We start from the raw sequence: 288358 nt of genomic DNA, 5'->3' as shown, positions 1-288358 counted from the left end.
GATCTAGAATGCTCCACAAGAGGAAGCATCCACTCTGTGTCTACTTTGTCAATACTTTATATCATCTTATACACCTCAATTAGATCTCCCCTCATTCTTCCAAACTCGAGAGAGTATCGGCCTAAACTGCTCAATCTCTCTTCATACGACAAACCCCTCATCTCTGGAATCAATCGAGTGAACCTCCTCTGAACTGCCTCCAAAGCCACTACATCCGTCCTCAAATAAGGGGACCCAAACTGTGCACAGTCCTCCAGGTGCAGTCTACAAGATGCCTTGTACAGTTGCAGCAACATTTCCCTACTTTTATACTCTATCGCTTTAGCTAGAAAGGTCAAAATTCCATTTACCTTCCTTATTACCGGCTGTACCCACACGCTAGTTTTCTGCGATTCATACACAAGCACACCCAGATCCCTCTGTACTGAAGCACTCTGAAGTTTCTCTCCATTTAGATAATAAGTTGCTGTTACATTATTCCGACCAAAATGGATAACCTCGCATTTAGCCACGTTAAACTCCATCTGCCAAATTTTGACCCCCATACCTAACCCATCTATATCCATTGGTAATCTTACTATCCCACCTATTCTAGTGCCATCTGCAAATTTGACTATAGAACCTTCTATTCCTCCATCCAAGTCATTAATATAGATTGGAAATAGTTGGGGACAGAGGACCGAACCCTGTGGCACCCCACTAGTTACATCATAGATTATCATAGAATCTACAGTGCAGAAGGAGGCCGTTCGGCCCATCGAGTCTGCACCGGCTCTTGGAAAGAGCGCCCTACCCAAGGTTAACACTTCCACCCTATCCCCATAACCCCATAACCCAGTAACCCCAACCAACACTAAGGGCAGCATCTTGCCAACTAGAAAAAGACCCATTCATCCCGACTCTCTGCCTTCTGTCAGTTAGCCAGTCTTTATTCAAACTAATAAATTACCCCTAATCCCATGTGGTTTTACCTTTTGTGCGTCACCTTATCAAATACCTTCCGGAAGTCCAGATACATTACATCTATAGGATGCCCATTATCCACCTGGCTTATTACATCTTCAAAGAACTCTAGCAAATTGGTTAGAGAAAAGAGGGAAGCAATTATCATGAGGTGCCCCACTCCAGCATGATTAATATTAAGCTGCCTCACGGCGCCGAGGTCCCAGGTTCGATCCCGGCTCTGGGTCACTGTCCGCGTGGAGTTTGCACACTCTCCCCGTGTCTGCCTGGGTTTCGCCCCCACAACCCAAAGATGTGCAGGGTAGGTGGATTGGTCACGCTAAATTGACCCTTAATTGTTAAAAATGAATTGGGTACTCTATAAAAAAATTTTTTAATGATTAATATTAAGAAGAAATTGCATTCATAAACATAATACATTGGAACTTGTGGCTGAAAGTGATTTTGAGAAGGTCTTTCTATTCTGATAGTGTCTCTGGAATGACCATTGTTGACACATGGGGCAGAATCTCTGCCCACAGTGTAGGTGGTATTAAATAAACAACTTATTATTCGTTCAGCCTGATTCTCCTTTACATTGTCTTTTATGTTCAGGGAATATTAATTGTATTAGTAAGATGAAGGATACAGAGGTAAAGGGCATTGGGCGAGTAAGCACCTTGAGTACATATAAAGAAAGAATGACAGAGTATGTGCTGCAGTGGGTAGCGTCTCTGCGTCTGAGCCAGAAGCTCTTGTTTTGAGTCCAACCCCAGGATTTGATGGGCAAGGAAAGTACGTTCATTACATGGCCAAACAGGTTGAGTATCAACCTGCAAATCTTTCCAAACACACACCAATAGCTGGCGGTAAGAGCGGGAGAGATTCCTGGTCAGACATGTGATGGAAAGAAATTGGAGCTCTACCAGCACTATTCATAGCTCCAGGCTACAACATGCATGTAAAAGTGTGTGTTGCCACAACAACGTGTGTTTTAAGTAAAAAGATTGGCATCTGCTGTCCTACTGTACCCCGTGGCGTCAAAATGAATTAACGCTTCACACTGTCCTGTCTCATTTAAAGCGTCTCGTACCCTGATAGAAATGTACCTCAGGAGTCAAAAAGAATGAAATTCAGCAAAGATCATTCAGGCTCCATCAACCGTGTCACTTACAGAGCCCTACAGCGTACTGAGGAATTGGTCTTCACAATGACTACCACCCCCTATCTGTGATCGGAATAGACAAGACCAAAGGCCCATGCAGCTCACCCCATTCTGTAATGGTGAAACTTAGACATCCCGTGAACCCCATTGAGTGATCTTGCAGACTTCATGTATGACAACGTAGTTGATAAGATGTGGAAGTATCAACTGTTAAGGTAAGGAAAAGTTTTGGTCATTTGCACATTAGCAGCAGATAGGGTAAGACATGTTGTTCAGTCATCACATGGTGGCCGGAGCAGCATTTTGCCCTCTCCCCTGGGACACGGCTGGGGCAGGATTCACGCCAGCCCCTGGCGATTCTCCGACCCGGCGTGGGGGTCGGAGAATCCCGCCCATGAGCACAAGCGGAGTGAGTGAGCAATGCCTCGGCTGCCCCTCCTGGTGCATCGCAAAGGGAGTGCCGCACTGCCGGCCTTGCCATCTCTTTCTAGGTTCCATTTGCCCTCTCGCTCGCTGCTGCTGTGCCAGTTATCCTACTGTGGAACCTTTGAGCTCTCTGCTAAACGGCACGTAGGGGGGACACACATAATAATGCCTAACTCCTACAGGGTTCATCGGGGGAGGGTTTCGGAGGGTGGGGGGGAAGGGAGCGAAGGGAGGGGTGGTGAATGGGTCAGGCATGTCTTACTTGGAGAGTCCCGTGTCTGTGAGCATCACATTTCCTTTGCAGGACGTTGGAACCAACAGTGTTAAGCGACTTGGATCAGATAAAGAGGCACAAATAGCCATTCTGTGAGGCTGGGCCGCAGGGAAACCAGGGCAGGTTTTCCATTCCCCACTAATGAATAGCAGAGGAGGCATTGAATGGGAGACAGAGGTGGTAGAGGAAGAAATTTAATCCAGCAATCGACGGCAGATTAAAGTCCTTCCTTCCTTTCTGACAACTGCGATTGTCCGAACTGAAATGGATTTGGACAGCCCTGACTGAGCTCGGAGTTGGCACAAATTCACAGCACACAACTGCCAGTAATTTGGCACTAATTTTATAAAGACCCCTGGGGGCCCCTGGAAAGGCTGGGAACATGATGGTGTTGTCTTCAGAGCAGAGAGGCGAGGGAGGGGGAGGGGGACACAGTGTTCCAAGACTGGGGTTACGGGCAGACGATTTACTGTAGCAAGGCACCCCTAATAATTCCCCGCAAATTTGTAGGTTTACCCCCCCCCCCACCATTGTGTTGCTATGCAACCCATCAGTAGAGTTGAAAACACTCCTGGGGCGAAGGTCAATGGTGAAAGTGCCTTTTAAGCAGAGTTGAGTTCTGAATTAAGTCTGTCAATAAAATTCATGATCAAATAATTTTTATCTTTCCCCCCAGCCCATGATGTTGACTGAGGAGTGAATATTAGCCCAGGACACTACACAAACCATCCCCTGGAAAGTAAGATCTTATCCGGTTTAGGCAGGAAAAATAGAGAACAGAATATATTTTGACTGGTAAGAGACTGAGAAATGTCTGCATTCGGAGGCACTTGGGGCTCCTTGTACATGAATCACTGAAAGCTAATTGAAAGCTGTGGTGGTGGGAAAGCGCTGAACATTGCTGCCCTCCAAGCAGTTTTACCAGGGTTCAATTTCCAGCCATCGCAGTTTTGTTGGTTTACGGGCGGCACGGGTCACAGCGCCAGGGACCCAGGATCAATTCTGGCCTCGGGTGACTGTCTGTCTGGAGTTTTGCAAGTTCTTCCCGTGGCTGCGTGGGTTTCCTCCCACAGTCCAAAGGTGTGAAAGTTAGGTGGATTGGCCGTGATAAATTGGTCCTCAGTGTCCAAAGGTTGGGTGGGGTTACGGGGATAGGGTGGGGGATTGGGCCTAGGCAGGGTGCTGTTTCAGAGGGCCAGTGCAGACTCGATGGGCAGAATGGCCCCCTTCTGCACAGTTCGGATTCTATGACACTTCAGCGAATGCTGCACTCTCAGAGGCGACATCTACCAGAGGATATTTGAAGCCATCGGCCCTCTTGATTGGACATAATTTTAACGAGGAGCAGGGGCACTCGCTCCAGTGCCCTGGTGAACATTTACCCCACAAACAACAGAACAAATACAGATTATTCGGTCTTTAGCACAATGTTGTATGCAGGAGCTTGCTGTACATAGATCAGCTGCCATGGCCACGCCATGTGGGAGAATCGCGTTCGCGGCATTTTTTCCCCGCGGCGCCAGTCCGACGCTGGCAGGCGATTCTCCGAAGAGCGGAGAATCGCCCCCATTTGCGCCGCCGCGTTTGGCGCGCCGCCGGTCGTGGGCCGCTGTTTCTCCGGCCTTGATGGGCCGAGCGGCCGCACGGAAACAGCAGAATCCCGCCGACGCCGTTCACACCTGCTCGCAGCCGGCGGGAACTCTGCGCGTAGGGTCGGGGGCGGCCTGTGGGGGGGCGGGGGGGGGGACCCCCTTCACCGGAGGTGGGGGGGGGGGGGGGCCTGCCGATGGGGTCAGGCCCGCGATCAGGGCCCACCCATCGGCGGGCCGGCCTCCCCAGCCCCGGCCCTATTTTATTACGCGGCCGGCCGCTGATCCCCCACGCCAGGTTGCATCGGGTCCGGCGCGCTGAGGAAGTCCACCGCGCATGCGCGGGTTGGCGCGGTGCCCATTTGGCGCCGGGAAGGGAGGCTGGAGTGGCGTGAACCGCTCCAGCACCGTGCTGACCCCCTGTAGGGGCCAGAATCGCTACTGCCCGCGCACGTTTCGCGCCCTCGTGCAACACGATGGCGTTCACGACGGCGCGAACACTCTGTCTCCATTTCGGAGAATCACACCCTATATCTCAACATTACAATGACTATATTTCAAAAGCACTTTATAAAGTCCTGAGGTCATGAAAGTGTGTCAGGGTCCTTTCTGTTTATTCCCCTTATTCCTCCTTTCTTTTATTTTGCCGTCCTTATTTTGATGCAGGGATGATTGATGGACAGGTCTCTATAAGGCAAGCAGCTGTATCTTTAATTCAAGCTGAAAAATCCAGTAGTTACAGGAGAGATCACTTTGCTAGTCTGTGTTGGTTTGAACTGGAAACCACAGACTTGTCGGCACCAGTGATAGAAATAGGTTGGGACTCAGTTTGATTGATGTATTTGGCACACAAGACCGTACTCTGCCTGGTAACAGGTGGGGATCAGATCCTGTCCCAGTGGGATGCTTTTCAGAGTTCTAAGGAGTTTCAGTTTTGATTATTGCAGCACAGAGGAGAACAGACTGTATCCCTCTCCAGAAAGCTTGCAGTGAGTGCTATCCCTCTCCAGAAAGCCTGCAGTGAGTGCTATATCTCTCCAGAAATTCTGCAGTGAGTGCTATATCTCTCCAGGAAGCTTGCAGTGAGTGCTATATCTCTCCAGAAAGCTTGCAGTGAGTGCTATATCTCTCCAGAAAGCCTGCAGTGAGTGCTATCCCTCTCCAGAAAGCCTGCAGTGAGTGCTATCTCTTTCCAGAAAGCCTGGAGTGAGTGCTATCTCTTTCCAGAAAGCCTGCTGTGAGTGCTATCTCTCTCCAGAAAGCTTGCAGTGAGTGCTATCTCTCTCCAGAAAGCCTGCAGTAAGTGCTATCTCTCTCCAGAAATTCTGCAGTGAGTGCTATATCTCTCCAGACATTCTGCAGTGAGTGCTATATCTCTCCAGAAAGCTTGCAGTGAGTGCTATATCTCTCCAGAAAGTTTGCTGTGAGTGCTATCTCTCTCCAGAAAGCTTGCAGTGAGTGCTATCTCTCTCCCGAAAGTCTGCAGTAAGTGCTATCTCTCTCCAGAAAGTTTGCAGTGAGTGCTATCTCTCTCCAGAAAGTCTGCAGTGAGTGCTATCTCTCTCCCAAAAGCCTGCAGTAAGTGCTATCTCTCTCCAGAAAGCTCGCAGTGAGTGCTATCTCTCTCCAGAAAGTTTGCAGCGAGTGCTATCTCTCTCCCGAAAGTCTGCAGTGAGTGCTATCTCTCTCCAGAAAGTTTGCAGTGAGCTATATCTCTCCAGAAAGCTTGCAGTGAGTGCTATCTCTCTCCAGAAAGTTTGCAGTGAGTGCTATCTCTCTCCAGAAAGTTTTGCAGCGAGTGCTATCTCTCTCCCGAAAGTCTGCAGTGAGTGCTATCTCTCTCCCGAAAGCCTGCAGTAAGTGCTATCTCTCTCCAGAAAGCTTGCAGTGAGTGCTATCTTTCTCCAGAAAGTTTGCAGTGAGTGCTATCTCTCTCCAGAAAGCCTGCAGTGAGTGCTATCTCTCTCCAGAAAGTTTGCAGTGAGTGCTATCTCTCTCCCGAAAGCCTGCAGTAAGTGCTATCTCTCTCCAGAAAGCTTGCAGTGAGTGCTATCTTTCTCCAGAAAGCCTGCAGTCAGTGCTATCTCTTTCCAGAAAGCCTGGAGTGAGTGCTATCTCTTTCCAGAAAGCCTGCTGTGAGTGCTATCTCTCTCCAGAAAGCTTGCAGTGAGTGCTATCTCTCTCCAGAAAGCCTGCAGTAAGTGCTATCTCTCTCCAGAAATTCTGCAGTGAGTGCTATATCTCTCCAGACATTCTGCAGTGAGTGCTATATCTCTCCAGAAAGCTTGCAGTGAGTGCTATATCTCTCCAGAAAGTTTGCTGTGAGTGCTATCTCTCTCCAGAAAGCTTGCAGTGAGTGCTATCTCTCTCCCGAAAGTCTGCAGTAAGTGCTATCTCTCTCCAGAAAGTTTGCAGTGAGTGCTATCTCTCTCCAGAAAGTCTGCAGTGAGTGCTATCTCTCTCCCAAAAGCCTGCAGTAAGTGCTATCTCTCTCCAGAAAGCTCGCAGTGAGTGCTATCTCTCTCCAGAAAGTTTGCAGCGAGTGCTATCTCTCTCCCGAAAGTCTGCAGTAAGTGCTATCTCTCTCCAGAAAGTTTGCAGTGAGTGCTATCTCTCTCCAGAAAGTCTGCAGTGAGTGCTATCTCTCTCCCAAAAGCCTGCAGTAAGTGCTATCTCTCTCCAGAAAGCTCGCAGTGAGTGCTATCTCTCTCCAGAAAGTTTGCAGCGAGTGCTATCTCTCTCCCGAAAGTCTGCAGTGAGTGCTATCTCTCTCCAGAAAGTTTGCAGTGAGTGCTATATCTCTCCAGAAAGCTTGCAGTGAGTGCTATCTCTCTCCAGAAAGTTTGCAGTGAGTGCTATCTCTCTCCAGAAAGTTTTGCAGCGAGTGCTATCTCTCTCCCGAAAGTCTGCAGTGAGTGCTATCTCTCTCCCGAAAGCCTGCAGTAAGTGCTATCTCTCTCCAGAAAGCTTGCAGTGAGTGCTATCTTTCTCCAGAAAGTTTGCAGTGAGTGCTATCTCTCTCCAGAAAGCCTGCAGTGAGTGCTATCTCTCTCCAGAAAGTTTGCAGTGAGTGCTATCTCTCTCCAGGAAGACTTCAGTGAGTGCTATCTCTCTCCAGAAAGCTTGCACTAAGTGCTGTCTCTCTCCAGTAAGCCTGCAGTGAGTGCTATCTCTCTTCAGAAAGTCTGCAGTGAGTACTATCTCTCTCCAGAAAGCCTGCAGGGAGTGCTATCTCTCTCCAGAGAGCCTGCAGTGAATGCTACCTCTCTCCTGAAAGCTTGCAGTGAGTGCTCTCTCCAGAAAGCTTACCATGCGTGCTATCTCTTTCCTGAAAGCTTACAGTGAGTGCCATCTCTCTCCAGAAAGCTTGCAGTGAGTGCTATCTCTCTCCAGAAAACTTGCAGTGAGTGCTATCTCTCTCCAGAAGATTGCAGTGAGTGCTATCTCTCTCCAGAAAGCTTGCGGTGAGTGCTATCTCTCTCCAGAAATCCTGTCAGAACTGTATTTCTGAACTACAGAGAGCCTGGATAATTGAATCTTCAGCGAAGACCAGTGGGGCTGGAATTGACCGCACACCAGCCCAAGGTGCAACAGGTGCAACAGAAATGCAATCTCTTTTCTCCCTGACAGAGAATCTAAAGCTAACCCAGTTCCAAGAACCTCAGTGAGGACATGTGTTTTATACATTACCAAAGAAACAAACTATGATATGCTCCCTCTAGCTCTCCTTTTCTCTCGTCTATCCTCGTGGAATGCATGTTTTGTTTATATGACTGGTCACTCGGAGTAACAATACTACATTGGGGCATGATGCCCACTTAGTCTCATGACATTTCAGGACCCAGCTCCATTTTTATTTTTCTATTCATTCATGGAGTTTGGGTCAGTATTTATTACCCATCCCTAATGGAATTGAATTGGGTGGCTGCTTGGTCATTTCAGAGGGTGTTTCAAAGCCAACCTAAATGGCAGATTTCAACATAGAACATACAGTGCAGAAGGAGGCCATTTGGCCCATCGTGTCTGCGCCGACCCACTTAAGCCCTCACTTCCACCCTATCCCCGTAACCCAATAACCCCTCCTAACCTTTTTGGACACTAAGGGCAATTTAGCATGGCCAATCCACCTAACCTGCACGTCTTTGGAATGTGGGAGGAAACCGGAGCTCCCGGAGGAAACCCACGCAGACACGGGGAGAAGGTGCAGACTCCGCACGGACAGTGACCCAGCGGGGAATCGAACCTGCAGGGGACATAGCTACCTGGGGCCAACCCCGGGAGTTGGCAGTAACAGAGGCTGATGAAAGGGGAAGCCCTGGGGAACCTGGCTGCTACCTCATAGCTTTGTGTTTACAACCTCAGGTACTCCCTTGACGAATCATTGGCTGAGTTTCTGAAGCCCCTGACATGTTGGATGAGGTTGACCGTGCTCTGTGCTAACCAATTTCTGGGAGAGCCGGCAATTGATGCCCCCTCACTAATGCTTGCTGGGACTGTCATTTGTTTAGATGGTCCTCAAGGATGCCTGAATATTGCCCGTCTCAGTAGCAGGTCAGCGACACAATTGGGTGCTCCTTGCTCTCTAAAAGGGGACAATTCCTAGGCTAACGCCACTGGCCTATTATGCCAGTCGTAGGTCACACTGATTTCTAGTTAGAGAACACAACTGGGCAAACCTATCTGTGTTCAGGTTCATTGAATCTCACATCAATGTGATTTCCTCCATCTTTTTCCCAAGGACAAATAAGAATCATCAATTGAGCATGGCATAGCCCCCCGCCCTCCCAACACAGATAAAGTACCGGGGCAGGGACAGGATGTTGCCATAAAATGACTATCAATTGGCCACTTAAGGGTCTCAATAGACTCTGGAGGGGCTGAGGGGTGGCCACTTGATGTCTGTCCTGCCCGATTTAATATCAGGTTCCTTTTTTTTGTTCCCACTTAATATTTCAGACAAGTCAGTGATGGGCAGGCCGTCCGCTGGACATTACGAGCCACCCGACCTTCAAATCTGCCTCAGGCGAACGTAAAATCCAGCCCAAACTCGTTTCTGTTCTCAATCCATTTCTTGAAAGAGAGAACATTAAAAAGTAATGAGACACAGGAGCTCATCGTTTATCCTTCGCAACACATCTGACAATTTTGGACAGAATGCTGCTTTTTTTCTTTAATATTGGCACAAGATAACCGCCCAATTTTTCCAAGAAACATTAAAATAACTTACAGGCCAGAAGTTAAGATTTTAAGCTCAATTTCTATGCCAAACTTGGAAAGGAGAAAAGAACATTGGAGAGTCTGTCTCTCCCTTTCTTTAGACCATCCTTACTCAGTAATACATGTTCCTTACTGATACATGAACAAGGATTAATTCCTCATTGACTTTGAATATTGTAATTTAATTCAATATCAGTCCAGCATGGGCGGTCAGGCCTTCAGCTGCCTGAGCCCTCAGCTGCCTAAACATCACTGTGTAGCTCTCAACCTCCGCCTTGAAGACACTCCTTAAATGCCAACATCATTGACCAGATTTTTGTCAATATTCTTGGAGCCCAATGAGATAAAATAAATTGTGGCCAGAATAGGCCACATGGCCCTTCGAGTCTGCTCTCCCATTCAAAAAAATGAAATTAAATGAAAATCACTTATTGTCACAAGTAGACTTCAAACGAAGTTACTGTGAAAAGCCCCTAGTCACCACATTCCAGCACCTGTTCAGGGAGGCTGGTACAGGAATTGAACCGTACTGCTGGCCTGCCTTGGTTGGCTTTCAAAGCCAGCGATTTAGCCCAGTGTGCTAAACCAGCCCCAATCAGGGGCTTCAGCAAATCATCGCTGAACTTCAGTCTCAACTACCCTTTCCCTTTAATCCCTAATTATCTTGGTATTCCAAGATCTATCAATCTCGGTCTTGAATAGACTCAACACCGGAGCTTCCACAGTCCCTGGGGGTTAAGAATCCCAAAGATTCGCAGAAGAAACTTCGCCCCATCTCAGCTCTCAGTTGCCGGCACCTTATTCAGAGGCTGACAGGGGAAACGGTTTGTCTGGTTAAAAGCACGGTCGAAGTGCGAGTTGTATATGGAAAGGGGAAGTCTGCTACAGCCCCAAGCCATGTACAAGCTGAGCAGGTGAAAATGGACAGTTATGGCTTTGCGACTGAGAAGGACCTCTCCGAGTGGACTTCTTTACGTTTGAAAACCGCAGCTATTGAACTTTATACTCAAACTAGTTGACGACGTGTACACATTTCCTCGATTACAGCATTTTAAAGAAAGTATTTAATTAGCTGGGATGGCTTGAGGCCGTGAAGGGTTCTATGTAAATGCAAGTCATTGTTTCCATCGACATTTATAAAAAAAAGGAAGCTCACAGATGCTTCAAAGAATGTTATTGGCGTCTCAGCGTGATCGTGGTTAGACGTTAGAACAAAGAAAAAGGAACCTGACTCTCGGGAGGTTCTACGCGAGGTAAAAGTAGCGTTGTCAAAATGCCGATGGAATGTCACGTTTGGATCAAGGAGCCAGACTTCACCAGAGTATCAATAACGCTCATTCATTAAGCTGGGTTCCCACTGATTCCAAAGTGCCTCAAGATGTTTTATTACATCAAAAGATGGATATAAGTGAAGGTTTGTTGTCATTATGAGGAGGAGCAATGAAATTCTGTGTGATCCACAATGAACGTATGGAGCCAAGCTTCATAGGCCCTATCCCAGTAACGCTGGGCGGGACTCTCCGGACTTCCAGCCGCATGTTTCTCGGTGGGACGCCGATCGCTGATGGCGCGATTCTCCATTCCCGCCGCTTGTCGATGGGGGGGGCTAGATTCTCCGCCCCGTCGCGCCACATTTCTGTTCCACCCCGCCGGCGGGATTCTCCGTTACGCCGGCCGGTCAATGGGGTTTCCCATTGCGGGGCAGCCCCACGCCGTCAGGAAATCCCCGGGCTGCCGGCAAAACGGAGCATCCCGCCGGCGGAGAACCCAGCAGGCCGGAATTCTCCGGCCATTTGCTGGAAGTGGGATTCTCTCACTCCACCGCCAGCATACCCCAGCCCATAGTTTTCTCAGCGACGTGGGGGGGCTTCAATGGGGAATCCCATTGACAAGCGACGGGAGCAGGGGCTCCCGCTACCAGCGAACAGTGTGCCAAAACACTCCATCCTCGCTAACAGTGGCAGCATGTCAAACTCACCGGAGAATCCGGACCACATTCTAGAACAGGAGCTCGAGATCAGGATGAGTGCTGACATAACATTGAGTGATGTTGGGAATTAGGGTCTCCACCACTGCGTGGAGGTTCCATCACATGACCTGCAGCCTCCAGCTGCCCCAGCCCTCCCCATTCCAGCCATTGTTCACCCCACACAACCATTCCCACCCGCTCCATCTCCCCATTCAGAAGGCAGGCAGACCCGTGGCTCATCGTGGGTCAGCCGGCAGAGGAAAAAGGTTTTGGGTTCAGATTCCCGCTCTGGGGTCTGAGTGCAACGATCGAGGCTGGCTCTTCAGTACAGCACTGAGGGAGTGCTGTACTGTCGGTGGTGCTCTCTTTCAGGTGTGGTATTAAACTGAAACTTCTCAGGTAAATGTAAAAGATCCCATGGTACAATATTGAAGAGGAGCAGAGGAGTTGTCCTGGGGCCAATATTCACCCTCAACCAAAATCACTAAAACCTATCTGGCCACTATCACAGCGCTGTTTGTGGGAGCTTGCTGTGCACAAATCGGCAGCTAGATTTCCTGCATTAAAACATTGACCTCACTTCAAAAAGGACTTAATTTGCTGAAAGGGCTTTGAGACAGCTGATAGTCATGGACGGTGCTATATAAACGCAAATCCTAGGCAGCACGGTGGCACAGTGGTTAGCACTGCTGTCTCACGACGCTGAGGTCCCAGGTTCGATCCCGGCCCCGGGTCACTGCCCGTGTGGAGTTTGCACATTCTCCCCGTGCCTGCGTGAGTCTCACCCCCACAACCCAAAGATGTGCAGGGTAGGTGGATTGGCCAACGCTAAATTGCCTCTTAATCGGAAAAATAATAATAATAATTGGCAACTTGAAAAATAAAATGAATGCAAATCTTTTTCTTTTCCCAACGGGACACTCTTTGGCTCCCAGTCACTTTCCCATCACCAATATTTTCAGAACTAATAAGGAAAAGCGCTCAAAGAAAATGAAAAAAGCATTTATTTTTCAACGCACTGATGATTTTTCCCCACGGTTTGACCACATCCATGCGCTGGAGATTAATGTTCAATCCCTGGAGATTCAGCAGATTTTCTTTCGTCATTGCAAGGATTGAAGGCTATAATGTCAAAGCCATTATTTATTGCTCATTCCCAGTTGTCTTCAAGATAACTGAGTGTCTCGCTCGACCACTTCAGAGGCAGTTCAGAGTCAACCACACGGCTGTGGGCCTGGAGTCACGTGTCGGCCAGACCGGGTAAGGACGGCAGATTTCCTTCCCTAAAGGACATTAGTCAACCTGATTGGGGTTTTTTTTAACAACAATCCAGAAATTACATGGTGGTCACAATCAAGACTTGTTTTTTACTCCAGATTTATTTAAGTTTAATTCATTTATTTACCTGAATTTACATTTCCCATTGGGATTTGAATTCGTATCTCCAGATCAGTAGTTCAGGATTACTATTCCAGGAGAATAACGATTGGTGGATGTCTTGTAGCAGATTAGGCAGTGTCAACAAAGAGAACAAACAAAGAACAATACAGCACAGGAACTGGCCCTTCGGCCCTCCAAACCTGTACTGGTCAGCACCCGCAGCACTTCCTTGTGCCGTATCCCTCCATACCCATCCTATCCTCTGAACCAGACACTCTGGGGTCGAATCCCACCCGGTGGTCAAGGATGGTGCATTCATATTGTGGCCAAACTGGTCGGGTATATGGAGCTGGAAGGCTGGTAAAAGCCAGAAATACCATTGGTCACATGATTGCATTCTCCTGAACACCCAACAGTGATCGCCAGCTTTGGCCAAGTCCCAGATGTGGAAACATTCAGTGAGCAAGAGCTCATTTTCTGTCCTCCCCAAAGTTAATAGATAATTACAGAATCATAGAATTTACAGTGCAGAAGGAGGCCATTCGGCCCATCGAGTCTGCATCGGCCCTTGGAAAGAGCACCCTACTTAAGCCCACACCTCCACCCTATCCCCATAACCCAGTAACCCCACCTACTTTTGGGCACTAAGGGGTAATTTATCATGGCCAATCCACCTAACTTGCGCATCTTTGGACTGTGGGAGGAAACCGGAGCACCCGGAGGAAACCCATGCACACACGGGGAGAACGTGAAGATTCCGCACAGACAGTGACCCGAGTCGGGAATCAAACCCGGGACCCTGGAGCTGCGAAGGAACAGCAAGGGAATAGGATTGACTGGATTGCCCTGCAGCTAACTGGCATGGGCCGAATGGCCTCTTTCTGTGCGGGAATGACTCGATGACTCTTGAAGCTAGCTCTCCTGTCGTATTTCTAGTCTCCTCCCACCCAACTACCTCAGTCTAGTCCACCCACCAATCAGACAGACCTTGGACCTTGCTAGTCTGTAACATTCAAAACAGCACATCTTACCGGGAGGAGCTCGAGCTGATAGAAACATTGAATTGCAGAATAGCTAGAGCACAGAAAAAGGACCATTTAACCCATGGAAGCCGTGCTAGCTCTTTGCAAGAAAGTTAGTGTCACTCCACGCCCTTTCCTCACAGCCGGGTGACTTTTTCCCCCATTAATAGCTCATCCTATTCCATTTTGAAAGCCACAGTTGAACCTGCCTCCACCACACTCTCAGACAGTGCATTCCAGATCCTAACCACTCGCTGTGTGAATTTGCCTCCACCACACTCACAGACAGTGCATTCCCGATCCGAACCATTCGCTGTGTGAATCTGCCTCCACCACACTCACAGACAGTGCATTCCCGATCCAAACTACTCGCTGTGTGAATCTGCCTCCACCACACTCTCAGACAGTGCATTCCAGATCCTAACCACTCGCTGTGTGAATCTGCCTCCACCACACTCACAGACAGTGCATTCCCGATCCGAACCATTCGCTGTGTGAATCTGCCTCCACCACACTCACAGACAGTGCATTCCCGATCCGAACCATTCGCTGTATGAATCTGCCTCCACCACACTCACAGACAGTGCATTCCCGATCCAAACTACTCGCTGTGTGAATCTGCCTCCACCACACTCTCAGACAGTGCATTCCAGATCCTAACCACTCACTGTGTGAATCTGCCTCCACCACACTCACAGACAGTGCATTCCCGATCCGAACCATTCGCTGTGTGAATCTGCCTCCACCACACTCACAGACAGTGCATTCCCGATCCGAACCATTCGCTGTATGAATCTGCCTCCACCACACTCACAGACAGTGCATTCCCGATCCAAACTACTCGCTGTGTGAATCTGCCTCCACCACACTCTCACACAGTGCATTCCAGGTCCTAACCACTCGCTGTGTGAATCTGCCTCCACCACACTCACAGACAGTGCATTCCCGATCCGAACCATTCGCTGTGTGAATCTGCCTCCACCACACTCACAGACAGTGCATTCCCGATCCGAACCATTCGCTGTGTGAATCTGCCTCCACCACACTCACAGACAGTGCATTCCCGATCCAAACTACTCGCTGTGTGAATCTGCCTCCACCACACTCTCAGACAGTGCATTCCAGATCCTAACCATTCGCTGTGTGAATCTGCCTCCACCACACTCACAGACAGTGCATTCCCGATCTGAACCATTCGCTGTGTGAATCTGCCTCCACCACACTCACAGACAGTGCATTCCCGATCCGAACCACTCGCTGTGTGAATCTGCCTCCACCACACTCACAGACAGTGCATTCCCGATCCGAACCACTCGCTGTGTGAATCTGCCTCCACCACACTCACAGACAGTGCATTCCCGATCCGAACCACTCGCTGTGTGAATCTGCCTCCACCACACTCACAGACAGTGCATTCCCGATCCTAACTACTTGCTGTGTGAATCTGTCTCCACCACACTCACAGACAGTGCATTCCAGATCCTAACTACTCGCTGTGTGAATCTGCCTCCACCACACTCACAGACAGTGCATTCCCGATCCGATCCATTCTCTGTGTGAATCTGCCTCCACCACACTCACAGACAGTGCATTCCCGATCCTAACCACTCGCTGTGTGAATCTGCCTCCACCACACTCACAGACAGTGCATTCTAGATCCTAACTACTCGCTGTGTGAATCTGCCTCCACCACACTCTCAGACAGTGCATTCCTGATCCGAACCATTCTCTGTGTGAATCTGCCTCCACCACACTCTCAGACAGTACATTCCAGATCCTAACCACTCGCTGTGCGAATCTGCCTCCACCACACTCTCAGACAGTGCATTCCAGATCCTAACCACTCGCTGTGCGAATCTGCCTCCACCACACTCACAGACAGTGCATTCCCGATCCGAACCACTCGCTGTGTGAATCTGCCTCCACCACACTCACAGACAGTGCATTCCCGATCCGAACAATTCTCTGTGTGAAGACGCTTTTCCTCATGTCGCCTCCGATTCTTTTGCCAACGCCTCAAATATGTGTCCCCTTGCTCTCGAATTTCCGCCAATGGGAACAGTTTCTCCCGATCTATCCTCTCCCCATGATTTTGTACACCTCACTCAGTTCAACATCTCAACAGGAAGCAGCGCCTCCAGCAGCGCAAAGCACTCCCTCAGCATCGAGAACGTCAGCCTGGCTTTACCTGCTCAAGTCTCAGGAGTTGGACTGAAAACCCATATCGTTCTGACTCAGAAACAGGAGTGTTACCCTTTGGACCACAGCTTTCACAGTGACCATAATATGGTAGAATTCTTTGTCAAGGTGGCTCGTGAGGTAGTTGATTCTGAGACCAGCGTCCTGAACCTCAATAAAGGCAAGTATGATGATATGAGGGCTGGTTTAGCACAGTGGGCTAAACAGCTGGCTTGCAATGCAGAACAAGGCCAGCAGCGCGGGTTCAATTCCCGTACCGGCCTCCCCGAACAGGCGCCGGAATGTGGCGACTAGGGGCTTTTCACGGTAACTTCATTGAAGCCTACTTGTGACAATAAGTGATTATTATTATTATCTGAGGCATGAGCTGGCTATGACAGACTGGGAAACATTACTGACAGGAAGGACAGCGGACAGGCAATGGCAGGCACTCAAGGAACAAATAGGGGAACTGCAAAAGTTGTTTATTCCTATTTGGCGCAAGAGTAGAACGGGAATTGTGGCCAAACCATGGATTACAAGGAAAATTGGAGATGGTATTAGATTCAAAGCAGAGGCAACCAAATTAGCCAGAAAAAGCAATAGAGCTGAGGATTGAGAACAGTTTAAAATTCAGCAAAGGCAGACCAAGGATTGATTAAGAAGTAGAAAATTTGAAAGTAAACTAGCGGGGAGCATAAAAACTGACTGTAAAAGTTTCTATAGGTATGTAAAGAGAAAAAGATTGATAAAACTAATGTAATAATCTTTATTGTCACAAGTAGGCTTAAATTAACACTGCAATGAATTATACTGTGAAAATCCCCGAGTCGTCACACTCCGGCGCTTGTGCGGGTACATAGAGAATTCAGAATGTCCAAATTACCTAACAGCACGTCTTTCGGGACTAATAGGAGGAACCCGGAGCACCCGGAGGAAACCCACGCAGACACAGGAGAATGTGCAGACCCCGCACAGACAGTGACCCAGCGGGGAATCAAACCTGGGACCCTGGAGCTGTGACGCACCAGTGTTACCCACTGTGCTACCGTGCTGCCCCTTCCAGTCAGAAATGAGTAAATTCATAACATGGAACAAAGAAATGGCCGAGGAAATACATTTGTACTTTACTTCTGCCCTCACAAAGGAAGGCACGAATAATGTACTGGAAGTTTTGGCGAGGAGCTAAAGGAAATTAATATTAGTAAAGAAATGGTTTAGAGTAAATTAATAGGATTGAAGGCAGACAAATCTCCAGGGCCTGCTAATCATCATCCCAGAGCACTTAAGGAAGTGGCCCTAGCAATACTAGATCCATTAGTGGTCATTTTCCAAAATTCTTTGGACTCTGGAATGGTTCCTACAAATTGGAGATTAGCAAATGTAAACCCGCTATTCAAAAAGGGAGGGAGAGAGAAACCAGTGAACTATAGGCCAGACAATTTCACAGCACAGCATTTGGAAAGCAGCGGTGTAATCAGACAAAGTCAGCATGGATTTATGAAAGGAAAATCACGCTTGGCAAATCTACTGGAATTCTTTGAAGATGTAACTTGGATAGTTGATCAGGGAGAACTGGTGGATGTGGTTTATTTAGACTTTCAGAAAGCTTTCGGCAAGGTCTCACATAGCAGATTACTATGTAAAGTTAAAGTGCATGGGATTGCGGGATAGTGTCTTGAGATGGATAGAAAGCTGGTTAGCAGACTGGAAGCAAAACGTTGGAATAATGGGTCCTTTTCTGATTGGCAGGCAGTGACGAGTGAGGTACCGCAGGGATCTGTGCTAGGACCCCGACTGTTCACATTATATATTAATGATTTGGACGAGGGAACTAAATGTATTATTTCCAAATTTGCAGATGGTACAAAGTTGGGTGGGAGGGTGAGCTGTGAGGAGGATACAGAGATGCTTCAGTGGGATTTGGACAGGCTGAGTGAGTGGGCACGTGAATGGCAGATGCAGTATAATCTGGATAAATGTGAGATTATCCACTTCAGTAGCAAGGCGGCACAGTGGTGCAGGGGTTAGCACTGCTGCCTATGGAGCTGAGGACCTGGGTTCGATCCCGGCCCCGGGTCACTGTCTGTGTGGAGTTTCCACATTCTCCCCGTGTCTGCGTGGGTTTCACCCGCACAACCCAAAGATGTGTAGGGTAGGTGGACCGGCCATGCTAAATTACCCCTTAATTAGAAAGAAAATAATAGGGTACACTAAATTTCTGAAAAAAACTTTGGTGGCAAAAATAGGAAGGCAGATTATTATTTGAATGGGTGTAAATTGAGAGAGGTGGATACTCAGCGAGACCTTGGTGTCCTTGTGCACCAGTCGCTGAAAGTAAGGGCGCAGGTACAGCGGCAGGAAAGAAGGCAAATGGTATGTTGGTCTTCATAGCGAGAGGATTTGAGTATCGGAATAGAGATGTTTTACTGCAATTGTAAAGGGCGTTGGTGAGGCCACACCTGGAGTATTGTGGGCAGTTTTGGTGTCCGTATCTGAGGAAGGATGTTCTTGCTATGGGGGGAGAGCAGCGAAGGTTTACCCGGCTGATTCCTGGGATGGCGGGATTGTCTGATGAGGAGGGACTAGATCGGTTCGGATTATATTCATTGGAGTTTAGAAGAGTGAGAGGGGATCTCATAGAAACGTAGAAAATTCTAACAGGATTAGACAGGGTAGATTCAGAAAGAATGTTCCCGATGGTGGCGAGTCCAGAACCAGGGGTCATAGTTTGAGGATAAAGTTCCACACCATTCCTTAGCGATTGAGCAGAGTCTGATGGTTATTAGGTTACTTTATACAGCTTTGAATGGATATAATCCCCTCATAGAGTGTATAACTACAGGGAAAGGGGCCTTTATCCAGATTTTCTTTTCTCACAGTTTCTGGAAGATACAACGCAAGCAAAAACAAAAAAGTTTATTTGTACGAGAGCAAGTAGTTCATTTATTTCAATGGACCACCTGTTGCTGCTGCTAAGACACCAGGAATAAGACAGTTGGCATAGCTGCAACGATCAGTACAAGAAATAAATAAAAGGACAGAGAAAACGCAGAGTGTGAAGAAACCCACACTGCTCTGAGCCCAACAGCCTGCCCCTCGGGTCAAGTATTCCCATCAGGACACAGTGAACAACCGATGGCTAGCTCCCAGCGAGTGCCAGGAGCTTCAAGTCTTGCCTTGGAAGTGGTGCCTGGAATCGTTAATCTCTGTGACACTCGCGCCACGGACAAGATGTAGGGGTTTGGAGGGAATAAATAAGGAAAAATAGTTTCCACTGGCAGGAGGGTCGATAAAGAGGTCACAGATTAAAGACAAATGGCAAAGAGACCGGAGGGGACATCAGGACAACCTTTCTTTAACGTAGCGAGTTGTTGCAATCTAGAACGTGCTGCCTTAAAGTGTGAGGGAAGCAGATTCGATAGGAATGTTCAAAGGGGAAGTGGAGGAAAAATAGAATGACACAAAAGGGAGGCCGATGGAGAACGAGCAGGGGAGTGGAACTAATGGAATCATTCTTTCAAAGACCTACCAGACGATCAGCCATGATCTAGTTAAATAGCAGAGCAGACTCACGGGGATGCATGGCCTATTCCTGTTCCCATTTCCTATCTTCCTATAACCCCCCCCCCCCCCCCCCCACCACCACCACCCCCTCTCCCCCTCCAGTCCTGCATCATCCTATGATAAAAACATGTCAGGACATGACCATTCGGGGCTTAGTTGGCAGCACAATAGCACAGTGGTTAGCACTGTTGCTTCACAGCTCCTGGGTCTCAGGTTCGATTCCCGGCTTGGGTCACTGTCTGTGTGGAATCCGCATGTTCTCCCCGTGTCTGCGCGGGTTTCCTCCGGGTGCTCCGGTCTCCTCCCACAGTCCAAAGACGTGCAGGTTAGGTGGATTGGCCATGATAAATTGCCCTTAGTGTTCAAAAAGTTTGGATGGGGTTATGGGGATAGGGTGGAGGTGTGGGCTTGGGTAGGGTGCTCTTTCCAAGGGCTGGTGTAGACTCGATGGGCCGAATGGCCTCCTTCTGCACTGAAAATTCTATGATGCTATGATTATCAATAATGTCACATGACAGCCACAAATGACATCATACTAAGAGCACCAATGATGTCATCAGTAAAAAACAAACGAGCCAATGAGGAAGGATCAGAGGTAATTTCCCCCGAATCAAGGAGAACTGCCTCTAATTCACAGAAAATCCTGACACACAGGATGAATCACATATTGGCACTGACTTTTATTATGGATTTAGGCAGGTTTCTGATGGTGGGATTTTGTTAGCTAACGGTTATAGAAGCAGGAAAAGGAAACAAAGTTAAGATACAGAGCAGCCAGGATCTAACCAATTGACGGAAGAGACTTGAGGGGTTGATGGGTTCCTCTCGTCCCTGTGCTCCTTGGGCATAAAGATATCTGGATGGTTAAAATTTGCAGTCATTGCTCTGAATGTACGAGCCAAAACCCACCCCATTTCAATACACCTTTCAATGGAATTAGCTCAAAGTCCTGTCAATGGAAAATGGAATGGGCCAGTCACGTAGTTAATACAGAGCAATTAGCTTGTTAGAAAGTGACAAGCTCGGAATAGCGACTCGCTGAGAATTGACCAATGGGGTAGTTTGAAAGCAGCACCCCCAAAGAATAGTGACTGGATTAACACCGACCAATCAGATTGCGAGAAAGTGGCATTGCCAGTCAGGATAATCAATGTTAATCAATAAATTGGCTCATGGTAAAACATTTTATTCAACATTATGATCCTCTAACTATCTTGCTGGCTGATTTACAAATCAAGCTGTTTTTACTGTTGACTGATGCAGTTCAACACCTTGGGCGGAATTCTCCGTTGGCCGACGCCGAGATCGCGAAAAGCGTTCGGGTGGAGAATCGATTCCGACGGCGGAATCGCAGCCGGTGCCGATTTGGCGCCAAATCGCAATTCTCCGTCACCTCGACAGCGGCGTCAATGTGTTCCAGAACACGCACACAGTAAACAGCGTTTGCATACCAATAGCGGGCCCGACCCGGTATTTTCCAGGGCCTCCGGGATTCCCCGTCTCTGATGGGCCGACATCCCGGAGGGCGGTTCACTTGTGCTTTTTATAAATCGTGAAACCAGCGCAGTGGATGCTGAGAGAGAGAGAGGCGGTACGGACAGTGTCCAACCTTGCCATAGTTTGCTGGCAGTTGTGCTGCTGGCTGGGGGCCGGGTGGGGGGGGGGGGGCGGGGGGGGGGGGGGGGGGAGTAGCGGGGCGTGGCCAGGAGGTGGGCTGTGGGGTCGGGGTGGACGGGCACGGACCACCATTGCCGCAGCCGGCAAGGCAGCCGTGCAGCTGCACACACTGCGGACAGCCCACTTTGAACTCAGTGCCACGGGTCGTATAGGTGTCCCCCCAGGGCAACCCCTGGGTACCCTCTGGCCCCTGCAGACAAATCAGCTGTATGGACACGCTCCAGCGCAACCAGTGCCATCTCATTGGCTGGGATGTGTGTGTGTGGGGAGTGTAATGTGTGTGTGTGGCTGGGATGAGTGTGTGTGGGGAGTGTAATATGTGTGAGCGGCTGGGATGAGTGTGTGTGGGGAGTGTAATGTGTGTGTGCGGCTGGGATGAGTGTGTGTGGGGAGTGTAATGTGTGTGTGTGGCTGGGATGAGTGTGTGTGGGGAGTGTAATATGTGTGAGCGGCTGGGATGAGTGTGTGTGGGGAGTGTAATGTGTGTGTGCGGCTGGGATGAGTGTGTGTGGGGAGTGTAATGTGTGTGTGCGGCTGGGATGAGTGTGTGTGGGGAGAGTAATGTGTGTGCGGCTGGGATGAGTGTGTGTGGGGAGTGTAATGTGTGTGTGCGGCTGGGATGAGTGTGTGTGGGGAGTGTAATGTGTGTGCGGCTGGGATGAGTGTGTGTGGGGAGTGTAATGTGTGTGTGTGGCTGGGATGAGTGTGTGTGGGGAGTGTAATGTGTGTGCGCGGCTGGGGTGAGTGTGTGTGGGGAGTGTAATGTGTGTGCGGCTGGGATGAGTGTGTGTGGGGAGTGTAATGTTTGTGTGCGGCTGGGGTGAGTGTGTGTGGGGAGTGTAATGTGTGTGTGCGGCTGCGATGAGTGTGTGTGGGGAGTGTAATGTGTGTGCGCGGCTGGGATGAGTGTGTGTGGGGAGTGTAATGTGTGCGTGCGGCTGGGATGAGTGTGTGTGGGAAGTGTAATGTGTGTGTGCGGCTGGGATGAGTGTGTGTGGGGAGTGTAATGTGTGTGTGCGGCTGGGATGAGTGTGTGTGGGGAGTGTAATGTGTGTGTGCGGCTGGGATGAGTGTGTGTGGGAAGTGTAATGTGTGTGTGCGGCTGGGATGAGTGTGTGTGGGGAGTGTAATGTGTGTGTGCGGCTGGGATGAGTGTGTGTGGGGAGTGTAATGTGTGTGTGCGGCTGGGATGAGTTTGTGTGGGAAGTGTAATGTGTGTGTGCGGCTTGGTGAGTGTGTGTGGGGAGTGTAATGTGTGTGTGCGGCTGTGATGAGTGTGTGTGGGGTGTGTAATGTGTGTGTGCGGCTGGGATGAGTGTGTGTGGGGAGTGTAATGTGTGTGTGCGGCTGGGTGAGTGTGTTTGGGGAGTGTAATGTGTGTGTGCGGCTGGGATGAGTGTGTGTGGGGAGTGTAATGTGTGTGTGCGGCTGGGATGAGTGTGTGTGGGGAGTGTAATGTGTGTGTGCGGCTGGGATGAGTGTGTGTGGGGAGTGTAATGTGTGTGTGCGGCTGGGATGAGTGTGTGTGGGGAGTGTAATGTGTGTGTGCGGCTACGGTGAGTGTGTGTGGCGAGTGTAATGTGTGTGTGCGGCTGTGATGAGTGTGTGTGGGGAGTGTAATGTGTGTGTGCGGCTGGGATGAGTGTGTGTGGGGAGTGTAATGTGTGTGCGGCTGGGATGAGTGTGTGTGGGGAGTGTAATGTGTGTGTGCGGCTGGGTTGAGTGTGTGTGGGGAGTGTAATGTGTGTGTGCGGCTGGGATGAGTGTGTGTGTGGAGTGTAATGTGTGTGTGTGGCTGGGATGAGTGTGTGTGGGGAGTGTAATGTGTGTGTGTGGCTGAGATGAGTGTGTGTGGGGAATGTAATGTGTGTGTGCGGCTGGGATGAGTGTGTGTGGGGAGTGTAATGTGTGTGTGTGGCTGGGATGAGTGTGTGTGTGGGGGGTGTAATGTGTGTGTGCGGATGGGATGAGTATGTGTGGGGAGCGTAATGTGAGTGCGGCTGTGATGAGTGTGTGTGGGGAGTGTAATGTGTGTGTGCGGCTGGGTGAGTGTGTGTGGGGAGTGTAATGTGTGTGTGCGGCTGGGATGAGTGTGTGTGGGGAGTGTAATGTGTGTGTGCGGCTGGGATGAGTGTGTGTGGGGAGTGTAATGTGTGTGTGCGGCTGTGATGAGTGTGTGTGGGGAGTGTAATGTGTGTGTGCGGCTGTGATGAGTGTGTGTGGGGAGTGTAATGTGTGTGTGCGGCTGGGATGAGTGTGTGTGGGGAGTGTAATGTGTGTGTACGGCTGGGATGAGTGTGTGTGGGGAGTGTAATGTGTGTGTGCGGCTGGGATGAGTATGTGTGGGGAGCGTAATGTGAGTGCGGCTGTGATGAGTGTGTGTGGGGAGTGTAATGTGTGTGTGCGGCTGGGTGAGTGTGTGTGGGGAGTGTAATGTGTGTGTGCGGCTGGGATGAGTGTGTGTGGGGAGTGTAATGTGTGTGTGCGGCTGGGATGAGTGTGTGTGGGGAGTGTAATGTGTGTGTGCGGCTGGGATGAGTGTGTGTGGGGAGTGTAATGTGTGTGTGCGGCTGGGATGAGTGTGTGTGGGGAGTGTAATGTGTGTGTGCGGCTGGGATGAGTGTGTGTGGGGAGTGTAATGTGTGTGTGCGGCTGGGATGAGTGTGTGTGGGGAGCGTAATGTGAGTGCGGCTGTGATGAGTGTGTGTGGGGAGTGTACTGTGTGTGTGCGGCTGGGTGAGTGTGTGTGGGGAGTGTAATGTGTGTGTGCGGCTGGGATGAGTGTGTGTGGGGAGTGTAATGTGTGTGTGCGGCTGGGATGAGTGTGTGTGGGGAGTGTAATGTGTGTGTGCGGCTGGGATGAGTGTGTGTGGGGAGTGTAATGTGTGTGTGCGGCTGGGATGAGTGTGTGTGGGGAGTGTAATGTGTGTGTGCGGCTGGGATGAGTGTGTGTGGGGAGTGTAATGTGTGTGTGCGGCTGGGATGAGTGTGTGTGGGGAGTGTAATGTGTGTGTGCGGCTGTGATGAGTGTGTGTGGGGAGTGTAATGTGTGTGTGCGGCTGTGATGAGTGTGTGTGGGGAGTGTAATGTGTGTGTGCGGCTGGGATGAGTGTGTGTGGGGCGTGTAATGTGTATGTGCGGCTGGGATGAGTGTGTGTGGGGAGTGTAATGTGTATGTGCGGCTGCAGCTTGTCAGCCTCCCGAGTGTCAATCACGGACCCCGCGAATCCCGCACCGTTTCTCATTGGAATCGATTGTGTTCCACGTGGCGTCGGTGCTAGCCCCTCCGCAGTCACTGAATCGGGCCAGGTGTAGCGCCAATGCATTTCAGTATTCCCAGGAGGAGCTGCACTTTCCTTAACTTTTAAAACTGGAGCATAGACCACCCGTTGAAAAAAGCAGAGACGCTGCCAGTGAACGGGGTGGTTCCGCTCAATCCAGTTCCAGCATTTGCCCAGCCACCTCGGAGAGAGTGCCTCTTGCCGAGCATTCACAGCTGATTTCTTTGCACTTCTGCCACGGGCCCCACTTCGTGTGGTGCGAGCCCCCCCCCCCCCCCCCCCCCATTGCTGATCGTCAACGCTGCCTGTCACCCGGGGAGCGAGAGACCCGCCTCCAACCTGTGGACAACGCAGCCCTGCCCCTTCTTCGGCAGGAGCAGGTTTTAATAACAGTCGGGCAAGCAGGAAAGCTTTCTCGTTCCAATTGGCTGCCAATCTAGGTTGTCAGTTTCCCACAGATTCCGATGTGGTGAGATTGTTCGTGCGCCTGCCTTGGATGGGGTCCTACATATTAAACATAGAATTTCCACTTTGCTAAGTGTGCGGGATGCTGTGTTAATCAGATAGATAACTATTTGCAATCTCTAATGGCTAAAATTTCTATGTATTTCTTTATGTAAAAGCAGATCATCATTCAGGCTCTTGCACATCATTCCCTGTGATTCAGCAGACACTCTCTCCACTGACAGCGTCATCCTTCTTTCGAGTGAGTCTTTCTCACAAGGCCCCGCCTTGCCGTCTGATCCCATGCAAGAAGAGCAGAGGAGTTATCGCCTGTGTCCTGGCCAACGGATATCCCTCAAACGACATCACAAAAAACAGATGAACTGATCATGATTGTCGAATTGCTGTTTGTGGGAGCTTGCTGTGCACAAAGTGGCTGCCATTCTTTTCCCTTTACGGTGCACATTGGCTGCAGTGCTCCGGGACATCCTGAGGTTATGAAATGTGCTCAATGGGCGGCAAGTGGCGCAGTGGATAGCACTGGGACTGCGGCGCTGAGGACCCGGGTTCAATCCCGGCCCCGGGTCACTGTCCGTGTGGAGTTTGCACATTCTCCACATGTCAGTGTGGGTTTCACCCCCACAAGCCAAAGATGTGCTGAGTAGGTGGATTGGCCACGCTAAAACTGGCCCTTAATTGAAAAAAAAATTGGGTACTCTAAAGTTTTTTAAAAATGAATTGTGCTCAATAGGTGCAGTTCTGGGCTCTTAGGAGTCACAGCAGAGGCCAACATCAAGGCCTGCATTCCCGGTGTTTTAGAGTCCGCTACTCCAGAAGGTTCGTAGAAAGGTTTTTGTGTGAGATCATTATTCTTGAAACTATCCAAAGTGTGTGTGTGCGCGTGTGTGCGTTTTTAAAAGTTGTCCACCCACGATATTGGATATTTCACTCCAGACAGCTTACACGCAGGAGAGCGTGTCTCAGTGCTCACGTTCCGAACAGAACCGCGTGTTAAATTTAGATAAGACCCACCATGCAGAGAACATGTTGGCAAGCAAGGAATAATATTGTAATAGCAATCGGAAGGCATAATCATAATTGATGTTGGAACACAGAGACTTGGAATGAAGGGACTGTCCGAAGTGGTCCCAATGCCCCGTTCAGTCTGTCAAACGTCACTGGGAAGAATGTTAGAAAGGCTGATGCTGGGACTAATATAATCTGGTTCATATACTTGAGTGACAAAGAAATTGAATGGTGGCTAGGACTAAAGAGATAAGGGAGTTGGCTATGTGATAATTGCTACTCAGGAGCTTTGTTTGTGCGACGTGTGAGCAAGTTGTTCCCACTCTCCGTTCCATTCGATGCAGTGGTCCACACTAAGTCACTCTTACAGCGATCGCACATTCAATCCAGACATGATCTCATCGCTGTGCGAAGCTGTTGAAAGTTTTCCAATGCAACCTCTGGCAGCTGACCCCAATCCAACGATTGTTTATTTGATGGTTGCTGCTTGTGACAGCGTCTCTGTCGTGTTGCCGAGGAGTTTTGCAATTAAAGTGACTCCAGCTCAGTGGCGGCAGGGCGGGCAGGCAGGGGTTGGGTTTGCAAAGCGACACTTCACAGAGCTGACATTCAGTACTAGCCAAAAGGAGAGAGAGAGGCTCAGTTCTGTAAAATCGCTCCCTTTGCTCCACAAGGTATAAAGCCACGATATATTTTTAGAACTAAGGTCACACAACGAATGTGATTTGGCAACTGCGAATGGAGTCTTGATGCAGAACTGGTTTGACAATCTTCCAGTTCGCCGATGGCGTCTCGCCGCCCCCCTCCCCCCTGCCCGCCACTAGCCAACGGCCAGACCTCCTCCTCCACCACAAACCCCCCCCCCCCCCCAAACGGGGTATAAGAACAAAGAAATGTACAGCACAGGAACAGGCCCTTCGGCCCTCCAGGTCCGTGCCGACCATGCTACCCGACCAAACTACAATCTTCTACACTTCCTGGGTCCGTATCCGTCTATTCCCATCCTATTCATGTATATGTCAAGATGCCCCTTAAACGTCACTATCATCCCTGCTTCCAACACCTCCTCCAGCAGCGAGTTCCAGGCGCCCACTACCCTCTGTGTAAAAAACTTGCCTCGTACATCTACTCTCAACCTTGCCCCTCGCACCTTAAACCTATGCCCCCTAGTAATTAACCCCTCTACCCTGGGGAAAAGCCTCTGACTATCCACTCTGTCTATGCCCCTCATTATTTTGTAGACCTCTATCAGGTCGCCCCTCAACCTCCTTCGTTCCAGTGAGAACAAACCGAGTTTATTCAACCGCTCCTCATAGCTAATGCCCTCCATACCAGGCAACATTCGGGTAAATCTCTTCTGCACCCTCTCTAAAGCCTCCACATCCTTCTGGTAGTGTGGCGACCAGAATTGAACACTATACTCCAAGTGTGGCCTAACTAAGGTTCTATACAGCTGCAACATGACTTGCCAATTCTTATACTCAATGCCCCGGCCAATGAAGGCAAGCATGCCGTATGCCTTCTTGACTACCTCCTCCACCTGTGTTGCCCCTTTCAGTGACCTGTGACCTGTACACCTAGATCTCTCTGACTGTCAATACTCTTGAGGGTTCTACCATTCACTGTATATTCCCTACCTGCATTAGACCTTCCAAAATGCATTACCTCACATTTGTCCGGATTAAACTCCATCTGCCATCTCTCCGCCCAAGTTTCCAAACAATCTAAATCCTGCTGTATCCTCTGACAGGCCTCATTGCTACCCACAATTCCACCAACCTTTGTGTCATCTGCAAACTTACTAATCAGACCAGTTACATTTTCCTCCAAATCATTTATATATACTACAAACAGCAAAGATCCCAGCACTGATCCCTGCGGAACACCACTGGTCACAGCCCTCCAATTAGAAAAGCATCCTTCCATTGCTACTCTCTGCCTTCTATGACCTAGCCAGTTCTGTATCCACCTTGCCAGCTCACCCCTGATCCCCTGTGACTTCACCTTTTGTACTAGTCTACCATGAGGGACCTTGTCAAAGGCCTTACTGAAGTCCATATAGACAACATCCACTGCCCTACCTGCATCAATCATCTTTGTGACCTCTTCGAAAAACTCTATCAAGTTTGTGAGACTCGACCTCCCCTTCACAAAACCATGCTGCCTCTTACTCATACGTCCATTTGCTTCCAAATGGGAGTAGATCCTGTCTCGAAGAATTCTCTCCTGTAATTTCCCTACCACTGACGTAAGGCTCACCGGCCTATAGTTCCCTGGATTATCCTTGCTACCCTTCTTAAACAAAGGAACAACATTGGCTATTCTCCAGTCCTCCTGGACATCACCTGAAGACAGTGAGGATCCAAAGATTTCTGTCAAGGCCTCAGCAATTTCCTCTCTAGCCTCCTTCAGTATTCTGGGGTAGATCCCATCAGGCCCTGGGGACTTATCTACCTTAATATTTTTCAAGACGCCCAACACCTCGTCTTTTTGGATCTCAATGTGACCCAGGCTATCTACACACCCTTCTCCAGACTCAACATCTACCAATTCCTTCTCTTTGGTGAATACTGATGCAAAGTATTCATTTAGTACCTCGCCCATTTCCTCTGGCTCCACACATAGATTCCCTTGCCTATCCTTCAGTGGGCCAACCCTTTCCCTGGCTACCCTCTTGCTTTTTATGTACGTGTAAAAAGCCTTGGGATTTTCCTTAACCCTATTTGCCAATGTCTTTTCGTGACCCGTTCTAGCCCTCCTGACTCCTTGCTTAAGTTCTTTCCTATTTTCCTTATATTCCACACAGGCTTCATCTGTTCCCAGCCTTTTAGCCCTGACAAATGCCTCCTTTTTCTTTTTGACGAGGCCTACAATATCTTTCGATATCCAAGGTTCCTGAAATTTGCCGCATTTATCCTTCTTCCTCACAGGAACATGCCGGTCCTGAATTCCTTTCAACTGACACTTGAAAGCCTCCCACATGTCAGATGCTGAATTACCCTCAAACATCCGCCCCCAATCTAGGTTCTTCAGTTCCCGCCTAATATTGTTAGAATTAGCCTTCCCCCAATTTGGCACATTCACCCTAGGACCACTCTTCTCCTTGTCCACCAGCACTTTAAAACTTACTGAATTGTGGTCACTGTTCCCGAAATGCTCCCCTACTGAAACTTCTACCACCTGGCCGGGCTCATTCCCCAATACCAGGTCCAGTACCGCCCCTTCCCTAGTTGGACTGTCTACATATTATTTTAAGAAACTCTCCTGGATGCTCCTTACAAACTCTGCCCCGTCTAAGCCCCTGGCACTAAGTGCGTCCCAGTCAATATTGGGGAAGTTGAAGTCTCCCATCACCACAACCCTGTTGTTCTTATTCTTTTCCAAAATCTGTCTACCTATCTGCTCCTCTATCTCCCGCTGGCTGTTGGGAGGCCTGTAGTAAACCCCCAACATTGTGACTGCACCCTTCTTATTCCTGATCTCTACCCATATAGCCTCACTGCCCTCTGAGGTGTCCTCCCGTAGTACAGCTGTGATATCCTCCCTAACCAGTAGTGCAACTCCGCCACCCCTTTTACATCCCCCTCTATCCTGCCTGAAATATCTAAATCCTGGAACGTTTAGCTGCCAATCCTGCCCTTTCCTCAACCAGGTCTCTGTAATGGCAACAACATCATAGTTCCAAGTACTAATCCAAGCTCTAAGTTCATCTGCCTTACCCGTAATACTTCTTGCATTAAAACATATGCACTTCAGGCCACCAGACCCGCTGTGTTCAGCAACTTCACCCAGTCTGCTCTGCCTCAGAGCCATACTGTCCCTATTCCCTAGTTCTCCCTCAATGCTCTCACCTTCTGACCTATTGCTCCCTTGCCCACCCCCCTGCCATACTAGTTTAAACCCTCCCGTGTGACACTAGCAAACCTCGCGGCCAGGATATTTATGCCTCTCCAGTTTAGATGCAACCCGTCCTTCTTATACAGGTCACACCTGCCCTGTAAGAGCTCCCAGATAACAGAAACCTTCCCTCCTATACCAGCTGTTTAGCCACGTGTTTAGTTGCTCTATCTTCCTATTTCTAGCCTCACTGGCACGTGGCACAGGGAGTAATCCTGAGATTACAACCCTAGAGGTCCTGTCTTTTAACTTTCTGCCTAGCTCCCATAACTCCTGCCGCAGGACCTCATGCCCCTTCCTGCCTATGTTGTTAGTACCAATATGTACAACGACCTCTGCCTGTTTGCCCTCCCCCTTCAGGATGCCCTCTACCCGTTTGGAGACATCCTGGACCCTGGCACCAGGGAGGGAACATACCATCCTGGAGTCTCTTTCACGTCCACAGAAGCGCCTATCTGTGCCCCTGACTATAGAGTCCCCTATTACTATTACTCTTCTGTGCTTTGACCCTCCGTTCTGAACATCAGAGCCAGCCGTGATGCCACTGCTCTGGCTGCTGCTGTTTGTGTTCTTTGTTTTTGTTGTGTTCTTTGTTTTTGTTGTGTTCTTTGTTTTTGTTGTGTTCTTTGTTTTTGTTGTGTTCTTTGTTTTTGTTGTGTTCTTTGTTTTTGTTGTGTTCTTTGTTTTTGTTGTGTTCTTTGTTTTTGTTCTTTCAAAATGGTGAAGGTTGTAGTGTTAACAAAGAACAGCAAGCTGTGATTAATAAACAAAGCTAATTTATTACACTACACGGAATTAGATTCGAACATATTACTAAGGAATTAGTTAAGTAAAGATTACATTCCACATCTACCATATTATGCTATCAGTTAAGCTATCTCACGCCTACTCTGTCTCTATTTTGATTTGATTTGATTTTGATTTGATTTATGGCCACTCCTCTTGCTCTCTCCTGCTCTCTCCCACTCTCTCCCAGAAGTCAAGGTGGCATGTGATATTTATATGGTTGCTCTATAGCACCATCTAGTGACTAGCGTAGTAACATTACATTAACCCTTTATGTACTCTACAATCTCCACATATTGTGATAGGGTAGGGTGTGGGACAAACATTAAATATTCGTGCTCTTTTGGGGTTCATAGGCGCCAACTGCTGGAAAAGTACAGAAGCAATTTTCTAAAATGCCTTTCACCACCTCAGGATGTCCCAAAGCGTTTTACGGCCAGTGAACAACTTTGTGAAGTGTAGCTGCCATTGGGCCCGATTCTCTGGTTCCCCAGCCAGTGATTCCCGGCGGCGTGCCGCTCGCTTCAGCGGGATTCTCCACTCCTGGCCGCATGTCAACGGAATTCCCATTGCTGCCACCCCACACCACCGGGAAACCCGGGCACAGGGGTGGGCTGCCAGTTCGGATCAGAGAATCCTAGTGGCGGGAGAACCCAGGCCGGGGTGTAGGAAACGTAGAGCAGCCAATTTACACACAGGAAACTCTCACAAACAGCATTGAGATAATGACCAGATAATGACCACGGGAAGCACGGTAGCACAGTGGTTAGCACTGTCGCTTCACAGCACCAGGGTCCCAGGATCAATTCCCCGCTGGATCACTGTCTGTGCAGAGTCTGCACGTTCTCCCCGTGTCTGCGTGGGTTACCTCCGGGTGCTCCGGTTTCCTCCCACAAGTCCCGAAAGACGTGCTTGTTGGGTGAATTGTTCATTCTGAATTCTCCCTCCGTGTACCCGAACAGGTGCCGGAACGTGGCGACTAGGGGCTTTTCACAGTAACTTCATTGCAGTGTTAATGTAAGCCTACTTGTGACAATAATAAAGATAATTATTATCATTATGTTGGGTGAAGGATAACTATTGATCAGAACTCTGGGGATAGCTCCCTCCCTCCTTCGGATTAACGCCGCAGGATTTTCACTCCAACCAGCTGACAGCAGATGAGAACCTTTTTTAATCACTCAGCGACAAAACAGCACCTTTGAGTGCACCAGTAGTGCTCCCTCAGGGCAGTGCTCCCTCAGTACAGTGCTCCCTCAGTACAGTGCTCCCTCGGTACAGTGCTCACTCGGTACAGTGCTCACTCGGTACAGTGCTCACTCGGTACAGTGCTCCCTCGGTACAGTGCTCCCTCGGTACAGTGCTCCCTCAGTACAGTGCTCCCTCAGTACAGTGCTCACTCAGTACAGTGCTCACTCAGTACAGTGCTCCACCAGTACAGTGCTCACTCGGTACAGTGCTCCCTCGGTACAGTGCTCACTCAGTACAGTGCTCCCTCAGGGCAGTGCTCCCTCAGGGCAGTGCTCCCTCAGTACAGTGATCCACCAGTACATTGCTCACTCAGTACAGTGCTCCACCAGTACAGTGCTCACTCGGTACAGTGCTCCCTCAGTACAGTGCTCCCTGAGGGCAGTGCTCCCTGAGGGCAGTGCTCCCTGAGGGCAGTGCTCCCTCAGTATAGTGCTCCTTCAGGGCAGTGCTCCCTCAGGGCAGTGCTCCCTCAGGGCCATGCTCCCTCAGTACAGTGCTCCCTCAGGACCGTGCTCCCTCAGTATAGTGCTCCCTCAATACAGTACTCCCTCAGGGCAGTGCTCCCCAGTACAGTGCTCCCTCAGTACAGTGCTCCCTCAGGGCAGTGCTCCCCCAGTACTGACCTCCCCCAGTACAGTGCTCCCTGAGTATAGTGTTTCCTCAATACAGTGCTACCTCAGTACAGTGTCCCCAGTACTGACCTCCACCAGTATAGTGTATTCTCAATACAGTGCTCCCTCAATACATTGCTCCCTCTGTACATTGCTCCCTCTGTACAGTGCTCCCTCAGGGCAGTGCTCCCTCAGGGCAGTGCTCCCTCAGGGCAGTGCTCCCTTAGCACAGTGCTCCCTCAATACAGTGCTCCCTCAATACAGTGCTCCCTCAATACAGTGCTCCCTCTGTACATTGCTCCCTCTGTACAGTGCTCCCTCAATACAGTGCTCCCTCAATACAGTGCTCCCTCAATACAAGTGCTTCCTCAGGGCAGTGCTCCTTCAGGGCAGTGCTCCCTCAGTACAGTGAACCCTCAGGGTAGTGCTCCCTCAGGTTTGTGCTCCCTCAATACAGTGCTCCCTCAGGGCAGTGCTCCCCCAGTACTGACCTCCCCCAGTACAGTGCTCCCTGAGTATAGTGTTTCCTCAATACAGTGCTACCTCAGTACAGTGTCCCCAGTACTGACCTCCACCAGTATAGTGTATTCTCAATACAGTGCTCCCTCAATACAGTGCTCCCTCTGTACATTGCTCCCTCTGTACAGTGCTCCCTCAATACAGTGCTCCCTCAATACAAGTGCTTCCTCAGGGCTGTGCTCCTTCAGGGCAGTGCTCCCTCAGTACAGTGCTCCCTCAATACAGTGCTCCCTCAATACAGTGCTCCCTCAATACAAGTGCTTCCTCAGGGCTGTGCTCCTTCAGGGCAGTGCTCCCTCAGTACAGTGCTCCCTCAGTACAGTGCTCCCTCAATACAGTGCTCCCTCAATACAGTGCTCCCTCAATACAAGTGCTTCCTCAGGGCTGTGCTCCTTCAGGGCAGTGCTCCCTCAGTACAGTGCTCCCTCTGTACAGTGCTCCCTCAATACAGTGCTCCCTCAATACAGTGCTCCCTCAGTACAGTGCTCCCTCAGGGCAGTGCTCCCTCAGTACAGCGCTCCCTCAGGGCAGTTCTCCCTCAGGGCCGTGCTCCCTCAGTACAGTGCTCCCTCAGGGCAGTGCTCCCTCAGGGCAGTGCTCCTTCAGTACAGCGCTCCCTCAGTACAGCGCTCCCTCAGGGCAGTGCTCCCTCAGGGCCGTGCTCCCTCAGTACAGTGCTCCCTCAGGGCCGTGCTCCCTCAGTACAGCGCTCCCTCAGTACAGCGCTCCCTCAGGGCAGTGCTCCCTCAGGACCATGCTCCCTCAGGGCAGTGCTCCCTCAGTACAGTGCTCCCTCAGTACAGTGCTCCCTCAGTACAGTGCTCCCTCAGGGCCGTGCTCCCTCAGTACAGTGCTCCCTCAGTACAGTGCTCCCTCAGTACAGCGCTCCCTCAGGGCAGTGCTCCCTCAGTACAGTGCTCCGTCAGTACAGTGCTCCCTCAGTACAGCGCTCCCTCAGTGCAGTGCTCCCTCAGTGCAGTACTCCCTCAGTACAGTTCTCCCTCAGTACAGTGCTCCCTCAGTACAGTGCTCCCTCAGTACAGTGCTCCCTCAGTACAGTGCTCCCTCAGTACTGTGCGCCTTCAGGGCTGTTCTCCCTCAGTACAGTTCTCCCTCAGGGCAGTGCTCACTCAGTACAGTGCTCCCTCAGTACAGTGCTCCCTCAGTACAGTTCTCCCTCAGGGCAGTGCTCACTCAGTACAGTGCTCCCTCAGTACAGTGCTCCCTCAGTACAGTGCTCCCTCAGTACAGTGCTCCCTCAGTACAGTGCTCCCTCAGTACAGTGCTCCCTCAGTACAGTGCTCCCTCAGTACAGTGCTCCCTCAGTACAGTGCTCCCTCAGTACAGTGCTCCCTCAGTACAGTGCTCCCTCAGTACAGTGCTCCCTCAGTACAGTGCTCCCTCAGGACCGTGCTCCCTCAGTACAGTTCTCCCTCAGGGCAGTGCTCACTCAGTACAGTGCTCCCTCAGTACAGTGCTCCCTCAGTACAGTGCTCCCTCAGTACAGTGCTCCCTCAGGACCGTGCTCCCTCAGGGCAGTGCTCCCTCAGGGCAGTGCTCCCTCAGTACAGTGCTCCCTCAGTACAGTGCTCCCTCAGGGCAATGCTCCCTCAGGGCAGTGCTCCCTCAGGGCAGTGCTCCCTCAGTACAGTGCTCCCTCAGGGCAGTGCTCCCTCAGGGCAGTTCTCCCTCAGTACAGTGCTCCCTCAGTAAAGTGCTCCCTCAGTACAGTTCTCGCTCAGGGCCATGCTCCTTCAGTACAGTGCTCCCTCAGTACAGTGCTCCCTCAGCACAGTGCTCACTCACGGCCGTGCTCCCTCAGTACTGCGCTCCCTCATTACAGTGCTCCCTCAATACAGTGCTCCCTCAATACAGTGCTCCCTCAGTACAGTGCTCCCTCAGTACAGTGCTCCCTCAGTACAGTTCTCGCTCAGGGCCGTGCTCCCTCAGTACTGCGCTCCCTCATTACAGTGCTCCCTCAATACAGTGCTCCCTCAATACAGTGCTCCCTCAGTACAGTGCTCCCTCAGTACAGTGCTCCCTCAGTACAGTGCTCCCTCAGTACAGTGCTCCCTCAGTACAGTGCTCCCTCAGTACAGTGCTCACTCGGTACAGTGCTCCCTCAGTACAGTGCTCCCTCAGTACAGTGCTCCCTCAGTACAGTGCTCCTTCAGGGCAGTTCTCCCTCAGTACAGTGCTCCCTCAGTACAGTTCTCCCTCAGTACAGTTCTCCCTCAGTACAGTTCTCCCTCAGTACAGTGCTCCCTCAGTACAGTGCTCCCTCAGTACAGTGCTCCTTCAGGGCAGTTCTCCCTCAGTACAGTGCTCCCTCAGTACAGTGCTCACTCGGTACAGTGCTCCCTCAGTACAGTGCTCCCTCAGTACAGTGCTCCACCAGTACAGTGCTCACTCGGTACAGTGCTCCCTCAGTACAGTGCTCCCTCAGTACAGTGCTCCCTCAGTACAGTGCTCCTTCAGGGCAGTTCTCCCTCAGTACAGTGCTCCCTCAGTACAGTGCTCCTTCAGGGCAATTCTCCCTCAGTACAGTTCTCGCTCAGGGCCATGCTCCCTCAGTACAGTGCTCCCTCAGTACAGTGCTCCTTCAGGGCAGTTCTCCCTCAGTACAGTGCTCCCTCAGTACAGTGCTCCTTCAGGGCAGTTCTCCCTCAGTACAGTTCTCGCTCAGGGCCATGCTCCCTCAGTACAGTGCTCCCTCAGTACAGTGCTCCCTCAGTACAGTGCTCCCTCAGTACAGTGCTCCCTCAGTACAGTTCTCCCTCAGTACAGTGCTCCCTCAGTACAGTGCTCCCTCAGTACAGTGCTCCCTCAGTACAGTGCTCCCTCAGTACAGTGCTCACTCGGTACAGTGCTCCCTCAGTACAGTGCTCCCTCAGTACAGTGCTCCCTCAGTACAGTGCTCCCTCAGTACAGTGCTCCCTCAGTACAGTGCTCCCTCAGTACAGTGCTCCCTCAGTACAGTGCTCCCTCAGTACAGTGCTCCCTCAGTACAGTGCTCCTTCAGGGCAGTTCTCCCTCAGTACAGTGCTCCCTCAGTACAGTTCTCCCTCAGTACAGTGCTCCCTCAGTACAATGCTCCCTCAGGGCCGTGCTCCCTCAGTACAGTGCTCCCTCAGTACAGTGCTCCCTCAGTACAGTTCTCCCTCAGTACAGTGCTCCCTCAGTACAATGCTCCCTCAGTACAGTGCTCCCTCAGTACAGTGCTCCTTCAGGGCAGTTCTCCCTCAGTACAGTGCTCCCTCAGTACAGTTCTCCCTCAGTACAGTTCTCCCTCAGTACAATGCTCCCTCAGGGCCGTGCTCCCTCAATATAGTGTGTTGCCTGGATATTACCTTCAAACCTCTTTGACGAGAGCGTGGTTTCAGGATGGACGGCATAAGATCAGAAAGGTACACAAAGCTCTTTTGAAGAACTAAACTAATTTAATAAACACTATTAAATTTGAGTTTGACACTCATTCATACTCGCAAAAATACATGTAAGAATTAAACTACCCTCGCTGACACTATCTCTGTCCACTAACTATGACGATTCTATCTGAACTAACTCTGCAATACACTATGATATCTTCTTCGGCTCCAATCTAATCTCCTCCAAGCCCAAGAGCCAGTGGAATTTATAGTGCTGTCCCGTTTTCTCCCTCTAATGGCTTGGCCTGACATAACATTAACTCTTCACATGCTGTACATTTGTAAAATGTCACAGTGAGAGGTGCGGATTCAAAGGGGAGGTCTACCCAAGGATTGCGGCAGATACAAGGTAATTGGAACACTAAGAAATATTTAAAAAGCTTAAAGTTCCGATCAGTAATTTGGTCGCTAATGGGAGTTGGAGAAGAATTTTCCCCATTCCACCCCGCCCACACACACAGACTCACACACACACAAACACACGCAGATACACACACTCACACACGCAGACACACTCACTTACACACACATAAACACACACACACCACTACGCCTCCCAAATTGGCTTGACTTTCTTTTCGCCTTTTAATTTTGCTTCTCTTGGGGCGAGTGTTCGATTATTGCTTGCAGATTATTGTGACTCATGTTTAAAGACTGCTTGAGAGCAAACTGATCATTTTCCGGTCATTACTCTGGTAAGTAAGGTTTTTGACAATAATAATAATCTTTATTGTCACAAGTAGGTTTACATTGACGCTGCAATGAAGTTACTGTGAAAAGCCCCTAGTCGCCACATTCCGACACCTGTTCGGGTACACAGAGGGAGAATTCGGAATGTCCAATTCACCTAACAGCACGTCTTTCGGGACTTGTGGGAGGAAACCGGAGCACCCGGAGGAAACCCACGCAGACACGGGGAGAGCGTGCAGACTCCGCACAGACAGTGACCCAAGCCGGGAATCGAACCTGGGACCCTGGCGCTGTGAAGCAACAGTGCTAACCACTGTGCCACGCTCCGCCAAGAGAGCCGTGACAAATTAGCCAGCTCCCCCAAAGAACTGGTACGGGTATCTGGGCCCAATGACCTCCTTCAGCGCTGAATGACTCCCCGTTAAGTCCCCGTTCTGTCTGAACAGCGTTGGACAATAAAAACCAGGGTGCAACCTTTGGTATTTGGTTTTAACCCCACCGAGCTTTCTTCGTCTACTTGGCGGTCGAGTTTGCGAGGATCTACGGCAGACGTCCCGCTTCACCCTCAACCATTCCACAAACCGTGAAAAAAAGCGAGCTTCAAATTTTAGCTTCACCATTCTGATTTCAGAAGCAGTCAGAATTAACCTTTTAAAAAAAATTTAGCGCACCCAATTAATTTTTTCCAATTCAGGGGCAATTTAGCGTGGCCAATCCACCTAGCCTGCACGTCTTTGGGTTGTGGGGGCGAAACCCACGCAGACACGGGGAGAATGTGCAAACTCCACACGGACAGTGACCCAGAGCCGGGATCGAACCTGGGACCTCGCCGCCGTGAGGCAGCAGTGCTAACCGCTGCGCCACTGTGCTGCCCCAGAATTAACCTTTGACCTGTTTCTGAGTAGCATCCATTTGCGTTGGTACAATTACCATTGCAGTAGTCAAGAGCCAGTAAGGAGCAGAGCTGGGTTGATATCGCTTTCTTGGCAATGTGACCCTGAAGGCTTTACTCAGCAACACAGAGCGGCCCATTGTGACTTCACTCAGGTTTATAAAAGAGAGTTTGGCGGGGAGCTTTATTGTCTTGTCCTCTTAGCTTTGAAAGATTTCAGCTGTGCGCTTTGGGTAATTATGGGTCTGTACGTTGTTCTGTTTGGGTTCCACTGCCTCCGGGAGAGTCTAAGTTTCACTATTCGGAGAACTAAAAGGTAGAAGATCCCACTGAAAATCTTCACTTAGCTTCGAGGGTTTTTTGCCGCTTTTCTCGTTCCTGGCTCCCCGATCCAAGTGTCGGTTTGAACGTGCTTCAGTTCCAACTTCCTACGCTGCCCGCCAAGCTGTAACGTTATCACAGGATGATACAGCACAGGAGGTCATGCAGCCCATCATCTCTATACTAGCTCTCTGAGAAACCTATCCAATTAGTCCCACTCATGGTGCAGGGTTTCCTGGCAGTTTTTGCCACTCGGATCTTCTTTTCCCACCAGTGGTTTGAAGAAAGGCGACCTGTGGATCAGGGCACCCCAATCTCTCCAACCGCCTCAGCGACCCCGCCACGCCCCCGGACCCCACAGCAACCAACTTACCTCTTCCAGGGTCCTCGAACCTCCCTCTCACCCCCACCTTTGATGGGTACGGCCCTCTCTCCCACGCTCAATCCCTGGCACATGCAACCTGGCACCTGGGCACATTGGTATTGCCAGCCTGGCCGTGCTAGGGTTCCTGGGTGGTAGTGCCACTTTGCCCACGTGCCTGCAGGAGTGCCAGGGTGCCACCCTGCCCATAGCCCGACTCCTCCCGGGGGTCTCCAATGGCCTGGGACACCCTCCAGGTGGTGGTACACCTGATCCACGTTTGTGTGGACGAGTACATGAATGGCGCCCTGGAGAGGTCACACACACACACAGTGTCACACACAGTGTCACACACACAGACACACACACAGTGTCACACACACAGTGTCACACCCCCACACACACACAGTGCCACACACACAGTGTCACACACAGTGTCACACACACACAGTGTCACAGACACACACACACAGAATCACACACACAGTGTCACACACACACTGCCTCACACACACACACACTGTCACACACACACACACTGTCACACACACACAGTGCCGCACACGCACACAGTGTCACACACAGTGTCACACACACACACAGTGTCACGCACACACTGTCTCACACACACTGTCACACACACAGTGTCACGCACACACACACAGTGTTACACACACAGTGTCACTTGCACACACACACAGTGTCACACATACAGTGTCACACACACACACACACAGTGTCACACACACGCAGAGTGTCACACACACAGTGTCACACATGCACACACACACACAGTATCACACACGCACAGTGTCACACACACGCAGAGTGTCACACACACAGTGTCACACACACACAGTGTCACAGACACACACACAGTGTAACACATACATAGTGTCACACGCGCACAGTGTCACACACAGTGTCACACACACACACACACACAGTCACGCACACAGTGTCACACACACAACACGCAGTGTCACACACATACACACTCACACAGTGTCACACACACACAGTGTCACACATACATAGTGTCACACGCGCACAGTGTCACACACACAGTGTCACACACACAGTGTCACACACACACACACAGTGTCACGCACAGTGTCACACACACAACACGCAGTGTCACGAACATACAGTGTCACATGCAGTGTCACATACACACAGTATCACACACAGTGTCACACACACACAGTGTCACACACAGTGTCACACACACACAGTGTCACACACAGTGTCACACACACAGTGTCACACACACACAGTGTCACACACACAGTGTCACACACACACACACAGTGTCATACACACACACACACAGTGTCACACACACACAGTGTCACACACATGCACACAAACACACGGTGTCACACACACACAATCAGTGTCACACACGCACAGTGTCTCACACACACAGTGTCACACACATACACAGTGTCACACACTCACAATCAGAGTCACACACTGTGGTAGTAGAGGTATTACGGTACCTGGTATGCTGGAGCACCATTGGTGGAAACCGCATGCTTTCTATTGATTAAGATGTATGGTAGCTCCACCCTGCTAGGTGGGGTATAAGAGCCCGTGCCACCCCAGCAGCCTTCATTCTGTACCTGAGCTGCTGGGGGAAACATCTAGCTTATTAAAGCCTTCGGTTGGACTACAACCTCGCTTTAGTGGTCATTGATCGTGCATCAATTTAATAAGCTAGTTTAAAAAAAAAGGATGGAGCTCCGAATCAAGCCGGAGTGTCTGCAACTCAGCCCCCACGCGGCGAACTCAGCGGCATTCTTCAAGCACTGGCTGGCGTGTTTTAAAGGGTATCTCGAGACGGCCGAAAACACACCCACGGGAGAACAGAAAATGCAAGTCCTGCACTCGAGGGTGAGCCCGGAAATGTACACCCTCATCGAGGACGCGGAAGACTTCGATGCGGCAATAGAGCTGCTAAAAGGACATTATATTCACCCAGTAAGCCAGGTCTACGCCCGACATCTGCTGCAACGAGGCGACAAACCCATGGGGAATCGCTGGAAGATTTCTACCATGCACTCGGCTGTTCCCGTATCAGCCTCCCCGAACAAGCGCCGGAATGTGGCGACTAGGTGCTTTTCACAGTAACTTCATTTGAAGCCTACTTGTGACAATAAGCGATTTTCATTTCACTCCTGGTGTTGGGGAGAAACTGCAGCTGCCCGCACGTTTCGGCGAGCGAACACACTGAACTCTTGGTCCGGGACGCTTTCGTGGCAGGTATGCTGTCCTCCCAAATCCGCCAGCGATTGCTGGAAAAAGACACTCTAGGTCTCAAGGAGGCACGGGTCCTTGCAGGCTCCCTGGATGGGGCCTCCAGAAATGCCCGTGTTTACGTTCCCGGCCGCGCGGCAGCCCCCTGGGCAGCGTGGAACCCCTCCGCAGCCAACCCTGAGACATCCCCCATCCCCCCACAAGCTTGTGTTGCAAGGCGGCCTGACAGCCCCAGGGGGCCCCGCTGCTACATTTGCGGGTAGGCCAAGCCCCCCCGGCAGCGCTGCCCGGACTGTGCATCCACCTGCAAGGGATGCGGTAAAAAGGCGACACCTGAAGCGGGATTCTCTGCCCCCCGCCTTGTCGGAGAATCCCCCGGGGGGGGGGTCCTGAATCCCGCCCCGCTGCTCCGACGCCAGCTGCCGTATTCTCCGGCGCCGGTTTTCGGGCGGGGATCACGGCACGCCGGTCGGGGGCCGTTGGCAGCGGCCCCCCCCTGCAATTCTCCGGGCCCCGATGGGCCGGGCGGCCGTTCGGTTTCTGGCCAGACCCACCGGGGAGAAATGGACATGGGCCCACACGGTGGGGCCTGGCTGGTAGGCCGGCTGGTGCGGACCTCGGGGGGCGGGGGGGGCGCGGGGGGATCCGGCACCGGGGGGGGGGGGGGGGGGGGGGGGTCCCCACTGTGGCCTGGCCCTCGATCAGGGCCCACCGATCTGCGGGCGGGCCTGTACCGCGGGGGCACTCCTTCCTTCCGCGCCGGCCTCTGTAGGGCTCCGGCATGGCCGGCGCGGAGAAGACCCCCCCCTGCGCATGCGCAAGAATACGCCGGCGGTTCCGCGCATGCGCTAACCCGCGCCGGCCCTTCGCCGCTGGTTGGCGCGGCGCCAACCCCTCCACCGCCATCCTGGCCCCCGGAAGTGCGGAGGAGTTCAGCATTCACTTTGGCCAGTCTACAGAACATGACATTGAGGTCTCGCCAATGCCCTGTACAACTGAAGCTTTATCCAAGGCACTGACTGCCCTCTGAGGTAGACCCCAAAGAACCTATGGTGCTATTTTGCAGAAGAACAGGGGGATTATCCCTCGTGCCCTGGCCAATATTTGTCTCTCGATCGGCACAAATAAAACAGATGACCCAGTCATCATCACATTGATGTTTGTGGGATGTTGCTGAGCTTGAGTTGGCTGCCACTTACCCTACATTACAACAGCGACTACACTTTGAAAATTACTTTGTTGGCTGCAAAGTGTGTTGGGACACCCTGAGGTAATGAAAGGCGCTATATAAACACAGGTCATTGATTTTCTCCATTTAAGGTTTCGGAGATTGGGCAGATGTGAATGGTGAGCTTGTCAAATCGGTGCTCGAGAATCTGAGTCAACTGTAAGAAAGTAATAAGCTTACTGGCCGTCTTGTTAAACGCAGGACAACAGCATTGGTTACTTGGTTTTTCAAGCTGACTATTCCAGTCAGCAAGTCTGCCTGGAAACGATTTTGTGCGTCAGCATTGCTCAACGAGACGCTGAATGATTCCGTTGCAGATTGCAAAGCGTTTGGTAATAGTTTACCTCTTGAGTTATAACAGCTGAGCTGTGTCAGTGACGGCGGCCAGCTCACATTAGAAAGCAGCTCCACACAGTTTTATGCTGTTTCTCTGCCAACACTCAAAGATGAAACAGGATTTAGGAACAAACCTCAATGCCTGTTTGCAATAAGGGGACCATTCATGAAAATTGGATGCTTTTTCCTTATCCTATGGCTATTGATTGTTTTTCCATTCCTAGTGTCAGAAACATGGGGCGCGATTTACTGGCCGCGTTCCGCCGGGATCTGGACGGGATGTGGCTGGTAGATCCCGGGAGAGACCTCCCCAAGATTCCCGACGGCCGTTACGCCTCACGAGATGTAACCAGATCTCACGAGGCGTCGCGATCTGGGTCTCACAATGGGCCGGACCCTGTCTCGCACGGTTAAGTGAGTGTAAAACGCACTTAACCGCGCTGCCGCCACATCAAACAGCCACCCCATATCTACATTCTCCTTTGGAAATTGGGTTACAACAAATGCAAGGAGAATCAGGTTTAGAAAGATTGTTCAGGCACCATTAAAGTGTGGAAAGTCCGGTATTTAGAATTGGCACGGCAGGAAGAAACACACAAGACTGCGGCTCCTACCTGGAAACTTAACGCAGCTCTACCTGCGTTCCGTGCTCACCTTGAGTACGATCCTGAATTACAGGGTCACAGATTGATCACCACTGGGTAACATTCTCAGTGTAGGCGGTTGTGGTCTCCATCCCACTCCACAGGCCTCAGCACATAATCCAGGCTGCGCCGGGGGAGTGCTGCACTGTCAGAGGTGCCGTTGTTCGAATGAGACAATGAACCGACTCCGGCGTGCCCCCTCAGGTGGATGAATAGGCTCCCTTGGATCTATTTCTAAAGAAGGTCAAAGGCCAATATGTATCCCTCAACCAACGTCACGAAAACGAGTTATTTGGTCATTATCACATTGCTCATTTTGGGATCTGGCGGTACATAAATAAGCTCCCGCGTTTCCTGCATTGCAACAGTGGCTACTCTTCAAAAGTGATTTGTTGGCTTTGGGATGTGCCAGGGTGTGGAAGGCGCTATACAAATGCGTGTTTCCCCTCAGCATTATTATTAGTGAAAACTAGCTCTGGGTGTAATTTCGAGTACCCAATTAATTTTGTCCAATGAAGGGGCACTTTAGCGTGGCCAATCCACCTACCCTGCACATCTTTGGGCTGTGGGGGTGAGACCCACGGGGAGAATGTGCAAACTCCACACGGACAGTGACCCGGGGCCGGGATCAAACCTGGGTCCTCGGCGCCGTGAGGCAGCAGTGCTAACCCGCTGCGCCACCGCGCTGCCCTGGATGTAATGTCAACGGAAAGCAGAGACCAATGTCACGTCACTGCTCGGAGGATTTACTCTCCAAAGAAAATTGCAAAAACTAATTTAAAAAAGGACTGTTAATTTGATCAAACTTCGCGTACGCCAGTGACGAGGTTATTGGATTTCATTAGCTGCAAAGTTAAATTGAAAAGTGTCAAACTCCAAGAGTCAGAGATGGTGTTACTGAACTTAATAGACCGGAGAAGTTGAAAAAATTGACAAAATGAAGATAAAAGTGAATTATACAAAACCAATTGACTTTAACCTCCTCTTGGTGGTGTTGCACTTGTCCAGAAAGCAATGAACTTATTTTTTCGAATTTATTATTGTCTTCTGTGTCGCTCAGTAAATAAAACACATTTTTAAACGATGCGGGATTCAGGTTTCCTTTGGCCAGCCAAGGACATTATCTGTGTCATTTGGGTGGGGGTGGAATATGTGAAATAGGACAGGAACTCACGAACACCACATTACTTTTTGGACTTGTAAACATTTCTATAAGTTCCTTGACATAAAAAATTACTCTCTCTTTCAAGGTCTTTAGGAATTTGCTCCTACTCCGGCAATCTGTGTCACTATTTATAATCTACTTCCTTACTATCTTTATTTTGCCCATAACATTGAACCATGATAGCACAGTGGTTAGCACTGCTGCCGCAAAGCACCAGGTACCAGGGATCAATTCCGACCTTGGGTCACTGTCTGTGCGGAGTCTGCACGTTCTCCCCGTGTGTGAGTGGGTTTCCTCCGGGTGCTCCGGTTTCCTCCCACAGTCCAAAGATGTGCAGGTAGGGTGGATTGGCCATGCTAACTTGCCCCTTAGTGTCAAGGGATGTGCAGGTTAGGGGGGTGGGTGGGTGGGGGCAAGTACTCTTTCAGAAGGTCGGTGCAGACTCAAAGGGCCGTATGGCTTTTTCTCCTGCACTGTAGGGATTCTATGATTCTATATATCTTTGCATTGTGCATTTATTTATCTAGCGGTCTGCCACTCTATCAATCATCTATCTTCTGCAGCAATCTCTTCCATTCTTTCACACCGTTTTCTCATATGTCGTCATTTGATAGCATCGTCAGACGTGCCGTATCATTCCTTCTGTGTCTCTGTCCAAATCACTTCTCTGGTGTGAAAATCAGAGAACCCTAGAACATGCCACAAAAGGACAAACATACTCTTGGATGCATTCAAATCCTACAACTCTTGTACCTGCAAAGGTGAGGCCACATCTGGAATACTGTGTTGAGTTTTTGGTCTCCTCCGCTAAGGAAGGATACATTTGCACTCGAGGGACTTGACAGGGTGGACAACACAGGAGGACTTTTCCTTTACCTGGGAAATCTAGGGTCACAGTCTGGGTCAGGTGTAGGCCATTGAGGGCTGAGATTAGGAGAAATTGCTTCATTCAAAAGTTTGCTAATTTTTGGATTCTCCACCCAGAGAGCTTTGGACGTTGAGCTGTCAAGTGCAGTCAAGACCAAGATCAGTAGATCTTTGAACATTAAGGGAATTGAAGAATGTGAGGATAATGCAGAAGGTAGAGTTGAGGAGGCAGATCAGGTATGAATTTATTGAATGGTGGAGCATGATGGAGGGGCTGAATGTTCTACTCCTCCGAGTTCCGGTTTTAACTTACTCTGGGTGACACCTCTTTCAACTTGTTGACTGCACCCTATTTCCCCCATTACCCACTATTAAACGTCATTTATCCTTGCCGCTCCCTGGTTCAAATCGCCTCTGCAGCCTCAATCACTGACCTTGTGCCAAAACGATTGTTACCTCCCACAAGTCATCAGGAGAAACATTAATCATGTTTGATCTATATTTTCAGCTCTGTTCTGCCAACAAATGATTTCAGGTCCTTCTGCTCATTGGCCCTGCATGCAGGTCAAGAATGTTATTGATCAGGCATTCACTTGACGTCCAGCCCAATGCATCGATGGAGCCACCTAGACTATCGCTGTGGTAGATGTCTCACAAAACATTGAAGGCTCCCTTCGCCTTCTTTTCAAATCCTGAGTCTCCGGACGCGAAGACAATCAAAACCAAAATGTGACAGCAAGCCACATATGGAGATGTTAGGACGGCTGGCCAGTCCTCAAAAAGTTTGTCGAGGGGTTTGGGGGGTTCAATTGAAAATATGCGAACCCGGAGTAACAGATTGTCGTTACGTAGGTGTATTTATCTTTACAGTCAAAAATGTAGGTTCTGAGTCACATCCTAAAGGTGGAGAAAGGCACAGGGAGGCAAGAGGTTTAAGGGAGGGAAGTCCAGAGCTGAAGGACCAGATAGCTGAAGGCATAGAACAGTGCAGAAGGAGGCCTTTCGGCCCATCGAGTCTGCACCGGCCCTTGGAAAGAGCACCCTACCCAAGGTCAACACCTCCACTCTCTCCCCACAATCCAGTAACTCCGGCTAATATTTTTGGACATAAAAGGCAATTTAGCGCGGCCAATCCAGCTAACCTGCACATGTTTGGACTGTGGGAGGAAACCGGAGCACCCGGAGGAAACACGGGGAGGACGTGCAGACGCCACACAGACAGTGACCCGAGCCGGGAATCGAACCTGTGGCCCCGGAGCTGTGAAGCAACTGTGCTAACCACTGTGCTACCGTGCTGCCCACCAATTGTCCAGCAGTGAATATGGAACTGCTCCGGAAGCTGAATTTCAAAGGGTGCAGAGATCTCAGAGAGTGTGATCCTGTAGGAGATTATGGAGATAGGAAGGGACAAGGCTGTGTAGAGATTTGAACATGAGGATGAGGACTTTAAATTTGAGGTATTTCACGGACAGGGAGCCAATGTAGGTTCAGCAGACCTGGTGATGGGTGAGCTGGACTTGGTATGAGTTAGGTAACGAGCAGGAACCACTGAGGTTTGCAGAGTGCAACCCTCCCATTGACAGACTCCACTGCCTCACCGTTCTGTAACCTGAAGAGGTTTACAAGAACTTCCAACAACTTTTCCGAACATTCTTAAATCTTCCCATTCAGGGGCGGCACGGTGGCGCAGTGGTTAGCACCGCTGCCTCACGGCACCGAGGTCCAAGGTTCGATCCCGGCTCTGGGTCACTGTCCGTGTGGAGTTTGCACATTCTCCCCGTGTCTGCGTGGGTTTCGCCCCCAAAGCTGTGCAGGGTAGGTGGATTGGCCACGCGAAATTGCCCCCTAATTGGAAAAAATTAATTGGGTACTGTAAATTCATTTTTTTTAAAATCCTCCCATTCAAATCAGCAAGAACAGCAACAAATCCAACTGCATAAATCATTCAGTGACAAAGAGCATTCTTAAAAATTGTTAACAGTTGGGTTTAATCTTTTGTTGAAAATCAGAATTGTCCGTCTTGGTTTTAACTGCGAGTTGAGTCCTGCATGGGAGAAGGTTGTATCGTTAGTAACATTCTTCCAGGATGTCTTCATATCAGACTGACAGACTTTGGTCTATTGAGAGTGAAGTCTTCATTGTTACAGTTTGATTTTCACCCTTGTTAGTGAAAGCTCAGCTTGCCTTCAATAAAGCGACCAGATGTATTGGAAGATATCGCTCAATAAGGAGGAACTTGGAATTCTCGACTGCCTTTAAGAACATTTGTTGGTCCCAGTGGAGGGAGCACAGCACTGAGAGAGCGCAGCACTGAGGGAGCACAGCACTGAGGGAGTGCAGCACTGAGGGAGCGCAGCACTGAGGGAGTGCTGCACTGAGGGAGTGCAGCACTGAGGGAACGCAGCACTGAGGGTGTACAGCATTGAGGGAGCGCAGCACAGAGGGTGTACAGCACTGAGGGAGCGCAGCACAGAGGGTGTACAGCACTGAGGGAGCGCAGCACAGAGGGTGTACAGCACTGAGGGAGCACAGCACAGAGGGTGTACAGCACAGAGGGGGCGCAGCACTGAGGGAGCACAGCACTGAGGGAGCGCAGCACTGAGGGAGTGCAGCACTGAGGGAGTGCAGCACTGAGGGAGCGCAGCAGCACTGAGGGAGCACAGCACTGAGGGAGTGCAGCACTGAGGGAGCGCAGCAGCACTGAGGGAGCGGAGCAGCACTGAGGGAGCGCAGCACTGAGGGAGCGCTGCACTGAGGGAGCGCTGCACTGAGGGAGTGCTGCACTGAGGGAGCGCAGCACTGAGGGAGCGCTGCACTGAGGGAGCGCAGCACTGAGGGAGTGCAGAACTGAGGGAGCGCAGCAGCACTGAGGGAGCGCAGCAGCACTGAGGGAGCGCAGCAATGAGGGAGCGCTGCACTGAGGGAGTGCTGCACTGAGGGAGCGCTGCACTGAGGGAGCGCTGCACTGAGGGAGCGCAGCACTGAGGGAGTGCAGCACTTAGGGAGTGCTGCACTGAGGGAGTGCTGCACTGAGGGAGCACAGCACTGGGGGAGCGCAGCACTGAGTGAGCGCAGAACTGAGGGAGCGCAGCAGCAATGAGGGAGCGCGGCACTGAGGAGGCGCAGCATTGAGGGAGCGCAGCACTGAGGGAGTGCAGGACTGAGGGAGTGCCGCACGGAGGGAGTGCCGCACTGAGAGAGGGCAGCACTGGGGGAGTGCAGCACTGAGGGTGAACAGCACTGAGGGAGGGCAGCACAGAGGGTGTACAGCACTGAGGGAGCGCAGCACTGAGGGAGCACAGCACTGAGGGAGTGCTGCACTGAGGGAGTGCAGCACTGAGGGAGCACAGCACTGAGGGAGTACAGCAGCACTGAGGGAGTGCAGCACTGAGGGAGTGCTGCACTGAGGCAGTGCTGCACTGAGGGAGCGCAGCACTGAGGGAGCGCAGCACTGAGGGAGCGCAGCACTGAGGGTGTACAGCACTGACGGAGCGCAGCACTGAGGGAGCACAGCACTGAGGCAGCGCAGAACTAAAGGAGCGCAGCACTGAGGGAGCGCCGCAGTGAGGGAGTGCCACACTGAGTGAGTGCCGCACTGAGTGAGTGCCGCACTGAGGAAGTGCCGCACTGAGGGAGCGCAGCACTGAGGCAGTGCAGCACTGAGGGAGCGCAGCACTGAGGGAGTGCAGAACTGAGGGTGTACAGCACTGAGGGAGCACAGCACTGAGGGTGTACAGCACTGAGGGAGCACAGCACTGAGGGTGTACAGCACTGAGGGTGTACAGCACTGAGGGAGCACAGCACTGAGGGAGCACAGCACTGAGGGAGCGCCGTACTGAGGGAGCGCAGCACTGAGGCAGTGCTGCACTGAGGGAGCGCCGTACTGAGGGAGCGCAGCACTGAGGCAGTGCAGCACTGAGGGAGCACAGCACTGGGGGAGCGCAGCACTGAGTGAGCGCAGAACTGAGGGAGCGCAGCAGCAATGAGGGAGCGCGGCACTGAGGAGGCGCAGCATTGAGGGAGCGCAGCACTGAGGGAGTGCAGGACTGAGGGAGTGCCGCACGGAGGGAGTGCCGCACTGAGAGAGGGCAGCACTGGGGGAGTGCAGCACTGAGGGTGAACAGCACTGAGGGAGGGCAGCACAGAGGGTGTACAGCACTGAGGGAGCGCAGCACTGAGGGAGCACAGCACTGAGGGAGTGCTGCACTGAGGGAGTGCAGCACTGAGGGAGCACAGCACTGAGGGAGTACAGCAGCACTGAGGGAGTGCAGCACTGAGGGAGTGCTGCACTGAGGCAGTGCTGCACTGAGGGAGCGCAGCACTGAGGGAGCGCAGCACTGAGGGAGCGCAGCACTGAGGGTGTACAGCACTGACGGAGCGCAGCACTGAGGGAGCACAGCACTGAGGCAGCGCAGAACTAAAGGAGCGCAGCACTGAGGGAGCGCCGCAGTGAGGGAGTGCCACACTGAGTGAGTGCCGCACTGAGTGAGTGCCGCACTGAGGAAGTGCCGCACTGAGGGAGCGCAGCACTGAGGCAGTGCAGCACTGAGGGAGCGCAGCACTGAGGGAGTGCAGAACTGAGGGTGTACAGCACTGAGGGAGCACAGCACTGAGGGTGTACAGCACTGAGGGAGCACAGCACTGAGGGTGTACAGCACTGAGGGTGTACAGCACTGAGGGAGCACAGCACTGAGGGAGCACAGCACTGAGGGAGCGCCGTACTGAGGGAGCGCAGCACTGAGGCAGTGCTGCACTGAGGGAGCGCCGTACTGAGGGAGCGCAGCACTGAGGCAGTGCAGCACTGAGGGAGCGCAGCACTGAGGGAGTGCAGAACTGAGGGTGTACAGCACTGAGGGAGCACAGCACTGAGGGTGTACAGCACTGAGGGAGCACAGCACTGAGGGTGTACAGCACTGAGGGTGTACAGCACTGAGGGAGCGCAGCACTGAGGGAGCACAGCACTGAGGAAGCGCAGCACTGACGGTGTACAGCACTGAGGGAGCACAGCACTGACGGTGTACAGCACTGAGGGAGCGCAGCACTGAGGGTGTACACCACTGAGGGAGCACAGCACTGAGGGTGTACACCACTGAGGGAGCGCAGCACTGAAGGAGCACAGCACAGAGGGAGTGCAGCAGCACTGAGGGAGCACAGCACTGAGGGAGCACAGCACTGAGGGTGTACACCACTGAGGGAGCACAGCACTGAGGGAGCACAGCACAGAGGGAGTGCAGCAGCACTGAGGGAGCACAGCACTGAGGGAGCGCAGCACTGAGGGAGCACAGCACTGAGGGTGTACAGCACTGAGGGAGCACAGCACTGAGGGTGTACAGCACTGAGGGAGCACAGCACTGAGGGTGTACACCACTGAGGGAGCACAGCACTGAGGGTGTACAGCACAGAGGGAGTGCAGCAGCACTGAGGGAGCACAGCACTGAGGGAGCGCAGCAGCACTGAGGGAGTGCAGCACTGAGGGAGTGCTGCACTGAGGGAGTGCAGCACTGAGGGAGTGCTGCACTGAGGGAGCGCAGCACTGAGGGAGCACAGCACTGAGGGAGCACAGCAGCACTGAGGGAGTGCAGCACTGAGGGAGTGCTGCACTGAGGGAGTGCTGCACTGAGGGAGCGCAGCACTGAGGGAGCGCAGCACTGAGGGAGCGCAGCACTGACGGTGTGGAGCACTGACGGAGTGCAGCACTGAGGGAGCACAGCACTGAGGCAGCGCAGAACTAAAGAGCGCCGCACTGAGGGAGTACCGCACTGAGTAAGTGCCGCACTGAGGGAGTGCAGCACTGAGGGAGCACAGCACTGAGGGAGCGCAGCACTGAGGATGCGCAGCACTGAGGGAGTGCAGCAGCACTGAGCGAGCACAGCACTGAGGGAGCACAGCACTGAGAGAGCGCAGCACTGAGGGAGCGCAGCACTGAGGGAGCACAGCACTGAGGGAGCACAGCACTGAGGGAGCACAGCACTGAGGGAGTGCAGCACTGAGGGTGTACAGCACTAAGGGAGCGCAGCACAGAGGGTGTACAGCACTGAGGGAGTGCAACATAGAGGGTGTACAGCACTGAGGGAGCGCAGCACAGAGGGTGTACAGCACTGAGGGAGCGCAGCACTGAGGGAGCACAGCAGCACTGAGGGAGTGCAGCACTGAGGGAGTGCTGCACTGAGGGAGTGCTGCACTGAGGGAGCGCAGCACTGAGGGAGCGCAGCACTAAGGGAGCACAGCACTGAGGGAGCACAGCACTGAGGGAGCGCAGCACTGAGGGAGTGCCGCACTGAGTAAGTGCCGCACTGAGGGAGCGCAGCACTGAGGGAGCACAGCACTGAGGGAGCACAGCACTGAGGGAGCACAGCACTGAGGGAGTGCAGCACTGAGGGTGTACAGCACTAAGGGAGCACAGCACTGAGGGAGCACAGCACTGAGGGAGCGCAGCACTGAGGGAGCGCAGCACAGAGGGTGTACAGCACTGAGGGAGCGCAGCACAGAGGGTGTACAGCACTGAGGGAGTGCAACACAGAGGGTGTACAGCACTGAGGGAGTGCAGCACTGAGGGAGCACAGCACTGAGGAAGCGCAGCACTGAGGGAGCGCAGCACTGAGGGAGCACAGCACTGAGGGAGCACAGCACTGAGGGAGCGCAGCACTGAGGGAGCGCAGCACAGAGGGTGTACAGCACTGAGGGAGCGCAGCACAGAGGGTGTACAGCACTGAGGGAGTGCAACATAGAGGGTGTACAGCACTGAGGGAGCGCAGCACAGAGGGTGTACAGCACTGAGGGAGCGCAGCACAGAGGGTGTACAGCACTGAGGGAGTGCAACACAGAGGGTGTACAGCACTGAGGGAGTGCAGCACTGAGGGAGCACAGCACTGAGGGTGCACAGCACTGAGGGAGCGCAGCACTGAGGGAGCGCAGCACAGAGGGTGTACAGCACTGAGGGAGCGCAGCACAGAGGGTGTACAGCACTGAGGGAGTGCAACACAGAGGGTGTACAGCACTGAGGGAGTGCAGCACTGAGGGAGCACAGCACTGAGGGAGCGCAGCACTGAGGGAGCGCAGCACTGAGGGAGCACAGCACTGAGGGATCGCAGCAGCACTGAGGGAGCGCAGCAATGAGGGAGCGCTGCACTGAGGGAGTGCTGCACTGAGGGAGCGCTGCACTGAGGGAGCGCTGCACTGAGGGAGCGCAGCACTGAGGGAGTGCAGCACTTAGGGAGTGCTGCACTGAGGGAGTGCTGCACTGAGGGAGCACAGCACTGGGGGAGCGCAGCACTGAGTGAGCGCAGAACTGAGGGAGCGCAGCAGCAATGAGGGAGCGCGGCACTGAGGAGGCGCAGCATTGAGGGAGCGCAGCACTGAGGGAATGCAGGACTGAGGGAGTGCCGCACGGAGGGAGTGCCGCACTGAGAGAGGGCAGCACTGGGGGAGTGCAGCACTGAGGGTGAACAGCACTGAGGGAGGGCAGCACAGAGGGTGTACAGCACTGAGGGAGCGCAGCACTGAGGGAGCACAGCACTGAGGGAGAACAGCAGCACTGAGGGAGTGCAGCACTGAGGGAGCACAGCACTGAGGGATCGCAGCACTGAGGGAGTGCAGCACTGAGGGAGCGCAGCACTGAGGGAGCACAGCGCTGGGTAGCGCAGAACTGAGGGTGCGCAGCAGCACTGAGGGAGCGCAGCACAGAGGGTGTACAGCACTGAGGAAGTGCAACACAGAGGGTGTACAGCACTGAGGGAGCGCAGCAGCACTGAGGGAGCGCAGCACTGAGGGAGCGCAGCACTGAGGGAGCGCTGCACTGAGGGAGCGCAGCACTGATGAGTGCTGCACTGAGGGAGCGCAGCACTGAGGGAGCGCTGCACTGAGGGAGCGCTGCACTGAGGCAGCGCAGTACTGAGGGAGTGCTGCACTGAGGGATCGCAGCACTGAGGGAGTGCAGCACTGAGGGAGCGCAGCACTGAGGGAGCACAGCGCTGGGTAGCGCAGAACTGAGGGTGCGCAGCAGCAATGAGGGAGCGCGGCATTGAGGGTGTACAGCACTGAGGGAGTGCAGCATAGAGGGTGTACAGCACTGAGGGAGTGCAGCACTGAGGGAGCGCAGCACTGAGGGAGTGCTGCACTGAGGGAGCACAGCAGCACTGAGGGAGCACAGCAGCACCAAGGGAGTGCTGCACTGAGGGAGCGCAGCACTGAGGAAGTGCAGCACTGAGGGAGTGCTGCACTGAGGGAGCGCAGCACTGAGGGAGTGCAGCAGCACTGAGGGAGCGCAGCAGCACTGAGGGAGTGCAGCAGCACTGAGGTAGCGCAGCAGCACTGAGGGAGCACAGCAGCAATGAGGGAGCGCTGCACTGAGGGAGTGCTGCACTGAGGGAGCGCTGCACTGAGGGAGCGCTGCACTGAGGGAGCGCAGCACTGAGGGAGTGCAGCACTTAGGGAGTGCTGCACTGAGGGAGTGCTGCACTGAGGGAGCACAGCACTGGGGGAGCGCAGCACTGAGTGAGCGCAGAACTGAGGGAGCGCAGCAGCAATGAGGGAGCGCGGCACTGAGGAGGCGCAGCATTGAGGGAGCGCAGCACTGAGGGAGTGCAGGACTGAGGGAGTGCCGCACGGAGGGAGTGCCGCACTGAGAGAGGGCAGCACTGGGGGAGTGCAGCACTGAGGGTGAACAGCACTGAGGGAGGGCAGCACAGAGGGTGTACAGCACTGAGGGAGCGCAGCACTGAGGGAGCACAGCACTGAGGGAGTGCTGCACTGAGGGAGTGCAGCACTGAGGGAGCACAGCACTGAGGGAGTACAGCAGCACTGAGGGAGTGCAGCACTGAGGGAGTGCTGCACTGAGGCAGTGCTGCACTGAGGGAGCGCAGCACTGAGGGAGCGCAGCACTGAGGGAGCGCAGCACTGAGGGTGTACAGCACTGACGGAGCGCAGCACTGAGGGAGCACAGCACTGAGGCAGCGCAGAACTAAAGGAGCGCAGCACTGAGGGAGCGCCGCAGTGAGGGAGTGCCACACTGAGTGAGTGCCGCACTGAGTGAGTGCCGCACTGAGGAAGTGCCGCACTGAGGGAGCGCAGCACTGAGGCAGTGCAGCACTGAGGGAGCGCAGCACTGAGGGAGTGCAGAACTGAGGGTGTACAGCACTGAGGGAGCACAGCACTGAGGGTGTACAGCACTGAGGGAGCACAGCACTGAGGGTGTACAGCACTGAGGGTGTACAGCACTGAGGGAGCACAGCACTGAGGGAGCACAGCACTGAGGGAGCGCCGTACTGAGGGAGCGCAGCACTGAGGCAGTGCTGCACTGAGGGAGCGCCGTACTGAGGGAGCGCAGCACTGAGGCAGTGCAGCACTGAGGGAGCACAGCACTGGGGGAGCGCAGCACTGAGTGAGCGCAGAACTGAGGGAGCGCAGCAGCAATGAGGGAGCGCGGCACTGAGGAGGCGCAGCATTGAGGGAGCGCAGCACTGAGGGAGTGCAGGACTGAGGGAGTGCCGCACGGAGGGAGTGCCGCACTGAGAGAGGGCAGCACTGGGGGAGTGCAGCACTGAGGGTGAACAGCACTGAGGGAGGGCAGCACAGAGGGTGTACAGCACTGAGGGAGCGCAGCACTGAGGGAGCACAGCACTGAGGGAGTGCTGCACTGAGGGAGTGCAGCACTGAGGGAGCACAGCACTGAGGGAGTACAGCAGCACTGAGGGAGTGCAGCACTGAGGGAGTGCTGCACTGAGGCAGTGCTGCACTGAGGGAGCGCAGCACTGAGGGAGCGCAGCACTGAGGGAGCGCAGCACTGAGGGTGTACAGCACTGACGGAGCGCAGCACTGAGGGAGCACAGCACTGAGGCAGCGCAGAACTAAAGGAGCGCAGCACTGAGGGAGCGCCGCAGTGAGGGAGTGCCACACTGAGTGAGTGCCGCACTGAGTGAGTGCCGCACTGAGGAAGTGCCGCACTGAGGGAGCGCAGCACTGAGGCAGTGCAGCACTGAGGGAGCGCAGCACTGAGGGAGTGCAGAACTGAGGGTGTACAGCACTGAGGGAGCACAGCACTGAGGGTGTACAGCACTGAGGGAGCACAGCACTGAGGGTGTACAGCACTGAGGGTGTACAGCACTGAGGGAGCACAGCACTGAGGGAGCACAGCACTGAGGGAGCGCCGTACTGAGGGAGCGCAGCACTGAGGCAGTGCTGCACTGAGGGAGCGCCGTACTGAGGGAGCGCAGCACTGAGGCAGTGCAGCACTGAGGGAGCGCAGCACTGAGGGAGTGCAGAACTGAGGGTGTACAGCACTGAGGGAGCACAGCACTGAGGGTGTACAGCACTGAGGGAGCACAGCACTGAGGGTGTACAGCACTGAGGGTGTACAGCACTGAGGGAGCGCAGCACTGAGGGAGCACAGCACTGAGGAAGCGCAGCACTGACGGTGTACAGCACTGAGGGAGCACAGCACTGACGGTGTACAGCACTGAGGGAGCGCAGCACTGAGGGTGTACACCACTGAGGGAGCACAGCACTGAGGGTGTACACCACTGAGGGAGCGCAGCACTGAAGGAGCACAGCACAGAGGGAGTGCAGCAGCACTGAGGGAGCACAGCACTGAGGGAGCACAGCACTGAGGGTGTACACCACTGAGGGAGCACAGCACTGAGGGAGCACAGCACAGAGGGAGTGCAGCAGCACTGAGGGAGCACAGCACTGAGGGAGCGCAGCACTGAGGGAGCACAGCACTGAGGGTGTACAGCACTGAGGGAGCACAGCACTGAGGGTGTACAGCACTGAGGGAGCACAGCACTGAGGGTGTACACCACTGAGGCAGCACAGCACTGAGGGTGTACAGCACAGAGGGAGTGCAGCAGCACTGAGGGAGCACAGCACTGAGGGAGCGCAGCAGCACTGAGGGAGTGCAGCACTGAGGGAGTGCTGCACTGAGGGAGTGCAGCACTGAGGGAGTGCTGCACTGAGGGAGCGCAGCACTGAGGGAGCACAGCACTGAGGGAGCACAGCAGCACTGAGGGAGTGCAGCACTGAGGGAGTGCTGCACTGAGGGAGTGCTGCACTGAGGGAGCGCAGCACTGAGGGAGCGCAGCACTGAGGGAGCGCAGCACTGACGGTGTGGAGCACTGACGGAGTGCAGCACTGAGGGAGCACAGCACTGAGGCAGCGCAGAACTAAAGAGCGCCGCACTGAGGGAGTACCGCACTGAGTAAGTGCCGCACTGAGGGAGTGCAGCACTGAGGGAGCACAGCACTGAGGGAGCGCAGCACTGAGGATGCGCAGCACTGAGGGAGTGCAGCAGCACTGAGCGAGCACAGCACTGAGGGAGCACAGCACTGAGAGAGCGCAGCACTGAGGGAGCGCAGCACTGAGGGAGCACAGCACTGAGGGAGCACAGCACTGAGGGAGCACAGCACTGAGGGAGTGCAGCACTGAGGGTGTACAGCACTAAGGGAGCGCAGCACAGAGGGTGTACAGCACTGAGGGAGTGCAACATAGAGGGTGTACAGCACTGAGGGAGCGCAGCACAGAGGGTGTACAGCACTGAGGGAGCGCAGCACTGAGGGAGCACAGCAGCACTGAGGGAGTGCAGCACTGAGGGAGTGCTGCACTGAGGGAGTGCTGCACTGAGGGAGCGCAGCACTGAGGGAGCGCAGCACTAAGGGAGCACAGCACTGAGGGAGCACAGCACTGAGGGAGCGCAGCACTGAGGGAGTGCCGCACTGAGTAAGTGCCGCACTGAGGGAGCGCAGCACTGAGGGAGCACAGCACTGAGGGAGCACAGCACTGAGGGAGCACAGCACTGAGGGAGTGCAGCACTGAGGGTGTACAGCACTAAGGGAGCACAGCACTGAGGGAGCACAGCACTGAGGGAGCGCAGCACTGAGGGAGCGCAGCACAGAGGGTGTACAGCACTGAGGGAGCGCAGCACAGAGGGTGTACAGCACTGAGGGAGTGCAACACAGAGGGTGTACAGCACTGAGGGAGTGCAGCACTGAGGGAGCACAGCACTGAGGAAGCGCAGCACTGAGGGAGCGCAGCACTGAGGGAGCACAGCACTGAGGGAGCACAGCACTGAGGGAGCGCAGCACTGAGGGAGCGCAGCACAGAGGGTGTACAGCACTGAGGGAGCGCAGCACAGAGGGTGTACAGCACTGAGGGAGTGCAACATAGAGGGTGTACAGCACTGAGGGAGCGCAGCACAGAGGGTGTACAGCACTGAGGGAGCGCAGCACAGAGGGTGTACAGCACTGAGGGAGTGCAACACAGAGGGTGTACAGCACTGAGGGAGTGCAGCACTGAGGGAGCACAGCACTGAGGGTGCACAGCACTGAGGGAGCGCAGCACTGAGGGAGCGCAGCACAGAGGGTGTACAGCACTGAGGGAGCGCAGCACAGAGGGTGTACAGCACTGAGGGAGTGCAACACAGAGGGTGTACAGCACTGAGGGAGTGCAGCACTGAGGGAGCACAGCACTGAGGGAGCGCAGCACTGAGGGAGCGCAGCACTGAGGGAGCACAGCACTGAGGGATCGCAGCAGCACTGAGGGAGCGCAGCAATGAGGGAGCGCTGCACTGAGGGAGTGCTGCACTGAGGGAGCGCTGCACTGAGGGAGCGCTGCACTGAGGGAGCGCAGCACTGAGGGAGTGCAGCACTTAGGGAGTGCTGCACTGAGGGAGTGCTGCACTGAGGGAGCACAGCACTGGGGGAGCGCAGCACTGAGTGAGCGCAGAACTGAGGGAGCGCAGCAGCAATGAGGGAGCGCGGCACTGAGGAGGCGCAGCATTGAGGGAGCGCAGCACTGAGGGAATGCAGGACTGAGGGAGTGCCGCACGGAGGGAGTGCCGCACTGAGAGAGGGCAGCACTGGGGGAGTGCAGCACTGAGGGTGAACAGCACTGAGGGAGGGCAGCACAGAGGGTGTACAGCACTGAGGGAGCGCAGCACTGAGGGAGCACAGCACTGAGGGAGAACAGCAGCACTGAGGGAGTGCAGCACTGAGGGAGCACAGCACTGAGGGATCGCAGCACTGAGGGAGTGCAGCACTGAGGGAGCGCAGCACTGAGGGAGCACAGCGCTGGGTAGCGCAGAACTGAGGGTGCGCAGCAGCACTGAGGGAGCGCAGCACAGAGGGTGTACAGCACTGAGGAAGTGCAACACAGAGGGTGTACAGCACTGAGGGAGCGCAGCAGCACTGAGGGAGCGCAGCACTGAGGGAGCGCAGCACTGAGGGAGCGCTGCACTGAGGGAGCGCAGCACTGATGAGTGCTGCACTGAGGGAGCGCAGCACTGAGGGAGCGCTGCACTGAGGGAGCGCTGCACTGAGGCAGCGCAGTACTGAGGGAGTGCTGCACTGAGGGATCGCAGCACTGAGGGAGTGCAGCACTGAGGGAGCGCAGCACTGAGGGAGCACAGCGCTGGGTAGCGCAGAACTGAGGGTGCGCAGCAGCAATGAGGGAGCGCGGCATTGAGGGTGTACAGCACTGAGGGAGTGCAGCATAGAGGGTGTACAGCACTGAGGGAGTGCAGCACTGAGGGAGCGCAGCACTGAGGGAGTGCTGCACTGAGGGAGCACAGCAGCACTGAGGGAGCACAGCAGCACCAAGGGAGTGCTGCACTGAGGGAGCGCAGCACTGAGGAAGTGCAGCACTGAGGGAGTGCTGCACTGAGGGAGCGCAGCACTGAGGGAGTGCAGCAGCACTGAGGGAGCGCAGCAGCACTGAGGGAGTGCAGCAGCACTGAGGTAGCGCAGCAGCACTGAGGGAGCACAGCAGCACTGAGGGAGTGCAGCACTGAGGGAGTGCAGCACTGAGGGAGCGCAGCACTGAGGGAGTGCCGCACTGAGGGAGTGCAGCAGCACTGCGTGAGTGCAGCAGCACTGAGGGAGGGCAGCACTGAGGGAGTGCCGTACTGAGGGAGCGCAGCACTGAGGGAGTGCAGCACTGAGGGAGGGCAGCAGCACTGAGGGAGTGCAGCAGCACTGAGGGAAGGCAGCAGCACTGAGGGAGCGCAGCAGCACTGAGGGAGCGCAGCAGCACTGAGGGAGTGCAGCAGCACTGAGGGAACGCAGCACTGAGGGAGCACAGCAGCACTGAGGGAGCGCAGCACTGAGGGAGTGCAGCAGCACTGAGGGAGCGCAGCACTGAGGGAGCACAGCACTGAGGGAGCGCAGCACTGAGGGAGCACAGCGCTGGGTAGCGCAGAACTGAGGGTGCGCAGCAGCACTGAGGGAGCGCAGCACAGAGGGTGTACAGCACTGAGGGAGTGCAACACAGAGGGTGTACAGCACTGAGGGAGCGCAGCAGCACTGAGGGAGCGCAGCACTGAGGGAGCGCAGCACTGAGGGAGCGCTGCACTGAGGGAGCGCAGCACTGAGGGAGCGCTGCACTGAGGGAGCGCTGCACTGAGGCAGCGCAGTACTGAGGGAGTGCTGCACTGAGGGATCGCAGCACTGAGGGAGTGCAGCACTGAGGGAGCGCAGCACTGAGGGAGCACAGCGCTGGGTAGCGCAGAACTGAGGGTGCGCAGCAGCAATGAGGGAGCGCGGCATTGAGGGTGTACAGCACTGAGGGAGTGCAGCACAGAGGGTGTACAGCACTGAGGGAGTGCAGCACTGAGGGAGCGCAGCACTGAGGGAGTGCTGCACTGAGGGAGCACAGCAGCACTGAGGGAGCACAGCAGCACCAAGGGAGTGCTGCACTGAGGGAGCGCAGCACTGAGGAAGTGCAGCACTGAGGGAGTGCTGCACTGAGGGAGCGCAGCACTGAGGGAGTGCAGCAGCACTGAGGGAGCGCAGCAGCACTGAGGGAGTGCAGCAGCACTGAGGTAGTGCAGCAGCACTGAGGGAGCACAGCAGCACTGAGGGAGTGCAGCACTGAGGGAGTGCAGCACTGAGGGAGCGCAGCACTGAGGGAGTGCCGCACTGAGGGAGTGCAGCAGCACTGCGTGAGTGCAGCAGCACTGAGGGAGGGCAGCACTGAGGGAGTGCCGTACTGAGGGAGCGCAGCACTGAGGGAGTGCAGCACTGAGGGAGGGCAGCAGCACTGAGGGAGTGCAGCAGCACTGAGGGAAGGCAGCAGCACTGAGGGAGCGCAGCAGCACTGAGGGAGCGCAGCAGCACTGAGGGAGTGCAGCAGCACTGAGGGAACGCAGCACTGAGGGAGCACAGCAGCACTGAGGGAGCGCAGCACTGAGGGAGTGCAGCAGCACTGAGGGAGCGCAGCAGCACTGAGGGAGTGCAGCAGCACTGAGGTAGCGCAGCCGCACTGAGGGAGCGCAGCAGCACTGAGGGAGTGCAGCACTGAAGGAGCACAGCAGCACTGAGGGAGCGCAGCACTGAGGGAGTGCAGCGGCACTGAGGGAGCGCAGCAGCACTGAGGGAGTGCAGCAGCACTGAGGGAGCGCAGCCGCACTGAGGGTGCGCAGCAGCACTGAGGGAGTGCAGCACTGAGGGAGCGCAGCACTGTGGGAGGGCAGCACTGAGGGAGTGCCTCACTGAGGGAGTGCAGCAGCACTGAGGGTGTGCAGCAGCACTGAGGGAGGGCAGCAGCACTGAGGGAGCGCAGCAGCACTGAGGGAGTGCAGCAGCACTGAGGGAGCGCAGCAGCACTGAGGGAACGCAGCAGCACTGAGGGAGCGCAGCACTGAGGGAGCGCAGCAGCACTGAGGGAGTGCCGCTCTGAGGGAGCGCAGCAGCACTGAGGGAGCGCAGCACTGAGGGAACGCAGCACTGAGGGAGCACAGCACTGAGGGAACGCAGCACTGAGGGAGCACAGCAGCACTGAGGGAGTGCCGCTCTGAGGGAGCGCAGCAGCACTGAGGGAGCGCAGCACTGAGGGAGCGCAGCAGCACTGAGGGAACGCAGCACTGAGGGAGCACAGCAGCACTGAGGGAGCGCAGCACTGAGGGAGTGCAGCACTGAGGGAGCGCAGCAGCACTGAGGGAACGCAGCAGCACTGAGGGAGCGCAGCAGCACTGAGGGAACGCAGCAGCACTGAGGGAGCGCAGCTCTGAGGGAGCGCAGCAGCACTGAGGGAACGCAGCAGCACTGAGAGAGGGCAGCAGCACTGAGGGAACGCAGCAGCACTGAGGGAGCGCAGCACTGAGGGAGTGCAGCACTGAGGGAGCGCAGCAGCACTGAGGGAGCGCAGCAGCACTGAGGGAGCGCAGCAGCACTGAGGGAGCGCAACAGCACTGAGGGAGCGCAGCACTCAGGGAGCACAGCAGCACTGAGGGAGCGCAGCAGCACTGAGGGAACGCAGCAGCACTGAGGGAGTGCAGCACTGATGGAGCGCAGCAGCACTGAGGGAGCGCAGCAGCACTGAGGGAGTGCCGCACTTAGGGAGTGCAGCAGCACTGAGGGAGCGCAGCACTGAGGGAGTGCCGCACTGAGGGAGCGCAGCAGCACTGAGGGAGCGCAGCACTGAGGGAGCGCAGCAGCACTGAGGGAGCGCAGCAGCACTGAGGGAGCGCAACAGCACTGAGGGAGCGCAGCACTGAGGGAGTGCCGCACTGAGGGAGCGCAGCAGCACTGAGGGAGCGCAGCACTGAGGGAGCGCAGCAGCACTGAGGGAGCGCAGCAGCACTGAGGGAGCGCAGCACTGAGAGAGCGCAGCAGCACTGAGGGAGTGCCGCACTAAGGGAGTGCAGCACTGAGGGAGTGCCGCACTAAGGGAGTGCAGCACTGAGAGAGCGCAGCAGCACTGAGGGAGTGCCGCACTGAGGGAGCGCAGCAGCACTGAGGGAGCGCAGCACTGAGGGAGCGCAGCAGCACTGAGGGAGCGCAGCAGCATTGAGGGAGTGCCGCACTGAGGGAGCGCAGCAGCACTGAGGGAGTGCCGCACTAAGGGAGTGCAGCACTGAGGGAGTGCCGCACTGAGGGAGCGCAGCAGCACTGAGGGAGTGCCGCACTGAGGGAGCGCAGCAGCACTGAGGGAGCGCAGCAGCACTGAGGGAACGCAGCACTGAGGGAGCGCAGCAGCACTGAGAGAGCGCAGCAGCACTGAGGGAGCGCAGCAGCACTGAGAGAGCGCAGCCGCACTGAGGGAACGCAGCACTGAGGGAGCGCAGCAGCACTGAGGGAGCACAGCAGCACTGAGAGAGCGCAGCAGCACTGAGGGAGCACAGCAGCACTGAGGGAGCACAGCAGCACTGAGGGAGTGCAGCACTGAGGGAGTGCCGCTCTGAGGGAGTGCAGCAGCACTGAGGGAGTGCAGCAGCACTGAGGGAGGGCAGCACTGAGGGAGTGGCGCACTGAGGGAGCGCAGCACTGAGGGAGTGCAGCACTGAGGGAGGGCAGCACTGAGGGAGTGCCGCACTGAGGGAGCGCAGCACTGAGGGAGTGCCGCACTGAGGGAGCGCAGCAGCATTGAGGGAGTGCCACACTGAGGGAGCGCAGCACTGAGGGAGTGCCGCACTGAGGGAACGCAGCAGCACTGAGGGAGTGCAGCACTGAGGGAGCGCAGCACTGAGGGAGTGCCGCACTGAGGGAGTGCAGCAGCACTGAGGGAGTGCAGCAGCACTGAGGGAAGGCAGCAGCACTGAGGGAGCGCAGCAGCACTGAGGGAGCGCAGCAGCACTGAGGGAGCGCAGCAGCACTGCGGGAACGCAGCACTGACGGAGCACAGCAGCACTGAGGGAGCGCAGCACTGAGGGAGTGCAGCAGCACTGAGGGAGCGCAGCCGCACTGGGGAAGCGCAGCAGCACTGAGGGAGTGCAGCACTGAGAGAGTGCTGCACTGAGGGAGTGCAGCAGCACTGAGGGAGCGCAGCCGCACTGAGGGAGCGCAGCCGCACTGAGGGAGCGCAGCACTGAGGGAGCGCAGCAGCACTGAGTGAACGCAGCAGCACTGAGGGAGCGCAGCACTGAGTGAACGCAGCAGCACTGAGGGAGCGCAGCACTGAGGGAGTGCAGCACTGAGGGAGCGCAGCACTGAGGTAGCACAGCAGCACTGAGGGAGCGCAGCACTGAGGGAGTGCAGCACTGAGGGAGTGCAGCAGCACTGAGGGAGTGCAGCACTGAGGGAGCACAGCAGCACTGAGGGAGTGCCGCACTGAGGGAGCGCAGCCGCACTGAGGGAGTGCAGCACTGAGGGAGTGCTGCACTGAGGGAGTGCTGCCCTGATGGAGCGCAGCAGCACTGAGGGAGCGCAGCAGCACTGAGGGAGCGCAGCACTGAGGGAGCGCAGCAGCACTGAGGGGGTGCCGCACTGAGGGAGCGCAGCAGCACTGAGGGAGCGCAGCAGCACTGAGGGAGTGCAGCACTGAGGGAGCGCAGCAGCACTGAGGGAGCGCAGCAGTACTGAGGGAGCGCTGCACTGAGGGAGCACAGCAGCACTGAGGGAACGCAGCACTGAGGGAACGCAGCACTGAGGGAGCGCAGCACTGAGGGAGTGCCGCACTGAGGGAGCGCAGCACTGAGGGAGTGCCGCACTGAGGGAGCGCAGCACTGAGGGAACGCAGCAGCACTGAGGGAGCGCAGCACTGAGGGAGTGCCGCACTGAGGGAGCGCAGCACTGAGGGAGTGCCGCACTGAGGGAGCGCAGCACTGAGGGAGTGCCGCACTGAGGGAGCGGAGCACTGAGGGAGTGCCGCACTGAGGGAGCGCAGCACTGAGGGAGTGCCGCACTGAGGGAGCGCAGCACTGAGGGAGTGCCGCACTGAGGGAGCGCAGCACTGAGGGAGCGCAGCCGCACTGAGGGAGTGCAGCACTGAGGGAACGCAGCACTGAGGGAGCACAGCACTGAGGGAACGCAGCACTGAGGGAGCACAGCAGCACTGAGGGAGTGCCGCTCTGAGGGAGCGCAGCAGCACTGAGGGAGCGCAGCACTGAGGGAGCGCAGCAGCACTGAGGGAACGCAGCACTGAGGGAGCACAGCAGCACTGAGGGAGCGCAGCACTGAGGGAGTGCAGCACTGAGGGAGCGCAGCAGCACTGAGGGAACGCAGCAGCACTGAGGGAGCGCAGCAGCACTGAGGGAACGCAGCAGCACTGAGGGAGCGCAGCTCTGAGGGAGCGCAGCAGCACTGAGGGAACGCAGCAGCACTGAGAGAGGGCAGCAGCACTGAGGGAACGCAGCAGCACTGAGGGAGCGCAGCACTGAGGGAGTGCAGCACTGAGGGAGCGCAGCAGCACTGAGGGAGCGCAGCAGCACTGAGGGAGCGCAGCAGCACTGAGGGAGCGCAACAGCACTGAGGGAGCGCAGCACTCAGGGAGCACAGCAGCACTGAGGGAGCGCAGCAGCACTGAGGGAACGCAGCAGCACTGAGGGAGTGCAGCACTGATGGAGCGCAGCAGCACTGAGGGAGCGCAGCAGCACTGAGGGAGTGCCGCACTTAGGGAGTGCAGCAGCACTGAGGGAGCGCAGCACTGAGGGAGTGCCGCACTGAGGGAGCGCAGCAGCACTGAGGGAGCGCAGCACTGAGGGAGCGCAGCAGCACTGAGGGAGCGCAGCAGCACTGAGGGAGCGCAACAGCACTGAGGGAGCGCAGCACTGAGGGAGTGCCGCACTGAGGGAGCGCAGCAGCACTGAGGGAGCGCAGCACTGAGGGAGCGCAGCAGCACTGAGGGAGCGCAGCAGCACTGAGGGAGCGCAGCACTGAGAGAGCGCAGCAGCACTGAGGGAGTGCCGCACTAAGGGAGTGCAGCACTGAGGGAGTGCCGCACTGAGAGAGCGCAGCAGCACTGAGGGAGTGCAGCAGCACTGAGAGAGCGCAGCCGCACTGTTTTAGGTGCAATCTTTTGAATAGTTGGATTGAGCCAAGCTATTGTCTGCCTTCTCCAGCAGATGTAAAAGATCGTACGTCACTGTTTGAAAGGACAGCTGGAAAATCCTCCCCGGAGTCCTGGCCAATGTTCATTCTCCAACCCCCCGCTGTTCAACACGGGCAGCTCGCCAATATTATTCAAAGAAATCTCAATCTTGAAAGTAGTTTCCCTGTGAATCGGAGATTCGGGCGTGATCTAATTGAGCTGTTTGGGAGTCCAGTACAAGGGGGCAGAAAGTAAAAAGTTAGAGTCAGTCCGCCCAGGGGTAACGTCAGGAAGCATTTCCTCAGACAAGGGGGAGTTGAATTCTGGAACCCTCTCCCCCCAAAAAGCTGTTGAGGCTTTTGGGGGGGGGGGCGTCAATTGAAAATATCAGAAGCCAGAGTGACAGAATGTGGTTAGGTGTATTTAGTATAACAGAACCAAGGCGGTAAGATATAGAGCAGTCAATGATCTAATTGCGCGGTGGAACAGCATTGAGGGGCTGAATGGGCCTCCTCTAGCTCTTCCATTCTTAACTAACCTGACCTGATAAAAATGTTAGTTTTCAACCTTCCGATCTGTGTGACTTAGTGCGACACCAGGGGGGGTACATTTGATTTCAGAGGGTATCAGGGTCGCGCTGTGATAATTTCTTCATGCACTGCGATGTTTTCCCCGCTTGTGTTAAGAATGTGAAAGATATCAGACACGATTTAAGAGAAATGAAACAGAGTCCCATGTCGAGTGCGTTAAGTCGAAGGTTCCCCCGCGCTGACAGCGCTGAGAACGACTCTGCTTCATTTCTGGGCCTCGGCGAGGAATGTCCCACCGAGGCAGCACTTTGACTCATTTCCTGCACCGACGGGCTCCGCTCGCCAGTGTACGAGGAGGTCGGGGTGCCATTCATAAATCGCGCCCCAAAGTCTAGACCTTCCATTGCAGCCTCCAGACCCCCCCAATGCCCCAACCCACCAGTTAGAGGGTCATCGAGCCCCCCCCCCCCAAGGGTAATGCAGCCCTGGGCCCGATCCCTGGCATGGACAATATGTCACCTGGGAACCTTCACACTGCCAGCGTGGCACCCTGGCAGTGCCCCTGTCAGCCTGGCAGCGCTATGGTGCCTACATGACGGCAGGGGATACCAGAGCAGTACCCTACCTAGAGCCGGATCACCCAAAGGCTCCCGATCGCCTTGGAGCCCCCCCACCCCCCAAGTACCGAAACCACAGCTGAACAGCACCAGCTCATTGTCTCCAAGACGAGGCCATTCAGCCCCGCGTGTTGGGTCATTCTGGCGTCAACATATTCAAGTGAGACCAACTACTCTGGGTGACTGGGTCATGGGGATAGGGTGGCGCCCTGGGCTTGAGCGGGGTGCTCTTTCCAAGGGCTGGTCCAGGCTCCATTGGCTGAATGACCTCATAGATAACATAACATAGATAACATAGAACATACAGTGCAGAAGGAGGCCATTCGGCCCATCGAGTCTGCACCGACCCACTTAATCCCTCACTTCCACCCTATCCCCATAACCCAATAACCCCTCCTAACCACTAAGGGCAATTTATCATGGCCAATCCACCTAACCTGCACGTCTTTGGACTGTGAGAGGAAACCGGAGCACCCGGAGGAAACCCACGCAGACACGGGGAGAACGTGCAGACTCCACACAGACAGTGACCCAGCAGGGAATCGAACCTGGGACCCTGGAACTGTGAAGCCGCGTTAGATCTCACGAGGCGCGACGAGGCCAGTAAATCTCGCGAAAGGCCTCTGCCTAAATTTACCGGCCTTGTCCTGTCCTGACTTGGGTGTGACGAGGCTGATAGATTACACCCATTACCCCTTTATTTCATGGATTGATGAGAGCACAGGTGTAGATGTTTATTGATGTGGCAGTTTGAAGTTGCTCCTTACTCTTGGACCAGCTGTGATATGACTGAAATTCGGTACAGATTCGAGGGGCTGAATGGCCTATTCCTGATCCTGGGCAGCATGTTCAAGCAACTGAACGACCTTCTCCTGTTACTATGTGATGCTCAATCAATAACTCCAGAAGGGAGATTGGATGACAATTGAAGGCTTTATTGGACAAGATGTTTCCCCCAGCAGCGCAGGTACAGAATGCAGCTGCTAGGGGGACACAGACTCTTATACTCCGCCTTACTGGGCGGAACCAGCAGGGCAAGCTTCACCAATGATCTTCCTGTCTCAGGTACCTCCCACACCAATGATCTTACAGCCTCAACCTCGGTACCGTAATACCCCTAATACAGACTACCGCACTATGCAACAATCTTGAGGGGACTGACTGGTTCCTGCCTTTTCCCATGTGACTGTCTCGAGAGGTCACAAGGCCTCCTCCTGTGTATGTCTTTAAGGAGGAGATTATGCATTTAACCTGCTGCCTCAAAGTAAAATTGTCCCCCGTGTATGGAGTCAGCTGTGAGGGAGACTACTCTGGGTCTGATAAACATAGATGGGCGAGCTTGCCTGGAAACATTGACAGAACTCTGTCAGTGCAGTAAGTCGCCAGAACAAATTCAGGGCTCCCGAATCACACCGCCTCGAAATCACAGTGTCGCTCAGCTCCTTGGAAATTAAATTACCAACTGCTGATGCGCGTCACCTACCCACAAGTGCTTTATCCAGCTCACACTATAGGCTTTTAAGAGAATGAGAGCAATCGTTTTTCCGAGCAATGGAGTCAAGCTGGAAAGTAATCTGCCGGAGCCACAGCACACGCGTGCTTTAAAACTGTGTACAATTACCACGTCAAACAAAAAGGCCCTTCATGTCTCATCTGGTTTGAGGATGTGACCCTGTCTCATAACAGGAGCTGCCCTTCGCACTGTGAGAGACGAGATCTGTGGCTTTCAGCTATGACTGATCTCATACACATTGTTCACTAACTTCCACCCTCAACACAGTCCCTTTCATAGAGGACCTCAGTTCAAGTGGAATATATATTTTAGCCCTACACGTGTTACAGTATAAATTCATTCCATCTTGAACACTCAGGAATTAGAAGCACAGATGCAACAAATATTTTATAAATCAATCGCCCCCGAAATGCCCTCGATAGTATTGTCGAAACCTTTTAACGATTTGTCGATTGCACATTAGAACATAGAATATACAGTGCAGAAGAAGGCCATTTGGCCCATCGAGTCTGCACCGACCCACTTAAGCCCTCACTTCCACCCTATCCCCGTAACCCAATAACCCCGCCTAAACGTTTTGGTCACTAAGGGCAATTTATCATGGCCAATCCACCTAACCTGCACATCTTTGGACTGTGGGAGGTGTCGTGTTATTCACCCTGGGGTAACACGGACTGCAACTGGATGCAGTTGTACTGGAAAGTACACTCCAAACTTAGACGTTAGTTCAATACGGTTTATTAAACTTCTGGAGCAGCGCACACATCTTGCTGTGGGTTTGACACTCTACTAATCTAAGTGTGCTAACTATAACTAACTAGACCAGACTAGCTCTGAGCCACGTGTAGAAAGTGCTAACTGATATATACACCCTGACTGTCACTACAGTTGTCACCAGTGGAAAGAGATGGAGAGCTGATGCCTCGTGTGTTTTATAGTGGAAAACCCCCTTCTAGTGTTCTGCCTGGTGATTGGTTTTGTTCTGTCCTGTGTGTTGATTGGCTGTACTGGGTGTCTGTCACTGCCCGTCTGTTACTCATTATGTGCATGAGCGCATATCATGACAGGAGGAAACCCACGCAGACACAGGAAGAACGTGCAGACTCCGCACAGACAGTGACCCAGCGGGGAATCAAACCTGGGACCCTGGCGCTGTGAAGCCACAGTGCTATCCACTTTTGCTACCGTGCTGCCCATTGTCCGAAATTCAGATTAAGCATTCTCTTCCCCTTCTCTATCAATTCTGAAACTCACTGGGGGGGGAAATTCAACAGTGTTCAGCTTATATTTCTGGGCAGTAACCTCCTCCAACCCTCCCAAGATCGCTGCACTCCTCCAATCCTGGCCTCTTTTTAATCCTCCTCTCTCATCACTTCACCATTGCCGGCTGTGACTTCAGCGACCTGAGACCCTGAATTCACTCCCGAAACGTCTCTCGCTCGCTACCTGCCTCTCCTCCTTAAAGGCACTCATTAAGACTTCACTCTTTGACCAGGTCTTTGGTCACCTGCCCCAACATCTCCTGGTGTGGTTCATGTCACTTTTCTGTTCTATAATGCCCCTGTGATATCTGTTGGAGCATGTTACTAGGATAACGACACTATATAAATGCAGGTTGTTGTTAGTGCTGGGGGATCTCTGCCGGAATTGTACCAGGTAGCAGATCGGAAGCTGCCAACCTTCGGTGACCGATAACGCTGAAGAAACTTGACACCAAACCTGGTGTAGTTAGGGAAGGCAGTGATGTAATAAGGGGAGGTGGTGTGGTGTAATGGTATTGTCGCTGAGCTAGTAAACCAGAGACTCAGGGTAATTCTCTGGGATGTGGGTTCGAATCCCACCAGGGCAGAAGGTGTAATTTTAACTCAATAAAAATCTGGAATCAGAGAATTCATAACCATGAAACATAAAAACCCATCTGGTTCACGAATGTCCTTTAGGGAAGGAAATCTGCCCTCCTTACCCGGTCTGGCCTACACGTGACCCGGATCCACAGCAAATGTGGTTGCCTCTTAAATGAAATGAATGAAAATTGCTTATTGTCACAAGTAGGCTTCAAATGAAGTTACTGTGAAAAGCCCCTAGTCGCCACATTCCGGCGCCTGTTCGGGGAGGCTGGTACGGGAATTGAACCCTTGCTGCTTGGCCTGCTTTGAAAGCCAGCTATTTAGCCCTGTGCTAAACCAGCCCTCTGAAATGGCATGGCCAGCCGCTCAAGGGCAATAAATACTTACCCTGCCAGACATACCCACACCTCATGAATGAATAACAAAAAACATCCAGGACGAAGCAGCCCGTTTGATTGGCTCCCCTTCCACCACCTTGAACAGTCACTCCCTCCAGCACCGCCCAGATGCACGCCTCCTTCGACAACATGTTCCACACCCGTGATCCGTGACCACTCCCACCAAGAAGGACAAGGCCGACCGGTGCATGAAAACACCACCACCTGCAAGTTCCCCTCCACGTTTGGCAAGGTAGATGTAGAGAAGATGCTTCCACTTCTGGGAGAGACCAAAACTAGGAGTTATGGATATAAGTGCTGGAATTCTCTGACCGCCGGGATTCTCTTTACCCGGCGGCAGTACAGCACCCCCCCCCCCCCCCCCCCCCCCGATGGAATGAGATGACGTTTCTCAGGCGGAGTGTGTGGTGATATACATCACTGTAAGTACACAAAGGGTTAATGTACGTACACTACACCTAGCTAGACACTAGAGGGAGCACCAGCGACAGGACACACAGACAGTCAATAGGTCAGTAAGATAGGACACGACCAATGGGCATTCAAGATACACACAGAGGTGACACTACCACAGGAGGGCATTACACCAACCCATATAAAAGGACACATCACACATGCTCAGTCTCTTTCCAGTGGAGACACTCAGTGAGTACAGACACAGGGTTGATTGAACATCACTCCCACCACGTGGATTGTAGCAGACTGGTTCGTCAGTCTGAGTAGCTACAGCAGGATTAACAGTAGCGTCGAATCCAAGTAGGAGAATTGTTAATAGTTTAATAAACGTGTTAAAGCTATCATCAAGTCTGAACCTTCCTTTGTCAGAGTGCACATCAAGGAAGCAGCTTATGCTACGTCAAGAGCAGAACAAAACAGAGTGTAAACACCAGCACGGAATAGTCGGGCCGAATGGCCCGCTCCGGTACTGTGAATGTCGACGTTAATTTATATCACTTGAATGACAACCCTGGCTGCAGGTCTGTGGCCAGACCCTTTGCTTTGAAAGCTGATTTCAATTAGCAAAGAGCAGACTGAGAGGTCTGACTGTCGGTCTGAGATACTGCAGGTTAAGGTGCATCCTAAAGGACGACAGGGTGATTATATGACAAAATAAAAAGCTCTGCGACGGTTCAGGTGATAATGCCGTTGAACAATGGTCTGTACCAGGGAATGCAATATGGTGTGATGCACCCAGGGAAAAGAATCTTTAATCACATGTGCAGACTGTCAGGCCTTCTTCGATCATGGACCGCACGATTATCACTGCCGTGTATTCCAACTGCTGCATAGAAACGTGGCACCGGTATTAAGCTGGAGTGTCCAATCCCCCGCACAGCAGTAATTAATCGCCGTAGTTAAACCCGTTAGGCAATTGGAGCAAGCCTTTGTGCAGTAACACTGCAGGCTGGAGCTTGGCTCGACATGGCAGCTGCGATCTGAAGACGCAGGAAGTCTAGATTCACAGAGCTGGAGAAGGTCGTGACCAGTGGGACTTTATTAATCAGAGCGGCATCAGTGTTCCTCGAGTGAAGGCAACAGGGAGGCGGAGGGACTGGGAGCAGAGTGCTCGGCAGTCGAACAGAAACTGCATCCCTAAAAATAATAGTTCAAAGATTGCAATAGATTTGTAGAGAGGTTTGGACAGTTCTCCTTCGAAAAGAGATGATTAAGAGGTGACTTAGTCGAGGTTTTCAGGAAAATGCGAGGTTTGGAGGGAAAGGTTATTCCCTTTGTTGAGCTCTAATCGATTTAGAATCATCGGGAAAAGGTGCAGAGGGGAGAGGAGGAGAATTTGTTTTTATTTGGGGAGCTGCAGGGATCTGGAAAGCTCGATCTGAAAGGGGATGGGAATTGATTCAATAAATAATTAGTAAAGGAAGTTGACGAGGTATCTGAGGATCACAGAATTGTTACGTTGCTGGAGGAAACAATCATGTCTGCACCGGCTCTCCAAAGGAGCATTCCGATCTAGTGGCATTCCTCTGCCTTTTCTCCGCACTCCTGCACATTATTTCTGTTCAAGTAATCGTTTAATACCCTTTCGAACGCCTCGATTGAACCTGCCTCCTCCACACTTCCAGCCTGTGCATTCCAGACCCCAACCTTAAGCTTGTTCTCACATCACAGTTGCTTCTTTTGCAAATCACTTTAAACCTGAGCCCTCTCGTTCTTGATCCTTTTACGAGCGGGAAGAGAGGGCGGGATTCTCTCGGCCCGGGGCCGGGATGGGCCGAGCGGCCGTCGTAAAAAAGCCAAGTCCCGCCAGCGCCGTTCCCACCTGCTCTCAGCCGGTGGGACCTCGGCGTGGAAGGGTCCGGAGGCGGCCTGTGGCCGGGGAGGGGGGGGGGTTGGTCCGACCCCAGGGGGGGCCTCCAATGGGCCCTGGCCCGCGATCGGGGCCCACCAATCGGCGGGCCGGACTCTCTGGCTGGGGGCCTCCTTTCTTCCGCGCCGGCCCCAGTCGCCCTGCGCCACGTTGCGTCATGGCCATCGCGGAGGTGGTGCCCAGTTCATGCCAGGATCAGCAGCTGGAGCGGCGAGGGTCGCTCCAGGGCCGTGCTGGCCCCCTATAGGGGCCAGAATTTCTGCTTCTGAGGCCGTGTTGCCGCGTTTCTCGACGGCGTCAACACATAGCCTCAGGATCAGAGAACCCCGCCCCGGGTCTCCCTATCTGGTCTGTTCGGCCCCCTATGTGATTTTGAGCATCTCTATCAAATCTCCTCTCAGTCTTCGTCTTTCCAAGGAGGATTCACAGGACTCCAGACAAAGCAGCGGGGGATGGCACTAAACAGGAGTGCTCTGTCAAAGAACCAGATTGAGATTATCCTCTGGTTTATCGCAGGATGTGTCTCTCTCTCTCTCTCTCTCTAAAAGGCAGAAGCAGACAGAGCGATATGACAAAATCTTCCCCTGCCTTTGAGGGGCAAAGTCGATACACTAGAAATGTCAGTGGAATCTCAACTTGGAACTGAGGGTGAATTCTCGGGATCTTTGAGGGAATTTTTCAAATTGGGAGTGAGCGTTTCCTCAGGGAAGAAGGATAAAGGGAAACAGTGACCAACAAGGAATAAAGTTCCAGATACAGAGAGTTATACCCTCACACACAAACTAAATCCAGTAACACTGGCGTTACAGCCCCACCCCCTGCAGCATCGAGAGGCCCATGTTGCCACTCAGGACTCTGATGAAGTGACGTAAATCTCAAAATTCTCATTCAGTGGTAAAACACAGACCTCATAAAAAAGGCAAAAGGTTTTCCTGGCCGTTTGCTGCAACAGCAGTCTGCAGTACTTAAAAGTAAGAGTGTACAGCACAGAAACAGGCCATTCAGCCTATCGGGTTCCTGCTGTATTTCTGCTGGACAGAAGCTTCCTTCCACCCATTCTGATTTCACCCCATCAACATAACCCTCTGTTCCTGCCTCCCGCACCTCCACACCTGACTTCCCCTTCTGCGCGTCTGTACTATCAGGAGAAGAACAATAACCAGGTAACGTACCTGATTTTCATTTATATGGCGCCTCTCACAACTATTGTTTCCATTAATTTACAGGAGGTGGGTGTCATGGGCAAAGCCAATGTTTCTTTTTTTTTAAAATATGTTTTATTGAAAGTTTTTTCCCCAACAGCAATTTTTCCCCTCTTACAAAGCAAACGCAACAATAACAATACAGAAATTTTTACAATACACAAGTAACAAAACCCCTTTATCTTTGACCTAAACTAAACTAACCCCCCCCCCCCCCCCCCCCCCCGCCCCCTTCCCCCTGGGTTGCTGCTGCTGGTCATCTGTCTTCCCTCTAACGTTCCCCTAGGTAGTCGAGAAATGGCTGCCACCGCCTGGTGAACCCTTGAGCCGATCCTCTCAGGGCAAACTTTATCTGCTCCAGTTTAATAAACCCCGCCATATCATTTACCCAGGCCTCGAGTCCGGGGGGTTTCGCCTCCTTCCACATGAGTAGGATCCTGCGCCGGGCTACTAGGGACGCAAAGGCCACGACATTGGCCTCTTTCGCCTCCTGCACTCCCGGCTCTTCCGCAACTCCAAATAGAGCTAACCCCCAGCCTGGTTTGACCCGGGCCTTCACCACCCGCGAAATCACTCCCGTCACACCTTCCAATACCCTTCCAGTGCCGGGCACGCCCAAAACATATGTGCGTGGTTTGCCGGGCTCCCGCCACACCTCCCGCATTTGTCCTCCACTCCAAAGAACCTGCTCAATCTTGCCCCCGTTATGTGTGCTCTATGTAGCACCTTAAATTGAATCAGGCTAAGCCTGGCGCATGAGGAAGAGGAATTTACACTGCTTAGGGCATCAGCCCACATACCCTCCTCTATCTCCTCCCCTAGTTCTTCTTCCCACTTTCCTTTTAGTTCGCCCACCGACTCCTCCCCCTCTTCCCTCATCTCTCGGTAAATCTCTGACACCTTGCCCTCTCCGACCCACACCCCTGAAAGCACTCTGTCCTGAATCCCCTGTGTCGGGAGCAACGGAAATTCCCTCACCTGTTGTCTAGTAAACACCCTCACCTGCATATATCTCAAGAAATTTCCCCGGGGCAACTTATACTTTTCCTCCAATGCTCCCAAGCTCGCAAAAGTCCCATCTATAAATAAATCTCCCACCTTCCTAATTCCCAACTGGTACCTGCTCTGAAATCCTCCATCCATTCTTCCTGGGGCGAACCTATGGTTGTTCCTGATTGGGGACCCCACCAGGGCTCCCCGCACCCCTCTCTGTCGCCTCCACTGTCCCCAGATATTCAATGTTGCCGCCACCACCGGGTTCGTGGTAAACTTTTTAGGTGAGATCGGTAGCAGCGCCGTCACCAGCGCCTCTAAACTCGTCCCTTTACAGGACTTTCTCTCCAGTCTTTTCCACGCCGCTCCCTCACCCTCCATCATCCATTTACGTATCATTGCCACATTGGCGGCCCAATAGTAATCGCCCAAGTTCGGTAGTGCCAATCCTCCTCTGTCTCTACTACGCTGAAGGAACCCCCTCCTTACTCTCGGAACTTTCCCTGCCCACACGAAGCTCGTGATGCTCCTGTCTATTTTATTAAAGCCAATGTTTCTAAGAACATAAGAACATGGAGCAGGAGTGGGACATTCAGCCCCTCGGGCACACTCTGCCAATCAATACTATCATGACCGATCTCCTCTCGGCCCCACCTCCACCGTCCTGCCCGTTCTCCATAACCCTTCGACCCGTTACTCATTAAAAATCTGTCTCTCTCCTCCTTAACGTTATTCAGCGTCCCAGCAGCCACCGCACTTCGGGGTAGCAAATTCCACAGATTCCTATATCCTAAAACTGTGACCTCTCCTTCTAGAATGCCCCACAGGAGGAAGCATCCGCTCCATGTCTACTTTATCCATACCTTTTATCATCTTGTATACCTCAATTCAATCTCCCCTCGTTCTTCTAAACTCCAGAGAGTGTCGGCCTAAACTGCTCAATCTCATTTCACGAGACCAACTCCTCGGGCGGGATTCTCTGATCCTGACGCTAAGTATTAACGCCGTTGGAGACGCCGTCGCGTTTCTCGACGGCGTCAACAGGGCCTCAGGATCAGCAATTCGGGCCCCTACAGGGGGCCAGCACGGCACTGGAGCGGTTCACGTTGCTCAAGCTGCTGATCCCGGCGTCAACTGGGGGCCGCGGGATCCGCGCATGCGCAGTGGCTCCCTTCAACGCGCCGGCCCCGACGCAACATGGCGCAGGGCTACAGGGGCCGGCGCGGAGGAAAGGAGGCCCCCCAGCCAGAGAGGCCGGCCCGCAGATCGGTGGGCCCCGATCGCGGGCCAGGCCACAATGGAGGGCCCCCCCCTCCACCCCCCACAGGCCGCCGCAAGACCCTTCCACGGCGAGTTGCCGCCGGCTGAGAGCAGGCGTGGACGGCGCCGGCGGGACTGGCCGCAGAGCGGAGAACCACGTGCCGGCGTCGGGGCGGCGTGCTGCGATTCGCGCCGGTGGCGGGGATTCTCCGGCCCGGCCCCAGGCTGAGAGAATCCCGCCCCCCTATCTCTGGAATCAATCGAGTGAACCTCCGCTGAACGGCCTCCAAAGCAACGATATCCCTCCTCAAATAAGGGGACCCAAACTGTGCTCAATACCCCAGGCGCGGTCTCACCGATGCCTTGTTTATGGCCCAATCCCACCACAACTGGGTAATTTGCCGGGCCATTTTAGTTGAGAGACAACCACCTCGTTGTGGGTCTGGAGTCACGTATACACCAGGCCAGGTAAAGGGAGGCATTTATGAGGCCAATGGATTTTCAAATCAATCCACTAGTTTCATGGGCACCTCTACTCTCGTCAGCCTCTCTATTGCAGATCTATTTAATTAACTGAATTTATATTCCCCCAGCTACCCTGTTGGGGTTTGAACTCATGTCTCTGGGTCAGTAGCCCAGGCCTGCTCGATCGCTAGTGCAGTAACGTCATGATTCCACATGTCCCAAAGTGCCTTGTAGCTTTGGAAGGAGAGCAAGACAAGAATCTTACGGGGGCTCCAAAGGTTAAACTATGAGGAGAGCGTACATAAATCAGGCTGATATTCCACAGAATATAGAAGATTAAAGAGTGATTTGATTGACGATTTTAGGGCTTTGAAATGAATTGGTAGGTTAGAGCGAGAGAAGCATTTTCTGCTGGCAGAGGAAGCCTGGAGCAACGGGACATATCCTTAGAGTCGGAGCCAGGCTGGGAATCTGAAACAGAAACAGCAAACGCTGGACAATCTCAGCAGGTCTGACAGCCTCTGTGGAGAGAGAAGGGAGCGAACGTTTCGGGTCCGGGTGCCTCTTTGCCAGGAGAGAGGTTAGGAAACTCTGCTTCATGCAAAGGGTGGTGGAGGTGTGCGGCCCCCGCACAAACAACGGCGGATGATAGCTCGCGCAATCATTTCAATTCTGAGATTGATAGATTCCTGCTAGACAAAGGATGTGAATCGGAGGCGGGTAAATGGAGTTAAGGTACAGATCGGCCACGATCACGTTGAATGACGGAATCGGCTGAAAGGGGCTGAATGACCTCCTCCCGTTGCTACGATCCACCACAACCAGACTGTGGAAACTAAAACCTCTCCCATGGTGTTACCGAATTCCCAGTTCGGTAATGGTCATTCAGCCAAGTATTCTGGGAGGTCCGGGGTGAGGCTGTAGGCTACACGTCTTGGGAAGGTCGACGTTAGACATATTTGAGAATTCAGTGCTGATTTTATGTCCTTTTTTCAAATACAAAAATGCTGCTGTGTTGACTCTTCGATGGCCATGTCTTTATCCAAGTTCCCCTTAACCGTAGCAGAACTATTAACATCAACCACTCACTGCCGGAGTGGGTCCATCATTCTCACCACTCTCTGGGGAAAGGCGTTCCTCTGGAATTGGATTGATTAGTGATGTTCCACTATGTTTCAGGTGCTGTATATTGTTGTTCAGCGTCAGGGGATGATGGACTCTAGAAACACGTTGGAAGCTTTATGACGTGGATTTTAGCCATGGCGGTCATGTTTCGGCAAAACAAATCCCAGAAATGGCCAAAGATTCGAAGTCCTGTCCCGGAAGCTGGCATTCCCCACCATCGCTGGGGTGGAACTGAAGTCGGGCCGGAGTTGTGCATGTGCAATTCACGGAGGCAGCTGGGGATTTAAATCCCCAGCTGCCTCCAATAAATGGGATTTTTGAAGAACAGGAATGTGGAACCCGGAGCGTGCAGTTTAGAACAGGTAAGACCAGGGCTGAACTTGGTGGGTGTGTTTGGATACCCCTTTGCAGAGGTACGGTACCCCTTTGGTAGGGTCTTGGTACACTGTTGGGAAAAGGAAGACACCCTTTGGGACTGTGAACATGATTATGCACTTTTTACTCACAAACTGCCTAGCTGTCAAAGAGATGTCCAACTGTTAAGGAACTGACCAGCTGTCAAACCTGTCAACGCTATTCAAGAAGTGTCAAAGCTGCCAAGGAACTGTCCAAGGATACCAGGTGAGTTAGCATGGAATGAGCAAGGACAAAGGTGATGGGGCATGAACTGTGATGAGCTGGTACTACGTTAGCATAGATGGTATGGGACAATGGGGGGGATATGGGTGGTATAGTTGGTATGGGGACCATGAGGGGTTGGTGGGCAGACATGGATTTGCATAGGGGATTTGGGGGCCAAGGAGGGTGGGGGACATGGGTTGGCATAGGGAGCATGGGGGCCACGGGGTGGATCGAGAGGAGGGGGCAAACGGCATGTGTAGGTGGTGTGAGGGGCGAGAACGCGAGAGATGTTTTTGGTTTTATTATTATTTTTTAACATACTGAAACAGTGTCAGAGTACAGAAGTAGGCCCGACACCCATCCCACTTCTACACCCAGCAGCCTCCACACTTGGTCCTGGGTCACCCGCCTTGACTCCCGAGTTTAGCGCATGCCCTCAGACTCAGCCAACCTGACCCAGAACAAAAAGCTGGGCCTGAGATTTGGAGTCAGCTTCCAAAGATGACCAGATTTTGGATGTTGATTTTTCTGTTTGTTATACCAGGTGTATATCGCAGGTGTGACAGTGATTCCTCCCTCCCGTTCTTAGTCAATGGGGCTGTCAACACATGGAATGTCCACAACCTAAGCAAACAGAGTTATTCCCAAGTTCAGATTACGTTACCAGTAGGGACACGCAAATGAGGCATAAATTACATTTCAGCTTTATTTTGTACTTGTTTTTACCTCACTTGTGCTATTTTCTCTTTTTGACAGGTGCACGGTTGACAGAGCACTCCTTCAAGGATGGCAAGGATGCATTTAACGAGCCACCGGCTATGCCCGTCTCTCTACCCCTCTCCACTTTAAAGCCTACTTATTGGCCGAGGTTTGGGTCATCGGGAACATGCCCGATTCTGAGGGGAGCTCGACAGGGGAAGATGCTGGTCAGGGGATGCTCCCCCTCATGGAGGAATCTAGAACCAGGGGGCCAAGGTTCCAAAACAAGGGCAAAAGATGGAGATCACGAAGAAGTTCTTCTCCCAGAGGGTTATTGGTGTTTGGAATTCTCTCCCTCAGGGAGCAGTGGAGGCTGGGACATTGAATATACTGAGCAAGACAGATTTTTGATCGACAAGGGAGTCAAGGGTTGTACGGGACAGGCAGGAAAGCAGAGTTACGGCCACATTGGATCAGCCATGATCTTATTGATAGGTGGAGGAGGCTCAAGGGGCCAAATGGCCTCCTCCTGCTCCTTTATCTTAAGTTCTGCCCTAATATCTCCTTACGTGTTAAAGTTTGATTCTGTGATGTTCCTTGGGGCATTTTTCCATGTGAAAGGTGCGACATAAATGCAAATGGTCTTTGCTAGGCTTAGAATTGATCTTAAGGTTCTCCCCGTGTCTGCGTGGGTCTCACCCCCGCCGAGTTGGTGGATTGGCTGCGCTAACAATTTCGCCTTAGTTAGCATTTGTTAAAAAAAGAATTGGGGCGGGATTCTGGGAGAATCGCCGAGGGGCGGCGTAAATCCCGCCCGGCCGCACCGCCATATTCTCCGGCCCCCCCAAAAGTCCCGTCGACGTGAATCGCGCCGCGCGCCTCGGAGAATGTCGAGGACCGGCGCGACACAATGGGCCCCAGTTCTCCGGGCCGGATGGCCGTAGTCCCGCCGACATGACCACGGGACACACCAGCGTAAATCAAACCACCTATTTAACGGCGTCAACCAGTCGTGCTAGTTGACGCCGGCCAGCGCAGAGGTAGGGGGCGGCGTGGGACGGCCGCAGGTGGTGGTGGGGGGGGGGGGGGGTCGCAGGTGTACGTTGGAGTGTGCGTGCCAGGGGGGAGGAGGGGCTGGGGAGGATAAGCTGGAGGGCTGGGGGGGAGGGGTGTGGGGGGCTGAGGTTGGCTGGGGGGGGCAGGGGGTTGGGTGAGGGGGAGGGGCTGGGGGGAGGGGGGTGATGGGGAGAGGCTGAGAGGAGGGGCTGGGAGGGAGGAGGAGCTGGGAGGGAGGAGGGGCTGCGGAGGATAAGCTGGGGGGCCTGGGGGGAGGGGTGTGGGGGGCTGAGGTTGGCTGGGGGCTGGCGGAGGAGGGGGTTGGGGGAGAGGCTGGGAGGGGAGGGGGATGGGCTGGGAGGGAGGAGGGGCTGGGAGGGAGGAGGGGCTGAGGAGGATGCATGATGGAGAGGGTGCGTGCCGGAGAGGGGGGGGGGGGGGGGCATTGGGGAGGGTGCGTGCCGGGGAGGAGAGGGGTGGGGCCGGGGAGGGCGAGTGATGGAGAGGGTGTGTGCCGGAGAGAGGGGGGGGGCATTGGGGAGGGTGCGTGCCGGGAAGGAGAGGGGGAGGGGTTGGGGAGGGCGAGTTATTTTCCCATGTCTCTGGGACAGACGGCTAATTTCAAAGCTGGGGTTTGCGGGTGGGGGGAGTCAAGACCCCAGTTGACTGCCCGTTCAGCTCGGGAAGCTTGTTAACGAGTTGGGGAGGGGCAGAGGGAGATCTTGAAATGGCAAATCGGCGAGCCTGAGCTGTCTTGTGCATTTTAATGAACAGCAATCGGGTGCATTGGGGGGAAGCCGTCAAGTCAGGTTTATGCTGAAGAAAAGTTTTTGTCAGAAAGGGTTATTGAGTCAGAGTGGGCCTAGTCACTTTCGTGTTGGCTGGCTGGCCTCGTGTCTACACCGTGAGGTTGCTGGACCTCTGGTCTCCGACCTACCCTGCTCTACAAGGCAATGGTGAGCTCAGTCAGGGCCTTTGAGGATTCCACTCTGGAGTCAGTTCCCGCCTTCTGACAATGCTTGGCACCACTGATTGGCTACCAGACCTGCCTCCTGGCCAATTAGGAGATGTGTGTGTAAAGGTAGCATCAGTGACACTCAGACTTGGATGAGGAGCCGGAAATGACTTCGGCATTGGGTTCCCAACAAGATTGAAAATCAAACGCTGGTCTCTTTGGTGTTTAGTTCACTCTCGCTCATTGTTCTAGCCGGTAGCAAATCCACTCCTGTTGGCCTCACAAAAAAATGTTTTTTAAAATAAATTTAGAGCACCCAATTCTTTTTTATTCCAATTAAGGGGCAATTTAGCGCGGCCAATCCACCTACCCTGCACATCTTTGGGTTGTGGGGGCGAAACCCACACAGACACGGGGAGAATGTGCAAACTCCACACGGACAGTGACCCGGGGCTGGGATCGAACCTGGGACCTCGGCGCCGTGAGGCAGCAGTGCTGACCACTGGGCCACCGTGCTGCCCGGGTGGGGGAGTGGACTTGGGTGGGGTGCTCTTTCAGAGGGTCGGTGCAGACGTGATGGACCGAATGGCCTCCTTCTGCACCGTAGGGATTCGATGGTTTTATGATTCGATCGTGTCACCCATCGGCCTTCTCTATCCCAGAGAAAGGAGACCTGGCCTCTTTAGCCTTTCCTGATAGCTTCAACCTTCAGTTCTAGTATCGACTCTGCAAACCTTCTTTGCACTTTTCCCACTGCCTGTTCTTCCTTTACTTACCGCAGGGGCTAAGCAGACCAGAATAGCTTCTTCAAACTTCAAATCAGCCCGAGAAAGAGAGGGAACCTATTGAGAGAGTGACCTCATTATTTTTCAAATAATGCTGCGCTGCAACGTCAGTTTTCCAAGAGTTGCTCGTTTTATTACGAAGGTTTGGAGTTTTAAATTATCGCAGCACATTAAATACACAAGTTCTGCCTGGAAAGATGTACAGTAGACCCTCAGTGCAGTTATTTGAGAATCAGCCAAATAAAACATTGCTTTGTAATGAGGTGCACAGTATGGTGGGGATCCCAGGGACTTTGTATATAAGCACAGTACAACATTTGTATTGACATTCAGCAGGGGTTTTAGCTACTGCTCCATGTTGTCAGTCTTCCAAGAAATCCATTGTTGTGTCCACAATAAACTGCTCCAATTAAACTCCTTTTCAACCACGCTCTCACAGCATAATATAAATTGGTCGGTATCTTCCTACTACTGTCAAAGTGTCCAACACAATATCCTGTCTCAGGTAAGGATATACATATATCCCAATACACCCACAAATGTTTTCTTTCCGACAGAGTGGGGTGGGGGTGGGGATACACAAAGTATAATAATAGCGTGCCTTTCAGGACTCCCAGTACGAACTTTACAGCGAGCTCGATCCTCTTCAAAGTGCAGTCACTGATGGAATGTCGGAAACACAACAGCAAGCTTCCACAAACAGCAATGTGACAACGACCACATCATCTATTAACAGGGACCCAATATTGGTCAGGACGCTGGGGAAAATCGCACTGCCTTTCCGTGGTGGTGGTGGCCACCTGAGAGAGGAGACTGGACCTCGGTTTAAGGTCGCGTCCAAAAGACGGCCTTCCAACCGTGCAGCACTCCCTCAGCGCTGCACTGGAGGTGTAGCTGGCACCTTTGCTCATCTCTGGAGTTGGATTTGAACCTACAGCTTGCTTACTGAGGAGGGGGTGCTATCACTGAGACACAGCTGACAGTAGGTGAAAGGGCACATCTTGGGTGCCTTGCACACTGTCGATACATTGATTATGCACCTGAACATGGGGCATAACCAATTTCCACACCAAAACAATCTTCAGTCCAATCATTAGGAAAGGTCTACTTCAATAATATTCAGTCCTTTGTACCTGGCTCAGCTTTCTCAAAGAGCTGTTCAATTAGTCCCAACCCATCATCACCCCTCTGCAAATCTTTTCCTTCCAGTCACTTTCAAGTAGAGAACTTGAATATTACTGAAAAGGGAGACATGCTGCTGAAGCTTTTCATCTTGCACTCATCAGGACAAATGCAAGAATGCCAAATTTCAAATGAGCACAGCAGGTTCTGTACTACAGGAGTGAAGGATGCCGATTGGTTGACAAGTCAACACTTGATTGGCTGAGCCATTGTTCCTCCCAAGTTACATGTAAAATTAGTCATGTAAAATGGTGATAGAAAGTAAATTGGAGTGATTGCTATTAACAATGAGTTAATCTGTCTGTGCAGGAATGCACACAGCATCCACAATACCACAGGGGAACTGGAGTCAATAATATATTGTGAGGAACCAGACATCAACAGAGATTACTGAGACATGGCGAGGGAAAAAGATCAGGGCTGGGAATTAAACATTGCAAGATTCCAATTATTTTGAAAGGAAATGGAGGAAAAATGGGCAGGTGGAGTAACTGTAATAACAACAGAAAATGTTGGATAAGCTCGGCAGGTCTGGCAGCATCTGTGGAGAGGGCAGCAGAGTTAATGTTCCAAGCTCACAATGCAGTTACCCAGTCTGTGTTCAGTCTCCCCAATGTTGCGGACCGTACACAGTATGGTCCATTATATTCACTGCTCCCAATGCGGTCTCCTCCACATTGGGGCGACTAAACCCAGACCGGGTGACCACTTTGCGGAACACCTTCGCTCAGTCCGCAAGCAAGACCCTAACCTCCCTGTCACTTGCCATTTCAACTCAGCATCTTTCCCCCCAAGCCCACATGCCCATCCTCAGCTTAGCTGCAATGGTCCAGTGAAGCCCAACACAAACTGGCGGGACAGCACCCCACCTTCCGATTGCAACCTTCTGGGCTCAACGTGGAGTTCAATAACTTCAGATTGTAAACTTTCCCTCCACCTTCGCCCCTTGTTCTTTCATCCAATCTTTTTTTTCTGTCCAACTCAACTTCCCCCTCTCTCCCACAGGGCCACCCGTCACTTGTTCTTCACTTGAGCCCTGACCTTTCTACGACCTTACCTTTGTGCCACTATCAGCACCTTCTTTAGTCCTTAACATCGCCATTGACACTTCCTTTATCTTGTGCTCTGAACACCTCTTTGCAATTTCTCCTAGCTAACACCACTCTCTCTTAAACAGTATAAAATCCAACACATTTCTCCCTCTGTAGAAATATCACACAGACTGGAAACATTAACAGATGCTGCCAGACCTGCTGAGTTAACCCAGCGTTTTATGTCTTTATTTCAGGCTTCCAGCATCTGCAGTATTTTACTTTTATTTTGGTGGACTAACTATATTTAGTTGACATTACACATTGTCAGTGGGACAGAAATAGAATCCATGTGCATACCGATTAAAGCGCCAATCACCCTATCAAGTGCAGTCTAGCGATCGCCTAAGAGTGGAAGGAAGGAAGCGGAAGAAATAGGCAAACAATGAAGGAACATTGACAATAGGAGCAGGAGTAGGCCATTCAGCCCCTCCAGCCTGCTCTGCCACCAACTAGATCGTGGCTGGACCTCTACCCAAATGTCATTTTCTCACACCATCCCCGCATCCCTTGTAAGAAGTAAATTTGGTCTACCGTACACAGTTTGTTCCATTATATTCACAGCTCCCAATGCGGTCTCCTCTACACTGGGGAGACTAAACCCAGGCCGGCTGACCACTTTACGGCAAAAAAATCACAAAAAGACATTAGTTTGGTATCAGGCACATGGGTGACATAGGGGCTGGTTTAACACAGGGCAAATAGCTGGCTTTTAAAGCAGACCAAGGCAGGTCAGCAGCACGGTTCAATTCCCGTCCCAGCCTCCCCGAACAGGCGCTGGAATGTGGCGACTGGGGGTTTCATTTGAAGCCTACCTGTGACAATAAGTGATTTTCATTTCATTTCATGTGTGTGACTGTGTGTGTGTGACAGAGAGAGTGAGAGAGTGAGAGTGAGAGTGAGAGTGAGAGAGAGAGTGAGAGAGAGAGTGAGAGTGAGAGAGAGTGAGAGAGAGGGTGTGTGACTGTGACTGTGACTGTGAGTGTGTGTGTGACTGTGACTGTGAGTGTGTGTGTGACTGTTAGAGTACCGTTCCATCTGTTCCCCGTTTGTGGAGGCCAGTACTGAACGGTGCTTGCCCGAGGTCTCCAAGGCGAAGGGGAGAGATCCCAACGCATCTCGGGAGATCTCGGGAACGCATGCTAGACTGAGACTGCCCATCTCGCTCTAATATGCAGCTTTGCCAGAAAGTGACCCCGCCCACAATGGGCGGGATTCACATCGCGACGTCTCGCGAGATCGTTTTAGATGTCTCGAGGTGTGGTGACCCAGGTAGATCCCGGAAGCGGGATCTCCCGGCAACCATTGGCATTGTTGCACTGCGCCGCACTGCTTTTCAGCCGCAACGCGGCCGGTAGATTGAGCCCTATCCCTCTTATATTTGCCGTTGATGTGCCGCACATTCAGGTGCTTACATGTGAAGTACAGCCAGGTTTAGATGAGGTGCTTCTTGAGCCCGTAGACTCTGTGACCCATCAAGATTCAGTAAAAGATGGAAGCACATTGGACAGGAGATCATGCAATACATTAGTGTTCTCCTAGTCTGAGGGGGTGTATGAATGGCTCCCCTAAGTGATGAGCAATGTTCTGTTTGCTAGGTTCGAAGAAATGTCCAAGTTCCTGGAACATCTTATGCAGTTTCAGTGAAGGAAATCACTCACCGCACAGTTAGTGGAGAGTGAATTATTCTCCACAGCAAGCCACTATATACATTGGATCAATTAACACTTGTGTGCATTGCTCCTGCCAATGAAAGGAGCTTATACTCAAAAAAAATACTTCTATCACATGCTTCTTGCTCCCTGCCAGTTTTAGATGACTCTCAATAATGACGTGAGATTTGGCAAAATATTTTAATTTAACAGATGGGGATATAGTTCATTACATACAGCAAGTTCATTACATACAGCAAGTCGCATTACTCAGCCTTCATTGTTAACACACTTTTCTTCAGTCTGACACAATGATTAACTTGCCATGCCAACAGTGTGTTACTGGATGTAAGTTAGCCTGATCCTCTTCCCTATCTCAGGAATCTACTGCGGTTTTTACAATCTTCTAAGATCAGCTTCTTGCACATCCCCGATTCCTATCACTCCACCTTTGGCGGTCGTGTGTCTTCAGCTGCCCAGGCCCTGAGCTCTGGGATTCCCTCCCTACACCTCTCCACCTCTCTCTCTCCTTCTTTAGGATGCTTCTTGAATCTTAACCTCTCTTAACAAGCTTTGGCTTAACCTCATCTTGCTATCTCCTTAAACTGGCTCAATGTTGAATTCTGTCTGATGACCACTCGTGCTGAGCACCTTGCAACGTTTGACCGGTGAACCTTTGTAACCTCCTAACGTCCTCCTCACAATTTACTTTCCTATCTATCTTTGCGTCTTCAGCAAATTTAGCAACCGTACCTTCAGTCCCTTCATCCAAGCTATTGAGATGAATTGTAAAACATTGAGGCCCCAGCACTGATCCCTACGGTACATCACGCATTACATCTTTCCAAGCTAAAATATCTCTTTTATACCTACTGTCTGTTTCCTGTTGGCCATCTAATCTTCTATCCATGCTAATATGTTGCACCTACACCTTGAGTTTTTATTTTCCGTGATTACCTTTTTCATGACACCTTATCATAGGCCCTCTGGAAATCTAAGTACAGCACATCCACCAGTTCCCCTTTATCCACAGCGCATGTGACTCCTTCAAAGAACTCCAATAAGTTGGTTAAACATGATTTCCCTTTCACAAAACCGTGTTGACTCTGCCTGATTACCCTGAACTTTTCCAAGTGCCCTGCTATAATATCTTTCCTAATAATGGCTTCTAACAATTTCCCCTGACAGATGTTAAGCTAACTGGCCTGTTTTCCAAGCTTCGCAAATCCAGAAAGGTTTTGGAAAACTAAAACCAACACATCAGCGATCTCTCTAGCCACTTCTTCTAAGACCCTAAGACGAAGACCATTAGGACACGGGGGTTTGTCACCCAAAGCCGCATATCCTTCTGGGGGGCACGGTAGCACAGTGGTTAGCACAGTTGCTTCACAGCGCCAGGGTTCCAGGTTCGATTCCCGGCTTGGGTCACTGTCTGTGCGGAGTCTGCACATTCTCCCCGTGTCTACGTGGGTTTCCTCCGGGTGCTCCGGTTTCCTCCCACAGTCCAAAGATGTGCAGGTTAGGTGGATTGGCCACGCTAAATTGCCCTTAGTGTCCAAAATTGCCCTTAGTGTTGGGTGGGATTACTGGGTTACGGGGATAGGGTGGAGTTGTGGGCTTGGGTAGGGTGCTCTTTCCAATGGTGGGTGCGGATTTGATGGGCCGAATGGCCTCCTTCTGCACTGTAAATTCTATGATTTTATGTTCAGGTTCCATCCTTCAGATGAGATATTAAAACAAGGTCCTGTTGATGCTAAAATATGCTTATTTCTGGTGCCCTGACATTGTCACTTCAAGAAAAAGGCCCTACTGGATTTAGCACTGGCCTGGGAATGCTCACAGGGACCTCTGCCTGCCCAACATCTTATTGTTGTACCTGTTTCTGATGCAAAAATGAGTGCAATCATCCGTCCTGCGGGATTCTCTGTCAGCAGGATCCCCCGCTTCACCGACAGCGCACTCACGCTCGCGAGTTTCCCAACTGCTCCTGGGGTGGCCACGTTGGGAAACCCTATTGGCCGGCTGCTGGAAGGCGTGTATGATGCAGAGGGTTGCAAATCCACTCAGGACTGTCTTGGAATTTTAGAATCATACATCCCAGGAAGGGGCCATTTGGTCCATTGTGTCTATACTGGCCCTCTGAAAGAGCTGTCCAGCCAGCCCCACTCTCCTGATTCTTTCCCCATTGCCTCTTCCCCCTTTTCAAGTAATTATCCATTTTCCCTTTTGAAAGTTACCATTGAACCTGCTTCCACCGCCCCCGTCAAGCCAACACATCACAGGAACTCAAGATTAAGCCTCAACATAATCCTTGGACACCACCAAGGAGAATAATCACTGAAACATTCAAATAAATCCATTGTTAATAATTGTTATAACATTGGAGCCAACATAAAAAAGGCTGTTCAAACCTCAGAGAAAAGAAAGGCGAACCACAGGAGAAGGGGAGGGGGCAAGGGAGGAAGGGGGAGGGGAGCTGGAGGGGGGGAGGGTGGGGAAGAGGGAAGAAGGAGGAGACAGGGAACAATAGAGGGGAACCAGAGAGGGGGGGGGAGGCAAGGGAATGATAGCCGGAAGGAGAGCACGGGAAACGACAACAAACTCGGCAAATACAGGGCGGGATTCTCCCAGCCCGGGGCTGGGCCGGAGAATCCCCGACACCGGCACGCGATTCTCTGCCGACACTCTAGGTCAAGGGCCGCCGTACGCGGCTGGGCCGCCAATTCTCCGGCCCGGATGGGCCGAGCGGACACTCTAAAAAGGCAGAGCGCTGCCGGCACCGTCCACACCTGGCCGCAGCCGGCGGGAAGTCTGCGCACAGGGTCGGGGGGGGGGGGGCGGCCTGTTTGGGGGGGGGGAGCTCCTCCGATGGGGCTGGCCCGCGATCGAGGCCCACCGATCGGCGGCCCGGCCTCTCGCTCCCGGGGCCTATTTTCTTCCGCGCCGGCCCCTGAACTCGCGCGCCATGTTGCGTCGGGGCCAGCGCATTGAGGGAGGCCACTGCGCATGCCTGGATCCCGCGGCGCACAGTTCCCGCCGGTGTGGGAGGCTGGAGCGGCGTGAACCACTCCAGCGCCGCGCTGGCCCCCTGTAGGGGCCAGAATCGGTACTCCCAGCGGCCCGTTCACGCTGTCGTGAAACCCGACGGCGTGGGCACTCTGCCGCCGAATGGGACAATCCTGTCCACAGTAACAGAGAGCAAGAAAAGACGGGTGGAAGACGGGACGAACGGCCGAAGTGGAGGTGAACGTGCGACGACAATGGCAGCGAGAACCATCCGGCAGAAGCAAGTGACAACGCCAACACCAGATCCATTCTCGTATCGCCCTCTCTGTATTGGACAGAACTACTGTCATTGTTTCTCTGGCACCCAAACGTATCTGTACCTCCCCAGTTCCCCTCCCACAAACAGGTGCCTATTTATTGGTTAAACGTAATATTGCTAACTGTACAGAATTGCTGTTTTTGAGCTAGTGTACAATATCCTACCAGTTTTTTTTTCTTCTTTATATATATATTTTAATCTGTGTACATAACTGTAAATATACTATGTTCAAAAACCCAATAAAAAACATTTATAAAAAAAAAGGCTGTTCGACTGACAGTCAAGAGATATCCAATGAATGATCGTGGTGTCTGTTTCCCAATTGGCTGTGTGAGGGAGGAGAGCGAGGGGAGCGCCCTTGGTGGCGAGGGATCAGGTGATCAACGCTCCAAGGATACACCTAACGGGGGGGCTGGCAAACCTGCTTTCTGCAGACATCGGTTTTCTACACGTCGCGTGTTTAAGCTGTGACCAGAGTCCAAAGGACGGGTCTGGGTGGTGGCCAGGGGGCATGGACTATAATTGTGATCTTCAGCCGGTGTATGAAGGTTAGCTGGCGTTGTTGTGTATGGTTTCAATAGCAGTGCCTGCATCATTGGAGAGTTGGATTGGATTCAAGCTCAAGGAAAGGCTTTTCCTCACGAACAGATTTTAAGAGTCCCACATGTGCTATATTTTGGCTCTGAATCCCTGTTATTGTTTCTGAATCCCTGTTAATGTCCAACACAGTTCTACAAATTGATATCTGGCTTTTTTTTCCTTCACCGTTGGAGGTTTTGGGGCCGTTTATCTCGAGTAGACATGCATTCGGTGTCACCAACATATAAATATTCACATGCCTGTCTAGTTGAGCTGGATACTGCGGTGATTATTACGACAGTCCCACCACAGTGAAATTATAGAATTTCTACAATGCAGACGGAGGCCATTCAGCCCATCGAGTCTGCACCTACCCTCTGAAAGAGAACACTATTTAGGCCCACTCCCCCGCCCTATCCCCATAACCCCACCTAACCTTTCGACACTAAGGGGCAATTTATCACGGCCAATCCACCTAACCCGCAGATCTTTGGACTTGCGGGCGGAAACCGGAGCACCCGGAGGAAACCCACGCAGGCACGGGGAGAACGTGCAGACTCCGCACGGACAGTTACTCGAGATTGGAATTGAACCCAGTGCTACCCACCGTGCCGCCCCGGCAAACAGCTCTCGCAAAACTCCAAACAAATATCATCAGAAACCCTCTTCACAGCAGCAGCAAACCTTCAGGGTAACATTGTAAAGCTGCCAACTAGTGACTGAGGGCCGAAGGGGTGGGGGGGGGGGGGGGTCATTGTGCAGAACTCCAAAGCACTTTCAGAATATTCTGGAAAACAGAGACAAGTACCATGGGTGGGACTGATCGTCACAGAGGGCGAGAGGACATGCCAACTTCTTTCAACTCTTGTCGGCTGATTTCATTACAGCCACAGGGATTTAACTAATCAGAGGGCATTCTGGGGATTTCATAGAATTTACAGTGCAGAAGGAGGCCATTCGGCCCATCGAGTCAACACCGGCCCTTGGAATTAGCACCCCACTTAAGTCCACACCCGTAACCCAACCTAACCTTTTTGGACACTCAGGGCAATTTATCATGGCCAATCCACCTAACCTGCACACCTTTGGACTGTGGGAGGAAACCGGAGCACCCGGAGGAAACTCACGCACACACGGGGAGAACGTGCAGACTCCGCACAGACAGTGACCCAAGCCGGGAATCGAACCAGGGACCCTGGAGCTGTGAAGCAACTGTGCTAACCACTGTGCTACCGTGCTGCCTTGCATCTCATTTGGGAGATGCAAGGCATCGAACCAGATCATAACTTTTCAGGCTGCAAATTTCCACGTCCAGAGAGGGTCGATTTAACCTGGGGTTTAGTGGTGTAATGGATGAGATAGGAACAGCCGCCCTTCACACTTTGAATTTGGATTGGCGTGGTGAATCATGGCCATCAGACAGAGTCCAGGCCAACTTGAGTTCTAAAGTGTTCGGGCGTGTTGATATTTCTCCCTACTTCGGTTGAGCAAGTCATTCTCAAACAATTTTAAAATAAATCAACTTAATACAGTTGAGCAGCAAAAAGGCATTTAAGTGAAGTCAATGTTATCACAACTGAATGTTCAAAGCATGGGATTATTTTGTGTGCGAATGTTTCCTCGAGTAACATGCAGCCGTCTAAACAGGGCATGTCTGATGTAAACTTTGCAGAGCAACCGGATGTCGAAGAAATAACCAATGCTTTTGTTCCTCTGGGGATTATGCGAGATGGTGACGTTCAGATGGATCAGCCAGGGTCATGTTGAATAGTGGAGTGGGGGCCATGTGCCAAGCCACCTGTTCCTGCTCCCATTTCCTACGCTCCGAAGTCCTTGTACGTAGTGTCAGCCTTGATTCAGTGATATCACTCTTGCTTCTGAGGCAGAAGGTTGTGGGTTTAAGTCCCATTCCAGAGACCCGCGCCCCACAGTCCAGGCTGATATTTCCAGTGCCGTGCTCAGGGAGGAGTGCTGCACTGTCGGAGGTGCAATCTCCCAGGCGAGATGCTCCTGCTGTCTGTCGCCTCAGGTGAATATAAAAGGTCCCATGGCCACTATTTTGAAGAAGAGCAGGGGAGTTCTCCCCGGTGTCCTGGCCAACACCTATCCCTCAACTAACATCACAAAACAGGTGAGCTAGTCATTCACCTCATTGCTTTCTGTGGCATCCCGCTGTGCACATATTGTGTCCCACCCGTCCTACATAACACCAGTGACTGCACGTCCAAGCTGCTTCATTGGCCGTAAAGCGCTTTGGGATGTTGTGAAATAACAAGTGGAAGTTCTTTCTGTCTTTAAAATTGGAAACTTCGAACAGACACAGGTTACAGAGTAGATATTAGTTCGATCTTGGTCACCGCTTTGCAGAACACCTTCACTTAGTTCACAAGCTCACCCTTTCTCTGCTATTAACACATTCTGCTATTCTGCTTTCAGACAATGCTGACCTTTATTCTGCTATTTGCACTTACTCTGGACCAAAGCTTTAAATTTTAATACTCTCATTGCCAGTCCCTTTGTCTCGTGGTCCGTGACATTTCTGTCATTCAATCTCTTTCGCCCATAACATATCCCTGACTTTTTATTCTGCTCCGACTGACCCTTTCTTTACAGCAGCTTAAAAACCCATCACATTTCTACCTCTCTTCAGTTCTGAAGAAGAGTCATGTTCATTCTCCCTCCACAGATGGTGCCAGACCTGCTGGGGTTTCCCCCAAGCTTCCCGTTTTTAGCTGGTTATGTTTTGTTGCGCGGTGCACACATTTTAATTTGGACAGTTGGAGTTAGTGCAGCAAGGAATCAGTTGAAATTAGTGTGGGATAAAGTTCATGAGCTCACCAACCCTCCGCTCAGTAAGAATTGCCAAACCATTAAGTTACAATATTACAGCTGCAGGATAACGTGGAGTTCAGATCTCTCCAGTGACTCACCCGCAGCCATTTTGCTCTCCTGTCCAATTAACTTAAATTGCTAGGCTTTGTTCAGCTGTGAACATTAAACTTCACATTTGGATTTGACGCAATTGGTTTAACTCCCGCCTCACCACTGCAATCCATTCACGATCCTTTCCAAGCAGCTGTTAGTCTTCAATGAAATGTCTGCTAATGTATATTCGATAGCTTTGAAATCCTCGACTGCCTTGGTGGAGGGAAGATCCAGTTAGCTGAAGGATGGCATGGTTTGCACAAAGGGGGCCCCGGCCAAGCTTCAGTTGCTCATGATCTGACGGGACAGACATGACATAATCTCGGCCATGCCCACAGTTGGAGGTGCCACCTGCCAGCTAAGTTGCTCAACAAAATTTCCGCCTGCCTCCTCTTGTGAAAATCCTGCTGTTATGAAAAGAAAATGCAGTGGCAATCTCCCCAGTGGCCTGTCCAACATTTCTCTCCAAAAATTGGTTATCTGGTCATTATTACATTGCTACCTGGGGTGGCATGGCGGCACAGTGGTTAGCACTGCAGCCTCACGTGCCGAGGTCTCAGGTTCGATCCCGGCCTCGGGTCACTGTCCGTGTGGGGTTTGCACATTCTCCCCGTGTTCACGTGGGTTTCGCCCCCACAACCCAAAGATGTGCAGGGTGGGTGGATTGGTCGCGCTAAATTGCCCCTTAATTGGAAAATAATTAATTGGGTACTCTAAATTTTTATTACATTGCTGCTTGTGGGAGCTTGCTGTGCACAAAATGGCCATCGCATTCAGACAACTCTGAGTGCACTTCAAAAGAATATTGGGGCATGTTGAGACATCTTGAGTCATGAAAGGTGCGGGAAATGCACATTATTTCTGGAGAAGATGGAAGTTTGCTGCAGTGATACTCACAGTCCCCGATGTTCTACTAAACCAGATAATGTAAAAATTGTCTCCATGTTTGTTGCAATAATACCATCACTTGCGAACATGATAACATTCCAGGTCAATCAAAACTCTTTAGAATTTTGCTTCCAAATACCTTTTTAATGGAGTATTCCTCCATGTTCCTTCACTTTCTCTGCTAATAATAATTGCTTATTGTCACAAGTAGGCTTCAATGAAGTTACTGTGAAACGCCACTAGTCGCCACATTCCGGCGCCTGTTTGGGGAGGCTGGTACGGGAGTTGAACCCGCGCTGCTGGCCTTGTTCTGCATTACAAACCAGCTGTTTAGCCCACTGTGCTAATCCAGCCCCGTACTACTACGCAGTAATCCCAGATTGTAGCTATTTTTCAATACTCAACACTGTCTTTTATTTCTTACTGGGTTTTTATTTTATTGCTATAGATCTTCTTTCACTTTTTTCAATGATGAATTCACTCACCTTTAGCTTTGCTCTGTCCCTCCCACTTCAGATTCTTCAGTCTTCAATATTCCCATTACACTGCCTCTCCCTCTCAATATTCCTCACCCTTCAATACTCCCATTAGTCAATCTCGTAATCTCCATGTTCTTCATTCTTCCAGTCTTCCATTCCTCTGCCTCTCACTCTCCTCGTTCTTTACTCTTCAATACTCCCATTACTCTGTCCCTCACCCTCCACATTGTCCACACTTCATACTCCCATTATGCTGCCCTCAATCAGCTCAATCTTCACTCTTCAAAACTCCCATTACTCTGCCCCTCACTCTCCACATTGTCTGCAATTCAATACTTCCAATACCCTGCACCTTACTCTCTACTGGCTGGTTTAGCACAGTGGGCTAAACAGCTGGTTTGTAATGCAGAACAAGGCAAGCAGCGCGGGTTCAATTCCTGTACTGGCCTCCCCGAACAGGCGCCGGAATGTGGCAACTAGGGGCTTTTCACAGTAACTTAATTGAAGCCTACTTGTGACAATAAGTGATTATTATTACATTCCTCACTGTTCAATATTCCCGATGCTTTGTCCCTCTCTCAACTTTGTTCACACTTCAATACTCTCATTATTCTGCCCCTCACTCTCCATTCTTCAATGCTCCCCATGCTGTGTCTCTCACTGTCTACCACCTTCACTCTTCAATACTACCATTCCTTTATAATTACTCTTATTTAAGCGTAGCACAGTTGTTTCTGACCCTTGTTTCTCACTCTCAAACTGAATGCGAAATTCTCACATGTTATGGTCACTGTTTCCTAGGGATCTTTTACTCTGAGGTTGATGATTAAACCTGCGTCATTACACATTACCAAATCCAAAATAACCTGATCCCCGGTTGGACCCACAAGGTATCGTTCTAGGAAACTGTCCCAAATACACTCTGTGAGTTCTTCCTCGTGGCTACCGCTGCCAATTTGATTTTCCCAATCCTCATGAAGGTTAAAGTCATGATTAAAGCATTGCCTTTTCTGCATGCCCGCATTATCTCCTGATTTATTCTCCTTCCTACAGTATAGCTCCTGTATGGGGGCCTATAAACTACTCCTAACTGTGTCTTCTTCCCCTTGTTATTTCTTACCTCCACCCATACAGATTCTGCAGCTTCCGATCCAAGATCATTTCTTGCTATTGTACTTATTCCATCTCGTACTAACAAAGCTACCCCACACGCTTTCCTTCCTCCCGGTCCTAACGAAAAGTCACATACCCGAGTATTTAGTTCCCAGTCTTGATCTCCTTGTCACCACGCGTCTGTAATGGCGATACATTCACACCCTTTAACCTCAATTTGTACCATTAATTTGTTTATTTTGTGCTGAATGTGACAAACATCTAAGTAAAGAGCCATTCATTTTGCCTTGTTCCCATTTTTTCCCTTTATGGCCCCATTTGTTGCTGATTTTTAATGTTTATACACTCTGTCCCTTCCTGTCACACTCTGGATAATGCTACCTAAATAGCTGCCTTGTAATGCTGTCATATTGTTTAGTTTGAAGCCCTCCTTACTTCCCGAGTTATGGGGTTTGCAAGAACACGGGCCTTGGTACAGTACAGATGTAGACCCTCCCAATGGCACAACCCCTACCCGGCGGGGCGGGGGAAACCGGCATAATGGAGTGGCGGGAACCACTCCGGCGTCGCGTCGCGCTGCCCCAAAGGTGCGTAATTCTCCGCACCTTTAGGGGCCAAGCCCACACCTTGAGGGGCTAGGCCCGCGCCGGAGTGATTTCCGCCCCGCCGGCTGGCGGGAAAGGCCTGTGGCGCCAGCCGGCGCCGAAAGGACTTTGCCGGGCAACGCATGCGCGGGAGCGTCAGCGGACGCTCACGGCATCCCTGTGCATGCGCAGTGGAGGGGGTCTCTTCCGTCTCCGCCATAGTGGAGACCATGGCGAAGGCGGAAGAAAAAGAGTGCCCCCACGGCACAGGCCCGCCCGCCGATCGGTGGGCCCCGATCGTGGGCCAGGCCGCCGTGGGGGCACCCCCTGGGGCCAGATCACCCCGCGCCCCCCTCCCCAGGACCCCGGAGCCTGCCCGCGCCGTCTGCCCCCGCCGGTAAGGTAAGTGGTTCAATCCACGCTGGCTGACGAGGGTTGACAGCAGCAGGACTTCGGCCCATCATGGGCCGGAGAATCGCCGGGGGGAGCCCGTCGACCGACGCGGCGTGATTCCCGCCCACGCCGATTCTTTGGTGGCGGTGAATTCAGGACACGGCGGGGGCGAGATTCATGCCAGCCCCCAGCGATTCTCCGACCCGGCGGGGGGTCCGAGAATCGCGCCCCCAGTCTTTGAGTTACATATTCATCTCACTAATTTTATGCACCCTATGCCAACTTGCACATGGCTCAAGTAATGATCCAGATATCATACCCTTGGAGGTGCTGTTTGGTTTATGCAGAACCTCTTTCCTCCTTCTACCTATGGCGTTGGCACCCACACGGACCACGACAAAGGATCCTCCCTCTCCCATTGCAACTTCCTCTCCAGCAGATGTCCTGAATCCTGGCACCTGACAGGCAACACAGCCTTCGGCACTCTCGGTCCTGGCTACAGAGAACAATTAACGCCACATGTTGCAGCAATGTTCAAGTTCTGTATTACCAAACAACTGTTTCTAAATTGCTTCGACGGCTGTGCAGAATTTTGTGATGCCTTGAGGTCAGGAAAGGCCCTTCGCCAATGGTAGCCCATTCCTACCTCCTCTCTGCCTGTCCATCTGCACGACTTTCTTTCCTACTTGTAAGTAGCAACTTTGTAAAGAGTGATTTTGCTCCTGCTCCCGCACATATTTCGGGATTAGGCTATTCCTTTGCGGGAATTTCACATTTCATTTCCACTGTCCCCACTTGCTCAGGGTTGTGGTACCTCCGGCTGGGTCACCTGGAATCTCTGACTCTGTCGCCCATCTATCTCCTTTATCTTCAATTGGACTTTATTCTCAGTGATGCTTTTTGAAGTTCATTTGTCCCACTTGTGCTGAACGGCGTCTTTCATCGGCAAACAAGGTTCCTTGCTGTCGTGCGAGACTTTCATCACTTATTTTCAGTTCCGTTTTCACTGAGATTTCCTGCTCTGGGGCTGGTAGAAAAAGCCCTTTGTGACTGCGGTGCCCTTCGTCTCTGTGTGAAACCTGACCTGAGAGAGCTCTGATGTAGCCATGGCTCCCTCATACAGCTGGCCTTTGTTCAATCTCCCCCACCCCTCGATCTCAGCCCCTTTCTCACATTTCCCTTTTCCGATTCCGACGGGGACTGGGTTACTGCTCTCTTTCAGCCCCCCACCGCCCATTTCATTCCCATTGAGAAACTGCAGGAGTCTGTCGAAAGCAACAAGGTCCAGCAGATAGATCCTTGCCTGACAGATGGAGCTGGAGGCACACATCTGTCCCGCCTGCTCCACAGCCTGTACACGGGCGAGGGTATTGTCTGGGGTGGGTGGCGTGGACTGAGGAACCTCTTCAATGGGATTCTGAGGGAGCTCAGTTCGTGGAAGACTCCCTCACGGTGGTAGGGTTTGGTAGAATTTGTACTGGGCTCTAATGGAGACGCCCATTATTTTACCTGCTGGAATGTGGAGGTGTTGGGCTGGAGACTGAGTGCTGAAGTCAGCGTAGAATGTGTCGACTTGCACGGCAGGAAATTCAGCTTCGACCCCTCACCGATCCCGGTACCAGTGAGGGTTCGCACCAGTGCCGATTGAAACGCCTGCTGCCGCGACCGAAAGCGGCCGAGAAAGGCCGGGTCCTGGGCCGCACATATGCACGGCTCCCGACCTGCACTGGTCGCGCCGTACAACACGACTGCGCGCGTAACCTAACCCGCAAACCGCAAACTCTGATCACACAGCCCAGCCCCTGGCCACCCCCCCCCCCCCCCCCCCCCGCGTCAGTCCCCCCCAATCATCGCAGACGACCCCTCCGGCCGGTGGCATGGATCCCGGCCGAGTGCGGCGGCGCTGGACAGAGTCCGCAGCCGGCACGCCGGCTCAGACCACACGTGTCCCAGGCCGTCGGGATCTCGGCCCATTGGGGCCGGAGCCTCACAGGTGGGCCGGCCGATGGTGCGCCAACGGCGCTGAAACGTCACACGCGGGGCACGTCACGATGACGCCATTTTGGAGGGGGGCGGAGCATGACAGACCGGGGTCAAACCGGCACCGGCCCCTATTTCGGCGTCAGAGCCCATTCTCCGCCTGATTGCCAAACACGATTTGGGCGTCGGGCTACGGAGAATCCCACCCGCTGTGTGTCCCAGGGTGAACCAGCAATCATTCTTCCATTGCTTGGTGAGTATTGATGAACCAACCGTCAACATCTGATACCAGAGTGAGTTGATTTATACTTTCATGGAATAATAGCAAAGAAGGTTGGCCCATCGAGTCTGTGACAGTTCTTTGAAAGAGCAATCCAGGCAGTCCCAACCCCCGGTCTTCTCCCACATCTTCAGGTTCTCCATTGAAGGTTGAGTCCATCAGGCCGTGCATTCCAAATCCTCATTCATTCCTCCACTTTCCTCTTGATCTGCATCCATGTAGGGAAGCTGACTGTCCGCGAGGCGGCACTGCCCTGGCTGATGCCAAATCCCCGCCATCTGCAATGCTCAATGGTCAAGCATATTGAGGTTCTCAGTCACCGCCATTGAGCCTCCTGAGTCGAGGTTCGATTGGCTTCCCACTTCCCAAGCTTCAGCCATTGGGGAAGCAGTTTAAAAGTAAAGGGCGGGATTCTCCGTCCCGCCGGCCGGCCAATGGGGTTTCCCGTTGTGGGCACCCCCACGCCGTCGGGAAATCCCGCGGGCGTGAGTGCGCTGCCGGCGAAACGGAGGAGCCCACCGACAGAGAATCCAGCCGACCGGGCCTCCCATGGAGCCGGAAATGAGGAGGAATTTCTCCTTTCAGAGGATCATCAGTCTTTGGAATTCTCTTCCCCAGGGAACAGTGGAGGCTGCGGGACATTGAATATATCCAGGGCTGAATTAGACAGATTGCTGACTGGCAAGAGAGTCAAGGGTCAAGCAAATAAAGTGGAATTAAGGTCACAACCATGATCGTATTGAATGACGAAGGGGGTTCAAGGGGTTAAATGATCTACTCCAGCTCCTATTACTTACGATCTTAAACAATCGCAGCTCGAGGCCAGGTGTGTCTCGTATGTAGGTTATACAAGTGTCAAACCTCTAGGATGCAGTAGATATGCACATTTCCTGACTAGTGTGACTTCATGGACATGTCTCCGAGCACCTTGAAAGTTTAAACCTTCGGGTTCAGATCCATGTTGCTGATACATCCCGTGTTATCAGTGGCTTCACCTCTCTATTTAATGCACTGAAACATCCCAAAGTTCCTCGTAGGGGTGTTAGTTGACACTGAGGCACACAAAGAGATATCAGGTGGGACGGCCAAAATCTTGGTCAACGAGGTAGGTTTTTAGGAGCAACTTAAAGTGGGGAGGCTGTCAGAGAGGTCTGGCGATATCATCCCAGAGGTTAGGGTCCAGGCAGATGAGCACACCGTTACCACTGGTGAAACAATTAAAATTGGGGGTTGCACGAGGAGCCAGAATAGGAGGATCCCAGAGGTCAAGGAGGCTTGCAGATTTGAGGGGATTACAGAGAGAAGGAGAGGGGTGAAGTCACAGAAGGATTTGAAAACTTGGGAATATCAGCTCAGACTTTGAGCTCAAGCCTCTGGAGTAGGATTTGAACCGCCAACCTGTTGACTTGGGACGATGGGAGGGCTACTTTGACCCCCCAAAAAAACAGTGGGTTTAGTTTGGGTGGGGAGGGGTGCTCTAATGTTAAAAACCTGAATCCCATTCAGACCCTGCCTCCAAACTGCCCACTTATGTAATTAGAGGAGGCAAGATGGCGGGGTTGGCAAGACCCGGGAAACCAGCGGCAAGGAGATGGGTTCGCATTTTCAATAATATAATGAGGCTGCGTGATTCATTCTTATTCATCGCTTGAAACTTAACCCAGGTTAACTAGGCTGACCCCTGAGTTAGTTCCCGGGAGCCAGGTATTGCCTCTTTATGATGGTGCAGCAAGTTCATAGGGAAGTGTTTTAAGTGCCTTGTGAAACATTTTGCTAAACTGGGAAGGTTCTAACCTTGGGAAGCAATCAGAAAATTCATGCGACAGGTGAGCTGGGACTAAGGTTCTTTAGTAACTTTAATCCCAGTCTGATCTGGTAGTAGCTTGAATGGAAAGGGCCCACTCACTCCATAAAGATCCACTTTTTTCCCCTACAGAAATACCTCCGAACATTAGGTGAAGTGCTGCTGGTTTGCCCTTGCTTCTGCCATGTTAACAATTTGGCGAATTAAACCCCTTCCCAGGCCAGCAAGCAGCTCTCTTAGACGTTTCTCTTAAGAGTGACTGTCAACACATAGTCCACCCACAACCTCTGTGCACTCCCCGTGTGTCGCACCCAGTTCACGAGGAACAGAAACCAATACAGTTAAATAAACTTCCATAGCACTAACGTAGCACAATGCCCTGTTGGTATCCTCAGCATTGAATAGTAAGTCATCTCATCTTAGTGCTGCCTCCCCCATACCACCCTGCCACTCGGAGAAACTCTGTTTTAATGAAGTTCGTCCCAGCTTTGGGTAAATCAGGGACTGGAACTAGATGGGTAGCTCTGTTCAAGATCTGGCATAAGACATAATGACTTGATTCACCTCCTCCAGGTGCTGCTTCATTTGTGCTTCTATCTGAGGGTCGAATGTTTGGTCCTCAGAAACGAAAAAACTCATTACTGGCTGGCTATTGTGGACACTTTTATGAATACATTTACGGGATGTGGGCATTACTGGCTGGGCCAGCATTTATTGCCCATCTCTAATTGCTCTTGAGAAGGTTTTTCATAGAATTTCATAGAATTTACAGTGCAGAAGGAGGCCATTCGGCCCATCGAGTCTGCACCGGCTCTTGGAAAGAGCACCCTACCCAAGGTCAACACCTCCACCATATCCCCATAACCCAGTAACCCCACCCGACACTAAGGGCAATTTTGGACACTAAGGGCAATTTATCATGGCCAATCCACCTAACCTGCACATCTTTGGACTGTGGGAGGAAACCGGAGCACCCGGAGGAAACCCACGCACACACGGGGAGAGCGTGCAGACTCCGCACAGATAGTGACCCAAGCCGGAATCGAACCTGGGACCCTGGAGCTGTGAAGCAATTGTGCTAACCACTGTGCTACCGTGCTGCCCATAAAAGGTGGTGGTGAGCTGCTGTCCAATGTGGTGCGGGTGCACCCCATTAAGGGAGGGGGTTACAGGTTTCTGACCCAGCGACAGTGAAAGAACGGCTGATATACTTCCAAGCAGGGAGCTTCTCCACAGTTCATTGCAATGTCGCTGAGAAGGATTGGAGATGTTGCAGGGGGCAGGCAACCTTTCCCCTCAATGAAATCCACCCCGCCAGCAACATAGTGCCTCGAAGATCGGAGGAGCCATTTTTAAGGGCCAAGCCATTTTTAAAGGAGTTTACTTAGAATGCCCCCGCACACCCGCTTCCCACCCCCGCATGCGTCTTCCCACCCCTGCACTCCCACACCCCCCCACCCCACCCCCCGCAACGTCCCGGCCCCGACCTCAGCACTCTCCCTTGGCACGAACCCCTGGCTCTGCCCCTCGCACTGCTCTGCCACTGTCCCAAACGCCAAGCAGCAGTGCCCAGGTACCTCCAGGGGTAGTGCCTGGGTAGTGCCAAGAGGTAGTACCAGGGAGCAGAGCCAGGGGATGGTGCCCGGGCATGGCTGGCTCTCCCCCCCCCTTTCCCCCCCACTAATTCATATGTTCGGAATGTACCCATTAGAAACAGAATCTCTTGTTCCCCCAAATGAGCCCCAACTCTTAGAAGCAAAAAAGTAATTCATAGATAAAAATGCACAGTAGATTTCCCAGAATGGGACGGATAGTTACTTAGAAACAATATTGAAGCTTTATGTAGGCTTACACTGGGAACGAGTGAGGACAGATATAGAGGAAGAAGACTTGCCAAGGGTTTGTAGTGTTGAGTGGGTTGAACAATACTGAGAACTGCTAACCAGAAGCTATTGAAAAACTAGCTGCTCTGAGAGGGGGGGGGGAGGGGGACGGGGGGGGGGGACATTAATAAGAACCAGAGAGTTAGTCCTTTGGCTTCTTTGTCACCTCCACATGACATTAAAAATGTCCATTTCTGCAAGATTTTACTACAACCATGCCAAACTTGGAACAATGCAAGTTGCTCTCTTGCACAACATCTGATTCGAATTTCCTAAGGCTCTCTCTATAATGTTGGCAACGCAACACGTGCTTTGACATCAAGAATACTCAACCTATTCATTTTGTGTTCCCTCGCTGCTTTTCACACCAAATAGTGTTTAGGCTTCAGGTGCTGAGGGAAGAGGCCAAATAATCAACTCACCGTCTTTCCAGTTCCCCTCCACGGCCTCTCCTGTTCCCATCTCTATAACGTCCTCCAGCCTCGCAAACTCCAATTCTCACCTCTTGCGCGTCCCTAAATTCCTTCCCTAAAAACCTTTCCACCCCTTTACCTCTCTCTCTGCTCCTTAAGACACTCTGTAAAAGCTACCCTTCAACCAACCCTTTTGGTCACCTAACCTAATATCTCCTGTGTGGCTCTGTGTTGAATTTGGTCCCATGCGTTGAGCGTCGGGATGGTATATGATGATGAAGACGCTATATAAAGGCAAGTTGTTGTTACATCTGATGTTGCCCATTGCACCTTGCAAAAGTTGGCATGACACATGGCTGACACTGAAAGAGTGAGTATGATGGAATCATCGTGAAAGCGTTGGTTCACAACCTCTCCTGCTTACCTCGCAGAAGACGCACCTAGAAAATGTGCAAGAGAAGGTTTACAAGGACAATGCCAGGACCGAGAAGGGACGATGATCAGGACAGAAAGAATGGGCTGGGCAAGTGATGGCTGTTGGGGGGGAATGGGGAAACATGATAAAGGTCTTGAAAATGATGAAGGGATTTGTCAAGGTGGACAGAAAGAACATGGGCGGGATTCTCTGATCCTGAGGCTAAGTGTTGACGCCATCGCGTTTCACGACGCGTAAACTTGGCCCCAGGAGCAGCGATGACACTGGAGCAGTGCCATCATGGCACTGGAGTGACCCTCGTCGCTCCAGCTGCCGATATCAGCGCCAGATGGGCGCCGCGGGTCTGCGCATGCGCAGTGCGACCGGCGCGATTGCCGCGCATGCGCGGTGGCTCCGACGCAACATGGCGCAGGGCTACAGGGGCCGGCGATGAGCAGAAGAGGCCCCCGGCCCGAGAGGCCGGCCTGTCGATCGGCAGGCCCCGATCGCGGGCCGGGCCACAGCGGAGCGGGTAAGACCACACGTGGACGGCGCCGGTGGGACTCGGATTTCTAATGCGGCTGCTCGGCCCATCCCGGGCCGAATCGGCGGGGGGGGGGGGGGGGGGGGGGGGGGGTGCCACATAGAGCGGCCCCCGACCGGCGCCATGCTGACCGCGGCAGCGCCAATAGCGCCGATTGCGGACCGCCAGTGGGCGGCATCGCGCGATTCGCGCCCGGACCGGCAATTCTCTGGCCCGCCGTTGGCTGAGAGAATCCTGCCCCATGTTTCCACAAGTGGGAGAGACAAAAAACTAGAGGCTGCAAATTTAAGACAGTCACTAATGAATCCAATAACGCGTTCAGGAAAGACCTTGTTACTCAGTATGATGAATGTAGGAATTTCAGATTTGGTGGGCGGGATTTTCCATCCCGCCGCACCCATTTTCTGGTGCCGCGCGCCCCCAGCCGGAAAGTGGCGATAAATGTTTTATCCAAAATGATTGATTATCACGTGATATAATTATCAAAATTACAAAACAACTGAGCAGAACAAAGAAAGTAAAGAGACTTAAACATTTAATCGAAAGAATAATAGACATGTAGTAACAATAAAGATGATAGATTGAAAGCTGGTGGGGGCAGGTTGAATATTTTTATTACTAACGAGCTTTAATTTCCGAATCAGCGTGAATAAAACCAGATACTGAGGTTCAAGGCTCAAGGAAGAAAAATAATTTATAACTTAAGAAACAGCTCCCTCTAGTGTAGCTTTCACCCGCTGTGTTTCACACCCAGGTTTGATGACTTTATTTAGATTTGACAATATTTTGCTGGCTTTTGAAGAGTTTGGATTCACATTTATGTTTTGCGGAGGCCCACCATCAGGGCCCACGGGCATCCACGACCAGCCTTCCCACCCAGGGAGCAGCGAGCCGGAAAGACTGAGCTAAGCCTAAAGAGCTTTGGTGGAAAGATTACTGACACATTCTCAGAAGGAGAAAACATTGGAACAGCAGGTGGGAATTCAGCCCCCCCCTCCCCCCTCCTTATTCCTGCACTCAACTAGATCATGATCCGGATCTTAACTCCATCCAGCAGCCTTGCTTCCAGAATTATGCCAGGGTTCCAGGTTCGATTCCAGGTTCGATTCCCGGCTTGGGTCGCTGTCTGCACGTTCTCCCCGTGTCTGCGTGGGTTTCCTCTGGGTGCTCCGGTTTCCTCCCACAGTCCAAAGGTGTGCAGGTTAGGTGGATTGGCCATGGTAAATTGCCCTTAGTGTCCCAAAAAGGTTAGATGGGGTTACTGGGTTACAGGGATAGGGTGGAGGTGTGGGCTTAAGTAGGGTGCCCTTTCCCAGGGCCAGTGCAGACTCGATGGGCTGAATGGCCTCCTTCTGCTCTGTACATTCTATGATTCTATCCATTGTCGAACAATGTTTACAAGTGACCCTCCAACATCAACAGCCTTTTCGGGGGCGAGTGTGGCAGGGTTCCACTGCTGTCGGTGTGAGGAGTCGCTTCCTGACATCACCCTTAAATGGCCTGGCTCGAATTTTAATGTTTTGCCTCTTGTTCTGGACCCATTACCCCCCACCCACCCACCCACCCTCCCCAGAGGGAATAGCACCTCTCGACCCACCCTGTCAAATCTTTTCATTATCTGTTGGGTTTTTTTCAAAATGAAAGGACAATTCGGCCTGGCCAATCCACCTAGCCTGCAAATCTTTGGGTTGTGGGGGTGAGACCCACGCAGACACGGGGAGAATGTGCAAACTCCACGCGGACAGTGGCTCAGGGCCGGGATTCGAACCCGGGTCCTAGCGCTGTGAAGCAGCAGTGCTCCCATTATCTGTTATTTTCATTTTATTCCTTTCTCAGAGTCATCGAATCATAGAATTCACAGTGCAGAAGGAGGCCATTCGGCCAATCGAGTTGGCACCGGCCCTTGGAAAGAGCACCCCACCCAAGCCCACGCCCTATCCCCGTAACCCAGTAACCCCATCTAATCTTTCTTTTGGACGCTAAGTGGCAATTGATCATGGCCAATCCACCTAACCTGCACATCTTTGGACTGTGGGAGGAAACCGGAGCACCCGGAGGAAACCCACGCACACAAAGCCAATGCGCAGAGTGGACAGGGCAAGTCCTCAATCCATCTCATTGATTGCTCCAAAAACAAATTCAAATTGAATCCAATTTCCAGTCCCCGCAAGAGAGACATAGTCAAGCCCAGGCATCGCACTGATCTCGGGCTTGGACCTATGCTTGATCTTAGCCAAAAGGCCGAGAAGCAATCAAATTCTTTCATTATCTTAACATCTTCAAGTAGATCACCCCTTAATCCTCTATATTCAAGATAGAATGGCCTGATCTGTGTAACCTACCCTCATCCTTCAACCCTTTTAATCCAGGTATCAAGCTAAGAGGGTAATTTTTGCCAAATGCCGAATACTTCAAGCATAAAAGAGATGGTCAAGATGAGGTTCCTAAAGTGGAAACACCAATTTACTACATGTTTAGTACAGGATGTCATCCTCATGCCACCCTGAGGCTCATTAAAGTGTTGACTGCCACTTAACTTTGGACCATAGAACCATAGAATTCCTACAGTGTAGAAGGATGCCATTCAGCCCATCAAGTCTGCACTGACCCTCCAAACGAGCACCCTACCTAGGCCCATCCCGCCCGGTCACGTTCTGTGGACTGGCCAAAGTGAATGAATAACTACAGAACATCTCGTTTAAATAATTTATTGTGGAACAACTGCGGAATGAGATAAATAGGATAAATAATACAATAAACTACTAACACTCATTAACTATTGTAGAGCTACTGCAAAATACGTCTATCCTCCAGCGCGACCTACTCCCAACTCCCTGACTACAGGGTCACGTGGTGGGTTTACACTGCCACCTAGTGGTCGGAGGTCGTGCATAACATTATGTACAAACCTGCTGAATGCATATCATCACACGCCCTATCCCTGTAAGCCCATCTAACCTACACATCTTTGGACACTAAGGGGCAATTTATCACGGCCAATCCACCTAACCTGTACATCTTTGGACTTGTGGGAGGAAACCGGAGCACCCGGAGGAAACCCCTGCAGACACGGGGAGAACGTGCAGACTCCGCACAGACAGTCACCCAAGCCGGAATTGAAGCCGGGACCTCGGCGCCGTGAGGCAGCAGTTGCTAACCACTGTGCCACCCTGCTAGTGATAGTTAAAGAGGAATTTTGGTGGCTGACACTTCAACTCATGCCCTTTCCTGACAGTAACCAACTGTTTGGGTGTAAGGGTAGCTTTGTTATCAATTCCATATGCTGGTCAAAGGATTTCTCAACATTTAGCGGGATACTCACCATTCCATGGACATTGCTGCTGAGGCTGTGAAAAGGACTTCTGAGGGACATCGGGAGTCCTTCCCTCGCGTTCTCTGAGCCATTCCACAATTTGCCAGTGTGTTCCAGCCGGGGCATTCCGCCCCTGGCTGCAGTGAGTGCGAGGAGCCCACAGGTACTGTTCCATGGAAATTGTGGCCAATGAGGTCTTGAGTGTTAAACCTGTAGGCGTCTGTTTAGCCAGGAGAATGACGGCAATCAACATATCAGACTAGAATTGTGTGTTAAACCTGGACATTCAGATAGGCCGGTCCTATCCGTACTGCATTTATTATGGTGCCTGTTTACACACTCGGTCTGATATCTCCAAAATGTGCTGGTTGGCTGGAGGGTTTAGTCTTACTTCGACAATGCTATACCTGCATCTCTCTGTGTCGTGTCCTGCAGACTCTGACTTTGCACTGAGTGCCTGAGCTTGACTGCTTTCCGGAAACCCTCTTGTCACTCATGTGAATTCGCCAACGGCAGTGAAATGGTATCACCTCATGCGATGGTGGAGTAATCCATGATAGCAGGTCGTTCCTACAGCACGCTCCCCAATCTGGGAAATACTCGAACTTTGGAGAGCTTTACTGAGTTGTGTGAATAAATCCCTGCCTCAGGGATTGTCTCTCTCTGCATGGTGACACCAGTCAAGAGAGCATTGTTAGGTTTTGATGGAATGCTCTCCACTTGCCTGGATGAGCGCAGCTCCAGCAACACTCAGGAAGCTCGATATCATCCAGGACGAAGCAGCCCCGCTTGAGTGACACTCCTTCCACCACCTTCAACATTCACTCCCTGCACCACCGGCACACAGTGACAGCGAGTGTATCAGAATAAAAGATGCACTGCAGCAACTCACCAAAGCTCCTTCAAGCTCTGCCACCGAGAAGGACAAGGGCAGCAGACACATGGGAACACCACCGCCTGCAAGTTCCCCTCCAAGCCACTCACCATCCCAACTTGGAAACATATTGGCTGTCCCTTCTCTGTCGTTGGGTCAAAATCCTGGAACTCCCTCTCTAGCAGCACTGTGGGAGTACCTACACCACGTGGGCTGCAGCGGCTCAAGAAGGCAGCTCACCCACCACCTCAAGGGAAAACTAACGATGGACCTGGCCAGCGATGCCGATCTTCCACGAAGGAGCAAAGCAATCGGGGTATGATACCCATTAACAGACGTGCTGACACGAAACAGACATGAGCCCCAAAGGGTCCTGCACGTGCCTCTCACTCCCTGGAAATAATGAATGATTGCAAAGGGATGTCGGGTTAGGGTAGGACGGGGAGTTGGGGTAGAAGGGCAGCCATGATCTTGAGGGACAGAGCAGGCCCGGGGGGCTCAGTGGCCCACTCCTGCTGCTAACGTTTGCATTGTACGTTCCTATGTTCCATGCAGAGAGTGGTACAGCCTGACCACACATTTCCAGGTCACGACCTGTGCTGCCTGCCCAAGACACTGTTCTGTGTAAAGTGTTGTCTCGCCCACACGCAGATGCGACTGGTGTCCAAAGAATTGCAAAACCAGGCTTTGAGAAACAAGAATTTTCCGAACCGCTTCCATTCAGGAAGACATTTATGCAGAGTCACAGCAAGAACTGTAATAAAACAGTTTTGTTTGGATCAGGCGAACACTGCCTGGGGTGTTCATTCCTCTTGCTCCACTGGTGAGTAACACGGGTGTGGTGAATGTATTGCTGTAACAATTCACCATGTGCATATCTGTATTACACTGTTGCCCATGTGGGCTCCACCTATGGACCATTGTAAGGTATTACCTATGATGGAGCATGTTGGGGCCTGTGTGGGCTCCGCCCCTGGCTCCACCCCTTGAGGGGAGGTATAAAGACCAGTCGCCCTGTAGGCGGCTCCCACTAACAGATCAGTCGCAGGCAGGCACTGTTCAAGTTGATTAAAGCCACAGTTTACTTCTACTCCTGGTTTTGTGTGAATTGATGGTCGCATCAACGGGTATTAATCAAAATTATTACAGAATGGGTGGAGAAAAGTTCTTTCATGAACTTATCACTTTCGAGCTCCGTGGATTTTAGTTTATCTTATTTTAAAGTATTTTTATTGCAAATTTTCAACATTGTTACAATTTACAACAGTAACAAAACCCACCTAACACATTAAACCCTTCCCCCCACCCACCCATACCTCCCCCTCCCCTCCCCCCTCCCTCAGCAGTCAACAGTAACCAACTCCCCACCCCCCCCTCCCCCGCAGAGCAAATTTCACTTTCCCCAGGACTAAAAGCTCCAGCAGGTCCCCCCGCCACACCGAGGCACAGGGGGGAGGAGCTGACCTCCACCCCAACAAGGCTCACCCGCGAGCAATCAGCGAGGCGAAGGCTAAAACATCTGGCCCCAATTCGGGCAGGACCAAAACATATGCACATGGTTCACAGGTCCCCACGCACTTCGCCCACAGACATCCTCCATCCCTTCGAACAGTCGGCTCACCCTAGACTTTGTGACGTGCGCCCTGTACTTCTTCAGCTGGATCAGCCCCAGCCTCATGCATGAAGACGAGGCATTCACCCTCCGCAGCACCTCACACCAAAGACTCTCCTCCAGCACCCCCTCAGTTCTTCCTCCCACTTGGCCTTAGCCCCCTCCACAGACACCTTATCCTCCTCCAGAATCCTCCTGTTAATCACCGATAAGCACCCTCTCCCCAAGCCCCCACTGACACCACCCCCTCAAACAACGAGGGGGCAGAGCTATCAGGGAAGTCAGAAAGATCTTCCTTGCAGAGTCCAGCACCTAAATGGAACGGTAACTCTTGATCCGCGCCAACCCAAACTTTTCATTCAGCTCCACCAAGCTTGCAAACCACCCTCCCAGAAACAGACCTTTCGTCTCCCTAATCCCCTTCTTTCCTGTCATAATATACACCAGTATATCATGGTGCAGACACACACTGATGGACACACAGTGGGACCAATCAACACACACAACACCGCAGCCAATCACCAGTTAGAGCACACGCACTATAAAGACAGGGGGCATCAGAATTCCCGCTCATTCGAGTTGCAGCTTCCTAGTAGGACAGAGCTCACAGCCTGCAGCACAGACATTCACCATGTGCTGAGTGCATCGACTGGTTAGGACAAGGCAAAGGTCTTTAGTTAAAGCTAGTATTGTGTTAACCCACGTCAGAGTATGTTAAACTGTTACTGATTCAATAAAATAGTGTTGCACTATTTCAAGTGTTGGTGGCCTGTATGTGTTCCACGGATCCAGAACACCCAACACATCATGGTACCAGGAGTTGAGGGATATTAGCACTTCTTAGACCTACCTGCAAGTGATCTGCCTTCCTCCAGCATTCCGTCATCCTGCAACATGGACAACATCAGCCCGCCGCCGCCGCTCCGCATCGCTGGCAACCTCAATACCCACTTTGGCAGATATTGGGCGAAATTCTCCCCAAACGGCGTGATGTCCGCCGACTGGCGCCCAAAACGGCGCCAATCAGACGGGCATCGCGCCGCCCCAAAGGTGCGGAATGCTCCGCATCTTTGGGGGCCGAGCCCCAACATTGAGGGGCTTGGCCGGCGCCTGAGGGATTTCCGCCCCGCCAGCTGGCGGAAATGGCATTTGTTGCCCCGCCAGCTGGCGCGTAAATGACATCCCCGGGCGGCGCATGCGCGGGAGCGTCAGCGGCCGCTGACAGTTTCCCGCGCATGCACAGTGGGGAGAGTCTCTTCCACCTCCGCCATGGTGGAGACCGTTGCGGAGGCGGAAGGGGAAGAGTGCCCCCACGGCACAGGCCCGCCCGTGGATCCGTGGGCCCCCATCGCGGGCCTGGCCACTGTAGGGGCACCCCCCAGGGTCAGATCGCCCCGTGCCCCCCCAGGACCCCGGAGCCCGCCCACACCGCCTTGTCCCACCGGTAAATAGGTACTCTAATTTACGGCGGCGGGACAGGCAATTTTTCGGCGGGACTTCGGCCCATCCGGGCCGGAGAATCGAGCGGGGGGGCCCGCCAACCGGCGCGGCCCGATTCCCGCCCTCGCCGAATATTCGGTACCGGAGACTTCGGCAACCGGCGGGGGCGGGATTCACGGCGGCCAACGGCCATTCTCCGACCCGCTTGGGGGTCGGGAAATGACGCCCCTGGTTACAACAGGATGCCGTTTGGGATCATATCTGCTTCAGAAGCGTTCCATAGGATCATGGAACAAATGATGGAAGGCATTGAAGGTGTTCGCGCCAATGTCGACGACATAATCATTTGGTCCACCACCCCACAGGAGCATGTCAGTCGCCTCCAGCGTGTGTTCAAACGTATACATGAGCATGGCCTACGCCTCAACAGAGCCAAATGTTCCTTCGGCCAGACGGAACTCAAGTTCCTCGGGGACCACATCTCCCAGTTGGGTGTGCAGCTGGATGCGGACAAGGTGGTTGCTGTCACAGCCATGAAAACGCCAGAGGACAAGAAGGCGGTCCTCCGATTTCTGGCCATGGTCAACGTTTTAGGGAAGTTCATCCCTAACCTCGCCTCTCATACCACGGCTCTCAGGAACCTGGTCAGGAAGACGACAGACTTCCAATGGCTCCCTGCCCACAAGCGCGAATGGAGAGAACTCAAAGCAAATCTGACCACGGCCCCGGTCTTGGCTTTCTTTGATCCAGCAAAAGAGACAAAGATTTCGACCGATGCCAGCCAATCCGGCATTGGGGCAGTGCTCCTGCAATGTGATGAGGCCTCATCATGGGCCCCCGTTGCATATGCGTCACGTGCCATGACCCCCACGGAGCAGCGCTACGCGCAGATAGAACAGGAGTGCCTGGGCCTTCTGACCGGTGTCATCAAGTTTCACGATTATGTGTACGGACTTCCTCAATTCACCGTCGAGACCGACCATCGCCCGCTGGTCAATATAATACAGAAAGACTTGAACGACATGACGCCTCACCTCCAACGTATTCTTCTCAAGCTCCGGCGATACGACTTCCAGCTGGTATACACCCCGGGCAAAGACCTCATCATTGCTGACGCTCTCTCCAGGGCAGTCAACACTCCATGTGACCCAGCGGGATTCGTCTGCCAGGTTGACGCCCATGTGGCCTTCGTGGTCTCCAATTTACCTGCCACGGATGCCTCGTCCAAATTTGCCGCGAGACAGCGGCTGACCCTTTGCTACAGCGTGTCATGCGCCACCTAACGGACGGGTGGCTCAAGGGCCAATGCCCTCAGTTCTATAATGTCAGAGATGATCTGGCGGTAGTAGACAGGGTTCTCCTGAAACTGGACCGCATTGTCACCCCGCATAGCATGTGCCAACTCGTTCTGGAACAGCTACACGAGGGCCACCTTGGCGTGGAAAAGTGCCGCCGACGGGCCTGAGAGGCAGTGTACTGGCCCGGCATTAATGAGGACAGAGCCAACACAGTGCTCAACTGCCCCACTTGTCAGCGCTTCCAGCCGGCCCAACCACATGAGACTCTACAGCCCCATGAGTTGGTCACGTCCCCTTGGACCAAGGTGGGCATCGATCTGTTCCACGCGCTGGGCAGGGACTATGTCCTGATTGTGGACTACTTTTCAAATTACCCAGACGTGATATGGTTGCACGACATCACATCGTCTGCAGTCATCCGTGCCTGTAAGGACACCTTTGCTCGACACGGCATCCCACTCACGGTGATGTCGAACAATGGCCCCTGCTTCGCCTGCCAGCAATGGTCCAACTTTGCCAGGAGGTACAACTTTGTGCATGTGACATCCAGTCCCCTGTACCCCCAATCCAACGGCAAAGCGGAGAAGGGCGTCCACATAGTCAAACGGCTCCTCTGCAAGGCTGCCGATGCTGGGTCCGATTTCTACCTCGCCCTGCTGGCCTATTGCTCAGCCCCACTGTCCACTGGCCTGTCGCCAGCCCAGCTGCCCATGGGTCGCACCCTGAGGACGACGGTGCCGTCCATTCATGTCCCAGACCTCGACCACGTTCCGGTCCTTCGCCGGATGCAGCTGTCTCGTGCACAGCACAAGGCGACTCATGACTCCCGTGCAGCTGATCTCCCTGCTCTGGCTCCAGATGACAACGTCCGCATCCATATTCTGGATGGTGGCTGGTCTGCAACCGCTGTTGTCCTTCGGCAGGTGGCCCCCCGCTCGTTCCTGGTTCGTCTACCGGATGGCTCCATTCTGCGCCGCAATCGACACGCCCTTTGTCTCGTTCCACGCTCGCTACGTGATCTTCCACTGTTGCCTCGCCCTCCTGCTGACCCTGACCTGGACTATGCAGAGATCCCGGTCACTCTGCATCCTCCTCACTCTGACCCAGTCCAGCCCGCTCCTCAGCCGGCGACTCCCGACCCACCCTTGAGGCGGTCAACCAGAATTCGTCGCCCACCTCAGAGACTTAATTTGTGAACTTTGTGGACTTATGGACTTTCTGAATTGTTCTGTTCTTCCGTTTAATCGTTTACATGGTTTGTATATAGTGTTCATCTCGTTATTCTTGTGACACACTGTTTTTCTGCACCAGGCACCTTCCCATGTATACAGCTTAGTTCTCATGTACATAGTCCTGTAAATATTCCGCACACACGTAGTCAGGTACATTCACCATACACTATTTATTGCCACGCAGGTACATTTTTAAAAAAAGGCAGGACGTCATAATATACACCAGTATATCATGGTGCAGACACTGCACCATGATATACTGGTGTATATTATGGACACACAGCGGGACCAATCAACACACACAACACCGCAGCCAATCACCAGTTAGAGCACACGCACTATAAAGACAGGGGGCATCAGAGTACCCGCTCATTCGAGCTGCAGCTTCCTAGTAGGACAGAGCTCACAGCCTGCAGCACAGATCTTCACCATGTGCTGAGTGCATCGACTGGTTAGGACAAGGCAAAGTAATTTAGTTAAAGCTAGTATCGTGTTAACCCACGTCAGAGTATGTTAAACAGTTAATGATTCAATAAAATAGTGTTGCACTATTTCAAGTGTTGGTGACCTGTATGTGTTCCACGGATCCAGAGCGCCCAACACATCATTTCCCATCCCCGGAATCTCGCATCCATCCTCCCCAGCTCAAACCCGTCATTTCCCCTAATTGGCATCCCCCTGACCCCACTCCCTACCTAAAATTCTGCCGAAACTGCCTCCAAACCTTCAGCGTGGCCAACACCACCAGACTCACGTAATACTTCCCTGGGGCCATCGGGGGCGGCGACGTTGCCAGCGCCCGCAACCCCGACCCCCTACATGAGCCCAGATCCACCCTCACCCACAAAGCCCCCACCTCCCTATTGCATCCCTAAACCTTCTCTGCATTCGCCGCCCAGTAATGATGCATCAGATTCAGGAGGTCTAACCCCCCCCCCCCCCCACCCACCCACCCCGGCTGCCGTCCCCTCAACAATCACCTTGCTAATCCTGGCCACCTTCCCTGCGCAAAGAAACAAGGACATCAGCCCGGCCACAACCCGCCCCCCCCCTCCCCCCCGCCGCGCCCCCCCCCCCCCCCCCCTTGAAAAACACCTCAGGCAAAAAGTGCGGCAGACACTAGAACAAAAACAAGCAACTTGGTAAAATATTCATCCTCAGCCAGCCCACCAATAACAGAGACATTATCCCACCTCAACCAATCAGCCTTCACCCTCCCCAACAAACTAGTGAAATTGAACTTCCGGAGCCCTGCCCAATGCCGGGACACAAGCACCCCTCAGATAACTAAAGTGAGAGGCTGCCAGACGGAATAGCCAATGCAAACAGAAGGGGGGACATGGGGCACCCCTGCCTCATTCCTCGGTGCAATGCAAAATACCCTGAATTCATATCATTCGTGCGCGCGCTCACCATCGGCTCCTTATACAGCAGCTGCACCCATGCCACAAACTTCGGCCCAATCCCAAATTTCTCCAACACCGCCATCAAATAACTCCACTCCACCCGATCAAACGCCTTCTCCGCAACTAACGTCACCACCGCTTCCGTCTCCCTTCCACCTGCCAGAGAAAGCACCACATTCAGCAGCCGCCTCATATTTGATGACAACTGCCTGCCCTTAATGAACCCATCTGAACCTCCAATGACCCTCGGAAGGTACTCCTCCAGCCTTAACACGAGCACCTTTGTCAATATCTTGCCGTCCACATTCAGCAGAGCTATGGGCCTGTACTGTAGTGATATGCATCACTGTATATACACAAGGGGTTAATGTAAAGACACTACAACTAAGTAACCACTAGAGGGAGCATCAGAGATGTATATAATGGACAGACAGGAAGTCAGGGGGCACTCTTCACAGGGAACGGCAGCTGGTGAGCAGAACACAGACAGACAGCTCAGATGTAACATATAGTATAAGCGCTGGAGAGAGAACAAACTCACACAGTAAAGCATCTACTTCAACTGTAAGACTACGAGCTTTATTCACACACAAGGAATAATTCATGGTCCCCGGACACTCCAGGAACGCTTACTAGTCAGGTTACACAAGATGCAGACAAAGAAAGATCGAAAACAGAAAAAAACTCGTACCGGACATTCGACGTGGGGAGACTTCGCTGAGTCGATGAAACTCGTTGGAACTCCACCACAGCTGAAAACAACCGGTAATTTAAGTCATAGATAGAACATTTTTAAACAAACATTCAAACGATATATCGTAGCTGATGATTTGAGCATGGCCTCAGAAGAAACAAAAAGAGCACTGCTACTAGCAGGACATGAAGCTAGAGGAATTTACAAATGCTTTAATTACTTGAAAGGTGAAGACAACACCAAATTAGAAGTAATACTCAAAAAATTTGAAAATCACTGTAACACCAGCAACAATGCTGCTTTAAGACATTCAATGCTCAGAGACCAAATTGCACAGGGAATGAGTGATGCAAAACTCAAACAATCATTATCGGAACAGAAAGGTTTAACGCTGGAAATCGCGATTGAAGAGTGCAGATCGCAAGAAAACAATAACATTAAGTCTTTACCAAGAAAGAATGCTGAAAAGGTTCTTCTCCGCGGGTCTAAAGAAGTTAAAATGGCGGCTGAGCACATTTTAAACTGCCCGGGGAGCAAAAGATGCAAATCTGGGTCTGTGCATGCGCAGGAAACTGCAGCCGTGCATGTGCAGGAAACTGCAGCCATGCATGCGCAGGAAACTGCAGCCGTGCATGCGCAGGAAACTGCAGCCATGCATGCGCAGGAAACTGCAGCCGTGCATGCGCAGGAAACTGCAGCCGTGCATTCGCAGGAAACTGCAGCCATGCATGCGCAGGAAACTGCAGCCATGCATGCGCAGGAAACTGCAGCCATGCATGCGCAGGAAACTGCAGCCGTGCATGCACAGTTGAAAATAGCCGTTTTGGACACAGATTGTTCTGCGCATGCGCAGTCAGAAGAAGATCTAATGTTCGAAGATGAACAAAAAAAGCGCACAGTTCGAAGATGGGGCTGGTTTAGCACAGGGCTAAATAGCTGCCTTTTAAAGCAGACCAAGGCAGGCCAGCAGCGCGGGTTCAATTCCCGCACCAGCCAACAGGCGCCGGAATGTGGTGACTAGGGGCTTTTCACAGTAACCTCATTTGAAGCCTACTCGTGACAATAAGCGATTTTCATTTCATTTCATTTTTCATTTTCAAGATGGATCTGCGCATGCGCAAGCCACACGCATGCGCAGTTTACGAAAAAGCGCACAGTAAAGGAAATCGATTTTCGCATGCGCAATCGATTCCTACGCTTTACGCCACGAGTGTCATGACATCAGAAGACTCAGACCACGGCCACTTAAAGCAACACTGCCTGAAAATTAAAAATAAGAATTTTAAAGCTATAAAACCCCATTTTTTTACCTCGAAAGACAGAACAATGCCCGAACTTCAACCAGCAATTGAGAATAACATCCGCAGCACCCTGGAACAAGCAGTTTGCACCACCCCAAATGAAGAGCACAATGACAAATCAAAAACCAAAGAAGATGATTTGTATATTGAAGAATAACTACTCAGGCATGGCTAAGTTATTCAGATATGCTAATCATAGCACCAGCGACACGGTTGAAAAGCTAAACATGACTCTACTCATGGTAGATGAATCCAATACCATGATGCAATGGCAGGTCGTTGAAAACGACGCCACACAAAGAGTACTGACCGACTCCGTTGAGAGAGCACAGATCGGCTCCACAGAGAGGACACTGCATGACTCCACAGAGAGAGCGATGCAAGCTTCCACAGATAGCTCATTGACAGACTCCAGAATGGAAGCAATTAAAGACCCCAGAGCGCAAACCATGCACGAAGAAGATTATGAAGGTCTATCCACCTTATCTGAGCAACCAGAAGCAGACTATGAAAGTCTATCAAACTCAAGTGAACAACAAGAAGCCAATGTAAGTCTACCCACTCTATGTGGGACAAGTGACAAAGAAATCACAATTCCCAGACAAGACACACAAGTTCACAACGAGACTGACAGATCCCAGCTCATCTGTAGAAAAGAACTTGACAATCAAAGCACAACCACTCATGAGTCTAGTGAGACCGCATCAATTAAAACCTCATCGACTCACAAGAAACTGAAATCTTGACGACGTTGACTCCAGAAGAGGAGCATCAAGAGATCAAAGATGAAATAGATCAACCAGAAATGACTCCAGAAGAGGAGCACCAAGGAATCAAAGAAGAGGATCAAATCAACCACAAATGACTGATAGTCACGAAGATCAATGCAACATCAGATCATTCTCACAATCCTCAAGGAGAAACGCTCAATGAAACATCAGATACCACAAAGGACACTGACACCAATAACTTTGAGAATGACTCAAATTATCCACACGGAACAGTCATTGAGCGCAACAAGAACAACAAAAACCACAAGCAGCACAACAAGAACAACAATGAAAACTACAAGAACATCAACAAAAACATCAACAAGAAGCATAACAAAGACAACAACAGCAACAACAAGCACAACAAAAACAATAATGATTTTTTTTAAACAGAAACAACAAGCATGACAAAAACAACAACAAGAACAACACAAAAACAACAAAGACAGAAACGACAGAAACAACAAGAATGAAACAACGACCTGTACAACATGGTACAACACTGTACATGAAGCACAATGCCACAGCACACTCCAAAACAATGGCAAGAGTACAATCTTACCATGGCTTGACAATGAATCTCACAAATTCACATTTGTTCCAGAACAAACAAGCACACCAGCTTTCAAGGCAGGTGACACACTAAATCGATACCACAAGCATAGAAAAAAGTCCACGTCAGTCAACATCAGTGGTTCGACCATTCGAACACCTCATGATGACTTGTTAGTTACTTAGACACAACAACACTGACGATATTCACAAAGAAATTACAATATCAACATCACCACGTCACCGACAGAAGAAAACAAAACTCAACCGAATAAATTCATAAAGTTGGACTCATTATTTTTTTTATTAAGGTTGGACTCATAAACATTAATTGGCTTTGTATAATCATTAATTCCATCACATCTTGCACACATCATCATTTATCTACATGTTTTGTACAATTTTCTTTAACAAAGTACAGAAAATATGTAAAAAGAAAAAAGGCGGGATGTAGTGATTATGCATCACTGTATATGACACAAGGGGTTAATGTAAAGACACTAACAGACAGGAAGTCAGGGGGCACTCTTCACAGGGAACAGCATCTGGTGAGCAGGTCACAGACAGACAGCTCAGATGTAACATATAGTATAAGCGCTGGAGAGAGAATGAACTCACACAATAAAGCATCTACTTCAACTGTAAGACTACGAGCTTTATTCAGACACAAGGAATAATACATATACGACCCACACTCCACCGGATCCTTATCCTTTTTAAGCAGCAACGAGATGGAGGCTTGTCCCATTGTTGTTGGCAAGACGTCCCTGACCATCTAATCCTCAAACATTTACACCAACAGTGACACCAGTTTCTCCTTAAATCTATTATAAAATTCAACCGGGAACCCACCAGGCCCCGCCGCCTACCGGCCTGCATCTTCCCGAGTGCCACCTTCACTTCCTCTAACCCCATTGGCTCCTCCAGCCGGTGTCTTCTCCGCTTCACCCACCCTCGGGAACTCTAACCGTCCCAGGAACGCCCTCATCTCCCGCTCATCTTCTGGTGGCTCCGACTTATACAAGTCCCTATAGAACTCCTCAGACACATTGTTAATCTGCTCCGGAGCCACCACCAGCTCCCCGTCCTATCCTGAACCCAAACTATCTCCCTCGCCACGGCGTGCCTGCGAAGCTGACCTGCCAACATATGACCCGCCTTCTCCCCGTACTCGTAAACAGCCCCCATCACTCTTCACAGCTGACGTATCGCCTTCCCCGTGGACAGCAGGTCAAATCTCACCTGCAGCTCCTTCCGCTTTGGCAGGAGACCCAGATCCGTGTCCCACCTCGTATAGCTCCCATCCACCTCCAAAATCTCTTCTATCAACCATTGGCATTCCTCCCTCTCCTCACTATCCTCCTTAGCCTTAAACAAAATCACCTCCCCCCTCACCACTGCCTTCAGAACCTCCCAGACCACCGACAGTGAGGCTGCCCCCCACCCCCCCCCCGTGCAATTAAACCCCACTCACTCCACAATCACCTTCCCGATCTTGCCACAGAAACTCCGATCCGCCAACAACCCCATATCCATCCTCCACCCCGACCTCTAGGCCGCCCCCTTCTCCAGTACCACATCCACCCAGTGCGGAGCGTGATCCGGGATCACAATTGCCGAAAACTCTACCCTCTTAACTCCAGCCAGCAGCACCTTCCCCACCATGGAAAAGTCAATCCCCGAGAACAATTTGTGCACCGGGAGAAAACCCCATACTCCAGGCCCCTCAGGTGTAAAAGCCTCCACAGGTCACCCCCCCCCCCCCACCCCCCCGCGCCCCAGTCTTCCTCCTGAGCCTATCCAGTGCCTTCGCTCTCCCCCCTCCCCCCCCTCCCCCTCCAGGGTCAGCGAGCACAGCTGGGACCATTCACCCTCAGCTCCAGCCCTGCGTTCCAATGCCCCCCCAAATCAACTCGTGGGTATCCAGATTCGGATTGGCAGCCAGCGTCCTGTTTGCGAACCCCGCATCATCCCAATTGGGGGCATGTACCAACTTACCAACGCCACCAACCCCCCCCCCCCACCCCCTCCAGTGCACCCGTTAAAATCACGTACCTGTCTTGAGCAGAATTCTGTACGCCATCTGAACAAACTCTGTTGCAGAATATCGGAACCACATGGACTGAATACATCTCCAGAACTAGAGAATGATTCTTGAATCTATTCCCACGTGCAGAGTCCGAAACTTGCATTAGTCTCTCTCTCTCCTCCTTTGATCCAATCTCTTTGACCAGGCTTTTGGTCACCTGTCCAAATATCACCTTAAGTGGCTCTGGGTCAAGCCTGTCTGATCGCATTCCTATGATGTGCCCTCTTTGTTTTACTCAGTGTTGAAGACTCTATAAAAGGTCAAGTTGTTAAGTTCAAGGTAACAATTTGATTCTTTTTTTTGCCAACACAACGAGATTCCTTAGGCTTCGGTGTCGGCGATCGTAGAATCCAGCCCTATGTGAGGGAGGGAGAGTGAGTGTGTGTGAGTGTAGTATAGTGAGTGAGTGTGTATGAGTGTGCATGTGTGTAGTGTACTGACTGGGTAGGTGTGAATGCGGGTGAGTGGCATGTGTGTGAGAGTGCGTGAGTACAAGTGGGTGTGTGAGTGAGTGTCTGTGAATGTGTGTGCGAGAGTGAGTGTGGAGCGAGTAAGGGAGTGAATGAGTGTGTCTGTGTGTGTGAGTAAGTGTGTGCGTGAGAGTGAATGTGTTTGAGAGTGTGTGTGTAAGAGTGTGTGCATGAATGGGTGCATGTTTGTAGGTGTGTGAGAGAGTGAGTGAAAGAGCCAGTGATTGAGAGTGAGTGAGTGTCTGAGAGTGTGTGCGTAAGTGAATGTGTAGGTGTGTATGTATGAGTGAGAGTGAGTGAGTGAATGATTCTGTGTGAGTGTGTGTGTCAGAGTGTGTGAGTCTGATTCTGTGTGTGTGAGTATGTGTTTTTGAGAGTGAGTGAGTGTGTGCGTGAGGGTGAGTGATTGGGTCTGTCTGTGTGTGCGAGTGTGTGAGTGTGTGTGTGTGTGTAAGAGAGAGTGCATGTGTGCATTTGTGTGAGTGAGTGTATTTGTGAGTGAGTGTGCATGTGTGAGTGTATTTGTGCATGAGTGAGTGTGCATGTGTGTGCGAGAGAGTGTGAGTGTAGTGTTGCGAGTGAGTGAGTGAGTATGTAGTGAGTAAGTGTAGCGTAGTGAGTTAGTGTGCGAGTGAGTGAGTGTGTGTAGTGAGTGTGTGAGTGTAACATAGTGAGTACACTGAGTGGGCGTGTGTATTGATTGAGCGTGTGCAGTATAGTGTGTTATGGGTCAGGGTTTAGAGAACCCCAAAGTGTATCATGGAGTTCACCTGACCCACAACTTTTACTAGATTGTGGTATGGGGAGCACACGGCCCACTCTACAGGTGTGGTACAGCAGAAATGGAAAACTATTTTTTAAAGCAAAACAATGTTTATTCTATGAACTCAAGTTAACCGTTTTGAAACATACAGTGAACATCTTAGCAACCATCAATTCAAATACAACCCCCAAAGAATACAACACTAAGTAATCCTTTAAGCGTTCCTTTTAACATCCATACGACGTAAAACACCTTTTACCAGAAGCACACCACGTTAAAGTCACTACTGTTATTAGTTTTAAATCACCAGGATCGATTTACAGTCTTTAGATTACAGAGAGAGATTCATACAGCTTCTGGCTGTGACTGCAGCTATCCAGCTCTGAAAATGAAACTAAAACACACCCTGCAGCAAACAGCCTAAAATGAAAGTAAAAAGCTGACAGACAGCCCAGCTCCACCCACTCTCTGACATCACTGCAGTAATAAACACCCATTTCTTAAAGGTACACTCACATGACAAGTGAGTGAGTGTGAGTGAGTGGCTGAGTGTATTGTAGTAAATGAGTGTGTGAATGATAGTGTTGTGAGTGTCTGAGTGACTATGTGTGAGACTATGTGTGTGTGTCTGTGTGTATGTGTATGTGTGTGTGTCTGCATGTGTGTCTGCATGTGTGTGTCTGCATGTGTGTGTCTGTCTGTGTGTGTGCCTGCGTGTGGGTGTCTGTGTGTGTGTATGTCTGCCTGTGTGTGTCTGCCTGTGTGTGTCTGTGTGTGTGTATGTGTATGTGTCTGCGTGTGTGACTGTGTGTGTGTGTGTATGTCTGCCTGTGTGTCTGTGTGTGTGTATGTGTATGTGTCTGCGTGTGTGACTGTGTGTGTGTGTGTATGTCTGCCTGTGTGTGTGTGTGTCTGTGTGTGTGCATCTGTGTGTGTATATATGTCTGTGTGTGTGTATGTGTGTGTCTGTGTGTGTGTGTCTATGTGTGTGTGCATGTGTGTGTGTGTCTGTGTGTGTGTCTATGTGTGTGTGTATGCGTGTGTGTGTATGTGTGAGTGTATGTGTGTGTCTGCGTGTGTGTGTGTGTGTCTATGTGTATGTGTGTGTCTGCCTGTGTGTGTGTGTGTGACTCCCTCCCTATCTCCGGGTTCTCATTGCCCGTCACTCTAACACATACTCACATCACACATTCTAATGATGATCTTTATTAATTACTCATTTGTTTCTAAATGATCAGTTTATGGTTTATACATTTCATCAGTGAGTGGACAAGAACTTGGTGGATGGAATATAGCGCAAAGAAATGTGAGGTTATCCACTTTGGTCGGAGGAACAGATACGCAGAGTATTTCTGAGATATTAAGAGATTAGAAAGTGTAAATGTACAAAGAGACCTGGATATTCTCATCAATAAGTCACTGAAGGCTCACAAGCTATTAGGGAAACTAATGGTATGTTGGCTTTTATCGCAAGAGGATTTAAGTACAGAAGTAGCAAGGTCTTGCTTCAATTGTATTGAACCTTGTTTACACTGCACCTGGAGCACTGGGTGTAGTTTGGATTCCATGACCTCCATCGAGGGAGAGCAACAAGGGTTTATCAGACTTGTTCTGGGGATGGTGGGACTGTCCCATGAAGAGAGATTGGGAAAACTGGGCCTGTGTTCTCTAGAGTTTCAAAGATTGTGAGATGATCTAATTGAAACCTACAAAATACTGAAAGATACAGACAGGGTAGATGGAGGTAAGATGTTTTCTCTGGTTGGGATATGTGGAACCAGCGGGTACAATTTCGAAATAAGAGGGAAAGCCACTTAGGACCGAGATGTTGGGAGATTTCTTTATTCAGAAGGTTGTGAATCTTTGCAATTCTCTACCCCACAGGGCTGTGGGAGCTCAGGCACAAAGAAGGGATTGACAGATTTATAAATACCAGTGATATCAAGGGGCGGCACGGTGGCACAGTGGTTAGCACGGCTGCCTCACAGCTCCAGGGACCCGGGTTCAATACTGACCTCGGGTGACTATGTGTGCGGAGTCTGCACGTTCTCCCCGTGTCTGCGTGGGTTTCCTCCGGGTGCTCCGGTTTCCTCCCACAGACGTGCAGGTTAGGTGGATTGGCCGTGCAAAACAGCCCCTTAGTGTCCAAAAGGGTTAGGTGGGGCTAGTGGGTTGTGGGGACAGGGTGGAGCTTTGGGCTTAAGTCGGGTGCTCTTTCCAAGGACCGGTGCAGGCTCGATGGGCTGAATGGTCCACTCCTGCTCCAAAGTCCTGGTGTTCATACCTCAACTGCAGAAACATAGAAAATAGGAGCAGGAGGAGGCCATTCGGCCCTTTGAACCTGCTCCACCATTCAATATGATCACGGCTGACCCTCCATCTCAATGCCATACTCCCATGCTCCCCCCATGCCCCTTGACCTTTAGAGTCTAGAAATGTATCTATTTTCAGTGACTTGGCCTCCGCAACTTCTGTGGGAGAGAATCCCACAGGTTCACCACCCTCTGGGTGAAGAAATGTCTCCTCATCTCAGTCCTAGATGGTCTACCTTGTATCCCGAGACTGTGACCCTTTGTTCTAGAACCCCCTGCAGCCAGAGGAAACATCATCCCGGCCTCCAGTCTGCCCAGCCCCGTCAGAGTCTCATACGTTTCAATCCGATCCCCTCTCATTCTTCTAAATTCCAGTGAATCCAGGTCCACCCAACCTCCCCTCATGTACCAATCCCGCCACCCCAGGAATCAGTCTGGTGAACCTTCGCTGCGCTCCCTCTATGGAAAGCACATCCTTTCGTAGATAAGGAGACTGAAACTGCGCACACTACTCCAGGAATGGCCCTGTCCAGCTGCAGTAAGACATCCTTACTCCTGTACTCAAGTCCTCTTGCAATGTTGGCCATTTGCCTTCCGAGCTGCTTGCTGCAGCGGCGTGTTTGCTTTCAGTGACCGGTGTACTAGGACGCCCAGGTCGCTTTGCGTGTTAATATTTCTCAATCTATCACCATTTAAATAATACTCTGCCAATCTGTTTCTCTGTCCGAAGTGGATAACTTCACTCCTTGAAGGCTCTTAACATCCTCCTCACCACTCACATTCCCCCCAATTTCGTGTCATCGGCAAACTGGGACATATTGGGGCCGATTCTCTGAGCCCCGCGCCGGGCCGGAGAATCGCTGCAACCGCGCCCCGACACCCCGACACCGGCGCGGGATTCTCCGAGGTGCGGAGAATCGGCGGCATTTTCGCCGGCACATTTGACGCGGCGCCGGCCGCGAGCCGCTGGAATCGACGATTCTCCGGCCCGCATGGGCCGAGCGGCCACGCGGATACGACAGAGTCCCGCCGCCGCCGTTCACCCCTGGTCGCTGCCGGCGGGGACTCTGCGCGAAGGGTCGGGGGCGGCCTGTGGGGCGGAGAAAAGCGACCCTTCACCGGGGGGGGGGGGGGGCGTCCGATGGGGTCTGGCCCGCGATCAGGGCTCACCAATCGGCGGGCCGGACTCTCCCCGCCCTCCCCCCACCCCCACCCCCCCCGGGCCTACTTTCTTGCGCGGCGGACCCCTGAACACCGACGCCATGTTGCGTCGGGGCCGGCGCGCTGAAGGAGTCCCCCGCGCATGCGTGGGTTGGCGCGGCCCCCATTTGGCATCGGGGAGGGAGGCTGGAGGGGCGTGAACCGCCCCAGCGCCGTGCTGACTCCCTGTGGGGGACAGAATCGGTCATCCCCGGGCCCGTTCCGCGCTGTCGTGAAACGCGACGGTGTTCACGACGGCGCGAACACTTGGGCTCCATTTTGGAGAATCGCCCCCGTTACTGTTGGGTCCCTCATCCAAATCATTGACTGATATTGTGAAAAGCTGAGGCTCAAACGCTGACCCCTGCAGGACCCCACCAGTCACTAACTGCCACTTCGAAAAAGACCCATTTATTCCGACTGTTTCTCCTCTGCTCACCAATTCTTAATCCATACCAATATATTACCCCAATCCCCACCACTATATTACTCCCAATCCTCTGAGCTTTAATGTTGCACACTAACCTCTTATGTGGGACTTTATCAAAAGCTTTCTGAAAATCTAAATACACCACATCCACTGGTTCACCCTTATCTATTCTACTAGTTGCCTCATCAAAAAGGCTTGTCAAACATGATTCCCCTTTCCTAAATCCACGTTGACTTTGTCTAATCCTGTTGATATTTTCTAAAAGTCCTGCTATCACATCCTTTATAACAGGCTCCAGCATCTTCCCTGCTGCTGTGGTCAGACTAACCGGTCTGTAATTCCCAGTATTCTCTCTCCCTCCTTTTTTAAATAGCGGGGTTACGTTTGCCCCCCTCCAAACTGCTGGGACTGTTCCAGAAAGTTCAGGATTTTGGAAGATGACAACCAACTATTTCCCTGGTTACCTCCTTTAGTGCCCTGGGATGTAGATGATCAGTGACCTGGGATGTAGATGATCAGTGACCTGGAGATGATCAGTGACCTGGGATGTAGATGATCAGTGACCTGGAGATGATCAGTGACCTGGGATGTAGATGGTCAGTGACCTGGAGATAATCAGTGACCTGGGATGTAGATGGTCAGTGACCTGGAGATAATCAGTGACCTGGGATGTAGATGATCAGTGACCTGGAGATGATCAGTGACCTGGGATGTAGATGATCAGTGACCTGGAGATGATCAGTGACCTGGGATGTAGATGGTCAGTGACCTGGAGATAATCAGTGACCTGGGATGTAGATGGTCAGTGACCTGGAGATAATCAGTGACCTGGGATGTAGATGGTCAGTGACCTGGAGATAATCAGTGACCTGGGATGTAGATGGTCAGTGACCTGGGATGTAGATGGATGTACTAACATGGATTGACGATTGGCTGTCAGGCAGAAGGCAGAGAGTTGGGATAAAAGGTTCTTTTTTGGAATGGCAACCGGTGACGAGTGGTGTCCCGCAGGGTTCAGTGTTGGGGCCACAGCTGTTCTCTTTATATATTAGCGATCTAGATGACGGGACTGGGGGCATTCTGGCTAAGTTTGCTGATGATACAAAGATAGGTGGAGGGGCAGGTAGTATGGAGGAGGTGGGGAGGCTGCAGAAAGATTTAGACAGTTTAGGAGAGTGGTCCAAGAAATGGCTGATGAAATTCAACGTGGGCAAGTGCGAGGTCTTGCACTTTGGAAAAAAGAATAGAGGCATGGACTATTTTCTAAACGGTGACAAAATTCATAATGCTGAAGTGCAAAGGGACTTGGGAGTCCTAGTCCAGGATTCTCTAAAGGTAAACTTGCAGGTTGAGTCCGTAATTAAGAAAGCAAATGCAATGTTGTCATTCATCTCAAGAGGCTTGGAATGTAAAAGCAGGGATGTACTTCTGAAGCTTTATAAAGCATTAGTTAGGCCCCATTTAGAATACTGTGAGCAATTTTGGGCCCCACACCTCAGGAAGGACATACTGGCACTGGAGCGGGTCCAGCGGAGATTCACACGGATGATCCCAGGAATGGTAGGCCTAACATACGATGAACGTCTGAGGATCCTGGGATTATATTCATTGGAGTTTAGGAGGTTGAGGGGAGATCTAATAGAAACTTACAAGATAATGAATGGCTTAGATAGGGTGGATGTGGGGAAGTTGTTTCCATTAGCAGGGGAGACTAGGACCCGGGGGCACAGCCTTAGAATAAAAGGGAGTCACTTTAGAACAGAGATGAGGAGAAATTTCTTCAGCCAGAGAGTGGTGGGTCTGTGGAATTCATTGCCACAGAGGGCGGTGGAGGCCGGGACGTTGAGTGTCTTTAAGACAGAAGTTGATAAATTCTTGATTTCTCGAGGAATTAAGGGCTATGGAGAGAGAGCGGGTAAATGGAGTTGAAATCAGCCATGATTGAATGGCGGAGTGGACTCGATGGGCCGAATGGCCTTACTTCCGCTCCTATGTCTTATGGTCTTATGGTCTTAGATGGTCAGTGACCTGGAGATAATCAGTGACCTGGGATGTCGATGGTCAGTGACCTGGAGATAATCAGTGACCTGAGATGTAGATGGTCAGTGACCTGGGATGTAGATGGTCAGTGACCTGGAGATAATCAGTGACCTGGGATGTAGATGGTCAGTGACCTGGGATGTAGATGGTCAGTGACCTGGAGATAATCAGTGACCTGGGATGTAGATGGTCAGTGACCTGGGATGTAGATGGTCAGTGACCTGGAGATAATCAGTGACCTGGGATGTAGATGGTCAGTGACCTGGGATGTAGATGATCAGTGACCTGGGATGTAGATGGTCAGTGACCTGGGATGTAGATGGTCAGTGACCTGGGATGTAGGTGGTCAGTCCCTGGAGATGATCAGTGACCTGGGATGTAGATGATCAGTGACCTGGGATGTAGATGGTCAGTGACCTGGGATGTAGATGGTCAGTCCCTGGAGATGATCAGTGACCTGGGATGTGGATGATCAGTCTCTGGGGATTTATCTGCTTTCATGTGAACAGGTTGATCAAGCCTGCATTCACACCTCTGCATTGTATTTCCCAGCTCCAGCACAGGTCAAAGATACTCCACACTAAACCAACTACCTCTATTCCCTGAGCTGTTGTACTTCTTGCTATGCAACCATTAAACACTAATCAAACGAGATAAAAAGCACCGACAGAATGTACAACATTAAAATGAGAACCGAGGGCAGCTGCCTGCAGGTGCACGCTTCTGTATTTATCTGTCAATCAGAATCAGGGACATCTGCAGCCAGACGCAGTCCATTCAGCCCATCGTGGCTGTACTAGTGGTTTTAAGGTGCTATCCGTTTTGTCCTCCTCCCGCATGCTCTTGCCCCACAACCCTTTTCCCTTTGACAGCACGGTGGCACAGTGGTTAGCACCCGGGTTCAATTCCGGCCTTGGGTGACTGTGCTCAGTTTGCAAGTTCTCCCCCATGTCTGCGTGGGTTTCCTCCGGGTGCTCCGGTTTCCTCCCACAGTCCAAAGGTGTGCAGGTTAGGTGGATTGGCCATGCTAAATTTCCCCTTGGTGTCCAAAGATGTGCAGGTTGGGTGGGGTAAGGGGGATAGGGTGTGGGTGTGGGCCTGGGTAGGGTGCTCCTTCAGAGGATCGCTGCAGACTCCATGGGCCGAATGGCCTCCTTCTGCACTGTAGGGATTCTATTTAATTCCCTTTTGAAATGATCTGTTGAAGTATTGGTTCAAAGTATTTGAACCAGCAGGGGTTGTAACACCAGTCAGATGATCGCGAGACGTTTGCAGACTATCAGCATTCGAACTAACCTTGGAGAATTGGTGTAGGGATATTTATCTGTCGAAATATTTGTGTGATCTCTGTCACTGGGCATTGAGTAGAGCCATTGCTACTATTCCTTCTCATCACAATGTGACATTTCTAGCAGGCAGTAACAGCAACTTGCCTTCACTTCCCGCTTTCCCACAGTAAAAGGAAATGTTATCAAGAACAAAGGTGTGATAGACATACTCGAAGATGAAACATTTACTGGGCTTTGGGGCCAGAGCAGGATGTTTTGTGTGACTGGACTCCTCTTTCTAAGAAGGAGAACAAGCACGATGGATCGAATGGCCTCCTTCCGTACTGTACGATTCGAGGTGAAAAACAAAAGGTTTGCATTTATATAGCACCTTTTATGACCTCGGGATGTCTCACATTGCTTTACAGCCAATGACGTCCATTTCCCACTGTAGTCACTGCTGTAATGTAGCAAATCAGCTCCCAGGTGAACAGCAAGATCCCATAGGCAGCACTGTCACATGATCAGAATGTCTGTCTCAGTAATATTGGGTGGCCAGGACACCGTAGGCAGGGGGAGGAGGGGGAGGTGGGGGATCGGGTGGGTGGAATTCTCCTTCCCCCTTTTAAGTACTGCGATGAGACCTTTGACATCCATCGGAAATGGTGGTTAGGGCCTCAGCTTAGTAGCTCATTTGAAAGACAGTGCCTGTGACAGTGCAGCCCTCCCTCTGTACTGCGCTGGGAGTGTCAGCCTGGGTTTTTACACTCGAGCCTCGAACCCACAGCCTGCTGCCGTGAAGACAGGACAGCTAACAGAATGAGCCACAGTGAACAGGAGGTGGAAAAATCAGAAATAAAAACAGGAGATGGGGAGAGGGAGGGGAAAGAACCCGGGGTGAAAGCTGTGGCAGGGGAAGACAGGAGCGGTTAAATGACTAAAGGGTTGGTGGCGCAAGATAGAATTAATAATCTTTATTGTCACAAGTAGGCTCACATTAACACTGCAATGAAGTTACTGTGAAAAGCCCCTAGTCGCCACACTCCGGCGCCTGTTTGGGTACACTGAGGGAGAATTCAGAATGTCCAATTCACCTAACAAGCACGTCTTTCGGGACTTGTGGGAGGACACCGGAGCACCCGGAGGAAACCCACGCAGACACGGGGAGAACGTGCAGACTCCGCACAGACAGTGACCCAGCGGGGAATCGAACCTGGGACCCTGGCGCTGTGAAGCAACAGTGCTATCCACTGTGCTATCGTGCTGAAGGAGGTGGTAATAGGACAAGCTGCTGCCTGACGAGATGGGAGCAGTGATGATGATGTGAAATCGTTGATCGCGGCATTGAGTCCAGAAGGTTGCAAAGTGTTGAATTGAAAGGTGTGCTGCAGGATTCCCCCTCGCCGGGATCCTCTGCTTCGCCAGCAGCGCACTCACATCCGCGTGCTTCCTGACGCCGGGAGGGTGGCCACAATGGGAAATCCCATTGGCTGGCTGCCGGAACGGAGCATCCCACTGCCGGCGGGGGCGCACCGCGCCGGGAAACGGGGCTGGCGGGACGGAGAACCCCGCCCGTGATGGTGCTCCTCGAGCTGATGTTAAATTGCTTTGGAAGATCGCTTTGGGCAGCACGGTAGCACAAATGCATAGCACTGTGGCTTCACAGCGTCAGGGTGCCAGGTTCGATTCCCCGCCGGTAAAGGGGCGGGTGTCACACTTCCTGTGGTTGGATGGGAAGGTGCCTTGAGAAGGGGGCGAGTTGTAGAGGGTGATTGAGGAGCGGACGAGGGTGTCGTGGAGAGAATGGTTCCCTTATAAATGCTGACGGACGGGGGGTGGAAAGACGCATTTGATGATGGCGGCATGCTGGAGTTGCCAGAGGTGCCCCGATGAATCCGGAGGCTGGTGGGGTGGAAAGTGAGGAACCTTATTGTGATCCTGGGATGGAGGGGGAAAGGCTGAGGGCAGCCGAGTACCCTAGCAGCTACATTGGAGAGGAATGATTTGGTGGAGGAAAAATCAAGACATATTGCATGTTCCAATATGGGTGGTTGCATCATCAGAACAGGTGAGACATAGACAGAGAAACTGGAATAGAGTCTCTGCAGATAGCGGACTGTGAGGAAGTGTAGTCAAGGTAATGGGAGTCAGTGGGATCAGAGTGGCCAACCTTGAAATTGAGACAGAGAAGTGGAGGAAGGGAAGAGTTGGAAAAGGACCACGTGAAAGTGAGGAAAACGAGGAGGAAGCTTGATGAAAATTTCCAGTTCAGGGCAAGGGCAGGAAATGACAGCAACACAGTCATCACTGAATTGGAGAAAGAAAGGAGGGAACACCGCACCTGGAGTATTGAGCACAGTTTGGGTCCCCTTATTTGAGGAAAGATGGAGTGACATTGGAGGCCGTTCAGAGGTTCACTAGATTGATTCCAGCGATGAGGGGTTTGTTGTACGAGGAGAGATTGAACGGTTTAGGCCTATACTCTCTGGAGTTTAGAAGAATGAGGGGAGATCTCATTGAGGTTGACAAGGTGATAAAAGGTCTGGATAAAGTCGACGTGGAGCGGATGCTTCCTCTTGTGGAACATTCTAGAACGAGAGGTCATGGTCTCAGGATACGAGGCAGCAAATTTAAAACAGATTTGAGGAGAAACTACTTCTCCCAAAGGGTTGTGAACTGTGGAATTCGCTACCCCAGAGTGCGATGGATGCTGGGACAGTGAGTAAATTTAAGGAGGAGTTAGACGGATTTTTAATTGGTAATGGGTTGAAGGGTTATGGAGAACGGGCAGGACGGTGGAGTTGAGGCCAGGGTGGGATCAGCCATGATCACATTGAGGGTGTTAGGCTCGGGAGGCTAAATTGCCGACTCCCGCTCCTCGGTCACGTGTTCGAGGGAGGAGATGCTCTGGCTGATTTCGCAATCCAGCTCTTGACCTGTAACATTGTAGGTAACGGATGAGGAACATATCGGCCATGATAGAATGGCGGAGCAGACTCGATGGGCCGAACTGCCTAATTCTGCTCCTATACCTTATGAATTTTAGAAGGGTCTGAGACTGGAACATAAATGTTCCCTCAAAAAGACAAGCATTTAGGACTCATGGGGGCATCCTTACAGGACTTTTTATTTGGAGGAGGTGAGTGGAGTTGAGGGAGAAGTTGTTCAGAGTGAGAACAAGCTCAGGCAGGCGGAGGGGGGCGGTGATGGATGGGGGACTGGTTGAGCCTCTGCTCCAGGAAGAAGGGGAAAACCCTCAGGCCCTCCTGGTGGGGTTGGAGGTGTAGAGGGACTGGACGACCTTGGTGAAAAGGAGGCAGTTAGGGCCGGGAAGCTGGAAATTGTTAAAATGATGTAACACGTCAGAAGAATCGAGGATGGAGGTGTAAAGATTGAAGAAGGTCATTCAGTCCATCCTGCTTGTGTTGGCTCTCTGCTAGAGTAACTCAGTTAGTCCCACACCTCTGCAAATGGCCCTGCAAATCTTTCTCTTCAGCTAATTATCCATTCCCTTTCGAAAGCCATGATTGACGATGCGCCACCTAGTGGTTGAGTACGTAAATGCTAAGACAGTCAGGAGATTTGAGGATGAACAAGTATTGATGACTTAAATGGGCTGAAAATGTTTGGGCCCGTTCAATGCGACTCGTGGAAATACCGCTGTGTCTCTGACCTTGGGGCCAGTTAGCGGCTAACACCTTTGCCTCTGAGCCAGGCAGTTGGCTCGTAAAACCCCATTCTTTGGAGTGTGTTATAACCTGCCTGCTTACCATTGGTTGGAGACTAATGGCAATCCCACAATCCTTTGGGAGTATGAGCTTCCCCAATGAGGGGGTCAGAGAAATTATTAGCAGGCTCCCTGCATAAATAAAGCTGGCCAGTTTGGAACCGGCTAGAGGAGAGTGAGCAGCAAGGGAAGTTGCTGCTGCTGTTGTATATATATGTTATTGTAAATAAATGTTATTTCTTTCTATTCTTCAACTCGTGCTGGATTCTTCGTGGCCCACACAAAACTGGCGACGAGGGTTAAAGTGAATAACTGTCTACACTGCTGAAGCCACCTCCTGGATTTTTGTTGGATACAGGTTGGAAGTTGTTTTCTATTATACCATGCCTCTGTACGGACGTTTGGATGCTTTTGACGCTGTGCTGGAAAGCTGGAACCAGTACACACAACGGATGCGTTACTATTTCCGGGCAAACAATATCACTGAAAACGAGCACCAGGTGGTCATATTGCTCACTGCCTGCGGCCCGCATACGTTTGGGGTGATTAGGAGCCTTACATACCCAGCTGCGCCGGACACCAAAACGTTTCATGAACTTGTGAACTTATTGCGACAACATTTTAACCCAACCCCGTCCACGATAGTCCAGCGTTACCGGTTTAATACCACTGAGAGGACCCCAGGAGAATCCCTTGCCGACTTTCTTATCCACGCTACGCAGGATTGTGGAGTACTATGACTATGGTGAGGCCTTGTCAGAAATGTTACGCGACCGTTTGGTTTGAGGTATTAACAATGCGGCCACCCAGAGAAAGTTGTTAGCTGAGCCAACATTGACCTTTCAACAGACCATTCAAATAGTATTGTCCCAAGAGAGCACAGAACAGGGAGTGCATGAGCTACAGGGAATGGAGGTGCACGCCTTGGGGCGCAACCCCTTCCGTCCGAAAACGTCCCCCTGCACTCTGGGCGAGGCGACATCCGGATCGACGCTAGTGGCCATCGGACATTCCTCCCCGAAGGGAGCCTTCTCCAGAACCAATGGATGAGGAGCCATGTCCGTGTCAGACTTGTAGGCGCCGACCCCGTCGCGGACGCCGGTCCTGGGGGCACCAGAGGTGCCGTCGTTCCGACAGAAACTGGGACCAGCCCAGGGGCCGTACCTTCCATTTGGATGAACCTGCGGCGACTACTCTCGAGGACGTGGAGACGGAGGACGACTGCCTGCAGCTGCATTGTGTGGCAGCTCCTCATGTGGCCCCCATTAAGGTGACAGTACGGGTCAATGGTCACCCGCTTGAGATGGAGTTGGACACTGGCACAGCGGTCTCCATGATCGCCCAGAGGACATTCAACCGCATCAAGCAGGGTATACAGACCCTTACATTAACCGACACACAGGCCAGGTTGGTCACCTACACAGGGGAACCATTGGACATTGCAGGAACTACGATGACCCCTGTTGTTTATGGACGCGAGGATGGGCGTTTCCCACTTATCGTGGTGCACGGCCATGGGCCCAGCCTGTTGGGTCGGGACTGGTTGCGCCATTTGCAGTTGCAATGGCAGCACATCCTCCAAACAGTTTCTGGAGGGTTGACTGAGGTGCTAGGACAATACCCAGATGTATTCCAGCCCGGTTTGGGGAAAATAAAAGGGGCCGTAGCCCGTATCCAAGTCGAACCAGGAGCCACGCCGCGCTATTTCCGGGCACGCCCGGTGCCTTACGCCTTGCTCGAGAAGCTAGAAGGGGAGCTCACTCGTTTGGAGACTTTGGGTATTATCAGGCCCGTCCGTTTCGCTGACTGGGCAGCACCAATTGTACCTGTAATGAAGCCAGATGCCACAGGCCATTTGTGTGGTGACTATAAACTTACAGTGAATACGGCTTCCCGACTCGACCGATATCCAATGCCTCGCATAGAGGATCTCTACGCGAAGCTTGCAGACGGACTCTCGGTCACAAAATTAGATATGAGTCACGCCTACCTACAGTTGGAGCTGGACCCTGCCTCCCGACCATATGTAATGATTAATACACACCGGGGCCTGTATGAATATACACGGTATCCTCTGCCTGCGCTATTTTTCAATGTGTTATGGAGGGCACTTTGAGAGGTCTACCGCGTGTCGCTGTCTACTTAGATGACGTTTTGATTACAGGGATGTCGGAGCAGGAACATTTGGAAAATCTGGAGGCTGTCCTTAGACGTTTTTCGGAGGCTGGAGCCGTTTACGTCGCACAAAGTGTGTTTTTCAGGCTAAGGAAGTAGTCTACCTGGGTTATCGGGTGGACCGCGAAGGTTTGCACCCCGTCGCAGAGAAGGTGCGTGCAATTCAACAGGCCCCCGCCCCGACTGACACTTCGCATCTTTGTTCTTTTCTCGGCCTCGTAAACTATTACGGGAAGTTCCTCCCCAATCTGGCAACTACGCTGGCCCCATTGCACCTTCTGCCAAAGAAAAATCACACCTGGGTTTGGGGTCAGCCGCAAGAAACCGCTTTCCAGCGGGTAAAACAACAATTGTCATTGTCTGGGTTACTAACCCACTATGATCCTGGAAAGCCTTTGCTCGTCACATGTGATGCATCCCCGTATGGTATCGGGGCCGTCCTGTCCCACAAGATGGAGAACGGGGCCGAGCGGCCGATAGCTTTCGCCTCCCGCACATTGACTGCAGCGGAGAAAAAGTACGCGCAGATCGAGAAGGAGGGCCTGGCAGTGGCCTTTGTGGTGAAATGTTTCCACCAGTACGTGTATGGCTGCCACTTCACTATCGTGACTGATCATAAGCCCCTGCTGGGACTTTTCAGAGAGGATAAGCCAATACCGGCCATTGCTTCTGCACGGATCCAGCGCTGGGCTTTGTTGCTCGCTGCATACGAGTATTCTCTGGAGCACAAACCAGGAACCCAGATAGTGAATGCCGATGCACTGAGCCGATTGCCTTTATCGACCGGCCCCATGTCGACCCCCACGACCGGTGAGGTGGTTGCAACCCTAAATTTTATGGACACCTTGCCTCTCACGGCATCACAGATCCGTGAGTGGACCCAGATGGAGCCAGTCCTGTCAAAGGTACGGCACATAGTCCTGTATGGTGGGCAGCATAGACAGCTCCCAGGCGAGTTGCGGGCATTTTCCTCCAAGCTGTCAGAATTCAGCGTGGAAGACGGCATCCTCTTGTGGGGGACGCGTGTCATTGTCCCAGAAAAAGGACAGGAGCTGATACTAAGAGACTTGCACAATGGGCATCCGGGTGTGACCAAAATGAAAATGTTGGCCCGGAGTTATGTCTGGTGGCCAGGCCTCGACACCGACATTGAGAAGGTGGCCCAAAACTGCTCCATTTGTCAGGAGCATCAGAAGCCTCCGCCGGCCGCGCCCCTACATCCCTGGGAATGGCCAGGGCGGCCTTGGGCACGCTTGCATGCGGATTTCGCCAGCCCTTTTCAAGGATCCATGTTCCTTCTATTAATCGATGCCCAGTCTAAATGGTTAGAGGTGCATAAGATGGTAGGCACAACGTCCTGCGCAACAATTGAGAAGATGCGTTTGTCTTTCAGCGCGCATGGCCTCCCCGAGGTGCTGGTCACGGATAACGGCACTCCATTCACCAGTGAGGAGTTTGCGAGGTTCATGAAGATGAACGGCATACGCCATATCCGCACTGCCCCTTATCACCCGGCTGCCAATGGGTTGGCGGAGCGCGCAGTGCAGACATTCAAACGAGGTCTAAAGAAACAGTCTTCCGGGTCGATGGACACGAGACTAGCTCGTTTTTTGTTTGCGTATAGGACCACCCCCCATGCGGTGACTGGGGTAGCTCCCGCAGAACTCCTAATGGGCCGGAGACTTCGCACCCGCCTTAGCATGGTTTTCCCGGACATTGGCGCAAACGTACGCCACACACAAGAACGTCAGGGACATGGTTTTTCTCGGCATCGGCCGATTCGGCAGTTTGCGCCCAGTGACCCAGTGTTCGTTCGGAATTTTGCTGGTGGTGTCCAGTGGGTCCCTGGCGTTATCTTTTGCCAAACGAGCCCTATCTCTTACCAGGTGCAAGCCCAGGGTCGTCTCCAGCGCAAGCATGTAGACCACGCTCGGTCCAGAAGACCATCCCTTCCAAAGATTCCCCGCCCCCGGAGCTCATTTCTACAGACACAGTGGAGAGTGTTCCTCACAATCTTTCTCTGATGCCGCTCTCAAAGCCTGCGCAGGTCGTTACAGAACCGCGCAGAGATAGAGACGCCGAGATGACGGAGGCAGCGGACTCAGACTCCGAGATGGAGACACAGGATGCTGCGGAGGGGGAATCCTCGGGCCCACGGTGTACAACCGTTACGCCGTTCATCATGGAAGCGCTGTTCTCCATCTTGTTACACGGCGCCCGATCCAGCGCCTCGTGCAAATGGTGTCCGGCCTGCGGCAAAACGAGTCCGACGCCCTCCTTCGCCAGGGTCTTCGGTGGATTCCTTGGACTTTGGGGGGAAGGGATGTTATAACCTGCCTGCTTACCATTGGCTGGGGACTAATGGCAATCCCACCAAATCCAACACTGGGGTGTCGGAGGTTAGGGCCCAAATTGTACCAATGAGGCAGGGGGAGTGTATCCAGCCCAAATCTCCCACACTGGGTTTGGTGGAGGAAACACTGGGTAAGGGTCCTGGCTGGGCCCGACCCCACCTGACCCAATTCCCTGACCCAACTGGACCAGCTAGCCCCCTACCCGGGCAACGAACATCAGCCCCTCGGAGGTCTAGACTTTCCAGGCAATTCCGGTCAGGAAATCCGATGGAGCGCAACAGCGATGAACACCTCAACATTCGCCACTGTTGGCATCGGAGGATACTGACCCCCCTCCAATTTCTCCTACCCCCAAAGCCCTCCGATGGTCGGCACAGTAGCACAGTGGTTAGCACTGTCGCCTCACAGCGCCAGGGTCCCGGGTTCGATTCCCGGCTTGGGTCACTGTCTGTGCAGAGTCTGCACGTTCTCCCCGTGTGTTCGTGGGTTTCCTCCGGGTGCTCCGGTTTCCTCCCACAAATCCCGAAAGACGTTCTGTTCGGTGAATTGGACATTCTGAATTCTCCCGCCGTGTACCCGAACAGGCGCCGGAATGTGGCGACTAGGGGCTTTTCACAGTAACTTCACTGCAGTATAAATGTAAGCCTACTTGTGACAATAAAGATTATTATTATAATACATCCTCCCGGGGTCTCTGCAGCCCCAGTACAGGTGCAATTTCTCCTAACAGCACTCGGTGGCGCCATTTCCTCCATTGAACTTGCACCTTCCAACTCTGAAGGAAAAATAAATTCACCAACTTGCTGAAACTCTCTCCTGATGTTGTAGACAGCGAGCATAATCAGAAATATGCTTTCATAAAAAAAAAACTATCCTGTCGAACAACTCTGTTTTTCCAGGGAACGTGTTTCTTTCATTGTTTTTGTCTTCGGGACTGATTCACTTCGAGTAGAGAGCAGAACACTAGATTGTACAGAAACTGTCGGTGGCTCTTACAATCATTTCCTACACACTGGGCCGCAGACGTGCTCCTGAAATAAGTGGGGGCAGAGCATTTATTTGAGGTAGAATCTCTATTTGCCCTTTTAATGAACGTCTATGGTGATGAATGGGGCTAAGGGGGCAGTTCTTTCAGCAGCATCAAACATTCCTACCCCTCCTCAGTCCCGAACAAGACTCGGATTGGATTGAAAACTGCTGACTGTGTTTCTCTCTCCCACAGTGGCTGCCGAATCTCCAGAGAGTTTCCAGCTCGTTCTTCACCTTGTTGCTGTGTGGGGTGTTTCAGAGTTTGTAGATTTCATTGGGCCAGTAAAGGAGGTCGGAGTCCCTTGGACACTGGAGAAGGTCTGAGCTGCCCTTGACACAGGAGGGTGTCTGACCTGCTCTGGACACTGGAGTGGCTCTGACCTGCTCTGGACACTGGAGTGGCTCTGACCTGCTCTGGACACTGGAGCGGGTCTAACTTGCCCTGGACACTGGAGGGGGTCTGACCTGCTCTGGACACTGGAGGGGGTCTGACCTGCTCTGGACACTGAAGCGGCTCTGACCTGCTCTGGACACTGGAATGGTCTGACCTGCTCTGGTCACTGGAGGGGGTCTGAGCTGCTCTGGACACTGGAATGGGTCTGACCTGCTCTGGACACTGGAGGGGGTCTAACCTGCTCTGGACACTGGAGGGGGTCTGACCTGCTCTGGACACTGAAGCGGCTCTGAGCTGCTCTGGACACTGGAATGGGTCTGACCTGTCCTGGACACTGGAGGGGGCCTGACCTGCTCTGGACACTGGAGTGGGTCTGACCTGCTCTGGACACTGGAGTGGGTCTGACCTGCTCTGGACACTGGAGGGGGTCTGACCTGGTCTGGCCAGTGGAGGGGGTCCAACCTGCTCTGGACACTGGAGGGGGTCTGACCGGCTCTGGACACTGGAGGGGTCTAACCTGCTCTGGACACTTGAGAGGGGTCTGACCTGCCCTGGACACTGGAGGGGGTCTAACCTGCCCTGGACACTGGAGCGGGTCTGACCTGCTCTGGACACTGGAGGGGGTCTGACCTGCCCTGGACACTGGAGGGGGTCTGACCTGCCCTGGACACTGGAGGGGGTCTGACCTGCCCTGGACACTGGAGGGGGTCTGACCTGCCCTGGACACTGGAGGGGGTCTGACCTGCCCTGGACACTGGAGGGGGTCTGACCTGCCCTGGACACTGGAGCGGGTCTGACCTGCTCTGGACACTGGAGGGGGTCTGACCTGCCCTGGACACTGGAGGGGGTCTGACCTGCCCTGGACACTGGAGGGGGTCTCACCTGCTCTGGACACTGGAGGGGGTCTGACCTGCCCTGGACACTGGAGCGGGTCTGACCTGCTCTGGACACTGGAGCGGGTCTGACCTGCTCTGGACACTGGAGCGGGTCTGACCTGCTCTGGACACTGGAGGGGGTCTGACCTGCTCTGGACACTGGAGGGGGTCTGACCTGCCCTGGACACTGGAGGGGGTCTGACCTGTCCTGGACACTGGAGGGGGTCTGACCTGCTCTGGACACTTGAGAGGGGTCTGACCTGCCCTGGACACTGGAGGGGGTCTAACCTGCCCTGGACACTGGAGCGGGTCTGACCTGCTCTGGACACTGGAGGGGGTCTGACCTGCTCTGGACACTGGAGCGGGTCTGACCTGCTCTGGACACTGGAGGGGGTCTGACCTGCCCTGGACACTGGAGGGGGTCTGACCTGCCCTGGACACTGGAGGGGGTCTGACCTGCCCTGGACACTGGAGCGGGTCTGACCTGCTCTGGACACTGGAGGGGGTCTGACCTGCCCTGGACACTGGAGGGGGTCTGACCTGCCCTGGACACTGGAGGGGGTCTGACCTGCCCTGGACACTGGAGCGGGTCTGACCTGCTCTGGACACTGGAGGGGGTCTGACCTGCCCTGGACACTGGAGGGGGTCTCACCTGCTCTGGACACTGGAGGGGGTCTGACCTGCCCTGGACACTGGAGCGGGTCTGACCTGCTCTGGACACTGGAGCGGGTCTGACCTGCTCTGGACACTGGAGCGGGTCTGACCTGCTCTGGACACTGGGGGGGGTCTGACCTGCTCTGGACACTGGAGGGGGTCTGACCTGCCCTGGACACTGGAGGGGGTCTGACCTGTCCTGGACACTGGAGGGGGTCTGACCTGTCCTGGACACTGGAGGGGGTCTGACCTGTCCTGGACACTGGAGGGGGTCTGACCTGCCCTGGACACTGGAGGGGGTCTGACCTGCCCTGGACACTGGAGGGGGTCTGACCTGCCCTGGACACTGGAGGGGGTCTGACCTGTCCTGGACACTGGAGGGGGTCTGACCTGCCCTGGACACTGGAGGGGGTCTGACCTGCCCTGGACACTGGAGGGGGTCTGACCTGCCCTGGACACTGGAGGGGGTCTGACCTGCCCTGGACACTGGAGGGGGTCTGACCTGCCCTGGACACTGGAGGGGGTCTGACCTGCCCTGGACACTGGAGGGGGTCTGACCTGCCCTGGACACTGGAGGGGGTCTGACCTGCCCTGGACACTGGAGGGGGTCTGACCTGCCCTGGACACTGGAGGGGGTCTGACCTGCCCTGGACACTGGAGGGGGTCTGACCTGCTCTGGACACTGGAGTGGCTCTGACCTGCTCTGGACACTGGAGCGGGTTTAACTTGCCCTGGACACTGGAGGGGGTCTGACCTGCTCTGGACACTGGAGGGGGTCTGACCTGCTCTGGACACTGAAGCGGCTCTGACCTGCTCTGGACACTGGAATGGGTCTGACCTGCTCTGGTCACTGGAGGGGGTCTGAGCTGCTCTGGACACTGGAATGGGTCTGACCTGCTCTGGACACTGGAGGGGGTCTAACCTGCTCTGGACACTGGAGGGGGTCTGACCTGCTCTGGACACTGAAGCGGCTCTGAGCTGCTCTGGACACTGGAATGGGTCTGACCTGTCCTGGACACTGGAGGGGGTCTGACCTGCTCTGGACACTGGAGGGGGCCTGACCTGCTCTGGACACTGGAGTGGGTCTGACCTGCTCTGGACACTGGAGGGGGTCTGACCTGCCCTGGACACTGGAGGGGGTCTGACCTGCCCTGGACACTGGAGGGGGTCTGACCTGCCCTGGACACTGGAGGGGGTCTGACCTGCCCATCATGTTGGGGATTTCCCCAGGTTAATGACAACCAGAAACTCGCACCAACCAGTCCACACTGTAAACCCTGAGCTGGGATTTGTGATGTGTTCCACTTCTGTTCCTCAGTCCCCGCTGTGCAGATCAGAAAGTGGGTGGAGAATATTATGGTTTTTTTTGTTGTTGTCTAACTTGTCCTTTTGGCTCCACCCCAAAGGCGAATTGAGCAAAAGAATGTGTTGGCAGTAAGACAGAGAGAGTGAGAGAAGTGAGAGAGACACAGGGAGGGAGAGAGAGAGCGTGTGACAGAGAGAGAGGCACAGGGAGGGAGAGAGAGAGAGAGAAGTGTGACAAAGAGAGAGGCACAGGGAAAGAGAGAGGCAGAGAGTGTGTTACAGAGAGAGAGGGAGAGGGGGAAAGGGAGAGAGGGAGAGGGGGAAAGGGAGAGAGAGTGTGGGGGAAAGGGAGAGAGTGTGGGGGAAAGGAGAGAGAGTGTGGGGGAAAGGGAGAGAGAAGTGAGCAAGAAGCAGGGAGTGTGACAGAAACAGAGAGAGGGAGAGGGAGGGACACAGAGGGAGAGAGAGACAAGGAGAGGGAACAGGGAGAGACAGAGAGCGAGAGAGAGACAAACACACACAGAGCAGGGAGAGAGAGACAAACAGAGAGAGAGACAAACAGAGGGAGAGACACACAGAGGGAGGGAAAGACAGAGAGAGAGCAGACACACAGACAGAGGGAGCAGTGAGAGACAGGGAGAGAGACACAGAGAGCAGACACACAGGGAGCAGGGAGAGAGACACAGACAGAGGGAGCAAACACACAGAGGGAGCAGGGCTGTGAGGGCTCCAGCAGTCTCTCTCTCTCTCTGCGCTTTTGAAAAGTTCTGGACATTTTGGGGCTGTTTTGGAGAATGCCAGCAGGATGGCATTAGTGGGCAGGGTGCAGAGGAGTGGGCTGCTGGAGGTGTTGGTGAGGGACAGCTGGCACAGGGTGCTGGCCACCCTGAACCAGGATAACCTGGTGCTAAGCTGCGAGCAGCCCGGCCCCACAGCCGCCTGGAACGGGGTGACCAATGGAGCGGGTTCGCAGCCCCCTGCCCAGCCCGGCTCCCGGAGCCCCCGAGCCGGCAGCGGGACCGCGGGGCTCCGCAATGCCTTCAGCCAACACCCCGAACACGTCCCCGACACCATCAGCAACAAGAAGAGAAGCGTCCGGGTGATCAAGGTAATGTGGACTGGGAGAGAGTTAGCAAACTCATCCTGAGTGAGTGCCTGCTCATTCCAGACTTTAAACTAGCTTTAACAGCCTTTAACTATCTTTAACTAGTTCTAACTGGCTTTAACTACCGTTGACTAGCTTTAACTGGCTTTAACTACCTTTAACTGCCTTAAACTGGCTTAAACTACCTTTAACGAGCTTTAATTGGCTTTAACTGGCTTTAATGACCATTAACTGGCTTTAACTACCTGTAACTGACTTTAACTACCTGTAACTGACTTTAACTAGCTTTAATTGGCTTTAACTGACCTTAACTACCCTTAACTGCCTTGAACAAAGTGCCAGTGGCGTGAGCGGGAAATTGGCGTGTGTTCCCACACTGTGCGATGGGAGCTATCAGTGTCCCAGTGAGGGGCGAATCCCAACTCCAGCTCACCCAGGGGATTTTCACAGTATCCCCATTGCAGTGTTAACGTGAGCCTATTTGTGACACTAATAAAGATTATTATAACTGGCCCCAATCAGCCGGGTCACCCTGACCTACTCGAACCCCCCCTCCCAGTGTTTTCCAATCGTTATCTTATTTAGCCCACGCTCGCGTCCCGATCTCTCGCAATCTTGGAGTATTTGATCCGGGGAGGGCGCAGGTTTTCAAACACAGCACATTTTCACAAGTGAAGTTGTGAAGGTTCTGTTCCGGGATGGGGCTCCAGAACTCCTTTCCGCATTCCTGACTACGATGGTCTGGATCTGCTGTGATTTTTTTTCTCTCCTTTTGACCTTTAATTTTCTGCTCGGGATGAGTCGGGAGCTCGATTTTGTTTTTTTTGTTGTTGCTGTTACCTCCCATGTTTTACCTCCTCTGGTTTATTTAAAGAGTGACATTTATGTGCAGGGTAATGATTAACACTGGCTGCACTGCACAAGTGCCCCAGCAAAAGTTGGGAATCCCACAAGAAACTCTTCAAGTGGTTAACCCTTGAGGTGCTGAATGATCACCTCCATTTATAAAGTCTTCAGAACAGACATCTCTTGATAAGTTGGCTTGTATTGATGCAGCGCCTGTAACATCCAAGGTAATTCACACTAGCTTCAAAAAGATAAAAAAACAAAGAACAATACAGCACAGGAACAGGCCCTTCGGCCCTCCAAACCTGTACTGGTCATGGCTCCAACCTTTCCCAAAACTCTCAGCAATTCCTTGTGCCGTATCCCTCTATCCCCATCCTATCCGTGTGTTTGTCAAGGTGCCTTTTGAACGCTGTTAATGTATCTGCTACATCAATATGTAGGGCAGCACGGTAGCACAGTGGTTAGCACAGTTGCTTCACAGCTCCAGGGTCCCAGGTTCGATTCCCGGCTTGGGTCACTGTCTGTGCGGAGTCTGCACGTCCTCCCCGTGTGTGCGTGGGTTTCCTCTGGGTGCTCCGGTTTCCTCCCGCAGTCCAAAGATGTGTGGGTTAGGTGGATTGGCCACGCTAAATTGCCCTTCGTGTCCAAAAACAAAAGGTTAAGTGGGGGTTACTGGGTTACAGGGATGGGGTAGAGACGTGGACATGAGTAGGGTGCTCTTTGTAACGGCTGGTGCAGACTCGATGGGCCGAATGGCCTCCTGCACTGTAAATTCTATACCATAAGTCTATACCATATATGACTTCATCAATATTCACGGACAGCCATAACAAGACTTGAGGAACAGTTGCCTGTTGGTAGATATTTTTAAAGAATCATCCTTGGCATTATTTCCCCATGAATGTCACAATGAGCCACATACTTGAACTGTCACATCAAGGGGGGGGGTGGAATTGAGTGTGGGACTGGAATCACCTGTAGGTCCAGATTGTGGGGACGGCGGGTTGGGAATAGCAGATTCCCAAACCCCAAAGGGGCATTAGTGGACCAGTGGGTGGCACAGTAGCACAGTGGTTAGCACTGTGGCTTCACAGCGCCAGGGTCCCAGGTTCGATTCCCGGCTTGGGTCACTGTCTGTGCGGAGTCTGCACGTTCTCCCCGTGTCTGCGTGGGTTTCCTCCGGGTGCTCCGGTTTCCTCCCACAAGTCCCAAAAGACGTGCTGTTAGGTGAATTGGACATTCTGAATTCTCCCTCTGTGTACCTGAACAGGCGCCGGAATGTGGCGACGAGGGGATTTTCACAGTAACTTCATTGCAGTATTAATGTAAACCTACTAGTGACAATAAAGATGATTAGATTACATTAGTTGTATTTTTGCAACAATCCAACAAATGTGTGGCAACTTTCCCAGCTTTTAATTTTCTGTTTTTTTAAACCTGAATTTGAAGTCATGTTTGATTAGATTGTGACTCCTGGCCCCTGGGTTTAGGTTAAAATATTTCTTCCTGACTGCTCTGCCCAAGTCAGAGTATTCAGCAAACCTTTAGGGAAGGAAATCTGCCGTCCTTACCCGGTCTGGCCTTCCTGTGACTCCAGACCCACAGCAAAGTGGTTGACTCTGAGTTGCTCTCTGAAATGGTCTAGCAAGCCACTCAGGCCAAGGACTGAGACATTTATGGTTGGACAATAAGTGTTGGCCCAGCGTGAGCCAACTAAGCTGACCAGCCTCCAACCTAAACACTAGCAACAAAATGAAACATAATAATAATAATCTTTATTAGTGTCACAAGTAGGCTTACATTAACACTGCAATGATGTTACTGTGAAAATCCCCGAATCGCCGCACTCTGGCGCCTGTTCAGGTAGACGGAGGGAGAATTCAGAATGTCCAATTCACCTAACAAGCTTGTCTTTCGGGACTTGTGGGAGGAAACCGGAGCACCCGGAGGAAACCCACGCAGACACGGGGAGAACGTGCAGACTCCGCACAGACAGTGACCCAAGCCGGGAATCGAACCCGGGACAGTGTGAAGCAACAGTGCTAACATTGGTTTCCCTCCATTTACCATTCACTAACTTAATACAGGACAGTTGGAAATGTGTACAGCAGCCATGGAGGATTTGCTAATGATCCCCCAAGGAAGGGAATTTGTTATTTTTTTAATTCAATCAAAAATTTCAAACTGTTAAAAGGATTTTCTTGACATATTATTACAAATAGGTCAGTTATTTATCTCGGCCCGAGCTAATTTCTGCTTCTAGTCTCAAGGAGGCATTGATTATAAAGGAAGTAACAATAGTTCACATTACATGCAGCCAGGAACTACACTGAGAGCAAAGGAGCAGTGGGTTCAGGTTAATGAGCGTGAGGAGGAGGAACTTATATACAGATACAGTCTGATGTGCTATTATACACTCGGTGGGTCCTAGTTACCTACACATTGAAAGGCCTCACATTTACAGGGCAAGCAAAGTGTGGGAGAACCCAGTAATTTTCCTCCCACAGCCAAGTCCCGAAAGACATGCTGTTAGGTGAATTGGACATCCCGAATTCTCCCTCTCTGTACCTGAACAGGCGCCGGAATATGGCGACTAGGGGCTTTTCACAGTAACTTGATTGCAGTGTTAATGTAAGCCTACTTGTGACAATAATAAAGATTATTATTATTATGGCCAATTACTGTTGGTTCCCGCTCCCAAATCATTGACGTATTTTGTGACTAGCTGGGGCCCAAGTGCGAGACCCCATTAGTCACCACTTGCCACTTCAGAAAAGACCCATTTATTCCTCCTCTCTGTATCCTGCCTGCTGACCAATTCTCAATCCGTGCCAATAAATTTCCCCCAATCCCAATTTTTCCCGCTAACCTCTTACGTGGGACTTTAGCAAAAGCTTTCTGAAAACCTAAATACACCACATCCACTGGTTCACCCTTATCTATTCTATTTGTTTCCTCCTCAAAAAGGTTTGTCAAACATGAATCCCCTGTCCTAAATCCACGTTGACTTTGTCTAATCCTGTTGATATTTTCTAAGTGTCCTGTTATCACATCCTTTATAACAGCCTCCAGCATCTTCCCTGCTGCTGAGGTCAGACTAACCAGTCTGTAATTCTCAGTATTCTCCCTCCTTTTTTAAATAGCGGGGTTACATTTGCCCCCCTCCAATCTGCTGGGACTGTTCCAGAAAGTTCAGGATTTCGGAAGATGACAACCAACTATTTTCCTGGTTAACGCCTTTAGTGCCCTAGGATGGTGTGGGGGTGGGGGTACAATTGAGGGAGGTGGTGTTGAGTGGCTGGTGAAATCGACATTGCACCTCCCCCACTCAGGCCCCAGGGTAACATTGCCGATCCAGTAGACATCAGACTCTGTCAGCAGATTAAAGAGGACTTTACTGCAGGTTGATATAGAGACAGAGAGGACACGAAATGGGACTGGAGTGGGTGATAATTATTTTATTGCCCCTCCCTATGCTGTGCAGTTGTCACCAGAAGGGACTGATAAAATCAGGCCTACAGTTACAGACGGTAATTACTTTACTATCCATTCTAATTGAAAAAAACTTGTTTTTTCATTTGACATCAATCTTTATAAGGTCAAAGATCAGGCAACAGGACTTTGGCTAGGAAGGTTTCTGACAGCACAATAAGTGCACTTTAAAATTAGACTGCTGGAAAACTGCATTAAACACATTCTGGTGAAGGCAAAGGCCCTCTTAGAAACCTGTGTCTTAATTTAAGCACAGTTGTTAGCAGTGTTACTTCACAGATCCAGGGTCCCAGGTTCGATTCCCAGCTTGGGTCACTGTCTGTGCGGAGTCTGCACGTTCTCCCCCTGTCTGTGTGGGTTTCCTCCGGGTGCTCCGGTTTCCTCCCACAAGTCCCGAAAGACGTGCTTGTTAGGTGAATTGGACATTCTGAATTCTCCCTCTGTGTACCCGAACAGGCGCCGGAATGTGGCGACTAGGGGCTTTTCATAGTATCTTCATTGCAGTGTTAATGTAAACCTACTTGTGACACTAATAAAGATTATTATTATATGCACTTGCAAAATTTGCTATTTTAATAGCAAGTTCCACATTAAAAGGGAAAAGAAGGATTCAGCATCTCGAGTCAGTTTCATTATAGCTGCTCTGTGTCTAATTCCAATCTACTCACCTTGGTTCCAGATCCATTAATACCCTTCCCCAATACATATCTATCAATGGGGGAGACAATGGCATAGTGGTAACGTCGCTGGGCTCAGTAATCCAGCAGTCCTGTCTCATCTTCTGGGGACATGGGTTCAAATCACGGTAACTGATGGAATTTAAATTCAATTGATTAATTAAAATTCTGGAATGTAAAGCAAGTCTCGCGAATGGTGACCATGAAAACATAGCTGGTTGTCATAACAACTCATCTGGTTCACACATGCCCTTTAGGGAAGGAAATCTGCCATGCTTACCCGGTCTGGCCTACATGTGACTTCAGGCCCACAACAATGTGTTTGACTCATAGCTACCCTCTGAAATGGCCCAGCAAGCCACTCAGTTCAAGGGTAATTAGGGGCGTGGTGTTCCCCACATTCCATGAAAGATTTTTTAAAAATTGGTGTTTTCTATTAACCTTAGCGCCAACAGCATATTTCGTTTTGAAGGGTAGAGACCAGATTTCACTCCAGATTTTATGCTTCCGGACATCGCCCCTGAACAGCTCTCGACCTCCACCACCAGAGGAAATAGCTTCTCTCTATCTCACTGAGGTGTATGAAATTGAGGGTCTTAGGGTGGGTAGGAAGAACTCACTGTGGTTAGCAGAGGGGTCAATAACTAGGGGGCACAATTTTAAAGTCGAAATTTGAGGAGGGAGTTGAGGAGACATGTTTTCATCCGCAGCGAATGGAAACTCCCATTGTATTTGAATAATGCTTGGATATGCATGAGTGTCGCCATAACGTTCCGGGCTACAGACCAAGAGATGGAAAGAGGGATGAGGCCGGATAGTTCTTTTTGGGCTAGCCCAGACCGGCGGACTGAATGGCCTCCTCCTGTAAAGTTTCTGTGTCAATCTTACCAATGCCAATCATCAGAAACACCTCCTTCAGATCACTCTACTCGAAGGAAGCCTAATCTGGGCAACCTGTCCTCGAAACGTAACCCCTGTAACCCTGATATCGTTCTCATGAACCTACACTGGACCCCCTCATGTTTTATTTGTTTTCTTTCAAACCTGTTGATGAATTTTGCATTTTGAAATATGACACTTTATTAAGAGTTGGCGAACACATTTATGTGTTTTCCAAAGCCATATGGTACATTTTGAATTGAAAGTACTAGTGGAGAACATTGACACACTGTGGTTTCCATGCCAGGAGTCACATTGGGTGCAGTGTTGATTCAGGGGCCAGATTGGCTTCTTTGCTCATGGTCTCTGAGGGTTTTATGTTATCTGGAGTAACCTAACATCAGAGAGAGCCTCAATTAGTGCTCTTCCTGCCCCCGCTTGGCATAATAATCACAGATCGTTTTTGGAAAAACATTGCAAGAATGGAGGTGAAGCAGTAGAGCCAGTTGCCAGGGTTCCAGCGTCTGGGTTAATCTGGCTGGGCTGTAGTATTCTGTCACACAACAATAGCTCCATGGCCTCTCCCACCTCTCTCTCCGTAACCTCCCGCAGCCCTACAACCATTCCAGATCTCCGGGTTCCTCCAGTTTGGGACTCTGGTGTATCTCCAATTTGCTGTTCCTCACCACTGGTGGCTGGGCCTTAAGCTCCCAAAGTCCTGAGCTCTGGATTCCCTTTATAAACCTCTCTGTTTCTCTTCCTCCTTTAAAAACCTACCAGGTTTTTGGACAATTGACCCTATTGTCGCCCTGCGCGTCTCGGTGCCAAACATCCTTTGATAATTGTTGCAGTGAAGCACCTTGGGAAGTTTTGCTACACTTAAAGGCGCTATATAAATGCAAGCTGCAAGAGCTAAAGACAAGAGTTGAAGTGGGTTTGGTTTAACACCGCTGACAGTGCAGCGTTCTCTCAGTACTGTTAGCTGAGATCTTGCACTCAAGCCTCTGGGATGACGTTCTCTTCTGATCGCCAAGGTAATGCCATCTTCTTTTTTTCCTTCAAGCAAGAGGTCGGGGGCCTCGGAATTAGCATCAAGGGAGGCAAGGAGAATAAGATGCCAATCCTCATCTCGAAGATCTTCAAAGGTTTAGCAGCGGACAAGACTGAGGCTCTCTATGTGGGTGATGCCATCTTGTCAGTGAATACAGTGGACCTAAGGGATGCGACTCACGATGAGGCAGTACAAGTGTTGAAGAGAGCTGGCAAAGAAGTCCTTCTGGAGGGTGAGTTAGAACTTTCTCATTCTGAACAATACCGGGCCCAACCCAAGCCAACGTTACTTTCATTCTTCCCAATCGACAGCGAGATCGCACTGGAGCACATTTGAGGGAGGTTGTTTTAGCTCAATAAAAATAAGCCCAAATCTTCACTCTGGTCAAAGATATTGAGTGAATATTAATTATTAATCATTTGTGAAGTGAACTTTTGTATTGTCCCAAATAATGAAATATCATTGGCGCCAAGTTTTGAGATTTGTATTTTGCTGATTTCTGACATGGAGAGATATTAATGGAAAGTCTGTCGGACAGGTTGAGTAAAATCAATGGTTTGAGCGCTGCTCTCTCCATTAGCTGGGGTCAATTATTTACAGTGAGGTTTGTAACATATTTTGCCGTGTATCACCACAACATCTAACGCAGCACGGTAGCCTTGTGGATAGCACAATTGCTTCACAGCTCCAGGGTCCCAGGTTCGATTCCGACTTGGGTGACTGTCTGTGTGGAGTCTGCACATCCTCCCCGTGTGTGCGTGGGTTTCCTCCGGGTGCTCTGGTTTCCTCCCACAGTCTAAAGATGTGCTGGTTAGGTGGATTGGCCATGATAAATTGCCCTTAGTGTCCAAAATTGCCCTTAGTGCTGGGTGGGGTTACTGGGTTATGGGGATAGGGTGGAGGTGTTGACCTTGGGTAGGGTGCTCTTTCTAAGAGCCGGTGCAGACTCGATGGGCCGAATGGCCTCCTTCTGCACTGTAAATCCTATGATATTGTGACGCGTTGTAGAATGCCTGGGAAAGTAAGACTTGCATTTTATGTAGCGTTTTTCACAGTCACGTTGGTGGAGGGTGGGTTGGGGGGGGGGGCGCGGGGGGGTGCGTGCAGCTCTCCCTCAGCACTTCCTCGGCACTCCCTTCCTCACTGCTGCACTGGGAATGTCAGCCCGGATTTGGTGCCCAAGCCTTTGGAGTGGGACTTGAACCCACAAACCTCTCAACTCAGCTGAGTGTGCTGGTCGGACAGCTGTAGGAGGGTCAGAGTAATACAACGTGGTCAGTTTCTGGCCCATTACCAACCACAGAACAACATTGCAGAATCTCTTTAAATAAATCCCAGGCCCAGCATTAAGTTATTGGTTAATAATGTGCAGTAAAATTCTAATAGATCTGAAAAAAGTAGATGACCTGGAGGGTGCTTAATCAATATCTAACTAAACAAGTCAATATGGTGCAAGTGGCCATGATAGGTGGACTTTAGCTTCATTGTGACAGGCGTTGCGTCATGTTAGTTGCAGACAAATCATAAAGTTAGTTCATTTTTTAAGAAAGTGCTACACTCCTTTGTGCACCCATTCCTGATCCAAATTCCTGTGTTTTACAAGCAGTGCCCTGTACGTATTATAGTGAAACCTGTTACAGCCGACTAATTGTAGACTCAAATCCAATATTTTGTTGACCTCAGCAACTCCTAGGAATGTTTTTTGTAAGTGAGATCACAGGGTATGAGAAGGCACTGTGCAATGATAGTCGCTTCCTGTGTCTAGTGGCACGTGAGGCAGACAAAGCACGTGCTTCTATCTGTGTCCATAGCTAGTTTCTTTCTGGAACAGGTCGCTAGCTTGACACCGGAGGCTGTAGCTTGAGGGGAGAGTGGCTGGCCAAAAGACCCTCCCAGTCTGACCACCCGTCATAGGAATACTGGAACGATTCGCTGGTTGGTAATCAACCTGTTTGGCAGGTCATGGATGCACCAACCTTGGCCATTGACCTGAGGCAGAACATTCCAACCCCCTGACCTCTACCACCTAGAAGGACAAGGGCAGCAGACGCATGGGAACACCACCACCTGGAAGCTCCCCCTCCCAGACACGCACCATCCTGACTGGAAAATATATCAACCATCGCTGGGGCAAAATCCTGGGACTCCCTCCCTAAACAGCACTGTGGGTGTACCCACACCACACGGACTGCAGCGGTGCAAGAAGGCAGCTCACCCACCACCCAGCTCACCCACCACCTTCTCAAGGGCAATTAAGGATGGGCAATAAATGTTGGCCGAGCCACAGCCCGCGAAAGAATAAGTAAAACAGAATCTCACACGCAGAGCTTCTCGCTCAGAGGCAGGCGCTAGTCACTGCTCTGCTTGACCTGCCGGTGTGAAATGATAGCTGGACATTTATCTCAGATGCGAAACTTGTTCTTCTCAAAATGAGCAGGTGATTGTCAGCATGGCAGTAAGTGGGCCAGTATCAGGTGGCACGGCTCGGTGGGTGATCCTTGCTAGATGGGTTCAGGTAGTCTGGGTTCTGTGCTGTGTTCTGCAGCGAGTGCCAATTGCAGCAGGGCTATCGCTGCACGGTGCTGTGCAATCAGGCTGATTTCGGTAGTTAAATGACAAACCAGAGTGGTTAATACTTCAGTGCTACATTAGGTTCTGGGCACTCGCACTGAGAAAGGGGAGGCAGAGCGAGGCAGTGTCGATTGTAGAGGCTTATTTTGTGAAATTTCAATCATCATTGATTTCTTTCCCTTTAAATTCCGGGTGAGAAAGTCCCCCAGTCAATTGGCACTTGTCGAGTGGCTGGAGAAAGATTGGGCTGCCGCTGATCTGAAAGTCACTTTCAGCCATGGCGCAGGGAGTGTGTTATCCAGCTCTTTATAGAGCGCCGCGAGAGAGAGCTGCTGTCCGCTGCGGTCCGGGGGCGTCCCTCCCTCACCTCTGAGGTGGAAAGTCGTGGGTTCAGGTCCTGCCACTGAGCGCTGAGTCTAAGCTGACCTGTCCAGCGCAGTGGTGAGACCTGCATTGTCAGGGGGTGCTGCCCCCTGAGTGGCACGTTACAAAGAGGCCCCTGTTTGTGCTCTCGTGTACCGCGTGGAAGATCTAGATTTTTTTTTTGCAGAGGAGCAGGAGAGGCCAATATTTAGCCTTCAAATCACCGGCACAAAAATTATAGTTGAAAGCAAAATACTGCAGCTATGAAATGAAATGAAAGCCGCTTATTGTCACAAGTAGGCTTCAAATGAAGTTACTGTGAAAAGCCCCTAGTCGCCACATTCCGGCGCCTGTTCGGGGAGCCTGGTGCGGGAATTGAACCCGTGCTGCTGGCCTGCCTTGGTCTGCTTTCAAAGCCAGCGGTTTAGCCCTGGCGCTAAACCAACCACCAGCTACTGGTGATCTGAAATAAAATCAGGAAGAGCTGGAAAGACACAGCAGGTCCAGCAGCAGCTGTGGAGAGGGAAACACACAGGGCACGATCTAACAGGATTATAGGGGTCGTTGACGGTGCTGGTAGAAACGGGAACAGCCCCACGATCTACTGGCACTCCGGTTTTTTTCAGGCCTTAACGTGGGAACCCCCCCCCCCCACCCCCCCCGAGGCTGCACTCAGTCGCATTTCCTGCACTGAGGAGCTCCGCTCGTATGTGAAGGAAGAGATCATGGTGCCCCGACCTCCCGACTCCCCGGCATGATCCCCGGACCCCCCAAACCCCTCAACTCACCTGTTGGGGTACCTTGGCGAGGCCGGTGCATCCCGGGAGCCGGCCCCATCTGGCGTTGGCAGAGTTTTAAAAAATAAAACCCAATTCATTTTTTTTCCAATTAAGGGGCAATTTAGCGTGGCCAATCCACCTGCCCTGCACATATTTGGGTTGTGGGGGCGGAACCCACGCACACACGGGGAGAATGTGGAAACTCCACACGGGTTTGAACCTGGGACCTCGGTGCCGTGAGGCGACAGTGCTAACCACTGTGCCACCCCGCCGCCCCAAGGCGTCGGCAGAGTCAAGTGAGCTTTTAAACTCACCAACTCTGCAAAACTGTGGGCGGGATCCAGATTGCAAAATCTCATTAGACCAGTCGAGACGTAACGACAGTCGGGAATCCCAGAAGACGAGTCGGGAATCCCAGAAGAGTCCTCTCCTGGGAACTACCGGCTGCGACCCGTCCTGATTCAGACCGGACATGGCCAGTACATCGCGCCCAGAGTTAAAGTTTCGAGTCCTTATGACGTCCGCAGAGACTCTTCAAAATTGATCAACATTATCTTATTGCTGTTTATGGGATCTTGCTCTGCACACATTGGTTCCTACATCAAAACTGTGACTGGACTTGGGGGGGGAAAAATGCTTAATTTGCTGTGACATGCTTTAGGACATGTGAAAGGTGCTTCAGAAATGCAAGATTTTATTGAATGATTGATTGAGATGAAATTTGGATCGTTTCTAGTGAGAGGAAGCTGGAACATTAAAAGGTTCTCTAACCCAGTACACTGCATTTTGTCAATGGAAATGGCCAGGGAGAAATATTTTACATTCGAGTTATCCGAACAATACTCATGCTTTTAATAATACTTCCGCCTGTTGTAAGCTGATATTGCCAGCACCCAAAACAGCTCTCAGCAGATTCTGTCACATTGTTCAGTGGATATTTTAAACATAATCCCTTCAGTGAACAGCCTGTTGGTTGAAGCTATTGTAGATGAACAATTGGCAGAGCTTGTGCAAAAATGCCAGTGGTGAATTACATTGAATTTACAGCCCAGATTCAGGCCATTGGGCCCAACTGGCCTGTGCTGGATGTTTATGTTCAACTCAAGGCTCCTCCCACTCTGGTAACATTTTGCAAATGTTGGAAGTACCTAGCCGGTAAGGCAGAGTTTCAGATGAATGACCCCCCTCATCAGACCCTCCTCCCACCACAAATGGTCTCAACCTTCATCTCGCCCTATCCTTCTAATCCTTATGTGTTTAAGCAGCCACCAGCAAGTTCCCTTCCCAGCCACACACCACCCTGACCCGGAAATATATCGGCCGTTCCTTCACTGTGACTGGGTCATAATCCTGGAACCCCCCTCCCTAACAGCACTGTGGGTGTACCTACACTTCAGGGATTGCAGCGGTTCAAGAAGGCGACTCACCACTGTGGTGTTAGGTACACTAGTATAACACTGGCTGCAACTAGATGCAGATTAGATCAAAAAGATACTCCAGAGCTTGAAGTTAGTTCAATCAGGTTTATTGAACCAGTAGCACAGTTAGCACAGTTCTCTGTGAGTTCGACTCTCTGCTAACCTAAGTGTGGTTACTCTGTCTGACTGAACCAGACTAACTCTTAGCCACGTGCTGGAGGTGTGAGATTGTGACAACACCCTTGACTGACTCTCTAGATGTTCATCAGTGGAAAGAGGCGGAGTGTGAGTGCCTCGTGTCTTTTACAGTCACATCCCACCCCTGAGTGTCCTGCCTGCTTATTGGTCATGTCCTGTTCTCTGTGTCCATTAGCTGCTTGTCTGTATATCATTATGTGTGTGTCTGCGTATCATGACAACCACCACCTTCTGAAGGGGCAATTGGGGATGGGCAATGAATGCTGGCCTATCCAGCGAAGTCCACATCCCACAAATCTATAAAAAATAACGTTTGTATGTGTGGATATTATATACCTCAACCACTCTTGTAATAGTGAGATCCACATTCTCACCACCCTCTGGGTAAAGAGCTTTCTCCTGAACCCCCGATTGGATTTCTTGGTGACCATCTTATACCTAATTCTGGGCGCTCCTACGTGGAAATTTAATTCACCTTTCATGACCGCAGGACATCCCAAAGTGCTTTGCGGCCAGTGAGGTACCTTCCTGCCGTGCAGCCACTGTTGTCATTTAGGAAATGTACAAAGTCTTTTCTTCGTAACTAATTCAGCAGAGGCTGGAAAAGCTATGCCCGCGACTCTTTAAATAGTGCCGTGGAATCTCTTCCATCTCAGAGTTGATGAGCTGGATTCTGAGCCTCGGACGCTGCGACACATCAGGGAGGGGGAGAGGTACCTGGACGCTGTGTTCCGGGAGGCAGTCACGGCCATTAAATTAAATACCTTGAATTTGGCCAGTGGTCAGGGACAGGAGGGTGCGGCTGCGAGTGAGGCAGGTAGAGAGATCCAGGAGGTAGGGTTACAGGAGCCTCAGCCCTGGTCCCTGTCCAACTGTGGGTAAAAGCAAATTACTGCGGATGCTGGAATCTGAAACGAAAGAGAAAATGTTGGAAAATCTCAGCAAGTCTGGCAGCATCTGTAGTGTTGCTCGTTTTAGCCTTAGTTTAATTGCTCTTATTCTGTCACCTTTGCTCTTGAGTCGCCAGGTATCTTTCTGATACCGCCACGTGGTTCAAGTCCGAGTAATGATTAATAATCCAACACACCGCTTAGTAAGAGTTAAATCAACGCTCATTTATTCTATACAGCAATTAATACTTACACATTAATTCTACCTCTAAGCTATTTCCTACAACTAACAGGCCAAAACTTAACTTTGGAAATGGCCCAGCAGGACAGGGAAACGAATGGCCTTTCGTATGGGTTCTGAGCCTGCGGGATTCAAAGCTGGTACAGGTCGATAGTCAGGAGAGCCTATCTCGTAGCGTGCGTTAGAGTAAGACTTACGTTTCTTTCGGCTGTTGTTGGAGAGAGTGAAGAAGGGTGCAGCCGGGAGGAGAAGAAGGGTCGATTTGAACTTGGCCCCTATTCTTATAGTCCCCAGGGGCTTCCCGCCTCGCAGGGCGGACCCTGTTCCCATCAGCCTCTTCCGTTCGCCATTTTAAATCGGGGTTTGACCATTCTAATCGGGAGTTAGTCATTTTACGTGGCTACAGTAGGGAGAGAAAAGAGCTAACATTTCGAGTCCAATGAGTTCAAAGCTAAAGACCGAGAAAGTGGGAAATATTTATACTGTGGAGTGAGAATGAAAGATGAGTCATAGCCACAGAAACCCAGGGAAACCGGGTGCTAATGGCCACAGAAACCAAGGGGAAAGAGTGCTAATGGCAGTCCCCAGAGAGGACAAAAGATGTGAAAGGTCAAACAGCAGAGAAACTAACATCAGAGGATGAACTGTAGATGTGGGGGGAGGAGAAGGGGGAAGCAAAGAGAAGAAAGGTTAAGGAGAGGTGGATAAGATTGGGGGGGGGGGGGGATTAAATATGTATTAAGAAAGAAAGAAATGGTAAAAGACAGTTTCTCTCTCCCTGTCCAATAGGTTTGAGATTCTTGCTCCTTGTGTGGACGGGAACGGGGACTGCGGGGAGGATGGGCAAACTGACCTCAGCTCCGTGATACAGGGAACCATTCAAGTGGGGGGAGAGAAAAGAGAAATGTAGTCGTAATCGGAGATAGTATAGTTAGGGGCATATACACTGTTCTCTGTGACCAGGATCGAGAATCCCGAAGGTTGTGTTGCCTGCCTGGTGCCAGGGTGTGGGATCTCTCACCTGGGCTGCAGAGGAACTTAGAGTGGGAGGGTAAAGATCCCGTTGTCGTGGTCCACGTAGGTACCAACGACATAGGGAGAACAATAACAGAGTTTCTGCTAAGGGTGGATGAACAGCCAGGAGCTAAATTAAAAAGCAGAACCAAAAAGGTAATAATCTCCTGAGATTACTACCTGAGCCACAATCTAATTGGCACAGGGTCAGCAAGATTTAGGAGGTAAATACGTGGCTCAAAGATCGGTGTGGGAGGAATGGGTTTGAATTCATGGGACATTGGCACCAGTACTGGGGAAGAGGTGTCCTGTTCCGATGGGACGGTCTTCACCTGAATCATGCTGGGACCAGAGTCCCGGCGAATCGTATAACTAGGGCTGTAGATAGGGCTTTAAACTAAATAGCAGGGGGGAGGGCTTAGTCGTATGGAGAACTGAAAATCAAAGTTATGCACTTTTGAAAGAAGAATGCAGGTTTAGACTATTTTCTAATTGTGGAATTGCTCAGGAAATCGGAGGCACAAAGGGACTTGGGATTCTCTTACGGTTAACCTGCAGGTTCGGTCAGCAGTTAGGAAGGCAAATGCAATGTTAGCATTCCTGTCGAGAGGGCTAGAATACAAGACCAGGGATGTACTTCTGAGGCTGTGTAAGGCTCTGGTCAGACCCCATTTGGAGTATTGTGAGCAGTTTTGGGCCCCGTATCTAAGGAAGGATGTGCTGGCCTTGGAAAGGGTCCAGAGGAGGTTCACAAGAATGATCCCTGGAATGAAGAGCTTGTCGTTTGAGGAACGGCTGAGGACTCTGGTCTATACTTGTTGGAGTTTGGAAGGATGAGGGGGGATCTTATTGAAACTTACAGGATACTGCGAGGCCTGGATAGAGTGGACGTGGAGTGGATGTTTCCACTTGTAGGAAAAACTAGAAGCAGAGGACACCATCTCAGACTAAAGGGACGATCCTTTAAAACAGAGATGAGGAGGAATTTCTTCAGCCAGAGGGTGGTGAATCTGTGGAACTCTTTGCCGCAGAAGGCTGTGGAGGCCAAATCACTGAGCGTCTTTAAGACAGAGATAGATAGGTTCTTGATTAATAAGGAGATCAGGGGTTATGAGGAGGAAGGAGAATGGGAATTAAAAACATATCAGCCATGATTGAATGGGGAGCAAACCCGATGGGCCGAATGGCCTAATTTTGCTCCTATGTCTTATGGTCTTATCCACCGGAGAGGGCAGATTAGGCCTTGATTTAATATCTTGCTTGAAAGACATTGGGCGGGATTCTCTGAGCCTCCGCCCCGGAATCCCGCTCGGCATGGGGGCTCGGTGAATGGGCGTCAAACCTGAGATCGGGTCTGACGCCGCTCCCGCGATTCTCCAGTCACCAGAGAATCTGCTCGAATGGGGCGCACGTGGTCGACCTGGCGCTGGTCGGGGGCCATTGAAAGAGGCCCCCACGGCGATTCTCCAAAGTCGACTGGCCGAGTTCCCGCCATCGTGGTTCTCTCATGGTTCCACCCGGCGGGCACTCGGCGTGGCGGCTGTGGACACAGTCTGCAGCCGCCCTGGTGGGGGACAGGGGGATCCGTCGCCGGGGGTGGGGGCATCCAGGACAGCCAACGTTCCGATCGGGGGCCACCGATCAGCAGGTGCGTGCGATCTGGGGTGGGCCTATGTTGACGGTGCCGGTCCTTGGTGTGGGTCGGCCATGTCGTGCGGGGCGGCCGACGCAGGCCTCCGCGGTGCGCATGCGCGGACCCCCGACCGGAAGTGCAGGGCCCCGTATCGGCAGCAAAAGCTGCGAGGAGCACTCCGGAGCCCTGCTAGTCCCCTGCAAATTGCAGAATCACCCTGGACTTACTCCAGGTAAGCCCAGAGTGATTTGCACGCGCTTTTCTGCGGGCGTGGGGACATAGACCATTACTGGAGAATTCTGCCCATCACTTCTGACAGTGCAGCACCCCATCAGTACGGCACTGGGGGTGTCAGTCTAGATAATGTCCTCCAATCTCTAGATTGTGGTACTTGTCCCTGCAATCTTCTGCTTCAAAGGTGAGAGTGTTGCCAGCTGAGCCAGAGCTGGTAAACAGTGAAGTGATGAATTGGGGTGGAGTCCTGGTAAATTCACCTGGTTGTTACGTTATTTCAAACAAGAATCACTGAGAGGAACGAAACAGCCCGCCGTAGTGGGGTGGGGGGGTGGGAATGGTAAATGCAGCGAGCTGTTCAAAGGTCCACTGGCATTGGCCAAATCAGAGGTTTCTGTCAGTGGGAGGGGCCATAACATTACACCCACTATTTCTATTGAACAAACTAATTGAAAACCATCTGAAGAAGCAGATTGTGCGTTAGTTCCCAGCTTGCTTGCTGACCCTGTTAACAAGTTCTTTTCCTTTCATACACACACTCTCTTACGCACACGCTCTCTCACGTGCACAGGCACTCCCTGTCATATGTACACGCTCGCTCTCACACGTGTTCCCTCACGCACACACGCACACATGCACGCGCTCTCATAAGCACATGCTCGCTCTCGCACATGGCCTCACCCACTCACACACTCTCGCTCTCCCATGCTGGTGTTTGCTCTCGCGCATATGCTTGCTCTCTCACCTAGGTCTCTCACACACACGCTCTCTGGCTCTCGCATGTTATCTCTCTCACCCGCTCACTCCCTCGTGCACTTTCACTTTCATGCAAACGCTCACTCTCATGCACATGCTCGCTCTGCCCCATGCTCATTCTCACATGCACACTCACTCTCTCACATGCTCGCTCTGCCCCATGCTCATTCTCACATGCACACTCACTCTCTCACATGCTCGCTCTGCCCCATGCTCATTCTCACATGCACACTCACTCTCTCACATGCTCGCTCTGCCCCATGCTCATTCTCACATGCACACTCACTCTCTCACATGCTCGCTCTCTCACATGCTCTCTCTGACACACATAGATTCATAGAATTTACAGTGCAGAAGGAGGCCATTCGGCCCATCGAGTCTGCAACGGCTCTTGGAAGGAGCACTTTACGTCAGCCCACGCCTCCACTCTATCCCTGTAACACAGTAACCCCGCCTAACCTTTTTGGACACTAAGGGGCAATTTATCATGACCAATCCACCTAACCTGCACATCTTTGGATTGTGGGAGCAAACCGGAGCACCCGGAGGAAACCCACGCACACACGGGGAGAACGTGCAGACTCCGCACAGACAGTGACCCAAGCCGGGAATCAAACCTGGGGCCCTGGAGCTGTGAAGCAGCTGTGCTAACCACTGCGCTACCTTGCTGCCCATGCTTGCTCTCTCATGTGCTCTCTCCCATATGCGCTGTCTCTCATGCACACGCTCTTCCATGCACTCTCTCACACACACTATCTCTCATGCGTTCTCTCTCTCTCACACACACACTCTCGCCCGCTCACTCTCTCATGTGTTCTCTCTCTCTCACACACACACACTCTCTCACACACACACACTCTCTCTCACGCACACGTTCTCTCGCTCACGTACACGTTCTCTCTCTCACGTATGCGCTCACTCTCTCTCACACTCGATTGGCTGTAGAGATTGGGGGATGTTTTTTGGTCTACTTTCCAGTCGCTGATGAATACTGTCGCCATCAGCAAGTTCCCTGATAGTTTTGTCCACTTCAGTGTTTGGCCCAATCCCAGGGTCTGCTGTTTCTTTTCCCACTTTCCACACTCTCTCAATGTTTTGCTGCTCGATTGGGGATAGGAAGCTCTCATATCAAACAGAGAGAAGCTGTTTCCTCTGACAAGTGGCTCACTACCCAAAGGTCATGGACTTAAAATAATTGGGAAAAGCATCATCGGGGAAATGAGGAGAAATGTTTTCACACACAGGGGGGGTTAAGATCTGGAATTGGAACGCACATCCTGAAGGGATGGTGGAAGCGTTTTCCATTGGAACTTTCAGAAGATAATTGGAGTGGGATTGGTTGGATAGTGCTTTCAAAGAGATAGCATCGGTTGGATGGACCGAATAGCCTCCTTTTGTACCAAATGAGTCTGTGGTTCATGTAATACTTCAAGTGCTGCTTTTTAAAACCATGCAATGTCATTGGGTATAAGTATAGATTTGGATGACTGCCCTGAATTCATTTTTATAACGAAAAGAAAGCTAGGACATATCTTCTGGTGACATTAGTCAAGTGGATTGTCCTTCCCTTCCTTGAATGTATTAATCTGTTATACACCAACGATGTCCATTCAACAGGCCTATTTCAGACTACCCTGAGGAGGCACACTATCCATCATCATCATCATCCTAATGAGGGGCCGGCACGGTAGCACAGTGGTTAGCACTGTTGCTTAACAGAGCCAGGGACCCGGGTTCGATTCCCAGCTTTGGTCACTGTCTGTGCAGAGTCTGCACATTCTCCCCGTGTCTGCGTGGGTTTCCTCCGGGTGCTCCAGTTTCCTCCCACAATTCCCGACAAGACGGGCTTGTTAGGTGAATTGGACATTCTGAATTCTCCCTCCGTGTACCCGAACAGATGCTGGAACGTGGCGACTAGGGGCTTTTCACAGTAACTTCATTGCAACGTCAATGTAAGCCTAATATTATTATCATATCATTAGCCACTGTATGCTATGAGCGTCCTTGCGCCAACGATTCGGGAGAGGTCCCGCAGTCATTAAACAAGGTGATTGGGTTTACTGAACGTTGATAGGAGGAGGTGGGCTGCTAACATTCCATTTTGAACCATTTGCAACAGAGTCACTAACTGAGAGGGTGGGAAACAGTGCTCAAAGGCAAAGGTGACCAGAGGAAATGTCTTTGCACTGCGCGTTGTGATCGGGAAGGTGCTGCCTGAAAGGGCGGTGGAAGCAGATTCAATAGGAACCTTCAAAGGAGACCTGGATAAGCGCTTAAAAAGATAGAACCAGCAGGGTTATGGGCAAAGAGCAAGTGAGTGGGAGAATTGGGCAATTCTTTCAAGGACATAGCACACAAACAAAGGACCAAATGGCCTCCTTGTGCGCCGGATGATTCTACAGGCCTACGGTCGCATGTTCACTTTATGCTGTTTGCAAAAGATATGCGATTGCCCAATGGCAGTGCCTCTTCAGACTAAAGTCAGATTCCTTTTTGAGGTAAAAATCTTGGGCAGAGTTCAAAGGGATGGTTACCAAGCAACCTTCTTTTATTACTGCTAATCAAACCCTGTGATCAATGAGTTCTGCCTCTTTCTCCAACAAAGGATTATTGCAGCCAAAGTTCCATCCACACCGAGTTCCCTGCGGTTTGTGATTAGTATTAACCAGTGCCACTAGCTGAAAGCAAAATTTAAGCGTCAGCTCATTTCCAGGCGTGAATGCATGGCAGTGAATGAGGAGCAAAGCTCAGTGTGTCAACGAAGTGAGAGCCATCACCAAAAGAATCACATGAAACATGCAACACCAAGGGAGGCCATTGTACCTGCGCCGCCTCTTTGAAAGACCCATTCAATTAATCAGTCTCGCCGCTCATTCCCCTAGCACTGCACATTTTTCCCCGTCAAGTATTTATCCAATTTACTTTTATAAAGTTCCTGTTGAATCTGCTTCTGGCTCCCGTTCTGGCAGCACCTTCCGGATCGTAACAAACTCGCTGTGTAGACGTAATACTTCTCTGGTTCTTTTGATCTGTGTCCTTCTGGTTACCGGCCACAGTCAGTGGAAGCAGCTTCTCCTTATCGAAACTCTACGAGAAAGATAAAATCCTGGAAAAACGGGACTCCAAAATGGACGGAAGAATCACAGCTGGCATTCCCTCAGTGCTGCTCCCCTCTGGAAGCACGAGATCACGGAATGAGCCATGTGATATTTTAGCTAGAGGCGTTATCAATGTACTTCCAGCAGCAATGAGTGTGTACCTGCTTCTACAGAACCTGCTGCAGTCAGAACGTGGACCATATTTTACCAACACCAGACATTATCCTCGGGCTTTTCTTTAGTACTAAAATCAGCAGCAATTTTTGATAAACGCGGCATCCCCTGACCATGTAAGATGGCTGCCGATAACCTGGTCCGCACGTGCCCAGAAAACCAGTGACCTTGCGTCGCTGCTCCCAGCGTCTGCCCGCGAGGATCGTCTGCGCATGCATCGTGATGTCAGTAAGCTCTCGCGCACGCCTCCTCCGAGACACAGTGAAACGATACAACATTAATGGCTCCATGGAGAGATAGAGGTCGGGATACTTTGTTGCGGGTCCCCCCCCCCCCTTAGCGAGGATGGAGAATTTGGCGCGCTGTTCGCTGGCGGTGCGTCTCGCTGCTCCCACCGCTTGTTAATGGGATTTTCCATTGAAACCGCCCAATGCCACCGGGAAGCCCACGGGCAGGGACCAGAGAATTCCAACGCCCGGAGAATCCCGCCCGGTGTAAAATGAGATTTGTTCTTTTTACCGGTTGCTGGGGTGCATTGAAAGCCATTAACACTGCGACCGACCACTTGATCCATGTGTCCTAATGATCTATTTTGTGTCGATCCCTTCTCCAGTTAGCTAATCACAGCGCAGTCTGGGCAGATCTCCACCTTGGAGAACTTCAACCCCCACCAGTGCTTCCTCCACAGATTGGTTTTGGGTTGAATACATATTCATATGGTTCAGTTTAGGTATTTTCTCCATCTAGTGGATTTGGAAATGTTGTGTTGACTTTACAGAGCCAGTAAGAACACAGGAATTAGGAGCAGAAGTAGGCCATTCAGCCCCTCGAGTCTGTTCCGCCATTCAATCAGATCATGTCTGATCGCTTCCTGGTCTCAAATCCACCTCCTCTACCTGTTTCAGATATCCCTTTAACCTGTTTTTAAATCAGAAATATATCTATCTCCTTCTTGAAACCATTTGAATCAGATTCCACTGCACTATGGGGCAGTGGCATAGTGGCACAGTGGTTAGCACTGCTGCCTCACAGCGCCGGGGACCCGGGTTCGATTCCCCGCTGGGTCACCGTCTGTGCGGAGTCTGCACGTTCTCCCCGTGTGTGCGTGGGTTTCCTCCGGGTGCTCCGGTTTCCTCCCACAGTCCAAAGATGTGCAGGTTAGGTGGATTGGCCGTGATAAATTGCCCCTTAGTGTCCAAATGGTTAGGTGGGGTGACTGGGATAGGGTGGAGGCATGGGCTTAAATAGGGTGCTCTTTCCAAAGGCCGGTGCAGACTTGATGGGCCAAATGGCCTCCTTCACTGTAAATTCTATGATTCAGCGAGTTACACAAATTCGCCAACCTCTGCGAGAAGTAGTTCCTCCGCATCTCAGCTCTGATACCACATTGCTGTCTAAAACAGAGCTGGGACGATTTGAGACAGGCCATCTTTGGCCCTGGCTGCTGCCTGCTCTGTCGCTCGCAATGACATCAGGCAGTAACACCTTGAACTGCACACGCACGCTGTTGGCAGCTAACACAGCCTTTGACAACATGGTGCAGAACAATTTGTCATGTTGCAAATGACATACTTTTCTCTTTACACTGTGAGATGATAGGCAAGTCATTCAATTGGGCTATCATTGATACTTTCTCGTTGGCTGCTCATGCAGAGAACGGCCTTAATCATCACCACAAGGTGGTACTGTGTCAGCTGGGGGGGCTCATTGAGTAGCACTCTCGAGTCAGGAGGTTGTGGGTTCAAATCCCACTCCTGACACTGGAGTACAAAATCCAGTTTGACAATCCAGTGCAGTACTGAGTGAGTGCTGCGCTGTCAATGGCACCAACGCCCAGGTCAGACCTAAAGCTGAGGCCTGGTCTATTCCTGAGATGGATGTTAATGACCCCTTGGCCCTATAATCAACAAAGACCAGGCAAGTTTATCGCTGGTGCCCTGGACAATATTTATGCCTCAAAAAAGCATCACTAAAATAGGTTGTCCACTCGTTATCTCTGCTGTTTGTGAGAGTTCGCTATGTGAGAATTGGATGCCGGGCTTCCTACGTTACAACACTTTAAAAGTGCTTCATTGGCTGTAGAGCGCTTCGGGGTGGCTTGGAGACATGAAAGGTGCTGAAGAAATGCAAGTTCTTTCTTTTATTTGTGCGTTTGTAAATTTATACGCTTGAGAAAGATATCCTGAAACGATAGTGTTTCTTTCTCACTGTGGCTTCCGAGTGCAACTCAGAGCAGCGCTTTGTTTATTTTATTCAATCGATTGTGTGATTGGCACCGTACTTTCGACGAAGCATCAAGGTCTCAGAGAGTACACGGAGGAGATTTAGGGCCCAATCTAAGGAAATGGGAAGAGAGTCCCACAGCGAGTGGGTTTATCCGCGTATTTCCCGGTGCTCACAACGCCAAGAAAGACCCCGCTATCTAACGGCCACCTGATTAAGATACGGTGCCAGAGCGGAGCACCTGCACCCAAGGCCACACTCAGCCCCATGCTCTGCAATGAGGTGCTCCGCTCGCCGGAACTCCTCAGTGCGGGAGAGATCGGAATTCCATTTTAAAATTGCGTCCTGATCTCTCGAGCTCCCGTCGTGACCCCTGAAGTACCCCCCCAACAAGCCCCAATGTCCCCAGGACCCGCTGCACCCCCCCCCCCGTTCATTCACACTGTGTAAAAAATGCCAGCTGGCAGTGCCACCGAGGCAGTGCCATGTTGGCACCCAGGTGTCAGTGCCAGGGTGCCCAGTTGGCACCAGCAGTGCCAGGTGCCACCCTGCCCAGCGGGCATTCACCTGGGGGCCTCCAATCCCCTGGGAGACCCCCACAAGTGCCGTTGCGCCTGATCTCTGCTTGTAGAGACCAGCACTGAACGGCGCTCGCCCAAGGTCTCCGAGACGAAGGGATAGATCCCAAAGCCTTGGTTACCTCAGGGAACTGCATATTGTAGTTAGACTAGCTGTCTTGCTCTAATCTGCAGATTTGTCAAAATTTTATCCCGCCCACAATGGATGGGCTACACACTCCATATCACGGCGTCTCACAAGATTGCGTTAGATCCGGCGAGGGATATCGAGCCAGGTAGATCATGGGAGCGGGATCTCCCGGCGGTTGCCGATCACGTTGCGCTGTGGTGCGCTGCTTGTCGGGCTCAGCATGGCCGGTAGCTCGCACCATAAATAGAATAGAACAAGGGACTTCAGTTATCTGGAGAGCCTGAGAGAAACTGGGATTGTTCTTGTGAGAGGAGAGAAGGTTAAGGGAAGGTTTAATGAGAATTTTCAAAATTCAGAGTTTTATTTATTTTTTATTTATTCACAGGATGTGCGTGTCGCTGGTGAGGCCAGCATTTATTGCCCATCCCTCATTGCCCTTGAGAAGGTGGTGGTGAACTTTCTTGAACCGCTGCAGTCCATGTGGTGTAGGTACACCCACTGTGCTGTTAGGGAGGGAGTTCCAGGATGTTGCCCCAGCGACAACAGGGAACAATGATATATTTCCAAGCCAGGATGGTGTGTGACAAGGAGGGGAACCTCCAGGTGGTGGGGTTCCCAGGTATCTGCTGCCCTTGTCCTTCTAGATGGTAGAGGTTGTGTGTTTGTAAGGTGCTGTCTAAGGAACCTTGGTCAGTTGCTGCAGTGCATCTTGTAGACTGTACACACGGCTGCCACTGTGCGTCGGTGGTGGAGGGAGTGAATGTTTGTAGATGGGATGCCAATCAAGCGGGGCTGTTTTGCCCTGGATGGTGTTGAGCTTCTTGAGTGTTATTGGAGCTGCACTCATCCAGGCAAGTGGACAGTATTCCATTACACTCCTGACTTGTGCCTTGTAGATGGTGGACAGGCTTTGGGGAGTTAGGACGGGAGTTACTCGCCACAGAATTCCCAGCCTCTGACCTGCTCTTGTAACCACAGTATTTATAGGGCTGGTCCAGTTGAATACCTGATCAATGGTAACCCCCATGATGTTGATTGTGGGGGATTCAGTGAAAGTAATGCCATTGAATGTCAAGGGGCGATAGTTAGATTCTCTCTTGTAGGAGATGGTCATTGCCGGGCACTTGTGTGGCACGAATGTAACTTGCCACTTGTCAGCCCAAGACTGGATATTGTCCAGGTCTTGCTGCATTTGGACATTATCTGAGGAGTCACAAATGGTGCTGAACATTGCGCATCATCAGTGAACACTCCCACCTTTTGACCTTATGATGGAAGGGAGGGGCAGCACGGTGGCACAGTGGCCAGCATTGCTGCCTCACGGCGCTGAGGTCCCAGGTTCGATCCCGGCTCTGGGTCACTGCCCGTGTGGAGTTTGCACATTCTCCCCGTGTCTGCGTGGGTTTCGCCCCCACAACCCAAAAGATGTGCAGGCTAGGTGGATTGGCCACGCTAAATTGCCCCTTCATTGGAAAAATAAATTGGGTACTCTAAATTTATTTTTTAAAATAAAAATAAAAATGATGGAAGGGAGGTCATTGATGAAGCAGCTGAAGATGGAGGGGCCGAGGACACTATCCTGGATTCTGGATTTGTTTATTGTCACGTGTACCGAGGTACAGTGGAAAGTATTGTTCAGCGTGCAGCTCAGATAGATCATTCCGTACATGAAGAGAAAATACATAGGACATACATAACTACACAATGTAAATACATAGACACAGGCATCGGGTGAAGCTTACGGAGTGTAGTACTACTCAGCAGAGAAGATGTGTGAAGAGATCAGGTCAGTCCATAAGAGGATTGTTTAGGAGTCTGGTGACAGCGGGGAGGAAGCTGTTTTTCAATCTGTTCGTGCGTGTTCTCAGACTTCTGTATCTCCTGCCGGATGGAAGAAGTTGGAAGAGTGAGTAAGCCGGGTGGGAGGGGTCTTTGATTATGCTGCCCGCTTTCCCCAGGCAGCGGGAGGTGTAGATGGAGTCAATGGATGGGAGGTAGGTTCGTGTGATGGACTGGGCTGTGCTCAGAACTCTCTGTAGTTTCTTACGGTCTTGGGGCGAGCAGTTGCCATGCCAGGCTGTGATGCAGCCAGATAGGGGGCGGTATGCTCCCCGCCCCCCGCCAGGTGGGGGAATCGCCGGGGCGCCACGCGAATCGCGCCACGCCGCCCCTACCCCCGCACGCGATTCTCCCACCCCCCCCTGAAACCAGCGTCACGAGGATCGCGCTGGGCCGCTCAGAGAATCGGCGCAAGCGGCGATTCTGCTCGCCACTCGGATGGGCCGAGCGGCCGCACGTGAACGGCCTACTCCCGCCGCCGCCGTCCACACCTGGTCACTGCCGGCGGGTACTCGTCGCAAAGGCTTGGGGGGGCAGCCTGTGGGGGGGTGGAGGGGGGCTCTGTTCCCGGGGGGTGGGGGGGGGGGTGGCCTCCGATGGGGTCTGGCCCGCGATCGGGGCTCACCGATCGGCGGGCTGGCCTCTTTCCCCCCCCCCCGGCCTACTTCCTTGCGCGACCGGCCCCAGAAGCCAGGCGCCATGTTGGTGAGGGGCGGGAGCGCTCTGCGAGGTTACCGCGCATGCGTCGGTTGGCACCGGGTATGACTTCAACCAGCGAAGAGTTTTCCCCGTGATTCCCATTGACTCCAGTTTAGCTCGGGGTCCTTGATGCCACACTCGGTCAAATGCTGCCTGGATGTCGAGGGCAGTCACTCTCACCTCACCTCTGGCATTCAGCTCTTTTGTCCATGTTTGAACCAAGGCTGTAATGAGGTCAGGAGCTGAGTGACCCTGGCAGAACCCAAACTGAGTTAAGGAGAAACTGTTTTCCACTGGCTGGCGGGCCTCTAACCCGAAGACACCGATTCAATTGGCAAAAGAATGGGGTGGGGTTGGGGAGAGATGAGAATTTGACTAAAGCAGTGTGCTTTTGTGATCTGTAAGGCATTGACTGAAAGGGTGGGAGCAGATTCAACAAAAACTTTCAAAAGGAAACTGGATAAACAGTTAAAAAGGAGACATTTGCAGAGCAAGTGGGAATGGGCGAATTGGATGTCTTGTTCAGAGAGTCTGCACAGGAACCAATACCCTCTATTCTGTAAGATTGTAAATGATAAACAGAAAATCCCTCTTATAAATTCAAGGCATGCAGCTGCTTCAGTTAAAGAGGAAAAGACCATATAAGGACATTGAACCATTGGAATGTTGACCATCAGCTTATATGTGTACATCTGTTGAAAAGATCACAAGGTGGCAAAGTTTAGATTGGCCTGGTTAGAAATGAGAGGAAGACATTCTCTCTGTCCCCCTCTCTCTTTCCCTCTCACACACACTCTCCCTTTCTCTCACACCCACTCTCTCACACTCTTTTACTCACACTCTTTCACTCTCTCGCTCTCTCGCACTCTCTCTGTCACGCTTTCACTCTTGCGCTGTCTCCCTCACATTCTCTCCGCTACGCTCCCTCTCATGTTCTCTCACTCTCTCTCAAACTCACTTGCTCTCACAGTCTCCCTGCTCTCTCTTTCATGCTCTCTCACTCTCTCTCTCTCCCGCTCTCTCCTATCGCACTCTCTCCCTCTCGCACTTGCCCTCTCTCCCCCCACACTCTCACTATCCATCTCAGACGCTCCCTCTCTCACCCATTCTCCCTCTCTCCCCTCCCCCACTGCCACTCTCTCTCTCTCAATCACTCTCTCACACTATCGCCCTCTCAAACTTTCACTTTTCACCTCTCACTCTCTCTTTCACTCTCACACTCTCCTTCTCACACGCTCCCTCTCACTCTCACACTCGACTTCTCACACTCGCTCCTTCTCACTCACTCGCTACCTCTTTCTCTCACTCGCTTCCTCTCTCACACTAGCTCCCTCTCACTTTCTTCCTCACTCTCACTCGCTTCCTCACTCACTCGCTTCCTCACTCACTCGCTTCCTCACTCTCACTCGCTTCCTCACTCACTCGCTTCCTCACTCACTCGCTTCCTCACTCACTCGCTTCCTCACTCTCACTCGCTTCCTCACTCACTCGCTTCCTCACTCACTCGCTTCCTCACTCGCTTCCTCACTCACTCGCTTCCTCACTCACTCGCTTCCTGACTCACTCGCTTCCTCACTCACTCGCTTCCTCACTCTCACTCGCTTCCTCACTCACTCGCTTCCTCACTCACTCGCTTCCTCACTCGCTTCCTCACTCACTCGCTTCCTCACTCACTCGCTTCCTCACTCTCTCACTCGCTTCCTCACTCTCACTCGCTTCCTCACTCACTCACTTCCTCACTCACTCGCTTCCTCACTCACTCGCTCCCTCACTCACTCGCTTCCTCACTCTCACTCGCTTCCTCACTCACTCGCTTCCTCACTCTCACTCGCTTCCTCACTCTCACTCGCTCCCTCACTCACTCGCTTCCTCACTCGCTTCCTCAATCACTCGCTTCCTCACTCGCTTCCTCACTCTCTCACTCGCTTCCTCACTCTCACTCGCTTCCTCACTCTCACTCGCTTCCTCACTCGCTTCCACAATCACTCGCTTCCTCACTCACTTGCGTCCTCACTCTCTCACTCGCTTCCTCACTCACTCGCTTCCTCACTCACTCGCTTCCTCACTCACTCGCTTCCTCACTCTCTCACTCGCTTCCTCACTCACTCGCTTTCTCACTCACTCGCTTCCTCACTCACTCGCTTCCTCACTCACTCGCTTCCTCAATCACTCGCTTCCTCACTCACTCGCTTCCTCACTCACTCGCTTCCTCACTCACTCGCTTCCTCAATCACTCGCTTCCTCACTCTCACTCGCTTCCTCACTCACTTCCTCACTCGCTTCCTCAATCACTCGCTTCCTCAATCACTCGCTTCCTCACTCTCACTCGCTTCCTCACTCTCACTCGCTTCCTCACTCACTTCCTCACTCGCTTCCTCAATCACTCGCTTCCTCAATCACTCGCTTCCTCACTCTCACTCGCTTCCTCACTCACTTCCTCACTCGCTTCCTCAATCACTCGCTTCCTCAATCACTCGCTTCCTCACTCACTCGCTTCCTCACTCACTTGCTTCCTCACTCTCACTCGCTTCCTCACTCGCTTCCTCACTCTCACTCGCTTCCTCACTCACTCGCTTCCTCTCTCACTCACTCGCTTCCTCACTCACTCGCTTCCTCTCTCACTCACTCGCTTCCTCACTCTCACTCGCTTCCTCTCTCACTCGTTTCCTCACTCACTCGCTTCCTCTCTCACTCACTCGCTTCCTCTCTCACTCACTCGCTTCCTCTCTCACTCACTCGCTTCCTCACTCTCACTCGCTTCCTCTCTCACTCGTTTCCTCACTCACTCGCTTCCTCTCTCACTCACTCGCTTCCTCTCTCACTCACTCGCTTCCTCACTCTCACTCGCTTCCTCACTCACTTGCTTCCTCTCTCACTCACTCGCTTCCTCTCTCACTCACTCGCTTCCTCTCTCACTCACTCGCTTCCTCACTCTCACTCGCTTCCTCTCTCACTCGTTTCCTCACTCACTCACTTCCTCACTCTCACTCGCTTCCTCACTCACTTCCTCACTCTCACTCGCTTCCTCACTCACTCGCTTCCTCTCTCACTCACTCGCTTCCTCACTCACTCGCTTCCTCTCTCACTCACTCGCTTCCTCACTCACTCGCTTCCTCTCTCACTCACTCGCTTCCTCACTCACTCGCTTCCTCTCTCACTCACTCGCTTCCTCACTCTCACTCGCTTCCTCACTCACTTGCTTCCTCTCTCACTCACTCGCTTCCTCTCTCACTCACTCGCTTCCTCACTCACTCGCTTCCTCTCTCACTCACTCGCTTCCTCTCTCACTCACTCGCTTCCTCACTCTCACTCGCTTCCTCTCTCACTCGTTTCCTCACTCACTCACTTCCTCACTCTCACTCTCTTCCTCATTAACTCGCTTCCTCACTCTCACTCGCTTCCTCACTCACTGGCTTCCTGTCTCACTCACTCGCTTCCTCACTCACTCGCTTCCTCTCTCACTCGCTTTCTCACTCACTCCCTCTCTCTCATAGTCGCTCCCGCACTCTCTCTCACTTCCTCAGTCTCTGTCTCACTCACTCCCTCTCCCTGACACTTACTCCCTCACTCTCTCTCTCAGGGTGAGTGTGGCAGGTTATATTCCTGTCTAATTTCTATTTGTATCGTCACTGCTGTAATGAAGAAAATGAGCATTCAGCAGTGTAGTGGTTATAATACTGAACTATCAATGGTGGTTCGAGCATTATGGTAGTTATATTACTAAACTAGTAATGGTGGTTATATCAATTATGGTGGATATATTGCTGAACTAGTAATGGTGGTTATAGTAATTATGGTAGTTATATTACTGAACTAGCAATCCAAAGATGCCAACCTCCGTCATGGAGCATCACGATGGAGATGAGCTTGTGTACGCGCTCAGTCAGACGCTGACCTCCAGGTCATTACCCACACTCTCTCCAAGGCGTATGGGAAAATGGATCTTTCCCTGCACACCTGGGAATTTAAATCCCTCTTCCCAGCAGCTCCCACAGCACAACATCTTCCCTGTCAATTTTGGCCATTTTAGAGAGCCTGGAAAATGTGAATACTTTTCCAATTCTTGGGAGCTTCCTCTGGGTGAAGACAGACATAAGACGATAAAATTCATCAGCGCCTCCAAAGTGCCAACTCAGCAAACTGAGGAAAAGAGTATTTCAGGACCAGGATCTCAAACCCGAGACGAAGGACATGGTTCTCTGGGCAGCAGTGACCCCCTCGCTCCTATAGGCTTCAGAGACTTGGTCAATCTACAGCAGGAATCTCTGAGCGCTGGGGAAATACCATCAGCAGGGCCTTCACCAGATCCTCCAAATGCAGTAACAAGAAAGATGGTCCAACAGCCTTCTCCGAGCCAACCCCGCCCCCGCATCTGCTGTCCATCCCCGATAGCCCCGGAACCGAGTGGCTTTCAGAGGGGGCAGTTCAGGAACAACCACAGTGCTGTGGGTCTGGAGTCACGTGTAGGCCAGACCGGGTAAGGACGGCAGATTAAGGACATTGATGAGCCAAGTGGATTTTTGTGACAATTGACAATGGCTGCATGGTCACCATTACTGAGACTAGTTTTATACTGCTGACTTTTTAATGAATTGAATTTCAAATTCTGCCAGCTGCGGCGGTGGGATTTGAACCCGTGTCCCCCACAGCGTTATCCTGGGCCCTCTGGGTTACTAGTCCAGTGACATTATGCCCACTCCACCCTTGGCCCACCCAGCCACCTTTTTACAGGAACCTTCAGGCCAAGTACATTGTGCTCTGACTTAACAGATCCCCAATCCCGGATTCATTTTCCTGCTGTTCAATCTTTTTCACCTTATCTCTGGCTTCAGTTACACACTCTCCGTTTCTGCTCTGTCATGGTGATCACTGGCGGAGCGAATTTAAAGAGGAAATCACAAGGCTTCCTGTCAGACTGCTGCTGAAGACTTGCATTTCAATTCCAGATTTATTAATTGAATTTAAATTCCGCCTGTTGCAGTGGGTTGGGGTTTGTATCCGTGTCCCCCGGGGCATTAACCTGGGCTTCCGGATTAGTCGGACCAGTGACAGTATCACTATGGCTTCGCCTCCCCCTCCCCATCAATGTTACTGAAACCACACCTCACAAAATTCTACAGGTGTGCCATAGTGAGTATCCTATCCAGCTATATTGCAGCCTGGTATGGCAACTGCTCGGGCCAAGATCGCAAGAAACTGCAGAGTGTGGTGAACTCAGCCCAACGCATCACACAAGCTTGCCACCCCCACATTGATTCTCTATACACCTCCCGCTGCCTCAGGGAGGCAGACAGCATTATCAGAGACCCCTCCCACCTTCTTCCAGACCCTTCCATCAGGCAGAAGGTACAGAAGTCTGAAGACCCGCACTTCCAGACATAGGAACAGCTTCTTCCCCACAGCTACAAGACTCCTCAACGACTCCCCCTCGGACTGATCTGCTCCCTGTAAGACACAATTCACGACGTCCTATGCTGCTCTTGCTCATGTATTTGCTTTGTTTGGCCCCTTGTTCCGCACTGTAACCAATCACTGTTTGTCGATGTAGCATTTGTCAATGTTCTCTGTTGATTATTCTTTTTGTCTACTATGTACGTACTGTGTACGTTCCCTCGGCCGCAGAAAAATACTTTTCTCTGTACTTTGGTACATGTGACAATAAATTAAATCAAATCAAATCTCTTCTTCCATTAGTAGCAGTGTGTCCAGTGATAATATCTGAGCAATGTGGTAGTGGGTCGGTGACTAGAGACCGTATCCATGATCTAAACTAAACAACAGCTCAGGTCTGAAACTCGCTTTATGCGAACACCGCATCCTAGCATTGAACAGTCCTGATCTTTCTTAAATGGGGCTTTGGAGGCTGGTTTAAATACCAGACTCAGAGCTCTTTAAAACTGATATAAATTGGTAAATAGCGAAGTAACTTGATTAGCAAGTTGAATAGTGAGAAATGGACTTTGGACTGTAAAACAATACTGGTAAATAGAGAGTTATAGTCGTGCTCTTGGCAAAATGCAACGAGCTCAATGAGCTGAGATAAAAGAGGGACTCTGAGCAAAGATTGGTTAAACATTACAATAGAACCTTTATTCCAACTCAGCAGTTTTGAGAATGCGGTGGTTCTTGGATAGCAGATCAGAATTCGGCATCTCCGTGTGGCCCTCCCTTGATCAGCAATAGGTTTGATCTTCAGTGAGTGCGCGCCCTCGATGGTGACTTGCACAGAACATTTGAAACAGTGAACATCTTGCAGGAGATATCATTGTGTGAAAAAAAGGACAGGTAAAGACCAGCTGGTCTGTGTAGTGTGTTGCACACGGCTGGGATAAAGACCGTCCCCCCCCCCCCCCACTGACAGGTAGCTAGGCCCCCTCGAGAGCAGAAGTGAAAATAGGAAAAACGCCTTCACACAAGGGACGGTAGGAATTTTGGAACCCTCTACCACAAATGGCGACTGCTCCCAGATCAATTGTTAACTTTTAAAATTAAGATGAACCATTGTTATCCAAAGGTCTTCGGGGTTATGAGGTATATGGATTTCGGTCACAGGTTGGCCATGATCTCATTGAATTGCAGAACAGGCTCATCAGGCTGAATGGCCTCCTCCTGTCCCTATCAGAGAGAGACCGAAGCAACCCTGATAAAATCCCAACACCGACCTGGAAAGTGTTGTGTTATGTACTCTGGGATAACACAGGCTGCAGGATAGGGATACTCCAGACCTTGAAGTTAGTTCAATCTGATTTATTGAACCAGTAGCACAGTTAGCACAGTTCTCTATGAGTTTGACACTCTGCTAACCTAAGTGTGGTTACTCTGTCTGACTGAACCAGACTTGCTCTTCGCCACGTGCTGGAGGTGTGATACTGTACATACACCCTGACTCGCTCTGTAGATGTTCATCAGTGGAAAGAGGCGGAGTGTGAGTGCCTCGTGCCTTTTATAGTGAGATACCACCCCTGAGTGTCCTGCCTGCTCATTGGTCATCTCCTGTTCTCTGTGTTCATTAGCTGCCTGTCTGTATATCATTATCTGCATGTCTGCATATCATGACAGAAAGGTTCTGATGATGGGTCGTAACCTGAAACGATAACCCTGTTTCCCTCTCTTGAGATGCGGCGTCCTGAGTACTTCCAGCATTTTCTGTTTTTATAGTGGCGCGTTGTCCCACCGTATAAAGATGATCTCATCTCCACCCTTAGTAAATCAGCTTAAATCCTTCTGCTAACCAACTCTCTACCACTGGAAACAGAATTTCCATGTTCACTTTCTGTCAAAAACCTTCGTCATTTTGAACTCCTCTATTACATTTTCCTTAGAATCACTACAGCGCAGAAGAAGGCCATTTGAGCCTGTACTGACCTTCTAAAAGAGCCCCCACCCTATCCCCAAAACCCAGTAAACCCCCTAACCTAGTGAATACTGAGGGACAATTTATCGTGGCCAATCCACCCAACCTGCACGTCTTTGGACTGTGGGAGGAAACCGGAGCTCCCGGAGGAAACCCACGCAGACACGGGGAGAACGTGCAGACTCCGCACAGACTGTGACCCAAGCCGGGAATCGAACCTGGGACCCTGGCGCTGTGAGGCAGCTGTGCTAACCACTATGCTACCGTGCCTCCCTTCCAAACTGTTCCCCTCTGAGGCGAACAATCCCAACTTCTCTGGGGATATAAAAATCTTCCAAAGAAGTTAGAATCAAAGGTTTCTGGTTCGTACAACCACCGTTCCTGCAAGTCCAGCATTGATACTATGGCACAACACCTGGCCTTGATGAAACAGCAAGCTTTTAGCTGTAACAAAACCCATGTGTTTTTTGTGCAGTAATTGAGCTCCCCAAAGGGAACATTGTGAGGGTGTGCTAAATGCAACTGTTTGGACTTTGTTACGTACTCTAACCAATAGGACAGGAGTTGTGCAAGTCCCTGCTGTGTAAATGTCGCAAAAGAAAAGGTTATATTGATATTACATCCAGCCAGAAAGTCCAAAGACCTGATATTCTAACAAGCAAAGATAAAAATGGCAAATGACACTCGGTAACAGCAACTATCTGGCCAGTTATTCACTTGAACAGTTTACTGGTCCTAACTATCCACTTGGCAATGGGCGTCCAATCCTTCTACACCTCCATCTCCCAACAGGACAATCTGAGAGCTCTTCACCTTTAACAGAGGTGTAAACAGTCCCCACCCACCACCACGCTCCTCTGCTTGCTTGAACATGTTCTCACGTTGAATGACCTCTCCACTGACACAGCCCCTACCTCCAAGGCAAGGGAATTGCAATGGGAACCCATATTGGCCCTGGCTATGTCTCTCTCTCCCTGGATGTTTGTTCCAGTTCTACTCCGGCCACTCTCCCAGACATTTCTTTTTTCCGACTACTGTACAGGTGCCATTTCTTCCTCTGAACTGGAAAATTTCATCAACTTTGATTTTAGTTTCCTCGTTTCTCACCTTCATGTGGTTAATCTCTACATTTTTCCCTCTTTTCCTTGACTTCTCTGTCCTCATTTCTGAGGATAAAGTATAAATCAATATCCAATGAGCCCATTGCCTCCCGCAGTTACCTTGACAACACTTTCTCCCACCCCATTTCCCATAAGGAATCTCTTCTATTCTCCCAGTTTGTCCACCCTGGCTGTATCTGTTATAATGATGCTGCTGTTCCCAATACGTCTTCCTTTTCTCTTCAACCAGGCATACCCCCTCACTGTAGTTTACGGGGTTGGTCACCTGTTCATCCCATTTCCCATGCTTTTAAAACTCATTCTCTCCCATTCCCCTCCCTCCCAGAACCAAGATCGAGTTCCCCTTGTCCTCACTTCCCACCTCACCAGCCTCTGCATTCGAAAGCTTATCCTCTATCACTTCCAGCGTGATGCCACTGCCAAACCCATCTCCTCCTCCCCTTTCCGAAGGGACCATTGCCTCCGGGACACGCTAGTCCACTCTTCAATCAGCCAGCACGTCTCCCCTTCTTCTGCACTTACCTGCAGAGGCGCAATGAGATGCAACACCTGCTCTTTCACTTCCTCTGTTTCCAACATCCAAAGCTCCAAACACACCTTACAAGTGAGACAGGAATTTGCTTGTGCTTCTTTCAGTTGAATCAGCTGTGTTTGCTGCTCACGATGTGGCCCCCTCTACACTGCGGAGGCAGATTGGCTGACGGCCTCGCTTTGTGGAATGCCCACGTTCAGTCTGCAAACGTGACTCTGAACTTCCAGTCGCCTGGCATTTGAATTCTCCTCCTCACTCCCACGTTCATCTCTCTGCCCTCAGTCTCCTTACTGTTCCAGTGAAGATCCAGGAACAGTAGTTTACCTTTCAATGATGCACTTTCCAGCCTTCCGCACACGACGTTGGACTGTAATCGCATTTCGGACTGTCATCTCTGCCCCAATTCTCGTCATGCAGCAGTTCCTGCCGCTGGCTCGTTTCCGATTTCCGCCTGCTCTGGACCCATCTTTCATTTCTTTACCCTGTTCCGTTACCATCTTCTTCTTGCCTTGCACCATGATCCCTATTGTCAGTTAATCATTACTTTCTCCTGCCTTCCCCTGCCATGGCCCTTCCCATAGGGGGAGAGGGTGGTGTAGTGGTAACCTCACAAGGCTAGTAGCCCAGAGGTTCAAATCCCACCACAGAAATTGGTGGAATTTAAATTCAATTGATGAATCTGGAATTGAAAGCTAGACGCAGTAATGGTGACTATCAGTGATTGTTGTAAAGACCCATTTGGTTCCCTGTTGTCCTGAACCTGGTCTGGCCCACGTGAGGCTGGCTTTTAACTGCTCTGAATTGATAGAGCAGGGCAATTGCTGGCGTTGTAAACAATGCCCCTGTCCCGTGAATGAGTTTTTTATTAAACCCCCCGCTTTTTCCAATTCTGATGAAACCTATGAATCCCTTAGCCTGGAGAGATTGCATATTTGGACCTTGGTCTGTGTTGCATTAGCCAATCACAGGGCAGTTGATGGAGTGGGCCTCACTCCCAAGAAGTGGCATTGGGTCAGGAATGGGAAGAATGATGTAACCCAGGTTCCAACCCCCCCCCCGCCCCCCACCTTCCCCCCCCATTCGTGTGAGGAGATTGGATCGAGATGTTCAAAATCCTGAGGGGTAGACAGATGACCGAGCAGATAGTGAGAAACTGTCCCCATTAGTGCAGGGATTGGGAACCAGAGGAAGCCTAATTAAGGTAATGGACAAAAGAAGCGACAGAGACCTGAGAAGAAACTTGTTCACTCAGCGGGTGGTTCGGATCTGGAATGCACTGCCTGTGAGTGTGGTGGAGGCAGATGCGCACAGCGAGTGGTTCGGATCGTGAATGCACTGTCTGTGAGTGTGGTGGAGGCAGATTCACATAGCGAGTGGTTAGGATCGGGAATGCACTGTCTGTGAGTGTGGTGGAGGCAGATTCACACAGCGAGTAGTTAGAACATAGAATATTACAGCGCAGTACAGGCCCTTCGGCCCTCGACGTTGCGCCGACCTGTGAAACCACTCTAAAGCCCATTTACACTATTCCCTTATCGTCCATATGTCTATCCAATGACCATTTGAATGTCCTTAGTGTTGACGAGTCCACTACTGTTACAGCAGGGCATTCCACACCCTTACTACTCTCTGAGTAAAAAACCTACCTCTGACGTCTGTCTTATATCTATCTCCTCTCAATTTAAAGCCTTGTCCCCTCATGCTAGACATCATCATCTGAGGAAAAAGGCTCTCACTGTCCACCCTATCCAATCCTCTGATCATCTTGTATGCCTCAATTAAGTCACCTCTTAACCTTCTTCTCTCTAACGAAAACAGCCTCAAGTCCCTCAGCCTTTCCTCATAAGATCTTCCCTCCATACCAGGCAACATTCTGGTAAATCTCCTCTGCACCCTTTCCAATGCTTCCACATCCTTCCTATAATGCAGTGACTATAATTGCACACGATACTCCAAATGCGGCCGCACCAGAGTTTTGTACAGCTGCAACATGACTTCATGGCTCCGAAACTCAATCCCTCTACCAATAAAAGCTAACACACCGTACGCCTTCTTAACAACCCTCTCAACCTGGGTGGCAACTTTCAGGGATCTATGTACATGGACACCGAGATCTCTCTGCTCATCCACACTGCCAAGAATCTTACCATTAGCCCAGTACTCTGTCTTCCTGTTATTCCTTCCAAAATGAATCACCTCACACTTTTCTGCATTAAACTCCATTTGCCACCTCTCAGCCCAGCGCTGCAACTTATCTATGTCCCTCTGTAACTTGTAACATCCGTCCGCACTGTCCACAACTCCACCGACTTTAGTGTCATCTGCAAATTTACTCACCCATCCTTCCACGCCCTCCTCCAGGTCATTTATAAAAATGACAAACAGCAGTGGCCCCAAAACAGATCCTTGTGGTACACCACTAGTAACTGGACTCCAGTCTGAACACTTCCCATCAACCACCACCCTTTGTCTTCTTCCAGCTAGCCAATTTCTGATCCAAACTGCTAAATCTCCCTGAATCCCATGCTTCCGAATTTTCTGCAGTAGCCTACCGTGGGGAACCTTATCAAACGCTTTACTGAAATCCATATACACCACATCAACTGCGTTAGGATCTGCAATGCACTGTCTGAGAGTGTGGTGGAGGCAGGTTCACACAGCGAGTGGTTAGGATCTGGATTGTACTGTCTGTGAGTGTGGTGGAGGCAGATTCACACAGCGAGTGGTTAGGATCTGGAATGTTCTGTCTGCGAGTGTGGTGGAGGCAGGTTCACACAGCTGGCGGTTAGGATCGGGAATGTTCTGTCTGAGAGTGTGGTGGAGGCAGATTCACACAGCGAGTGGTTAGGATCCGGAATGTTCTGTCTGAGTGTGGTGGAGGAAGATTCACACAGCGAGTGGTTAGGATCTGGAATGTTCTGTCTGCGAGTGTGGTGGAGGCAGGTTCACACAGCTGGCGGTTAGGATCCAGAATGTTCTGTCTGAGAGTGAGAGAGACAGATTCACACAGCGAGTGGTTAGGATCCGGAATGTTCTGTCTGAGAGTGAGAGAGACAGATTCACACAGCGAGTGGTTAGGATCCGGAATGTTCTGTCTGAGAGTGAGAGAGACAGATTCACACAGCGAGTGGTTAGGATCCGGAATGTTCTGTCTGAGAGTGAGAGAGACAGATTCACACATCGAGTGGTTAGGATCTGGAATGTTCTGTCTGAGAGTGTGATGGAGGCATGTTCACACAGCTGGTGTTTAGGATCCGGAATGTTCTGTCTGAGAGTGTGGTGGAGGCAGATTCACACAGCGAGTGGTTAGGATCCGGAATGTTCTGTCTGAGAGTGTGGTGGAGGAAGATTCACACAGCGAGTGGTTAGGATCCAGAATGTTCTGTTTGAGAGTGAGAGAGACAGATTCACACAGCGAGTGGTTAGGATCTGGAATGCACTGTCTGTGAGTGTGGTGGAGGCAGATTCACACAGTGAGTGGTTAGGATCTGGAATGTACTGTCTGTGAGTGTGGTGGAGGCAGATTCACACAGCGAGTGGTTAAGATCTGGAATGTTCTGTCTGTGAGCGTGGTGGAGGCAGATTCGCACAGCGAGTGGTTAGGATCTGGAATGTTCTGTCTGTGAGTGTGGTGGAGGCAGATTCACACAGCTCAGGGCCTAAGTCCCCAGGGCCTGATGGCATCTGCCCCAGAATACTGAAGGAGGCAAGAAAGGAAATTGCTGAGGCCTTGACAGAAATCTTTGGATCCTCACTGTCTTCAGGTGATGTCCCAGAGGACTGGAGAATAGCCAATATTGTTCCTTTGTTTAAGAAGGGTAGCAAGGATAATCCAGGGAACTACAGGCCGGGGAGCCTTACGTCAGTGGTAGGGAAATTACTGGAGAGAATTCTTCTAGACAGGATCTACTCCCATTTGGAAGCAAGTGGTCGTATTCGCGAGAGGCAGCACGATTTTGTGATGGGGAGGTCGTGTCTCACTAACTTGTTAGAGTTTACGAGGAGGTCACAAAGATGATTGATGCAGGTAGGGCAGTGGATGTTGTCTATATGGACTTCAGTAAGGCCTTTGACAAGGTCCCTCATGGCAGACTGGTACAAAAGGTGAAGTCACACGGGATCAGAGGTGAGCTGGCAAGATGGATACAGAAGTGGCTAGGTCATAGAAGGCAGAGAGTAGCAATGGAAGGGTGCTTTTCTGATTGGAGGGCTGTGACTACTGGTGTTCCGCAGGGATCAGTCCTGGGACCTTTGCTGTTCGTAGTATATATAAATGATTTGTAGGAAAATGTAACTGGTCTGATTAGTAAGTTTGCGGACAACACAAAGGTTGGTGGAATTGCGGATAGCGATGAGGATTGTCAGAGGATACAGCAGGATTTAGATTGTTTGGAAACTTGGGCGGAGAGATGGCAGATGGAGTTTAATCCGGACAAATGTGAGGTAATGCATTTTGGAAGGTCTAATGCAGGTAGGGAATACACAGTGAATGGTCGAACCCTCAAGAGTATTGAAAGTCAGAGAGATCTAGGTGTACAGGTCCACAGGTCACTGAAAGGGGCAACACAGGTGGAGAAGGTAGTCAAGAAGGCATACGGCATGCTTGCCTTCATTGGCCTGGGCATTGAGTATAAAAATTGGCAAGTCATGTTGCAGCTGTATAGAACCTTGGTTAGGCCACACTTGGGGTATAGTATTCAATTCTGGTCGCCACACTACCAGAAGGATGTGGAAGCTTTAGAGAGAGTGCAGAAGAGATTTACCAGGATGTTGCCTGGTATGGAGGGCATTAGCTATGAGGAGAGGTTCAATAAACTTGGTTTGTTCTCATTGGAACGACGGAGGTTGAGGGGCGACCTGATAGAGGTCCACAAAATTATGAGGGGCGTAGACAGAATGGATAGTCAGAGACTTTTCCCAGGGTAGAGGGGTCAATTACTAGGGGGCATAGGTTTAAGGTGCAAGGGGCAAGGTTTAGAGGAGATGTACGAGGCAAGTGTTTTTACACAGAAGGTAGTGGGTGCCTGGAACTCGCTGCTGGAGGAGGTGGTGGAAGCAGGGACGATAGTGACGTTTAAGGGGCATCTTGACAAATACATGAATAGGATGGGAATAGAGGGATACGGACCCCAGAAGTGTAGAAGATTTTAGTTTAGACGGGCAACATGGTCGGCGCAGGCTTGGAGGGTCGAAGGGCCTGTTCCTGTGCTGTACTTTTCTTTGTTCTTTGTTCTAGTGAGTGGTGGGATTTGGGATGCACTGTCTGAGAGTGTGGTGGAGGTAGATTCAATTGAGACATTAAAGAGGGAATTGGATTTTTATCTGAAAATGGAGAGGGCGCAGGGTTAAAGGGGGGAAGGCAGGGAAATGGCACTAGGTACACTGCTCCTTCAAGGAGCTAGTGCAGAAATGATGGGCTGAATGGACATCCTCAGTGCTGTAGCCATTCTGTGATTCTGTGACAATGATACTCTTCATATTCAGACTGGGAACTCTGGAATGCGAGGAAGCAGGAGCGCAAATCCCTGTCATACCAGTCTCTGAGGTTCCGAGCAGAGTGCAACCCTCCGGATAATAATCACTTGCCTGTGTCAATCAGCGGATTGTCATTAATGGCTCCCTGCTGGAGTCATGTAACTCGGAATAGGTCATGTGCGAGCAATTCATTTCAGCACTGGTCAAAACGACAGTCGGTAAAGAAACAAACAGATATCGCGGTTGCCCTCTGTTCTGATTGGGATCAACTGTTGTTTCCATTCAGTTTCATACCGACATTCGTCTTTAATTTCATTGCCTGCAGCGAAGCTCGTGAGGCAGCAGCGTGAATCATGTTCTGTTTTCTACATTCCTTGGTCAGCGGTCTGCCTGTCATGCAGTGTGTCAACTCTTTAATATTTTCTCCTACTTGTTCAGACTGCCTCAGTGCCTCTCCTTCTCCCACTCTCGTTTAGATTTTAATCTGTCCCAGTTCAGGTCCGCTGCACCAGCGGGCGTTCTCTCGTTTAGCTACCTGACATATTTGTCATGCTTCCTCACAATCTGCCATTCCCGTGTCCACGTGGTCACAGCGTTTTGATTGGTGGTGGCAACTCCTGTGCAGGAAGTAGGATTTGAAAATCGGGCGGTGTTTGCGGCCGACTGCAAATCTAAACATAGACCATACAGTGCAGAAGGAGGCCATTCGGCCCATCGAGTCTGCACCGACCCACTTAAGCCCTCATTTCCATCCTATCCCCGTAACCCAATAACCCCTCTTAACTTTTTTTTGGACACTAAGGACAATTTATCATGGCCAATCCACCTAACAGCACGTCTTTGGACTGTGGGAGGAAATCGGAGCACCCGGAGGAAACCCACGCACACACGGGGAGAACGTGCAGACTCCACACAGACTGTGACCCAAGCTGGAATCGAACCCGGGTCACTGGCGCTGTGAAGCTACAGTGCTAACCACTGTGCTACCGTGCCGCCCACTGGTCCACTAATGCCCCTTTGGGGTTTGGGAATCTGCTATTCCCAACCCGCCGTCCCCACAATCTGCACCTACAGGTGATTCCAGGCCCACACTCTGCGAAGCCACAGTGCTATCCACTTGTGCTACCGTGCTGCCCTAACTCCGGGTGGGAAGTCGATTTACAAATTTCCGGGGTTTACTCTCTCTGTTCCCAACACGGATTCAATGGGCCAAAGAGCCTCCTTTAGAGCCATTAAGGCTCCAGCACATACTGTCCAAAACAGCGGCATGGTAGCACAAGCGGCTAGCACTGTTGCTTCACAACGCCACGGTCCCAGGTTCGATTCCCGGCACTGTCTGTGTGGAGTCTGCACATCCTCCCCGTGTGTGCGTGGGTTTCCTCCGGGCGCTCCGGTTTCCTCCCACAGTCCAAAGATGTGCAGATTAGGCAGATTGGCCGCGATAAATTGCCCTTCGTGTCCAAAATAGTTGGATGGGGTTGCTGGGTTGGGGGGGTGGGTGGAGGTGTGGGTTTGGGCGGTGTACTCTTTCCAAGGGCCGGTGCAGACTCGATGGGCCGGGTGGCCTCCTTCTGCGCTGTAAATTCGCGATTCCTTCAATTTAGATGACTCCACTTTAAAATTGGCAATCGGTTGAAGGAGGCAGGCATCAACGTAACCAAGCTAATTGATGGAGCCTGTCCGCTGCAGTTCTGTAGAGCACCTGAGTCAAGTTGCGAGTTTAAGCCCACGATTGGAGACAAGCGAGACTAACAGTCTGGTGCAGATCCGAGGGAGTGCTGCACTGGCAGGGGTGGGTGCCAAGGGGCAGGTTTTGCAGCTCTAGGACCAATTGCATGGGAACACACACGGGACCTTGGGGCAGGGACCCGAGCAGTATGGCCCCCGGAGCTGGGGCATCGAGACCGATCCAGCACTGGATAAAGTTGCCTTTGCCGACTGCTAATAAACCCCTTTGAGTTGTTACTGGAAGTTTCCGGTGTTTTGTCTCGAGCCGCATTAAAAGTCAAGGCCCCTGTCTGCCCTCACCCAGGTGGGTGTAGAAGAGTCCCATGGCGACAGTTACAAAGATGTTATTGCTGGTGCCCTGCGCAATAACCATCAGATCATCTGCTCGTTATCACATTGCGGTTTGCGGGAGCTTGCTGTGCACAAACCGACAGCTACGCTTCCCCCCCACAGTGGCCGTGCGGCAGTACAGCACGTCATTGGCTGCAAACTGCTTTGGGAAGACCTGCAGTTGTGACAGGTGCTATAGAAACGCAAGTCTGCCTTTTGATTCTGTGGCATTTTCAGGGGAGAATTGACAGCCTAGGAACAGCTGGAGCGCCGGAGCCAAATTGAGATGTCAGCCGTCTGTCTGAACTGCGACAGTGGGCTGGATAATCACAGCCTGAAGCAAACAGGAAGAGGGGCAGGCTTCACTGGGAAGTGAGGAGCCCAACTTTCAGGGAGTTGAGCTCTTGGCAGCAATAGAATCCCTGAAGCTCCTCCGTCACTTTTTGAACACTCCAAGACAGATAGAAGGCTTGATTTAATGGCCAACGTGCCGTTATGCTTGGTCCCTGTTTGTGGAAACCAGGGATAAATGGCACCACGATGGGAGCTCCCAGGCTTTGGGAGACTCCGGCACAGGAATATTCAAGTGAGCCTAACTGCTCACTTAAATATGCAAATCTAGATTCCGCCCAGTGAGGGCGAGATCCAGATCGCAACATCTCACTAGATCTCATTCGATCTCACGAGGCGCCCCGAGCATCGCGAATCCCGCGAGATTTAACGGCCTCGTCGCATCACCGGGTCGGTCGCGCGAGGCCGTTCAATCGAGCCCAGCGTCTTTCCAAATGCTCGGATTTTACTCGCGAACAACAGGGCAACCTGGGGAGCCAGGCCCAGGCCCTGTCCGCCCTCCGGAGTGGACATTAAAGGTCCCAGCGGACAACTCTGAACGAGAGGAAAGATTTCCCCTCTTGTCCCGGTGACCAATGTTTATCCCTCGTTCAACACCTCCCAAAAAGCAAAACTGATGATCACATTGCTGGTTATGGGATCTTGCTGTGTGAAACCCGACTGATGTGTTTCCTACATTACAAAGTGCTTCATCGGCTAAGAGGCGCTCTGAGCCAGCCTGTGGTCAGGAGACGTAGACATAGAACATAGAACAGTACAGCACAGTACAGGCCCTTCGGCCCACAATGTTGTGCCGACCATTTATCCTAATCTAAGATCCACCTAACCTACACCCCTTCAATTTACTGCTGTCCATGTGCCTGTCCAAGAGTCGCTTAAATGTCCCTAATGACTCTGACTCCTCCCCCTCTGCTGTCAGTGCATTCCACGCACCCACCACTCTCTGTGTAAAGAACCGACCTCTGACATCTCCCCTATACCTTCCTCCAATCACCTTCAAATTATGTCCCCTCGTGACAGCCATTTCCACCCTGGGGAAAAGTCTCTGGCTATCCACTCTATCCATGCCTCTCATCACCTTGTACGCCTCTATCAAGTCACCTCTCTGCCTTCTTCGCTCCAGTGAGAAAAGCCGTAGCTCCCTCAACCTTTCTTCATAAGACATGCCCTCCAGTCCAGGCAGCATCCTGGTAAATCTCCCCCGTACCCTCTCCAAAGCATGCACATCCTTCCGATAATGAGGCAACCAGAACTGGACACAATATTCCAAGTGTGGTCTAACCAGGGTTTTATAAAGCTGCAGCAAAACCTCGCGGCTCTTAAACTCAATCCCCCTGTTAATGAAAGCCAACACACCATACGTCTTCTTAACAACCCTATCAACCTGGGTGGCAACTTTGAGGGATCTATGTACATGGACCCCAAGATCCCTCTGTTCCTCCACACTTCCAAGAATCCTGCCTTTAACCCTGTATTCAGCATTCAAATTCGACCTTCCAAAATGAATCACTATAGAACTCACATTTATCCAGGTTGAACTCCATCTACCATTTCTCAGCCCAGCTCTGCATCCTGTCAATGTCCTGTTGTAACCTGCAACAACCCTCAACACTATCTACAGCTCCCCCAACCTTCGTGTCATCGGCAAACTTACTAACCCACCCTTCCACTTCCTCATCCAAGTCATTTATAAAAACCACAAAGAGCAGAGGTCCCAGAACAGATCCCTGTGGGACACCACTGGTCACCGACCTCCAGGCGGAATACTTTCCATCCACTACCACTCGCTATCTTCTTTGAACAGCCAATTCTGTATCCAGACAGCCAGATTTCCCTGTATCCCATTTCCCCTAACTTTCTGAATGAGCCTACCATGGGGAACCTTATCAAATGCCTTACTGAAATCCACGTACACCACATCCACTGCCCGACCTTCATCAATGTGTCTCGTCACATCCTCAAAGAATTCAATGAAGCTTGTGAGGCATGACCTGCCCCTCACAAAGCCATGCTGACTATCTTTAATCAAACTATGTTTTTGTAAATAATCATAAACCATGGGCACGATTCTCCACTCCCACGCCAATTTGGGAGAATCGCCTGGGCCGTCAAAATTTCCGGGGACGCCGGTCCAATGCCCTCCCGCCATTCTCCCAAGCGGCGGGAACGGCCCGGTCGGGTTTCGCGGGCCGGAGAATCGCCGGAGACACCCAAAATGGCGATTCGCCGGCACCCCCGCTATTCTGAGGCCCGGATGGGCCGAGCGGCCAGGCCAAAACGGCGGGTTCCTCCCAGCGCCGTCCACACCTGGTCGCTACAGTCGTGGGCGGTGCGTGAACGCTGGGGGGGGCGGCCTGTGGGGGGGGGGCGAGGGGTGATCCTGCACCGGGCTTCACCTGGAATGTGGGGTGGCCCGCGATCGGTGCCCACCGATCGTCGGGCCGTCCTCTCTGAAGGAGGACCTCCTTCCTTCCGCGGCCCCGCAAGTTCCGTCCCCCATCTTCTTGCGGGGCGGATTTGGACAGGAAGGCAACCACGCATGCGCGGATGACGTCCGTTATGCGGCGCCGGCCGCGTCATCTCTGCGGCGCCGCTTTTACGCGGGCGACAAGGCCTGGCGCGGGTAGATGACGCGGCCCCGATCCTGGCCCATTGTCAGGGCCTGAATCGGTCAGGACCGGGGCCATTCCGCGCCGTCGTGAACCTCGGCGCGTTCACCACGGCGCGGCCACTTCGGCGTGGGAGTGGAGAATCCCGCCCCCTATCTCTCAGAATCCTTTCCAATATTTTGCTCACCACAGACCTAAGACTGATAGGTCTGTAATTCCCAGGGATTTCCCTATTCCCTTTCTTGAACAGGGGAATAACATTTGCCTCCCTCCAATCATCCAATACTACTCCAGTGGAGAGTGAGGACCCAAATACCATCGTCAACGACGCAGCAATCTCCTCCCTCACTTCCCGTAGTAACCTTGGGTATATCCCGTCAGGCCCAAGATTCTTATCTATCCTGATGCTTTTCATAATTTCCAGCACATCCTCCTTCTTAATATCAACCTGTTCGAGTCTATTAACCTGGTTCACACTGTTCTCATGGGCAACTAGGTCCCTCTCTCTAGTGAATACTGAAGCAAAATATTCATTTAGGGCTTCCCCCATCTCCTCAGACTCTAGGCACAAGTTCCGTCCACTATCCCTGATCAGCCCTACTCTCACTCTGATCATCCTCTTATTTCTCACAAGTGTAGAACACCTTGGGGTTTTCCCTCATCCTTCCCGCCAGGGCTTTTTCATGCCCCCTTCTAGCTCTCCTCAGTCCATTTTTGAGTTCCTTCCTGGCTACCTTGTAACCCTCTAGAACCGAGTCAGATCCTTGCTTCCTCAACCTTGATGTGTTGGGTGTTCTGGATCACATACAGGTCACCAACACATGAAGTAGTGCAACACTATTTTATTGAATCATTAACTGTTTAACATACTCAGACTGTGGGTTAACACGATACCAGCTTTAACTAAAGACCTTTGCCTTGTCCTAACCAGTCGATGCACTCAGCACATGGTAAATGTCTGTGTTGCAGGCTGTGTGCTCTGTCCTCCTAGCTAGCTGCAACTCGAATGAGCGGGAACTCTGATGCCCCCTGTCTTTATAGTGCGTGTGCTCTAACTGGTGATTGGCTGCGGTGTTGTGTGTGTTGATTGGTCCCACTGTGTGTCCATCAGTGTGTGTCTGCACCATGATATACTGGTGTATATTATGACAAACCTTACATAACCTCTTCTTCTTGACTAGAAGCTCCACTTTTCTTGCCATCCAAGGCTCCTTCACTTTACCATTCCTTCCTCGTCTCAGTGGGACAAAACTATCCAGCACTCGCAGCAAGTGCTCCTTAAACAACCCCCACATTACTGTTGTGCATTTCCCCAAGAACAATTGTTCCCACTTTATGCTCATTAGCTGCTAATAGCAGTATAATTTCCCCTCCCCCAATTAAATACCTTCCCATGCTGTCTGTTCCTATCCCTCTCCATGACTATGGTAAAGGTCAAGGAGATGTGGTCACCGTCACCGAAATGCTCTCCCACCGAGACATCTGACACCTGGCCTGGTTCGTTGCCGAGCGCCAAGTCCAATATGGCGTCCAATATGGTGCAAAATAAAGTGGGTTTTTATGTCGATCCAGTATTTCACATTCCCTGAGGCTAGCTTGTTGTTCCAGGTTTATATAATGACCAGCGTTTTAGTTCTCCCAGTTGCCGTGGTGGGATTTGAACTCATGACTTTGGAGCCATCAGCCCAGCCCACTGGATTACCAGTTCTGTGTCATAAACAAGTGGCTGCTGCATCATGGAATGTACAGGGTGTGGGTTTGAAAAGAAGGTTCAAGATCCCTTGGCAGAGAGCTGATCGAAAGTAGCCGTTCTTCTTGTTTGTCATGCGTGCTGAAGAACTTCCAGTTGTGTTTGGACAGATGTTGTACAGATGTGGCGGTCGCTATTTTTAGAATGCAAAGTGCTCGGGAATGCTGAGGAATCCGAGTACTCACTTCCTTAGAGAGACGAAAAACCAAGGGTTTGAATGAACACATCAGTTACTGACTCCCTCCAGTTCACTGCCAGCCGCCTTGTTCCAATTGTAACCGTATCGTACACACTGGGAGATTTGAACTGCTTGGCATTGGCCAGAGCTAGTGTACAGTCACGGAGCCATGGAATCATTACGGCACAGGAGAAGGCCAATCAGCCCAGCGAATCCATGCTGGCTCTCTGTAACGCAATCCGATCAGTCACATATTCCCGCTCTGTCCCTGTAGCCCTGCAAGCATGTTTCCCCGCGGGTGTTCATCCCAAGGGTCTATTGCTCACAGAGGGATGGTTAGTTTGATGTCAGGTAATGGGCCAGGATCGGGGCCGCGTCAACTACCCGCGCCAGGCCTTGTCGGCCGCGTAAAGGCGGCGCCGCATAGATGACACGGCCGGCGCCGCTTAACTGGCGTCACCCGCGCATGCATGGTTGCCGTCCTCTCTAAGTCCGCCCCGCAAGAAGATGGCGGACGGATCTTGCGGGGCCGTGGAAGGAAGGAGGTCCTCCTTCAGAGAGGACGGCCCGACGGTCGGTGGGCACCGTTCACGGGCCACCCCACATTTAGGGTACCCCCCGGTGCAGGATCCCCCCCCCCCCCCCCACAGGCCGCCCCACCAGCGTTCACGCACCGTCCACGACTGCAGCGACCAGGTGTGGACGGCGCCGGGGGGAACCCGCCGTTTTGGCCTGGCCGCTCGGCCCATCCGGGCCTGAGACTAGCGGGGGTGCCGGAGAATCGCCATTTTGGGTGTCTCCGGCGATTCTCCGGCCCGCAGCCCGCGGAACTCGACCGGGCCGTTCCCGCCGCTTGGGAGAATCGCGGGAGGGCGTTGGACCTGGGTCCCGGGAAATTTTGGTGGCCCAGGCGATTCTCCCAACCGGCGCGGGAGTGGAGAATCTCGCCCCCTATCTTCACACCGCCTGTGCACCACACAAGGGAGTTTTAGCTGGTACAGGATCAGCCAACCAGGGCAAGGATTGGAGAATTCATCTGTTCCACTCTTGTGAATTCCTGCAGCCACTGTGATCGTTTTTCAGAGTGATTCAGAGTTGGGATTACAGAATGATTGCGGATGGAATTTTAAAGTTCCATTACATAGTGGCGAGGATTTAACATTAAGTTGATTTCATTGTGGAGGAGGTGGACAATGCTTATCGTCAGGACAGCTTACACCTCGATTCATTCCGATCTTGCCAAGGGGCTGCTGGCTCTCCCAGTTTGGTTGTTTATGGGTTCAATTCTCGGTCCAGAAACCCAAAGGCTGACACCCCCATGCAGCACTGAGAGAGTGGGGCACTGGTCAGGGATGCCGTCTATCAGATGTGGGATTTGATCAAGACCACCCCCCCGTCTTCTCTTTTGGGTTGATGTAAAAGATTCCGAGCACCATTTTGAAGAAGTGCAAGGAAGTCTCTCCCACCTATACCCCCCCACCCCCCCGGTGTCCTGGCCAACACCTTCCCCTCAACCAACACCACTAAAACACTAAAATACACGCTATCTGGTCATCATCACATTGCTGTGTGTGGGATCTTGCTGTGCACCAGTCGGCCGCTGCATCCCCTACCTTGCAACAGTGACCACGCTCCCGAAAATGTACCCAATTGGCTGTAAAGCTCTTCTCTTTGAGATGTCCTATGGTCACGAAAGGTGAAAGTTCTCTCCTCCTCGAGTGGTTGGTTCCTGCCCCGGTTCTTCACTTGTCCATACTTGTGGCACAATTTGCAGGTGCTCGGGCTAAATGAGTTGCCTTGACAACGAGACAATGCAGTTGAGTGAAAGAACTGAATTCTGTGGTGAGTGCACTGTTCTGCTTGTCCTCCAGTCACGTTGGACAAAGTTGTCTATTTGCTCTGTGGGAAGGGATTTGGATCATTCTGAGCAGGCACTTTGTTAGACTACTTAGCTTGCATTATTTGTCCCAAACAGTATCTATGGCTACAGCTAGGATGGCGATCGTTTTAAATAAACGACACGTCTTTGCAATCATGAAAGGTTGTTTGTGTTGGTACAAATCTATCAAATACATGCCGTGTCTGTAAAATATCTATTAAAAGAAATGCCAGCATTTATATCGCCCCTTCCACGACCTCAGTGCATTCTAAAGTACCCTACAGCAAACAGAGTACTTTCTGAAGTGTAGTCGCTGTTGCAACTTACAGCAATCATGGCTGTCAGTTTGTGCACAGCAAGATCCCACAGGCAGCAATGCGATAGTGACCCACCTCTCCACCATTGGGGGGGGGGACGGGCTTTCCTCACCTCACGCCTGGGCCTGTTGTCGACCGTTGCCAGAGATGAATCAAGAACTCCACCACCATTGCATCGTGTGACTATCAGAATGTGAACTGATTAACTTATTTTTTGCTCCATGATTCATATAAGTTGCAGCGATTGTTTGAACATTGTCGCGGCCACTGGAGACTAAGTGCGAGCAGTAAAGCTTCATTGCGTGCATTGGGATGCCTGTGACACGGTGCGAGCCAGTGAACAGAGCAGCAATTTCCTCCCTCTTTAAATCATAGAATCATAGAATTTACAGTGCAGAAGGAGGCCATTCGGCCCATCGAGTCTGCACCGGCTCTTAGAAAGAGCACCCTACCCAATCAATTCTATGATTCTATGAATGTCTCTGGTTAACAAAGTTCCTCCTGAATTCCCTAACCACCATCTTATATATATGGCAGTGTGTTCTGGTCTCAACAGTAACATCGTCTCGACATGAAACCTTCCCATAACTTTATGTACCACTTAGTCATCCCTCAATCTTCGCTCTTCTAGAGGAAAGAGCTGCATTCTCTTTCATCTTCTATAAAGGTTGCAACCTCTTAGTTCCGGCATCAGTTTTTCCTGCACCTTATCCGTTGCCTCCAAACCCCTTTTGTATAACTTTACTATAACGTAATCTCGGCAACAACAGACACCATCTGAGAGGTTGTGTGAAGCGAGCTTAAGATCTTACTTTACTCAACGAGGAAGACAAATAAACGCTTTCACAGTTGGAGAGCGCTGCTGAACGTTTGAGTGGAAGTGATCTGAATTCCAAATTTGGTTTGCAGCAAAGCAGCACTCGCAGGATGCCGTAAAACCTTTGTTTCACAAGCTGAGTGGGATTCAAACGCGGCACAGCTCCGGGTACACCAACTGGAGGTTCTATTACAGCTGCAATAACAACTTGCATTTATATAGCGCCTTTAATGTAGTAAAGCAAGGCACTTCACGGGATCATTGGCAAACAAAGTTTGACACCGAGCCGCATAAGGAGATGTTAGGACGGATGAACGCATCGTCAAGGAGGTCGGATTTAAAGAGCGTCTTAGAGGACAGGGAGGAATGGAGAGGTTTAGGGGGGGAATTCTAGGACTTAGGACCCAGAGAGATGAAGACACAGGCGGCAATGCTGGAGTGATTAAAATCAGGGATGTTCAAGAGGGACAGAATCAGTGGGGAGTAGAGATAGGAGGCTTTTCAGGCTGGAGGAGGTTACAGAGGGAAGGAGGGAAGACGCCATGGGGGAGTTTGAAAAGAAGGGTGAGAATTTTATATTCTGAATTCATCGAACTCCACAGGTTGAGCATGAGTGATGACTGACGATGCTTCACCACCAGCCGTGGACGTTTCTGAAGACTGAGAAGGAACTTGCGCCCTAGAATCAGAGAGCTATACAGCTATTCGGCACATTCTGTCTGTGCCAGCTCTTTGAAGGAGCTAGTCTCTCTCCTTTGGTCTTCAACATGGCTCTACAAATGCTTTCGCGAATCTAAAGGAATTTAGTTTCAAAATCACATTAAGACTAGGTTTTTACAAAACGTAATTTCAGAGACTAGGGCACATCGGAAAACGACCACATTGAAAGGGAATGGATAATGAGGGGAAAATGGTTCACTTGGTTCTCCACTGACAGGCACCCTGGGTATCTGCACTGACCCGATCCTGCGGAAGGAATGAGACATTGTGCATTTATACAGCACATTTCACAGACATAGGCAGTCCCGAAGCCTCTTGCAGCCAATTGAATGCTTTTGAAGTGTTGTCACTGTTGCAATGTAGGGAAACGCGGCAATGAATTGGTGCACAGCAAGCTTCCGGAAACAACAATAACGTACTGACCAGATCGCCAGCTTTTGTAATGTTGATTGGGAGATGAATATTGGCCAGGGCACCGGGGAGAGTTCCCCTGCTCTGTTCTTCTTTGAAATGTTGCCATTTTACACCCACCTGAGGAGGCAGATGGAGCCTTGGTTTTGATATCTCACCCCAAGGACAGTACTTCAGCATTGCTGCAATCTCTGAGTGCAGTGCCGGCCTAGATTTTGTGCTAACCTCTCTGGAGACGACTGGGTCCGCCATTGTCCATGTCTGCTCTGTCACATCCTGATCAGGGGTGTTGCAGTTGCCTGTTTCCGATCTTGGTCGCTCCTTGTTGTCCATCGACTCTCGCGGAGTGAGAGACCATGCCTCACAAGACCCCAGTCTGGTAGTTTCCTGCAATCTGGAACAAATATGAGCTACCCCTGGGGATTTATTTGGTTTTCAGGTCGATGAAGCTGCCATTTGTGACAAAGCGATTGGACTTAAGAAACGTTTGTTCAGAGACAGGGGGCGGAATTTTCCATCCCGCCACTGCCCCTGACGACAGCGGGATTCTCCGTTCCTGCAGCCAGCCAATGGGGGTTTCCCGTTGTGGTCGCCCTACGCCGTTGGGAAACCCGCGATCCTGGGTGTGCTGCCGACGGAGCGGAGGATCCCGGCAACAGAGAATTCCGCCCAGGACCTTTGCTCATGCTTTCACCTGATGAATACTTGAAATACTCAGATTCTAGCCTGTTTTGTATCCTTTTGTTTTGATAAACAATTTTATTGAGACATTTTGGCACAATAAACAACAACAATATAAAACAGTGTGCAAAAAACAATCATTATAGTGCAAGACAACCAGCTTCCCTCCTACAAGGACCAGCCTAACTACCCCCCTAATCTACTTGCCCCCCCCCGCCCCTGCTGACGATTAGTTTTCCGTGAAGAAGTCGATAAATGGTTGCCACCTCCGGGCGAACCCTGACAGTGACCCTCTCAAAGCGAACTTAATTTTCGCCTGTTTCGTAACCTTTATGGTTTCCGTATCTTCGCTGACTGTCCCTTGTACACCAGATAAAGTTGTTCATTGTCTCTCTGTCAGCAATATGTTAAAGTGTCTGTCGATACCAATACAGTCATCTATGTTCCCAATTCATTCAATTTTCACAAAATAGCAACTTGGTAATCTCAGAGTAAGGGGGTCGTCCATTTCAGACAGAGATGAGGACGAATTTCTTTTCTTTGAGGGTAGTGAATCTGTGGAATTCTTTACCACAGAGAGCTATAGAGGCTGGGTTGTTAAGTATGCTCTGGGCTGAGATAGACAGAATTTTAATCAGTAAGGGAATCAAGGGTTATGAGGATAAGGAGGGAAAGTGGAGCAGAAGATTATAATTGCAGATCAGTCATGATCTCATTGAATGATGGGCCGAATGGCCTCTTTTCTGCACTGTAAATTCTATGATTCTATGCATGCCAGAGCAGACTGGGTGGACCAAAGGGCCTACATCACCTGATCCTACATCTAATGGGCTTATTTGTACAGTACCTTAAAGGTAAGACAGCTCAAGGAGCTCCAGAGGAGCGTTCTCTAAATTTGACCCTTGGCCACATAAGGAGATATTAGGTCAGATGACCAAAAGCTTGGTCATAGAGGTGGGTTTTAAAGAGGGTCTCTAATGATGAAATGAGTAACGGGCAGCACGGTGGCGCAGTGGGTTAGCCCTGCTGCCTCACGGCGCCGAGGTCCCAGGTTCGATCCCGGCTCCGGGTCAGTGTCCGTGTGGAGTTTGCACATTCTCCCTGTGTCTGCGTGGGTTTCGCCCCCACAAGCCAAAGATGTGCAGGCTAGGTGGATTGGTCACGCTAAATTGCCCCTTAATTGGGAAAAAAATAATTGGATACTCTAAACTTATAGCGAAACCGAGATGAAATGAGTGGCCGAGGTTTAGGGAGGGAGTTGCAGAGCTTAGAGCTTTGGGAGCTGAAGGCATGGCCTCCAATTGCCGACTGTGGAGCGAATGAAGCCCAAACAAAGAAACAAATAGAACAGGGTGGACGGGACACTCTGGGCTCCCTGAGGCATGTTTCTCAGTGGTGGGAGACAGTCAGCCATTGTCTGGTGCCCCACCCCCCGGGGAATCTAGAACTGGGGGCCACATTTTAAAAATAAGGGATCTCCCATTTAAGATGAGAGATGAAAACGTATTTGCTCTGAGGGTCAGTAGTCTGTGGAATTCTCTTTCCCGGAGATCAGTGGAGGCTGGGTCATGGAACATATTCGAGTTGGATAGATTTTTGATCGCCATGGGGGGGTCAAGGGTTATGGTGAACAGGCAGGAAAGTGGAGTTAAGGCCACAACCTGGTCAGTCAGCGCGGTAGCTCAATGGTTAGCACAATTGCTTCACAGCTCCAGGGTCCCGGGTTCGATTCCGCGCTGGGTCACTGCCTGTGCGGAGTCTGCACGTCCTCCCCATGTGTGTGCGTGGGTTTCCTCCGGGTGCTCCGGTTTCCTCCCACAGTCCAAAGATGTGCAGGTTAGGTGGATTGGCTAAATTGCCCTCAGTGTCCAAGATTGCCCTTAGTGTTGGGAGGGGTTACTGGGTTCTGGGGATGGGGTGGAGGTGTGGACCTTGGGTAGGGTGCTCTTTCCAAGAGCCAGTGCAGACTCGATGGGCCGAATGGCCTCCTTCTGCACTGTAAATTCTATGATCTATGATCTTATTGAATGACGGAGCGGGAAACACGACCATCAAAGACCTGACTGATATTTATTTACCTGTAAGGCGCTGGACAAATCAGGAAACCAGGATTGGTCCTGATCCGATAGTGTCGATCTCTAAACAACTGCATCTTAAAATGTAGCATATTGCAGGAGGGAGGCTGAAATCCACATGAGCAGAAATTAGTTTCACCGTAGAAATTCCTGAAATTGGGAATGCCTTGCAGTGGGGGGTGGGGGGGAGCTAATTACTGAAGATTGCTACAGAGCGCTCAAGTAGAACGTAACCTAGAAAATCATTGGCACACTTTGCAAGCAAACTTTGCCAGCTTTGTAACTTAATGTTCCCAGAGGTTAATGATGAGTGAAGCATGTACCTACAGGTTCTGACTGGACCTGTTTTATGATGATGTGGCATGAATCCTGTGCTGAACTGTGCTAAACGGGAAGTATGGATGTTATCACTGCTGTCTGACCAACAGGTCCACTTATCCAAGTGTGTGTTTGAGTTACGGCATGTCCGCGGTTCCCGATTCCCGAAGAACCTGAAGTTCTGGGAAAATTGGACATTTCCGTTGGCTTTCTTTCACCGCTGGTGTCAGCCTGGTGTGCTCAGGCCTACCTGTGATTCACTTTGGCATGACATGCTGGGCAGACTAACTGGTTGGCTATCTTCCCCCTCTGGCACTTCACTTGGGATCTGTTTCTGAATCCAGCCTTGAACGATGGAGACCGCATGGATTTGACGCCAAATAAACCGAGGCCGTCCCTACCAAAAACAAAAATGCATTTATATAACGCCTTTCACAACCTCTGGATGCCCCAGCAGCCAATGGCGTACCTTTTGAAGTGTAATCACTGTCGCAATGTGGAAAACGTGGGCAGTCATTTTTATTGCACAGCAAGATCCCGCAAGCAGCAATGTGATAACGACCAGACAGTCTGATTTAAGTGATGTTGGTTGAGGGATAAGTACTGGCCAAGGCACCAGGTACAACTCTCCTACTCAAAGAGAACGTTTGTACACTCGCCTGAAAGGTCTGGGTTTAACATGGCATTGTGAAAGATGGCAGGTCCAACAGTGCAGCACTCCCTCAGTACTGCACTGGGCAGTGTCAGCCCTGATTTTGTGCCTGTCTTGGGAGAAGCAAACAGACAACCTCCTCACTCAGACAGAAGTGCTACCCACTCGGCCACAGCTAGTTCGAAGCAAGCAGCAGCACAAAAGGACAAAACCGCCCCCTGATCTGGTCGGGATTGGTCTGAACTTGCTCATTTCGCATAATGATGTCGCAAGTGAATGTGCAGCACTGGGAAAGATTGGGCAGCGTCAGAAGCTCTGCTGCGCTATTGGAGTAAAGCCAAGGCACACTCACTTGTCATCTAGTCTGTCCTGTATTGCCAGATCTGAGAGCGAATAACAGCTCAGGATACAATATTATTTAAGGAATACATGAGCTAAGTTGACAAAGACCTGAACAAGTGGATCAAAAGAGTTTGCATTACTACCAGCTAATTCCTCAAGGTGGCTTATTATTCTCTGTCAGGTTGGTTTTTGAAAAAAATAATTAGTTTATTAACCCTGTCACATGAAGACAGGCATTCCATTATATCTGTCTAGACACTGCTATTATCCCCAACACTATCAATGTGATGTGAGGGGGCGTAAAGTATGAATAGAAATGTAGCTTTTAATTGACTTTGTAACTTCGATGGTCGTTAGGCTATTTCAGAGGGCAGTCTGCAGTCACATGTAGACTAGACCGGGTAAGGACACCAGCTTTCCTTCCCTAAAGGACATTAGTAAACCAGATGGGTTTTTCAATCAACAATGGTCATCACGAGACCTTGAAGTCCAGGGGCGGGATTGTCTGACCCCCCCCCGCCGGGTCAGAGAATCGGTGGGGGGGGGGGGGGGGGGGGACGGTGTGAATTCCGCCCCACCCCTCCGACGGCGGCTGCCGAATTCTCCGGCGCCGGTTTTCGGGCGGGGTTCACGCCCCGCCGCTCAGGCAGCGGCCACCCCGGCAATTCTCCGGGTCCCGATGGGTTGAGCGGCCGCCCATTTTCGGCCAGTCCCGCCGGCGTGAAATGGACATGGTCCATCGCGGCGGGACCTGGCTGGGAGGCCATCTACCGGAGTCCTCGGGGGGGGGGGGGCGGGAGAATCCGGCCCCGGGGAGGGGCCCCCACGGTGGTCTAGCCCGCGATTGGGGCCCACCGATCTGCGGGCAGGCCTGTGCCGTGGGGGGGGGGGGGGGGGGGGGGACTCTTTTCCTCCGCACCGCGGGAGAATCTAGAACTAGTGGGTCACTGTTTAAAAATAAGGGGTCGCCCTTTTAAGGGCAGCAGGGTGGCCCAGTGGTTAGCACTGCGGCCTCACGGCGCCGAGGTCCCAGGTTCGAATCCTGGCCCTGGGTCACTGTCTGTGTGAAGTTTGCACATTCTCCCCGTGTCTGCGTGGGTTTCACCCCCACAACCCAAAGATGTGCAGGTTAGGTGGATTGGCCACGCTAAATTGCCCCTTAATTGGAGAAAATTAATTGGGTACTTTAAATTTATTTTAAAAATAAATTTTAAAAATAAAATAAAGTAAGGGGTCGCCCTTTTAAGACAGAGATGAGGGGAAATTTCTTTTGAGGGGGTGTGAGTCTCCGGAACACTCCTCATCAAAAGGCGACGGAGTAGAGCCTTTGGCTATTTATGAGGCAGAGCTGGATAGATTCTTGATTGACGAGAGGGTGAAAGGTTATCGGGGGGTCGGCAGGAATATGGGGTCGAGGTTACAATCGAATCAGCTGTGATCTTATTGAATGGCGGAGCAGACTCGAGGGGCCGAGTGTCCGACACCTGCCCCTTGTTCATATGTTCATAACGGACCGTCCACCAAGTCCACCCCCACCAACCCCCTTCCATCACCACCCAAACCCCCACCACCACCACCAGCTGGTGAACCGGGACCCAGGATCATAGACCCAGGGGCAAGGTGAGGGTCATGGGCGGAGGGGGGGGTGATGTCAGGGACAAGAGCAAGGAAGTGGCTTTCGGCGCAACCTCCCCACATCCCCCGCTTCCCGATACCGGGTCGATTGACCGGACATCGAGTGCCTGACAACGAGGCACTCCCTCAGGGAAAGCTGTGGCTTGTTAAGAGACACAGGGGAACATGTAATTTCCCCACTAAATTCCAGTGGGCTCAGGAATAATTGTTCTCAGTGGCTCCTTAATGAGCCTAATTGACATCCCACCACCGGTGGGCAGTATTCCCGCATTGGTGCCAACTTAATCGAGGATAGTTTTTCCGACGCCAAGTCTCTGATGTGGGTGCACCCGCCTGACTCCCTGGATTTTGACCCAGCGACAGTGAGGAAACGGTCAATATGTTTCCAATCCAGGATGATGCGTGGCTTGGAGGGGAAGTTGCAGGTGGTGATGTTCCCATGTGTCTGCTGCCCTAGTGGATCTATCACCCCAGTGGATTTTTTGTAAAAGGTTGTATTAGTATTTTTTTTTTTTTAATCATTTGGAATTTCTGGCTTGGAAATGAGAAATTCCTGAGAGTGTTCTTGACCCAGTCTTGGTGGAATGTTTGTCTGCTTGCTGCATTGTGCTCTGTGTCCAGACAGGATGCAGTGTCCCAGGAAGGGACAAGGTGCATTTGCAATAAATCTTATGGCGAACACCGAGTGTGCTCTCTGTGACAGGTCATTGGCTCGCCTTGAACTTCGTTCGCAATGGCAAGCCACGCGTGTTCTGGAAAGAAAGGGCTCCCTTTTGGTCGACTGGTAATCCATCCGCATAATCATGCGAGTGTTTTCATCAAAATGTAACCAGCTTCTTGGAAATATTGTCGGTTTCTGTACAGATATCTGTAGCACATGGGGCTTGATTCTCCGTTTCAGGTACTATGTCCCCACACGCCATCATGAATACTGTGGTCAGGAAAACTGGCGTCAAAAGGCCACATATTCACAGTCCTGCCGGGGACTAGCAGGCAGCCGGCGTAGAGCTCGCAGCCTCCAGTGCTCTCTGCTCCATGGTGGACTCAGCCCGACCTGGACCGCCGAAATAGTGCCCTCGATCGGCCGCTCGCCTGACCCAGACCCTCCGCACACACAGGCCCAATCCCGAATGCGGCCGTCCCTGCCCTCCGATTGGCCCGCCCCCGACTGTGGCGGTCCCGGACCGAGTCCGCAGCCGTCTCGCGAGTTTGCGGATGATACGACTGTGATGGGCCGCATCTCAAACAACGGCGAATCAGACTACAGGAGGGAGATAAATCATTTGGTTGCATGGTGCACCGAAAACAAGCTCTCTCTACATGTTGGAAAGACCAAGGAACTGATCATCGACTTCAGGAAACGTAGCACGACACACACTCCCGTCTGCATCAATGGCTCCGAAGTGGAGATGGTCGATAGCTTTAAGTTCCTGGGGGTCACCATCACCAACAGTCTGTCCTGGTCCCCTCACGTTGATGCAACAGTCAAGAAAGCCCAACAACGTCTCTACTTCCTACGGAAGCTAAAGAAATTTGGCATGTCTGCATCGACTCTCACAAACTTCTATAGATGTGCCATAGAGGGCATCCTATCCGGCTGCATCACAGCTTGGTATGGCAACTGCTCGGCCCAAGATCACAAGAAACTGCAGAGTGTGGTGAACTCAGCCCAACGCATCACACAAGCTCGCCACCCCCACATTGATTCTGTCTACACCTCCCGCTGCCTCAGGAAGGCAGACAGCATTATCAGAGACCCCTCCCACCCAGGCATTGCCTTCTTCCAGACCCTTCCATCAGACAGAAGGTGCAGAAGTCTGAAGACCCGCATAGCCAGACATAGGAACAGTTTCTTCCCCACAGCTACTAGACTCCTCAACGACTCCGCCTTGGACTGATCTGTTCCCTGTGAGAACACTATTCACGTTGCCCTATGCTGCTCTTGTTTGGCCTTGTTCCGCACTGTAACCAATTACTATTTGTTGATCTACCATTTGTCAATGTTCCCTGTTGATTATTCTTTTGTCTACTATGTACGTACTGTGTACGTTCCCTTGGCCGCAGAAAAATACTTTTCACTGTACTTCGGTCCATGTGACAATAACTGTCAATCAATCAATCAACTCCATATTCAAATTCTATTTGTGTTTATTTAAGAACATTCAGGGACTTGAACGTTAACATCTAGTCTGACACCTCTGCTGCAGTACAGAGAGAGTGCTACACTGTCTGCGATGCCGTCTATCAGATGCGATGTCAGAGCAAGGCCTCTCAGGTGGTGTATGAAGGATCGTACTTCAAGGAGTAGCATGAAAATTTTCCCTCGTGTCTACAGGCCAATAGTTATCCCTCAATCAACATGACTAAAATTCAATGATCTGATTATTCTTGCGTTACTGTTTGTGGGATCTTACTGTGCAGAAACGGGCTGCGTTTCCTACATTGGCTCTGCTTCAAAAAGTTATTCCATTGGCTGTGACATCCTGGGGTCATGACAGGCACTTTATAAATGCAAACACAGCCTGGCTGGGGGGGGGGGGGGGGGGGGGGGGCAAGATCCATGTGTGCAGACTCAACATCTCGGATCTGTTGCCTTTGCAGTTAAATAGCACGGCATCTGCCAACGTCAAGGCTCAAGAAGGAAGAATAATGCCATTTGATGGGGTAATGGGGAGCCGGCTCCCACTTTGGGTTGTCTGCTCCAGAACAGCAGAGCAGGGAAGAGGAAGGGTCATTGGACAGTTTCAGAAATCTCAGTTTAGTTAAAGTCGGAATAACTTCGGCAAACCTCCATGATGTGAACAGTTTTGCAGAAGGGAAGGTAACTGAAGTCAGTCAGTGTCCTCCACCGCCCCCCCCCCCCCCACCCACACCGAGCCCAGCTTTCTGAAGACCAATAGTTCACTTCCATTGAACTCGGTTAGAAAGAGTTCATTGTGACAGTTTGGAGCCTCCAAATGTAACTGATCCTGATTGTTCTTGATGTGAAAGCTGTTCCAGTATTTAGTGTCAGCCTGTTTCACATTGGTTTCCTTTTTCATTTCACCAGGAGCATAGAGAGATCACTGTGAGGCTGCCTTCTCACATCCAGGCCAACATGGCACATTTACAAATTCTTCGGAATGAGGAGACTTTAACATTGCACTGTCAACAGGAACCAGTGCAAAGAGCGTCTGATTGGCCCCTTTGAATGACCAATTCTCCTTTAACCCTGTCCACCCCCGCTACAATAAACTGGCGGCTGTGATTTTTTAAAATTACTGGGTTGTGGACCTCGCTGCCAAGGCCAGCATTTATAGGCCATCACTTATCATAGAATCACTGCAGTGCATAAGGAGGCCATTCGGCCCGTTGAGTCTGCACCGACCCTCTCAAAGAACACCCTACCTAGGCCCACTCCCCCACCCTATCCCCGTAACCCAGCAACCCCACCTAACCTTCATGGGAAATCCACCAAACCTGCACATTTTTGGACTGTGGGAGGAAACCGGAGCACCCGGAGGAAACCCACACACACACGGGTAGAACGTGCAGACTCCGCACAGACAGTGACCCAAGGCGGGAATTGAACCCATGCCCCTGACGTTGTGAGGCAGCAGTGCTAACCACTGTGCTGCCCTTGAGAAGCTGGTGGTGAGCCGCCTTGTTGAATCGCTGCAGTCCATGTGGTGTAGGCACTCCCGCAGTGCTGTTAGGGAGGGAGTTCCAGGATTGCGACCCAGCGACAGTGAAGGAACGGCCGACATAGTGACTTGTCCTTGTCCTTTAAGAGGGTAGAGGGTTTGGAAGGTGCTGTCGATTTGTGACAATCGACAACACCTCACCCCCCCCGCCCCCCCCCCCCCCCACTCCAACCCCTCCAGTTCTCCAGTCTTCCTCTTCTCCTCAATTTTGCCTCTTCTCGACAAACAGAAGACTGAACAGGGGGAGAAACCTGTGTGGGATGGTTAATACTGCTGCTATTGCACGGCTGCTATTGCACGGCTGCTTTTGCATTGCTGCTATTGCACGGCTGCTATTGCACGGCTGCTTTTGCACGGCTGCTTTTGCATGGCTGCTATTGCATTGCTGCTATTGCACGGCTGCTTTTGCATGGCTGCTTTTGCATTGCTGCTATTGCACGGCTGCTATTGCACGGCTGCTTTTGCATGGCTGCTTTTGCATGGCTGCTATTGCATTGCTGCTATTGCACGGCTGCTATTGCATGGCTGCTTTTGCATTGCTGCTATTGCACGGCTGCTATTGCACGGCTGCTTTTGCATGGCTGCTTTTGCATGGCTGCTATTGCATTGCTGCTTTGGCATTGCTGCTATTGCATTGCTGCTATTGCACTGCTGCTTTTGTATTGCTGCTATTGCATTACTGCTATGGCATTGCTGCTATGGCATTGCTGCTATTGCATTGGCTGATCTCCAGTTCCATTAAAGCTGCAGTTCTCCAGTTTTGGAAAAAGTTTCAAAGAGTTTTATTTGGAAAGAACTTGCATTTATGGAGCACCTTTCATGACATCAGGACATCGCGAAGCTCTTTACAGCCGAGGAGGCACCTTCTAAGTTGTTTCCAGAAGAACGGCACTGGTCAGTTTGTGCACAGCGAGCAGCCATTGTTGGAGATGCCGCCCGTCAGAGGAGATATTGAACCGAGGCCGGCCTACCATTGAGAGGTCATACAAGATCCCACGGCCCGATTTTGAAGCAGAGCAGGGGAATTTTCTCCAGTGCGTTGGCCAATATTTATCCCTTTTATGGGCAGCACGGTAGCACAGTGGTTAGCACTGTTGCTTCACAGCTCCAGGGTGCCAGGTTCGGTTCCCGGCTTGGGTCACTGTCTGTGCGGAGTTTGCACGTTCTCCCCGTGTCTGCGTGGGTTTCCTCCGGGTGCTCCGGTTTCCTCCCACAAGTCCTGAAAGAACATGTTAGGTGAATTGGACATTCTGAATTCCCCCTCAGTGTACCCGAACAGGCGCCGGAATGTGGCGACTAGGGACATTTCACAGTAACTCCATTGCAGTGTTAATGTAAACCTACTTGTGACAATAAAGATTATTAAATAAACCTCACAAAAACAAATGTTGCGTGGTGCACGGGATCTTGCTGTGCAGAAAATGGCTGCCAGGTTTCAATATTCCAACAGCCACGCCACTTCCAAAAGCACCTTAATTGACTGCAAAGCGCGTTGGGATGTCCCATGGCCTTAAAAGGCGCTATATAAATGCAAGTCCAGAGAATCGGTGGCCCGGCGACGGAGCGGCGAGGCACGATTCCCGCCCCCCCCCCCCCCCGCCAATTCTCCGACCCGCCGTGGGATTGGAGAATCCCGGCCATGATTGAGATGTATAAAGTTATGAGGGGCGTAAATAGAGTAGACAGGAAGAAACGTTTCCCCTTGGTGGAGGGATCAGTGACCGGGGGGCAGAGATTTAAGGTGAGGGCAGGAGGTTTAGAGGGGATGTGAGGAAAAACCTTTTCACCCAGAGGGGGGTGGGAGTCTGGAACTCGCTGCCGGAAAGGGAGGTGGAGGCAGAGACCCCTCATAACATTTTAATAAGGATCTAGATGTGCACTTGCGATGCCAGGGCAGACACGGCTATGGACCAAGTGCTGGGAACTGGGATTAGAATGGTTAGCTGGTTGTTTATTACCGGGGCAGACGTGATGTGTCGAAGGACCTTTTCTGTGCTGTAGACCTCGATAATTCTTTGGCTGAGCAAGTTTTCGAGATTTCCTGATAAACCAATCACCGACACACGAGGTAACTAAAAAATTTACTTCCTCCGTCTAATCCCCCGTATCGTTCAAATAAGGGCTCTCTTACTTGCTTTCACCTGCTATAACCTTTGAGGTAGCCTGAAGTATAATGTAGGAAATATTTGTTCACATCCAGTTGTCATTCCACAGGTTTCAGCAAATCCTTTACTCCCTCGCCCACGTTTCCCATTCTTCACTTAACAAAGGGCATTTAAAGGTTTATTGGATAAACATATGGATGATAATGGCATAGTGTAGGTTAGATGGCTTTTGTTTCGGTGCAACATCGTGGGCCGAAGGGCCTGTACTGCGCTGTATTGTTCTATGTTCTATGTTCTAAATGCACGCGGCAAACATTGCTGGGCATTTTTACCACACACACAGTCGGATCCGGTTCTTATCCTCCGTTGATAGCTCACTCTGAATTAGACCCCGGTCAGTCATCGGGGTCCAGCTGCTTTTCACCGTCCTCCACAATTCAAGATCAGTGACCCGCAGTTACAGCAGGAGGACTTTGGACATCAGACGCGTCGCTGCTTTGCTCGGAGTGGAACATGGGAACAAGAGGCCCCTAACACCTGCACCACTATTCAGTGCAACCATGGCTGATCTGTGAATTAACGCCACCCACCTGCCATGGCTCCATGTCCTTGACTAGCAAAAATCTATTGATTTAAAACGATGAATTGAGCTAGTGTCTGCTCTTTGAGGGAGACAGTTCCACCACCATGACCAGTCATGAAGAGTTGTTCCTGATCTTCCCCTTTGAACGGCCTGGCTCTGATTTTAAGGTTAAGGTCACTTATCCTAGACTCCCCTAGTCTCTGTCGCTTCTTTTGTCCATTACCTTAATTAGGCTTCCTCTTGTTCCCAATCCCTGCACTAATAGGGACAGTTTCTCACTATCTGCTCTGTCATCTGTCTACCCCTCAGGAACATTCTTCCCATTCCTAAACCAATGTCACTCGGTCAGGAGTGAGGCCCACTCGGGCAGCACGGTGGCGCAGTGGGTTAGCCCTGCTGCCTCACGGCGCCGAGGTCCCAGGTTTGATCCCAGCTCTGGGTCACTGTCCGTGTGGAGTTTGCACATTCTCCCCGTGTTTGCGGGGTTTCGCCCCCACAACCCAAAGATGTGCAGGGTAGGTGGATTGGCCACGCTAAATTACTCCTTGTATTTGGCTGCCTGCCCCTCTCCCCTTCCTTGACTCTAGGAATTAACGTGTGTGTACCTCACTGATCTCCCAATCGTCTAGGTAAGCTGTTTCCACTAATAGGCGATTCACACCTGATCCTATCTAGAAGCCTGCTAATCTCATTACTGGGAAAGAGGCATCGCATCCTGCTGTTTAAATGCTGGACCCTGCTGTCGCGAGGAAAATCTCTACTTGTTGCTGGGCAGATTGCATCCTATTATGTCTTGTTAGATTAACGTCACTGCTGTTACTAGACAAATCCATGACACAGTGTGTGTATAGTCACGCTAGCCTGTTTCAACATTCCATTCAATCATGTCTAACCTGTATCTTAACTTAACCCACCTTCCTTGGTTCCCTTAATATCCTGACCGAACAAAAACTCAATTTCTGTATTTTCACTGAGGTGAATTAGCTGCCTACCATTCTACCCAGTTATCATTGTAAATAAAATGTAACCGTGTCTGTGAATATTAACAGTACATGCATGCCATTTCACACCTCGTAGATTGGTTCTAATTGTATTTCTTTATTCTTTTTACAAACAAATATCTATCTGGTTGGCGCTAAGTATCGGCACCCACACTGGTCAAAGCTCTGCATTAAAGCCATTACTCCAACCTGCCCACACTCCTGATGGTCAGTTCTGGGAGGTTTTGTTTAATGCTCCAGTTATACTCCAGCTGTTGATCTTTGCCTGCGTACCTGCACCACGCAATGATGCAGCAAGGAGATTGAATTATACTGCCAACCACACCCCAAAGCCAGCTTGCTGACTAAGCCGCTCTATGCTAGTGTTTGTGTGCACCTGCACAGTTGCAGACCTGGTGCACTTAATTATTAATCTTTGGGTAGATCAATCAGGGTTGTCCCCACTCTCAGCACTAAGAAAGTTTAGAAAGTTCCCAGGCTGTTCAATGGGCCTTTTCAGAAAGAATTCACAGCACAGGAGCAGCTCATTGCTGGTGTTTATGTTCTACACGAGACTCCTCCTGCCCCCCTTTCCATCTCACCCCATCAACATGTCCTTATATTCCCTTCGGTTTATCTAACTTCCTCTTGATGCATCAATACTATTCCCCTCAGCCTCTCCCTGTGATAGCGAGTTCCACATTCTCACCACTCTGGACAAATATATTTCTCCCGAATTTCCTCTGGAATTATTACTGACTGCCTTATATTTATGGCCCCGAGTTCCGGCCTCCCCCATTCGTGGAAACATCGGGGACGATTCAACCAAATGGGAACAAAGTCCCATAGCGAGCACGTTTAGCCGTGTGTTTCCTGGCGCTCGCATCGCCCTGAAACATATGGCTATACATTTGCATTAAATATGGGGCCTCAGCGGGGAACCCACGGCCGAGACCGGACATACCCCCGTTTACTACACCGAGGAGCTCTGCTATCCGGATCTCCTCAATATAGCAAGAGGCCTGGGCCGGGATTCTCCAATCCCGCGGCCAGGATCTGACGCCAGCGTGAAAAGTGGCGCCACCACTCCGGCATAAACGGTCCCTGATAATCAGGAATGCTCCCCTTCCTGAACCGTCATGAAAAGAAATCATTTGGCATGCCCAATTTGGATAAAACCTCTTCAAAATCCATTTAAAATCATGCCTCGTATATTGCAGAGAAACAAATCTACCTCATTTGGAGCCCCTGTGTGCATGTTCTGAGTTGCTCAAAAGTCAGCTTAACCTGATTAGATGTCAGTCGCTCTCCAGTGAGGACGGTACTTGCTGCATCGATTAATGAAGTGACTCGGATGTCACTGACTGCACCCACACATGCGCAGCAAGTGCGCCCCATGTCTGTGGGGGGCCAGCCCAGCAAACCATGCCCACATGTTTTGGGCATGCCCGAAGCTTAGAGGGTTTTGGCAGGGTTTTGCTGAGGCAATGTCCAGGGTGCTAAAAACACGGGCGGTGCCGAGTCCAGAATTGGCGATCTTTGGAGTGTCGGAAGATCCGGGTGTTCAGGGGGCGAAAGAGGCCGACGTCCTGGCCTTTGCCTCCCTGGTAGCCCGGAGACGGATCTTGTTAATGTGGAGGGACTCGAAGCCCTCCGAGTGTAGAGACCTGGGTCAGTGACCTGGCTGGGTTTCTCAGTCGCGAGAAAATAAAGTTTGCCTCAAGAGGGTCACTGGTCGGGTTCACCCGGAGGTGGCAACCGTTCGGCGACTTTCCCGGGGAAAATTAAAATGACGGCAGGAGCAGTATTCCGGGGGGGGGGGGGGGGGGGGGGGTGGATTGTTGTTGCATGGTTGAGGTGCATAAAGATTGGTACGGGGGGGGGGGAATGGCCTCAAAGCCCACAACATTGATAATGCTCATTGTCTAACCCATTGATACAGGTCACTCAACCAGAGTCAGGGCGCTCAGGGGTGATGTCAGGAAGCACATCTTCACATAAAGAGCACTGCTAATCTTCAACCTTTTCCTTCATAAGCTGCTGAGGCTTGAGGTGGGGTACAGTTGTTAGTTTCCACACTAGGATGAATACATAAGCCAGGGTATTGAGGATTTTAACAATCCTCACGGGATGTGGCCGTCGCTGGTTAGGCCAGCATTTATTGCCCATCCCTAATTGCCCTTTGAGAAGATGGTGGCGAGCTATCTTCCTGAACCGCTGCAGTCCATGTGGTGTACACACACCCACTGTGCTGTTAGGGAGGGACTCCCTGGATTTTGACCCAGCGACAGTGAAGGAACGGCCGATATATTTCCAAGTCAGAATGGTGAGTGGTTTGGAGGGGAGCTTGCAGGGGGTGGTGTCCCCAGGTATCCGCTGCCCTCGTCCTTCGAGGTGGTAGAGGTTGGGGGTTTGGGACATTGTGTCGATCTGGTCAACATGTGTTTCGAGTCATCGAGCAGAGGAAGACGTCATTCAAGCTATCGTGCCAGCGTCAACTCTTTGAAAGCTTCGTCCAATTAGTCTCGCTCTTTCCCCAAGGCCCTGCTACATTTCCCCTTCAATTATTGATCCAATTCTATTTTGAAAGTTGCGTTTGAATCTGCTCCTGCCATCCCATTCTGGCAACATGTTCCAGATCGTAACTCATTCCTTGTGGAATAAAATTCTCCGCATCTTCCCTCACGCACTTTTACCAGTTCTCTTAAATCTGCGTCCTGCTGGTTACTGCCAGAAGAAGCATTATTTGCACCATCGAAACCCTTCATGAGGGTTAAATCTCCCCTTGACCTTCTCTGCTCTATCGATAATAGCCGTGGGTTCTTTGAGTCAATATAAAGGGATTGAGAGCCTTAGGTTCTGGTGAACTAGCTTCAGGAAACACTGGCAATCAAAAGCCAGTCCCGAGAAGCATCGCTGCTTTAGATTTCTTTAATAACCATGAACTTGACAAATTTTCCTCGCAGCTTCGATTTGAACCTTCCACAAATGATTACACATACTCTGACAACAGCAGCTGAAGTACGAACAGATGAATTAGGAACAGGAGTCGGCCTCTTGGCCCCTCCAGCCTGCTGGTCCATTCAATAAGATTGTAACCTCAACCCCATATTCCCACCGACCCCCGATCACCTTTCACCCCCTTGTTCATCGAGAATCTATCCGGCACTGCCTTAAAATATTCAAAGACTCTGCTTCCACCGCCTTTTGAGGAAGAAAGATCCAGGGGCTCACCACCCTCAAAGAGGAAAGGATTTCTCCTCACCGCTGGCTTCAATGAGTGACCCCTCATTTTTACAGTCAGGCGTCTTACAACACCAGGTTAAAGTCCAACAGGTTTGTTTCGAATCACTAGCTTTCGGGGCCTTCCTCAGGTGAATGAAGAGGTAGGTTCCAGAAACATACATAGATACAGAGAACATACAGTGCAGAAGGCGGCCATTCGGCCCATCGAGTCATAGACAAAGTCAAAGATGCAAGACGATACTTTGAATGAAGAGGTAGGTTCCAGAAACATTCACACCATCGTCTTGCATCTTTGACTTTGTCTATATATAAATGTTTCTGGAACATACCTCTCCATTCACTTGAGGAAGGAGCAGCGCTCCGAAAGCTAGTGTTTGAAACAAACCTGTTGGACTTTAACCTGGTGTTGTAAGACTTCTTACTGTGCCCACCCCAGTCCAACGCCGGCATCTCCACATCATGGCCATCATTTTTAAACAGTGACCCCCCCCCCCCTAGTTCTAGATTCTCCCACGAGAGGAAACATCCTCTCCACATCCACCCGGTCAAGAGCCCTCAGGACTTTAAAGGTTTCAATCAAGTCGCCACTTACCCTTCTAACCCCCAGCGGATGCAAGCCTAGCCTGTCCAACCTTACCTCATAAGACAACCTGCCCGGAGTCAAGGTTCTACAAGATTGTTCAGTCTTTCCTTTGAAAGAGTCAAAATTGTACTTGTAAAATGCTTCATATATTTTATTACTTGGCAGTTTCCTATAACTCGTGGTTTGTGGTAGTTTTAATTGGCCAAAAATCCTTGTAAACCCTCGAAGTAAGTTTGAGAAACTGATTAATCATTAAAATGTAGGATCTGCATAGCTGTAAATCATGCAATTATTCAGCGTTAACAGATCGACATCCTGGGTCAGCCAGGAACGAGATTAGGAAGCGTGAAATTTGTCCCTGAGCTGGATTCATCTCTTACCGTCACAATAATGTTTTGTGCTTGGTGACAATATCTAATAGTCACTTGGTAGTGCAGGACTCGTATATTGCTGATAAAAAGAGATATGCTGTCAAAGTTTTTCATCTAGCACTCACCAGGACAAGCAAAAGATATCAAATTTTCAAGAGAGCAACAATTTATCCTCCGTCAGAAAAGTGTCAGCTCTCACTAACATCATTGTCAGTCTCCATAAGAAATGCATTTTCGTTGGAGTGAACCCAAATCGTGCCCGGTGCATATTTCTATTACGTAGGTAAAACGTTTGCTAGATTTGAATCAGCATGTAAGATTTTCCTTACACACTTTAATGCGCTCCATCCCACACACAAATTCATCTCTCTGATGGAGCAGTCTAGCGAGCTACCTTTCCGAAACACACTCGGCAGGATTTCCCACCCGGAGAAGGGGTGGGGTAGGGCTGTTTGAGACAAGAAATGACTCTGCCTATTCCAAACAACTGAAGGAACATGTCGAGTACATATTGCAGTCGACCAGACCCTGCTTGCAAAACCCGAAACAAAACTTCAACTGTTAAATGTGATTCTGGGATTAGGCTGCACTTTATGAACAATCCTGAGTGGGCTAGTAGCTAAAACAGCCAAGTTAAGATAATCAATCAAACTCATAACGAAGCTCAATTACACTTGCTAGAAGTGACAGACATGCATACACAGGGACCTGCTCTCTGCAAACAAAAGGAATATGTCCAAGCGGTGAGCCTTTTTTATTATTACCCGGGAGCTTAGGGAGCCAGTGGTTCACCATTGCTTTCTCCATGGCAACGCCTCAACCAATCAGAGCCGACGCAAATCACATCCTTTCCTCCTGTACTATAAGCTGTTGCGGTGGTTTGAAATTTGGCATTCTTGCGTTTGTCCGGATGAGTGCAAGACGAAAAGCTTTGGCAGCATAACCAAATATTGAATATTCTGTTCCTTTGTCAATTGGATTGGGCACACCCAGCTCTGTCCTGGATATACATCCTCACTTCCTGGAGACTCCGGGCCAATCCTGGAGGGCTGGCAACCTTACCAAAAATGGGACTATATCCATCATTCGTACCTTACTGTGTGTGCATATGTGATTAGGATGAGCATGTTGGACTTCCAATTCTGGGAGTGGAGGGGGTAGACCCTGTTTAAAGTGGGAGGTCATGTGACGAAGCTGCCAGGAAAACATCCAATTGGAGTTGGAAATCCTATAGGAACTGGCCTGGGGTGCGTGAAATCAGCCCGTGGCGATTCTTCCTTTTCCCAGCGGAGTGAATGCCAGTCAGCCATTTTGTTGCGTCTGCATTGTCGAGGGTCCGAGCCCTCATAGAATTTACAGTGCAGAAGGAGGCCATTCGGCCCATTGAGTCTGCGCCAGCCCTTGGAAAGAGCACCCTGCTTAAGCCCACACCTCCACCCTATCCCCGTAAACCAGCAACTCCACCTAACCTTTTTGGACACTAAAGGGCAATTTAGCACGGTCAATCCACCTAACCCGCACAGTTGGGCTTGTGGGAGGAAACCGGAGCACCCGGAGGAAACCCACGCAGACACGGGGAGAACGTGCAGACTCCGCACAGACAGTGACCCACGCTGGGAATCGAACCTGGGACCCTGGAGCTGTGAAGCAACAGTGCTAACCACTGTGCTACCGTGCCGCCCTCATCTGCCTTTGCCAGCTGCAGTCACTAAGTAGCATCTCGGAGCCGGAACCTTGGCTGATGGATATTTCTTTCCCCACTCTAGTCGAATGCAATCGCTCTCTCCCACGCTCGCTGGCTTTTAATCTCTTGCCATCTCCTCCAAACTCCGGTTTCTGTGCCCCAGTGACAGACTGACCCTCCCCATTGCAGTAAAACTGTGAGCGGCCATTATTTAACCAGGCTCGTTTTGTCACATGAAGGGGGCTGACGAAGACAGAGTAGCCAGGAGAACGAGACAAGGGGAGGGAAACGAGGAGCGAAAAGTCAAGGATGAAAAGAGAGCAGCTCAGGTTTTGGGCGAAGCTGTGGAAAGTTCGCTTTGTGCTTTAGAAACAGTTTGTCTGGACGCTTGCCAGTTCAGGCTGCAGAATCTGTCCCACAGAAACTGCTGCGCTGGATTCGAGGCCTGTACAAATGGTAGGGTTGCCAACTGTGATTAAAAGTATTCCTGGAGGTTTCGTCACATGACCTGCACCCAAACTCCAGGCGTCAGCCGGCCAACACATCGCCCACGTGACACGCTGCCTTCCTGGGCGAATTGGAAAGCAAAAAGACTCAAGCCCCCCAATTGGATGTTGCTCTCTGTCTGCCAGACATCATTTTTCTCCTTCATTTGCAATGCTTTTGAATCTGATAAAGAGAAATGTTCAAAGAAAATAACTTTAGAAAAACTCTTTTTTGATGCCCCGATGATATTTCTCCAGGGTCGCACGCAGCAGTGTCCTGGAGATTGACCATCAATTCCTGGCCAATCCTGGAGGGTTGGCAACCTTACCAAAAATGGAGCTATGTCCTCCATCATCTATGTGTGCAGGTGTGTGTGTATTAATGTGTGTGGATATTTGTGTGATTGTATTTGTGGGTGTGAGTTATTGTGTATGTGAGTCTGTCTGTGTGTGTGATTGTAATTGTGTGTGTGTGTGTATGTGATTGTGTGTATGTGATTGTATGTATCTGTGTGTATGTGTATGTGAGTCTGATTGTATGTGAATATATGTGTGATTATATGTGTGTCTGATTGTATGTGTTTGATTTTCTGATTGTGTGAGTGTATATGTATGATTGTGATTGTGGGCGAAATTCTCCAGTATCGGCGCGATGTCCGCCGACCGGCGCCCAAAACGGCTCAAATCAGCCGGGCATCGCGCCGCCCCAAAGGTGCGGAATCCTCTGCATCTTGGGGGGCCGAGCCCCAACCTTTGTATGTGTGTGCGATTGTATTTGTGTATGTATGTGTGTGTGTGACTATGTGTGTAGAGGGTGTGTGTGATTGTACGTATGTGTGATTGTATGTGTGTGTTTGTATGTGTGTAGAGGGGTGTGCGCGATTGTATGTGTGTGTGTGAGACTGTGTGTTTGTGGGTGTATTACTTACATTACACTGTATGCGTGTTTGTGTGCGTTAGTTTGTGTGTGTTGGCCTGTGCATCCGTATCAATGTGTTTGTGAGTGTGTTTGTGAGTGTGGTTGTGTGTTTGTGAGTGTGGTTGTGAGTGTGTTTGTGAGTGTGGTTGTGTGTTTGTGAGTGTGGTTGTGTGTTTGTGAGTGTGATTGTGTGTTTGTGAGTGTGATTGTGTGTTTGTGAGTGTGATTGTGTGTTTGTGAGTGTGGTTGTGTGTTTGTGAGTGTGGTTGTGATTGTGTGTTTGTGAGTGTGGTTGTTTGTGAGTGTGATTGTGTGTTTGTGAGTGTGGTTGTGTGTTTGTGAGTGTGATTGTGAGTGTGGTTGTGATTGTGTGTTTGTGAGTGTGGTTGTGTGTTTGTGAGTGTGATTGTGTGTTTGTGAGTGTGATTGTGTGTTTGTGAGTGTGGTTGAGTGTGATTGTGTGTTTGTGAGTGTGATTGTGTGTTTGTGAGTGTGGTTGTGTGTTTGTGAGTGTGATTGTGTGTTTGTGAGTGTGATTGTGTGTTTGTGAGTGTGATTGAGTGTTTGTGAGTGTGATTGTGTGTTTGTGAGTGTGATTGTGTGTTTGTGAGTGTGGTTGTGTGTTTGTGAGTGTGATTGTGTGTTTGTGAGTGTGATTGTGTGCCCTCTGTGCACGTTTCATGCAGACATGCCGAACTGTGACAGTTTTCCATTCTTTCCAGCTGTCCGTCCCCAGCTGACACATCGGTTTTTCTTTCACAATTTGTTACACTGTCAGTTACTCCCAGCACTTCATGTGACTTTGATTCAGCACACCCTGACCTTCACAATAAAAACCTTCACTGCAAATCTCACAAAGCATTGGGAATGACTTTTCGAATCCATTTGAGGGAACAGTGAGAGTAAATATGGAGAGGGTAAGAGTGATTAACAGTGTCAGCCGGCCAGTCAGAGCAAGGAGATTTTCTCAGGGTCTTTATCTGCCTTGGGAAAGTGAACTTGCTGAACAATGTAAGATTATTATTTGATAAATTTGAAGAAACAACGTTTTACTTTGTCTCTTTTCCTCTCTACAGGAAATATCACAGTAAGCAGAATAAATTAGACGAGGCTACAGAATATTTCCTTACAGTGCAATATGAGGAAAGCTCGGACAGACTGGGTTTGTATCCACTGGAGTTTAGAAGAGTGAGAGGCAACTTGATTGAAACATTTAAGATCCTGAGCGGTGTTGACAGGGTGGTTGTGGAGAGAATGTTTCCTCTTGTGGGAGAATCTAGAACTAATGTGTTGTGTTATGCTGCTTGGGATAACACGGGCTGCTACTTGATGCAGTCTTTACTAAAGGATGCTCCAGACTCTGAAATGAGTTCAACATGTTTATTGAACTATTAACACAGTTCTCAAATGTGTTCAACTCTCTGCTAATCTAACTGCAGTAACTCAGTCTAACTGTACCAGCTTGCTCTAAGCCACGTGCTGGGGTGTGATGCTGAGGATACACCCTGTCTAACTCTCTAGATGTCTGTCTGTGGAAAGAGGCAGGGTGTGAGTGCCTCATCCCTTTTATAGTGTTTATGTCATGCCCCCTTGTGGTGATGCCACCTCTGAGTGTCCTGACTGCCCATTGGTTGTGTCCTATTCTGAGTGTTCATTGGTTGCATGTTTGCATATCATGATATAGGGGTCACTGTTTAAAAATAAGGGGTCACCCATTTCAGACAGAGATGAGGGTAAGTATTTTCTCTCGGAGGGTTGCGAGTCTTTGGAATTCCCTCCCGGAAAAGGCAGTGGATGCAGAACCTTTTGATTATTTTTGAGGCAGAGGTGGATAGATTATTGGTAGATACGGGGGTGAAAGGTTATCGGGTGTCGGCAGGAATTTGGAGTTATAATAATAAGAACCTTTATTGTCACAAGTAGGCTTACATTAACACTGCAATGAAGTTACTGTGAAAATCCCCTCGTCGCCACATTCCGGCGCCTGTTCGGGTACACAGAGGGAGAATTCAGAATGTCCAATTCACCTAACAGCACGTCTTTCGGGACTTGTGGGAGGAAACCGGAGCACCCGGAGGAAACCCACGCAGACACGGGGAGAACGTGCAGACTCCGCACAGACAGTGACCCAAGCTGGGAATCGAACCCGGGACCCTGGAGCTGTGAAGCAACAGTGCTAACCGCTGTGCTACCATGCCGCCAATTGAGGTTACACCCATGATCTTATTGACTGGCGGAGCAGGCTCGAGGGACCAAGTGGCCTATTTCTCGCTCCTTGTTCACGTGTAACAATCCCACCCAATCTGGTGGACACCGATGTGATCCACAACAACCACACCTGCACAGTCGGTATCTGCAACTCGAGGAACTTCAGATTGATGAGCTGGGGTCTGAGCTTCAGACGCCGCGCCACATCCGGGAGGGAGAAAGGTTTTGTTTACAGGGGGGCTGTCGCAATGGCTTAGCTTCGGTACATCGGGTTCCGTCACAAGCAGGAGGGTGTGACGACGAGCGAGGCAGACGTGGCGACCCAGAAGGTAACCCTGGGGGAACCTCAGCCCTTGCAATTGTCCAGATTGTTGGAGCTTGCGTGGTGGGTCAGAGCAGGGACGGCAAGGAGGATGGGCAGACTGACCTCAGCGCTGTGCTGCAGGGGACCAATCACGTTGGGGGGGGGGGGAGAGTAAAAAGGGATGTTATTGGAGACAGTGTAGTTCGGGAGATGGACACAGTTGTCCACCATCGACGACATGAATCCTGAGTGCTGTGCTGCTCGCCCGTTGTCAGGGTTACGGACACCTCCTCAGGGCTGGAGAGGAGCTGGTAGTGGCCGGGGAAGATTCCAGGTTAGTACCAACAACAGAGGTCAGTTGAAGAAATGGGGAGCAAGGGCAGCAAGGAGATTTTTTTTTTTTAAAAAGCATAACCACTAAGTTAACAAAGCCTAGGTTATCACCTGTGCCGCAACAAATCGGCATAGAGTAAATAAGATTAGAGAGCTGGATTTGTGGCTTTAAGACCGGCTTTGGAGAAAGGAGTTGCGATTTGAAAGTGATTGGCCGCTGTACTGGGGAGTGAGGGAGCTATACCACTGGGGTCAGCTTCACCCGAATTGTACTGACAGCAACGCCCTGACTAAAAGTGGAAAACACTGGTGTAGCCACCTGGGTTGGCCACTTCCCGACTGAAAATGGAGGTCCGCAAAGAATGCAGGGAAATTCAGTCAAGCCAGGAAAAACTAGCAGGTGCAAAGTTTCCTGTGTATTAGAACTTGCAGAAACCCAGACAGCACTGAAACTAACAGCCGTCTGCATATTAATGAGCGATCCCCGGGAACAATCAAAACATTTAAGGTAAATAAGGCCAAGCCAGACTCCTCAGTGCCAGCAGGAGCCAAGACAAAGGAAGGCCAACGGACACTCAGGGACCGCCCAGCGATCAGGGAACGGCTCCAGTATTGGAGAAATCGATCCAAGTGATCGGAATGTAGTCCAATCACTTGGAACCAGATACGGGCTCCGCCCCGAACGGCGCGAAGCCCCTGGGGACTATAAAGTAAAGCCCCCAAGTTCAAATCGTCCTTCTTGGCAGCTCGAAACAACCCTTGACCGTGACCTGCCTAAGCTGCCGCATCAACCACGTAAGTCTCCAGTCAACGCTCGCTATGAGATAGGCGCTCCTAGCTACCAGTCTATACCAGCTTTGAATCCTGCAGACTCAGAATCGAACGAAAGGCCATTTGTTCCCCTGACCTGGTGGGCCAATTCCAAAGCTAAGTATAGGCCTATAGTGTTAGACATAGTCTAGTAAGTAGAGTTTATACATGAGTAGTGATTGACTGTGTATAATAAATGTGTTTTGATTTGAACCTTACTAACTGGTGTGTTGAGTTATTGATCAGCACTTGAACCTGAACCTCGTGGTGGTATCATAAAGATACCTGGCGACTCGAGAGGAAAGGTTATAGAAACAGAGCCAATTAAGTAAAGGCACAACGAGTAACATTTAAGAGCCAACCAAAAGTTAGCAACACTGGACAATCTTAGCGGGTCTGACAGCAGGTGTGGAGAGAGAGAACGGGGTTGACGTTTCGAGTCTGGATGACCCCTTGTCAAAGCTCCTGGCTCATGGGGCGGGTGTTCAAAGAGACAGGCACGGCAACAAATTGGATCAGAGTAGAGAAAAATGGTAAAAAGATCAAATTCCAGGTTCTTTACCCGGAATGCAGAAGATCAATGAACTGCTGCCACCAATAGGAATGAATGAGTCCGATAGCATAGCCATTACAGAGGGTGCGGCCAGTGCTGGGAATGGAATATTCAAAGATATTTCATATTTTGAAAAGGTAGGAAGAAAAGAAAAGGAGGTACAGCAAGTGATGAGGAAGACAAATTGAATGTTGTCCCTTATTGAAAGGTCCTAAGACGGGCTGGTTCGGTGGGTTGGCCGTGATGAAAAAATTGCCCCTTAGTGTCGAGGGATGTGCAGGTTAGGTGGGGTTGTGGGGATAGGGTGGGGGAACAGGCCTGGGTAGGGGGCTCTTTCAGAGGGTCGGTGCGGACTCGATGGGCCGAATGGCTTCCTTCTGCACTGTAGGGATTCTCTAGTTCTATGGGGGCGGAGTATAGAAGAAAGGAAGTCTTGTCAGAAGGGTACAGGGCATTGGTGTGACTCCACTTAGCACAATTGTACGTAGAGATTTGTAGGTATACAATTACGGTCTCCTTGCTTAAGGAGGGATATCCTTGTATTAGAGTCAGGTTAGAGGAGGTTCGCCAGGCTGATTCCTGGGATGAGCGGGTTGTGTGATAAGGAAAAGTTGAGCAGGTTGGGTCTACACTCGTTGGAGTTTAGAAGAGTGAGAGGTGATCATACCGAAACATATGAGTTCCTGAGGGGAGGTGACAGGGTCAATGTCATTATTGTTGTCAGTTGTCCCTCAATTCGAGGATGGCGGCTATTCAGGTCACCCGTGGATTTTGGAGGGACTGAATGTGATTCTCGACCTACAGGTCTTTGGGCGCACAGGGGAGATGCTGAGGGAAGCATTCTCCTCAGGGAGGAATCTACACTTGCAGCAAAGTTTCAGAATAAGGGGTTCACCCATTTAATGTGGAGATGAGGAGGAATTTCTTCTTGGAGGGTTGATTTTCCTTGGAATTCTCTACCCCAGAGGGCGGTGGAGGCCCAATCACTGAGCATTTTGAAGGTTGAGGTGGACGGATGTTTGAACTACAGAGGAATCCAGGGTTCTGGGGAACAGGCAGGAAAGTGGAGTTATTGGAAGGCAGAGCAGACTTGACAGGCTGTGTGGCCTATACTGGCTCCCATTCTGTGCGTTCTTATGTAACCTGTCTACAGTCGCAGTGAGTTACAATGAGTGTGGAAAGTTCTAATCTTTCATTAGTTTGGCCATTATCCAGAATGATTGAAGGGAGACTTTTGAAATTGTCTGGAACATTGCAATAACCCAAGGTCATTCAGAAAGCTTTGTGCGAATTTCACTTTTATCAGAACACCAACGCTTTTATGTCATCCTGAAGAAGTACAACTTTTAAAATACATTTTGCTCTCTGGGGCGAGATTCTCCGACCCCCCGCCGGGTCGGAGAATCGCCGGGGGCCGGCGTGAATCCCGCCCCCGCCGGTTGCTGAAGTCTCCAGCACCGGATATTCGGCTGGGGCGGGAATCGTGCCATGCCGGTTGGCGGGCCCCCCCGCGCGATTCTCCTTCCCGGATGGGCTGAAGTCCCGCCGCTAAAGTGCCTGTCCCGCCGGCGTAGATTAAACCACCTACCTTACCGGCGGGACAAGGCGGCGCGGGCGGGCTCCGGTGTCCTGAGGGGGGCTCCCGCGCATGCGCCGCCCGGAGATGTCATTTCCGGCCAGCTGGAGGGGCACCAAAGGCCTTTTCCGCCAGCTGGCGGGGCGGAAATTCGTCCGGCGCCGACCTGGCCCCTTAAGGTTGGGGCTCGGCCCCCAAAGATGCGGAGCATTCCGCACCTTTGGGGCGGCGGGATGCCCGACTGATTTGCGCCGTTTTGGGCGCCAGTCGGCGGACATCGCGCCATTTCCGGAGAATTTCGCCCCTGATCCCTCATTTGGATTTTACAGTGCTCCGTGTGGTCCATGTGCTCCTCCAACTTCAATCTCCATTTCGACTCATATTAGTTGATCCCAGTCAGATCAATAGTTGTGTGCATCACAATTCATTTGGTTTAACCAGATATCATTCTCTCTGTCACTGAATGCCCAGGAGTGTGTATGTCTGTGTGCGTGCATGTCTCTGCGCAAGCGTCTCTCTGTGTGCGCGTGTCTGTGTCTGTGTGCGTGTCTGTGTGCGTGTCTGTGTGTGTGCATGTGTGTGCCTGTGTGTGTGTGTCTGTGTGTGTGTCCGTGCATTTCTGTGTGCATGCTTATCTCTGCGCATGTGTGTCTCTGCGTGTTCCTGTGTGTGTCTGTGTGTGCGCGTGTCTGTGTGCGGCGTGGCTATGTGCATGTGTGTTTCTGAGCGCGTGTGCCTGTGTGAATGTATGTTCATGTGCATATGCATCTGTGTGTATATATGTCTATGTGCCTGCGTGTCTGTGTGTGTCTCTGTGCGTGTGTGTCTCTGTACGTGTGTGTCTCTGTGTCCGTGTGTCTCTGTGCGTTCACGTCTCTGTGTCTGTGTGTCTCTGTCCATCTGTGTCTGTGTTTACGCATGTCTGTGTGCGTACATGTCTGAGTGCGTGCATATCTCTGTGTGCTTGTGTGTTTTTGAGCACGTGTGTGTGTGTGCGCGTTGATGTGCGTGTGAGTCTGTGTGCATGTGTTTCTGTGTCTGTGCATGTCCCTGTGCATGCTAGTCTGTGGGCGTGCGAGTCTGTGCGCGTTTCTGTGTGCGTGCTTGTCTCTGCATGTCTGTGTGCGTGTGTGTCTGTGTGTGTGCATATCTGTGTATGCATGTCTCTGCATGCATGCGTGGCGTGTCTCTGTGCATTTAAATGTGCCTCTGTATGTATATGTCTCTGTGACCTCTGTTTGCCTGTCTGCATGTGCTTATCTGTGTGTGTGTGGGCATATGTCGTTGTTCGCACACCTCATTGTGTGTACATGTTTCTGTCTGCGTGTGTGTCACTGTGTGTGTGTGTGTGTGCATGTCTGTCTGTAAATGCGTGTGTGCAGGCGCTGCCAGTGGTTTGAACATATGCACTCACATAGATCAGCATCTGGAGGGAAAGGAGATGAAAGTGGAAGACAAGGAAGACAATGATTTTCTTTGTGGGGAATGCAAGTTTCCCTCTGTGACAGGGCAGTAACTCCCACTGTTATATGGAGCGTCTCACAGTTACGATCCAGTTTGACTGGCTCCCACGGGCAGTGCCCTGTCAGTGGTAGGTGAGGTTTACCGCCTCCTCTTTTCTATCTCTGGCAGACTGCACACAACTTCAAAAGCTCAACTGTATCAACAGATATAGTTTCATGAGTGAGGCAGGAGTTGGCGGATCGGCTTGTGATTAATGAAGCAGAAACTGGAAGGACATCAGTCACACATCATAATGAAAATATAATCGCCAGAACCCGACACAAGACACATATTTATGTTCAATAAATACGGTTACCGTCTCCTCTTTCTTATCACAAACTGGAGGGGATGAATCTCTATAACCTCCTCCAGCCCTGTAACCCTCTGAAATCTCTGCACGCTTCCAATTTTGGCTTCCGACAGGTTGTGCTGTTACAGGTTGTAGGGAAATATAAGCTGCCTGGACCTTATCCCTCCCTAAATCTCTCTGTCTCTCTCTCTCCCTCATCCTTTAAGAAAATCCTTTAAACCCTGTTTCTGCTTTTTATTCACCTGTTTCAATATTCTCTCCTGGCTTGCTGTCAACTGTTGTTGAAATTCCTTGGTACATTTTACTCCCCAATATTCAAGATGCTCTACAAACGCAAGCTGGTGTTTTTGTTGGATAGTTTTCTGTGACTATTTTGCCACAATGTTTTATCTCGGTGATTCCTCAACGACTCTTCCTCGGGCTGATCTGTTCCCTGTAAGAACACTATTCACGACGCCCTATGCTGCTCTTGTTTGGCCCCTTGTTCCGCATTGTAACCAATCACTATTTGTTGATGGACCCTTGTCAGTGTACTCTGTCGATTATTATTTTGTCGACTATGTGCGTACTGCGTACGTTCCCTTGGCTGCAGAAAAATACTTTTCACTGTACTTCGGTACATGTGACAATAAATATCAATCAATGAATGGGACCTACTATTGCTCAGTCATCAAGAGTGACTGTGAAAAGGCAACGTGGAGCCCACCTGGTCGCTGTTCAGCTGCCTTGACACTCTCGTGTCTCCGTCCGTGGTATCATCGACAATGGCATTGCGGTTGACTTCGCTAATCTCCTCGGGATCGTTCCCCCGTGACACACGAACATTTCCTGAAATTTGACCCTATTCACCTGCACGAACAAGAGCTTGCAACACGCTCCCGATAAGGTCACGGCGGCAGAGTTGCAGAAGGTTTGAGGGAATTCCCGGCGTGTTTTTTCCTACACAATACCAGTTGGTGCAGTGTAAAAATAATCCATTGGGCTCCTCAGAGACCTGACGTGATAGGGAAGACTATAAGTGGTAATTTTACGCATTGGTAAATCTCCATTCTGGATTGGAGAAATAGCAAATAGATATGAAGATAGAAGCACGATTTGCATTTCTAGAGCACCTTTCATGATCTCAGGACACCCCCAAAGCACTTACCAGCCAATTAAATACTTTTGGAGCTTAGGCGCTGTGGTCCTGCAGGGAATTCAGCAGCCAATTTGTGCATAGCAAGATTCCACAAACAGCGAGGTGACAATCCCTCGCTGACCTACATGTTTTGGAATGTTAATTTAGAGATATGTATTGACCCTGACGATGATGATCATTTCCCTGAAATAGTGCCGTAAGGATCTTTCACATTCCCCCAAAAGGGCCAAGAGTGCCTCGATTTAACATCTCACCCAGCACCTCTGACAGTCCTTGGGTGCTGCACTGGAGTGTCAAGTCTGGCATTTTCTGCTCAAGTGCCTGGAGTGGGATTTGAAGCCATACACTGACTCGTTGGGTGGAGGGAGAGGGGGGGGGGTGGGAGACAGCTGACAGCCGTGTCATCAAACTGTGTGCCCAGCAACGTCGTTATGGGTTACCCTGTGCTGTGGCGCTGGTTAAATGTCCTGTACCAAGCTCTCTTTCACTCCAAAGCCCAGGGTGATGGTCAATGAACAAACTGCATCTGACCCACAACCCAGATTTGAAACACCTCTATTCTAGCACGCAGCAAGAAGGAACAGTTGGATTCTCCTGTCCAATCTCCTTGTAGTTGTGACTCCCGTGTTTCGAAAAAACGGCTTATAAAACTAAAAGACATTGGAATTGTAATGACGTCAAAAACCCTGTCTTTACCCAGTTATTATCTGTTTTCCTTCCCTTTTAGTGAAGTACATGAGAGAAGCCACCCCTTACATTAAGAAGACCTCTCCCGTCTCCGAGCTCGGATGGGAAACTCTCCCCCCGGAGTCCCCCAGGCCTGGTTCCGCGGCCACAGAATCTCCCGCAACCCCTCCATTCTCATTACCCAGTGACTCCAAAGACTGGAAGAGCATTCCGCTGAAGATGTGTTACGTCACGCGAAGTCTCAGCACCCCAGACCCACAAAACAGGTAACCTCGTTTCCTCTTTCTTCAATTAGCCGTTATATTTATAAATAAACAGATCACAAACAGGGCAAGACTGGCCGCGAATACCTTTAAGCAGTCTGTTCGTGAACTTACATGCGCCGACGGGAATAGTGAGGCGATTGAGAATGTGCTCGAGGTGGTTAGGTTTCATTGAAAGAGCTATACCGATCGGCAGCAGACGAGCAAAACGGACCAGAGATGAAACTAGAAGCTCAAATCTTCCCTCTCGTGGAGATGTTGAACTGAGGACCCAATTGCTTTCTCTGGTGCATGTTAAAGATTCCACGACCACAGCGGAACTCCCCTTGGCATCCTGGTCAACATTTATCCTTAAACTATCATCACGAAAAACAGATTATCTGGTCATTATCATAGTGTTGCTAATGGGATCTTGCTCTGCACAAACTGACTGCTGTCTTCCCTACATGACTGCACTTCAAAACGTATTTCATTGGCTTCATTCCAAGGAAGGACACACTGAAGGACGTACCAGAATTGCAAGTCTTTTTTTCCTTCATTCATCCCTCTCCCTTCACCTTTTTGTTGCCACAACTGACTTCCATCCAAGCTGTGCTCCTTCGCCCCCGCCCCCTCCCCCACAGCCACACTGCTTTTACCGCGCTCCTTTCCAATCCCAATTCCCCCCACGAGACTCCCTGCCCATCTGCCTATGAATTGGACGCCGGCGAACCCGATGTTCCGAGAGTGGATCCTTTCCTTTTACAAAGGAGGACAGCCCATCATCACTCTGCACGCAGCAGGATAAATAATAATAATAATAAATAATAATCGCTTATTGTCACAAGTTGGCTTCAATGAAGTTACTGTGAAAAGCCCTTAGTCGCCACATTCCGGCGCCTGTTCGGGGAGGCCGGTACGGGAATTGAACCCGCGCTGCTGGCCTTGTTCTGCATTACAAGCCAGCTGTTTAGCCCACTGTGTTAGGCACAAGTTTATAACAGAGAAACTCAAATAGCAGCAACGTACAGACAAGAGACCTGGCAATGAAAGTCTTGAGAACGAACAACTGAAGAGAACATTAAGAGTATTGTTATTGGGAATGTGTTGGTCTTGCACAGGGAAAAGCCTGAAGAGCGGTCACCCAAACATGGTAAATTCAGTGACCAATTATATGGGAGTGAGATGGTGGGGGGGCTGATACAGGAATTCTGGGGGCAGTGCAGCAAATCAAAGATCAACTCAGAGCATTGTTCGGCGAACTCTCCTCAATGTGCATTGGCAAACCTGGTGCACACGAGATGCCGAGATTACTATATTTTCTCTCTAATCCATCTTTCAGAGTCAGTCCTTCCAACTCAAATGAGACCACATTGCCAGCTATCCCCAGGGACTGCAAAATACGGCGTATGCTGGAAATCCCGAGCAGCACGCCGTTACAATATCAGTGGTGGCTCAGTGGGTAGCACTCTGCTTCTCCGGCAGAAGGTTGTGGGATCAAGTCTCACTCCCACAGGCTTCAATGCAAGAAGGGCTGACACGGAGGGAGTGGTGCCCTGTGGAAGGTTCTGTCGTCCAAATCAGACACTGAGGCTAGACCCCATGATGTCTTTCCAGCGGGTGTAAAAAATTCTACCGCACTATTTTGGCGAAGAGCGAGGCTGCTCTCTCCGGTATCCAATATTTATCCCTCAATCAACATGGCAAAAGCAGATTATCTGCTCACTATCACACTGCTGGATGGAGCTGGTGTGTGTCGCCTGTCCGTTCTCCAACCAGTTTCCATGGTGATAGTTCTGAAGAGTACGGTAAGCTATGAATCTTTTTTTTGGAGAGGAGCCAGTTGCCAACTCTTGATTGGATGTTTTTTGGAGATTTCATCACGTCACCTCTTACCTCCAATCCCCCCCCCTCACACTCCAAATCCAAACCCCAAACTCCCATCACCAACTGCCACACTCCCACTCACAACCATCTCACCCCCACAATCCCACCTCCGCCTGCCCCACTCCCACACTCCCTGCCTCCAAGTGCCCCACCCCCACACTGCCACCGCCAACCGCCCCACCCCCACACTGCCACCGCCAACCGCCCCACCCCCACACTGCCACCGCCAACCGCCCCACCCCCACACTCCCTGCCTCCAAGTGCCCCACCCCCACACTGCCACTGCCAACCGCCCCACCCCCACACTCCCTGCCTCCAAGCGCCCCACCTCCACACTGCCACCGCCAACCGCCCACCCCCACACTCCCTGCCTCCAAGTGCCCCACCCCCACACTGCCACCGCCAACCGCCCCACCCCCACACTGCCACCTCCAACCGCCCCACCCCCACACTCCCTGCCTCCAAGTGCCCCACCCCCACACTGCCACCTCCAACCGCCCCACCCCCACACTCCCTGCCTCCAAGTGCCCCACCCCCACACTGCCACCGCCAGCCGCCCCACCCCCACACTCCCTGCCTCCAAGTGCCCCACCCCCACACTGCCACCGCCAACCGCCCCACCCCCACACTGCCACCTCCAACCGCCCCACCCCCACACTCCCTGCCTCCAAGTGCCCCACCCCCACACTGCCACCGCCAACCGCCCCACCCCCACACTCCCTGCCTCCAAGTGCCCCACCCCCACACTGCCACCGCCAACCGCCCCACCCCCACACTCCCTGCCTCCAAGTGCCCCACCCCCACACTGCCACCATTGTTGACATGTCCATTCACAGGGCACAACTCCTTCCAGGTGAACAATGAACACACTCTTTCCAACTTTAACGATTCAATAAATATCCTTTTCTTTCCCAAGTGTAGCATTTTTCATCAGAGAATCACTGAATGGTCGCAGCACAAAAGGAGACCATTCGCCTCCTCCTAGCAGTGCTGGCTCCCTGCAAGAGCAACTCAGCTAATCCCACTCCCCTTCACTCTCCCCATGGCTTCGCAAACATTTTCTCTTCAAACGTTTGTATTTCCCTTGAATCTGTCTCCACCGCACTCGCTGACAGTGCACAGGAGACCCAAACACCCGCTGTGCCAATAGGTTCCTCCTCTTGTGTTAAAAGGATTTGGTTTTAACATCCCTGTGAGCTTTCTCTCAGTCATTGTTCACAACACCATCTGGACGATTAACCCTGGTCAACCTTGGGAGGGTTGGCAACCCAAAGTGGGGCCTGGAGGAGCAGAACACAGCCTGGCAAAATTAGCCCCCCTAGGGTCATTGCTGGGTCTTGGCCAGCCGGTACGTCTTTCTCTAGTTGTGCCAGTATGTTCTCTCTCTAGTGCTGAGCCACAAGCAGGGCAACATTTCAAATTCACCCCACCGGTCCCAGCCTTAACTGATATTTCCCGCGGACCTCCAATCTTGAGGGCTGAATTTTCTCTCGCCCGCTCCCAAATCGTGTCCCTAAAGTGGATGCAACACTGAGAAAAAAATGGGTGTTAATCCCCCCCCCCCCCCCCCCCCCCGCACTCCCAAAAAGCACCTAAACCACTGGAACCTGCCCACCCCCCCCCGGGGAAAAAAATCATCAAACTTAAGCAAAATGAAGTATGTTTTATTTTTTCCCCATTTTCTTGGAACACTTCCATTATAAAATTATTGGCGCGATGCGCAGAATGACCAAGAATGAAGAATCATCCAATTGGGTAAGAGAGTTATTCCCATTCCAATTGGCTGTGTGAAAGAGGTGTCCTGGAGGATGAACCAATAGCACTTCCAGGAGGAAGACCATGCGTTGAAATCCCCAGGAATGGAGCCTATCAGAGTTGGTAACTCAGTCTGACAGTCTCGCCTGGTAGGAAGAGAGCTGTTCCGAGTTCACATTTTGACCTAACAAGTCCAGCATTAACCACGCTCGCGGGTGCGAGAAATCTGAAAGGCAGGCAAAGTGGTGGAAATACTCAACAGGTCAGTTAGCATTGTGCGGGGAGAGAGAAACATGTTTCACACTGATAAAGCTTTGCCAGGGCCGATTGAAGGTCATTGAGAGCTGAATCACCACCTCCCTCTCCTCAGGTGCTGCCTGATCTCGCAAATCGCTCACACCGCGCATTGTGTTTATTTTTTTTACAGCTTTGCTAATCTAACCTGGACTGTTCAGACCTTGAGCTTTGCAACTTGAACAATTCAGCCTGATATGAATCGCTCACTTTAAACAACTTCTTTTTGTCAGTCATGTGGTGATATGCATCACTGTATATACACAAGGGGTTAATGTAAATACTAAGTAACCACTAGAGGGAGAACTAGGGATATCATGACATGCAGACATACAGCCAATGGGTCATTACAACAGGACACAACCAATGGGTAATCAGGACACCCAGAGGTGGCACTACCACAAGGAGGCATTTCACAGCCCATAGAAAGGAACAGGGCACACATGCTCTGCCTCTTTCCACAGACAGACATCTAGAGAGTTAGACAGGGTTGATCAACAGCATCACACCCAGCACGTGGCTTAGAGCAGACTGGTTTAGTTAGACTGGGTTACTACAGTTAGATTAGCAGGAGAGTCAAACTCATTTAAGAACTGTGTTAATAGTTCAATAAACATATTGAACACATTACAAAGTCTGGACCTTCCTTTGTCAGAGCAGACATCAAGGAGGTAGCTTATGCTACACGAAGAAGCAGAACACAACTCACACTCGGTAAGCTGTGCGTTGCCAATGAATAATGTGGCCACGGTATAGGATTGCTCATGATGCCTGTGTATTCCAGGCTGTGTCTCTCTGGAAATATCAGCAACAACACCACCCACACAACTCGTGCAACAGAACAGAACTTCCCTAATGGACCCGCCTAGGAATCATGTCGCAACATTTTTCTCCATAGTTCCAGGCCTGTTGTTTCAGATTGACTTTGAACTGTCATCAGTTTCATTTTAGATGGGCTCTACCCCAACCGTGATCGCATACTTCACTGTCCCTCCCTTAACCATCACCCTGTACCACAGGTGCTGGCATGCAAGGGTCAGCCCTATTGCTTGTGTGTTTTTGCAACTCCCAGGTAGACCTGACACAGAGCAGGGAGCACCAAACGTAACTTCAGCGAGAAATGACCTAACGAACCAGTGACCTCAACCACTTAGAAGGACAAAGGGGGCACCAGGGACTTAGGAACACCGCCCCCGGGAAGCCCCAAGCCACTCAGCAGCCTGACTTGGAAATGTATCACCGTTCCTTCACTGTGGCTGGGTCGTAATCCTGGAACTCCCTCCCTAACAGCACTGTGGGTGTACCTACACCACTTGGACTGCAGCAGGCTCAAGAAGGCAGCTCCCAACCACATTTTCAAGGGGCAATTAGGGATGGGCAATAAATGCTGGGCTAACCAGCGACGCCCACATCCCACGAGTTAATTAAAAAAAAATAAAAGGCAAAAGCCGTCTTGATCAGGGCAGATTTCCCCCTCATTGTGATTGGCTGTAGAGGATCAGGGCGATAGAAGTTTGGAACTCTCTTCCACAAATCACAATTGGCACTGGATCAACTGTTCTTTCTGAATCTTGAGATTGGTAGATTTATGTTAACCAAAGGTAATGAAGGTTATGGGCAAAGACTGGCGCATTGAGTTGGGTGACAGATTAGCCATGACCTCATTGACTGGCAGAACACGCCCAAGATGCTGAATAGTCTCCTCCTGTTCCCATGTTTCGAAAAAGATAAGGGTGTAGAGTGCAGGTGGCAGTTGAGGTCTCTCTGTGACGGCCTTGCCTAACCTTCAGGGCCCAGAGTCCGGCACAGAAGCGCAACGAGAGAATCGGCCCCATTATTTCTCGAAGTGGTGAAGGGCCTGCTAAATCGTAAATGTTGACCCGGCTTCGTTATTTTAATTGCCGTCTCCTTTAGGCAGTTTGAGCTCCATTCCCCCGACTGCAAGTACACAGTTGTCCTGCGGTGTAAGGATCCCAGCACAGCACAAGCCTGGTTCAATACTGTTCAGACTAACGCCAACAACCTGACGGCTAAGGTCATCGGAGAAGTCAAAGATCAACTGGGAAGGACAGGGATAGCTGGGTGTCGAGAGATACGACACATTGGCTGGCTAGCAGAAAAGGTAAGAGTGCTTCTTATCCAGTAACTGCTGGCTCATTTCAGGAGCTGTATGAATAGAGTTTGCCAGTTTCTGAAACCCACCATAATTTGTTGGAATGCACATTCTCATTAAGCCTTCCACCAAAAACCTTGGTAAGTTTTTTTGGCCGTAACAATACGCGATTGAAGGGGGCGTACTTTTGTAAATGCTCATGTAGTGTGTCTCCAACATGTTGCTGATTGGTCCACTCGAGGAGCGTGATGTTATTGGTAGTCATGGCTACCTTATGGATGCGACTTTGAAGCTCCCCGGCGGATCCAGTGGCCGCTATTTTGAAGAGTAGAGGGGTTTTCCTGGTGCCCTGGTCAATATTTACCCCCTCAGCCAACAGCACAACAACTGGTTGTCTGGACATTATCATGTTGCCATTGTGGGATCTTGCTGTGCACAGATTGGCCACTAGATTCCCTACATCACAACAGTGACTACACCTCGGGATTACATCATTAGCTGTAAAGCATCTGGGAGGCCCCGAGGGGTCAAATCTTCTTGGATTTCTCTTTTATGAACAATTTATCACCGTCGGCATCTTTGGAACAATTTATTATGATAACGATGCGACTTTACATGGATGCAATGTAATAAAAGCAAAATACTGAGGATGCTGGAAAGCTGAAATAAGAACCGAATGTGCTGGAAACACTCGGTATGTCTTGCAGCGTCTGAGGAGAGAGAATCAAGAATTGCCCCGTGTGCGAAGGTAAGACTTTTCAAACTTACCTTGGATCCGGACTTCAGTCCGTGAATCCTCTGAGGGTCCGTCAACCACAGGTCCTTCACAAGCTGGTCCGGCTCCACAATAGCTGCGCGGGCGGGGTGGGGGTGGTGGGGGAGGGGCGTGAAGAGATGCCTACCCCTGCAAGGGAGATGGCCAGGTCGGGAATGCAAGCCCGCACCCATCTCCCGCGCCAGCGGAAATTGGGAGTGGATGGAATCATTGAATCAATGAATTTACAGTGCAGAAGGAGGCCATTCGGCCCATCGTGTCTGCATCGGCCCTTGGAAGGAACACCCTACCTAAGCCCACACCTCCTCCTATCTCCGTAACCCAGTAACCCCACCTAACCTTTTTGGACACTAAGGGCAATTTAGCATGGCCAATCCACCTAACCTGCAGGACTTTGGACTGTGAGAGGAAACCGGGGCACCCGGAGGAAACCCACGCAGACACGGGGAGAACGTGCAGGCTCCGCACAGACAGTGGCCCAAGCCGGGAATCGAACCTGGGTCCCTGGAGCTGTGAAGCAACAGTGCTAACCACTGTGCTACTGAATCCTAGCATGAAATTCCCTGACGCGGCGGAAATCCAGCCCTTTATATCCTTTCTGTTCAATGCGGCTTTCCACTGGGCTCAAAGCGGTACCCTCCGACTTCCACTCAAAATGCATCTGAACTATTTGTGGGGAGCTTTGGGAAGATAACTATCTGTGGCAGTGAGTTCCACGTTCCCATCACCCTGAGCAAAGTTCCTGCTGAGTTCCTTACGAGGTTTATCAGTGACGATTCTGCACTAGGCCCCTTATGTTTTGGACAAATGTTACTTTGAGGGCATGAGGAAAGTTTAATACTTTCAGAGGGTCACTGCAGTATTATTTATCGCACATTTTGAAAAACAAAAGCGAAAGCGAGGTAGCAGATAGCCACAATGGAGCAACAGGAAACAGGCAACGTAGGCAGTCTGCAATAATATCTTGTAGGGCATTGACCTCTGCAAGGGATAAAGAGGAATTAACTTGCTGTTGTTTCTGGAAGGGCTGCTACCATTTGTCAAAGTGGGTAATTGGATTCTATTGACCTCCAGGCTACAAATGCAGAATCACTTTTTACTTCTCAACCTGCCTGAAAGGCTTCTTATTCAAATACAGAACAGAAAGGAGTATTCTTTAACAGGATTGATAAATACACGGTTATTGTTGTTGCTGTTTCTTCAAGCTCAGAATTGCTGGCCGATGTTTAAGGGCTTTCATTCAGGACTGCACAATTAACTCACCCCAGCCCTCTTGGGGCAAATGAATTGAATCTGGTAGGAGCAGAATTCTGGCAGTCCATCCACAGAGGACAGGCTCCTCGAGCTATAATTAAATGTTCTCACTGGCCTCCCTGGAAAAAAATAGTTGTTCGAGAAAGCCAGCAACAGTGTAAAAAGAACTTGTGGTTGGTTACTCTCCACGTTACTGTAGCTCCGAATAAAACCTTGATCTGCATTTTGAATATCCTCATTGGAAAACGATTATCACTCTCGGATGTCGAAAGGAAATATTTATGTTCAGGGCGTGCAAAAAATTGCATCTATGGGAAATAAGAATTGTTTTACACAGCAAGTTATCATAGAATCAAGAGTGCAGAAGGAGGCCATTCGGCCCATCGAGTCTGCACCACCCGTCTGAAAGAACACCCCACTTAAGCTCACAATTAAGGATGGATACAGAACTGGCTAGGTCATAGAAGGCAGAGAGTAGCAATGGAAGGGTGCTTTTCTGATTGGAGGGCTGTGACTACTGGTGTTCCGCAGGGATCAGTGCTGGGACCTTTGCTGTTCGTAGTATATATAAATGATTTGGAGGAAAATGTAACTGGTCTGATTAGTAAGTTTGCGAATGCCACAAAGGTTGGTGGAATTGCGGATAGCGATGAGGACTGTCGGAGGATACAGCAGGATTTAGATTGTTTGGAGACTTGGGCGGAGAGATGGCAGATGGAGTTTAATCCCGACAAATGTGAGGTAATGCATTTTGGAAGGTCTAATGCAAGTAGGGAATATACAGTGAATGGTAGAACCCTCAAGAGTATTGACAGTCAGAGAGATCTAGGTGTACAGGTCACAGAAAGGGGCAACACAGATGGAGAAGGTAGTCAAGAATACATATGGCATGCTTGCCTTCATTGGCCCGGGGGAGTATAAAAATTGGCAAATCATGTTGCAGCTGTATAGAACCTTAGTTATCCAAACTTGGAGTATAATAATAATAATAATAATAATAATCGCTTATTGTCACGAGTAGGCTTCAATGAAGTTACTGTGAAAAGCCCCTAGTTGCCACATTCCGGCGCCTGTTCGGGGAGGCCGATGTTCAATATAGTGTTCAATTCTGGCCGCCACACTACCAGAAGGATGTGGAAGCTTTAGAGAGAGTGCAGAAGGGATTTACCAGGATGTTGCCTGGTATGGAGGGCATTAACTATTCAGGGCAGCACGGTAGCATTGTGGATAGCACAATTGCTTCACAGCTCCAGGGTCCCAGGTTCGATTCCGGCTTGGGCCACTGTCTGTGCGGAGTCTGCACATCCTCCCCGTGTGTGCGTGGGTTTCCTCCGGGTGCTCCGGTTTCCTCCCACAGTCCAAAGATGTGCATGTTAGGTGGATTGGCCATGATAAATTGCCCTTAGTGTCCAAAATTGCCCCTAGTGTTGGGTGGGGTTGCTGGGTTCTGGGGATAGGGTGGAGGTGTTGACCTTGGGGAGGGTGCTCTTTCCAAGAGCCGGTGCAGACTCGATGGGCCAAATGGCCTCCTTCTGCACTGTAAATTCTATGAACTATGAGGAGAGGTTGAATAAATTTGGTTTGTTCTCACTGGAACGAAGGAGGTCGAGGGGCGACCTGATAGAGGTCTACAAAATTATAGGGGCATAGACAGAGTGGATAGGCAGAGGCTTTTCCCCAGGGTAGAGTGGTCAATTACTAGGGGGCATAGGTTTAAGGTGAGAGGGGCAAGGTTTAGAGTAGATGTACGAGGCAGGTTTTTCACACAGAGGGTAGTGGGTGCCTGGAACTCGCTGCCGGAGGAGGTGGTGGAAGCAGGGACGATAGTGACATTTAAGGGGCATCTTGACAAATACATGAATAGGATGGGAATAGAGGGATACGGACCCCGGAAGTGTGGAAGATTTTAGTTTAGATGGGCAGCATGGTCGGCACAGGCCTGGAGGGCCGAAGGGCCTGTTCCTGTGCTGTACTTTTCTTTGTTCTTTGTTCTTTGAAAGGGCGGCAGAAGCAGATTCAATAATAACTTTCAAAAGAGAATTGAATAAATACTTGAAAAAGAAAAATATTGACGGAGAAAGAAAACAGCAGGTGAATGGGACTTCCAAAGGGCTGGCACTGCCTCGATGGGCCAAACGGCCTCCTCTGGTACTGCTTGATGCCGAGACACACAAACCGAAGGTTACTTTTCAGACTGGAGTTCCCCAGTTACGCAATTCGCCAATGATAGCCTTTCCTGCATTCTAAGAACTCAGGGCAAAACCTCAAGAAACGTTCAAATATTGACTTCTAATTAAACTAACATCATTATGGCATCCTTCCTTTCAGAAAGGAAACGAGAGAAAGGCTGGCCCTGAATCTGCTTGTGGATTGAAGCCTGGTTTGTCAAGGGAAGGGAACGTCGATTGGGGAATTGAGCACACACAGCTCACAGTGTTTCCCATTTCCCAGATGTTTATTTTCAGGAAATCAGGGAATACCGCAAATCCGATATACCGATAGCTCCGATCTGGCCTCCCGACGAGCAAGATTCTGCCTCAGGCATAGAAGCTTGCAATTGCGAGGCGTAATTTTCGTCAGATGTTTATTTTAAGCTAACTTTTGTTTCAAGTTGTCTCTTTTACGACTCTTCCCGCAATTATAAAGCCATATTTTCTGAAGCGCGGCTCTTTAATTCTCTGGAGCCTTGATCAGTCCATCGCACGATGGACTCTCTGAGATAAGGGTTGCTCCTTACTCTGGGTTTTTTTTTGATTTTGGACTCGGAGGAGTGGTTCCCCCTCAGGGATCCTCCCTCTGTGATTTTTTTTCATCAGGCAACAAAAAGATCACGTGAAGAGGGAGACCATTTGATTTAAAAAATATATATATTTAAAAATGTATTGTCACACGTAGGCTTACATTAACACTGCAATGAAGTTACTGTGAAAATCCCCTAGTCGCCACATTCCGGCGCCTGTTCAGGTACACAGAGGGAGAATTCAGAATGTCCAATTCACCTAACAGCATGTCTTTCGGGACTTGTGGGAGGAAACCGGAGCACCCGGAGGAAACCCACGCAGACACGGGGAGAACGTGCAGACTCCGCACAGACAGTGACCCAAGCTGGGAATCGAACCTGGGACCCTGGAGCTGTGAAGCAACAGTGCTAACTGCTGTGCTACCGTGCCGCCCGCATAGTCCAAACATATTCAATAACACAACACAAATCAATAACGTTCTCAACACCCCCACAGTTAATAGTTTGTACAATTTCCCCTCCTTTTCACTCCCTCCCCTTCCCTCTTCTCCCCCGCCCCTACCCCAGCAGCACTGCAAACAATTTCTCAAACATGGTCATGAACAGCCCCCACCATGTCTCAAAAGCCCTCCGCTGACCCCCTCAACTCCAACTTAGTCTTCTCCAGCCGGTGGACGTTATACAGGTCCGCCAGCCAGGCCGCCAATCCAGCAATATCCTTCGCCGGGCAGTTAGAGAGGCAAAGGCCATGCCATCGGCCCTCCTCCCCTCCATCAGCTCCGGGATTTCCAACACCCCAAAGATCGTCGCCATTGGGGCGGGCCTGACCTCCATCTCCACAATCTTCAATGGCCAAGACCATTTGATTTTGATGTTCTTGCCAGGTATGTAATATTGTCTCAAATATCTACAAACCTGTCGATTTATCGGAAGAGCCAAGGGGATAGTTGTAATGTCAGTGGGTAATGCCAATGTCCAGACGCCCAGACCAATGCTCCAGGGACACGGGTTCAAACCCCACCATGTCAGCTGGTGGAATTTAAATTCAATTAATAAATCCGGAATATAAAACTGATCCACGGCGACCGTGATGACAATCATCAATTGTTATGAAAACATAATGGTTCCTCCTTTCGGGAAGGAAATCTGCCGTCCTTACCTGGTCTGGCCTACACGTGACTCCAGACCCACAGCAATGTGGTTGGCTCTTAACTGCCCCAGCAAGTCGCCCAGTTCAAGGATAAATTTGGGATGGGCAACAAATGCTGGTCCTGCCCTGCGATGTCCACACCCACATGGAAGAATATTAAGAATGTTCTCACATTTCCATCCAGGTAATCAGCTTCTGCAGCTCTGGCATTGGGGTGTGACGGGCAGGGCTACCACTCCAGGTGACACCCCCAGATTTCCTCCATGCCCAACAGTCCCCGCCCCACCACCTTTTCAAGAGAGTTTACGTAGAAGATACTGAGCATGTTGTAAACAGGAGACTTCCAGATCTCTCTGGCCGTGTGCAGTGTGTTGGAGGGCAGGCAGGATAATTAACATTCAGAGGTTGCATGTGAAAGGAAATCAATGTTGGCTGGAGGATACTCATTTGTTTCTGTCCAGTTAGTTAGCCCACGCACCTCAGAATTGGAAGAAGATTAAAATCTGAACGTGGTATCCAATTATCATGCAGCAAGTTGTATTCAGAATGCTGATTAAAGGGAGCTTGGGATATTTTGGGACAACCTTTTGAAGTGAAGCGCTGAGGGAGCTGAGTGAGCGCAGCACTGAGGGAGCGCAGCGCTGAGGGAGCGCAGCGCTGAGTGAGTGCAGTGCTGAGGGAGCGCAGCGCTGAGGGAGCGCAGCGCTGAGTGAGTGCAGTGCTGAGCGAGCTGAGGGAGCGCAGCGCTGAGGGAGCACAGCACTGAGGGAGCGCAGCACTGAGGGAGCACAGCACTGAGGGAGCGCAGCGCTGAGGGAACGCAGCGCTGAGTGAGTGCAGTGCTGAGGGAGCTGAGGGAGCGCAGCGCTGAGGGAGCACAGCACTGAGGGAGCGCAGCACTGAGGGAGCGCAGCACTGAGGGAGCGCAGCGCTGAGGGAGCGCAGCACTGAGGGTGTACAGCACTGAGGGAGCGCAGCACTGAGTGAGTGCAGTGCTGAGGGAGCTGAGGGAGCGCAGCGCTGAGGGAGCACAGCACTGAGGGAGCGCAGCGCTGAGGGAACGCAGCGCTGAGTGAGTGCAGTGCTGAGGGAGCTGAGGGAGCGCAGCGCTGAGGGAGCACAGCACTGAGGGAGCGCAGCACTGAGGGAGCACAGCACTGAGGGAGCGCAGCGCTGAGGGAACGCAGCGCTGAGTGAGTACAGCACTGAGGGAGCGCAGCACTGAGTGAGTGCAGTGCTGAGGGGGCTGAGGGAGCGCAGCACTGAGGGAGCGCAGCACTGAGGGAGCACAGCACTGAGGGAGCACAGCACTGAGGGAGCGCTGCACTGAGGGAGCACAGCACTGAGGGAGCACAGCACTGAGGGAGCGCTGCACTGAGGGAGCGCAGCACTGAGGGAGCACTGTACTGAGGGAACGCAGCACTGAGTGAGTGCAGTGCTGAGGGAGCTGAGGGAGCGCAGCGCTGAGTGAGTGCAGCGCTGAGGGAGCTGAGGGAGCGTGGCGCTGAGGGAGCGCAGCGCTGAGGGAGCGTGGCGCTGAGGGAGCGCACCGCTGAGTGAGTGCAGCACTGAGGGAGCACAGCACTGAGGGAACGCAGCACTGAGGGAGCGCAGCACTGAGTGAGTGCAGTGCTGAGGGAGCTGAGGGAGCGCAGCGCTGAGGGAACGCAGCACTGAGGGAGCGCAGCACTGAGTGAGTGCAGTGCTGAGGGAGCTGAGGGAGCGCAGCGCTGAGGGAACGCAGCGCTGAGGGAGCGCAGCACTGAGTGAGTGCAGTGCTGAGGGAGCTGAGGGAGCGCAGCGCTGAGGGAACGCAGCACTGAGGGAGCGCAGCGCTGAGTGAGTGCAGCGCTGAGGGAGCGCAGCACTGAGGGAGCGTGGCGCTGAGGGAGCGCAGCGCTGAGTGAGTGCAGCACTGAGGGAGCACAGCACTGAGGGAGCACAGCACTGAGGGAACGCAGCACTGAGGGAGCGCAGCACTGAGGGAGTGCAGCACTGAGTGAGTGCAGTGCTGAGGGAGCTGAGGGAGCGCAGCGCTGAGGGAACGCAGCACTGAGGGAGCGCAGCGCTGAGTGAGTGCAGCGCTGAGGGAGCGCAGCACTGAGTGAGTGCAGCGCTGAGGGAGCTGAGGGAGCGTGGCGCTGAGGGAGCGCAGCGCTGAGGGAGCGTGGCGCTGAGGGAGCGCAGCGCTGAGTGAGTGCAGCACTGAGGGAGCACAGCACTGAGGGAGCACAGCACTGAGGGAACGCAGCACTGAGGGAGCGCAGCACTGAGGGAGTGCAGCACTGAGTGAGTGCAGTGCTGAGGGAGCTGAGGGAGCGCAGCGCTGAGGGAACGCAGCACTGAGGGAACGCAGCGCTGAGTGAGTGCAGCGCTGAGGGAGCGCAGCACTGAGTGAGTGCAGCGCTGAGGGAGCTGAGGGAGCGTGGCGCTGAGGGAGCGCAGCGCTGAGGGAGCGTGGCGCTGAGGGAGCGCAGCGCTGAGTGAGTGCAGCACTGAGGGAGCTGAGGGAGCGCAGCACTGAGGGAGTGCAGCACTGAGGGAGCTGAGGGAGCGCAGCACTGAGTGAGTGCAGTGCTGAGGGAGCTGAGGGAGCGCAGCACTGAGGGAGTGCAGCACTGAGGGAGCTGAGGGAGCGCAGCACTGAGTGAGTGCAGTGCTGAGGGAGCTGAGGGAGCGCAGCGCTGAGGGAACGCAGCACTGAGGGAGCGCAGCGCTGAGTGAGTGCAGCGCTGAGGGAGCGCAGCACTGAGTGAGTGCAGCGCTGAGGGAGCTGAGGGAGCGTGGCGCTGAGGGAGCGCAGCGCTGAGGGAGCGTGGCGCTGAGGGAGCGCAGCGCTGAGTGAGTGCAGCACTGAGGGAGCTGAGGGAGCGTGGCGTGAGGGAGCGCAGCGCTGAGTGAGTGCAGCACTGAGGGAGCGCAGCACTGAGGGAGTGCAGCGCTGAGTGAGTGCAGCGCTGAGGGAGCGCAGCACTGAGTGAGTGCAGCACTGAGGGAGCGCAGCGCTGAGTGAGTGCAGCACTGAGGGAGCGCAGCGCTGAGTGAGTGCAGCACTGAGGGAGCGCAGCGCTGAGGGAGTGCAGCGCTGAGGGAGCGCAGCACTGAGTGAGTGCAGCACTGAGGGAGCTGAGGGAGCGTGGCGCTGAGGGAGCGTGGCGCTGAGGGAGCGCAGCGCTGAGGGAGTGCAGCGCTGAGGGAGCCTAACACCTAACAAGCACGTGTTTCGGGACTTGTGGGAGGAAACCAGAGCACCCGGAGGAAACCCACGCAGACGCGGGGAGAACGTGCAGACTCCGCACAGACAGTGACCCAAGCCGGGAATCAAACCTGGGACCCTGGCGCTGTGAAGCAACCACACTACCATGTTGCCCTGTCATTATCTAGTCATTGTCATGGTGGGATCTTGCTGTGCACAAATTGGCCACTACAGTTGCTATATTACAACCGTGACTACACGTCAGGAATATAACATTAGCTGTAAAGCACCCTGGGAAGTCTTGCGGTATGGATTTTTTTCAGATGTTGTATTCTCGAAATGCCCTGGGACAATTTCCCCTTTCCTACCCTTTTGAAAAGTTCTTTGTTGGCTGCAATGCATTTTGGGATGTCTTGAGGTAGTGAAAGGTGCTGAAGGCACTGTATAAATGTGGGTTGTTGTTGTCTAAGAGGCGATGGGATGAATGACTCCTTAACGCTCTCCATTTCTTTCTTCATCCAGTCACTGGGACAGAGTGAGAAGCAGCAATGGAAGCCTGTACTGGTTGTAATCACTGAAAAGGACATGGTGGTCTACCCCAGCATGCCTCGCATGAAAGAATCCTGGTTCAGCCCAGCTCACACCTACCCGTTACTCGCTACCAGGTAAGGAGAAACTACAAACCTCCCTATCTATAATCAATGCTTCCTTCAGTTTACCACGGAATCGTGATTTTCTTGGCAATAAGTTTTCTAGTTCATCGACCGTGTAAGAGCAGGGTCAGAGACTGGGAATTCTGCAGGGATCAACTCACCTCCTGACCCCCCAAAGCCTGTCCACCATCGACTACACACCTGCACCTGTCTGGATGGGTGCTGCTGCGACAGCACTCACAAAGCTCGACGCCACCCAGGACAAAGCTGGATCGGCACCCCGCCCCCTCCCCACACCTTCAGTCTTCCCTCCCTCTGCCACAGTGCCAGCCGTGGGTACCATCTGCAAGATGCACCGCGGCATCTCGCCCAGGCTCCTGCAAGGGCACCTTCCAAACCTCATACCTGAGAGGGGAAACAAGGCGAGCAGCCGGATGGAACGTCACCACCTGCAGGTTCCTCTCCACCTCACACACCATCCTGACTGGGAAATATATCGGCCTTTCCTTCACTGTCGCTGGGTCAAAATCCTGGAACTCCCTTCCTAACAGCACAGTGGGTGTACCTACCCCACATGAGCTATACCTTCTCAAGGACAATTCGAGATGGGGCAATATATACTGGCCTAGCCAGCAATGCCCATGTCCCAAGAACAGTTTAAAAAAAAAATGTGTAAATTGAATTAAACAGGTGCTGCACAGATTTTGACAAATGTTTCTTCTATTCTTTACATTTAGCCATTTCTACCTTTTTCACTGCGTCTCGTGCAGGATTATCCATCTTTAGATCGAACAGAGAGGAAAGTAGGAACAGCCCCTCAAGCCTGTTCTGCCATTGAGTGAGACCGTGGCTGGATCATGGTTTGTCACCGAACACCACTTATGCACATTTACTCTGTATTCCTTGATATCTTCGGCATCATTTGGAGGATAGAATTCCAAACTACCACCCTCCATGTGCAGAAGTGTTTCCTAATTTCACTGCTGGAAGGCGTGCCTGTCATGGTCGGACTATACGCCGCCCCCAACCATTGGAAATAGGGTAGATTGGGGAAAAACAAAGTCCAGCATTCATTGCCCGCCTCTAAATGCCCTCGAATGGAATGACTTGCTGGCCCATTTCAGAGGGCATTTAAGCGTCAATGACATTGCTGTCGGTCTGCAGTCACGTGTCGGCCAGACCGGGTAAGGACGGCAGATTTCCTTCCCTAAAGGACATCAGTAAACCAGATGGGTTTTTACAATAATCAACAATAGTTTTATGGGCATCTTTCGAATTTTAATTCCAGATTTGTATTGAATTGAAATACTTCACCACCTCCCCTAAAAAAACTCCACAAACCTCCATCAGATCACCACTTATACTTTCTAAATTGCAGGGAATACAGGCTTGGTTTGTTGAACTCTCTTTACAATATAACCCTTGGGAGTCCCGGTATTATTCTGGTAAATCCACACTATGGGCACTCCAAGTGCAATATATCCTTCTTACGGGGTGATGCCCAGAACTGTGGCTCCTGTGGTCTAACCTGGGCTTTGTATTGCCGAAACATGACTTCTATGTCCCTTATATTCTATTCCTCCGGATAGAAAGGCCGCAGGCTTGGATATTTATTGAACATTTGCATCTCTTTAAGAAAGAGTGTGGAACGACTAAATGAAATGAAATGAAAATCGCTTATTGTCACAAGTAGGCTTCAAATAAAGTTACTGTGAACAGCCCCAAGTCGCCACATTCCGGCGCCTGTTCGGGGAGGCTGTTACGGGAATTGAACCGTGCTGCTGGTCTGCCTTGGTCTGCTTTCAAAGCCAGCGATTTAGCCCTGTGCTAAACAGCCCCTAATTTAAATTTAATCCTGGATCAAAGTGAACCTGAAGTTTGTATTGCACCCTGTAGTTCATTGCTCTGATGTGAAGAACTCCTGTACTACATTATGTTCCTGTTAATGTAAACCTGACCCTCCCCCCCAACTCTCCGTTCTTGGGATTCTGAGCCTGTGGATATCCGCCTGCCCCATCAGCTGCCTGGGCTCCGATATCAGGAACTCCTTCCATTAGCCTCTTCACTCCCTTCCCTTTTTATGGTCTTACTTAAAACCCACTTAACGGTATCAGGCGCTCTGTCCTTGATTACATCTCTTCCCTCGGCTTGACGTTACACCTCCGCGATAGCATTTTTATGATGCTCAAGGTGCTTTTCTTAAGCGTATGTCGCTTCTGAATTCGCTCCAGGTGATGCCTTGATTTATTTGTGGGTTAACATTTTAAAGCAGGTGCATGCTCCACCTTGTGGTTGAGTACGTAAATGCTCAGACAGTCAGGTGATTTGAGGATTAACAAGTATTGACGACTTTAAGGGGCTGAAAATCATTGGACCCGTTCAATGCGACCTCGTGGAAATACAGTTAGCGGCTAACACCTTTGCCTCTGAGCCAGGCAGCTGTGTCGTAATGTCCCCATTCTTTGGAGTGTAAAATGTGGGAAGCCCCAAATGGAACAGCTGCATGTTGCTTGCTCTTCCTGACAGGCCTAGCTACGACCGATACATCATCATAGAATTATCATTGAATTTACAGTGCAGAAGGAGGCCATTCGGCCCATCGGGTCTGCACCAGCTCTTGGAAAGAGCACCCTACCCAAGGTCCACACCTCCACCCTATCCCCATAACCCAGTAACCCCACCCAACACTAAGGGCAATTTTGGACACTAAGGGCAATTTATCATGGCCAATCCACCTAACCTGCACATCTTTGGACTGTGGGAGGAAACCAGAGCACCCGGAGGAAACCCACGCACACACGGGGAGGATGTGCAGACTCCGCACAGACAGTGACCCAGCGGGGAATCGAACCTGGGACCCTGGAGCTGTGAAGCAATTGTGCTATCCACAAGGCTACCGTGCTGCCCGTTTACAGCTGCAATTCGTCAGCCCAAACCTCAGAATTACCCCAACGGTTGCCAACCGTAATTAAATGTATTCCTGGAGACTTCCGGGTGCGGCGATGACCAGCTGAGTCGCACGTTTCGGCAGCTCCCTGTGAAACGGACTTTTGGGCTCTTGATAGGAGCCCCAACGGCAATTTTAACGGCTGAAAACACCGTGCGGTAAACCAGAAGGGTGTTCCCCCTGGACACGGATGGAAAAAGGAGAGGAAAGTGGCCGGATTGCAGCGGATCCTTTGGAACAACGGCAAGGAAGGCAAGCAGAAACCAAGATGGCGTCGGAAGGTGGCAGTTTCATATGGGGCCCTGAACAACAAGAGTTTTTGAAACGCTGCGTGGAGGAGATAAAAAAGGAAATGAAGAAAGAGTTGTTGGCCCCGATATTACAGGCGATTGAAGGGCTGAAAGAGGAACAAAAGACCCAGGAGCAGGAGCTTCGGGTCGTGAAGGCGAAAGCAGCAGAGAATGAAAACGACATACAGGGCCTGGTGGTGAAGTCGGAGATACAGGAGGCACACCAGAAACGATCTGTGGAGAGGTTGGAGGCACTGGAAAATAACGCAAGGAGGAACAACTTGAGGATTCTTGGCCTTCCTGAAGGTGTGGAGGGGGCGGACGTCGGGGCATATGTGAGCACGATGCTGCACTCGTTAATGGGAGTGGAGGCCCCGACGGGTCCGTTGGAGGTGGAGGGAGCATACCGAGTTATGGTGCGAGGACCGAGAGCAGGAGAAGCTCCCAGAGCCATAGTGGTGAGATTTCTCCGTTTTAAGGATAGAGAAATGGTCCTTAGATGGGCGAAGAAAACTCGGTGTAGTAAATGGGAGAACGCGGTGATCCGCGTCTATCAAGATTGGAGTGCGGAGGTGGCGAGAAGGAGGGCGAGCTTTAATCGGGCCAAAGCGGTACTTCACAAAAAAAAGATAAAGTTTGGAATGCTGCAACCGACAAGACTGTGGGTCACATATCAAGGGAGGCACCACTACTTTGAGACGGCGGATGAAGCGTGGACTTTTATTGTAGAAGAAAAATTGGAATGATTGGACTACGAAAATGAACGTTTGGACAAAGTGGTGGGACGAGTGGGGGGGGGGGGGGGGGGCGAAGAGGGATTGTATGATTAATCCTGCGGTATGGTAACTTTTCTTTCTCCCACAGGTGGTGATGGGGGGAGGTGGGGAGGGAGAGGAGATGGGGCGTTGGCCATGGGAGGCGGGGCCGAGGGAGAGGCGCGGGCTTGGTTCCCGCGCTATGATAATTATGGCGGGAATAGAGAAGCAGGAAGGAGGGGGCGCCGCACGGGGCGAGCCGTGATCACGGGGGGAAGCCGAGGTCAGCCAGAGTTTGCTGACTTCTGGGAGCAACATGGGGGGAGTAATTACGCTAGCGGGGGGTCTAGCGGGGGGGGGGGGGGGGAGGGGGGAATTACTGGGTTGCTGCTGCTGGGGAAAGGGGGGAGTGGGTGCGGGAAAGGATGGGCGGGGGGGCACCGTCTGGGAGAAATACAGCCGCGTGGGAACTGGGTGAGAAGCTGGAAAAAGATGATGGCTAACCGGCAAGGGGGGGGGTGGGAAGCCCCCCAACTCGGCTGATCACGTGGAACGTGAGGGGGCTTAACGGGCCGATAAAGAGGGCACGAGTACTCGCACACCTTAAGAAACTTAAAGCAGATGTGGTCATGTTACAGGAAACGTACCTGAAACTGATAGATCAGGTTAGGTTGCGCAAAGGATGGGTAGGGCAGGTGTTCCATTCGGGGCTGGATGCGAAAAACAGGGGGGTGGCTATATTAGTGGGGAAGCGGGTAATGTTCGAGGCAAAGACTATAGTGGCGGATAACGGGGGCAGATACGTGATGGTGAGTGGCAAATTACAGGGAGAGATGGTGGTGTTGGTAAACGTGTATGCCCCGAATTGGGACGATGCCAATTTTATGAGGCGAATGCTAGGACGCATCCCAGACCTAGAGACCGGAAAGCTGATAATGGGGGGAGACTTTAACACGGTGTTGGAACCAAGGCTGGATAGGTCGAAGTCCAGGACTGGTAGGAGGCCGGCAGCAGCCAAGGTGCTTAAGGATTTTATGGAGCAGATGGGAGGGGTGGACCCATGGAGATTCAGTAGACCTAGGAGTAAGGAGTTCTCGTTTTTCTCCTATGTCCATAAAGTCTATTCACGCATAGACTTTTTTGTGTTGGGTAGGGCATTGATCCCGAGGGTGAGGGGAACGGAATATACGGCTATAGCCATTTCGGACCATGCCCCACACTGGGTAGACTTGGAGATAGGGGAGGAAACAAGAGGGCGTCCACCCTGGAGAATGGATATGGGACTAATGGCGGATGAGGGGGTGTGCTTAAGGGTGAGGGGATGCATTGAAAAGTACTTGGAACTCAATGACAATGGGGAGGTTCAGGTGGGAGTGGTCTGGGAGGCGTTGAAGGCGGTGGTTAGGGGGGAGCTGATATCAATAAGGACACATAAAGGGAAGCAGGAGAGTAAGGAACGGGAGCGGTTGTTGCAAGAACTTTTGAGGGTGGACAGACAGTATGCGGAAGCACCGGAGGAGGGACTGTATAGGGAAAGGCAAAGGCTGCATGTGGAATTTGACTTGCTGACCACAGGCACTGCAGAGGCACAATGGAGGAAGGCGCAGGGTGTACAGTATGAATATGGAGAGAAGGCGAGCAGATTGCTGGCACACCAATTGAGGAAAAGGGGAGCAGCGAGGGAAATAGGGGGGGTGAGAGACGAAGATGGAGAGACGGAGCGGGGAGCGGAGAGAGTGAATGAAGTGTTTAAGACATTTTATAAAAAATTGTATGAAGCTCAACCCCCGGATGGGAGGGAGAGAATGATGGAGTTTTTGGATCGGCTGGAAATTCCCAAGGTGGAAGAGCAGGAAAGGATGGGATTGGGAGCACAGATCACGGTAGAAGAAGTGGTGAAAGGAATTAGGAACATGCAGACGGGAAAGGCCCCGGGACCGGACGGATTCCCAGTTGAATTTTACAGAAAATATTTGGACTTGCTCGCCCCGCTACTGACGAGGACCTTCAACGAGGCAAAGGAAAGGGGACAACTGCCCCCGACTATGTCAGAAGCAACGATATCGCTTCTTTTAAAGAAGGAAAAGGATCCGCTACAATGCGGGTCCTACAGACCAATCTCCCTCCTCAATGTAGATGCCAAGGTCTTGGCCAAGGTAATGGCAATGAGAATAGAGGAATGTGTCCCGGGGGTGGTTCATGAGGACCAAACTGGGTTTGTGAAGGGGAGACAGCTGAACACGAACATACGGAGGTTGTTAGGGGTAATGATGATGGCCCCACCAGAGGGTGAAACGGAGATAGTAGTGGCGATGGATGCCGAGAAAGCATTTGATAGAGTGGAGTGGGATTATCTGTGGGAGGTGTTGAGGAGATTTGGGTTCGGAGAGGGGTATGTTAGATGGGTGCAGCTGTTGTATAGGGCCCCAGTGGCGAGTGTGGTCACGAATGGACGGGGATCGGCATATTTTCGGCTCCATAGAGGGACAAGGCAGGGATGTCCTCTGTCCCCATTACTGTTTGCACTGGCGATTGAGCCCCTGGCGATAGCGCTGAGAGGTTCCAAGGGATGGAGGGGAATACTTAGGGGAGGAGAAGAACACCGGGTATCTTTATATGCGGATGATCTGCTACTATATGTGGCGGATCCAGCGGAGGGGATGCCAGAAATAATGCGGATACTTGGGGAGTTTGGGGATTTTTCAGGGTATAAATTGAATATGGGAAAGAGTGAGCTGTTTGTGGTGCATCCAGGGGAGCAGAGTAGAGAAATAGAAGACCTACCGTTGAGGAAGGTAACAAGAGACTTTCGTTACCTGGGGATCCAGATAGCTAAGAATTGGGGCACATTGCACAGGCTAAATTTGACGCGGTTGGTGGAACAGATGGAGGAAGATTTCAAGAGATGGGATATGGTAGCATTGTCAATGGCAGGGAGGGTGCAGGCAGTTAAGATGGTGGTCCTCCCGAGATTCCTTTTTGTGTTTCAGTGTCTCCCGGTGGTGATCACGAAGGCTTTTTTCAAAAGGATAGAAAAGAGTATTATGGGTTTTGTTTGGGCTGGGAAGACTCCGAGAGTGAGGAAGGGATTCTTACAGCGTAGTAGGGATAGGGGGGGGCTGGCACTACCGAGCCTAAGTGAGTATTATTGGGCCGCTAATATTTCAATGGTGAGTAAGTGGATGGGAGAGGAGGAAGGAGCGGCGTGGAAGAGATTAGAGAGGGCGTCCTGTAGGGGGACGAGCCTGCAGGCTATGGTGACAGCCCCATTGCCGTTCTCACCAAGGAACTATACCACGAGTCCGGTGGTGGTAGCTACACTGAAGATTTGGGGACAGTGGAGACGACATAGGGGAAAGACTGGAGCACTGGGGGGGTCCCCGATAAGAAACAACCATAGGTTTGCCCCGGGGGGAATGGATGGGGGATATGGAATGTGGCAAAGAGCAGGTATAACGCAATTGAAAGATCTATTTGTGGATGGGAAGTTTGCGAGTCTGGGAGCGCTGACCGAGAAATATGGGTTGCCCCAAGGGAATGCATTCAGGTACATGCAATTGAGGGCTTTTGCGAGGCAGCAGGTGAGGGAATTCCCGCAGCTCCCGACACAAGAGGTGCAGGACAGAGTCATCTCAAAGAAATGGGTGGGGGACGGTAAGGTGTCGGATATATATAGGGAAATGAGAGACGAAGGGGAGACTATGATGGACGAACTAAAAGGGAAATGGGAAGAAGAGCTAGGGGAGGAGATTGAGGAGGGGATGTGGGCAGATGCCCTAAACAGGGTAAACTCGTCATCCTCGTGCGCCAGGCTAAGCCTGATTCAGTTTAAGGTATTACACAGGGCACATATGACTGGAACACGGCTCAGTAAATTTTTTGGGGTGGAGGATAGGTGTGCGAGGTGCTCGAGAAGCCCAGCGAATCATACCCATATGTTTTGGTCATGCCCGGCACTACAGGGGTTTTGGATGGGGGTGACAAAGGTGCTTTCGAAAGTAGTAGGAGTCCGGGTCGAACCAAGCTGGGGGTTGGCTATATTTGGGGTTGCACAAGAGCCGGGAGTGCAGGAGGCGAAAGAGGCCGATGTTTTGGCCTTTGCGTCCCTAGTAGCCCGGCGCAGAATATTGCTAATGTGGAAAGAAGCCAAGCCCCCGGGGGTGGAGACCTGGATAAATGATATGGCGGGGTTCATAAAGTTAGAGCGGATTAAGTTCGTCCTAAGGGGGTCGGCTCAAGGGTTTACTAGGCGGTGGCAACCGTTCGTCGAATATCTTGCGGAAAGATAGATAGGGGAGAACAAAGAAGGCAGCAGCAGCGGCCCAGGACTTGGGGGGGGGGGGAGGGATGGGGGGGGGATGGGGGGGGGGTGTGTGGCCTGAGACAAGGCAGTTGCCAATTAGGGCTAGTTTTTATTTTTTGTTATTTAATATTTATTTATTTGTTGTTGTTTTTGTTTAAATTTAAAAAAGGTCATTATTATCTGTATTGTTACAATGTTGTGTAAAGGATGCACAATGTACTGTGTTGGTTGACCAAAAATTTTCAATAAAATATTATTTTTTTTAAAAAATGTATTCCTGGAGGTCTGATCAGATGATTTGCCAACTCGCTCCAGCAATTAGTCGGCCAACAGAAGTTCATAAGATACAGGAGCAGAATTAGGCCAATCGGCCCATCGAGTCTGCTCCGCCATTCTATCCTGGCTGATCCCACCCTGGCCTTAACTCCACCGTCCTGCCCATTCTCCATAACCCTTCAACCCATAACCGATTAAAAACCCGTCAAACTCCTCCTTAAATTTACTCACTGTCCCAGCATCCTCCGCTCTCTGGGGGAGCGATTCCACAGATTCACAACCCTTTGGGAGAAGTAGTTTCTCCTCAACTCTGTTTTAAATTTGCTACCTCGTATCCTGAGACTATATCCCTCGTTCTAGAATGTCCCACAAGCGGAAGCATCCGCTCCACGTCGACTTTATCCAGACCTTTTAGCATCTTGTCAACCTCAATTTGATCTCCCCTCATTCTTCTAAACTCCAGAGAGTATCGGCCTAAACTGCTCCATCTCTATCGTACAACAAACCCCTCATCGCTGGAATCAATCTAGTGAACCTCTGAACTGCCTCCAATGTCACTCCATCTTTCCTCAAATAAGGGGACCAAAACTGTGCTCAATACTCCCGGTGCGGTCTCAGCAATGCCGTGTACAGTTGCAACACTTCCTTACCTTTATACCCTATTCCTTTTGCTATAAATGCCAACATTCCATTTGCTTCCTTTATTATCTGCTGTACCTGCATGCTCGTTTTCTGTGACTCATGCACGAGGATCCCAGATCCCTCTGCAACGGAGCTCCCTGAAGTCTCTCCCCATTTACATAATTGGTTGCCTTTCCATTTTTCTGACCAAAATGCACAACACGCCCATCCTTGTGACTCTCAGCCTTCCTACACCACTTGGAAAGCACAACGCCTCGATGATATTTCTCCAGGATTGCACAGAGCAGTGTCCTCGAGATTGACCTTCAATTCCTGGAGACTCTGGGCCAATAGCAGAGTGTTGACAATCTCAGCCCAGCCTCGGGATACTCGGGGGTCCCGTTGCCGCAGTTACCATGAAGTTTGGGCAGAGAGAATCTCTGAATTCTTTTGTGGGGGGGGGGTCTTTGATTTAATGCGACTGATTCTGAGGAATTGTTACCGTGTTTCACAATGGAATGAGGGGAATTGCTGTGGATAAGGTATCAGTTCCTTTGTATCATGTATTGGTTTGGTGTGGGGGGTTGTCATGTTTGCTATATCTAAGAATAAATGGCCATTGTCAGTCCAGGTCCAATCGGTTCAGATGAACATCTTGCCGGGGATTTTATTTTAATTTTAGTGTCCTCCCCATGTCATTTTTCCGAAGAGTTGATTGGCTTATTTCTGGCTTTATTTGGGTCGTTAAGGCCCCGAGAATTCGGAGGGTGGTCCTCCAGAGGGAGAGAGACAGGTGGGGAAGGGGGGGGGGGGGGGGTGGAGGGGGCCTCGCGCTGCCAGATTTGCTGTTTTATTATTGGGCGGCCATTGCGGAGAAGGAGCTGGGGGTGGGGCAGGAACCCGGGGCTCTCTGGGTTCAGGTGGAGTCGGGGTCATGTGGAGGGACAAGATTGGGGGCGTTGGTAATGGCGTCAGTTCCGTTGGTGCCGGCGATGTACTCAACAAACCCAGTGGTAGTGTCCACGTTAAAGATGTGGAGGCAACTTCAAGTTGGGGGCAGTTCCAAGGCTGGCTCCCGTTTGAGCCGGCAAGGCTGGACCTCACATCTGGTGCATGGAGAGAGAAAGGGCCTGAGAGAGCGGGGGATTTATTTTTGGAGGGGTGCTTTGCCAGCTTGGAGGAGAGCTTGGGCTGTCAGGCTCTGGCCTGTTTCGGTACCTCCAGGTTCAGAGCTTTGTTGAGAGGTTGTTCTGGGATTTCCTGGTGATGCCGCCATCTTCCTTATTGGAGAGGATTCTCTCCTGTTCGGGGTTGGAGGAGGGCAGTGTGTCTGGCATGTACGGCGGGGATAACGGGGGAAGAGTTGAGTTCAATGGAAGGGGTGAAAGCGAAATGGGGGGAGGAATTGGGACCAATACTGGAGGAGGGGGTGTGGAGTGAGGGCGAATGCTACATCGTCATGTGCGAGACTGAGCCTTATCCAGCTGAAGGTCGTGTTTCGAACGCACCTCAGTGAGGCTGGAATGAGCTGGGTTTTTTTCAGAGAGGGTGGAAGGTAGGTTCGAGCGCTGCTTGCGGGGGCCTGCACACCACACACACACACACGTGTTCTGGTCCCGTCCTAAGCTGGCGGCTTTCTGGAGGTCCGTTTTCAACATCATGTCAGCGATCCTAAATATTGAGTTCGAGCTCTGACCTTTGGTGGCTATCTGTGGGGTTACGGATGTGCTGGGACTGTGGGCGAGTGCGGGGAGCGGATGTCTTCACCTCATTGGAGGCACGGATTCTGTTGGGCTGGAGGTCAGCGACACTGCCGAGTGCTTCACCGTGGCGAGGGGATTGGACGGAGATTTTACACCTCAAAGAGGTGAAATACATTGTGAGGGGGTCGATTGAAGGGTTCGATCGGAGATGGCGGCCGTTTATATTGTGTTTCAGAGAATTGGTCACTGTTAACTGTTGGGGGGCGTGAGTAAATAGGGTGTTCCGTTATTTTTTATTTTGTGTTTCACGGGTTGGTAGATTGTTTTGGGGATTTCTTTGGGATTTGTGTTTGGTTAAGGAGTTTTTCATTTGTATGTTTTGTAGTTTTGTATGAAACGCTATGTGGCGCACAATGACTTACGAGAGAGACGAGAAGTGATGAAGTCGATCCAGGCTTTATTAAGCGAGACTTGTCCCCAGCAGCTCAGCAACAGAATGAAGCGGCGGGGAGAAGCTCGGGTTCTTATACTCCGCCTTCAGGGCGGAGCCAGGAGTCAGCAGCCAACCAGGACCCGGGATCTTTCAGCCAATAGCATCACGGCTTCACAGTCCCACATGACCCCTAATACATACCACCAAACGCTTAAAATGTAATTAAAACATTTCCCAAAATAGAATAAACGGTCATCCGCATGCTGCAGTCCAGCTCTCCCTCCCACTCTCCCTCTCTTCCCCCCTCGCTCCCTTCCCCCTCCCTCCCACTCTCCCTCCCTCCCTCTCTCCCTCTCTCCCTCCCTCCCTCTCTCCCTCCCTCCCTCCCTCTCTCCCTCCCCCTCTCTCTCCCCTCCCTCTCCCTCCCTCCCTCCCACCCTCTCTCCCTCCCTCCCTCCCTCTCTCCCTCTCTGCCCTCCCTCCCTTCCTCCCTCTCTCCCTCCCTCCCTCCCTCCCTCTCTCCCTCCCTCCCTCCGCACGAGCTCCTCTTTGAAAAGTTATTGAGACAACGGGATGAAAGGTTGCTCACTGTCAGGTGATTTTTCTACTATGACCTCACCGTGACCCTCACCTCCACAACCTAGGCATTGTCGTTCTGCCGCGGGGTCAGTATCACCGTCAGGCCCCCTCCTCTGAAATGGAGGAAACCACTATGAGCATTATTTACACCAATCCCACCCCCCGTCCCCCCAGCCCAGCACGATGGGATCCTTGTGCGGCGTCAGTGAATTGGGCATAATCGCTCCTCGACTCTTAATCTTCAGGCTGACTCACTTTGAAACTTTCAGCTGCTGTTTTCCAAAGTTTCGCAGGGTGTAAACATTGCTATTTGTCTGACAGAGAAAGCGACTGGAAAGTCACTGGTGTTTGAGTAATATTTACTTTGGAGTCTGTTTCAAGCAGTCTTGGCTCGCTTGTGGGTCCCGGTGTCAGTTACTTGTCAGCTCCATACCCCCGTGTTCATCCTTAAAAGCAGAAAGGTTCTTGAACAATGCAACATCACCCTCAAAGACCCCGTAACCTCGAACGCTCATCGTCTAAGTGACTGATGTGAAACCACTGGTCGGCCCTGCCCTCGTTTGCACACACTGTAGCTACAAGAAAAAGATTTTAAACCGTGTGCCCCTCTCTCTCTCGCTCTCTGTCTCTCTCTCTCCCTCCCTATTCGCACGCTCCAACCTCTCCCTTTCTTCTAAAGACGTCAGCCCTTGTTGGGGGACAATCAGAGGGGGGGGGGGTCGCAGATGCCCCGCCCCCTTTGTGTAGGTCAGGGGTCCATTTCAGGCAAAGTTCAAGGTCAAAGCCTTTTCGACCCTTACTTGCAAAGTAAAAGCAGCAGGAGAATTGAACATAAACTTTCTGAAGATGGAGAGTTTACATAGAAACATGCGAGCTAGCAGCAGGAAGAAACGATTCGGCCGCATGAACCTGCTCCAGCCAGTCAATAAGATCACGGCTGGTGTGATTGTAACCTCGACCCCACATTCCTGCCGACCCCCCGATGACCTTTCACCCCTCGCTTATGAGATGGCCACTAATGAATCCAAACAAAAGCAAAATACGTGCTGGAAATCTGAGCTAAAAACAGAAAGTGTTGGATAAACCCACCAGGTCTGGCAGCATCTGAGGAGAAAGAAACGAGATTCCAAATGGCCCCTCTGCAGAACTGAAAAGGGATAGAAGTGTCTTAATAAATCCCAGCTGGGCGAAGAGGTTTCTCCCGGATTCCCTGAGAACGGTGAGAATAAGGAACGTGCCCCCAAGAGGAGTAGTTGAGGCAAATCGTCTGGATGTATTTGAGGGAAGGTACCTACACGGGCAGAGATTGGGCCAGAAGGATGCGTTGATCGGGCAAGATGAAGACTGGTGTCACTGGCAGGGACCAGTTGGGCTGAATGGCCTATTTCTGTGGTGTAAGTTCTCTGTGTAGCTTCTTGTAGCGTTGCTGATGGGCCAAAGGAAGAGGAGAGAAAGGAGTATGGTTCCCATTGGGTGGTGTGGAGACGCCGAACTGAAATATGAGCGTAGCTGAGACAGTAAATCAGAAGCTTGAGAAACCCCAAAGGGCGCTGCCCAGGAACAGGAAAGAGGAAGCAAAAGGGTGTGATTAATTATTATTATTATTAATAAGGTTGAGTATACATGCGTGGAGATCACGCCTGTTAAATGGGTGAAAAATGGAAAATAAAGGGCTTGGGAAGAAATCCACTTGTAAACAAGACACAGAATGCAAATTCCGACGTCTGAGTCAGTCGTGCATTTACGGAACTGGGCTAGAATTGTGCAGTTACTTCGAAAGAAAAAGAAAACATTTCTGTCGCACCCTTCATGTCCTGAATTCACCAAACTCATTTTATAGCCAATGAGGTACTTTGGAAGCATGGCCATTGCTGTATTGCAGGAGACACGGCAGCTAATTTGCGCATAGCAAGATCCCACAAACAAGAATCTGACCACGGGCAGATAATCTGCTTCATTTGAGGAGTAACTATCGGTCCCAGGACACCAGGGAGAACCCCCCTGCTGTTCTGCCAAGGGAACTTCTATGTATCTGAAGGAGTATGGATTTCCAGAAAACATTTGATAAGGTGCCATATCATAGGTTATTGCAAAAAAAAAGTTTGTGGTGTCGGGGGTATCATATTAGCGCGGATAGAAGATTGTCTGGTCTGGCAGAAAACAGAGAGTATGTATAAATGGGTCTTTTTCTCACTGATAGGATGTGACGAGTAGTGTCCAATAGGGGCCTGTGCTGGGGCTTCAACCTTTTACAATTCACATCACTGACTTAGATGAGGGGAGCGAAGGCATGGCTAAGTTTGCAGAGACACAAAAATAGATAGGAAAGTATGTTGCTGTCATGTGAGAGCACCTTTAAGACATGGATGTTTAAGAAATGTACCTTTAAGAAACAGTGATGTCAGAGAGTGGGTGGAGCTGAGCAGTTCAGTCATTTTGAAGTTTCAGTTTGGAGGAAAAGAGCTTGGGGAGTGTCTGTGTTTTGCAGTGAGCTGGATTTGCTGTGATCTCTGCCATGAAAGACTATCTCTAGATCATTTGGGTGGTTTAAACTCATAATAGTAAAGCCTTTAACCTGATGTGATTCTGTTTAAAGGTGTTAAGTCTCTTGGAAGTTTGAAGGAACATTTTGAGGAATTATTTATTGCTGTAATATTTTCGGAGTTATCTTTGAAGTAAGCTAAGAGATCCAATGTTTATTTAAGATGTTAAGTTGAGTTCATGGAATAAACATTGTTTTGTGTTTAAAAACCCACGTGTCCATAATTGTAATCCCACACCTAGGGAACAAGCCGTGTGCTCGGAAAAGCAACATGATACATTTTGGGGTTCTGAAAATGCCTCACCCATAACAATTGGGGCTCGAGGGGGATAAAAGTCTATCTATTGGATTGGCTTTTGTGAACTTAAAGACAGTGAAGGATTGTTGCTTTTCCGATGTGGCGTTTTAGTTTAAGTGGGGAGTGTGTTGTGGACAATGGCTCTTTCAGAGGCTCAGAAGTTTTTGGGGGTGAAAACTGTCACACGCAGTACTTTACGGACAGAGATGAAAAGCAGACTGTTGGGTCTGGCAAAAACATTGCAGTTAACATTACCTGACAAAATGCGAAAAGATTAGGTAATTATGGCGGTGGTTAAGCATTTAAAGTTGCCTGAGATAGAGTTTGACTCATGGGAAATGGCAAAAGTTCAGTTGCAAATTAATCAAATGGAACATGAGAAAGAATTAAAGCGGCTTGAATACGAAAAAGAGAGCGCGGGAAGAGAAAGAGATAGAGAGGAAAAAGAAAAGGACAGAGAAGAAAGAAACAAAGAAAGAGATAGAGAGGAAAGGGAAAAAGAGAGTGTTTGAACTTCGGAAAATGGCCCTGAAACATGAAAATCAGTTAAAAATGGCAGACGCAAAGGAACACCTACAGTTGGAGGAGCTGGATGAGGATAATGAGACAGAGCGTCATAGTCGAAGACGTGGTGCGGATCTATTTAAATATGTCCAAGCATTGCCAAGGTTTGACGAGAAGGAGGTAGAAGCCTTTTTCATTTCATTTGAGAAGGTAGCTAAACAAATGCGATGGCCACAGGACATGTGGGTATTACTGATTCAAACAAAGCTGGTAGGTAGGGCTAGTGAAGTGTTTGCATCACTACCGGAGGAGGTATCTGGAACGTATGAGGAGGTGAAGAAATCCATCTTAAGTGCATATGAGCTAGTGCCTGAAGCTTACAGACAAAGGTTTAGAAATTTAAGGAAAGAATTTGGTCAAACATATATGGAGTTTGAAAGGCTCAAACAGAGTAATTTTGATAGGTGGATAAGGGCTTTGAAAATAGACCAAACGTATGAAGCTCTCAGAGAAATTATACTTTTGGAGGAGTTTAAAAATTCAATTCCTGATGTAGTGAGAATTCATGTGGAAGAACAGAGGGTTAAAACTGCGAGATTAGCAGCGGAAATGGCAGATGATTATGAATTAGTTCATAAATCAAAGATTGGTTTCCGACACCAGTTTCAACCGGTGAGGGATAGAAACTGGGGACATGAGAAATACTCAAGTGGTAAAGGTAAAGGTGATCTGATGGGAGACAATAAAGAGAGAGTACCTCAGATTTAAAAAGAAATCCAGGAGGGTGGAAAAGAAATGAAAAGTTTCAGATGTTTTCACTGTAATAAACTAGGCCATGTAAAGTCACAGTGTTGGTGGTTGAAGAAAAGCACTGGGAAGGCTGATGTGGTAAAACAGGATAAGACAGTGGGATTTGTTAGAGTGGTAAAGGAAAGCCCAAGTGAAGCGAAGGAGATGCAAACGATTGTACAGCCTGGTCAAGAAGTAATTGTTAAGAAGGTGCCAGATGTATTTAAAGAATTTACTTGTGTGGGTAAAGTTTACTCATGTGTATCAGGAGGAGCAGGTAAAGAAGTCTCAATTTTAAGAGATACAGTGGCTAGGCAATCTTTAATGGGAAGAGATGAGGAATTATGTAGTTTGGGAAGAATGTTGCCAGAAAAGGTGGTGATATGTGGAATTCAGGGTGAGAGGAGTAGCGTTCCATTATATCAGGTAAGGTTGGAAAGTCCAGTGAAGAGTGGTGAAGTGGTAGTGGGAGTAATAGATAAACTATCTTGTTCAGGAATACAGTTTATCTTGGGTAAGGGTTGATAAGCCAGTGGAAATTCAGACAACTGAAGGGTTGAAGGACGAATATCCTGGGATTTTTCCAGATTGTGTAGTAACAAGGTCGCAAAGTCACAGGTTAAGACATGAGGAGAAGTCAAAGAGTGAAGATGAAGTTGAAGTGCAATTATCAGAAACGGTTTTTGATCAGATGGTTGAAAAAGAACAAGAACAGGTGGAGGATGAGGCGGATATTTTTAGTTCAGGAAAATTGGCGGAGTTACAACAGAAAGATGTAGAAATAAAACGGATATATCAGAAAGCATATATGGAAGAGGAATCTGAGAGTATACCAGAGTGTTATTATCATAAAAATGATGTCTTGATGAGAAAATGGAGACCTGTACATATGCAGGCGATGAAAAGTGGGCAGAAGTTCATCAAGTAGGATTGCCGGTAGGGTATAGAAAGGAGGTGTTGCGAGTTGCACATGAGGTACCAGTGGGAGGTCATTTGGGAATAAGGAAAACTCAAGCTAAAATCCAGAAACATTTTTATTGGCCTGGACTACATAAAGATATAGTTAAATTTTGTCAATCATGTCACACATGTCAAGTGATAGGGAAACCTCAAGCATTGATAAAACCAGCGCGCTTAATACCCATTCCAGCATTTGAGGAACCTTTTACGAGGGTCATAATTGATTGTGTAGGACCGCTTCCTAAAACAAAAAGTGGGAATCAATACCTTTTGACTATAATGGATGTGTCGACTAGGTTTCCAGAGGCCATTCCAGTACGTAATATTACAGCTAAAAGGATTGTGGTGGAGTTACTTAAATTCTTTACTAGATATGGACTATCCACAGAAATTCAATCGGATCAAGGATCAAATTTTACTTCAAAGTTATTCAAAGAAGTTATGGATAGCTTAGGAATAAAAAATTTAAATCAACTGCGTACCATCCAGAATCGCAGGGAGCGTTAGAAAGGTGGCATCAGACATTAAAGACAATGTTGAGGGCGTATTGTTAAGATTATCCAGAGGATTGGGATAAAGGAATTCCATTCGTATTGTTTGCAATTAGGGATGCACTTAATGAGTCTACCAAATTTAGTCCTTTTGAACTAATTTTTGGTCATGAGATAAGAGGGCCACTTAAATTGATTAAGGAAAAATTGGTGGGTGAGAAATCGGAAATTACACTATTGGATTACGTGTCAAATTTTAGGGAACGATTAAATAGAGCAGGTGAATTGGCGAGACAACATTTGAAAGTTGCACAAAATGTGATGAAACGGGTAGCGGACAAGAAATCCAAAGTTCGTAGTTTTGCCAGTGGGATAAAGTTTTAGTGTTATTTCCAGTGGTAGGTGAACCTTTAAAAGCTAGGTTTAAAAAAAAATGTTTATTCGAAGTTTTTCCAACAAAAATGTTCAACCAATTAAACCCCCCCCCCCCCCATAACAGAAAAGAAAAAGAGAAAAGAACAGAATATAAACATATCAATCAAACATAATACAGAACTTATACAATGGGTTTCTCCCGCATATATTAACCCTCCCATATGCTTTTTTTTTGTTGCAAGTACTCCTAGGAAAACCCCCTCCCCCGCCCGCCCAAATACCCCCCCCCGAAAGAGACCCCCCCGCCTCCCCTCCCCTCCCCCCCCCTCCCCCCCCCCCTCCCTCACTGGGTTGCTACTGCTGCTGATCGACCTCATTCTAACGCTCCGCGAGATAGTCTAGGAACGGTTGCCACTGCCTGAAGAACCCCTGCGCAGACCTTCTCAAGGCAAACTTTATCCGCTCCAGCTTAATGAACCCTGCCATGTCATTTATCCAGGCCTCCACGCTGGGGGCTTCACGTCTTTCCACATGATCAAGATCCTCCGCCGGGCTACCAGGGACGCAAAGGCCAGAATACCGGCCTCTTTCGCCTCCTGCACTCCCGGCTCGTCCGCCACCCCAAATAGTGCCATCCCCCAACTTGGCTTGACCTGGACTTTCGCCACCTTGGACATAGTCCTCGCGAAACCCCTCCAGAACCCATCCAGTGCCGGGCACGACCAGAACATGTGGGCGTGATTCGCCGGGCTTCCTGAGCACCTCCCGCATCTGTCCTCCATCCCAAAGAACCTACTCAGCCTCGCCCCTGTCATATGCGCTCTGTGAATAACCTTAAACTGTATCAGGCGGAGCCTGGCACATGAGGAAGAGGAATTAACCCTACTCAGGGCATCAGCCCACAGACCCTCTTCAATCTCCTCCCCCAACTCCTCCTCCCACTTGCCCTTCAGCTCCTCTACTGAAGCCTCCTCCTCGTCTTTCATCTCCTGATATATCGCCGAAACCTTGCCTTCTCCGACCCATACACCCGAAATCACCCTGTCTTGAATCCCCTGTGCCGGGAGCAGCGGGAATTCCCTCACCTGCCGCCTCACAAACGCCCTCACTTGTATGTACCTGAACGCATTTCCCGGGGGTAACCCAAACTTCTCCTCCAGCGCCCCTAGGCTCGCAAACGTCCCGACGATAAACAGATCCCCCATCCTTCTGATCCCTGCCCGATGCCAGCTCCGAAACCCCCCGTCCATCCTTCCTGGGACGAACCGATGGTTCTCCCGGATCGGGGACCACACCGAGGCTCCCGTCTCACCCCCTGTGTCGTCTCCACTGCCCCCAGATCTTTAGCGTTGCCGCCACCACCGGATTCGTGGTGTACCTTGTCGGCGAGAGCGGCAGCGGTGCCGTCACCAGCGCCCCCAGGCTCGTTCCTTTGCAGGACGCCATCTCCAACCTCTTCCATGCCACCCCTTCTCCCTCTATTACCCACTTATGGATCATCGCCACGTTGGCTGCCCAATAATAGCCACCCAGATTCGGCAACGCCAGCCCTCCTCTGTCCCTACCACACTCCAGAAATGCCCTCCTTACCCTTGGGGTCTTGTTTGCCCACACAAAACCCATGATGCTCCTACCTACCCACTTAAAAAAGGCCTTGGTAATCATAATAGGAAGGCACTGGAATACAAAAAGAAACCTTGGGGGACCATAATTTTAATCGACTGTACCCTGCCCGCTAGCGAGAGTAGCAACATATCCCATCTTTTGAAGTCCTCCTCCATCTGCTCCACCAGCCACGTTAAATTAAGTTTGTGCAGGGCCCCCCAGCTCCTAGCTACCTGGATCCCCAAGTACCGAAAGCTCCTTTCCGCCCTCCTCAACGGTAGGTCGTCTATCCCTCTTCCCTGGTCCCCTGGATGCACCACAAAGAGCTCACTTTTCCCTACATTGAGCTTATAGCCCTTAGGATCCGCATGACCTCCACCATCCCCTCCACTGGATCCGCCACATACAGCAACAGGTCGTCCGCATACAGCGACACTCGATGCTCCTCTCCCCCTCGAACCACCCCCCTCCATTTCCTGGACTCCCTTAATGCCATGACCAAAGGCTCAATTGCTAATGCAAACAACAGGGGGGACAGGGGGCACCCCTGTCCCGTCCCTCGATACAGCCGAAAATACTCCGACCTCCGCCGATTCGTAGCCACACTCGCCACCGGGGCTCTATAAAGGAGCTTAACCCACCTGATAAACCCCTCCCCAAACCCAAACCTCCGCAACACTTCCCAGAGATACTCCCACTCCACCCGGTCAAAGGCCTTCTCCGCGTCCATAGCTGCCACTACCTCCGCCTCTCCCTCCACCGATGGCATCATAATCACGTTTAGGAGCCTCCGCACATTGGTGTTTAGCTGCCTGCCCTTTACAAATCCCGTCTGGTCCTCATGAATCACCCCCGGGACACAGTCCTCAATTCTCGTAGCCAGCACTTTTGCCAGCAACTTAGCATCCACATTGAGGAGCGAAATCGGCCTATACGACCCACATTGCAGTGGGTCCTTGTCCCGCTTCAGGATCAGAGAAATCAGCGCCCCGGACATTGTCGGGGGCAGGGTCCCCCCCTCCCTTGCCTCATTGAAAGTCCTCACTAGCAACGGGGCTAACAGGTCCGCATACTTCCTGTAAAACTCAACCGGGAACCCATCTGGCCCCGGGGCCTTCCCCGCCTGCATGCTCCCCAGTCCTTTAACCAGCTCCTCCAACCCAATTGGCGCCCCCAAACCAGCCACCTCCTGCTCCTCCACCCGCGGGAACCTCAGTTGATCTAGAAATCGTCGCATCCCCTCTTCCCCCTGCTGGGGGCTGAGATCTGTACAGCTCCTCATAAAAGTCCTTAAATGCCTCATTTACTTTCACCGCACTCCGCACCGTAGTTCCCCTGCCATCCTTAACTCCACCTATCTCCCTCTCTGCCATCCTCTTACGGAGCTGATGTGCCAGCATCCGGCTCGCCTTCTCCCCATACTCGTACGTCGCCCCCTGTGCTTTCCTCCACTGTGCCTCTGCCTTCCCTGTGGTCAACAGGTCGAATTCCATCTGGAGACTTCGCCGCTCCCTAAGTAGTCCCTCCTCGGGGGCCTCTGCATATCTCCTGTCCACCCTTAGGATCTCCCCCACTAACCTCTCCCTTTCCCTGCCCTCTCTCTTCTCCCTGTGAGCCCTGATGGAGATGAACTCTCCCCTGACCACCGCCTTCAGCGCCTCCCATACCACCCCCACCTGCACCTCCTCGTTGTCATTGGCCTCCAAATACCTTTCAATGCACCTTCGCACCCGCCCGCACACCTCCTCATCTGCCAGTAATCCCACATCCAGACGCCACAGTGGGCGTTGGTCCCTCTCCTCTCCTAACTCCAGCTCCACCCAGTGCGGGGCGTGGTCTGAGATGGCTATGGCCGAGTACTCCGTTCCCTCCACTTTCGGGATCAGCGCCCTACTCAAAACAAAAAAATCCATCCGGGAGTAGGCTCTGTGTACGTGAGAAAAAAAAGTAAATTCTCTGGCCAAGGGCCGAGCAAATCTCCACGGATCTACTCCCCCCATCTGGTCCATAAACCCCCTAAGCACCTTGGCCGCAGCCGGCCTCTTCCCCGTCTTGGATCTGGAGCGATCTAATGCCGGGTCCAACACCGTGTTGAAATCCTCCCCCATTATCAAGCTTCCTGCCTCCAGATCTGGAATCCGCCCCAACATGCGCTTCATAAATCCAGCATCATTCCAGTTTGGGGCGTATACGTTTACCAATACAACCCACGCCCCCTGCAACCTACCGCTCACCATCACGTATCGACCTCCATTGTTCACTACAATATTCTTGGCCTCAAACGACACCCGCTTCCCCACCAGTATTGCCACCCCTCTGTTCTTTGCATCCAGCCACGAATGGAATACCTGTCCTACCCATCCCTTTCTCAACCTGACCTGGTCCGCCACCTTCAAATGTGTCTCCTGAAGCATGACCACGTCTGCCTTCAGTCCCTTTAAGTGCGCGAACACTCGGGCCCTCTTAACCGGCCCATTCAGGCCCCTCCCATTCCAAGTTATCAGCCGGATTGGGGGGCATCTCTCTCCCCCCCCCCCCCCCCCCCCCCCCCCCCGCCGACTAGCCATCTCCTTTTCTAGGCCAGTCCCGTGCCCGCGCCTCCCGCATACTCCAGTCCCCCAGACGGGGGACCCCCGCCCCGACCACCTCTTCTGTTTCCAGTTCCCCGTCGGCCAATGCAGCAGCAACCCTATTTCCCCCCCTCCCCCCCCTCCCCCCGCTAGATCCGTATCTAGCTCTTTTGCTCCCCCCATAACACTCCTGTAAGTCAGCTGACTCCTGCTGACCCCGGCCTCCCCGCCATCCTGTTGCCCCCCCCCCCCATGTGGGAATCCCCCCTCCCCCTCCTCCCCAGCAATCAGTGTGCGCTCCTCCCCCCCCCCCCCCGTCCTTCTCTAGCGCGGGAAAAAGCCCGCGCTTTCCTGAGCCGGCCCCGCCCCCTCTGGCGTCGCTCCTGTTGCGGCCTTATCCCAATTCCCCCATCCCCGGGCCTCCCCTCCCTCCAGCACCGGCGCCCACACTCTCTCACAGTCTCCCCATCAGATCTCTTCCCCCATTCCCATCCATCACCCAACCTGTGGAACATTCCCTACGCATAGTTAAAACCCTGTATACATCCGACATCCCTCCCACAACCACAGACCCTCAGTTTGAGTCCAATTTTTCAGTTTGTATAAAGGTCCAAGCCTTTATACAAACGGTCAGGCGTTTCGAAGTAGTGGTGTCGATCCTGAAATGGGACCCACAATTGCGCTGGCTGCAGCATTCCGAACCTCACCCCCTTCCTATGCAGCACCGCCTTGGCCCGATTAAAACCAGCTCTCTTCTTTGCCACCTCTGCACTCCAGTCCTGATAGATTCGGATCTCCGTATTCTCCCACCTGCTGCTCCGCTCTTTCTTGGCCCATCTCAAGACACACTCTCTATCCACGAAACGGTGAAACCTCACCACTACCGCCCTTGGCGGCGCGTTGGCCTTGGGTCTCCTCGCCCAGGACCCGATGAGCCCCATCTAGCTCCAGGGGACTTGGAGAGGCCCCGACCCCCATCAGAGAGTTGAGCACCGTGCTCACATACGCTCCAGCATCGGCCCCCTCCACTCCTTCAGGGAGACCCAGAATCCGAAGATTCTTCCTCCTCGACCTGTTCTCCAGGTCCTCGAACCTTTCCGCCCACCTCTTGTGCAGCGCCTCGTGCACCTCCACCTTCACCGCCAGGCCCAAGATCTCATCCTCGTTCTCCGAGGCTTTTTCCCGTACCTCCTGGATCGCCGCCCCTTGGGCCTTCTGGGTCTCCACTAACCCCTCGATCGCCGTCAGCATTGGCGCAAGCACCTCTTTCTTCAGCTCCTCAAAGCAGCGCCTGAGAAACTCCTGCTGCTCCGGCCCCCATGCCGCTTGATCTCCGCCCGCCGCCATCTTGTTTTTTCTCCCTCGTACTTTTCTCTGCTCCAAAAACGCTTTTTGGACCGCTCCACTCCTGATCCAATCCATATACTATGGAGGGGGGACCTTGCTCACCTTCCCACACTGGAAGTCGTCAAAAAAAATGCCATTGGGGCTCCTCTGGAGAGCCCAAAAGTCAGTTTTAGCGGGAGCCGCCGAATGTGCGGCTTAGCTCCGCATAGCCGCAACCGGAAGTGAAAGCTAGGTTTTGTGGACCGTATCTGATTGAAAGGGAATTAAGTGAGGTGAATTATGTGGTAAAAACACCAGATAGAAGGACGACTCACCGAGTGTGTCATGTGATTATGCTTAAAAGGTACTTTGAAAGGGAAGGAGAGAAAAAGGTTTTAATGATTCTAACTCAAAGTGATGAACCAAATCCAGATGATTGTGAATTTGACATACCTCAAATTAAATTGGAAAATGAGGATTTTCTTAAAAATTGGGATGAATTGTTAAGTTACCTTCCAGAGGAAAAACGAACTGACCTGAAAGAATTATTGATATCACATGGGCAGGTTTGTAGAGATAAATTGGGAAGTACTAAAATGGCGAAACATGATGTAGATGTGGGAAATGCTGTTCCTATCAAACAACATCCATATAGACTTAATCCTTTAAAATTGACACAGGTTAACGGAGAGATTGGGAGTATGCTTAAAAATGGCATAATTGAAGTGGGTTGCAGCCAATGGAGCTCACCCATAGTGATGGTACCTAAACCAGACGGGACCCAACGGTTGTGTGTGGACTATGGAAAGATGAATGCAGTTACAAGAACGGACTCTTACCCTATCCCATGTTCGAAGGATTGCATTGAGAAAGTGGAACAATCTGCTTTTATTTTCAACTTCCAGACTTGGATGAACATTTTAAACATCGTATGGAGTTCTTCGATCGATTTCAGGAGGCGGGGTTGGTGAAGAACCTAGCCGAAAGTGAATTTGGAGAAGCCCGAATCACTTTCCTTGCGGAGTTTCCGATATCCTCAAGACGAAGGGAAATAATGTGATTTCTTCGCATTAGTGGATTTGATCGAACATTTGTGCAAATGTTTTGTGGCGTGATTACTCCCCTGATGGAATTGCTGAAGAAACATAAAAAATTTCAATGGAGAGCAGACTTTCAACAGGCATTTGACTGCCTGAAAGCTGTGGTAACCAATGCTCCTGTATTGGAGAATTGCAAGGGGCTCTGTGGTCAGATTGAACTAAATTATCTGATTCTGAAGAGAAATACCATTTTGAAGTTTCAGTTTGGAGGAAAAGAGCTTGGGGAGTGTCTGTGTTTTGCATTGAGCTGGATTTGCTGTGATCTGTGCCATGAAAGACTATCTCTGGATCAGTTGGGTGATTTAAACTCATATTAGTAAAGCCTTTAACCTGATGTGATTCTGTTTAAAGGTGTTAAGTCTCTTGAAAGTTTGAAGGAACATTTTGAGGAATTATTTACTGTTGTAATATTTTCGGAGTTATCTTTGAAGTGAGGGGTGTTAAGAGATCCAATGTTTATTTGAAATGTTAAGTTGAGTTCATGGAATAAACATTGTTTTGTGTTTAAAAACCCACGTGTCCATAATTGTAATCCCACACCTAGGGAACAAGCCGTGTGCTAGGAAAAGCAACATATACATTAAGGGGGAGGTTGGTTGAACTCCATGATACATTTTGGGGTTCTGAAAACGCCTCGCCCATAACAGTTGCGAAGACGATATAGGAGTTTGCAGGTCGATATACATAGGTTGTATGAATGGGCAAAAATCTGGCAGAGGGAGTATAATGCAGGGAAATGGGAAGTTGTTCACTTTGGCAGGAAGAATAAAAAGGCAGAGAATTCCTTAAACGGAGAACGGCTGCAGAATTCTGAGGTGCAGAGGGATCTGGTGTTCTGGTGCATAAATCAAAAAAAGTTAATATGCAGGTACAGTAAGTAATTAAGAAGGCCAATGAGGTGCTATCACTTATTATGTGAGGAATTGAACATAAAATTAAGGATGTTATGCTTCAGTTACACAGGGTGTTGTCAAGGCCACATCTCGAATTCTGAGCACAGTTTTGGTCTCCTTGTTGAAGGATGTAAATGCATTGGAGGTGGTTGAGGGGAGGTTTACTGGATTGATACCTGGAATGTGCGAGTTGTCTTATGAGGACAGGTTGGACAGACTGGGATTGTTCCCACTGGAGTTCAGAAGAGTGAGGGGTGATTTGACTGAAGTCTATAAGATCCTGAACGGTATTGACAAGGGGGAGGTGGGAAGGTTGTTTCCTCTTGTGGGTGAGTCCAGAGCTCGGGGGCACTGTTTTAAAATTAATTGGATCCTTGTAGGCCTTTAGGACAGAGAGGAGGAGAATTTTTCTCTCTGAAGGTTATGCGACTTTCAAACTCACTGCCTGGAAAGGTGGTGGAGGTGGGGGTCACTGACTATTTTAAGGGTGGAGGTGGATAGATTCTTGTTAGGCAAGGGGGTCAAAGGTTATTGGGGTAGATGGGAATGTGGGTCTCAACACAAACAGAGCAGCCTCGATCTTACTAAACGGTGGCGGAGGATTGAGGGGCCGAATGGTCCACTTCTGCTCCGATGTCCTACGCTGCTATGTTTGTATGTGCCTGAGAACACAAATGGGGACTCGGTTTACTGTCTCACGTGAGCGACGGCGGGCGGAATTCTCCGTACCCGACGCTGAAATCGGGAACGCCGATCGGGCGGAGAATGGCTTCCAACGCCGGAATCGGAGCAGGCGCCGGTTTGCTGCCGGTTTGACACCGGTTCGCGATGCTCCGCCCCCTCCAAATCGCCGTCATTGGGACGTGCACTGCGCGCAGTCGCAACACCGTTGACGCGTCATCAGCCAGCCCACCTGCGACGGTCCGGGTTCCTGGCGGCACAGGCCACGTGTGGCCCCAGCAGTCGGGAACCTGGCGTGCCGGCTGCAGACCGTGCCCACCACCGCCACACTCGGCCAAGTACCATGCCGCTGGCCGGGGGGGCTTCTTCTAGGTGGGGGGTGGCCAGGGAGTGGGTTGTGGGGGTCGGCGTTTGTGGGTACACGGTCCAGCATGGGCGCCGCCATGTTTCCCGCCGCGACCGGTGGGGATACAGGCCTGCGCGGCTGCAGCTCGTCAGTCCTGCGCATACGCTGCCCGGGACCCAGCGAGTCTCCGGCCGGTGCGTATCGGTGAGGGATTCGCACCAATTTCCTCGTCGTGGAACACCACAGATTCTCTGTTGGTGCCGGCACCTTGCCTCTGGAACGGTGAATCCAGCCCAGCATCTCTGACAGTGCGGCACTCCCTCGGCATCGTACTGGAGAGCGGCAGCCTGGCCTTCTGTGTTCAGTTCTCCAGAGTGGGATTCGAATCCACAACACCCTGACTGAGAGGCAGGGGTGAGCCACGGCTGGATGAGGCAGTGGGCGGTGCAGAGTTCTGGCATGGTATTGCCTACTCAACCCCTTCAGTCAAATAATAAAAGATGGGAACAGGGCAAGAATTAAGAAAGATTTCTCAGCGTTAACAAATAAGTTAGTGTGCCATTATACCTCTGCTCTCTGATTTATTTTTAGCTCCAGATACTAATTGCCAAGAAATTAGGTTTGGAAATGGTTTAAGGTCTTATTTACTTCCTTAAGATGTGTAATGGGTCAAAGTTCCAGGGAGCACAAGTGAGTTCAGCCTCTAAACATGAGCCTAATTCAGACTGTGAAATTAGCAGAACTTGTACCACAAACTTAATTGAAACAGAAAAATCCCATGTCACTCTAACAGCTCCACTACTGAGTCACGCAATCCCCGGATTGGTGGATTTAGATTTTTACAATCCCCCCAGTGTCCAGGACGCTGTTAGATACGGTGTGTTGTGAATTTGCCGAGTTAAATCGATTAGTGGTGAGACACACAACTTTCCATTCTGTCGATGTGAGGCTCTTGTGTTTCCGTAAACAAAACTGCTGAGTCTTTAAATAAAAGGCAGACTTGACCCTTCGAATGTCATGAACTTCACATCTGCTAGTTATAATATGCTGATTAAGTTCTGTATATACCACAGAATGTTTTGATTCCCTGTAAATTTTGTTAAAATACTTGAAAGTGGTTCATTCATTTCCAATCGTCAATAACAGTCAGGATAACACATGACACCTATCCTGAGCTTGTTATACAGCTGTAGTCAATACTCAGCCCCTCTTCACTGCCTATGATTTAAAACGTCTACAAGGATCCAATTAATTTGCATGGCAGAAGCCTGAAATTTGATTGGAACATCCAGAAATTCTGACTGACTCCTGCGTTTGTGGTTCATGGACTGTAACTCTGCTAAACACAGTGCTGCTTCTTTCGCTGCAGCTCTGTAACATCATCGCCTCCTGCCCTGACTCAAGCCCATCTGCAACTGAAACCTGTAGCTATTCATGCATTGTCTCCACCATTTACTATTCCAATGCTCTCCTGGCCCATCTTGCACGTTCCGCCAGCTCATCCCAAACTCAACCTGACCCACCCTAACTTGCACCAAGTCCCCTTCACCCTCTAACCCTTGTGCTGACCTGGTCAGGTCTAACTCCTGGTCTGGCAATACCTTCATTTCATCCTTGCATCTGTATACCGTCTTTCACAGGTCTCAAAACACTTTACAATCAATTAAGTACTTCTGAAGTGTAGTCACTGTTGTAGGGCGTCACGGTAAGACAGTGGTTAGCACTATTGCTTCACAGCTCCAGGGTCCCGGGTTTGATTCCCGGCTTGGGTCACTGTCTGTGCGGAGTCTGCACGTTCTCCCCGTGTCTGCGTGGGTTTCCTCCGGGTGCTCCGGTTTCCTCCTACAAGTCCTGAAAGACGTGCTGTTAGGTGAATTGGACATTCTGAATTCTTCCTCTGTGTACCCGAACAGGCGCCGGAATGTGGCGACTCGGGGCTTTTCACAGTAACTTCATTGCGGTGTTAATTAATGTAAGCCAACTTGTGACACAAATAAAGATGATGTTCATTAAATGTAGGAACTGTGGCAGCCGATTTGTGCACAGCAAACTCCCACAAACAGCAATTCACTGAATGACCAGGAAATCCGTTTTTTGGTGAGGTTGAGCGAGAAGGATCAATATTGGCCGGGATATCGGGGAGAACTTCCTGACTGTTGATTGAAATAGGGCCATTGGATCCTTTACGTCCACCTCAATGGGGAAGGCGGAGCCTCGGTTTAACATCTCGTCCGACAGACAGTATCTCCAACAGTGCAGCACTCTCACAGTACCGACATCGGGCGTGCCAGCCTGGGTTTGTGCGCTCAGGTCTCCGAAACCGAACATGAACTCGAGACCATCTGAGAGTACGACCCACTCAGTCATGGCAGCCACCAGTTCGGCAACAGCAGGGTTAAACCCTGCCGATTTGTATTGCTCAATAACTCACAGAGCTGTGTGGATGGTCAGTGAGCTTCTGGAGTAAGATCTTATAATGTGCAGGTTTGTCTGGCCTGAACTAAAAGTTACCATTTGGACAAGTGAGAGCAAGGGCGGAAACAGTTTTGTTGTGTTTCGATATCAGTGTGTTACCCACTTGATGCATTTCAGCAACTCACTTCCTTGACAGCACCTTCCAATCCTCCCCCACCTGAAGGATAGATGTTGCCTCAAAGGGCTGAATGGCCTCCTCCTTTTCCTCTGGAATAATAATAAAAACCTTCAACCATCCATTTGAAAGGGGTTCAGGGTCGGATTCCCTGTGGACCTCAGATATTTTACTAACCAATCTTTTCCCCATTTTGATCTGGGAGTGTGCTTTATTTTGTAGATTGGTGCATTCCGGTGTGGGGAGCGAATCACCGAAAGCAGGCGCGGAATTCTCTTTTGCCACTCGCACTGGAACCCGGCAAGGCATCGAGTCGCACCTGTTCCGCGTTGAGACCAGCTCCAGTCTATCCTGCTGGACCAGACAAATTGTACAGGGCTGCCACAAAGCCACTGAACTAACTAAAGAAATCACCACCTGTGAGTATCGACCGCAAACACTCCCCCCCCCCCCCCCAGCTTTCACTATTAGTAAGAAAATAGTCACTTGGCAACACCAAATTTGGAATACGGTTGAAAAAGAGACCTGGGGCATCATTCTCCGACCCCCCGCCGGGTTGGAGAATCGCCGGGGGCTGCCGTGAATCCCGCCCCCGCCAGTTGCCGAAGTCTCCGGTACCGGATATTCGGCGGGGGCGGGAATCATGCCGGTTGGCGGGCCTCCCCGCTGGATTCTCCGGCCCTGATGGGCCGAAGTCCCGCCGATAAATTGCCTGTCCCGCCGGCGTGGATTAAACCACCTTTTGAACGACGGGACAAGGCGGCGTGGGCGGGCTCCGGGGTCCTGGGGGGGGGCGCGGGGCGATCTGGCCCCGGGGGGTGCCCCCACGGTGGCCTGGCCCGCGATCGGGGCCCACCGATCCGCGGGCGGGCCTGTGCTGTGGGGGCACTCTTTCCCTTCCGCCTCCGCCATGGTCTCCACCATGGCGGAGGCGGAAGAGACTCCTCCACTGCGCATGCGTGGGAAACTGTCAGCGGCCGCTGACGCTCCCGCGCATGCGCCGCCCGGGGATGTCATTTCCGCGCCAGCTGACGGGGCAACAAAGGCCGTTTCCGCCAGCTGGCGGGGCGGAAATTCCTCCGGCCTCGGCCTAGCCCCTCAATGTTGGAGCTCGGCCCCCAAAAATGCAGAGCATTCCACACCTTTGGGGCGGCGCGATGCCCGTCTGATTGGCGCCGTTTTGGGCGCCAGTCGGCGGACATCGCGCCGTTTCGGGAGAATTTCGCCCATGATGTCGAAGCTTTATATCTTACACTCATCAGGGTGGATACAAGAATGCCAAATTTCAAATGGAACAACAATTATAATAATAATTTTTATTAATGTCAAAAGAAGGCTTACATTAACACTGCAATGAAGTTACTGTGAAAAGCTCCTAGTCGCCACATTCCGGCGCCTGTTTGGGTACACAGAGGGAGAATTCAGAATGTCCAATTCACCTAACAACACTTCTTTCGAGACTTGTGGGAGGAATCCGGAGGATACCCACGCAGACACGCGGCGAGCGTGACCCAAGCCGGGAATCGAACCTGGGACCCTGGAGCTGTGGAGCAACAGTGCTAACCACTGTGCTACCGTGCCACCCTATTAATGCTGCACGAGAAAAGTGGCGCTGATTGGTTAGTAAGTTGTCTCTGATTGGTTGAGATGCTGACATGGCGAATGTGCCATTGTGCTATTGTTCGCCATGTTTTTGTGTATTCAAAATGGTGGAAGGGTATAACGTCCGTCAGTACTCTGGGGTGAAGATTATCAGGCCCCAGAGATTTGCCCACCTTCAATCTCATTAATTTCCCTAAAACTATTTCTCTACTAATACTAATTTCCTTCAGCTCCTCACTGAAACTTGTGTTTCTCAGAACTTCTGGTCCATTATTTGTGTCTTCCTTTCTGAAGACACGAGCAAATGTACCAATTTAGTTCCTCGGCCATTTCTTTTCTTTCCGGAAAATATTTTATTGAGGCATTTACAATTTTAACTTTTTTAATATTTTAAACAGAGATCCAACACACGCAAGAACCTCGCAATAACACACCCAACTCCCCCATCCCAAACCTTAACTACCCCTTCATTAAATTCCCTGTCCTTATCCGTCCCTTCCATGCCTCCCTTTTCCCCCTCTCCTGCACCCCTCCTGCTGACGGTCAATTCTCCCTGAAGAAGTCGATGAACGACTGCCACCTCCGAGCGAACCCCTGTAACGACCCCCTTAAGGCAAACTTAATCTTTTCTGGCTTAAGAAACCCTGCCATGTCGCTGACCCAAACCCCCCACTTTGGAGGCTCCGAGTCCCTCCATCCCAGCAAAATCCGTCTCCGGGCCACCAGGGAGGCAAAGGCCAAAACGTCGGCCTCTCTCCCCCCTGGGCTCCCGGATCTTCCGACACTCCATATATTGCTACTTCTGGACTCGGGGTCACCCTCCCTTCCAGGACCTCTGACATGACATCTGAAAATCCCTGCCAGAATCCCCTCAGCCTCGGACACGTCCAGAACATATGCACATGATGCGCACGACTCCACCGACCACACCTGTCCACCACCTCCTCAAAAAACCTACTCATCCGGGCCACAGTCATATGAGCCCTGTGGATCACCTTGAACTGGGTCAGGCTGAGCCTGGTACACGACGAGGATGCGTTGACTCTCCTCAGGGCCTTCTCCCATAGCCCGACTCCCAACTCTCTCAGCCATTTCTTTGTTCCCCATTGTGAATTTTCCCGTTTCTAACAGTAAGGGGCCTACATTCGATTTTTATCAATCCTTTTCCCTTTACATACCTATAGAAACCTTTCCAGTCAGTTTTTATACTTCCCACTGGCTTACTTTCATATTGTATTTCCCCCTTTTTCATCAATCCCTTGGTCCGCATTTGCTGAATTTTGAACTGTTCCCAATCCTCAGCTCTATTGCTTTTTCTGGCTAATTTGTATGCCTCTGCTTTGAATCTAATACTATCTCTAATTTCCCTTGTAAGCCATGGTTTGGCCACTGTTCCCTTTCTACTCTTGCACCAAATAGAATTAAACAACTTTTGGAGTTCACCCATTCATTCCTTGAATATCTGCCATTGCCTGTCCACTGACCTTCCTTTCAGTGATGTATCTCGCGAGATGTCACAATCTGGAGTTCGCCCTCACTGGGCGTGGCTCAGATCTGCATATTTAAATTAGCCGTATGACTCATTTAATATACGTTCGCCAGGATTCTTCCAGTGCTAGGGACCTAATGGCCGTGCCTGGGAGACCTCACCAGAGGGCAGTTTAGCAGTAGCCCACACAAATGTGGACCGGTCATAGCGGCACCTGATGGGTCTCCCAGGCCATTGAAGACCCCCGGTCGGTTGGGGGCAGTGTAGGATGGTTCCCTTGCTCTCCCTCTGGCACCTGAGCACCTCAACACTACCCGGGTGCCAGGCTGGCCCTGCCAGGTGTGGGGGGGGGGGGGGGGGTTCCTCGGGCCATCCCCAAGGTTGAGGGGGTGAGGGGAGGGATCACTAATGGGAAGGGCCTAAAGGGAGGGGAGGGGGAGGGAGGCAAAGATCAGGGCAGACTTCCAAAATGACGCCCCGATCTGCGAGGAGCATTTCCTGGTCTCAGTGCAGACTCGGTGGAGAGAATCTCCCCAAGGACAATAAAAACATCAAAGCATCGTTGAATAGCAAGATGTCTCTCGGTGCTGCAGCTTGCTAAACACACCCAAAACCGGACATAGAAATGTTTCGGGTGGATCGTGCCCATTCTGTCTATCTCACAAATGAGTAATGTGCTATATGAATTTAAATGCCTGTGTGATGCCAGGTAGTCAACTCTACTGGCAGATCACATAAAGCAGCACGTCCGGTCAGCTGTTTGCAAGAGGCAGAGTACAGACCAGATCCAACCAACCCGTGCTTGCAAATCGCAGAACGCTGTGTCAAACGTTCGAGGTAGTTCTGTGATTAGGAAGCACTTGCTGCTCAATCCCGCATTGTGCTAAGAATCACACTAACAACCAATTTAAGATGATCAGTTGTGCTGCAAAGTCACTGAAAGCTTCAAATATTCACATGCCTGTCCTCTGCAGGCAAAAGGAATATGTCCAGGCATTGCACATATTTTGAATAAACTAAAGCATGGGGGACAATAGCTCCATGGTGCATTTGCCATGGTAATGTCTTGACTAATCAGAGATGACCTACCAACCAATCAGCACCACTTTTCTCATGCAGTGTAAATTGTTGTTCCTTTGAAATTTGGTATTTCCTTGTCTGTCCTGATGAATGGTAGGTGAAAAGCTTCCACAGCATGTCTCCTTTATGTAAGAATGCGGTAGAGTCATAGTCAGACAAATTGCCCATAAATTAGCAACTGATTTGATTCAGAGGGGCCATGAGTCTGGCAGGTGTAGGCATTGTGAATATTTAACACGGGGCAGTAGTGCATGCTCTGTGACTAGGGGTTAAGCTTCATGGTTGGAGATATCAGAGAGAATGTTTTAACTGTCACACGTGGGAAAGGGGAGGTGGGGAAACCAACGGTAAAAATTAAAGATAGAGAATCTGTTTTCTAGTACAAACACCTCTGGCATCAGTGTGATGATAAAATTTACCCATTTAAAGAAAAGTAATGCAACCACTGTTAACGAATATGCCGGAAGAATGCTTTTACTAAATCTCCCCATTGTCTCCCTCTGAAACGACAGTGAAAAGTGCCTCCTGCTGAAATAATGATTATTTTGCCATGAATCAATTTGGGGGCATGATGGGGCAGAGGTACGTTGCTGGACTAAATATTCTAAGCATCGCAAGTTCAAATACTGGCACAGCAGTTTCAGAGTTTATCATTCCCTTAAAAAAAAAATCTCCAAGAGCTGGAATCATTCTGAAGTTGTCAGAATGTTGTTCAAACCCAACAGGTTAATTAATGTCCCTTTAAAGAATGGCTTCCTTTTATTTAGCACCTTTCACAAACTCACAATGTCGCAAAGCACTTACCTCCAATACAGTACTTTTAAAATATACTAATCGCTGTAACGTAGGGAATGGGGCACCCAAATCACACACCGCATGATCCTAAAATCAGTGACAGTGACCGGTCTTTCCCTATCATGTGGGTTGAGGGATAAATTTTGGGCCAGGATACGAGGGAGAACTCCCCAGCTCCTCTTCAAAATGGAGCCTCGGGATCTTACCCACCCGCCCGAGGGATCGGGAGGGGCTTCAGTTTAAAGTCGCACCTGAAAGACGGTACCCTTGCCCCCCACTCCGGCCCCCCCCAAACCTGCCATCCTTACCTACTCTTCACTTGTGTGTGACTGTACCCCACACCAGGGATTATGCTGAGATTGCCAGCGACACTCACACCCTGAGAACGCGCAAATTAATAACAAAAGCCCAATTAACTCTTCTGTGTGGTAATGTCTAATAATGCATACAATATATATGTAACACCTTCTCAGGGGCAATTAGGGCTGGGCAATAAATGTTGGCCCAGCCAACGATGTCCACACGCATGAAAGAACGTCAGAATTTTTGTTTTTATTCGTTCACGGGATGTGGGCGTGGCTGGCTCGGCCAGCGTTTATTGTCCATCCCTAATTGCCCTCAACCTGGAGGCTTGCTAGGCCACTTCACAGGGCACTTTTAAAAGTCAACACATTGCTGTGGGTCTGGAGTCATGTGTAGGCCAGACCAGGTGAGGATGGCAGATTTCCTTCCCAAAAGGACATTAGTGACCACGTTCTTTTTTTTTTTGGGGGGGGGGGGGTTTATCACTGCTGCCTCACAGCACCAGGGAGCCGGGCTCAATTCCAACCTCGGGTGACTGTGCGGAGTCTGCACTTTCTCCCCGTGTCTGCGTGGGTTTCCTCCGGGTGCTCTGGTTTCCTCCCACAGCCCAAAGATGTGCAGGTTAGGTGGGGTTACGGGGATAGGGTGGGGGAATGAGCCTGGGTGGGTGGGGTGGAGACTCGATGGACCGAATGGCCTCCTTCTGCACTGTAGGGATTCTATGGATAGAGAACCAGCTGGGTTTTACGACAATCGACAATGGTTTCATGGTCATCATTAGACTTTCAATTCCAGATTTTTATCGAGTTCAAATTTCGAAATCTGCTGTGGTGGGATTGGAACGCGGTCTCTGGATTACAAAGTGGTGACTAATTCATCAATTGGCTAATTCATAATCAAACAATAAAAGGTGTGCATTCAAATGCCACAAAATCACGGACAGTAACAGGTCGCAGTCGAGACTGGAAGATATCGATCACTGCAAAGCAAATTAAGGTGCTTATCAATGCAAATGTGTCTTAGGTGTCAGGCCAACAAATATGACTCGTAGTCACATCAAAGGGAGAGATCCCTCAGCACTTGGTTATCTAACTCCATTTGGACATTGCCCCTATGTACTGCCTTGCATGGAGCTCAACGAAGGCTGCATTTTACCAAAAGGATGTAGGGGCACGGGTCAAGGTGCAAAAATAAAAGGGATGATACCGGGGGTTATACTATAAGATGGATGATACCGGGGGTTAGACGATAAGATGGATGAAACAGGGGGTTATAACTATAAGAGGGCTGATACCGGGGGTTATACTATAAGAGGGATGATACCGGGGGTTATACTATAAGAGGGATGATGCCGGGGGTTATACTATAAGAGGGATGATACCGGGGGTTATACTATAAGAGGGATGATACCGGGGGTTATACTATAAGAGGGATGATACCGGGGGTTTATACTATAAGAGGGATGATGCCGGGGGTTATACTATAAGAGGGATGATACCGGGGGTTATACTATAAGAGGGATGAAACAGGGGGTTATACTATAAGAGGGATGATACCGGGGGTTTATACTATAAGAGGGATGAAACAGGGGGTTATACTATAAGAGGGATGATACCAGGGGTTATACTATAAGAGGGATGATACCGGGGGTTATACTATAAGAGGGATGAAACAGGGGGTTATACTATAAGAGGGATGATGCCGGGGGTTATACTATAAGAGGGCTGATACCGGGGGTTATACTATAAGAGGGATGATACCGGGGGTTATACTATAAGAGGGATGATACCGGGGGTTATACTATAAGAGGGATGAAACAGGGGGTTATACTATAAGAGGGATGATACCGGGGGTTATACTATAAGAGGTTTTTAAAATTATGGAAGGGTTGAATAGAGCAGATATAAAGATTATATCGAACGGCCCGAAAAGCAGTTCACCGCGACGCATTGTGGCCAATGGAAGCTGGGAGACCCTGTTCCCTGGATCTACCCAGCTCTCAACGCCTGACCAGATCTAACGTGATCTCACGAGACGTTGCGAAGTAAATCCTGCCCATTGTGCGGGATCACTGTTTAGCTAATCTGCATATTAGAGTGAGACAGCTAGTCTCACTTTAATGTGCAGTTCCCTGAGGTACCCAAGGCGTTGGGCTCTATCCCTTTCATATTGGAGTCCGCGGGTGAGTGCTCTTCAGTGATAGTCCTCACAAACAGGGACCCGATGGTTCGGCACTTGTGGGGGTCTCCCAGGGGATTCAAGGCCCCCAGGTGCATGCCCTTTGGGCAGGGTGGTACTGCCAGCTTGGCACTGTGAAGGTGCCCAGGTGGCACTGCCATGGTACCAAGCTGGTATTTCTTTCTGTGTTGGTGATCGGGCTGGCTATGTCCTGTGCAGATGTTGGGGGGTGGTGAAGCTCCCATAGTGTGTTAGGGCTTGGGAGGGACAGTGATTGTGCTGGGGCCTCGGGCGTCCAGATCTCTGAGGCCCCAGCACAATCCCTGTCCCAGTTTCTTGCTTTATTGAGGAGTTCCGGCGAGCAGAGCTCCTCAGTGTAGAAAACGGGGCTCTGTCCGGCCGCGGCTGTGCGTTCCCCACAGAGGCCCCTTATTTAACGCAAGTGGCGTTGTACAGCCATGTTTCTCACCGATGTGAGCGCCAGGAAACACACAGCTAAATGTTCCCATTTGGTTGAATCGTGCCCGATGTTTCCACGAATGGGGGAGGCCGGAACTCGGGGCCATAAATATAAGGCAGTCAGTAATAATTCCAGAGGAAATTCGGGAGAAATATATTTGTCCAGAGTGGTGAGAATGTGGAACTCGCTATCACAGGGAGAGGCTGAGGGGAATAGTATTGATGCATCAAGAGGAAGTTAGATAAACCGAAGGGGATATAAGGACATGTTGATGGGGTGAGATGGAAAGGGGGGCAGGAGAAGTCTCGTGTAGAACATAAACACCAGCAATGAGCTGCTCCTGTGCTGTGACTTCTTTCTGAAAAGGCCCATTGAACAGCCTGGGAACTTTCTAAACTTTCTTAGTGCTGAGAGTGGGGACAACCCTGATTGATCTACCCAAAGATTAATAATTAAATGCACCAGGTCTGCAACTGTGCAGGTGCACACAAACACTAGCATAGAGCGGCTTAGTCAGCAAGCTGGCTTTGGGGTGTGGTTGGCAGTATAATTCAATCTCCTTGCTGCATCATTGCGTGGTGCAGGTACGCAGGCCAAGATCAACAGCTGGAGTATAACTGGAGCATTAAACAAAACCTCCCAGAACTGACCATCAGGAGTGTGGGCAGGTTGGAGTAATGGCTTTAATGCAGAGCTTTGACCAGTGTGGGTGCCGATACTTAGCGCCAACCAGATAGATATTTGTTTGTAAAAAGAATAAAGAAATACAATTAGAACCAATCTACGAGGTGTGAAATGGCATGCATGTACTGTTAATATTCACAGACACGGTTACATTTTATTTACAATGATAACTGGGTAGAATGGTAGGCAGCTAATTCACCTCAGTGAAAATACAGAAATTGAGTTTTTGTTCGGTCAGAATATTAAGGGAACCAAGGAAGGTGGGTTAAGTTAAGATGCAGGTTAGACATGATTGAATGGAATGTTGAAACAGGCTAGCGTGACTATACACACACTGTGTCATGGATTTGTCTAGTAACAGCAGTAACGTTAATCTAACAAGACATAATAGGATGCAATCTGCCCAGCAACAAGTAGAGAATTTCCTCGCGACAGCAGGGTCCAGCATTTAAACAGCAGGATGCGATGCCTCTTTCCCAGTAATGAGATTAGCAGGCTTCTAGATAGGATCAGGTGTGAATCGCCTATTAGTGGAAACAGCTTACCTAGACGATTGGGAGATCAGTGAGGTACACACACGTTAATTCCTAGAGTCAAGGAAGGGGAGAGGGGCAGGCAGCCAAATACAAGGAATGCAGAATCGGAGGGGAACAATGGTGTAATTGCCAGCACCCTCAGAAGCTATAAAACTCAAAACTATAAGCTGGCTTTGACTAGATCTATCTGATTTGGACGTGGTTTGGGGAAAGAGAAAGTCTTAAGGAGTTCAGGAATCGTAGATGTATTTCGGAACAAGAGCTATGTCCTACATAAACTGCGTGCGTGTTTAGTAATTCATATACTTAATAGTCTTAGCATAGTATAGTCCTGTTTGTGTATATTTGTCTTTTCTTTAATTTAATAAATAGTCTTTAATAATTGTTACCTGACCACTAAGCTGTTTATTCTCTCTGGGGTTTCACTTGACTCCTCCCAACATTCCAAAAACAAATCCATACGTCCCTACAAACCAGTTTTCCAAGTTGGGAAACCCTCGCAGATAACACCAGCGTGGTTCGTGATAGCTGAATGATGAGATGGAGTGAATTGGTGATCTGACATTACAGGATAAACTGGAAAGAGTGGGGTAGGTACAGTGGTGGGGGCAGAAGGTGGATCAAGAGAAGCATTTATTGTTTTTGGAAATATAACTGTATCTGTCGATCAGCAATCTAGCACGCTCAGGGTCGTGATGTGTCTCAAAGAGTGTCCGTGTTGAATAAAGTGAGTGGAGATAGTGGAATGAAACAATTCCAACCATGCTCAAAACATAACCCTCCAAAATGTCACTTGTCACTTGCTGTTAGTAGATTAACCCTTGCTCAATAATGACACTGTCGGTTAGTTCTCTGGTGTTAATTATTATACAAAATGAGGGAAGTACAAAGGAACATTCCTTTTGGGATTCTGTTGTGAATTCGGAATGAGTCTCTGGGACTTAGCAAAGCTGGCGAAAGTGGAGTGGCCCGTTATTAAGGTCTACATTTTTAAAGATCGAGATCAATGAGCCCTCTGAAGTTTTGACCCCCTCCCGCCTTCCTATCCTCGTTGTGTTGGTTCCCTACTGGGTTGCAGTTGGCTCAGCAGGCAATTTGACTGCAGTGGCATCACAGTGCAGGGCGCTCCTGTCTTCAATTGATGCTCAGACACAGACACTCACTGCTCTGGAATGGAAGTAAAACACTGCAGATTCCCGAGATCTGAAAATATAAAAACAGAAAGTGCTGGAAAAACCCAGCAGGCCGGACAGCATCTGTGGGGAGAGAAACAGAGTCTGTTTTGACTACGACTCTGAACTGAACTCACACGCTCTCTCTCTCTCTCTCTCTCTGTCTGTCCGTCTGTCTGTCTATCTTACCTGCCAGGAGGAGTTGCTGGATAACGATATGGGACAGGAACTCTCCATATTTCTGTCTCTTCTTTAACACATTGGGCTTTTGGGAATAATTCCAATGCTGTTTTTTTTCACCATCACTCCTTCAGCTTTGTCACGAGTTATGAAACTGAGCTACACCTTGAAGGAGGTCAGGGTGAGGCTTTCCAGAGGGAACTTGGGAATGGGAGATGATTCAGTCGCTCCAGCCTGTTTTTCCACCATTCGGTTAGCTCGTGTCTGATCCGGACCCTAACTTTGTCCATCCGCCTTGATTGCATATCCCTTAATACGTCTACCTAACAATCTGAATGAATGAAAACCGCTTATTGTCACAAGTAGGCTTCAAATGAAGTTACTGTGAAAAGTCCCTCGTCGCCACATTCCGCCACCTGTTCGGGGGGGCAGGTACGGGAACTGAACCGTGCTGCTGGCCTGCCTTGGTCTGCTTTAAAAGCCAGCTCTTTAGCCCTGTGCTAAACCAGCCCCTCTAATCTCAGTTCTTCTCAATCAATCTCAGTTTTGCTATTTTCAGCTGGCCTCCTGCCTCAACAGCTTGGGAAGAGTTCCAGATTTGCGGGGGGGTGGGGGGGAGCGGTGGGAAGAGCTTCAGATTTCCGGGGGGTTTCCGGATTTTCTGGGCGGGGGTGGGGAGCGGAGTTCCAGATTTCTGGGTGGGGGTGGGGAGCGGAGTTCCAGATTTCTGGGTGGGGGTGTGGGGAGCGGAGTTCCAGATTTCTGGGTGGGGGTGTGGGGAGCGGAGTTCCAGATTTCTGGGGGGGGGTGTGGGGAGATGTTCCAGATTTCCACTCCCCTTTATGTGAAGAAATGCTTGCTGCCATCACTCTGAGCGGCCTGGCTCGGATTGTCCAGTTACTCCCCCTTGTTCTGGAAAAGGAGCAATCTTCCATCTCCCCTATCAAATCTTTGACCTCAGGCAGATCACTCCTTAATCCTGCATTCGTGTAGCACCTTTCACGGCCTCCCAGATCACTTTGCAGCCAGTGAATTACTCTTTGAAGTGCAGTCGCTGTTGTAATGTAGGAAACGTGAGGGCCGACGTATGCACAGCAAGATCCCGCAAACAGCAACAATGTGCTGACCGGGTAACCTATTTACTGTGAAGTTGATCAGGGGGGGGCGGGGGGGGGCGGGGGGGGGGGGGGGGGGCAGTGGGATAACTCCCCCGCTCTTCTAAATAGAAGAGAGGGCAAACTATACTTTAGTTTAACATCTCGCCTGCAAGTCAGTGCCTTCAACAGTGCAGCATTCTCTCAGTACTGCTTGGAGTGTCTGCTTAGGCCTTTACACTCAAAAGTCCTGGAGTGGGACCTGAACTCAACATCTTCTGACTCAGGGGCAAGAGTGCCCCACTGGGCCGCAGTCTGACATCCAGGGAATACAGGCCTAGTCTAGATACTCACTCCTCAATCTTAAACCTTGTAGCCCAGGTACCATTCCGATGGATCTGAGCTGTGCCCCTCCCTCCTGAAGAGACGGGAAATTATCAGGATGATTAACATCCTGGTCGAACATTTCTATGGCGAGGATTGATGGTGACACCAGAGATTCCAAATCTAAGAGCAAGGAGAGAGAATTGTTCAGAAATAACCTGACCAGCTCTGGCACAGTGGGAAACACCCTCGCTTCTATGTCAAGCTCCACTCTACCAGTTAACAATACCAAGATTTCAAAATTGCCAATTAAACATCAATGGAAAAATATTCAAAATCATTGGAAATCATTGAGAGTGATGTTATGATGCAAAAAATAAAAATCACCCTGTTTCAGCTCTTCTAATACTGAAACCCTCGGCCATGCCTCGGTCACCTTCAGACTGGACTAATAATAATAATCTTCATTATTGTCACAGGTGGGAGGCACGGTAGCATAGTGGTTAGCACTGTTGCTTCACAGTGCCAGGGTCCCAGGTTCAATTCCCGGCTTGGTTCACTGTTTGTGCGGAGTCTGCACGTTCTCCCCGTGTCTGCGTGGGTTCCCTCCGGGTGCTCCGGTTTCCTCCCACAAGTCCCGAAAGCCGTGCTGTTAGGTGAATTGGACATTCTGAATTCTCCCTCCGCGTACCCGAACAGGCGCCGGAATGTGGCGACTAGGGGATTTTCACAGTAACATCATTGCAGTGTTAATGTAAGCCCACTTGTGACAATAAAGATTATTATTTTTATTAAGATCCCAAAACTCTAGAATTTCCTCCCTAAGTGAATCCGTGTATTCACCTCCTTCCCCACTTTAAATCCCACCTTTAAATCCATTCCTGGCCAAGTTTTTTTGTCACTTCTCCTTAGCCTGGGTAACCATTTGGAAAAACAAGCATCTAATCAGTCTAAGTTAATAAGCCCTCTGAGCCGCTGTTGGTGGTGGTGACTGATTTTACTGAGCAGAATTAGGCCACTCGGCCCATCGAGTCTTCTCCGCCATTCAATCATGGCTGATATTTTCTCATCCCCATTCTCCTGCCTTCTCCCCATAACCCCTGATCCCCTTATTAATCAAGAACCTATCTATCTCTGTCTCAAAGACACTCAGTGATTTGGCCTCCACAGTCTTCTGCGGCAAAGAGTTCCACAGATTCACCACCCTCTGGCTGAAGAAATTCCTCCTCATCTCAGTTTTAAAGGATCGTTCTTTTAGTTTGAGATGGTGTCCTCTGGTTCTAGTTTTTCCTACAAGTGGAAACATTCTCTCCACGTCCACTCTATCCAGGCCTCGCAGTATCCTGTAAGTTTCAATAAGATCCCCCCTCATCCTTCTACACTCCAACGAGTACAGACCCAGAGTCCTCAACCGTCCCTCATACGACAAGTTCTTCATTCCAGGGATCATTCTTGTGAACCTCCTCTGGACCCTTTCCAAGGCCAGCACATCCTTCCTTAGATACGGGGCCCAGATCTGCTCACAATACTCCAAATGGGGTCTGACTAGAGCCTTATACAGCCTCAGACGTACATCCCTGGCCTTGTATTCTAGCCCTCTTGACATGAATGCTAACATTGCATTTGCCTTCCTAACTGCCGACTGAACCTGCACGTTAACCTTAAGAGAATCGTGAACAAGGATTCCCAAGTCCCTTTGTGCTTCTGATTTCCTAAGCATTTCCCCAGTTAGAAAATAGTCTATGCCTAAAATCCTCCTTCCAAAGTGCATAACCTCACACTTTTCCACATTGTATTTCATTTGCCACTTCATTGCCCGCTCTTCTAGCCTGTCCAAATCCTTCTGCAGCCCCCTTGCTTCCTCAATACTGCCTGTCCCTCTACAGATCTTTGTATCATCTGCAAACTTAGCAACAGTGCCTTCAGTTCCTTCTTCCAGATCATTAATGTAAGTTGTGAAAAGTTGTGGTCCCAGCACAGACCCCTGAGGCACACCACCAGTCATCGACTGCCATCTGAAAAAGACCCCAAAGATACGTGAGCACCATGCAATGAGATTGTGTGTACTATCACAAACCTATCAGTCTTGCATTTCTCAAGATGAATCTAAATTTAAACAATTCCAAATACTCTAAGATTGGGGATTAATTTCTTTGCTTGCTGTATGTAAATGAGAGTGAAAATATGTTCTTTTTGAAGCATTTATGATGCATTAAGCAAGCTGGGGCAATTTTTGTGCCACAGAATGGGATTCGCTCTTAGTGGAAAACATTAATTCATTTGACCTCTCCCACGGGAAGATGTGGTTTTTGGGTGGGTTGGGGAATGCCTGATACACAGGGTATCGCACATGTGTGGGAAAGGTTGGCTGGGCCAGAGGGTACCTGTCTGTCATTGTAAATATGTCCATAAGTATTAGTGTATTGAGTCTTTGCGTTAACACAAATGAAAAGGCCTGGAGCAGCATGTCGGGAGGAATATGTTTGTTAGTTATGGAATGGGAGTGTTGTTGACCGGTATTTATTTCCCATCCTTAACTGCCCTTGAGAAGGGGGTGGTGGGCTACCATCTTGGATCGCTGCCGTCCATGTGATCTGGATGTTGTTCGGGAGGGAGTTCCAGGAGATTGTCAAAGCAACAGTGAAGGAACGGTGATAAGATTTCCAAATCGGGTTGGTGTGTGACTTGGAGGGGAACTTGGAAATGACGGTGGTGCAGCCGTGCCTGCCTCCCGGGTTCCTCTAGGTGGCCAGGGGGGGTTGTGGGTTTGGAAGGGGCTGTCACTAAAGATCTTCCTTGGAGGTAAAGAGCTGATAATTGTGCTGTTTCTATTTTCACAGTGTGTACCTACAGGACTCAGGAGTGTCATCTGACCATTCACTATACAAATGGGTTTTCGATCTTGAAAGATGGACAGGAAGGAAGCTTGCCAAAGCTGATCTGGCAATATTCCTTTGAGAAATTAAAAAACTCCTCAGATGACGGGGTGAGGCTGCTCTTTCTAGACTTTGGCGGAAGAGATGGCGAAATTGTAAGTATCTTTGATTGTTTCTCAATTGATATTTAAGAATAAGGCGGCAGGGTGGTTAGCACTGCTGCCTCACAGTGACAGGGACCCGCGTTTAATTCCAACATTGGGCGACCGCGTGTCTGCGTGGGTTTCCTCCCGCAGTCCAAACATGTGCAGGTTAGGTGGATTGGCCACGATAAATTGTCCCTTAGTTTCCAAAGGTTAGGTGAGGTTACGGGGTTATGTGGAGTGGGCATAGGTGGAGTGCTCTTTTGGAGTATCGGTGCAGACTCAATGGATCGAATGGCCTCCATTTGAATACGTGAGGTTGAACAAAGAGTGCCTGATAATTGCAAAGATGGCAGATGTACATCAGGCTTTCTCACACTGCGCACGTACTTTCCCAATTGGATTGAACAGCAGTGGTGAACATCAATGTGGAATTAGCAAAAACTCTGAACCATACCCTAAGGCAGTGTTTTTCAAACTTTTTTTCCGGGGACCCATTTTTACCAACCGGTCAACCACGCCGGCCGACCTTCGCGACCCACCATTTTCTCATACCTTGTTTGCTGCTGACAAAATGGAGGAGTCGCAATCGTGCCCAAAGCACGTGATGTCGACGTTCGGGGGCCATGACCTGCTCTCTGTCTCCCTTCAGGCACGAAGATTACATTGAATTAAAAGAAAATCTTCTCCTGCGTCTCCGATTGCGCAAATCCGCGGCCAACAGTTGCAGCAGCCGGCTTTTAACAGGGCCGGCTGCAAGTGGCCTTCAAAATGACGGCCACGACCATGTAAAAAAAAAGCAGGTGCACTGTGCATGTGCACCAATGAGAGGGCATGCATGCGCAGTGCGCCCGCATTTTTAAAATATGGTCGCGGTGGTCATTTTGAAGGCCACTGCAGCCGGCATTGTTAAAAGCCGGCTGTTGCACGCAAATTTGCGCGATCAGGAGCGCCGTGACAGATGGCTCCTCGACCCTGCCGACACCCGCCCGCGGGTCACGACCCCCACTTTGAAAATGCCTGCCCTAAGGTGCTAACTATAAATGACATGGAAAAGGGTAATTCCTGATCATCTGTTTTTCTCTAATTGACGTCTGTTCCAAAATGATCTAAATTTGGCTTGGGTTCAAAGTAACAAAATGCACCAATGCTGCTTGGAAAATAAGCTACCACAAATGAAACCAGTTTGACTGAGATTGAGACGTTTTATACCACAGCGAACTTGTGCAAGGGACAGTCAATCTAATATGGGAGAAAGATGAGGGTCTTCAAGCAGGAGACATGCAACTACAGCTAGTAGCTCCATATTGATTTTTATAGACTGTTGGTTAAGAGATTAATCTTCACCACCACTCTCATTTCAGTTTCAGCTATGGTCTGCTATTGCCTAATGGTTAAGTGGGAGGGAACAGAGTAGTGCTTTAGAGTCACAGAGTAAATTCAATGCATACTGTCGGGATTTTGTTGGTTCCTGAATAATCTCTTCTCCCCCGACTACCCCAAGGGTCAGAACCCCACCGTGCCCTCTCTGTGAACATCATCATTCCATTTCCTAATTCATGTCCTGTTCACCGATCACCCCTGTGCTTGCTGACATAAACCAGCAAAAAGCTCAACTTTAAAATTCTCAATGCTTGTTTTCGAATCCCAGCCTGGCATCAACACCCCCCCCACCCCACCTCTGATTTCCTCCAGCCCTACAACTTTGAGAACTCCACACTCCTCCAAGTCTGGCCTCCTACACATCCCTGATGTCTCTCACGGCACCATTAGCAGTTGCAGCCTCACCTGGCTGGGTTCTAAAAACTGGAAATTCCTCCCTACCTCTCTTTGTCCCCCTCTCTGTCTTTTAAGACGCAGCTAACAACCCAGTTCTTTGACCAAGGTTTTAGTCACCTGTCCCTAACAGCCCCATCTGTGGCTTCGTATTAAATTTTGTCTGAGGGCTTTCCTGTGAGGGGGCATTTTAATGTCACAGGCACTATATAAAGGCAGATTGTTGATGAAAGCGCCAACTCATTTTGAAATGCTCTTCATTGATAGCAACGATATGAATATGGAGTTAGCCACTCTTATTGTGGTGAGCAGTTAAATTCTGTATCAGCACAGGATATTTTGAAGACATCCAACAAATCTGCTGATTTTTGCCAGGTTGGGAGTCTTGCTCACCAATACTGCTTTGGTCAGGGGCCCAGGTTAACATTAACACTGCGATTGAAATGTGGCGATGGAGAGCTGTGCTTCCATTGGTGTTGCAAAATTAAAAGAGGAAGTCCTGGAAATACTCAGCCCGTCTTGCATCATCTGTGGAGGGAGAAACAGAGGAATGTTTTGAGTCAAATATGGCTCGTCTTTGAAACCGAGGGATGGGAGAAATGTGACGGATGTTATACTTTATTGTGTGAAAGTGCTGAGGGGAAGGAAGAGGAAGAGAAATGAAAATGAAAATCACTTATTGTCACGAGTAGGCTTCAATGAAGTTACTGTGAAAAGCCCCTAGTCGCCACATTCCGGCGCCTGTTCGGGGAGGCTGGTACGGGAATTCAACCGTGCTGCTGGCCTGCCTTGGTCTGCTTTCAAAGCCAGCTATTTAGCCCAGTGTGCTAAACCAGCCCCAATTGTGCTAAACCAGCCCCAGTAGAGGGTGCGAGGCATTAAGTGACAAAGATGACATAGAACAAAAGGGGCAGTAATGATGGCGATAAAGACGTCTAAATATGTCCAGAGTGAGTGCGAACGGCAGAATAATGACCAGCTACATCCAAATGCAAAAAACATAAAAAACAAGAGGAAGAATGGCAAAAGAAACCACAGAATAAAAATGGGGACAGGGTTCATTGTCTAAAACAATTGACCTCAGTGTTGAGTCGAGAAGGCTGTAAAGTGCCTAAATGAAGGATGAGGTGCTGTTCTTTGAGCTTGACTGGAACATTGGAAGCAGGCTGAGGACAGAGATGTGAGTGCGAGAGGAAGGTGGCGATTTAAAGTAACAAGCGACCAGAAGAATGGGGTCATGCGTACAGACTGAGTGAGTGGAGGAGTTCTGCAAAGCAGTCACCCGATCTGCGTTTGGCACTTTAGAGCATGATTAGCCATTGATGCAAAAGTTCAAAAGGTTTAATTTCAAAACATAAATTTCTCTTTGATATAAAAAAACCGTTTACTGCCTGTTCTGAAAGTTCTCTTTTAAAGTCTGTTCTTCTCTTGTTCTCCTCTTCTAGCAGCTGGATCTTCACTCGTGTCCGAAACCGATTGTCTTCATCATTCATTCTTTCCTGTCGGCTAAGATTGCACGGCTTGGCTTGCTAGCCTGAGATGGAAAAACTTACAGATTGAAGAAACTCTTCCTGAAAAAGGGGTTGCTGTACAGAACTGGTGAATAAGCAGCCCGAGAGGAGGGAAGGTGGGAGTGTCGCCGTATGGAAAGGAATGTTCAGTCTTCAATCGAATCAGACAAATAGTTTATTTAATGGAATAGAGAAAAATAATTGTAACATTTTGAAGCAAACTAGGCACCTCACTGCTTTTTGAAACAAGAAGGTTTGCTTTGAGTATTGCTGAAAAAAATAGTGGCATGTTATCAAAGCTTTCCATCTCGCACTCATTAGGACAGATGCAAAAATGCCAAATTTCAAAGAATGCTCCTTGCATTCTGATGAGTGTGAGATTACATTTTTCAATACCATGTCTCTTTTATTCAGCAATACCCAAGTTCTGATTCTACCTTTCCTTTGTGATGCTGAGAGCGGTCTTAATTTTTACAATCATCATCAGTGCAGAAAATCTTAATACCTCTTCCACAAAATTCAAAGACTTAAAAAGAATCACAGCAATGCTGTTGATGATTCCTATTTGCCTGCTGCATGAGGAAGCCCTCCTGTCGAAATTTTCCACATAATTTTCCCGGTCTTGACAAGGCAATCAATAAATTTTCTGAATATGTAAACTGAGAGCTCCGTTTAAAATCGCATTGTGTATCTGTTTTTTTTTTTAAACAGAAAAGAAAATGGAAATTCGTCATCATTTTAAAATTGGTCAAAGAGGAAGCAGTCGCGTTAATAATACTGAAACCTCTTTACTTCCTCCCAATTGGAGAGTTCTAACATTGCCTTGTGCTGGCTGAATCTTGGCTTGAGTTAACTTGCCTCACTAGCAACAAGCCAATTTCTATCCTTCAACCAACATCACTCAAACAAACACAGATTTTCTGGTCACCAACGTATTGCTGTTTGAGAAGCTTGCTGTGCACAAATAGTTCCCTGTTCCTATATCACAGCAGTGAATACACTTCAAAAAAATGGCACATTGATTGAAGACCACTGTGACGTCCTGAGGTTGTGAAGCAAAGCAAGTTAAATACAAGTCTTTCCTTAACAATTTGAAACATTACCATAAACCTTTGCCCCGATCCGGGCAGCACGGTGCCGCAGTGGTTAGCACCAGGACTACGGCGCAAAGGATCCGGGTTCGATCCCAGCCCTGGGTCACTGTCCGTGTGGAGTTTGCACATTCTCCCAGTGTTTGCATGGGTTTCACCCCCCACAACCCAAAAGATGTGCTAGTTAGGTGGATTGGCCACGCTAAATTGCCCCTTAATTGGAAAAAAAATAATTGGGTACTCTAAATTTAAAAAAAACCTTTGCCCCAATCATCCATCATATTTGTTGGGTTCTTGCTGCTGGCGAAAGGGCTGGTCAATGATCAAAATAGCTCCACCTAAAAGCTGTAATTCCTTGCAAAGAATATTTTGGGGGGGGGGGGGGTAGGGGTTGGTAGGTAGCAAAGGGAGGAAGTTGTTTTCAACTGTTTCCATTGGGTGGGCAATGAGTCCCTTCCTTGCCCATTTTGCACCCCATATTTGAGACTGCTTTCCGTTAACCATAGCCAATCCATTGTCGCCCGGGCAGGAACAGTCGTCACAAAAAAAAAGACCCCTTATTTAGATAGGGATCCATTCCAATTTGCAGGTATTTGTCCATTTGTCATTTCAATAGTAATCAGAGTGCTCAGAGTAGGACCCACCCCCCCCCAGTTGTAAAGGATAGCTTCTGATAGTTTGGTGTGTTCACTTGCTGTGCTTGTAATAGAAAACGATTGTGTATGTGCGCGCGCAGGAAATAAGAGCAACACAATTAGATAAAAGATAGCGAGAGGATGGAGCTTTGCATCGTCAATATAAATAAAAATAGCGGGGCCGAGACTTCCTGCTCTCTCTTTTCCCGATTGAAGTTTTATTTGTGAGGAGGCTCTCTCTGTGTCCAAACAGAGAGTATGGTTTTACAAAATCCTGCAGTCATCTATTACCAATTTTTGTACAAAACATTTTTTTGTACAAATGAGACAATTTCTGATGTCATACAAGTTCAAAATTTAGCTACTTTTCTCTGCGGGGATTGGAAAGGTCGTAGGGGTCCTAGGTTGGGTTCGTCCTGGTGTAGTTTCACAGATCGTGCCATCAATAATGCTACATTTACTTCTAAATGCTTTAGTTTTTACTTAAAAATGAACAATCAGCAACTGATCAGATTTTATTGCAT

The 288358-nt window shown here is 50.9% G+C and overlaps 1 protein-coding gene and 1 long non-coding RNA gene across 2 annotated transcripts; one reads left to right on the top strand and one right to left on the bottom strand.

The window, feature by feature from the left end:
- Window positions 1-141062: 141062 nt before the first annotated feature.
- Window positions 141063-286771, top strand: sntb1 (syntrophin, basic 1). Its single transcript, XM_072466915.1, has 8 exons — window positions 141063-141750; window positions 148708-148927; window positions 222910-223135; window positions 228962-229169; window positions 238798-238940; window positions 268128-268324; window positions 282643-282833; window positions 286043-286771. Exons 1-8 carry the CDS (start codon window positions 141448-141450, stop codon window positions 286133-286135), a joined length of 1581 nt encoding a protein of 526 aa, XP_072323016.1. The 5' UTR covers window positions 141063-141447; the 3' UTR covers window positions 286136-286771.
- LOC140385098 (uncharacterized) lies at window positions 153912-161881 on the bottom strand. Its single transcript, XR_011933284.1, has 2 exons — window positions 161715-161881; window positions 153912-154932 (listed from the first exon to the last, which is right to left on the bottom strand). It is a non-coding gene; the product is annotated as an uncharacterized lncRNA (long non-coding RNA).
- Window positions 286772-288358: the final 1587 nt, after the last annotated feature.

Source organism: Scyliorhinus torazame, chromosome 11 (assembly GCF_047496885.1).
Source record: "Scyliorhinus torazame isolate Kashiwa2021f chromosome 11, sScyTor2.1, whole genome shotgun sequence".
Lineage (NCBI taxonomy): Eukaryota > Metazoa > Chordata > Chondrichthyes > Carcharhiniformes > Scyliorhinidae > Scyliorhinus > Scyliorhinus torazame.
The sequence above is the reverse complement of the archived record's forward strand: the minus strand, read 5'-3'. Positions and strand labels throughout refer to the sequence as shown.

What these genes read in the sequence shown, in the direction of transcription:
- sntb1 (XM_072466915.1), top strand. Translation starts at nt 141,448, where the DNA reads ATGGCATTAGTGGGCAGGGTGCAGAGGAGTGGGCTGCTGGAGGTGTTG. An exon ending in CAAAGAAGTCCTTCTGGAGG is followed by an intron (nt 148,928 to 222,909) that starts GTGAGTTAGAAC and finishes CTTCCCTTTTAG; the next exon opens with TGAAGTACATGAGAGAAGCC. An exon ending in GCGGAAGAGATGGCGAAATT is followed by an intron (nt 282,834 to 286,042) that starts GTAAGTATCTTT and finishes CTCCTCTTCTAG; the next exon opens with CAGCTGGATCTTCACTCGTG.